General features: G+C 46.3%; 5 protein-coding genes across 11 annotated transcripts; 3 read left to right on the top strand and 2 right to left on the bottom strand.

The window, feature by feature from the left end:
- Positions 1 to 3,605: 3,605 nt before the first annotated feature.
- LOC116947901 (uncharacterized) lies at positions 3,606 to 23,891 on the top strand. Of its 2 annotated transcripts, none has more exons than XM_032964186.2 (11): positions 3,606 to 3,907; positions 11,914 to 12,183; positions 13,264 to 13,482; positions 13,864 to 13,968; positions 14,915 to 15,078; positions 16,045 to 16,200; positions 17,736 to 17,981; positions 18,127 to 18,298; positions 20,022 to 20,529; positions 20,828 to 20,984; positions 22,745 to 23,891. In XM_032964186.2, exons 2-11 carry the CDS (start codon positions 11,936 to 11,938, stop codon positions 22,885 to 22,887), a joined length of 2,118 nt encoding a protein of 705 aa, XP_032820077.2. In that variant the 5' UTR covers positions 3,606 to 3,907; positions 11,914 to 11,935; the 3' UTR covers positions 22,888 to 23,891. The 2 variants fall into 2 exon arrangements, with proteins under 2 accessions (XP_032820077.2, XP_032820076.2); XM_032964185.2 differs by having other exon boundaries at positions 20,022 to 20,616.
- Positions 23,892 to 95,277: 71,386 nt separating this feature from the next.
- BTBD7 (BTB domain containing 7) lies at positions 95,278 to 164,306 on the top strand. Of its 4 annotated transcripts, XM_076071148.1 has the most exons (17): positions 95,279 to 95,852; positions 100,460 to 100,514; positions 115,983 to 116,173; positions 117,472 to 117,812; positions 119,024 to 119,179; positions 123,066 to 123,315; positions 124,161 to 124,339; positions 125,259 to 125,661; positions 144,096 to 144,304; positions 145,662 to 145,737; positions 146,320 to 146,480; positions 147,491 to 147,634; positions 149,838 to 150,039; positions 150,367 to 150,545; positions 151,003 to 151,410; positions 153,415 to 154,083; positions 154,892 to 164,306. In XM_076071148.1, the coding sequence occupies exons 3-17, from the start codon at positions 116,092 to 116,094 to the stop codon at positions 155,150 to 155,152; spliced, it is 3,720 nt and encodes a 1,239-aa protein (XP_075927263.1). In that variant the 5' UTR covers positions 95,279 to 95,852; positions 100,460 to 100,514; positions 115,983 to 116,091; the 3' UTR covers positions 155,153 to 164,306. The 4 variants fall into 4 exon arrangements, with proteins under 4 accessions (XP_075927264.1, XP_075927263.1, XP_075927262.1 ...); XM_076071147.1 differs by lacking the exon at positions 100,460 to 100,514; XM_032964181.2 differs by lacking the exon at positions 100,460 to 100,514 and having other exon boundaries at positions 95,428 to 95,852; positions 154,697 to 155,021.
- Positions 164,307 to 167,315: 3,009 nt separating this feature from the next.
- DTD1 (D-aminoacyl-tRNA deacylase 1) lies at positions 167,316 to 262,064 on the top strand. 3 transcript variants are annotated; one of them, XM_032964180.2, is made up of 6 exons: positions 167,322 to 167,615; positions 173,932 to 174,022; positions 175,542 to 175,777; positions 183,852 to 183,949; positions 254,686 to 254,839; positions 261,855 to 262,064. In XM_032964180.2, exons 1-5 carry the CDS (start codon positions 167,573 to 167,575, stop codon positions 254,818 to 254,820), a joined length of 603 nt encoding a protein of 200 aa, XP_032820071.1. In that variant the 5' UTR covers positions 167,322 to 167,572; the 3' UTR covers positions 254,821 to 254,839; positions 261,855 to 262,064. The 3 variants fall into 3 exon arrangements, with proteins under 3 accessions (XP_075927265.1, XP_032820071.1, XP_032820070.1); XM_076071150.1 differs by lacking the exons at positions 254,686 to 254,839; positions 261,855 to 262,064 and adding an exon at positions 208,224 to 208,259 and having other exon boundaries at positions 167,316 to 167,615; XM_032964179.2 differs by lacking the exon at positions 261,855 to 262,064 and having other exon boundaries at positions 254,686 to 255,262.
- Positions 205,028 to 214,483, bottom strand: LOC116947897 (proteinase-activated receptor 2-like). The gene is made up of 2 exons (XM_032964178.2): positions 213,902 to 214,483; positions 205,028 to 209,339 (listed from the first exon to the last, which is right to left on the bottom strand). The coding sequence occupies exon 2, from the start codon at positions 209,300 to 209,302 to the stop codon at positions 208,220 to 208,222; it is 1,083 nt and encodes a 360-aa protein (XP_032820069.1). The 5' UTR covers positions 209,303 to 209,339; positions 213,902 to 214,483; the 3' UTR covers positions 205,028 to 208,219.
- Positions 236,552 to 243,528, bottom strand: LOC116947896 (S-geranylgeranyl-glutathione receptor P2RY8-like). The gene is made up of 2 exons (XM_032964177.2): positions 243,103 to 243,528; positions 236,552 to 240,565 (listed from the first exon to the last, which is right to left on the bottom strand). The coding sequence occupies exon 2, from the start codon at positions 240,556 to 240,558 to the stop codon at positions 239,449 to 239,451; it is 1,110 nt and encodes a 369-aa protein (XP_032820068.1). The 5' UTR covers positions 240,559 to 240,565; positions 243,103 to 243,528; the 3' UTR covers positions 236,552 to 239,448.
- Positions 262,065 to 288,358: the final 26,294 nt, after the last annotated feature.

The following is a 288,358-nucleotide window of genomic DNA, read 5'->3' as shown; positions in this document are numbered from 1 at the left end:
TAGTACCCCTAGCATCTGCCAACGATTGTTGTTCTCAGCCTAAGTTGATCCGCATGTAGTGTGTTGTACGGAGGCACACACTGAGTTGGAGGCAACACGTCTATGTATGAACTCCCCAACAGGGTAACACACTAACTCGTCCACTGCTTCTACTGCGAGGTGTAGCTGCACGGTTAACTACGTGAGCAGCGGATTAACTACACGAACGGGTCAGTCAGCCTGCGCGTTGCCTGACCCCCGATGCCGAGCCAAGACTGAAGACTCGAAGACGACGAGACGAGACGCAAGGCCCAGGATTGAGTCCACAGGCGAGCCCCGATCGCTGTCAGGGATTCATCTTTAACCCCCCCCCCCCCCGAGCGCGGCCTCGCTCCGCCCTCGGCCACGCCCCCCTCTCGATCCTGCCAGAAGCTCTTGGCTCCCCGTCACGTGTCCCTCGAGCCCCCTGTGGCCCGCTTGCATGTCAATCTGTGTTCTGGTGGCCCAGAGGACTCCCGACATGCGCCTCCACTCCTACGACGAGTAGCTAGCGCCAAGCGCCATAGTGACATCCATAACGTCACGACGCACGGAAGCTCATTGTCTGCAGGTCTATTCGGTCACTGCATCGCGCGCTTTCGGATGCGCTTCTGCGGCCGTCTGGAACGCTCTTCCTTCCGATATTAGGAAGCCACTGGAGCTATGGACTTTTACATCACCGTCTAGATTGAGAAACTAATTTCCTTGAAACTGTTTTTTGTGTTTAGTTTGTTGTCATACCTCCCCCCCCCCCGCACATCCGATTAGCGCGGTTGGCTACATACGGTGCGAAAGAAGATGATCATACACCCATGCATACATACGTATTACATGCGTGTTTCCGTGGGCAAGAGGCGTTAGCTGGAAGTGATCATGGATGGCAAATCCATCGTGACGTGAGTGCGAAAGCAACGACAAGGACATCACTTACGGCGTCGTCAATGTCGTCAATGTCGTCACAGTACCAGCGCAAGACCATTTGGATCCATATATCAGTAGAGCACAACAGCGCGCCAAGACGCTGGACGGCACAGGGCGTCAGGCGCAGCGTTGGGTTCCGCAAGCGTCGACGCCTTCATCGAGGGTCTCACAGCTCCGCTGATGCCACCAAGCGCCGCCCCCTGCACTTGAGTTGCCCCCCGTCCTGCGGCAATGCGCCGAGCTCGCCGTGCGAGGGTCTCCACGCGAACAGCGCAAGCAGATTCTCACCTGTCGCCAACCTTAGGGGACATCCACTGAGCACGTGCGCATGGAGGGGGGGGGGGGGGGGTGAACCCTAATGCGTACGCGTGCGTATGGGGGGGTCTACTCACAATGTGCGCTTAGGGAAGGGGGGGGGGGTGAAGCCTCGATAATAATTTGTCTACATTGGCCTTCAAATGAGTTAGATAGTCCGGCGGCGGACTATCTGTTTGCTTAAACACGTTAATAGTATTATTAATCCTTGATCGTTTCTGCGTGGATTACATATCGGCCGTTCTATAGGATTCGGGGCGGGGGGGGGGGGGGGTGCGTCAGGCGTACGTACGCTGGTGGTGGGGGGGGGGGGTAAAAAGTCCGCGTGCGTACAGGGAGGGGGGGGGGAGGGGTCAAGTTTTGACAGATTTTTGCGTACCTACTCAATGGATGGCTCCTAAACGGAATGGGAATCGGCAGCACAAACAGTTTTGGGTGGCGGCTCTTCACGCGTGTTTCTTTTCATCGCACGACCTTTGCGGGAACGGGATGTGCTGGCGGTCCGGGAATGGTCACTTTGCATTCCGGGATCAGCAGCTCGGCTCAGATCCCCGTTACGGCGTTGCAGGAGCCACGAGGCCGCTGTGGGTGCGGGGCTCTCCGCGTTCAGCCCACACCTCCCCGTCCACTCCACCACCTCCCACGACGGGCATCCTTTCAGACAACGCTGCACGAGTTTGGGCAGAGGGTGCCAAGGATAGGCGAGGGAGGGCTCCCTCTCCACCCTCTCTCACTACTCAATTACCTCCACCCTCTCACCACTCAAACACACCACCCACCCTCTCGTACTCCCTCTCACCACCCGCTCTGCCACTCGCTCCACTCACTCACGCGCCCACAAAATCTCTCACTCTCTCGACTCACCACTCACGCACACCGTCTCACCACTCACCCTCTCGTACTCCCTCTCACCACCCGCTCTGCCACTCTCTCCAATCACTCACGCGCCCACAATTCTCTCACTCTCTCCTCTCACCACTCACGCGCCCTCACCACTCATTCGTGCTCGCTGAACACTCGCCCTCCCCACTAATGCACTCCTCACCACTCACACTCACCTTTCCCTACTCGCTCGCGGCCTCTCCCCGTACAATTGCCGCTACTTTAACTGACCTCTCACCAGGAAACACGACAGCTGCTATGGACATGAGCGCGTTCCTTCCATTACCATCACCGTTATCATCACCATCATCGTCTTTCGATTTAAAGCTTTCGTGACTGCAAGGATTCATCTTCTTTGGTTCTTTCGGTAAAGTCACGTAGAATGAGAATAAAATAATAAATTGAAACGTCGTGAGAATATTATTGTGTTATTTTATTTTATCAATTTATTATTTTATTCTCATTCTGCGTGACTTTACCGAAAGAACCAAAGAAGATCATCGTCTTTATCCACTTATCCGTGGGAAATTGCGGACAATAGGATGAATGGAATGGCTGTCAGAAACCACGTGTGCATGACCTCTCTTAAACGGGAAAACAAAACCGGATGATCGGGTCACTTTGACGCCAACAGTGTACACTTCTACGTGATCCCTAACGAACGTCTGCACCAATCGGCAGAACCGATCCGCGGATGGTGCTATGGTTTTTCGCCGATCGATTCGGGGCCTCGGACAATAAATAAGCCTCATGATGAATATATTGATTTGAAGCTGTCGTGACTGCAGGAATCCGTACTCTTTGGTTCTTTCGGTAAAGTCGCCACGTAGGTATAAATAAAATAAAATGAATCACGACGTTTCGAACGCAACACAAGCGCCCGTTTTCAGGTGAAAATCTCGACAGCTGGGTGTTTGCTGCGGGCAGCACGACATCTGGTTCCTTTCACGAACAGAGATTCCAGTCATTAGTGCGCGTTCTAAAAATAAGGTTTACAAAGTTGTATTTACTCGACAGCGGTGCGTGTTACTTTGTCTAGAGCTATACAAATGTAAGGCAATAAATAAAATAGCCTCTCTCTATGCTTACTCATTAAATCTTATGTTTGGCAAAAAAGAAAATACAGAACTATGTACATGCCATCGCATTGTATTGGCTACAGCGTTGAAATACCTGTGTGTATACCAGTATGCCAACGTCTTCAATGGTGCTGCTGGTTGCTGGCCGCTTGGCGTTGTGGGCCCTGTTGCCTTGAGCAGCATTATGACTGCACCATGAACCCGCTGACAGAGAGTGCCATCTTGCTAGCACAGCATTCACAAACAGAGATTCCACACAATGCCCTCCACCACCACACGCACCGCCGCTGCCGTAGGAATGCGTTTTTTGACCCGCAAGATCCGCGCTGGCTCCTGGAATATCTCCCTTCTCACATCGGCCAACTTGGCAGACCACGGACACCCAGAGAGTGTCAGCGCTGCAGCTTAGCCGTGCGAGGGCAGTGTCGTTTGATATCGGTGAATCAATGGGCAGCGAGTTCCCGGGGCAACAGCTCGCACCCACCACACATACACACTCACGCACCACGTGCCACATCGCCTATAAATAAGAAACCCATACATGTTGAAATGACGGTAAACACTAGCCCAATATAAATAAGGCGCTGGGAATGCCTCATTAGCGCTCTGTGAGCTGTAAGGGCTTGAGCGGGACCGCGGTGCGTTGCCAAATCGCACTACAGCAGCAGACAGCAGGCGCTGCCATCATACAGGTACATCTGGGGCATTGCACTGTGGACACACACGCTCATCGTGTTGCCTACAAGGCAGATTGTATTTGTTTTGTTTGTGTGTTAATTAAGCGCGTGCGTGAGACTATATTGTTTAAGTGTTACCTAGCAACATTGAAAATGCAGGTGATGATGATGATGTGTGTGTGTGTGCTGAGCGTGGTCCAGGCCGTTTGAGAAGGTAAGGGTGACGCAAATATAAAGTGTCACTCACAGAGATGTGCTTCTGATGGTTTTAATCAATCTTCGTGAATTTTTGGTTTTTAAATATTCTCACGTAAAACAAACAAAAATTATTCAGCCCCTCGGGAGACGTGTGATGGTTTAAAATCGCAGCCTCCGCGTTCGTGTTAGAACGCAGAACGCGGCTTGAGACGCGGCAATTCAGGAAGCCCCTTGCCGCATACCAGGCAGCTTACAGGGCTTGCGTGCCACGATACATTCTCCGACGCTGCATCTCACTGGCAATCGAAGTTTCATTTCTTTCGAACCGCTTTTTTGTGTGTCGACTGTGACGACCGAACGATTTTATTTTAAATTTTGATTTAAAGCTTTCGTGAATGCAGGGATTCATATTCTTGGTTCTTTCGGTAAAGTCACGTAGAAGAATATGATTTTATTTTACGTTACCAGGTAAGGCCCCCCCCCCTCCCCCCAGTACGTAGCCAACCACAGAGAAGCCGGATGACTGTGGCGCGCGCACGCACACACACACACGCACACACACACGCACGCACACACACACACGCACACACACACATGTGCGTGTGTGCGTGCATGTGGTTAGCGCCCCGCTGCGCTACGAACCTGGTGACCCCAGTTCGATTCCCGTTCACGGTCAACACCGGTGACGATTATCTGAACCGGTCCTGGGCCTCTCCTAGGTCGACTCAGCCTCAAATGAGTACCCGGTGCGATGTGTAAACAGCGCCACTAGGGAGACAAAGGCGGCCGGGCGTGGTGTTGGCCACCCACCCCCTCGTGTGCCGTGCCGGCCTTTATAGGTGCTCGCTAACAGCACTTGCCCCTACAGTTTGTTAAGGCTACACGGGGGATCTTTGTCTTTGGTGTAAGTGCAATGAGTGAATGCTGTACATTTGATGATGCATTTTAATGCCAAATTGAAGCCAGGGGTTGTTGTTCCTTGATTCCGTGCTTTGGAGCAGATAACGGGATGGATGTGCTGCCCACACTTCTCTTGCCGCTGCTTTTGGCCACACTAATAGGATCCATCAATTTGCTGAATCAATCTCCTTATCCGTTTCAGTGGGGATAATACTGCATCCAGTCAGAATTGACGCGCAGATAATACGAGATCATGCAAATCGAGCAAGGGTTGCAGATGTTGTAATATGAATCGTGCGTAACAGAGCTGTGGGTAAGAGGCGTTCCAGAGTTTCATATTATAAAAATAAGTTTTGCTGGCTGGAGGCCATGCGCCGTCCAGCGCGCACAGGGGAGGGGGCGGGCGGTGTGAGGTGGGGGGGGGCACAGAGGAGAAGTGGGTGGGGGTGGGGGGGGTGCGTGGGGGGCTGTGGGGAGGAGTGTGGTGGGGGGGAGCGGTAGCGTGGCTGTCAGAGCGCCGCGCTACGGACCCGGCGACCCCAGTTCGATTCCCGCTCATGGCCAACACCAGTGATGACTATCTGAATCGGTCCTGGGTCTCCCCTCGGTCGACTCATCCTCAAATCAATACACGGTGCGGTGTGTAGTAAACATCGCCACTGGGGAGACAAAGGCGGCCGGGCGTGGTGCGGGCGACCCACCCCCTCGTGTGCCGTGCCGGCCTTCATAGGTGCTCGCTAACAGCACTTGCCCCAACAGTCGGTTAAGGCTATACGGGGGATCTTTGTCTTTGTGGGTCACGCGCCACGAAATTGGGGCGTCGAGGGATGGGGACGCTGGGCTGGGCTCGCTGGGCGGACGGCCGGACCGGTGACCTCCGAAGGACGTGGCAGCTGTGAGCGCCGAGCTAAATAACCATCTCGATCTCTCCCAGGTGAATGTGCGTTCAAGCGGAGACTATGGGTTCGGGCCGGTTCAGTGTTAACGGCGAAGGTGTGCGGACCTGCAATTGCTCACTGAGGCCATTGCTGGCAGAAGCATCTCCACCAGAGTGAGCTCGAGAGCGCTCCTCTGCGCAAGACCCCGTCTGCTCTTGCACGCCGACCAGATGCGTGGCGAGATGTGGAAGTAACCCACATTTTAGCCCACCACACGAAAACTTCCGATCGACTGTGAGTCGAACAAAGGCGGAGGGGATTTAAGAACGCTGCCCCATTGTTTCAACTGCCGGGCGATTGACCTGTGGATTGCAAGTCCAGGGTGCGGACTATTTTACACCAATGTTACAGCATCGCTGATTGAATTAAAAGTACCTTATAGCACTGTTCAGCAAAGGGTTAGCTAAATGCACGGCTGCATGGACATCACGCGCACCATCAAAGACAATTAGAATATCGCCAGGGGCCACTTTTAAGCACGTTATTGTTCCATGAAACTAAAGTCGTCCTCTTTGCGAGCGTGTGAATCGCTCTGGAAAAAATCCAATCCCTGCGGCAATGGAATCTCCAGCTTGGCAAGGCAGACACACATTGCTGCCTCCGTCGTAAAGGAAAATGCAACCGGAAAGCAATCGGGTGGTGCTATTTCATTTCTAACACAATACCAAACAGTTGGACCCTACTCTGGAAATAGGACTCGCATGCCCCGCATGGATGGTTTAATTTAGCAGTAAATATTTGCTTGACCCAAGCCCTATAGAGCAGCATAGCATTTGGTGAGAGCAATGAAATCGGAGACCTCTGTCCACCGTCCCCCTGTATGTACAGCGAGGGAAAAAAATATTTGATCCCCTGCTGATTTTGTACGTTTGCCCACTGACAAAGAAATGATCAGTCTATAATGTTAATGGTAGGTTTATTTGAACAGTGAGAGACAGAATTACAACAAAAAATACGGAAAAACACGTCAAAAATGTAAAAAGTTGATTGGCATTTTAATGAGGGAAATAAGTATTTGACCCCTTTGCAAAACATGACTTAGTACTTGGTGGCAAAACCCTTGCTGCCAATCACAGGGGTCAGACGTTTCATGTAGTTGGCCACCAGGTTTGCACACATCTCAGGAGGGATTTTGTCCCACTCCTCTTTTCAGATCTTCTCCAAGTCATTAAGGTTTCGAGGCTGAAGTTTGGCAACTCGAACCTTCAGCTCCCTCCACAGATTTTCTATGGGATTAAGGTCTGGAGACTGACTAGGCCACTCCAGAACCTTAATGTGCTTCTTCTTGAGCCACTGCTTTGTTACCTTGGCCGTGTGTTTTGAGTCATTGTCATGCTGGAATACCCATCCACGACCCATATTCAATGCCCTGGCTGAGGGAAGGAGGTTCTCACCCAAGATTTGACGGTACATGGCCCCGTCCATTTGATGCGGAGAAGTTGTGATGTCCCCTTAGCAGAAAAACACCCCCAAAGCATAATGTTTCCACCTCCATGTTTGACGGTGGAGATGGTGTTCTTGGGGTCATAGGCAGCATTCCTCCTCCTCCAAACACGGCGAGTTGAGTTGATGCCAAAGAGCTCCATTTTGGTCTCATCTGACCACAACACTTTCACTCAGTTGTCCTCTGAATCATTCAGATGTTCATTGGCAAACTTCAGACGGGCATGTATGTGCTTTCTTGAGCAGGGGGACCTTGCGGGCGCTGCAGGATTGCAGTCCTTCACGGCGTAGTGTGTTACCAATTGTTTTCTTGGTGACTATGGTCCCAGCTGCCTTGAGATCATTGACAAGATCCTCCCGTGTAGTTCTGGGCTGATGCCTCACCGTTCTCATGATCATTGCAACTCCACGAGGTGAGATCTTGCATGGAGCCCCAGGCCGAGGGAGATTGACAGTTCTTTTGTGTTTCTTCCACCACACCATGACAACACACCATGACAGCACACCATGACAACACACCATGACGACACACCATGACAACACACCATGACAACACACCATGACAACACACCATGACAACACACCATGACAGCACACCATGACAGCACACCATGACAACACACCATGACAACACACCATGACAACACACCATGACAACACACCATGACAACACACCATGACAGCACACCATGACAGCACACCATGACAACACACCATGACAACACACCATGACAACACACCATGACAGCACACCATGACAGCACACCATGACAACACACCATGACAACACACCATGACAACACACCATGACAACACACCATGACGACACACCATGACTCACTATGACGACACACCATGACAACACACCATGACTCACTATGACACACCATGACTCTAAGCCACCTGAAATCACGGGAAAACTTCCTCGCCGCAAACGGAACCGCTTTAGAAAGTCACCGACGTCCAAACGACCACAAATGTGTCGAACACCGCTCGGCAAACTAGACACCGACGTCAAGATGCTCATCACCGAACGCCGCCCCGCTAGCACGGATACCCTTTGATTGGTGACGTGGCCCACGCACGTGACCTCCCAGTGACCTCCGGAAATCGATTGAAAGACACAAATGAGAAAGGTTAGATCGCGTAAGTATAAATGTGTCGATAAACCCGCCAACAGCAGGTTTGTCGCGTAACCAGAACATGCCGATTCGTTACTAGTACATCACACCGGTGGGTTGGAGAGAAAATCTACAACATTTACAATCTGGGTACGACGTTTCGCCAGTAATTACAACGAGCTTCATCAGCCAGATTTCCAAATCCACAACATTTACAATCTGAGTACTTACTGGCGAAACGTGGTATTCATATTGTAAATGTTGTGGATTTGCTCTCCAACACACCGGTGTGCTGTACTAGTGTAGTGGCATAAAATGAGTCACTGGAGAGCGGAGCGCTGGGGACTGGCAGAACGGGATGATGGGGAGCAGCTCGCTGTAACCAGTGGGACACGTGGCCGAGGCCCGGAGCCTTCTGGGGGATCAAGAAGGGTGCGTGGCCGAGGGCGGAGCCTGGCCACGCCAGGGTCTTCGCCTCTTCGAGCTGTGGGTCTGGCAGCATGTTGGCTGTCCGGGCCCGATGTGTAGTTATCCCCTATGGCTGTGAAGGCCGGAATAAATGAGAGAAGGTGCCTCCTACTAGTGTCGCTGAATTAGTACACTGCACTAGTATAGAATTGGCATGTTCTGTTTACGTGACAAACCTTACTAATTGGCTGGGTCGGGTGGTAGCAGGGTTTCACGACATTAATATTTACGCGATCTAACCCCAAAAAAACGATATTATGGATGATATTGATCGCGAAGGCCTACGTGTTACACTGAAATTAGAAAGATTTAACTTCTACTCATGCATGTTTTTTCTCGCCCCCACAGCCCCTTGTCAGTCTACTGAGGGCGGAAGGCCTGGCCACACCGTGTCGGCTGTGGGAGTCGATTGTCCAAATGTCCCCACGCGTTGGTGAATTGGCTGGGTGGGACCGGTTTAGAAATCACTCGCCACCGCTCTGGTCATCTTCGCAGCAGCAGCAGTAACGCCTTTTGGGCTCACCATCCATCACCGCATCGCGCGCTTTCAGATGCGCTTCTGCGGCCGTCTGAAACGCTCTTCCTTCCGATATTATAGAAAGCCACTGGAGCTATGCACTTTTAAATTTGCATTGAAAATTAATTTCTTTCGAACTGCTTTTTGTGTTTAGTTTGTTGTCTTTCCCCCGCACCTCCGATTAGCACGGTTAGCTACGTACGGTGCGAACGAAGTTCAACAACATGCCCCGAGTGTTCTCTGTAGCTAGGAATCGAACTCGGGTAGCCTGGTTCACATCGCTGGGCGCTAACCACTGCGCCACCCATCCACCCCTTTATTAATACGAAGGGTTAAGGTGCAGCCCTGCAACGACGTTGCTCATGTCACTGCAAGCAGAGAAGCCTCCACTATGGGGAGCTATAGAGAGCCGCTTAGAGGGTGTCCGGCCGACTCGTCTACGCTGTCCAGACTTCTCGTGCCACGTAGGAGTACCCAGACCACACCGCACCACACCACATCGCACCACACCACACCGCACCGCACCACACCCCACCACACCGCACCGCACCACACCACACCGCACCACACCCCACCACACCACACCGCACCGCACCACACCGCACCACACCACACCCCACCACACCGCACTGCACCACACCCCACCACACTGCACCACACCACACCGCACCACACCACACCGGACCACACCACACCGCACCACACCACACCCCACCACACCGCACTGCACCACACCACACCGCACCACACCACACCGGACCACACCACACCGCACCACACCACACCGCACCACACCACACCACACCGCACCACACCGCACCACACCACACCACACCGGACCGGACCTGCTGACAAGTCAAACTGGCTCACTCGTAGATGCACTGCTGCGTGGACAGAGGGCCTCGATTTAAGAAACCCGCCTTTTGTGCCCAGTGCCGGACCTGGAGGTCTAATCAAACCGGCGACCTCTATATGCTAACCATTACACAATAGCAGGGTGCTTTATTAATGTACCACCCTTAAAAAGAAACCTCTCCAACGAACATGATCACTCTCAACCCTGGCACTCCTTGGCAGTGACCACAGCACCTAGACGACGCGTCCTGACGAACTCTCCGCACTGCGTGTGGCATGGAACTCGATTCGAAGCTTTCGTGACTGCAGGAATTACTCCTTGGTTCTTTCGGTAAAGTCACGTAGAAAATAAAATAAGAATAGAATACGACGTTTCGGTTGCAACAAGCAACCATTATCGGGTAAGAATGAATGATAAAACACAGACACGGGAACAGCATAGGCAGACACACATGCAGAGAGAGGCACACACAAAGACACACCGAGCGAGACACACACCAATACAAACAGCGTATGGCATGGTGATGAACGTCAGGAACCTGTTATTGCATAACTCTGCGCGAGTGAAGACCAATAACAGCATCCTGGACACTTTCGTCTCTGCTCAAGGAACATGCAGAGCTTGCATCTTTCTCGAGAGTGTGGAGCACAGGTCAGGGTATTCTGATCCCGCCACGCTCTCCAGCACGTGTCCACGTCTCACTAAAAATAATCTGCTTCACCCCTACACCTGCACCAGATTGTGGTGACTGTCAGACACCCTGGCAACAGATTTGTTCCAAATGTCTAAGTCAGCTGGTATTCCGGGACATGCAAAGCTAGCAGGTCATTACTTTTGCAGTCGGTGATGGCTGTAAGCTCCATGTTGTCTGGTGGGAATGATGCCAAAAAGAGATTCAATTTGCATCTAGATTTCAAACAGGGCACTACAGTACTTCGCCCGGTGCTTGTGAGCCGAGTGCCTTCTATTTAAAAAATAAACTTCTACATCTACTACGCAAGTAATCCGAGAGGCAATCATGGTGTGAGTTGTGATTATGGGGGCTCGTGTCAGCAGGGTTTATTGTGTTCTAAGACAAAAGTGTGGGTGGTGGAGGAGCAGTGATCGTACTGCAACTACGAAGCCAGCCAACCCCAGTTCGATCTCGGCCACGGTTAACATCAAAAGTGGCGAGTGGTATCTGGACCCGCTCTGGTGCCCCGATTCACCAAGCCACACTGACCGGCTGGGTGAAGTATGGCCACACAACCCTCACGGCCGGCATTCCATGGGGAGGCCTATTTCCGGTCGTGGATTCCTTTGGGCAACGATTTAATTATTATTTTCGTAATGTTATTATGAAATATATTAATATGTACGTGACATGGGGTCTCAGCAGGATGATGATGATGATGAACAAACGTAATGAAACAAAAACTGCAACAAAAAATGACATAATTCAAACTGTCAACAAAAGTGGGTTTCGCATGGGATTCCGTCGTCGCGAGAATCCCGTTCAAGGTTCCGCCTCGAACTCAAACAAAAGCGACGCTCCGTGGCTTAGCGTCGACATTCCGTGCCCCCCCCCGCCCCGGCGACAGGAACACCCCGAGCGGGAGCACCATGGCGGGCACGCGCTCCGAGGGCCGCCGGCGGCGCGCTGCCGACCCCGCGAGCTCCTCCGCCTCCTGCGGGCTCAGCGCGGACCCCGCCCTGCGCAACGCCAACCGCGCGACCCGTGGCCCCTTCGTGTGGCAGAGGGCGCGCGACCCCGCCCCGCGCGACCCCGCCCCGCGCGACCCCGCCCCGCGCGCGCCCTCCTCACGCGCGCACAGAGACGCGACGGAGGCACCGACGCCTCTGCGGGGCAGGTGGGGATCCTGTCGCGACCGGCTGTTCCTGTCGCGACCGGCTGTTCCTGTCGCGACCGGCTGTTCCTGTCGCGACCGGCTGTTCCTGTCGCGACCGGCTGTTCCTGTCGCGACCGGCTGTTCCTGTCGCGACCGGCTGTTCCTGTCGCGACCGGCTGTTCCTGTCGCGACCGGCTGTTCCTGTCGCGACCGGCTGTTTCTGTCGCGACCGGCTGTTCCTGTCGCGACCGGCTGTTCCTGTCGCGACCGGCTGTTCCTGTCGCGACCGGCTGTTCCTGTCGCGACCGGCGGTTCCTGTCGCGACCGGCTGTTCCTGTCGCGACCGGCTGTTCCTGTCGCGACCGGCGGTATTTTTGTTCTTCGCGCAGCCTGCGTCGTCGTTCAGATGCCGGCGGTGCATTTACAGACACCCGACTCAACAAACAAAAAAGAGAACGGATGAATGGGAGAGGTAACGACTTAGCCTGCCATGGTGGCACGGAGGGCAATGTGGTACGAGGAGGTGGTTGTAACACTCGGGCAGCGGTGACTCCAGTCGCATGCCAACATTTACAATTGTAAACGTTGTGGCTTGGCTCTCCAACACACCGGTTAGTGCTGTACTAGTGACGAATTGGCCACGTTCTGTTTACGTGACAACCCTTACTAGTTGGCTGTGTCGGGTGGTGGCGGGCTTTAACGACACATTTATATTTACGCGATCTAACCCAAATAAACTCTATTATGGATGATATTGGTCGCGAAAGCCTCCTACCACGTGTCAAACTGAGAGGCGTTCAGCTGAAACCGGGGGTGGGCAAACCAAAAGAACAAGATGAGCCACTCTTATTTTCAAATTCTGAACAAACAACTCAAGATTTCGGGAACCACAAAAGCAACGTGAATAATGTCACGAAGCAGCGCTGAAAGAGCCGCAGGTTGCCGACCCCCTGCCTTGAACGTGGAGCGTCTCGAGATCGTGTTTGCATGTCTGTCGCGCGCGCACAACCATTGCAAAGTTGTACGGGAAATGAATCGTTACTCTCAGCTTCGATCAAAAGGACGTCGGTTCTCCGTGAACTCCCGACTTGTGCTCCACAGCGCCGCGGTGGAGAGAACTGTGAGCAGGCGTCCGGAGGCGCTGCTGCTCCGCAATGATGAGAACAGAAGCCACCGCGCCATCCCGCGAGAGGTCGCGACCCCGCGCCAAACGAACCACGCGTGCGTGCCAACAAACCACGCGTGCGTGCCACACGGAGTTCTACCGCCCCCTGGTGGCCACGGCGAAGCAGTGCAGGCAACCGCGCCTCCTCGGACGAGGTATTTGGCTCTATCACTCGTATTGTATTGTTATTCATCACGCGCGTGCTTTCTTTAATAGAATGTTTCCTCAAAGCGCTTTCTGTGGCCATGAAGCCAAGGCCGAGTGGTAAACTTGACGCAGGCAGGATTAGTTGTGGGTAACGTTACACATTTCTGGGAGGCTCAACTGGGACACTTGCTGAGTCGGCCTCTTGTGAAGTTTTAATGGTGCCCAGGAATCTGCGTTCTCAAATCTAACCATGCATCGCTCCACGCCCATCTGTGCACTATTCCGTTTCAGTTTATTTGTTTTTTTTTTGCGTCTCCGTCACAATGTGGTTTGCTGTTCTCTGCTGCGGTGGGGGGGGGGGGGTCTCTTTGTCCCGAACGTGGTTTCAGTTCCAAGGCGATTCAAGGATGCTCGCACAAGCCTCCCCCAGAAGACTCCCGCGAAGACGCCTCACTCGGCTTCTCCCTGCACAAGCAAGTGAAGCTTCAGCAGGAGTGAGTTGTATAGCTCGCCGTGGGACTCCGTTTGGACAACTTATGCGTCTACGACGGAGATACATTTTTGAATGTCATATTCTCAGAGATCGGAGATTTTTTTGGCCCAAATGGGATTGTATTTCTAAGCTCCATATTTTTGGATTTTAACGTATTGAATGTTCGTAACATTCATTGTTTATGCACCGCATTTAATGCGTTGTCATATTAATAATGGAATTGCACATTTTTACGAAATGTTCCATCGGTAATTTGTTTGAACGTAAACGGTTTCTAATGTTCACGTCGCTCAAAGTGACGGCCAAGCACGGCCAGAACTGCGTCACGCGACGGAAATTTTTTGGCCAGAAATGCACGGCAGTGATGTGACGTCACGTCCAATGGTCACGTCCTGTGATGTCACATTTCGGATGAATCCGATTTCCCAAAATGACATCCAAAAATGTCATATCGAGGTCCGAATCTTGGATTTTTTTTGTTCAGATTAATCCGAAAATGTGGAACACGTGGCCTCGTTTTATTCACCCCTCCTCGCGACGCGCGTTAAATCAACGTAGCCATCGCCGTGTCCTGGATTTCCCTCGCTAGCTACACATTCGAACTCGCTACACATTCGAGCTCAAGCACCAGAGGCAACTTACATTCGTAGCTCGCCACGGAACGGTGCGTGGAGAACAACGCAACGCATCGCAGAGCTGGGAACGGCAAAATAACTGTCTGGACCAGGCATCAGCAGCCTGCAGCTCAGGAGTGGCGCGCGGCTCTGCAAGGAGCTGCTCCGTGGCGTTGTCCGTTCGGGGCCGCCACCGTTTCGTGTTCACCGCCACAGTGCATTGTGGGCTCTTGAAATGTTGAGTCTCTTGTTATTTTCGTTGCCGCTCCCCGCTGGTCTGGGACTCTGTGCGAGGCATCACCTCCTGCGCTGCGTGTGCCATGTGACCACCAGGTGGAGCCCCGTGTCCATGGCCATCAAGGATGACAATGCGCTCGAGCTGACGCTCTTGAGGGAGGCTGGGGTGAACCTGCTTCGCGTTCCCGGACAGACTCTGCCGCCCATTCACGAGGCAGCTATGCTGGGCAAGACTCGCTGCCTGCGAATGCTTACTCAAGGTCCGCACAGGGCACACGCAAAAAATGCCCAATTACGCTCTTTCGTCTTTCCCCAATTTGACATTTCTGTTTTGGTTAACGACACTTCGACTCGTTAATGATCGCATTAGATGTTTGCGCCATTCTCACAGCAAGGGGGGCCGTCATGAACGAAAGTGTTGTGTTTCACACACGCGCGCCGTCTGGCAGCTTGGGGGTAATGTCGCAATTCATGACGAATCCGTGACCCGCGGGACGAACCAGCACGGGCGCTCGACTCGAACCACGAACGTCTCTCTGCAGCAGCAGCAGGCGGCACACATGCTGCCAACGAGTGCCCCGATGGTGGGGAGTTGCTGACTCAAAATTAAAAGAATGGTTTTCTCTGTGACCTAAATGAGGGTGGTTCATTGGGTAAAGAGACTTCGTAATAATTTTGTGATCAATGTTAAAAATGTAATCGTGAAAGACAAGTAGCCCTGGTACTCGCATGCATGTTTTTTTCTTCCAGATCGTGGACTAGATTGCAAACATAGTGCGCTCTGTCAGATATGGCAGTGCCCTGGCACAACTGCACATTACAAGTGCAGCGAGCTGTTATGAATATTTGTGCAGCAGTATCGCATTATAGTATGGTCATCATCAAAAGCAGAATCACAATAATAATCATAACAGCAGCAAAATGTCATTTAGGCTACCCATTATGCCACATCACACATTGCGTGCCAATGAGAAGGGTGCGTATTGAATTGACGTGAAACGACGTGGCATGTCCGCCAACACTTGTGCGTGTTGACATTTAAACTGGAAGAGAAAATATCTCTACAATGGGACAACCAGCAAGTGGGGCAAGAAAACTTACACCGCATGCTGTTAAGTCTTTCGGCTGAAAGCTTTAAATCGGAAGTTAGCAATAGCTGGCGGATGAAACTGTGCTTACACGTCCGTTCGATCTGCTCGCGATTTCCATTGTCGCCGCTCGCTCAGCTTTCCCAAAGGCCCTCGATGAGAGAACGAAGACCAACGACACCCCCCTGCACCTGGCCACCTGCCAGGGCAAGACGGAGTGCGTGGACATCCTGCTGCAGGCCGGAGCCAACCCCAATGTCCACAAGACCTGGATGGAAACGCCTCTCTACAAGGGTGAGGCCTGTGTTCCCGCGTGCCTTCATGCGACCTCACTCAGGAGACTGTAATCACGCAAAGGGAAGAAGCAGCATCAGATCGAATGAGAAGTGTCGTTGAGTATGAGGGACCAAGGAGTGGGGCGCCACAGTGGCTATGAGATGTTGTCATCATAATCATTGTCATCATCATCATCATTGTCATCATCATCATCATTGTCATCATCATCATTGTCATCATCATCATTGTCGTCGTCATCGTCGTCGTCGTCATCATCGTCGTCATCATCATTGTCATCATCATCATTGTCGATTTAAAGCTTTCGTGACGGCAATGATTCATCTTCTTTGGTTCTTTCGGTAAAGTCACGTAGAATGAGAATAAAATAATAAATTGATAAAATAAAATAACACAATAATATTCTCACGACGTTTCGGCCACAACACAAGCGGCCTTCATCAGGTGAAGGGACGAGACTGTCTGGTAGGACAGCGCTGTCCTCCAGACAGTCTCGTCCCTTCACCTGATGAAGGCCGCTTGTGTTGTGGCCGAAACGTCGTGAGAATATTATTGTGTTATTTTATTTTATCAATGTATTATTTTATTCTCATTCTACGTGACTTTACCGAAAGAACCAAAGAAGATCATCATTATCGTCATCATCATCGTCGTCATCATCGTCGTCATCATCATCATCATCATCGTCGTCATCATCATCATCGTCGTCGTCATCATCATCGTTGCCATCATCATCATCGTTGTCATCATCGTTGCCATCATCAGCGTTGTCATCATCATCATCGTTGCTACCATCATCATCATCGTTGTCATCATCATCATCATCGTTGTCATCATCATCATTGTCATCATCATCATCGTTGTCATCATCATCATCATCGTTGTCATCATCATCATCGCTGCTATCATCATCTTCATCGTCGTCGTCATCATCATCATCGTCGTCACCCCCACTGCTGTCGCTGCTGCTGCATATTCACAGCAGCAGCAGCAGCGTTCACTTTGCACCTAAACTCAAAGGCACTTTAAAGGCCCCACCTCGTTCGCCGCCCTTTCGAGTGACGCTGAGTTTGGTTCCACACCTCAGAGTCACGGCCGTTTATGCCCCTGAAATATTGCATGCGTTCTACATCGCATTGCGATTGTTACTGTTAAACATGATAATGTTGGCACTGAAAAGAGGCCTTGGGAGCTGCGTACTTGAATCCACACTGACCTACAGAAAGAGGAACGCACGGATGGGAGAAGGCACGCAGGTTAGGGACATCATTCCGACTGCGATTGAGCGGAAGGTTGCTGAGGCAGGACACGTCGCTGGATAGGGGTGATGGCGGTGGACAAGGCTCATAACGGAGTGGTGGCCCAAGGAGCGAACACGCCCCAGAGGATGTTTAATGTGGGGACCCCGCACCTCCGATGAGCGCGGTTGGCTACGTACGGTGCGAAAGAAGTTCAACATACATGCATACACCGCAGCTATCGTGTGTGGAAGAACGGTTTCTCTACCCCCCCCCCCCACCGTCGCTGGCGGGCAGCGTGCGAGTACAAGCTGCTGGAGGTGGCCGAGCTGCTGGTGCGACACGGCGCCAACGTGAACACGCGCGACCTGCACAGCCACACGCCCATCTACGAGGCCATCACCCGCCACAGCCTGCCCATCGTGCAGCTGCTGGTGACGGCGGGCGCCCGCGTGGACGTCCGCGACAAGTACGGCGCCACGCCGCTCTTCGTGGCCGCCCAGTGCGGCGTGCTGAGCGTCGTCGTCTACCTCGTCAGGATGGGTCAGTGCTCTTCCGAGCGGCTCGGCGCGGCCTTCGCCTTATCCGCACGTGCACGTTACTGCCGCACGTCCGTGAAGAAAAGAGCGCCGCAGCTCGTCGGATTCCTCCAGCGGTCTGAATAAGCATCGCGACTTGCGATTCGCAGGCGCCGACGTGGAGACGGCCACGCAGGACGGGAGCACCCCGCTCTTCGAGGCGTGCAGGAACGGCCACGAGGAGGTGGCCGCCTTCCTCGTGGCGGCCGGGGCCGACGTGAACCGGCCCAACGACGGCGAACTGCTGCCCCTGCACGCGGCCGCCCAGCAGGGCAGCCTGCGGTGAGCGCCGCCCTCCGCGTTGGCACCGCTGCTGCTGCTCCTGCTGCTCCTCTTGCTGCTACTGCTGCTCCTGTTGCTGCTACTGCTGCTCCTGTTGCTGCTGCTGCTGCTGCTCCTGTTGCTGCTGCTCCTGTTGCTCCTGCTGCTGTTGCTACTGCTGCTCCTGTTGCTGCTGCTGCTGTTGCTGCTCCTGCTGCTGCTGCTCCTGTTGCTGCTGCTCCTGTTGCTCCTGCTGTTGTTGCTACTGCTCCTCCTGTTGCTGCTGCTGCTGCTCCTGTTGCTGCTACTGCTGCTCCTGTTGCTCCTGTTGCTATTGCTGCTGCTCCTGTTGCTGCTGCTGCTCCTGTTGCTGCTGCTGCTCCTGCTGCTACTGCTACTGCTCCTGCTGCTACTGCTATTGCTGCTGCTGCTCCTGTTGCTCCTGCTACTGCTGCTGCTCCTGTTGCTGCTGCTGCTCTTGTTGCTGCTGCTTCTGTTGCTACTGCTGTTCCTGTTGCTACTGCTACTGCTGCTGCTCCTGTTGCTCCTGCTACTGCTCCTGTTGCTACTGCTGCTCCTGTTGCTCCTGCTGCTGCTCCTGTTGCTGCTGCTCCTGCTGCTACTGCTGCTGTTGCTGCTGCTCCTGCTACTGCTGCTGCTACTGCTGCTCCTGTTGCTCCTGCTACTGCTGCTGCTCCTGTTGCTGCTGCTCCTGCTGCTACTGCTGCTCCTGTTGCTCCTGCTGCTCCTGTTGCTGCTCCTGCTGCTGATAGTCACGTGCGGTCAGGGGAGGCAGGGGTGGCAGAGCCTCACCTGTCATACTTCGATGAAAATAGCTGTTACGAAAAGTAAAAGATAATATATTAAGATTTTTCCACTGGTCTGTGTTATTAATTTAATTTCTGTATGATTCCAAACATTTTTATAGTTAACATCGACAAACTTGCTGAGCTCCGCTGCAAATGCAGGGAGAGACGAGAGGTGAGGCAGCGACGAGCTCAGCCTCCCCTGTGATTGCGCAACCCCTCAGACAATGGATGGAGCGCGGGCAATAAGCGCGTGCCTGTTACTATCTCTCTGAGTACGTCACCAATGTAATGTTTGTAGACCTCTTCATTTCATGTCCTCGCCTTCCATACTCCAAGTAACTTATTTCACGTATGTGTTTAAATATATTTAGGCTCGCTGGTCTCGTCATAAAACTGCAATGAAAAAGCACTAGGGGAGGCAGCTATCATATCTGCCTCACTGAGGGGGGCGTGTCTGACACGCCCCCCTCAGTGAGGACACGCCCCCCTCCGTCTGTAATGATACTAGCCAGTGCCTCCCCAGCCATTGACCTCACCGCACGTCACTGGCTGCTGATGCTCCTGCTGTTCCTGCTACTGCTGCTCCTGCTGCTGCTGTTCGTGCTCCTGCTGCTGCTGTTGCTGCTCCTGCTGCTGATGTTCCTGTTGTTGCTGCTCCAGGCCACTCTTGCAAATGGGACTCATCCTTGTCTCTCTATTTCTCATCCGGTTAAACAAAATCCACTTGAAACCACCAACGACACTACCACCAACATTCGACTTTCGCAATTAAACCATCCACCATAAACCGTCCTATCTTACAACCACCAACAACCCCATCAACTTTCACCACTGCCACCACCATTAACCCCAGCACTCCTTAATTGTCCTTACACAATTACTTCCACCACTGCAACGGCCGCCACCAACTGCGGTCCATGCTCTCTCCCGTGCAGGCTAACGTCGCTGCTGGTCGAGTCGACGAGCCGGATCGCCGTGGCTCGGAGTGGCATTAGCCCACTTCACCTGGCCGCCAAACACAACCACGACGAAGTCTTGGGCACGCTGCTCGACCTCGGGTTTGACCCCAATGCACTCCTGTCTCACAGTCGCTCCAAATACTTCGAAGACCACCGCACCACGGCCCTCTTCTTCGCCGTTTCCAATGACAATCTGAACGCCGCTCACCGCCTGCTGCGAGCCGGCGCCGACCCGAACCTTGACGTTCTCCAGCCGTTGCTGGTGGCCGTGCGGATGAATTCCCTGCCCCTCGTGGAGGCCCTCCTGGAGCACGGCGCCGACACGGAGAGGCCCGTCGTGACGGTCGGCCGGCCCACCGCGTTCCCGTCGGTGCTCGTGTATTGCGCCAGCGACGTGCGGATGCTCGGCTTGCTCCTGCGCGAGGGGTGCGACGCGCGCTCATGTTTCGATTGTGCCTTTGGCGTGGAGTCGCACCACGTCCAGGTAAAGGCTCGGGAGCCGGCCGAAGAGGAGGGGCTCTGGGAAACACACGAGCATACGATAACCCCGCTGCCCAATAGAACCATGCAGGTACGGATGTGCAATCAGTCCAGTTTATTTCATTTAGAGGTCGCAATGAACTGTTTCCAAATGCACTACCGAAAAATAATAATGATTAATCATCGGATACCAATAGGTAAAAGTAATATCAGTGAAATAGCATTACCATCGTACTGGGAAACTGATATCGGGATGATCAAAAGCTGCTGGGTTCTAATTTTATGTTCTGTGAACATTGCAGTTCTGTGAGCTGTTGACGAGCAAAGCGATGAGGCCACACTGCGAGTCCATTGTGTGCATGCTGCTGGAGCACGTGGCCAATGTGCACCTCTGCTCCTGCATCCTCCAGCTGCTCTGGGAGAACTGCGAGGATGTGGTGACGATCCAGCGGCTGGCAGGTACCATCCCCCGCGACGCCATCGGTCTCTCACTCTAACAACTACTACTGCAACAGTAAACAAGACGACGATTGGTCGGTTTATTCATTCTGTTGTTGTGCCAGGTGCTGAAAGCGTTTGACGACTTAAGTAAAAAAAAACATTTAAGTAAAAATATACAAATATCGTATGGAAGAACTCCATAATACAGTCTTTTTGGGTTAGATCATGTAAATTATATAAATGTGTCATTAAAACCCACCACCACCTGACACAGCCAACTAGTAAGGGTTGTCACGTAAACAGAACGTGCCAATTCGTCACTAGTACAGCACACCGGTGTGTTGGAGAGCCAAGCCACAACATTTATAATCTGAGTACTGCCAGTAATTACAACTAGCTTCATCAGGCGACAGCCAGATTTGGTAAAGAAGTCTCACTGTTTCGTTCCTTATGTAGAGGCGTAGATGTGGTGACCACCCTTCTGCACTCTTGTGCCACGTGGGGGGGGGGGGGGGGGGGGCGAATTACTGAGGCAACGTACATTATGCATTATGCGAGCCCTTTGAACTTGTCCTTCCTGTCTATTGTGTATTAAAATAGCCGTACCAACAGTAATCCCTATTGAAGTAAGCTGCTCTTTGTAGGCATGCATTTAAATAATGTTTTTTTTAATTATTCGCTTCCACGCAGCACTAAGGCAGTAGCTATCCAAACGGTTATTTTTACTTCTTTCAATTTCAATAAATAATCTAATTAGTCTTGGCCAGTAGTAGCTAGTTTTGCACAGAATTTCAACATCAAAATCAATTGAGTGTCCTAGTTGGCACACGTGTTCTGCTACTGCTGACAGTTGTATTTGGGAGAATTTAATATTTCTCTGATGGCCTTTAAGTCTCGTGCTGATCATTCGTTCGGTTTGCCCAACGTAACATTTACAACACGTGCAGTTAATCCTGTACACAACTTCTGTTGATAGCTTCGGTAATACATCTTTTGTACCAGATATTAATTTTTGTATTTTATGTACAGTAAACAAGACTCCACTTATCCGTGGCGACGTTGGGGACTGATATATCAGCGACCCGATTATCCGCAGCGCTATTTGTGAATTTACCTCACTCATTCACAGGGAAGAAATCGTGCATAGCCCGCGGGAAAATTATAATAATATTTCGTGCGACTCCTCTTAACCACAAATAAAGTGCACATAACGAGAAGCTGTTCCGTGATAAACGATGGGATGAGCTGCGGATAATTAGAAATATATGGCCGCTGATAATATGTTGTCACAGACCCAATGGCTCCCGTGGCTAATGGGAGTCATGGGTAATAGGGTAGAGAGGAGTTTTCCCATATTATGCTGTCTAGGTCAGCGGTTCTCAAGCCTGTAGTCCGCGGATGCCTGGTGGCCCACAAAATGTTTGGATGTTGAAAAGGGGTCGAAAATGTTGTGAGCCGCTGGTGTAGGCAGCGGTGTCGAAGAGGGGCGTACAGAATGATGCTCGAGGCAAGTCTTGTAACAAGCTGGCACTCGATGTTTTTTCGTGTAATCCGACCCCACTGATGATGAAAGTTGCCGTTGCCAAGCCAAATCTAATGGCCTGAAGCACATTATTCAAGATGGCGGCCAAGATGGTCACCACATAAATAAACGGATTGCTTTTGGTTACCAGATGAGCCAGACCAACCATTTCAAAACTTTTTGTGCAGGGTCATTGATGTCAAAACAGCGAATGATACCTTTGTCAACCCCTTTCCCTTCTACTTGTCTTACTCAGAGACCCCCCGTTCACTGATACACCTGTGCCGTCTGAAAATCCGCTCTACCCTCGGTCGGAAGCGTCTGCGCTTCATTCAGTGCCTCCCGCTGCCCCCTCTGCTGAAGAATTACCTTGGCCACGTCGAGGACAGCAGAGCCTGATCCAAAGGCATTCTCATCAGCGCATCCGACATAATATATGGCGATCATATGACTGCGAATGTCGTGCGCATGTTTGTGTTGTGAGCAACATCCTTTTAAAATCAGTATGCTGTCGACAGAGCTTTAATATGGATTATTTTACGAATAAAATTCACGTTTTCAGCATTGATGACTTCCAAACCCTAGAGCAGAGAGGGTCAATGACCTCCCTAAACTTGGAGCTGTCACTGGAGTTGCCACCTTTTCCAATAAGGCAAGGGCTGTCTCAGTAAGCCTCGGTCGTCAGTGTGCGGTAAATTATAATAAAGTGAAACACAACGAAACCAGACCTCGGTACAAATCAATTCCTGCTACGTGAATACAGGTGCCAATTCCCCACACTGTCTTGGTCAAACTCTGGTCAAACTCTGACCAAGTGGCAACCATAATTATGAGCTCCGTACAAGTATCTTGTAATCGGCCGGCGGTAATATTTACAGAGATAAACTTGGTTTGAGGGCCGCTGGATTATCTAAACTTAGAAACAAAAATTAGTTTGTCCAGGCTCGGTTTACCGTGAGGAAGGTACAGTGCGTAGGAAAAAAAACATCTATGAACAATGAAAACTCGTCTCGAGTAATTCCCCACTCCCTCCTCCTCACCCCACAAACCCCACACTCCACAATACGCTGGTGCTTGAGTCGCTGCTAAGGAATGATAGTTGATAGACTGCGACAAAGTGCAACCTCTCAGATAGGCAGGCAGGTGGAGCTGGGTGCCATTCTATCGGTGCTCATTGGTTCTCTCTGTACAGCGATATGTGTAAGATTGCTGATGCAATAATGTAGGCTCACATTTTATATGTGAATGGAATGCACGATATGTGTAATGTGTGTTATTTATACATTGTTATATTTGTAGGAACATGGGTCTGTAAATGCATCATGTTGATATTATGTACTCTATATGATGTAGTTTATGCCGAGCTGTGTGAATAAAGTGCATTGCGTATGAATATGGACATATATATGTGTTTGGATGTCGTCTTGGGAGTGCTTTAGTACTCCTTATCGTCTGGACGAAAGTTAATAATCAGAATTGTACTTCTGTAAGCATTTGGCCACGGCTGTATAGGTTTGAAGGCGGATACTGCCACTTCCCCCACCCAAGAAAAAAAAAAATGTCAAAAAGGAGCGATTGTCAAGATGAGAACGGCATCCTCTGTGTCCGCGTATTTTAATGTTGTTACAAGGGTAAGAATGATCGGGGCGACATACTTTACTGTGAAAAGACGTCAGGGTCCATTCTGCCGTGTGGAGATGCTCGCGTGATTTATTCCTTGCTTTATCGACATCTGGATTCAGTCAGATTCTGGATTTAGATAAATATATTTTTTTACATCAGGTTAAGATGTGGACGGTAGCATTAATGTATTCATCCCAGCCACACAGTAGCTCATTTGTAAAAAGATGGTAATGTGCAGCCCTGCAGTGGCTTGAGCCCACCACTGCCCCGCAGAAGGTCGTTGTCGAGAAACAACTCTTGGAGAGGCAGCCGTTCTCGAGGGTGTTTGGCCTCCTGTATGACGCTGGCCAGACTTCTTGCAATTGCTGGGAGCCACTCACACACACTCACTACCACAGCACGCGATGTGCCGATTGACGACCTCCGGACTAATCGTCCATACTGCTGGGTGGGCACATGAGGAGCTGGAGTCGTGGGTTTGGGGGGGGGGGGTGAGGATGGATTTAAGAAACTCGCTCCGTTGCTTCGACTGCCGCGGTGGGAGAGTGAATTGGACGCGGAGAGGTCTGTGGGACCGCACGGAGAGGTCTGGCCGTGTCAACCTCGACAGGGGCCTTCCATTCCTCACGCACACCGCGTATACACACCGCCTATATACACCATGCATATGCGGTGTACATGCACGACACGAAGCGCCTTGTAACAGTGCTGTTATGCAAGCTCGTTGCGTGGTTTGCCTGCAGCGTTCTGTTTGTGGTTGACACACAAAACAAAGAGAAAGTGAGGAGTCTGTAGGGGAAGTGTCGACAGGAGCACGTGCGTGCCCCGTGCAGCTGCTGCAGCTGCTGCTGCTGCTAAGTGCACGAATGGCCCTGAGATACGCCGCTTGCTGGGTGGTGGTGGTGGTGGGGGGGTGGTGGCGGGTGGTGGTGGGGGGGTGGTGGTGGGGATGGTGGTGAGGTGGGGTGGTGGTGGGGGGTAGTGGGGGGGTGGTGGGGCGGTGGTGGTGGTGGGGGTGGTGGTGGGGGGGTGGTTGAGGGGGTTGGTGGGGGGGTGGTGTTGGTGGTGGGGGGGGGTGTTGGTGGGGGTCTTGGTCGGTTTTGGATGAATTCGACCGGCGTCGTTTGGGACCAGATCTACATCAAAATAAAGAGACTTGGCACAACAAGAGACTTAAGCACCACTGCTTTATTTTTAGCTGATCCTCAGCTTTTTCAGTAAAGCTTTTTCCGTATTTTAAAGTGGTAGTCTGAGAATTGTACTGTGGGACATAAGCGCGTGTTGTAGCCCTCGGGGAATGTGGAGTTGCAACCGGATTCTCAAAACAATTAAAGCGATCTTACCTGGAGCTCGTGGTAAAATGAGGATGCATAATGGGAAAAGGGGGAATTGAATTTGCATGCAGAAACGAATAAACAGCAGGCGGGATATTATACCGTTCTGCGGTATATCGTTGCTGCAAGTATTTGGCCCGGAGCAGTTGGGAATCCAGGCGGATTCTCTCCCTGCAACATTCAACTTGTGTCTGCCACTCTCCGCGTCTCCTCTGCTGGCTGTCTGCCTGCCTGGCTGCCTGTCTGTCTCACCGTGTCTCAGTCGCTCGCCTCGGCGTCTGTGCATTTGTCCGCGTGGCTCTCGTGGCGGACAATGAAAGACCACAGCGCCACGAAGCGCGCCACTTCGGACCGCGCCAGATGTAAACGCGACGGCAAGCGTGGCTGCACTTCGCCAACTCGCACACACAGTTCGCTACGTCTCGCATTGTTAGCTCGTTACCACAGGTTATTAGCCCATATCGATTACACGTTTTTAGTCGCCTGCATGGCGTTTTATGCCTTTGGGCCCTGTGGCCCAGCAAACAACGGCTTGAAAGAAACAATTTCAGAATAAATCGGCTGATTGCATTAAACACCTGAAGTGAAGTTGGTCCATTAACTGACAGTTGGTATTTAGACAGGAAACTCGGGGAAGCGTTCGCTCGAAGTTACCTTAGGCAACCTGGCCCAGGACTCCAACTCGCCACCCTCCCTGCTCCCACACGAGCGCGCATCACCCCTCGCGCACACGAGGCCACGAATTACCCACAGCCATGAACCACCCCGGACCCGATTCGAGCCTCCTCACCGGCGCTACAACTCGCGCCCAGGGCTCGCCAGGTGGGTGGGCAGCGTCACGCGGCGACTCGCCCGCCACTCCACGGCATCACGGCAGCGGCATCCATTCGCGCACCATCTCCTGGGCATGGCAGGTCGGGCCTTGGTGATCCACCGCCAGCCCACTTGGCCGAGCTGCGTAGCCCCTTTTCAGAAGCGGCCTGGGTCACAGATGGTAGCTCAACGACGTGACTTTAACACGTGGACATGTATAGCGGACAGATACTGCAAACGCGTGTTTGTAAATGTGGAGGGGTAAAAAAACGGAGGACCCGGAGAAAAATCCACGCGACCACAGGGAGAGAGAGAGAGATGACAACTCCAAATATACAGCAGGCTTCAGGGTCGGACTCGAACCCACGACCTCTTGTATACCAGGCGAAGGAGGTAACATCTCCTAGCCACCGCGGTGTGCAAGGCGATGCTCATGCCGCCTGCTCCACCCTTCAAGTCCAGCGGCGGCATTCAGCATCAGCAAACTGGGCAAAAGTTTAAGGCGTCCAAGACACGTCAAAGGACCCTGGATTCGTGAACAAAAGTAGGGCAGCTTCAACTCGGACCCTTAGGCAGTGTCACTGCCCTGTTCGATGCCGTGACCTCTTGCGCTTCTGTGATGTAACAATACACCCAGCGCCTCTAGACGAGCTGACCTCATCGCTGCATCTACCCTGGCGGACTTCGCTGTCGGATGTGTCCGTCCAATTGTCTACCGCGCTGTCACGACGCTTGGCCATCCCTCATCCATTCTAGTGACGTGTCCACATTGGATTCAAGAAATCGATTTGTGAAATCGAATGTGCACACGTATGCAGCACCTTTCCGTACACTGGTCACCAATGTCGTGTTCCATTCAAAAGCATTGCTTTAAACGAAACAGTGTATGTATCCAATCAGCACTTATCAATCGCATTTTGTACATATACAAAACAATCATTTTGAACCTGGTCCTCTCAAACGTGTTTCTATGGCAGGCTTATATTGTACTGTACACGTATGCGCCACGTCTTTAGTAACACTTCGTTGGCAGTGGTGTACAGGCACGGTGAACGGACACGCAACGCATCCGCCAGTCATCTGTGCGTTTGGTCGAGACGCCATCGTCTGCTCCGCTGCCCGTATCTGGACTCGGGGTTCACGTTTTCGTTGTTGTGTGGCGCCTTTACGCAATTAAGCCCCTGTGACCAATTCGTTTTAGTTTCAGCGGCTTGAATTTCGATTTTTAAAATCACTCAATCTTCGTTATGCTACGTTGAGTCATCGGGGACCATTATCCGGACTTTGTAAGATGGATGTTGATATTTTTCAATGTCCGATTAGGTTCTGATTATTCCCACTGGCTCTCGTAATTGGCGGATATTATCGAGGCTCTGCTGAAACTACACCGCATATGTGCGATACCCAAAGATGTATGTGCGTGCGAGATGACCGTCAATGTTTAAAATATCTAAAAATAAGTACTGAATAATTACTCTTTTTATATTAATTTCTATCATTAAATATACGGTGGAGTGGTGGCATAATGGTTAGCGCACTGTGTTATGTACCCGGCGACTGGATATTAATTCCCGGTTACGGCTAACATCAGTGGCAAGTGGTGATATCTGAACCATTCCTGTCCCTTCCCTCCATTCATCAACTCGCACTAACCAGAAGTATGGTGACCCCTCCCCCCCTTGACAGACATTGCGTGAGGAGGCATTCATCTAATGGTAGATAGAGGATGACTGGAACTCAAACATAGTTAAATATATGTTTAATTAATTAACCGTTTTTTAAAACCATTTCGTGCACAATTTTACGGCTGAATGCATCATAAAGTACATCGGCTGTATTGTTTTTGTTTTTGCAGACTGTGGAATCGCTTAAAAGTACGTACTGGTGGTCTGCGTGAGTTCACACACAAACGCCACTGTTGAGGAACACATCACAATCTGCCGTCTGAGAACATCCACGCGTCTCTTTATGTTTGCATATCGTCGTGAAAATTGACTGCAAGTGTCTCCACTAGAGGGGTACCCTCTCTCGCTCGCTCGCTCGCTCTCTGTTCTGGCTATGAATGATGTAAAGAAAAGAGAGACTTGACGCGCATTGTTGTGGCGTCGTGACTATCAGAGTGTTTGATTGCCAGCAGGGCATGTGTGGTGACGTCGTGACTGTCGGAGTGTTTGACTGTCAGCAGGGCATGTGTGGTGACGTCGTGACTATCAGAGTGTTTGATTGTCAGCAGGACATGCGTGGTGACGTGACTATCAGAGTGTTTGATTGTCAGCAGGACATGTGTGGTGACGTGACTATCAGAGTGTTTGATTGTCAGCAGGGCATGTGTGGTGACGTCGTGACTCTCAGAGTGTTTGATTGTCAGCAGGGCATGCGTGGTGACGACGTGACTATCAGAGTGTTTGATTGCCAGCAGGGCATGTGTGGTGACGTCGTGACTGTCAGAGTGTTTGATTGTCAGCAGGACATGCGTGGTGACGTCGTGACTGTCAGAGTGTTTGATTGCCAGCAGGGCATGCGTGGTGACGTGACTATCAGAGTGTTTGACTGTCAGGAGGGCATGCGTGGTGACGTGACTGTCAAAGTGTTTGACTGTCAGCAGGACATGCGTGGTGACGCCGTGACTGTCAGAGTGTTTGACTGTCAGCAGGACATGCGTGGTGACGTCGTGACTGTCAGAGTGTTTGACTGTCAGCAGGGCATGCGTAGTGACGTGACTGTCAGAGTGTTTGACTGTCAGCAGGGCATGCGTGGTGACGTCGTGACTATCAGAGTGTTTGATTGTCAGCAGGGCATGCGTAGTGACGTGACTGTCAGAGTGTTTGACTGTCAGCAGGGCATGCGTAGTGACGTGACTGTCAGAGTGTTTGATTGTCAGCAGGGCATGTGTGGTGACGCCGTAACTGTCAGAGTGTTTGACTGTCAGCAGGGCATGCGTGGTGACGTGACTGTCAGAGTGTTTGACTGTCAGCAGGACATGCGTGGTGACGTCGTGACTATCAGAGTGTTTGACTGTCAGCAGGGCATGCGTGGTGACGTGACTATCAGAGTGTTTGATTGTCAGCAGGACATGTGTGGTGACGTGACTGTCAGAGTGTTTGATTGTCAGCAGGGCATGCGTGTTGACGTAACTGTCAGAGTGTTTGATTGTCAGCAGGGCATGTGTGGTGACGTGACTGTCAGAGTGTTTGATTGTCAGCAGGGGATGTGTGGTGACGTGACTGTCAGAGTGTTTGATTGTCAGCAGGGCATGTGTGGTGATGTGACTGTCAGAGTGTTTGATTGTCAGCAGGGGATGTGTGGTGACGTCGTGACTATCAGAGTGTTTGATTGTCAGCAGGGCATGCGTGGTGACGTGACTATCAGAGTGTTTGATTGTCAGCAGGACATGCGTGGTGACGTCGTGACTGTCAGAGTGTTTGATTGTCAGCAGGGCATGCGTGGTGACGTCGTGACTGTCAGAGTGTTTGATTGTCAGCAGGGCATGCGTGGTGACGTGACTGTCAGAGTGTTTGATTGTCAGCAGGGCATGCGTGGTGACGTCGTGACTGTCAGAGTGTTTGATTGTCAGCAGGGCATGCGTGTTGACGTAACTGTCAGAGTGTTTGATTGTCAGCAGGGCATGTGTGGTGACGTGACTGTCAGAGTGTTTGACTGTCAGCAGGGCATGCGTGCAAGCTCTGCTCATTTGGCTGCACACACAAACACGGTCACCGCATCGCGCGCTTTCAGATGCGCTTCTTCGGCCGTCTGGAACGCTCTTCCTTCTGATATTATAGAAAGCCACTGGAGCTATGCACTTTTAAATAATATGGATTGAAAACTAAATTTCTTTAGAACTGCTTTGTTGTGTTGAGTTTGTTGTCCTTCCCTCCGCACCTCCGATTAGCACGGTTAGCTACGTACGGTGCGAACGACGTTCAACACACACACACATGCCAGCGAGTCTTCGCTGGAGCATCTCTGGAGGCAAACAGAAACTTGTGGATCTATGTCATTTCATGCCTCTAGACTTCACTTATAATCGAAGGGTGTTATACGGCCCACATTTTAAAACAAAATAAGAGGAGGAGGACCGCCACAGCGATGTAACGGTGAGCTGCGCACTTCGATTTTGCAACGCAGAGGTCTCCCAGGCGCGGCCGTTGAAACAATGCAGCAATGTTTCTTGACTCCTCTTGTGGATAAATGTGCGGAAACTTCGGTGGCTCGGAAAGAGGAGACGTGTTTACCCCGTCCCGCGCCTCCCATTAGCGCGGTTGGCTTACGTACGGTGGGTGGTACTGCGAAATAAGTTCAACAAATAGATATATACATATATATACATACAACATGTACACACAGCATGTCAGGAAGCGGGGTTGTTATTGTTCCTCTATTACCGTACTCCGAGGCTGGAGGGGATTCCTCCCCGGGGCACCACGGGGCCGTTCCGGCGAGAGGCAGCTATGATGAACGACTCGTGACGGGAGGAGGCGTGCACCCAGACGCCGCTGTGACTGCTGCCGCTGCAGCCTCCCTGCACCTGGGCCTCTATCCTCAACCAGCAGGCAGCCTCACCATCACTCCAGTTCCCCATCATTCCACCAGCAAGCCGCCTGTCGTTGTTATCGCGTGCTGTACGTGCATTCGTCTTTACAGCGGGCTCATATTTGCGCCACGCAGAGGGTTACATTTTCATTTCGTTATGAAGACATTTAAACAGTCGCTTTAAATTATGTCAATTATACTCACTTGATCTTTTGCTAGGGTGCTATTTATTTCTCATTCCACTTGCCGATATGGTTGATGGAGCTGATGACCAACATTCTTGAAAACAATGTCATCATCACATGGGTGATGATGCGGCAGGGAACGCCTCGTTGACCCGAGGCGCTGTCCTGGGTAGGGGCACCCTTAGCCCTCACCGTCCGGTACCGAGCGAGATGAAACGACCACCACCTCATCACCCCCAACACCATCATCACCTCATTACCAACACCATAATAGCCTTCTCATCGCCAACACCATCACCGCCTCATCACCCCCAACACCATCATCACCTTATTACCAACACCATCACCACTTCCTCATCACCAACACCATCACCACCTCATCACCAACACCACCTCATCACCAACACCATCACCACCACCTCATCACCAACACCACTACTTCATCGTCTATGCGTGGCTGCTCAGCTCTGCTCGATCTCACAGCTGCTGCTCAATCGACACGCCACGACGCCCCCACCCCCTCCCCAGGCCTCCCACCGCCTGGTCTCAGACCTCCAACCTCGCCTGGTCCCAGACCTCCAATCTCACCTGGTCTTAGACCTCCAATCTCGCCTGGTCTTAGACCTCTAACCTCGTCTGGTCTTAGACCTCCAACCTCGCCTGGTCTCAGACCTCCAACCTCGCCTGGTCTTAGACCTTCAACCTCGCCTGGTCTTAGACCTTCAACCTCGCCTGGTCTTAGACCTCCAATCTCGCCTGGTCTTAGAACTCCAACCTCGCCTGGTCTCAGATCTCCAACCTCGCCTGGTCTCAGACCTCCAACTTCGCCTGGTCTTAGACCTCCAACCTCGCCTGGTCTCAGACCTCCAACCTCGCCTCGTCTTAGACCTGTAACCTGGCCTGGTCTTAGACCTTCATCCTCGCCTGGTCTTAGACCTCCAATCTCACCTGGTCTCAGATCTCCAACCTCGCCTGGTCTTAGACCTCCAACCTCGCCTGGTCTTAGACCTCCAACCTCACCTGGTCTCAGACCTCCAACCTCGCCTGGTCTTAGACCTCCAACCTCGCCTGGTCTTAGACCTCCAACCTCGCCTGGTCTCAGACCTCCAACCTCGCCTGGTCTTAGACCTCCAACCTCGCCTGGTCTCAGACCTCCAACCTCGGCCACCGGACTTGCCCAAGAGCCACTGTACCGTTTTAAAATATTCCTCATACCATATTTTAAATCTCTATTCAGCTTGCAAGAATATCGATCAATACAAATTTGCTAAGGTAATGTAAGTAATTGCGCTTATGTGAACGAATTATTGCTTTACAACATTGGTGCATGTTACTTAAATCTGTATTGCAACCGTCATTCCAAAACAAACATCTGCATAATTACGTCCGCGCGTCCTGGAAGTCTTATTTATTTTACGCGACATTCCTTGGTAATAAGTGTGATTTCATATTTTTTCGCTGTATTTTTTTCTTCAAATGTCATTCTCAAATGTTCTGCCGTGACCTGTTGATGCAACCATTACACGAAGGACCCTGGCCAATGTAGACTCTGCTTACGAGTAATCACAACACACGCATGCAGCCAAGCGGGCGTGGGGAATGATGCCCGTTTTAGAAATAAGTACAAAGTTGTGGGTTTCCTTTAGGTCAGCAATGCCATTCAGTGGAGCTGCCGCAACACTCTCGTCGCGTATAAATTTCCGTTCATGAATACCGTAACAAAAGTAATGTTTCAGTTTTAACACGCAGTCGGCTTTCGCGACCAATATTTTCCATAATAGAGGAAACCCACGACTCTATTTACAATTGTAAAAGTTGTGGTTTTGTGAATGTTGTGAGTTTACTCTCCAACACGCCGGTGTGCTGAACTAGTAACGAATTGACATGTTTTGTTTACGTGACAAACCTTACTAATTGGCTGTGTCGGGTGGTGGCGGATTTAACGACACATTTACATTTACGCGATCTAACCGCCCACCCCCCCCCCCCCCCCAAAAAAAAAAAACTTAATCACCAACGAATGTTTTCCATACGGTTCACATTGTATTCACACAATGTAACATTTTAATAATCACCCTTGGCATCATCAACATTATTATTATGACGTGGTTCTTGTTGCGGTGCCTTTCTTTGTTGCCTCTGTGCACGTGTCGACGCGCGATGTGTGGCGTAGTGTCATGGTGGGATTACACGTGTCATTCTCGTGACTGGGGCCAGGCGAATTTCATTTGCGCACGGTTAGTTTCGGGGTCATGCCCGCAGCTTCATGCTAATCCCTAACGCTGCTCGCTGCGGAGTCGTGTGCAGGTGGAACAACACGACGGGAGCACGCGAGTCGCATCCTGAACCAGGGAAATTCCGTGCGGCACGCGGTGTTGTTCAACACCGCACTCACGGTTTCTACTCTGGGGCGATAACGCGTGCAGCTGAGTTAATTGATCATTGGAACACAAAGGCATCGTGTGGTGACGTCACCGATGGTGTAGAGAGAGGGTAGGTGACCTAATCGATCATTGGAACACAAAGGTATCGTGTGGTGGTGGTGATGATGATGCAAAATGAACAATGCTGGGGGGGGGGTGGCTTCACCCGTCAGACCAGTTCAGCGGAGCGCGATTCGGAACCTGCGGCGCGATAAACCGTCGACTCCGTGAGCTTTGGAGTCGTTGTGGCAGCGCAAGGCCCCCCCCCCCCTGCTCCACAGGCGACTGGGGTGACCGCGACGGGCCCCAGAGCCGAGTTTAGACGTCCAACGCGTGCGTTGACATTGGTGGGAGGGAGACAGTACAAGGTAGTCCAGATGTCGTATGACCCTCAATTAATTGACCCCAAACATGTGTTCCTTTTGCACATTCATTTATGTTTTAAATAAACCTTACTTGAAACAACTTACTAAGTTTTATAGATTTCGATTTCAAGCTTTCGTGACTGCAGGGATTCATCTTCTTGGTTCTTTCGGTAAAGTCACGTAGAAGGTAAATAAAAAAAAATAACCAATAATAAATATTTCTTTTATTATGTTTTAGTTTTATTATTTCCCTTCTACGTGACTTTACCGAAAGAACCAAGAAGAAGTTTTATAGAGTTAAATGGGGGTCACGAGACCTCTGGACCACCCTGTAAAATGATATTGCTGCAGTATGTCTCCCAAATGATTTCAGTGGCGGATCTCGGAGTGGATCACCAACCCTGTATTTAACAAAACGCAGCCGCGTCAACTCCACACGTGCACGGCGATAGACAACAACCAGGTGACATTTTGGGCAATGGCCTTGCTGCAAAGGGCGAAAAGCACTTCCTCCCGCCGCAGCAGGCGCCTTGTTAGACTCCTGCATGCAAGCCTGCGCTGCGACACTGTTCATGGGACAGTCAATGAATGCATCTCAAGTTTTCTCTGCATCCCCGTCGATTATGTTTAATTGAGTTGTCCCGCTCGTTCGAAATTATCTCAACTATAAACTCAGCTTTTTATTTTATGTTACCGGGCAAGGCCCGTTTGAGCTATATAGCTCCCATTCAGAAGCGACGTGGCTATCGCAAATGATAGATCGACGAAGTGGCTTTACACGTGCAAATGTAGAGCAGCCAAATACTCTAAACGCGTAGATATATCGATTCTAAATGTGGAGGGAAAAATCGGACCCAGAGAAAAATCCACACGACCACGGGGAGAGAGAGACACCGAAAACTCCAGATATACAGGCGTCAGGGTCGGAATCGAACCCACGACCTGAAGTCCGACGTTTCGCACCACGTGCTGGAAGAAGCTCCCAGCACGTGGAGCAATGCGTCCATCGCACCGTGGCGAACGGCACGCGGCGGTCGGAGCCGAACCTCGTGGGGGGGGGGGGGGGGTCTGAGAGCCGCACAGCTCAGCGGCAGAGACCCTGCAGTAAGTTGGTTCAATCTCTCCGTCTCGTCCGTCGCCACGCGCCTCGACTGCAGTCCCCGTGGAGATCTGCAGGGGCCGGTAGGCCACGCGTTTTGCCGGGACCCGCAATGCGCGCGCAGAGCGACCGTGTTGCGCTGGGAAGGCTTCGCGCGTTCGCAGCTCGCCGCTCATCGACGGACATCGGCGCGCGCGCGCACGCCGGGGTGGTGTTGATGGTGGTGGTGACCGCACGGCGCTGGGATTGAGAACAGCTCGTGCGCATCTTTTCAAGGGGTTGACTTCGGGGTTTGCAAGAACGCGATGACCGTCTTCTCGTGGTAACTCCCACCCCGACTAAACCCGCACACTTTTCTCCGAAATTAGTTTTGGGGGTGGTGGTGGGGAGGAGGCACGCGGAGGAGCGGCTGTGCTGCTGCTGTGGACAGCACCCATCTCATGCAGGTGCCGGTCATTTTGCTGCACCCTGCTGCTGTGCCGTCCACTCCATCATCATCATCATCATTCACTTCACGTCTCGGCTGAAGTCCTAACCGGGGCCACCGACCCGATATTCCGCTGCGGTGAACTACCACGTGTCCAGATATGTGCGCAGGACATCCCGGGCAGAGCGTGAACCTTCTGGAAGCTAACGGCGACTGGGATAAATAAATAACTTTGAACGCGAAGAGAGCACTCAATGGATATACCGTAGGTGGTGGTGGTGGTGTTGTGGTCGTGTTGGTAACCGAAAAGAGAACCGGTGGCACGGGTTGGTCACGGTTAAATCCAGCGCAGGTGAGCGTGCGTGTGTGTACTGGGTGGGGTAGGTATTGGAGAGTGCGCTGGGTGGTGTGGCCAGAGGAAGGTTGAGCTGGGTGGTGTGGCTGGGGGTGGGGTGCGCTGGGTGGTGTGGCTGGGGTAGGGTGCAGCTGGGTGGTGTGGCTGGGTGCGCTGGGTGGTGTGGCTGAGGGTGGGGTGCAGCTGGGTGGTGTGGCTAAGGGTGGGGTGCGCTGGGTGGTGTGGCTGGGGGTGGGGTGGGGTGCGCTGGGTGGTGTGGCTGGGAATGGGGTGCAGCTGGGTGGTGTGGCTGGGGGTGGGGTGAGCTGGGTGGTGTGGCTGTGGGTGGGGTGCGCTGGGTGGTGTGGCTGGGGGTGGGGTGCAGCTGGGTGGTGTGGCTGGGGGTGGGGTGCGCTGGGTGGTGTGGCTGGGGGTGGGGTGCCCTGGGTGGTGTGGCTGGGGGAGGGGTGCCCTGGGTGGTGTGGCTGGGGGAGGGGGTGCCCTGGGTGGTGTGGCTGGGGGAGGGGTGCCCTGGGTGTAGGGGCGTGGACCGTCGTACCAGCCGGAGGCGCCCCGTGCACGGGACTCAATGTTCAGCATAGGGCGGCTGCTGTCCCGCCACGGGGCCGACCCGGGAGCGGCATCATGACGCTCGGCCAGCGCGTGCGCCAGCAGCAGCAGCAGCGGCGGCAGCTCCAGCTGGGAGTCCACCGCCTTCTGCTGTGCTGCGTCTCGTCCTGCATCATCATCGTCACCGTCGCGCAGGTGGAGTTTGTCCGTGCTCATGCGGCACGTTGTGTGTGTGTCTGCGCGGAGTGCTCGCTAACATCGTTTGCCCCAACAGACGTGTTCAGGCTATGCGGGGGGGGAGGGGGGTGTCTCCGTCTCCGTCTCCGCCTCCGTCTCCGCGCTTGTACGCACGTGTGTGATGTGCAGCGCAGATATCCTACTAAAGCGCTTCGCGGAGTTCGTCGTTGACAATTCGAGCGAATGTTTGCGTGGTGGCTTCAAGCTCGTGATGTGAGCGCTCGCGAGAGAGGCGATGGGGGGTGAGCGGGTCGCGTGGGTTCCCGAGATCTCCCAAACCTCCAGGGGAGTGGCAGGGCTGTTGGTGGGTTCCAGAATCTGCTTGTGAAGGCGTCTAGAACGGAGCGTTCTCTGGTTAAACAACCACATTGCTATTTCGACTTGGTTCTGCCCTGGTTCCACTCGGTATAAACCACTGTCACGTCGGCACTCGGGAACGCGGTACCCAACGTCGCTCCCGGCTCGGTGGCCACCCATTCCTATCGGGATGAACGGTTCTCGAACTGAGTCCATTGACTAACACTTATGTTGATGAAATTATTTTTCACTTGATTAAGTTAAACATTTAAATGACCAGATTTTCACATCTTGCCCTGTTATTGGTGATGGAGACACCGATTCGTATTTGCCAAATATATATCAGACGAAAAGGAATCTTTATTAAGTTGGCAATCTGGCCCTGTATCATTTATGTGCTGTTTAAACAGTTAAACTACGTTAAATGTTATTGCCAATAAAGGAGCGATGCCTGTTCGTCCCTTGATGCCACGCGACCATTCACAAAGGAGCCGAGATGGACTCCGGCCACACCAGACTACTCCACCATCACCATCTTCCTGTAGTAGCCTCACTATGGTAGTGGTTGGGGCGAGACCGGGTGGTGGGCCTGGTCTACAAAAAGAAGGTAACTTTTTATTTTCTTTGCGAGTGCCCACGTATATGAACCACACGTTATAAGTGGCAAAACAATTGAGAACCACTTATATTCAAGGCAGAATGTCCACGCTGCTTTTCGTGATCAAATTCTGTTTTGCAAAACCAGTCAACGTTGCTGTTTGCTGGGTTTCTTCGTTTCCATCCGAATCAGCCTCCGATAACTGCCCTCGGTACACGGTCTACTGCTGTTCAGTTGCGTCCCTCCAAACATTGTCTTGTTTGGCAGGTTTGTTGTGCTTGCCTTTCGCTTTGCTCGTATTTATCTCAAGTTAGACATTGTAACGTTATGAAATCATCGTATTTTTTCTTTGGTTGTCACAAAAAATGTATCGGTAACAAGTCGGAGAGAATATTATTGTCATTGATGCTGAAAAATGTATTTCTTGAATATATTTTTTCCGAAAATATATTCGAATGCTGCTTTGAATAATCTTGGTGAGAATGCCTCCTTGCCCGACTTCTGATTTGTAATATTCTGCTTTTCATGCAATCTCAACTTAGCAATTGCATCTTTACAAATGGTTGTTGCATTTCGGATATCTATGTATTTATTTGTTCGGGCCTTGGTTTGTAAGAGCTTTGACCTTGGTGATATGAGCATCGAATACCACTATAACCGGCCATCATTGATTAAGAACACGCGTTTCATTAAGTGAAAACTACACCAATTTATCCAAGCTTTTACGAACTAATGAGAAAGTGAGTAGGCGTTCTTAATCCAGCCAAATTGATTAATGCGAGTGCTAAGAGAATCGTATTCACTTGTGTCCACTTGCCCTACTATGAGCAATCCCAGAGGCACTTTTAAGTTTGGTTAAAGCCATAACGATACATTCAAGCTGAAGCAAAGTTGACATTTCCTGGTGCCGGCATTTGTATTGAATATCAACCTTGGAGCCAGTGGTATAATCTTGATCACATTCCTCATAATTATTATTTCTAATGAGCTCTAAACCAAAGAGTCTGACAAGCAGAACACGTGGCAGGTTTTTTTTTTCTCCCAGCCTATATTACGATTTATAATTGATTTCTGGGTTAGGCCACGTAATTAATCCGACCAGATTTTTGCCATTAACAACACTCACCATCTACCACCGTCCGAGAGATTCAATTGTCCCGCGTACCAAGCGTTTAACGTGCCAGTTATTATTGTATCAGCTCGCTCACTGGAAAGTTGACGAACAATTTTCACAACTATATTTTGCATTGAGATAACGAAAATATGTTGGAAATTACATGAAGCGCTCTCAGTATTCCTGGATTTTATACCAAATTTTTGGCTTTTCTTCCTGGCTAGGGGGCCTTAATCTGCAAGAGGCTAGATCATGGCTGATGATTATTTGAGTAAAGGTTCAGCCCTGCAATTGCTTGCTGACACCATTGTTAGCGGAAGGGATCTCTACCAGAAGAATCTCTAAACACTCCATCTTGAGGATCTATTGGCCAACTCACGCTGGCAAGGCGTCTTGCAAGAGTTGGTATTACCCACACTTTGCCCCACCACGCGCGACCTGTCGACTGACTGTGCCGCACACATTTAGACTGCCGGGTGGATAGAGATGCGGTGGAGGAAAGGTGAGAAACTGATGATAGATGCGATGACGATTCATATGACGATTATGGAGAACGATACGATGGTGATGATTTAGATTAGTGGTTCTCAACTGGGGACACGCGGACACCTGGTTGTAAGTGGCAATGTCCCAGGGGCTACGTGAGGTCATTTATGCAGGTGTGAAATTACATAATACATGAGTCATTGGTGAATAATCACGTATGAATCTGCCAATATAGGATAACTACGATAAAAATGTTATCCATATGGTAACCGAGGACGATTGAAATTACTTTTCAAAACTCATTGATGGTAAGCAATGCTGGTTTTCAAGAGTCACCAGCGAGCGAGAACAAATTGCGTCACGCAACGCAGAGCGTCCGAATTTTGTTTTTATATCAGCTGCTGGCAGCTGGTCAGGATACCTCACAAAACGGACAAATTGGTGCACAAATTGATGTTCATAATTCATTAAAAAAAACTATTCTCATAACCATGTTGGGCCAGGCAAAAGGGGTGGTGGGGGGGGGGGTAACTCGGTTGAAAATGTTTTAACAACAGGAGGGTTGGGGGGGAGAGTAGCGAAAACAAGAAGGGTTGAGAACCACCGATGTCGATGATGATGGGTGACCACCACGGTGCCGGCTTGAGACGAATCGGCGCTGTCCGACGGCAAGACGACACGCGAGCTCGCCGTGACCGCGCCGTGACCGCGCCGCCGCCTCCCGTGCGCGCGACAGGCGGCGCGCACGGGAGGAGGAGGAGACAGCAGCGATGGTGGTGGTGGTGGTGGCAGCGGTGGTGGTGGTGGCAGCGGTGGCGGCGCGTGCCCCGCGCGCACCCCGGACACGGCCACGGGGCAGAGCTGCGAGAGGCGGTGGCGCTGGGCGTGCGTGCTTCCCCCTCCACCACCGCCGCACCCTCCACCCCCGCCGCCTCGGTTTGGAAAACCACCGAAAGTCGATCCCGGTGAGGAATAACGAAAAAAAAAACGTTGTTTATTGTTGTGATTTTGTTTACACGGGGATTCCTTTTTATTATTATTATTATTCTCATCACCATTGGGGGGTGGGATGGAGGCTGCCACCAGCAGTGGACGACGGTCATCGTGATGAACTTGCAGTTAAGTCCGCAGGTGGCAGCAGGTTCCACCTCCCGCCGCGCCAGTTTGAAACAACGGAGCAAGTTTATTAAAAATGTGAATCCCTGCACACCGCCTCTGGCCCACCCAGCCGCAGTGTAAATTGGTAGACCGTCGTCAATCCGCAGGTTTTGTTTGGGAGGGTAAAATGCGGCTACTGCCGCCTCGTCCAAGATGCCTGCCCAGCGTGGAAGAGTAGGCCAAATACACTCTCTGGAGCGGCTCTCGAGAACTCCCTGCACATGAAGCCTTTCCACTAGCAGTGGCGTGGGCAAACAATTCCAGGGCTGCACGGTTCACCTTTAAAATATACGGCTACTGATACTGGACAATATTTGGGTGTTTCAGCAATTCTCTATCCGTGCTCTCTAGGTGCGTGGGTGCTCGGTGGATCGTTATGACATTGCGAGATCGTGAGGCAGCGGTGGCTTGGGGAGGGATAGGCCTTCATTCATCCAGCCGTGGCTTTACCGTGGCTGATGGTGATGAATGTCAACGATAAAATGTAAATACAATTTGGGCGCTCAATTTAGAGCGGTCGTAAACAAATAAGCCCGATGTTTACTGTCGTTTGGAGCAGCCAACATTTTCAGACACGGCTGTTGAAGTGCATGCTTGCCATAGATTTACACAACGCACATATAGCGACTCCCATGCTGGCTTAGCAAGCTTTAGTGTACCAGAGATAAAGCCTCCCCATCTCTAGATTTGTGTGTTGTTGCCTCTGTTCTATCGATGATGGAGTCACTGTCGTGTAAATGCTGAACTGGCAGTCGAGGACGAACAGGGTTCACTGCCTGGTCAAGGTGACAGACACCTCTTGGGCTGAAAATAAGAATAATCGCTGTGGAGGTGTGGCACAGCGGTTAGCGCACTGGACTGTGAAGTCGGCGAGTTGTTAGATTCTCGGCCTTTGCTGCAACACAAGTGGCGAAAGCAGTCTCATCACCCCCCCCCCACCCCTTTCACCAATCCGCATTGACCAGCCTGGTGAAGTATGGTCAAACAATCCTCACGACCGACGCAAGGTGCGGAGAACTTCATTCAGCAGTGCACTGAACATGTTTGTTATTAATTATTTGCACGAGTCCCAATTAAAGTATTCATTTGGGTAATCGTACCGATTTCTAAACAAATATTTTCATTGTCACCGTTTATTCAGACCCTTCGGAAAGTGTTGTTGTGTTTATTGCATGGGGAAAAGAAAATCAATATTTGTCATAATTTCCATCAATTATCTCTTGCTTTAGTTCTCTAATTGGCGTCTATACTTGTTGTATGTGTCCTCCGCACGGTCGACAGATGATTTATTTAGTGGCGTACAGTGCCGTGAGTATCTTGTAAAAGGGTGCTTTATAAATGTAATTCATAGTCATTAGTCGCGAATAAAACGATTTTCTAGGAATGCAATCACACTGCGCTGGAATCTAAATTGCGTAACGTCGAGGGCTGTTAAGAAAGAAGCCCACCACCACCAAGTATTAGGAAGTTGCAATGGACAACAATTGGGTATCTTCTCACATACAGCGGATTTGCCTGAAACTATTCGGATATTAAGAACATGTTGTCCAAGAGTTTGTGGTGTCAATCTCGAACAACCGAGTGAGTTGTGTCCCCCTTGTGGCTTCAACTGCTGAGGTGCCGCGGTGGCGAGATGCCGACTGCCTCGCTTGGAATGACTGACGCCTGTTGTACAATTTCAGTTTGCTGCGTGGATTGTCTCCGATTTTCCCTCCGAATTTTGTGGCCAGGTCACATCTGAAAAGAGTTAATAGCTCCCTGGGATTCACCTGGTAACAAAACGTTAGTTGTTAGTTGTAGTTAGTTGTTAGTTAGTAGTTAGTTAGTTTTAGTTAGCGTTAGTTGTAGTTAGTAAGTTAGTGTTAGTTAGTTGTAGTTAGTTGTAGTTAGTTAGTTGTAGTTAGTAGTTAGTTACTTGTAGTTAGTTGGTTGTTAGTTGGTAGTTAGTTGTTAGTTAGTTGTTAGTTAGTTGTAGTTAGTTGGTAGTTAGTTGTAGTCATTTAGTAGTTAGTTGTAGTTAGTTAGTAGTTAGTTGTAGTTAGTTGTTAGTTATATTCTTGGTTATTTCGGTAAAGTCACGTAGAAGGGAAACAATAAAATAATACAAATATAAAACAATACAATTCTCACGACGTTTCGACTGCAGCACAAGCAATCATCATCAAGTGTGAAAACCACAGCAAGAAAATTTTCTTGCAGCCCTCCCCATTACGCATTCTTGTTGTGGTTTTCACACCTGATGATGATTGCTTGTGTTGCAGTCGAAACGTCGTGAGAATTTTATTGTTTTATATTTTTTATTATTTTATTGTTTCCCTTCTACGTGACTTTACCGAAAGAACCAAGAATATGAATCCCTGCAGTCACGAAAGCTTTAAATAAAAACAATAGTTGGTTAGTTGTAGTTGGTTAGTTGTAGTTGGTTAGTTGGAGTTGGTTAGTTGGAGTTGGTTAGTTGTTGTTGGTTAGTTGTTGTTGGTTAGTTGTTGTTGGTTAGTTGTTGTTGGTTAGTTGTTGTTGGTTAGTTGTAGTTGGTTAGTTGTAGTTGGTTAGTTGTAGTTAAACGCCTCCCCCGGTCTCTTCCGTCCCTTCCTCTCTTGTCCCTGTCCACTGCAGTCTCCAAACTCTTTGATTTCATCTCTCCATGTGTTTCGTTTATATATTTATTTTTGTTCACCTGGGTAACGTTGGGGGGGGGGGCAGAACGGTGGGGTAAAGGGACGATAAAATGAAACATTTAAAACGTAGAGGATGATGAGAGTGAATAATGAGAAGGGAATAATCGCAGCAGCAGCTGCATCTCAACTCCCAGCAGTAGCAGCCACTCAGACAGAGCCTTGGGCAGTCAATGAGATGAAATCATCTTGTACGCTCTTGAAAAGTGAGACATTTAATCATCTTCTATACTCTTGAAGGGTGAGAGATTACATAATCTTCTACGCTCTTGAAGGGTGAGAGATTACATAATCTTCTACGCTCTAACGCCGCTCCTTTGGCCTTCGTTTTTATCCCGGCTGTCTAAGCAACTGTTGCTCGCTTCTTCACCGTCGAACTCACAACTTGGTGACCGTTGTTTAGTTATAAGAAATGGTTTACTGGTCCCATAAAATGTTGCAAATCGAAAGCCAGGATTAAATACCATCACACGATCTGGCACAGTGTTTTAATAGCCCTAATAAGGGTTACTTGGCTCGCTGTTATTACGAGGGTATTACGCGTTTGAAACGTATTGCACTGCAAATGGTAAAATTGCAAAGGTGCCACCCTGCAGTTGCTCGCTGGCGTCACTGGTAGCGGAAGGGTCTCCACTAGAGGGAGCTCCTAGAGACCCCTCTAGAGAGGGCATTTGACCTACTCTTCCCTGCTGGCTAGACATGCTTTAAGAGGTGGGATTACCCACACTTTTTCCCACCGCACGCAGCAAGCTGATTGACTGATGTATCCAAGTGTACTACAAGTTAGACAGAGGGGCTAATTGGTGGGCAGCAGAGGGCAATGCACAATAACAACGCCGTTCATCACACAAAGACATTTGTTATAGTCGTGCGAGCACAGCGTATCCTGCTGGTGCAAGTTGGAGACTGAACCCCGTTGGCCTCAGCTGCTCGATCAATTAGCACGGTTGGCTACATACGGTGCGAAAGAAGTTCAACATACAATTACATCGGCAGGGATGGAGATTGGAAAGCAGAATTCCTGTCTTATTTCCAGGCTCTCGGTGATTGCTCCAGTGGCCGTACCACGCAGAATTAGGCTGATTCTATTGAAGTTAAATACGTTGGCAATTATTTGAGTGAAATGGTTAGATCAGAGGTAATCTGTTGATAGAGGTCGAATGTTTACTCAGAACACAATTATAGAGACATTAAAACCTTACTTTGGCTAAGAGTTTGTTAGACTACTGTGTGGTGTTATCCATACAGGATGGCATTAATCTAATATCATGCACAGCACCAATGAAAACAACATTCTATTGTCGTAACAATTAAGCCATGGAAAATCATACATTTCCCAAAAAAACAAGATTATTTAATCTCTATATTACGTCACAAACACAATTCCTTGCCAATCATCGGCGCACCGAGTTCATTGCGTTGCAAAGCGTAAACACATGCACTGGCTAAAAAAACAGACGTGGCGTGCAAACAACAACAACAATCCACTGCAGGGAAGAGGGCGGTGGCTTTGTGACGGAGGTTATGAACAACAGGCGCTTGAGAGTAGCACTGCTTATAAGAAGAGCACATTCTACGCCGACGTCATGATGGCATCCGTTCGCGTGCGCAGACTCTGATAAAAAAATGTCGACAGGTTATGCAATGTACCGCTCAAGACACTCGCAGTTTACAAAGTGTGACCTGATCTGAGGGTGGAGGGGGGGGTAATGTGAGCTTCATTTTCCTCGCTGAACTTCTTTCGCACAGTACGTAGCCAACCGTGCTACTGGTAGGTGCAACAATAGTGCTCTGAACATAACCACAGGAAGCGCCCTGCAAACACGGAATGTCCCCAAGTTGAGACGCGCAATATTTCACACTTGTGAATAAATACAAAAAAAATACATTAACCTGACCCCAAGCCCGATTTAAGATGTTTTTGAGAGGCCAACGTAGCCGTGGGCTGACTCTGGCTCGGCAATGAGCCGCTGAACAACCACGCGTGCCACGCCGGGGCCCCTTGGTGATGTGCCAGTGGGAAAGTGAGGTATTAGTGATCAGCTCAGGACCTGGAAAATAAGCTTGTGGGAAAGCAGGCATCGCAAGCTGACGCAAGTTAATATGGATTGGTGTGATTTAATTTTATAATTGAGGTTATGGCACTAATTGGGGGTGTGGAAATATGGGTTTAATTATAAACGCACGTGGACTTGTATCGACGTGTTTGAGCCCAGAACATCCGCTGTATAAGAAGCCGAATGAATGAACGTTCGATGATTATTTTGTGTACAGTATTAATATTGCATTCACACTGCTGGATCAAAGTGTGCGAGACAGCTGAGAGAATTTTATTATTTTACCATTCCACACGTAATTTTGGAACTGCTGTAGCGTGTTTAATGCAAGAGCCCGTTGATTGCACGGTCCTTAATTAGGGAAATAATAGCACACAGACCGACAAACGACCCATAGTATTTATGGCATAATATATGCTTGCAAACAATTGCAATTTACCTTTTATATTGTATATGCTTTAACTTTCCTCTCTTTGAAAAGAGTACACATTTTTAATTCACTTGTTTTGTTAGCTCTGTTAACCCACGACTGGATGAATGCTTTCCCATATTGTGGCAGTCCTGTGGGTTGTTTGACCATACTCCACCACGCTGCTCAGTGCAGGTCGGTGATGTGGGATGGGGTGGGCGCAAGGGGCATTGGAAGATGTTTCCCCTGAAAGTTATTGGAGAAAAAAATGCATAAATATTAACGGTGGAAACATGAACCCTCTGAGATGTGCTGATGACACCGTTATTGAATAACGTCCAATTGGAATGAGTTGCAGGGGAAATGTTATACAGTAAGAACTTAAGAAAGGGGCTGCAAAGTTGGGGTCAGTATGAGCCAAACTAAAGGTCGGTACGTAAAAGTTAACTCAACAATTGGTGATATTTGTGGAGGGAACACAACTGGGAAACACAGCAAAAATACATAGATACCTAGGACATTTATTGAACGTTTAGTTGAATTAAAATAGTCTTAATATGATTCATGAAATAATTATATTTATAGTATATTCAATGTGAATCATTTTCAACGATATGATCTCCAGCCCCCACCATACGATCCCAATGTATAGCAATTGTGAGTGCGGTTTATCTGATGGAAATGTAGATTTAAAAACAAATAATTGGCTCATTGAGTTATTAACACCAGAGTGGTTTAGACAATGACACAAACGTAGCTATCCAAAAACATACGTATAGTACATTTGTCTTGTAATCGTAATAATAACAATGACAATTACTGAAATGTTAATCAGTAAAATAAATGAAGGTGGTGATACCAGCAATCCCCAGATGGAAGGAAACGTGCCAGTCGGCTTAGTGTCACCACGTGGGTTCACAACTCGAATTCGCTCGATTGTTTTGGCCAAGGAGGCGGATCTATCCGATGATCAGATGGCCATAAACAGCACGGAGTTCGAGAGCAATTAAGATCAGATCACATGATAATTTATCCGGTTATGTCTGAACTAATATTGAATAATTCATCTAAATAAACAGGCAATCGCTGAACTAACATCGGGTGCTCTTGACATTAAGTGCATGACGTTAAAGTTAAACATAAATGTGTAACGACATAAATCACTTGATAAACACTGGAGGAAATTTTCTGAATAACTAAACGGTGAAAACTGTAGTTCACCAGCTTGAAAACGAAAGTTGTTTAGTTGTCTGCAGCAGCTGGGTGTTATTGCTCCGTGCACTTTGATTATGTGCCTCTTCTCACCACTTCCGTCTCCCTCGCCTGGTATACAGGAGGTCGTGGGATTGATCCCGAGACTCGCGCCTCCTGGATATTTGGAGTTTGCATGTTATCCGTCTCCCAGTGCTCACGTGGATTATTTTCTGGGTCCTCTGATTTTTTTTTCCCCTCCACATTTTCGAATCAAGCTGCGTTTAGAGTCTTTATTTGGCTGCTATCAATTTCCACATGGTAAGACCACTTCGTTGAGATACCATTTGTGGCCAGGTCGCTTCTGAGAAAGAGCTATGGAGCTCAGAGTGGGTCTTACCTGGTAAAATAAAACTAGTTAAAAAATAAAAGTCCTGGTATCTGCTTCCACCGTCTCTCCTCTCTCACTCTACCCGCTGTCTCCCGCTCCTCCTGTACTGGGACGTCCCTCGCCCTTCTAATTGTACCTGGCACCTGCTGATATACAACACGTTTAGCGAGAGAGACACCTGATTACAACTGGCCGTATTCCATAAACGTTGTTGATGAAAACATTGAAGCACTTTTCCAGCTGTAGAAGATTTGTGCTGATACAATTTTTATTTTATCTTGTATTTGGGACGTGTTTGCCATCGTATGAGATCTGTGTGGCTGGGTGATGCTATGGTTCCGAGTGCACATGCCTCGCATTCAGAAAGTAGTGGAGTTTAAAACGAGTCCCACATTGTGGGAAATCGAGATTGATCGTCTTGTACAAGATCTGCCCCCCCTCCCCCAGCCCACCAAAGGCAAATCGAGTTTACACAAACGTCTTGGGAGATGAGTGCTACTCATTTTCTTTTGAAAGTGGAAACCTAAAAAAAAGGAAACTCCATGCATCTGGAATTAATCAAGTGGTCATCGTGTTCCCACAATCTACAATTCTGAACGGCTCTGAGTGTAGAATGGAGTAAAGTATCGATGGGTAGGAAACGTAGTGGACTGGAACCCCAACCGGGATTAATTCACAGGAGGCAGGATTAATTGTGTATGTCTGTGGATGTCTGTCCACGTGTATCCGGACATTCGGATATAAAAAATGGGAGGGGTTGGGCTAAGTGGAGAGGGGAGGGTGGGGAGGGGCTGGGTGTGGATGGGAGGGTGGGGCGGGGTGGGTGGGGTGGGGCTGGGTGGGGAGGGTGGGGCTGGGTGGGGAGGGGCTGGTCACCCCGTGGTGCCCTTATAAAACTCAACGTTTAACCTACTCACGCCGGCTTGTGCCCGCCCTCACAGTCGGGCATATTTGCGGAATACACCACGTGGTGCCGCCGTTGACCCTGGCCACTGACCGAGCCACCAACGTTCCTACCAGCCCCCTCCGCAGGAATGTGTTATAGCCCGTTGTCTGCTATGATGATGTCCAGAGTTTTGTTGCGCGTGCTGAGAAGGAGAGATCTGTCTCGATCTCTCGGTTTGCGGAGCGAAACGTCTGACATCGTTGCCGAACAGCGCGCGGTGGCGCAACTCCTGAAACGCGCCCTGGAGACCCCGCACAAAAGCGCGGCCTGTGCAGGAGAGCGGTGCGTCGATGACCCTTGTTCATCCACAGAGCCTAAGCCAACAGAGCTGCCAAAGCTGTGGTGGCACGGCCTGGGCATCGTACTGGTGGCGAGCGGCGTCTTCCTGGGCCTCGCGTGCGGGCTGCTGGCCTGCCGACGACTCTGCTGGAGGTAAAAAGAGCCGACGATTTAATTGTTAAACGTTGCTTTTTTGAGCGGCACGCTCGCGCACGAGCCGCGCGTGCACAACCACCGAGAGCCGTGCATCTCAAACAGATGTCCAGCCCCACAAGATGGGAATTATTTTCATATTCTTGTAAGCCACGTGCAAAACTTCGGCCAAGCCCCTGTTGCATGGCTTTTGGAAACAATTATGAGGCCTCTTGTGGATAAAAACTGAGGTGTATTTTTTTTGTTGGGCACTGGAAAGTGATTAATGGTGTAATGTGAAATTAAAAGTATTGGTGTTTGTTGCTAATGAAAAACAGGAGAGGGGAGGAGGGTTTTGAGTCACTTATGAGAAGGAACATATGAATGAATTAATTTAAGTTGTTTTATGTAACCACGTTGATGGCACGTAGAGATGTTTTGCCTCTGCGAGGAAAGTTTGAAAAAGGCCACGTGGATTCTCGCTCGAATAGGCGGCAGTACTCCTTGCCTGCTTCGAGCACATCCCGAAACGAGCGGCGGAAATTCCACATTCCCATTGCAGAGAGCAGTCCTAATCAGTAACCACCGTAGACTTTCCACAGTTGTGCCCAAATCTATTGATCCCAGGGAAAATTAAATGCTGAGTTAAAGCAGAAATGGCAACAAATGTGAAAACCCAGTTGAGGAATGTTTCGATGAAGAATCAAATGCCCTGGTAACAAAACTTTATTTGCTCAGCCATTGAAGTTCCAGGAACTATACACAATCCAGTAATTCAAGTTGGCAGGAGGGGTATATTATGAATGTATAATCAGGCCCGAATCCAACATAAATTGTCCCTTGGACAAACAAGGCTTTTGGCACCCGATGTTTTGTCATTTTATATTGCCATATGTATTTCCTATGCAGGATTCACGATGCGTTTGTAAAAAAAAGAATTGGGCAAAAACTTTAAAGATCTCTAAACTTGTACGATGTTGGTGGCCTTTGCAGCTTGCGGCCTTGGGTGGTCACTGCCTGCCCAGGTCTAAAGCCAGGCTGTTGACTAATACTTTACTTGTTTTACCTTGAAAGTAAGCAAAGCCGTGCCAATCGAACACATTTTGGCAAAACACCTATTCGTCTGATCTACTGCTGCACTTGCCTCGTTCTGGTTCAACTTGGAAGCATAAACTTGCACAGCGATGAGTTGGTGATGGGCTGGAATGGTGCGCACCGCCAATGTGTGGAAAGCATGAACTCGGAACGACGTCTTAATTCACAACATTTAGCGCTGGGTTTTTATTTTCTGCAGTCAGTGTTGGCATACTGATGGAGATTTGTTTTTCAAAGTTCTAATAACATTTCCATAGCGTCACTGCTCTCGACTCACACAGCCACACAGCATGACTGTTTAGAAAGGGGGCTATACAACAATAACAATAACTCAGGGGCATGCAATGATTCACTCATCACTACCACCACCACCACCACCAGGGTGAGTGACACTCGTGTCCCACCGCAAAGACGGGCCTGGGTTCGATTCCCGACTCGGTCACATGCCTGTGGGATTTGTATGTTCTCCCTACTGTCTGCATGGGTTTCCTCTGGGTTCCCAGTTTTCCTCCCAGAGCTAAACAAAAATATACCCAGCATCTGGTATTGGCCAACCATCCCAATGCTGAAATATTACCTGGGAATCACACAATTTGGATTGCACACTGCAACATCTCTCCCTACTGCAAACCACTTGGCAGGACCCTCCTCGAAAGAGTCTGAAGACCGAGTGAGACTCTCCAGGGTAAACAAATGTGTAGTAATGACAATGATAATAAGACAGACTATGATCTTCATTTGTCTACGGTGCACTCCGCTCGATCTCCCACTCCCTGCGTGTGTGTGGGGAAAGGACACGACTCCCATCGATTAACTCGAAATTATGCTTCTACCGACATTTCCATACCGTCAGTTTAACACAATATCATCCATAATACAGGTGTTTTTGGGTTAGAAGGCGTAAAGATATAAATGTCGTTAAACCTGCCACCACCCGACAGCTGATTAGTGAGGTTTGTCACGTAAACAGGGCATGGCAATTCGTAACTAGTACAGCACACCGGTGTGTTGGAGAGCCAAGCCACAACATTGACCGAGTACGACGTTTCGCCAGTAATTACAACTACCTTCATTTCCATACCGTGTGAACCCATACAGTTCACTCCGTATTCTGGTACAGGGAAATTTAGTTTTCAGGTCCATACGGCGTACAACCGTTTCTATACGGGCAAACATGTTTGTCTATTTGTGTGTGTTTCTCCCTTGTGGTGGGGCTTTGTAGAATGGACGTTGAGATTTCTAAGGGCACAGGGTGACCAATGAGGTCTGAATTTGTCTGGAATAAGGGTAGGCACTTATAAAGGGGTTGACCGATTTGCATTTTAGACTTGGTGTAAATTTAGTAGGGGGGGGTCATCCCTCTCCAGGCCCCCACCCCCAGTGGGGGTTTGGTCTCGCGTCGTTCCAGTGCCCCCAGAGACTCGCATTTCGCTTCATTCGAGTGTGAAAACGTTGCATTCCCTTTGCAGTGGCAGAGCTGCAGGATAAACAACTGCACGTGTTCATAAAAAAACTATCTTCGATTAATTCACTTGAAGTACAGCGAATCGCTTTCACATAACCGTGCATTATAACCGCCGCAAAGTTACGGTTTAAAAATATAGAGCCATACAAATAACACATTTGAACAGTTTAGTTTAATTATCGAAGGCCATGGTTAATTATTCACAATTGATTTTTGGGTTAATTATGCCGCAGTTAAAACCCAAGCGATGGGTAAGTGTAAACGCATGTTGCTGTACACCGCAAATATGCATTTTTGAACATAATGGCTGATGGTTAATTAATCGGTTCGCTGGTCATCAATTGATTCACTTGTACAATGCATGTAAAACACTAGAATGCAATAAAATTGCACATTAACGGGTATACAATGCAGTCGTTTTCTTGCCGTTAGCACATTCATAGGTGTGGCGTGGTGGTGGGGGAGTTGAGTGTGGAGATGCTGGCATGAGGCCCATGCAAACCAAGCCGAGCTTTGGTGCCCAAGCAGCTCAGGGGGCCCCAGATTAAAGAGAAAAAAAGTACAGTAAAACCTTGGATTACGAGCATAATTTGTTCCGCAAACGTGTTTGTAATCCAAAGCACTCGTATATCAGTTGTGATCACGTGATGCTCGGCAGACAAAGCGTATACGTACTACTCGTATTGCAAGACCTCGCTCGTTTATCAAATTAATATTTATTTTAAAAATGTGCTCGTCTTGCAAAACACTCACAGACCAAGTTACTCGCAATGCAAGGTTTTACTGTACTTTAAATACGAGCTAAAATTCAAATCGTAAAAATCATAAGTAGGATTAACAGAAAACAATTAATCTCTCTCATCTCTATTTTGGCTGCGTCTATCAGCTCTCATTGCACTATATCTCTTTTTGTCAACACCTCTGTTCTCACCACCTATTTATCGTGTCTATATCGCTCCTCATCTCACGAGGATGCTATGAATTGAAATGTTGGGGGACCCTAAAGTTAATTCTACTTGGGGGGACCCCCCCTTGAATGTGACGGCACCCCACCATGGTACACGGCTGAGAGGAAGGAAGGGCCTCCTGCGCCAGGGCCTGTGGCCAACCGAGGCCTGGGATGGCCATCAAGGCCATAGGAAACCAGCATGAACAACGGCTGGCTCGGGAAATGGGACGATGATGAGCAACAAGAAGGGGGTACAGTCTAGAAAAGGCCAAGAGACTAATCGTAATAATAACGATCCATGCAAAAGGTGAAATATGGGTGGTGAAAGGTACGACAGGACCATTGGCAGTACAGTGTCTGCACACACGAGTTCAAGCCTTTTGCAGTCCACACCCAATGAGGGAATCCCTGTGTGGCAGAAAAAGGAACTGACATCACTCGTTGTATTTCTCTATCACAAGAGCTCGCTTATTCGGCTCCATCATTGCTCTTGTGTCTCCACAAAGTGCAAGGCCGAGCAGTGGAATTGTTAAATCGCCGTAGTGCGACGTCAGCAGCACTTCTCTGCAGTCTCGTAGGCACAATTTTTTTTTTATCACGCGCAGTCACCCGCTGAATTATTGAAAGGAGGGAGGCTCCTCCTCTCCCTGGGCAAAGTTCCCTAAGCATGGGGGACTCCCTCTGTTTAATCCTGCCACAGAAATTATTTGCAGGGATGATAAGTGAACAATCTATTTTCAAGCTGGAATTTTGCACGGGCAATAATTAAACATCTCCCGTAAATAATTTTCAGTCGCAGTTATGACTACAATATGAAATAAATTCCAGCCAATCTCAATCGACAAATGAAAGGAGGCATCTCTTCACCAAAACATTCGCAGGCATTTATTTTAAAATGTATTACTCTATTTCACCACACTGGTCAGTGTGAGTTGATAAAGGGAGTGGGGGGGGGGAGGTCAGGACTCACAATTAATGTTAGTCTTGGCTGGGGGTTGAACTTAGTCGGAATAGCTTTGGAGCGTAGTGCGTACACTGCAGCGTTGCAGCTCCACCCCCATCATCTCAATGTCATATGCGCATCTGAAACGGCAAAAACTTTAGTTACTTTTGTTCGTGCCTTTAATTCTCTAATCTAAATTCTGAATAATAAGTATCTGCTGTTGTGAGTGATCTTGGAAGCGTGTCTCCTTGTCTGGGTTCACTGTGAATTGTATTTTATTGCTCTCATCGCACCGCCTTGGTGTAGCGGTCGTAATTATAGACTGCCCTTAAATAATTTCTGTAATCGAATGAAGACGGCACTAAATGACTGCCATCCCTTTAAACTGACCCAAATGGATTTTGTAATAAATCCTCTTCATACTTTAATGTGGCACTCGTTAGCCTTTAGCCCTTTTCTAGGATTTGGTTCACAGCAGTGTTTTGGTCAGTGGTTAAAATAGAATAAAAACCCTAGCAACTTGTATCCATCCTGCTCATGTGGTCCATTGGTTTTTCTTTTGAAAAACTTCGATAATTCAGTTTCCCAGTCAATGTCAATGCTGACTGGTGACGCCCCGAGATGGTGAAGACTGAGACGATGACGAGGATGACGAAGAACGACGAGAAGGATGGCGAAGAACGACGAGAAGGATGGTGAAGGATGGTGAAGAACGACGAGAAGGTGAAGAACGACGAGAAGGTGAAGAACGACGAGAAGGATGGTGAAGAACGACGAGAAGGATGGTGAAGAACGACGAGAAGGATGGTGAAGAACGACGAGGTGAAGAACGACGAGAAGGTGAAGAACGACGAGAAGGTGAAGAACGACGAGAAGGTGAAGAACGACGAGAAGGATAGTGAAGAACGACGAGAAGGATGGTGAAGAACGACGAGAAGGTGAAGAACGACGAGAAGATGAAGAATGACGAGAAGGATGGCGAAGAACGACGATAAGGATGGTGAAGAATGACGAGAAAGATGGTGAAGAATGACGAAGGATGGTGAGTGACGAGAAGGTGAAGAACGACGAGAAGGTGAATAACGACGAGAAGGATGGTGAAGAACGACGAGAAGGATGGTGAAGAATGACGAGAAGGTGAAGAACGACGAGAAGGTGAAGAACGACGAGAAGGATGGTGAAGGATGGTGAAGAATGACGAAGGATGGTGAAGGATGGTGAAGAATGACGAGAAGGATGGTGAGTGACGAGAAGGTGAAGAACGATGAGAAGGTGAATAACGACGAGAAGGATGGTGAAGAATGACGAGAAGGTGAAGAACGACGAGAAGGATGGTGAAGAATGACGAGAAGGTGAAGAACGACGAGAAGGTGAAGAACGACGAGAAGGATGGTGAATAACGACGAGAAGGATGGTGAAGAATGACGAGAAGGTGAATAACGACGAGAAGGATGGCGAAGAACGACGAGAAGGATGGTGAAGAACGACGAGAAGGTGAAGAATGACGAGAAGGATGGTGAAGAACGATGAGAAGGATGGTGAAGAATGACGAGAAGGATGGTGAAGGATGGTGAAGAATGACGAGAAGGTGAAGAATGACGAGTAGGATGGCGAAGAACGACGAGAAGGATGGTGAAGAACGATGAGAAGGATGGCGAAGAACGACGAGAAGGATGGTGAAGAATGACGAGAAGGATGGTGAAGGATGGTGAAGGATGGTGAAGAATGACGAGAAGGATGGTGAAGACTTGAGCAGCACGACGGGGATCCCACTCCATACAACAGCCCCGAGGTCCCCTGCAGGGGCCCCTCATTTATACTGTTAGCGTGGCCTGGCCACGCCCCCTTTCTAGAACCTACCAGCGGGTTCCTGGTGTGCTCCTGTGACCTTTCCCCGACTAGACCCCCCTCTGGAGTATCACGTGGCCTGCTGACGTCAGGGCTGCTGTAAGCCGCAGATCCCCTTCCCCACCAGCAGCCAGCGCTATGCTGCTACATAACTCTTCTATGCCACTACACATGTACTGTATGTATATATGCCAACATCAGTGGCGATAGTCCAACCAGTGCTGCCCCTCCCCACCCCTTCACCAGACCGACTGACCAGCATGGTTAAGTATGGTCAAAACATGTGAATTTCTGACATGGCGTGGGAGTGGCTTTCATCATGCAGTGGATGGACAAAGAGCCGTAACATTAATCATTTTCATATTCTGTTTTGTCAAGTTAAAGCCCTGTACCAATTAATTTTGATTGCCAAACCTATTTGTAGACGCAGGTTTGTTGTCATAGTGGGGATGTCGATTTGGCCTCGCGCCTCGGAGCTGAATCCTCGCACCACGCAGAGCCCAGTTTCCCCCCCCCCCTGCCTCGGGATGGTTTAAAAAAAAGAGGTTCCACCGGCGGTTTAGAGCCCTGTTTGAGATTGGTGCAAACGCCACTGCCTGATTGGGCAGAGTGAGGAGACGCCCCCCTCCCCTCCTCCCGCACCCTCTGTGATGGTCAAATGACGGTGAGCGAGACTCTCTGTATTGATGCCATTACACGGGAGAGTAATTAAAGAAGAATGTGGGCGGTCTTTGTGGACTTTTTTTTGTTATTGTTATTTTTTTAGAGATGTAGTATTGCCGGGAGCTTGAGAATGCTCCTTGGCAGGGCCCCCCCCCCACCCCGATGGTTTATTTTAAATTGTCCTTCCAGACTTTTTTTGAATAAAAAAATAATAATTTACTGGAGCAAAGTTAATTTGTGAAATATGGCAGTCTTTTGTGCAAATACTTTTTTTCTGGCTGGCTTTTTTTCTGTGTTCGGATGAAGGGTAACCCAGTCCATATGTATTTTGTGTGCATATTGTTAACCCATGTAAAATGAAAGCAACATGCTGAGCAAAGTTTCACACATGTTTGAGTCAGGCTTATTTTCTGGCCTTCGGTTGCTTGAAAATCCTGACATTCCTAGCGATTTGTTTTTTTATTAAGTAACAGTTGAATGTATGATTTTAAAGTCACGGCTATTTGAGTGACAATTTCGAATGCTTTCAGCAAAATAATAAAAAAAAACTGATCGGCTTTGGTGGGTTGTTTTTACAACATAACACTACTTATAATAAACACCATTCTTTATAGCGCAGTGGCTATCAGGAAGGAGCTGTGTTTAACAGACGAGTATAGTTCGCCAGTCGGGGGCGATGCCGCTGTGGTGGCTTTACCCAACTAAGTCATTTGCGAGGTGGTTTGATACAATTTGTACCGTGACGCTGACACGTGACCTACACTCGTTGGAATAACGCAACGGGATCTTTGATATCCAGTGGGAAGCAGACGGTGCGTCTACCTAACCTTTAATAATGACGCCGCTGTTTCGGGCAGGGCGGCCGGTGAGGGTGTGACGTCTCTAGGGGGCATGTCACACCAGGCGTGGATTGGGATGACCAACAAGACGTGCACTGCTGTTTGTCTCTTACTCTTTGGTTTTATTCGGTAAAGTCACGTAGGTAAACAAACACAAGGTCCAGGTCCGGTTCAATACAGTACACAAAATTCGTGATCTGATCTCAACCGTGAAGGACGTCATTCCTGACTTACAATACCCCGGGATTTACAAATTGAGTTGTACCTGCGGTGATTGCTATATCGGGGAGACGAAGCGACATGTCTCTGACCGAATTCGCGAGCACAAATCAGATTTGAAACACGGCAGAACGAATTCTTCTGACGTAGCTGATCACTGCTACAACGCTGTGGGTGATCACGATATAATTTTCTCTGATACCAAGGTTCTTTGCAAACCCACGGGTTTGTATCAGAGATTTGTTCACGAGGCAATTCAGATTTACAAACACAGACACAATTTCAACCGAGAAGATGGATTCAAATTAAACAACCATTGGAAAGATGTTCTAAATCGAACCAAACATTAAACTAATTTTCAATGGTACAGTATATTTTTTCAAGTAGTGGTACCCCAAACTTTCGCAGCTTCTTAAAATTCCCTTTTCACACCATCAATAGGTAAACTCCCCCACCCCCCCTCGCCGGCCTGCACATGTTCACCTCCTCTACACCGTTCACCATGCTAAGTCCGCCAATCAAATGCTAATTTTTTATGCTAATTCCTTTGTCAAGGCACCTTAATTCCTCTCACACAGCTTACAGGTCGCGGTCTGAGCTTGGCTGTGTTCACTCCAGCGCTGTCCTCGAGACAGTCTGGTCCCTTCACCTGATGAAGGCCGCTTGTGTTGTGGCCGAAACGTCGTGATTTTTGTTTTATTTTTTACCTACGTCACTTTACCGAATAGAACCATAGAGTATGGATCCGTGCAGTCACGAAAGCTTCAAATCTAGAATTGTTTGTCTCTTGTTCGTTGGTGTGCGGCTCTGCTGGTGATTTCTCTTTACGTTTACAAACGCGCACACAAAAAAAAACCACCTCGACAGCCACTCGAAAACGTCTCCTGCCACCCAGGGAACCAGGGCCCCCTTCCCCCGCTCTGCTTCATCGTATTGATAGCGGCTCCTCCATCTCACCTGGGCCAGCGAGGCCCGAGCGTGAGTGCGAGGCTGAGCCAGAGGCGAGCACGCCACTCGGGATCTGACAGCAGGTGAACCGTCCGGCGTGTGGCGTGCAGGAAGCTGCGCGTGACCGAAGAGAACGGGGGGCTCAGGAGGTCGGAGTACGCGCTCACCCCGCAGCACGACGGCTTGCCGGACACCCTCGCCACCTGAACTTGAGGCCGCCCGACTGCCCGTGCCCGCACGTGAGCGGCGGCCGCGGCGTGCCACCCGGCGAATCGAGACGGATGCCCACCCGCCAGGTTCAACGCACCTGTGGGCATGGCTTGAGAGGTGGTGGATGGGGGCATTGTCAAGGAACTGACCTTTGAAGAAGAGTTGCGTTTTCTCTTTGTTATTTTTTTTTTTGCCCAGTTGTGAATGAAGTTCGGATGTAGACAATGAAGCAAAGTGAGGCCTAAGTGAGCATTGTCCTTTTGCCAACTGGGTACTGATTTAGTTCTGAAGTGTAACCAAGGGTGACTTTGATTGCAACTCCAAAAAACATATTTATAAATGTGTGTACAAATGTAAATCTTGAGACCAACTGGCTAGCAGGTTGTCCTGAGCATACCGACCAATCTAAATCGTTGCCATAGCTGCACTATTGATGTAGAATTGTAGCTCTAGGTGAAGAGTAAAAAAAGTCCGTTTAAAAATGTACTTATCTAATTAATATTTTGAAATCTTATTAGTCTACTTGGTCTTTATATGGAATTGGCATTCTAGCAATTATGCATACAGGGGCATGGATTAGTGCCAAAGTAAAGCATGCTGACAAAACCACAAACTAAATTCTACAAGTTTAAATATAAGGGATAAGTTAACAGCTGCCAGGATATGGAAAATAAGTTATGTTTATTTTGTGTACCTATTGCTAAATGTGTAACATTGTTTTGGTTTCACGTTGACTTATGCTGCACTGTTTTGAGATTGAGCAACACCACAAAGAGAAGGGGAATTAACGAGTAGAGAAATTTAAGTGGATCGCCCACTGGGTCTCCGCAAAGAATGGGATCTATCTTCAAATGTGTCAAGGGTTTTATATTTGTCACATACAGATGCCCTTGTAGATTTATATCTACATATATGTTGGGGGGAACTCGCTGTAATGGATATAATTCATACAATTTCTTGTAAACCCTTGACAACATGTGAAACAAATGCTGATTAGAGTTGATATTTGGAGGGAGGGAAGACGGGCCAATGGATAAGATGCCTGGATGAAAGATCTGAAACACGCCGATTGAGACTGAATGAAGCGGGTCCCCTCTGGTCTCCAGATGAATTCCACAACCACCGTCCGCTCGAATGTCTACAACTTGACAAGGCGGTGCACCGTGTCCTGCATTGGCGGGGGAGGTTGTAGTTTCTGGAAGAAAACAAACATTTTTCACAATGACCCCAAAGTTTTGGGATGTATCCTTAGTTTTCCAGAGTGTGTTACAATCCATAAAATATGGTGATACTGGCTAAGGAAAGAAGCCAGAGCAGAAATTAGTTTGGTCCCGTCGTAGCCATGGAGTTGACAGAAAAGACATGATGATGATGAGCAAGCGTTACAATGAAGATTATTTTTCAGTGCAGAATGCTGTCGGGTGCAAATAAGGTTGGGTCGCGGTTTCCAAGCTGTTCCTCAGCCTGGCAGGGATTTGTTGTTGTGCTGTAATAAAATCGTCTGGATTCACTCGGCAGCATTCATTTGTCAGAACACACCCTACGGGAATATGATCCTCTATGAGTGTTTAAGCCGTCCAGAGTTCGACTTGTGTGTGAATGAATGTTATAGAGATTAATTGATCGAGAAGGCTCGTTGATAGATGGATAAAATTCATTTCCATTTTATGATGAAACGAACCCCATCATTTCCTGCTTTGTGTTTGTCAATCCAATTAGGCAGCAAAGTCCAGGCTTTAATTGCTGGAGGCTACCAGTGTCATAATTGGTTAATAATGCTCATAGGGTTTGATTTTATTCGTTATAGCTTTGAGTCATATTTACCCCGGTTTATTCTGATTGTGCTATGGGTGTCATGTGATGAGATGAAGTAGCCAATTAGATCTCTGGCAGGGCAGTACAACTCTTCTTGGAAGCGGATATCACAGAGCTGCAGATTACATTACGTTCAGGAAACTCTGTTATACACACTCGAGGGAGCACTTTCACATCCGCTCTGCATATCAGATAAATGTTAGTCGCTCGACAATCCAACTTGTCTTTAATTCGCACAGCTTGATATCGAAACTAAGTGCAGAACCACATTAATATAACGGGTGTGGTAATGGGTGACTATGTTGAGACTACCAATTGTCTACAATTAAGATCCTGGTTTCATCACAAGTTCAGCACTCTGACCACCTCAGCCACCCAGACACCTCTGGTCTGATTTTATTTTAATCTAATAGCAGAAAGTATATATTTTTAAACATGGTCAGTTTTTTTTCTGTTGGAATTTCAATAAACTGGCTACAATTTAACACGTAGGCTTTCGCGACCAAAATCATCCATAATACGGGTTTTTTTTGGTTAGATGACGTAAAAATAGCGTATTTACGTGATCTAACCCAAAAAAATAACCCAAGAAACCCTGTCATAAACTGGTTACACGTGTAGCCATGAGCTCTGCACCTTGCCACCAACGCTGTTCTGCCGTGCGATACTAAAGCATCTTTCAAACAAGAATAATGTCTGCACATGTTCCGAAGCCTTAAACAAGAGCAGGTGGAACCTTGGAATGTACCAAATACTGCACCCAGCTACGCTGGATTCGTGCTGCATTTGTCCGTGCCATTTATAAAGCTTGCCATATTGCCGTCACGTGGCCAACGAAGTTGTTTCAGTGGGAGATGGAGCCATACATTTGGTTCTGGGAAAGAAACTTTGTGCGGCGTACGTGCGCACACGTGTTTCGAGAGGAGGCAATGGCAAGCCAGATTAACCAATATGACAAATACCTTGTGCCATAGATCCTAACTCTACGGAGGTTTCTCCGACAGACCCCCTCTTCCTGCCGTTCATCACAGTCAGCCCGGGGACACTCCCAAGACCCAATCAAGCGCCGTGTACCAGGGTCTCGCTTAGTGAGCATCCACAGAGCACGCGGCTGTACACAGCCCCGACGGGAGTCTGAACAGGAAGTGGGCCCGGGCAGCAGTTTTGTTTTTGTCCTTGTTAATTCGTCTGCTATGCCCTCAATGCTGTCTAGAAACACGTCGCATTGCTGCCTGGAAACGCATCCTGCGGGGGAGTTTTGCTCCACATTTTAAAAGTAGCTCTGTGTATATTCCAAAACCAAGGGGATGTCGACTTAATAATGGTGCAATAGGCCGGTGCAGCAGAGTCGGCAAATATCTCCTCAAGTAGCCCTCCCTCCAAGCGGATGCCCTTTTGCCAGCAGTTGTGTGAGCAAGCGTTTGTAGGACTACACATTTACCTAACTTCTGAAATAACTAAAAAAATATATGTACAGTAAAAACAAAGGTGGCCACTTACGTCTTCCAGTCCCAATGTTTCCTCGGAAGCCTTTTGGAGGGTTGTGTGCGATGCGACTCCAAGTTGATGGCAATTTCGCCAAAGTCGCTCACAATGTCTACTCACAACGAGCCGTGCCTTCTCCCTGTAGTGTAGAATATGTCCTTGGGTTGGCATCCACGTTGGATCTCGGCACAAGCCCAGCTTGTAATCCGCACGGCACTCAATTTCACCTCCATGCTGCAACTGGGCCCGTCAGTGGAGCTGAACCCATCTTCCGTCTTGAACTTGTCATCGGAAACCAAAAGCACAAGAGAATAAATAAAAAATCGAATCCGGCGAATTTTGCCGATCCCTGGTTTTGAGGCTCTCTCACACTCTAGTGGGCATCTCCTGGCGCGGGCAAACATATTGTGGATTTTACTGCAGTCCTTGAGCCGAACTCGTCTGTTCAGCTCTCTGGGTGCGAGTCTCACGTGTCTGTGACGACTTGTCCAAACACCCTTTGACTAGCAAGCGGGTCGACAGCGTAACTCGCCTGCATGCAATGCCAGTTCTCGAGCAGTGGAGAGAGGCCGCGGCTTGGTGTCTCCAGCAGTGGATGGAGCAAAAGTGGCCATCGGTGTGGTTGTACCTCGTTCTACAAATACGAATGTGACGACCTGCTCCTCTTCAGTGTTCTGTCTTTGATACCATCCTCATCTATCCCGCCCAGTGAGGCCAGGATTATTGCAGATGAGACCACCACGGACGTTGTGTCTGAGGGCTTCACCCGTGCCACTTCTAAAATCCTTGGCACAGACTGCTGTGCAATTTCAACTCTCGCAACACGGCAAACAACAACATAAAAACTTGCCCGGTAGGCTCGGCGAGGGAATTCTCTTTCCCAGACTCGCGGAAGTCTCGTCTCGTGTCACGTTTGGTCGTTTTTGGTTCGGATTTGCTGACATTGCTGTGCATCTCGTTTGCGTTGTTGTTTCTTTCGCTCAACCCCCGTTTCGTTGTTCCCCAGTCCTTACCCTTTTCCTCACCCCAGTGTGTTTTTTTTATGAATGGTGAAGTTAAACGGTAAAAATTTTTTTATACAAGGGCAGCTTCTTTATTGTGTGTAGATGTTCTCCACACGGCGAGTTCCTTCGCCTGAGTGGCTGCGAGTTCCGTGTCCTCGGGGCCCCGTGTCTCTCGACACCGGGCCCTCTGGGTTCATCCATTGCCGCAGTCTGCCGCAGTGGCAGCAAGGCGATGCTCCTGAAGCCATTGAGGTCCTCGCGAGGATATTTAAAACGCGCTGGGGTTTCAGCTGAAGATTGTGACAGCGACATGCTGAAAGGGATGGGGGGGGTGTATACGTGAGCAGGGAACGCACACAAATCGGAGACGTGACTCCCACAGTTCAGAGTAAATGTGCTTAGGCAGGTTCCCTCCCTAGGAGGCGAGAGAGCCAGCGGGTCGAGATTGAGTGACAGCCAGAGGGGACCCCTCCAAAGGATGACCACCGAGGAGATGGAGCGAGAGGGGTTGTTGCATCATGAGGTGGCATCAGTTTGGGGGGGGGGGGGTGGTGGGTGGAGGGAAGGCCTTCATTCAGCGGTGGATTGATCATGGCTGATGATGATAATCCCGTCCTTCCCGTGTGTTTGTGTGCCTTTGTTGCTGAAAATGCCGATAGTTTCACTTTGCCTTTCAAGACAACTTCGTACACGTACAGTTGTCAGTCAAATTGTTGGGTGTTACAGACTCACAGTCATTACCGGGTTCAGGAAATATTAAATAAACAGGATATGTTGTTCTCTTGAGGCATTTCGGTCCATTAATCAAGTGGAAGCCTGTTGAGGTAACATTTCATTTTCTTGTTATGCACCACTACTACTGCTTCAGTAGCTCACACATTAAAATATTGACGAATGAACCCGGCCTTTTGGCTAATCCCCGCACGTATCCGTTAACAACAACAACAACCACCACCACGAGTGTCGAGCAGCTGCGGGCTTTGCGTGTGAACGGCGGGGGTCTGAGGCCTCCCCAATGCAGCGCCCCGTCACGGTGACACGTGGGGTCGTGGCGTCGCGGGGTCATGGGGTCATGGGGTCGCGGGGTTGTGGAGCCGTGAGCAAGTTCGCGACCCTCCCAACCCCACTGACCTGACTTTGATTCCCTACTCACTGTCAACATCAATGGCGCACTACTGAACTGGGCACCCCGCCACTCTCCCCTCCCCCCTTAGGTCAGTTCAGCCTTAAATGAGTGCCTGGTGCAATGTGAAAACTTCAGCGCCGTGGGGACAAAGGCGGCCAGGCGTAGTTTCTGGCCACACCGCCCTTGCATCGGTGCTCGCCAACCACCTATGTAGACGAATGTGAGTGGCTGCCTTTGATTCGTGAACGTCAGCAACGGGGAGGTACAAAGGTGGCAGGGTACGACCGGGGTCACGCCACCCGTATCTACCGCTGGGTGAGCAGAGGGGGCAGGATGCAAGCCGCCTGCACCGTCGGTTTCACTGCCGCAACGGGAGATCATACCGGCGACCTCTGAGCAGCAAGTCGACTTTTGCTGACCGCTACACAACGGCGCTACTGGATGAATTATATTCATGGCCCATTCAAAACGCCCCCAATGATTTCCAGTAGCTGGAGGGGAAATTGCCCAGGCTGCCGTTAAGACGTTGGGGGGGAGGGGAGGGGAAGTGTTTTCGTTTCTGCCGTCAAAATGAAGCCGCAGAAAATAAATGATTATAATGTAATTATGTCGAACACATTTTATCCATGGCTTTTCAACTACCGGTAAATTACAAATGTTGCTGTAATTTAGTGTGTCTGTAACAGCAACCATCCTCTTAATGACTCCCTCGTACGATAACTCTTGTAATCTATCAATCATGAGAGCATTAATCCACGCTTAATTGAAGATTCCTGCAACTAGGCCATGTCTCGGTGTGCTAGCTTGCGCGTTTGTGAGAGGACGCGCGAGAGTACGCGTGAGTACGCACGCGCGTGTGTATGAGCGAACACGCGTGTGTGTGTGTGAGCGTACACGCGTGCGTGTGTGTGTGAGCGTACACGCGTGCGTGTGTGTGAGCGTACACGCGCGCGTGTGTGAGCGTACACGCGCGCGTGTGTGAGCGTACACGCGTGTGTGTGTCAGCGTACACGCGTGTGTGTGTCAGCGTACACGCGTGTGTGTGTGTGAGCGAACACGCGTGTGTGAGCGAACACGCGTGTGTGTGAGCGTACACGCGTGTGTGTGTGAGCGTACACGCGTGTGTGTGTGAGCGAACACGCGTGTGTGTGAGCGTACACGCGTGTGTGCGAGCGTACACGCGTGTGTGCGAGCGTACACGCGTGTGTGCGAGCGTACACGCGTGTGTGTGTGCGTGTGTGAGCGTACACGCGTGTGTGTGTGTGTGTGAGCGTACACGCGTGTGTGTGTGTGTGTGAACGTACACGCGTGTGTGTGTGTGTGAGCGAACACGCGTGTGTGTGTGTGTGTGTGAGCGTACACGCGTGTGTGTGTGTGTGTGAGCGTACACGCGCGTGTGTGTGTGAGCGTACACGCGCGTGTGTGTGTGAGCGTACACGCGCGTGTGTGTGTGTGAGCGTACACGCGCGTGTGTGTGTGTGAGCGTACACGCGTGTGTGTGGGGGGTTGTTTTTGTCCAAGCAATGCGTGTCACATGCACATGCCGTTGGACACCGACGCGCGCGCGATTTCCCGGCGCGGCAGTGTAAACAGAGGTGCACATTTCTCAAGCCGCACCCCTGCAACCCCACCGCCTCCTTCCCGCCCAGCAGTAGACACACGGCGTGCGTCACAGTAGGCCGAGAGGCAGGTTACGCCTGGCGGGGGTGGATGGCGGGGGGGTTAATCCCGTCTCTTCCAGTGCTCCATCGAGTGGAGAGACCCCTTTTGCCAGCAGTGACCCGAGAAAGAAACTGCAGGGCTGTACCTTTACCCTGTGACTCAATGTTGTAGCTGCTTGGCTATTAATTTCAGACAATAATTTTGAAGCCTGCCCTTACACACTTAATGCAGTCATTGTTCACAAGTCTTGAGGATGATGAAACCAGATATATGCCTTCACACGATATGACCGTCAGGGGTATTTGTATACATTTGCTTATGTTCCTGTTTTCTCCTTCCTGTCAAAATGTACACAATTATCACCGTAAGAGTTAACGCGAAGTGAGTTTAAACGAGGAGGAAAATTCGAACATATACGCATGGATTCTTTATCACTGTCCAACGTACGCTCGTCCTCGAGGGTATTGCGGCTAGGCGTGGTGGTGTGCATCCGTAGCTCGCGGTGAGATCGCGGCTCTACCGGGGCAGCGCGTGGGGCGCCTTGGCCATCGGAGATGGTTTGGTGATGGGAGGGCAGAGGTGGCAATGGTTCGTTGTTGACCTGGTTGTAGGAGCACACGATGGAGTGCGGCATCGCACGACTGTGATGGACGTGGACAGCGTGCAGTGGGTAGATCATGGCTGGTAATTATGATGTTATAAAGGCAGTATGAAGGACAAGACGGTGAACTTTTGTTTGGGGATGATAGCTTTGTTACATTTGGATCATCTGTAAAATCATTACCGTGATCCCTCTGATTTAGACGCACTGACAGAGCGAATAAGACATTCCACATTCGTCTGAAACCATCAAAATATTTTGCCAATAAATATCCAAGTTAAAAAAAAACCATTCACCATCAGGACTCATCAATGATTGGTTGATTCTGCATTCACCAGAACCACTCACGTTGATGGAGAATGCTTGTTTGCTGGTAGTATCCGTATGGTCATATATTCAGGTGGACCACGTTGAGGCCCATCACCCACACTAAAAAGAGTAAATACCATACGGTGCACACAATATACAGAGGCAATTGTGGCCTTGGCGCAGAAGACACAAGATATGGGTTTTTAGTAGCGGAGTAAAAATGCATCCGAGACGATGTGAGTGGGTGGTTAAGTAGTTTAATTCCACAATTGCCAGCCAGCAGCACTGAGGTCATGGGTTTAAATCTCAAGCTGCCACGCGAGATAAAGCCAGATTTTAGAGAGCGGTGAATGTGTCTATAACTACACCAATTAGAGTGCATGAAAGAACAAAATAAAAAAATACAAGCTACACTTTTTGTAAAGACCTCCTCTGAGAATCCGTCGAGCAGATAGTGCAGAGAAAATAACTCGATTGTCACGCACGACGAAAAATCGCAGCTTAATTTCTCATGGCATATTTTCTTGGTGTGCCCAGAAATTACAAGCAAATATTTTCATGATGTCAGCTCTGGACCGCTCCTGCAGAAATTGATCCCTGATTGTAGTGCGGTATATTATGGGAAAAAATACTTTAAAGATGCTGAATAACTGTGGACCACTGCCCTATGTTGTACATGTTTTGGTTACAAATTTGTAGACTCGTTATCTACATTCCATTCGCATCATTGGGATATAATTGATCAAATTAAGCATTTTTTTCACCGTGGTGTAAATATATACATTGTGCTGTTGATTGGTGCGATGTGTCCGATTCGAACATAGAACCTGTTAATATCAGATTTAATCAGAGCGAACTTCTGTTTAATCCAGTTCCCAATCCTGACTCGCATGGTCACAATACATTCTCCGTCGTGACCTGTTTTGCAATTCTGTAAGAGTTAAAAACAAAAGGCTCACAACGCACGTGATGGATGTGTTTGTGCTTATTGAAGCCGTACACCTCATGTTAATGATAAACAAATACTGTCGTGTATTTTTCAATGCATTTAATCCAGAAAAAAATATATTACGGATTAGAGAACAGACAAGTGAGAAAGATAACTCAAGTGTGTTTTAAAGAAAACTAATTGGGCTTAGGCACGACATGTTTCTCGATGATGGCCAATTGCAACGAATAATGGCGGTGGTCGCCATGGAATGGACCTAAGGGTGGGGGGACCACCAAAGAGATGGAGCGATGAAATCGGCTCAGGGTGTACATGGAGCTGGGTGGATTATTCCTTCACATGGATCACGAGGAATAGTGGCAGTTGGAGGAGGCCTTCATCCAGCAATGGATTGAAGATGGCTGATGATGATACTGATGTTGGAAAGAAGAGCGGTTGGTGGAAGCAACTGCAATAGTGGGTCAAATGCCCCTGTTGAGATATAAAGGTTTCATGTTTAAATCCTCACTGTTCCAATGAGTTTCAATGTAGTGCTTTTATTTTTGTTGCATTGAAACCATCAATTCGTATTTAACACACTACCGTCACGTATTACGTATATATCACGCATGTCTGCGCTCGTACATATGAATATCATAATGCTTCAGCTGAGAATCAACCCCTTGACCGTTGTCTCTATAGGGGGTGTCGAACCCATTCCACGACAGTGGGACCCAGATTGCTGTTATTTTTACATTCGACAATCCACAGGGGCACTATTTTTAGCACAGTGTTCTATTTTAGTGCACTCTGGATTTAGTTTTAACAGTTAAAACATTTATACCATTAAAAATGCATGCACTAAGACCCAAGAGGATGGCGGTAAAGAACATTTTTTTTTAGGAGAGAATGCAGGGGCTATCTTTATTGTTTTTTCTTATATATACCGAATTGTGATGTTCTGCTCTTGACAAGACAGCGCGCGAAAGCGGGCACAAGGTGTGATGAGACGGGACGTGTACGAGGCCAGCATGGGATGGGACAAGAGGTTGAGAATGGGACTCGACTTGTTGAGTCTTGGAGTGACGACAGGTTATTTATGAGCTCCATCAGAACAAAAAAAACAACCCAATTACACACATCACCAGACGCGTATAACTGGAGAACGGCACTGGTCACCTCTCAAAGCAGTGTCTCGACAGGGCTTAGATGGCAACCTAGTTGTTGCGAAAGGAAGAGTGAAAGTGAGAGGGAATTGAGTGAGAGCGGTCGTTTGACACGCAACTGTTTGCAGATTCTCAAAGAGCAGCAATGTCAGCTAAGCATTGACAGAAGGGTTGGAGCCTTTGCACGAAAAATGTAATCAATCTCAAAGTATCTAAAAATTAATCCATTTATCCGCTATTATCCAGGCTTCACTGCTCCAATGAAAGGATGAACACAGACTATAGTAAGAGGTAGCCCTAGCTGCGTGAATCTTGATCTGCGGGCACGGAGAACCGAGCCACGGTGAGCCGTTATTGACGAGCCTGGCACGGTTCAGGTTTCATTGCTAGTGGCCGTGAAAACATAGCAATTGCTCTGGATTTGACCAAAGTTCAGTACGTCAGCCCAGAATGCATTGTCTTTTGGTGTATTGATGTGTATGGGTGTGGCCACGGTATATATGTGTGCGCGCATGCAAGTTTCCATTCTATTATGCGAGCGAGTAGACCGTGATAAAATATAATACGCACGTGCAAAGTTGTACTTAATTTTTTACGGTACTTCCAGGGGAAAAAAAAATATTGTGACATGTATGTACTATGTTGAACTTCTTTCGCACCGTAAGTTGCCCACCGTGCTAATCAGGGGTACGGGGTGAGGACAACAAACTCAACACAAAAAGCAGTTATCACAAAATGAGTTTTCAATCTTGATGATTTAAAAGAGCCTTCCAGACGGACGCAGAAGCGCATCTGAAAGCGCGTAACACGGTGACTGTCTTTGTTCGATGGTTCGCCAAACGCCACTGCTGCGAGGAGGACCGGAGGATGCGTGATGGTTTATGCTCCCGTGTAGATAATTGTAAAAAAAAAGAGTACAACACGATACTCAGCCGATCAGCAGGCCTCGTGCGGCGCGTGGCTCGCGCGGAAGAGTAGGCCAAACACCCTCCAAACGGGCTCGCTAGAGCTACCTCCCCTGCCAGCGCACTCAAAGCACTGCCTGTGTCACTCCCTTGTGACACCCGCAAATCTTGGGTGTCTGTCCAAGAGGGTGGTGTTATTACGGTGCAGCTAAATGTAAAGGGGCTCATGCCTCTGAAGGGTCTCCACTCGAGGGGGCTGTCTGGAGGGAGCCTTTCTGCCAGCAGCAGCACGAGCAGGCAATTGCAGGGCTGCTCCTCTACCTTCACCTACACCATAACAACAGAAGCCTCTTAGACACCAAAGATTTGCTGGTGTCACAAGGGAGCAATACAGGGGGGCAGTGTGCGGTGAAGTGCTCTGGCAAGAGTTCCATCATTTTGAGACAAACCCCGTCCCCTCATACACCCCCCCAGACCAAAATAGATCAACAAGCATCTGCCTGCACGCTGGACATTTTGCGATGCTGCTGATGCGAGAGTGGCTCTGGAGAGCAGCCCTAGCCATGGTAGTGTGCGAGCCTCACTTCGTCACCCATGGTGTACTACGCAATTGCAGTTCACGGAATGTGGCCCAGAATGCAACCTCCACGCTTTGGCAGGGTGCGGTGTAAATATGCCTCCCTGCACCACGACCCCTTTCGCCCAAGGACACATGCTGTCCCACATCAAAACCACTCGCCTCTTTTGTACATTATTAAAGCCAAAGGAACAGGAAACTGGGCAAACCTATGCAGTGAGCATGCCTGCGTTGAAACGCTGAAATGTGAAAATGCATGAAGGCTTAAATTAAGTGATGGCTAATTTTGTTTGTATTTGTACTCCGACCAGGTGTTACATAAGCTTGGGTTAGGTCATACTGTTGTATGCCATTGTCTATTTTTTGTTGTTGCTTTTGTTTGGGTCAACTTCGCGGTGACCGAAGTTGGCCCACGTGAGCGGTGACCATGCGGCAGTCATCGCTCTTGGCACCGCCGCCAACAGCACCGGAGCTCCTTCCGCAAGACGCACCACGATGCCACCGTACAGGCAGAGCTGCCTTGACCCACAAAGGCTGTCATGTTATCTTTATTACAAAGCCCACTTACCCAGTTGGCAAACGCGGAGTGGCCCCATTTCAGTGGTCATGGTAAAGACAGCGATACAAACCCGAGCATTAGACCGCCTATGCCAGGATAGCAACCACGACACCCCCCCCCCCCCCCCCATGTCAACGGAAAGTTATTGTGAGTAAAATCTTGTTTCCTCGCCTTGATTTCTATTTCATCAATAAAGTTGGACGTAATTTAAAAACAAATCTTGACGATTATGAAAGAAAAATTCTGAAAACGTACGTAAAGTTATTGAAAATATAGAATCTACTGGTGTCTTTTATTTACAGATATTTTAAAAGTCACGCGAAAATATAGGGTAAAACCATTTTTTTCAGTGTAAATACAATGTTACTCCTAAAAATATCTATTTAACATGAAAATATCGAGATCGCCATTGCGAATTACCTTACAAGTATGAGTATCCACATGCCATTAACGTAAATGTAATAGTATTATAAAATCAGTCCGAGTTACACAATTATTTCAATATAATTAACTGAAAAAGCATGACGTGGGCAGAGCGAAGGGAAGTTGAACAGTGATCGGCAGGAATCTGTACAGCCTGGAAACGCCTGAAGCGGCGAGAGCTATAAACATGGACATTGCGTGTCCTGGTCATTTCGTCCATTAAGAAGCAGCAGAACGGGAGATTAAAGGTGACTGTGGTGACTTGGGCAGTCATCACCAGCCATGGTGAATCCACTGCTGGATGAAGGCCTCCCCATGCCATTACCCAGGGCCGTTCAGAGGGGCTGCAGGGCCCGAGGCAAATCCCACCGTGTGGGACCGCCGGCGCCTTCAAACTAAATCGGAAGTATTCCATCTGACACCGTGACGTCGAATCGCGCCCCCCGCCCCCCCCCCCCCAAAGTGCGGGGTCCAGGGCGGTCGTCCCGATTCGCCGTGTACCCACGGCACGGCTCTGACATCACCATCTCTCGCAGTCACGCAATGCGACGAGCCGCCCAGCCACCTGCACACCAGCTCATTCCGCTGTTCCATCTCCTCGGGCCGGTTTCTCGTTCCCGCGAGCGTTGGTCAAAATATTTCCACCGCCCCCTCGCTCCGCGCCGAATGGGTCGTATGCGAACGCATGATTCCGTCAACGGTAACCGTTGCTCTGTTCATAAGCAACGTTATTAACTGCATTGGCAAGGCATGGTTTTTGGCGAGTGAAATGAGACGTAACAAGCAATCCTCAGCTCCCAACTGGCCCCGCTGGAAAGCCGAGCCATGCATATATCAATCATGAATGGGTCCGCATCTCCACGTGTGCAGGGAACGTGTACAGTGCTGCGCATATTGCGGTGCCACTTAGCGCGAATGCGTGCGGCTTTGTGACGGTCCCGAAGGGGTTGGGCAGGTTGGTGCGAGCAATAATTCCGGGGCCATTTCGCTTCTCGCCGAGGTGAGTTGGCACACGGTGACCTCCACCGCGCCGCTCTACGCCCACGCCTCAATAAGTGTCTCCCACCACCGAAGAGGCGAAGGCTTGAACGGTTAACCCTGACCCCCTAACTGCAGGTGTTAAACTGTGGCGGGATGAACACTATGATGAACACTATTTTTAGATGCCTCTGTCTTCGTGGATTTGCTCAATCGAAATGCGATGCACTTGCCCTGTACAGTGCTTTTTTTTTCTTTCTGGTGCAGCATGGCTTGTATTTTTAATATCGGACATGCATTGTGGTATTTCCTATGCAAATGAGATGTTTATAATTTTGTATATGCTGTGTTTGATATGTATATTATGTAGATTCTAACAGCTGTTGAAATTCCACTGTGGAGATACAACATAGGGTGGTGTTACTGCCCTGTAACTTGACACAAGGTAACGTTGCAGTTGTTGGTGACACAATAAAGAGTGATGTTGTATTCAGTCGTTTCAGGGTGACGGCGGCCATGTCAGGATACAGACCCAGTGCTGTTGAGATTCTGGGTACCGGTCCTGTGTACATATCCAAGGTCCCTGTGTGTAGCTCACTTGATTAGACCCAATTATCAATTCGTACACTGCTTAAAACATGACTTCAGTGTAAGGTAAATGTGATATTGTCAGTCATTTGGCCAAAACTTGCTCGAGTACTCTTTGGTTCTATTCGGTAAAGTCACGTAGGTAAAAAATTAAACAACAAAAATCACGACGTTTCGGCCACAACACAAGCGGTCTTCATCAGGTGAAGGGATCAGGCTGTCTCGAGGACAGCGCTGGAGTGAAACACAGCCACGTTCAGACCGCGACCTTTAAGCTGTGTGCGAGAAAACAACGTGCCTTGACAAAGGAATTAGCATAAAAATTAGCATTTGATTGGCCGACTTAGCATGATGAACGGTGTAGAGGTGGTGTACATGCGGGTGAACATGCCGGTTGGCGCGGGGGAGAGGGGGAGTTTACCTATTGATGGTGTGAAGAGGGGATTTTTAAGAGCTGCGAAAGTTTGGGGTACCACTACTTGAAAAATATACCGTACCATTGAAAATTAGTTTAATGTTTGGTTCGATTTAGAACATCTTTCCAATGGTTGCTTAATTTGAAACCATCTTCTCGGTTGAAATTGTGTCTGTGTATGTAGATCTGAATTGCCTCGTGAACAAATCTCTAATAAAAACCCGTGGGTTTGCAAATAACCTTGTACACCACCTCTACACCGTTCATCATGCTAAGTCGGCCAATCAAATGCTATTTTTTATGCTAATTCCTTTGTCAAGGCACCTTGTTTCCTCGCACACAGCTTAAAGGTCGCGGTCTGAGCGTGGCTGTGTTTCACTCCAGCGCTGTCCTCGAGACAGCCTGGTCCCTTCACCTGATGAAGGCCGCTTGTGTTGTGGCCGAAACGTCGTGATTTTTGTTGTTTAATTTTTTACCTACGTGACTTTACCGAATAGAACCAAAGAGTATGGATCCTTGCAGTCACGAAAGCTTTAAATCTAGAACTTGCTCGAGTAGTTATGTCGAGATATCTGTTTCCAGAATGTCACGGGAAAAAAGTGTCACGTGCCGTGGTGCAAACCTAAACACAATTTTCTGTGGAGCAGAAGGGCCCCATCTAGTGGGTACTGGTAAAACTAAGCCGTTTGAATAGTTAACTTATATCGGCCAAACCATTTAAAGATGCCCCACTACAATACTCTGGAGAAATTATAGATAAATTAATAATTAATTTTTCAAAGCCTCTACAGTCTACATGTTTCCCACAAATCTCAATACTACATTGACTGTTTAAGACTCCTGCTTTGATACAGAACTATTGCATTTGTCATTCTCAATCACCCGTTGAGAATGAAGTTATCGGGTCATGATACATCAGTGGGGTCTCTATGAATTGATCACAATCTAGTCAACACATGAAAATCGATTTATTATATATTTATTTACGTACTGAGTCTCAAGACGTCTTTAGTAGGGCCCTGCGATGTTTTGCAGTAGGGGTCGACGTTGCTACGTGTTTTCACAAGTGAAGTAGTGTGCTGTAATTTGTGGTGAATTTTTCAAATTTGTCAACATTTTGGACAAACAGCACTTGGACGTAGATACCAGCTAGCGTACAAGACGGTCCTACAGCACATCTCAGCACACACAGAGTCTCGGACGTCGATACCAGCTGGCATACAAGACGGTCCTACAGCACATCTCAGCACACACAGAGTCTCGGACGTAGATACCAGCTGGCATACAAGACGGTCCTACTGCACATCTCAGCACACACAGAGTCTCGGACGTAGATACCAGCTGGCATACAAGACGGTCCTACAGCACATCTCAGCACACACAGAGTCTCGGACGTAGATACCAGCTGGCGTACAAGACGGTCCTACAGCACATCTCAGCACACACAGAGTTTCAGACGTAGATACCAGCTGGCGTACAAGACGGTCCTACAGCACATCTCAGCACACACAGAGTCTCGGACGTAGATACCAGCTGGCGTACAAGACGGTCCTACAGCACATCTCAGCACACACAGAGTTTCAGACGTAGATACCAGCTGGCGTACAAGACGGTCCTACAGCACATCTCAGCACACACAGAGTCTCGGACGTAGATACCAGCTGGCGTACAAGACGGTCCTACAGCACATCTCAGCACACACAGAGTCTCGGACGTAGATACCAGCTGGCGTACAAGACGGTCCTGCAGCACATCTCAGCACACACAGAGTCTCGGACACACTTTTGGTTGCCTTCAGAGGCGGCTCGAAAAACTTTACACGGGGGGGTGGCCGCCCGGATACGTAGAGATTTTTAATAGGGTCCTCCTACATAAATAGTTTTTTTAATAAACGCATTTTATACTCTTTGGTTCTTCGGTAAAGTCACGTAGGTAGAAATACAATAAATGACGATTCGATCGCAACACAAGCGACCGTCATCAGGCGGAACCGATACAGCAGGACAACTGCTCCTAAATCATCAGAAACGTCGTGATTTATTTTATTTTATGTCTACCTACGTGACTTTACCGAAGAACCAAAGAGTATGGATTCCTGCAGTCACGAAAGCTTCAAAGCAAGATTAAAAGGATTTTATTTGGTAAATATTAATAAGATACTAAGATGTGTGGGTCTGAAGGGTTGGGGTGGGGCCTGGTTAAATCCCTTGGAAGCACCTCTGGTGCAGTGCAGACATTATTTATACTGGTAGGAACGAAGTTGTAAACTGAGTGTACCAGCCTGCAATAGATTAATGTGTCCGTCCGTCCGTCCCCTTTCAATACTTTAACGAAGTGAAATCTCGTGCTGTTGGGTGTAAAATCAGCAATAGACAGCGCAGAGACTTGATATGTCTTATTGCACCCAACATTTGGAAGTCACATTATCTCATTTGCGAACTTCGCTTTTGGGGATGTTTTGCACAATTTTACGTAATAACAATGTCATAAAATTGCGCAAAATTCCAATGTTCCTACCAGCCCACCCTGCAGGGACCTGTTTTATTTACTCTTCCCTCCCCAAATATCCCAAGCAACGTCCAGCACGGACTGCTCCCGTTGCTGCCTGCGACAACTTTTGAAAGGCCAAAGTTGTTGGCTCTGCCGCCGGCGGCTTTAATCTCACGCTTGCCGGCTTCGGGGTCGAGCCGGATTTGTTGACAGCGGCAGCAGCGGCAGCGGCGGCGGCGGCAGCTGCATCCCGTGATGGTTCCACGTGCCGAGTAAGACGCAACGTTGTTATTATGTCCGTCACCAGATTAACTTGGCAATGGGGGTTATTTTTTTTTAAATGCCGTGTATGTAAGCACACATAACTCACACGCCTAGCACAGACAGGCACACAAAGACCACCACATTCGTTACGGCTATATTCTAAATTATTATATTCTGTAATGTAATTGAGCGCGATCTATTTGTATACCCGCACCAAACAAAAGGAGACGCATTTGTATGATTATAGGTTATATTCAAAACGGTTATTCTGCAATATATTACTGTACACGGCGATCCATTTATAGATACCCTGCTAAGCGAACAAATCAAACCTAAAGAAAACTCAATTCTAGATTTTAAGCTTTCGTGACTACAAGGATCCATACTCTTTGGTTCAATTCGGTAAAGTCACGTAGGTAAAAATAAAATAACAAAAAAATCACGACGTTTCGGCCACAACACAAGTGGCCTTCATCAGGTGAAGGGACCGGACTGTCCAGAGGACAGCGTTGGAGTGAAGACAGCTAAGACAGCCAAGCCCAGGTCGTGTCCTTAAAGGACGTGACCTGGGCTTGGCTCCAACGCTGTCCTCTGGACAGTCCGGTCCCTTCACCTGATGAAGGCCACTTGTGTTGTGGCCGAAACGTGAATTTTTTTGTTATTTTATTTTTACCTACGTGACTTTACCGAATAGAACCAAAGACTAAAGAAAACTACAATTTATTTCCAAGTCTCTATACGAATGCACTTATGAAAAACGTCAGCAATCTCCTGCATACGATACAGAGCCATCACTTTCACAGTCATCTGTTGAGAAGTCAGTTGGGTATTTCTAAATGGATCGCCCTGTACTTTGAAATACCACGTGTACATGTAGTGAGCATTGCGCGGAATTGGCACAGTAATAATGTAAATGCTGTAAAGGTATCGGAGTATTACACCTGTGTTAATAAATACTTTATTTCACTTTTCTCAAACGCCTGTGAGGGGATTTGTGTACGTCTACAAATTTTTGTTTAATCCACAGCTGGATGAATTCTCCCCCCCCCCCCCCCCATACCGTGCAGGTCTTTGGGGAGTTTTTTTAAGTACTTTACCACGTTGGCCAGTGGGATCCATAATAGAGGCTTTGGGTTAGATCGCGTAAATATAACTGTGTCGTTAAACCCGCGACCGCCCGACAGCCAATTAGTAAGGTTTTTCACGTAAACAAAACATGCCAATTCATTACGAGTGTTGTGTCAATGGGGCGAGAGACAGCATTCTTAAGGAGGCACCTTCTTTACTTAAAGCTTTCGTGACTGCAGGAATTCATATTAATTGGGTCTTTCGGTAAAGTCACGAAGATAGGTTCAAAGAAAATAACCAAAAACTACGACGTTTCGATTGAAACACAAGCGGCGTAGCCCAAATGTCAGCAGCATGGGCGGGGCAGCGAATGTTAACGTGAGTGGTGGGCGGCGACCGCGACGGTGGTGGCTTTTCCACCAATTAAAGGGCTCCCAGGTAAAAATTAGCATGTTAATGTGAGAGATTAGCATGTTAATGTGAGATTGGTGAGCGGCCTCCACGGCGAGCGCGCTGAGGTGGCTATGTTAATGAGAGAGATTTGCATGTTAATGTGAGATATTAGCATGTTAATATGAGAGATTAGCATGTTAATGGCAGATCGCAGAGCCGCAACCTCTAGGTCGGCACGTGAAGGTGGCTGTGTAAGTGAGAGAAATTTAACCTGTTAATGTAAAATTGAAGAGCAGAAAATAACAACTAACATTAGTGATAGGATGGACACATCACAGCCAGTTATGACTTGAACTTGTTAATAACGTCCTTCCAATGATTGTTCAGTTTGTACCCATCTTCTCGGTTGAAATTGTGTCTGTGTCTGTAAAAATGGATGGCTTCATGAACGAATATTTGTTGATAGCCAGTGGGTTTGCAAAGTACCTTCGTCTTAGAGAAATCAATTTCGTGTGAGCCCACCGCATTAAAACAATGATCAGCCACAGCCGAGGTATTGGTCCTACTGTGTTTCAGATCTGCTGAATGTTCACGAACACGGTCTGAGACATGTCGCTTTTGTTATTTTCTTTGAACCTATCTACGTGACTTTACCGAAAGACCCAAAGAATAGGCACCTTCTTTATTCAACACCTTCAGGTTCACAGGTTCGTCCTCGCTTCTCCCAAGTCATATAGCCTAGCCTAGACACAACCCTGACCGTGTTACACTGACGGCGTCGACCGAGCGCCACGCAATGATTTAGTGAAGATGGCAGCGACGAAGGTGGCGAAGATGATGACGACAGTGACGATGAGACGAGTCCACTTCCCAGAACCGGCAGCCTGGAGCTCCCGCTCACAGCTCATTTTATGCTACCCGGCGCGGCCTCGCTCCACCCTGGCCACGCCTCCATTCTCGAACCCACTAGCGGGTTCCAGGGGCTTCCCGATGAGGTCTTCCTTGACCCTTGACACAGTCGTGTATATGCTCGATGGCGTGTGCACGAACTGTCCACCGCAGTTGCCACTGTCAGACAGCCGTAGGCGCTATGTCACTACACTCGTTTCGCACATCGGTGTGTTGGAGAGTAAACCCGCAACATTTACAATTTGAGTACTCGAGTGCTCGCAACACTTTTTGTGGGTTTACAAACACCTGTTGTGGATAATATTTGTCGCGAAAGCCTACGTGTTAAACTGGTGAGTTGGTAATACGGGGGGGGGGGGGGCATAGCCGTGGTAACACAGAAGTACAGTTGGTGTAAAATGTCATGCTGTCTGCCGGAGGTTTGGTCTGAGTAATTCAGTGTAACTAAAAAAAATGACGAAGCCATCGAAATTCTGTCACTAAACAAAAATCATACTTCAAATTTGTATTTAAAAAAATCATGATTTACAGGGCAGCATGGTGACAATATGAACTCTGTAATATTTCACGTAACACCTCTTATTGTTTGTGTAAGATTCATCATTTTGAAAAGTGTAAAGTTGCCGTTTTCATGAACTTTCAAAGTAAGATTAAATAACAACAGCAATACTAGGTTTTTTTTTACCATCACCGAGAGGAAGGAGCGATCCTGCTATTCTGCTGAAACATCGCCATCTTTATTTGCACTCGGTGATAGAAATACCGCCCCCCCCACCTCATTGTTAAAACAAAAATTCCTTACATTCTGTTACTTAGAAGTTATCGATATTAATTGTTGAGTTAGCTTTTGGTCGCATCGTAGCCTTCATGTGCGCTCACTCGTCAGTGCTAAACATCTGCCAATCTTCTCACGCAAACTCACGTTCCGTAGTTGATAATGTGCCCGTGATGATTAACAGTCGACTGAAGGCAGGTAATTCACAGGCATTTTGGATGTGTGCAATTTGCAAATCATCAGGTGTCCTTCCCATAAAAAAACAACAATTCAATGTTTACCAAATGAGATGTGCTTTATTCCAGCCATTGGCAACTGTGCTGCAGCCATCACAACTCACCACACATGAGCATCCAGCTAAATGCCTCACTGTGCATCGAGGCCTAAAGAAAATGGATAAAGTGCCTAAAAATCACAAAAGCAAACGGTGCTTCATCCCCTTTATTGAATAAAACTACAGTCTGCTGGCCACTTTTAAAGTTTGGATGCTGAGTTGAGAGGCACCATGACCCTGTGGATACAGTTGAGGCCTCAAAAATGAGTTTCATCTGTGTTATTCTTGCTCCCGGGAACTAAAGTTAGCGACGTAAACATTCCAGCATTATCAGATTTTTCGAGAAATTGGTGGGGTTTCTTGAGGGGCGAATACACATGTTGTGGTACTTAGGCGGAACCGCATGACATGCCGAGTTCAGGTTACAGGGCACCCTCGGAGGAAAGTGTTTTCATGTCGAATTCGTGACGATGAGGGGTGCGTTGGATACACCGGATCTCTCTCTTCCCATCCAGCCCATTTGCAGAGACCTTTGGGCCCACGAACTTCTGTGGTTGACCAAACGTCACCACGCTGGTCAGTGCGGGTTTCGTGAATGAGACCTGTTCAGTTATCACTCACCACTCGCGTCAACCACGGCCGGGAATTGAACCGAGGTCGCCGTGTCCATAGCGCGGTGTGGCAACAGCCGTGCACGACTCCACCGCCCCCAAAATGGTTGAATCGTAAACCAGGAATTCCGTCGAATTCGTTTCGCAGTGGCTATGAGATGCAGTTCACAAACAACGGCCGAAGCTCGTCTGACCTTCCAGCGTGACAATGCACCCAAGCCAGATGCCGTGCCTAGGGTACAAGGCGAATCGGTGCGACTGCCCCAGGCCCCGCGCTTTGGGGGGGGGGGGGGCTGCTCTTCAACGTCACTGTGTCAGATGTACCGGCCCCGGTTTAGTTTGAAGGCTTCGAGGGACCCACGCGGTGTGAGTTGCCCCTCACCCCTCACCCCACCTACGGAGGGCGCTGCAGCAGGCACACATTTCCCTGTCGGTGTCACGAGGCGTTGGCCGAGCAGGGCCACCCCTTGACCTTCGCCACCCACCCCTTGACCTTCGCCACCCACCTCTTTTCCCCACCCTCTCCTGATCAGACGCCGCGTGACCTTTTCCTGTTCCGAAAGCTAAAAAACGGCTCTGAAAGGAAAACGGTTTGATGATATATCGACAATTATTTCAAGCAAGAAAAGCAACATTAAACAGAAGGTTGAAAGAGGACTGCCAGTTGTGCTTGCAGGCGTTCCTGGAGCAAGTGTTTGCCGTTTAGAAGGAGAGAAGGATGAATGCGAGAGAGCGCAGTCAGTGATTGGAAAGCGTTGAGGACATCCAATAACATTACACCGAAAAGCTCCAATCGAAACACCTCGTGTGATAATTAAGCTGCGCATAGTAGGAGCCAGGGTGCCTATGTGCACTGGCATTTCTGAAACTACGAACGACTTATCTGTTGTGTGGAATTCGGTGAACACGTGAACTTGGGATGATCGAGCCCTGTTTCTCTCTAAATCATGTTTTACTCTTCAAGCACCACGAGATTCAGACTCGTTATTTCATTTCCACCTTCAACTGTTTGTGTGTGTTCTGAATGGTGACGACGGTGACTCGGATTAATCGTCGCTGTCCTCTCGCACCTCCGATGAGCACGGTTGGCTACGTACGGTGGGAAAGAAGTTCAACGTACACACTTACATACAAACTGTACAGTGTTGAGTTTTTCTTTTAATCGAAGCGTTATTAATTTGAAAATATTTCACGTACTGTGCTTATCATTAAATGTTCACCAAATTCGTAGGGTATTATGCGCTAATGTAAATAAGCTTGAGTAATTATGATATAATTAATTATTGGCTGTATGCCGTACATGGCCCGTAAATCAGAAAGGCTGTCCCACAAGTTCGTCCGGCTTCTGGAGGCTTTAGTCGAAGACCAGGCTGCCACCTTTTCCCACTGCTGATCGAGCCCAGACGGCGGATTTCTCGTTCATCCGGAGTCTCTCAAAATCAGGCAGTAAACGTGATAGAGTTCACCACAATACTGGTGGGACCAGATCTCGCTTTAAATCAAAGATTGCCGAGCGAGTGGCGAGAACCTTTCTTCGTGTTGCACCTGCCATCAGAGCGGCTCGTTGTGAGCGTGCTGTGGTGGCACGGCGCGCGTGCACGGCGCGCGTGCACGGAGAGCGTGCACGCGCGTTGTGCACGGAGAGCGTGCACGGGCGTTGTGCACGAACCGCTCGCGTGCACGCTCGCGAGCGGTTCGTGCACAACAACAGCGTCACTGCAGCTGACTCACTCGCCCCGAACCGTGTGAACTCAGCACATCGCCGGGCTCAAGGAGCCACATCCCGATCGCCGCGACTGCAGACTCAGCATCATAACCGTGTGAAAACCTCACATTGTAGCCCAACATTTATTCGTCATTTAAGCATAACTGGCCACTCCACTGTGGGTTCTGCTAGAATGACCACAACTCTAGGAGAGGGGGGTTACGTTGTGTATGTATATACACAGCTACCACTGTCGCAGAGGAAAAAAATGACAAATTAAAGTAATTGTGTAATTAGCGTGCACTCAGGCATTTGCACAAATTACTCACATTTTCTCTCAGCAGTGAGTTTACAAAGTGTGTCCGGAAGTGTAGTATGATTGCGCCTGGAAGCATACGAGTGGGTCCGAGTTGATTCCCAGAGAAATTGATTTTTTTTTCATCAACAGTGCCGGTTTTTTTTTCTTCAAAAGGACAGTGCAGCGGTACATCAATCAGCGTCCCTCACCCTCCCTCCGTCATTGACGGGTGGCGCGCGGTGGGGTAAAGTGTGGGAACTCCCACCGCTTCCAAGACGCGCAAACAAGCGTGGGAGAAAGAGGTCGGCCAAAATGCCCTCTCGAAGGGAGGCGCTCTCGGGCGTCATCAAGTGCAAGCGCTTCCACCGGCAGCGAGATGAGCGAGCGTTTACAGGGCTGCCCCTTTATCTCGACACAAACCCCCCCCCCCCCCCCCAAACTATTTCAATTGTACATAGCGTTGAAATGTATCGTTGCAATGGACTGGCCTTTCAGCTCGTCTTGATATCCGTAGGATTCTTGGGGTTTTCTTTTTTTGATACACGAGCGGGTCGTCGTGTTGAGTGGCATCCGTTTTGTGTACAGATTCTAAAAAAACGCTCCGTGGCTGGTGGCAATCACGCCGTGGGTGACGCCAACGTCCTGATGAAAGGAGTCGCTGCCGCTCACCCAGGAGGGGTTTGAGATTTTTTTTTTTCACTGCGCGGAACGCGGAGCGAGGGGGTTTGGGAGCAACTTTGCACGGCAATCAGCAAAGTGCTGCTCAGGGTCAGTGGGCAGGATAAGCTGGAATTACGACATGCGGTGCAGGGGAATTCATTTATTAATCTTTTAACATCAATACTGTGATGCTTCAACTCGAACCTTCGTGACCTCCACGTCCCCTTCCTAGCCTGTCCTCTATAGCTGTACTTCTGCACATCTGCCAATGCACATACAGTACGTGTGCTATTTACTTAATGTGGCTTACAGATTGAATTAGATACTTGCTTTTTTGCATGTTCTTTTCAGCTTATGAACAACTTAATTCAAGTGAGGGAAAATGTGGAGTATTTTAAAGCACAGTTTATCTCTGAAATGCAGTCAATTCTTGTTTGTTGCGTGTATTGTATTGCCTCTGCTGCATGGTATTTGTGCGTTGTGTTTCGTCTGACATTGACTTCCTTCCTGAGCAATTGACTCAACTCCTCACCCGCGTTTGGTCAGGCGCCTCAAGATGCACTGCATTCGAGTCGCGGTGTCAAGGGTGCAGGCTGATGGAGACGATGCCAACATTTGAAGCAGATGAACGTGGTTACAAGTGAGAACGGATGATGATTGTAAGTTGGGTGCTTGGCTGAAGATGTATAGCACCGAAAGCTTTTAAGGGACCACTGAAAATGGATTATAAATGAAAATTAGACCGGGCAATACACACTCAACCCTCGGCGTGATTTGTATGCTTCGTTGGCGTTAAGTGCGATGGCTGCACATGTGCATGCACGCTGTGTAATTATATTAACAATGTGGTCATGTTAGTAGGTAAACAAGTTGGAATATATATTCTTGGTTCTTTCGGTAAAGTCACGTTGAAGGGAAACAATAAAATAATAATATATATATAAAACAACAAAATTCTCACGACGTTTCGACTGTAACACAAACAGTCATCATCAGGTGTGAAAACCAACGGCAAGAAAATGCCGTTGGTTTGTTTCTTGCCGTTGGTTTTCACACCTGATGATGACTGTTTGTGCTACAGTCGAAACGTCGTGAGAATTTCATTGTTTTATATATATTGTATTATTTTATTGTTTCCCTTCAACGTGACTTTACCGAAAGAACCAAGAATATGAATTACTGCAGTCACGAAAGCTTTAAATCAAAAGTTGGAATATCTTCAATTTGCGGTTATGCTGACGAAGTTGTAGACCTTAAATTTATTTTGCCTACATTCTGAATTTGCAACGCGTTGCCAATTCCACCGCTGGACGATCGGTCCTCCCCCACGCCGTGCCAGTCACGGGGTTGCTTGACCATACTTCACCACGCCGATGAGTGCGGGCCGAAAAAGTAACACACACAACACCTACAGCAGTGTGTGCATGGGTGCTGTTACTTTATTGAGCAGTGAAGTGAAAACTGATCGTACTTTTTCGACTCTTTTAAAAAAATTGTTCAGCTTTTGATTTAAAAACAAAAAACTGTGTGCTTTTAATTTAAACTACGGTATATTGTACTACGTGGGAGTCCTATCCTGTTGCACCCTTCACGCAGACTTGCATCGTCAAGTTGTAAATGTTGTAATGGATCTGCTCTCCAACACACCGGTGTGCTGTACTAGTAACGAATTGGCATGTTCTGTTCACGTGATAAACATTGCTTATTGACTGGGTCGGGTGGTGGCGGGTTTTAACGACACTTTTATATATTTACGCGATATTACCACAAAAAAACCCTCTATTATGGATGATATTGGTCGTGAAAGCCTACGACGTGTTAAATCGTCTGCGCCGTGCCCTTCCTGCCCACATTCAAACCAGGCCACGGCAACCGGGGCAGACATTGCAGATTCTTGATGAGCCACGTTATCCCGCGACCACGAGTGAGAGAGAGCACGCACTCTGCTCATTCCCCCTTGGGATTGCCGGACGGCTGAGTTCAAGCGTTGGGACACTCCGCGTCAAGGGGGAATGCTCCAAGTGCCGAATCGCGCGTCCCGCCTGCGACATCTGCCGTTAGAGCACGCGAGCTGCGTATTAACTCGAATGCCAAATAATGGATAATAATATAATCAGAATATGCATTTCTTTACTGGAGGAATCCGATGAGCTATAAAGCTCTTTTTCACAGATATCAAGACGTTACAACAAACAATACACAAACACGATAGGAGTGAAAAGTCTAGGAAAGGTAAAAAAAAATGACATAATTTCCGAATTCAACTAAACCATTTTTATTATCTTACCAGGTAAAGGCAATTGAGCTATTAGCTTGTTTTTCAGAAGCGCCCTGGTCACAAATGAAAGCTCAACGAAGTTGCTTATCACGTGGACATGTATAGCGGTAAAATAAATGAACCCACTTCATATATCCTTGAAACGTGCTTCTAGGAATCTCAGATACTGGGGGTCAGCCAAGGCGAGGGCGCGTGAGGAAAACACGTGTACACCATCGATTCGTTTGAGAACATGAGCTTTGTGTAATGTTACACAAAGCGTAGGTGGAGCAATAGTGCACTGCGTTACGAACCCGGCTCCTGGTATGTGATCCGTCCACCTGGGTTCGATACTCAGCCACGGCTGGCGTCACTGGCGAGCGATGTCTGTGGTGCCAGTGGTGCACCGCTCACCAATCATCAACCCACATTGACCTCCGTGGTGAAGTATGGCCATGCAACCGCCATATCCAGCAGTGGATGACAACGAGTGTTATGTTTTATGTGAATGCAATTTGAACTTTCCACACACATCGTATTAAATGTGCAGCAATATATACACACATACACAAAAGTCAAACACATTTTTGTATCACGTGATAATTACATTATGGGTCTCATTCAAATAAATGGGAAATGGGTGAAGATGCAGCTCTGCAATTCCCTGTTAATTTAAAGAAAGTTCGTCTAAGTTTGGAAATGGCTGCCAAACACATTAAATTAGGCACGTTGTTTAATTTCTTTGGAAAATGTAATTCGTCTGGGTGAGGGATCGCTCCAAGTAATTGTGTGATCTTTCGATGAATTATCGTTATTTCCCCACGCCGTTGCCCACGAACTTAAAAAGAAAATTATAACCTTGCTAAAATGATTGACGTATCAGTAATGTCTGTTTCTATTTTCCTGAAATCGCTCGACCCACTATCTTGTTGCTATAATACATTCAAATGTCCCTGCACACGGCATGCGACCCGATATAAATCTAAACATATATGTAACGCGTCTTTGTTCACTAGAAATTCGATCGCATCTTTTTGTTTGGATGACACATCCACTTCAGCCGTCGCTGACTGCCGTAGCACATCTGGTGTCGCCCTGTGGTGTGGTGATACGCTAACTCGTTGAGTAATGTGCTGCACAACGGTAGTTGTACCCCAACACGTGCGTGTGCTGGCGAAATTATTTTCAGAATTAAGAATGATTGGTAATGAGTCACGACACGTTCATCTGCTGCTCAAACCATCAACACTTCCCTGCTCCTCCAGCAGCACCTGCGGTCTTAAAAGAGCCATCAATAGTCACGACGCGATTGCCGGGGTGATCATTCATCCCGACAAGGCCCCCGAGATTGTCGGGTCGCGCTCTAAGGACTCCGAGGTCAAGGCTCTTGGTTTTCTGGGGTGGTCAGGCTTTGAGCGGTGCAGCTCCCGGTATCTGGAAAAAGCTTTTCCTTTACTAATACGGTAACACAGATATATTTGAGTCCGTCTTGAAAACTCGCCTCTTTAATCTGAACTTCACCCTGCAGGTTCTATTTATGTCCTGGTTTCCATACACGGGGCGCATTGGGATCTATGGATGAAATGCGCCTTACAAATGTCAATTATTATTATCATTACCCCGCCTAACATCAGGAGACCGATGTAAGTTAAGCAGGTTCACTGGCCATCTTCAAAGTGCAGTTTGTTGAATAGGAATGTACAAATTTGTCCAATGTTTGGGGAAATAAGGTGAAGAGCCGTATTCCCGTCTTCCCTTGCCCGATTAATCTCGTTCGTTATCTCGTCATGGCGAGCTGTTAACTCTCTCGCCTGGTACACAGGAGGTCGTAGGTTCGATCCCGACTCTGACGCCTGCTGTATATTTGGAGTTGTCATGTTCTACCCGTGGTCGCGTGGATTTTTTTTCCAGGTCCCCCGGTTTTTCCTTCCACATTTATAAACATGCCTTTTGAGTATTTGGCTTCTATAAATTTCCACACGATCAGCCACTTCATTGGCCTATCATTCGTGGCCATTTGGCTTCTGAAAAAAAAGAGTTATTTAGCTCAGTAGGACTTACCTGGTAAAATACAATAAAAAAGTGTTTAAATCATAGTAAATGTCTATCACGAAAGAAGCACAACAAACGAGACGCTTGGAAGCTGCAGTAAAAGCGCCGCTTAACAAACCGTGGTGAATCCTAATGCACAAACCGTGCCCTTATGGAAATTATATTTAAAATTAATTAACTAGGAGCTTGCATAACAGATCAGAGTGGGAGTGAGGAGTTTTTTTTTTGTGCTGGCTTTGAATGTTCGGTATAATTATGAAGCGTACATGATTATACTGGAATTACTGTACAGGATTATGATTTGCTAAACCTCATGTTCTGGCGCAGCCTCAAGATCCACCACTGTCTGTCGTGGATGTCTGGGCTCTTCTCGGTATTTTCACACGTAAAAAGTGCTTCATTGCAGTAACAATCCAGCAAATTGCACTTAGCACGTAGTTTTCTACGTGAATTGTATTCCCCCCTCCCCAAAACAACATTCAACCAAATACAAGAGCGTCGTGCACTGTATTCGCACAATAAAAAAAAACACTGAACAGGACACGAAGCAAGCAAGCAAGGAATAATGCCGAGAGGCCGATGTAGGAACACAAATAAGCCGAGGATATGTGCAGATGAGAGGCAATAGAAAACATTCAAACACGTGAAGAGCAAAGTGGTCGGCTTGGGGAGGAGACGGCGTGGTCAGAAGCGATGACGGCCAATTGTCAAAAATAACGACGGCGTGAAATGCGCTCGCGTTCAAGTGCTGCACCGCAGAATCGTGACAGATGGCAGTGGCTTGCGAAGGCCTTCATCTAGCAGCGGTATGAACGTGGCTGATGATGATTTTGATGGTATTTGCACAATGCAAGCACTTGCAATAAGTATTCTTGAGATACGCTCTTAAAAGCTGCTCTCTCGGGAGAGCCTTTCTCGCTCGTATCTCCAGGCAGTGTGGATGCAGCCGACGTTGATTCGTAATTTCCTCTTGTGTTGTTGATGTGCATTGTATGTTTCACCGCATTGAAACGAGATTAGTTGCAAAACTGGTTTCCTGATTCGTAATCTTCAAATGCGTTGATGTGTATTGTTTGTTCATAATCTCCACCGACAAGTAATTATTATTTCGAAATCTAACAGTATTTTCAAATAGGTTTAAAAAAGAAAATAACTCAACCCGGATTACTGCAACGCATTTTTCATTCCAACACGACACACATCAGTAATGAAATATGAATACGATTTTGCGTTGACGTCAGCTGGTGACGGTGACTTTGTTGTGATGTGTTGTGACATCAGTTGGCCACTAAGGGGCGGAATTGACTACACAACGCTTGCTCTCGGCAGTGAATACTGCTTTCGAAAACAACTTATGCTCAAGTAACTTATGTCACAAATATTAATACATCTGTGCGCTAATACTGTAATAATAGCTGTATTTAAAAATTTGAATCGGTAAAAAATGTATACATTTTACATTTGGCAAACATGCGAATACACTATTTTAAACGATACAATTAGTGTGATAAAAAAAATACTTTCCAAATAATCTGTTCGCATCAGCTCAGAAAAGTTGAGTCCGGATAGTGGGTGGATGGGCGGCCACGATGCGTAACAAGCGTTATAAGCGGCTGTGGGGCAGCGGAGAGCAAGCAATGCAGCAAGATCCATTGTTGTACTGCCACTGTACGTGCATGCTCATACACGTATATACTCCCCACATTCACCAATCCGCACTGACCGTGGTGGTGCAGTATGGTCAAAATAACCCCGACGACTATCACAGGGTGGGGAGGCCTCCATTCAACAGTGGATGGACAGAGGGCTGTAAATTCTGGAGTAAATTACTCCCATATGGAGAATATGCTACAGATTATAAATAATAAAGGGTTTACAACTAAGCCATGTGGCACAGAATGTAATTGATTAATTTAACCAAAAATGACATTTTCAACAGAGACTCTGTAAGGCTTACAGGCAAGGCACGATGGTGGTATTCATTAGATGACATGCCAGACACTCGTGGTCAACGGCGTCAAAGACTGTGGGGAAATAATAAAGAAAGCATGATGCCAGGACATGAATTATGGTCTTTAAAGACCAGGATGTTCATGCTTCCTCTATTTTTATCTTTATATAATGAACGGAAAGGGCTGTTAACGGAGATATTTGAGCTATGTTTAACAATTGGTAGACACGGACGTTTTTGTTGATGTAACATGAAATCATTGATTCGTGTTTACTTCGTAATTTTTTGTTAAACCGGCGAATGAGTTTTTCATAAGGGAGCTTTGCAGCCTACATTAAGCCACCCGAGTTAACTTCCTGACTTGAGGATTGACATCAGAGGCAGTATTGAGTCCCCTGTTCCCAGTCCACACGAACAGGAGTGGTAGAGTATGGTGAACAAATAAAACTTCCCCATGACCAACACGGGGAGGGGGGGGGGCATGAGGATCCAGGCCTTTGTACAGCAGTGGGGTGCCCAGTGGGGTGCCACCGTGGCGAGATGTTAACTACCTCGCCTGGTTTACAGGAGGTCGTGGGATAGATTCCGACCCTGACGCCTGCTGCTGTATATTTGGAGTTTGCGTGTCTCTTTCTCTCTCTCCCCCGTGGTCACGTGGATGTTTCTTCGGGTCCTCCGGTTTTTCCCTCAATTAGAATCAACGTCACGCGTTTAGAGCATGTGGCTGCGATAAATGTCCACGTGATAAGCCACTTTATTGGGCTTGCATTTGTGATGGCCAGGTCGCTTCTGGAAAATAGCAATACAGCTCATTGTGCCTTACCTGGTTAAATATTTAAAAAAATAGATTAGCAAAGGGCAACAAATTACATGTGTATTTAGTTTTAATGAGCATCTGTATGTTTTAAACAGAGGCTATATTTACAAACAAGCCCACGAAAGTTTGTGAAACGTGCCATATTTAACGCAAGCACGTTTCTCGCAAAATGTGATGTTTCAGTTATCACGAATCGAACATTATTTTCTGGTGTTATGTCGACAAATTTATTTGCAGTATTCCTTGCATTTATGTTTGAATTAGAGTCCAGTACCGTGTTATGCTTCGCGATACAGTTCAGTTCAGTTCCATTTATTTGGTATAGCCCTGTGAGCCATTCGGCTCTTAAATCGGGTGCAACCACAACAAAAAACAAAAACATGAACAAGAAAACATCTTAAAGTGACTATGTGACTGTGCAAACAGAAAATCCAGGAAAAAAACATCAAAATATTCCCTGATGTCCTCTTCTCCCCACCCTGTGTGCAGATACTACACACACAGGGTGAATAGTAGACACTACTGACTCTATTGTATGTAGTGTGTGTAGTAGACACTACTGACTATTGTATGTTGTGTGTGTAGTAGACACTACTGACTCTATTGTATATAGGGTGTGTAGTAGACACTACTGACTATTGTATGTAGGGTGTGTAGTAGATACTACTGACTATTGTATGTAGGGTGTGTAGTAGACACTACTGACTATTGTATGTAGGGTGTGTAGTAGACACTACTGACTCTATTGTATGTTGTGTGTATAGTAGACACTACTGACTATTGTATGTAGGATGTGTAGGAGATACTACTGACTATTGTATGTAGGGTGTGTAGTAGATACTACTGACTATTGTATGTAGGGTGTGTTGTAGACACTACTGACTCTATTGTATGTAGGGTGTGTAGTAGACACTACTGACTATTGTATGTAGGATGTGTAGTAGACACTACTGACTATTGTATGTAGGGTGTGTAGGAGATAGTAGTGACTATTGTATGTAGGCTGTGTAGTAGACACTACTGACTATTGTATGTAGGGTGTGTAGTAGATACTACTGACTCTATTGTATGTAGGGTGTGTAGGAGATACTACTGACTCTATTGTATGTAGGGTGTGTAGTAGATACTACTGACTATTGTATGTAGGGTGTGTAGTAGATACTACTGACTATTGTATGTAGGATGTGTAGTAGATACTACTGACTATTGTATGTAGGGTGTGTAGTAGATACTACTGACTATTGTATGTAGGGTGTGTAGTAGATACTACTGACTATTGTATGTAGGGTGTGTAGTAGATACTACTGACTATTGTATGTAGGGTGTGTAGTAGATACTACTGACTATTGTATGTAGGGTGTGTAGTAGACACTACTGACTCTATTTTGTGTAGGGTGTGTAGTAGATACTACTGACTATTTTATGTAGGGTGTGTAGTAGACACTACTGACTAGTGTATGTAGGGTGTGTAGTAGATACTACTGACTATTGTATGTAGGGTGTGTAGTAGACACTACTGACTCTATTGTATGTAGGGTGTGTAGTAGATACTACTGACTATTGTATGTAGGGTGTGTAGTAGACACTACTCACTATTGTATGTAGGGTGTGTAGTAGATACTACTGACTCTATTGTATGTAGAGTGTGTAGTAGACACTACTGACTATTGTATGTAGAGTGTGTAGTAGACACTACTGACTATTGTATGTAGGGTGTGTAGTAGATACTACTGACTCTATTGTATGTAGGGTGTGTAGGAGATACTACTGACTCTATTGTATGTAGGGTGTGTAGGAGATACTAGTGACTATTGTATGTAGGGTGTGTAGTAGACACTACTGACTATTGTATGTAGGGTGTGTAGTAGACACTACTGACTATTGTATGTAGAGTGTGTAGTAGACACTACTGACTATTGTATGTAGGGTGTGTAGTAGATACTACTGACTCTATTGTATGTAGGGTGTGTAGGAGATACTACTGACTCTATTGTATGTAGGGTGTGTAGGAGATACTAGTGACTATTGTATGTAGGGTGTGTAGTAGACACTACTGACTATTGTATGTAGGGTGTGTAGTAGATGCTACTGACTATTGTATGTTGTCTGTGTAGTAGACACTACTGACTATTGTATGTAGGGTGTGTAGTAGACACTACTGGCTCTATTGTATGTAGGGTGTGTAGTAGATACTACTGACTATTGTATGTGTAGGGGTGCTATGGGGAATAAACACATGGCACGGGAAGGTGTGGTTCACCCACACCTTGGTGGCTACAACAACGTCCGCTAAGGCTCCAGTGGGTATAAAGTGCGGGGAGCCAGGGAGCTCGGGGCAGAGTGTGGGGCCCGAGGCTGAAGCAACCAGTGAAGAAAGAAGGCCAGCTAGGTGAGACCCTGGAACTCCTGTGTCCGCTGCCCTTTTCAGGGCCGGCACAGCAAGCCAGTGGTGCGGCCCCAGAGCCCCAGAGTCAGAGTCCTTCTAAGGGCCGGTCTGGTCGGCGGGGTGCCGAGATCTGTGCCTAACCAGGGCCGGATCTGATAGCCTCCCTTAGAGCCCTACCAGGAGGAACTGGGAGCCTAGAGCTTAGGCTAGAGAGCCTGGGGTGTGTTCCTGAGTTATACGGGTGGAGGGGCCGCTACCCCTTCTAGTGTAACCCTTGTTAAGGTTTAAATAAATAGTGCTGCTTCTATTCTGCCGTCTCCGTGTCCTGGACCCCACTACATATGTAGAGTGTGTAGTAGATACTACTGACTATTGTATGTAGGGTGTGTAGTAGACACTACTGGCTCTATTGTATGTAGGGTGTGTAGTAGACACTACTGACTATTGTATGTAGAGTGTGTAGTAGATACTACTGACTATTGTATGTTGGGTGTGTAGTAGACACTACTGACTATTGTATGTAGGGTGTGTAGTAGACACTACTGACTATTGTATGTAGGGTGTGTAGTAGACACTACTGACTATTGTATGTTAGGTGTGTAGTAGACACTACTGACTATTGTATGTAGGGTGTGTAGTAGATACTACTGACTATTGTGTGTAGGGTGTGTAGTAGACACTACTGACTATTGTATGTAGGGTGTGTAGTAGATACTACTGACTCTATTGTGTGTAGGGTGTGTAGTAGACACTACTGACTATTGTATGTAGGGTGTGTAGTAGACACTACTGACTATTGTATGTAGGCTGCGTAGTAGACACTACTGACTATTGTATGTAGAGTGTGTAGTAGACACTACTGACTCTATTGTATGTAGAGTGTGTAGTAGATACTACTGACTATTGTATGTAGGGTGTGTAGTAGACACTACTGACTATTGTATGTAGGATGTGTAGTATATACTCTTGACTCTATTTTATGTAGGATGTGTAGTAGATACTACTGACTCTATTGTGTGTAGGGTGTGTAGAAGACACTACTGACTCTATTGTATGTTGTGTGTGTAGTAGACACTATTGACTATTGTATGTAGGGTGTGTAGGAGATACTAGTGACTATTGTATGTACGCTGTGTAGTAGACACTACTGACTCTATTGTATGTAGGGTGTGTAGTAGACACTACTGACTATTGTATGTAGAGTGTGTAGTAGATACTACTGACTCTATTGTATGTAGGATGTGTAGTAGACACTACTGACTATTGTATGTAGGGTGTGTAGTAGACACTACTGACTATTGTATGTAGGGTGTGTAGTAGACACTACTGACTATTGTATGTAGAGTGTGTAGTAGACACTACTGACTCTATTGTATGTAGGGTGTGTAGTAGATACTACTGACTCTATTGTATGCAGGGTGTGTAGTAGATACTACTGACTCTATTGTGTGTAGGATGTGTAGTAGATACTACTGACTATTGTATGTAGGGTGTGTAGTTGATACTACTGACTCTATTGTATGTAGGGTGTGTAGTAGACACTACTGACTCTATTGTATGTAGGGTGTGTAGTTGATACTACTGACTCTATTGTATGTAGGGTGTGTAGTAGATACTACTGACTCTATTGTGTGTAGGATGTGTAGTAGACACTACTGACTATTGTATGTAGGGTGTGTAGTAGACACTACTGACTCTATTGTATGTAGGGTGTGTAGTAGACACTACTGGCTCTATTGTATGTAGGGTGTGTAGTAGACACTACTGACTATTGTATGTAGGCTGCTTAGTAGACACTACTGACTATTGTATGTAGGATGTGTAGCAGATACTACTGACTGTATTGTATGTAGGGTGTGTAGTAGATACTACTGACTATTGTATGTAGGGTGTGTAGTAGATACTACTGAATAATGTATGTAGGATGTGTAGTAGATACTACTGACTCTATTGTATGTAGGGTGTGTAGTTGATACTACTGACTCTATTGTATGTAGGGTGTGTAGTAGATTCTACTGACTATTGTATGTAGGGTGTGTAGTTGACACTACTGACTCTATTGTATGTAGGGTGTGTAGTAGACACTACTGACTATTGTATGTAGGCTGCGTAGTAGACACTACTGACTATTGTATGTAGGATGTGTAGCAGATACTACTGACTATTGTATGTAGGGTGTGTAGTAGACACTACTGACTCTATTGTATGTAGGGTGTGTAGTAGACACTACTGACTATTGTATGTAGGGTGTGTAGTAGACACTACTGACTATTGTATGTAGGATGTGTAGCAGATACTACTGACTCTATTGTATGTAGGGTGTGTAGTAGATACTACTGACTCTATTGTATGTAGGGTGTGTAGTAGACACTACTGACTCTATTGTATGTAGGGTGTGTAGTAGACACTACTGACTATTGTATGTAGGCTGCGTAGTAGACACTACTGACTATTGTATGTAGGATGTGTAGCAGATACTACTGACTATTGTATGTAGGGTGTGTAGTAGACACTACTGACTCTATTGTATGTAGGGTGTGTAGTAGACACTACTGACTATTGTATGTAGGGTGTGTAGTAGACACTACTGACTATTGTATGTAGGATGTGTAGCAGATACTACTCACTGTACTGTATGTAGGGTGTGTAGTAGATACTACTGAATAATGTATGTAGGATGTGTAGTAGATACTACTGACTCTATTGTATGTAGGGTGTGTAGTTGATACTACTGACTCTATTGTATGTAGGGTGTGTAGTAGATTCTACTGACTATTGTATGTAGGGTGTGTAGTTGACACTACTGACTCTATTGTATGTAGGGTGTGTAGTTGACACTACTGACTCTATTGTATGTAGGGTGTGTAGTAGATACTCCTGACGCTATTGCATGTAGGGTGTGTAGTAGATCCTACTGACTCTAATCCATGTAGGGTGTGTAGTAGACATTGACTATTGTGTGTGTAGTAGACACTACTGACTATTGTATGTAGGGTGTGTAGTAGACACCACTGACTCTATTGTATGTAGAGTGTGTAGGAGATACTACACATATATGCCTTTTTTTGGAGTGAGTCGACAATTGTTGTAAACTTGTTGGATCAATGTTCTTGGGTCTTTCGGTAAAGTCACGTAGATAGGTTCAAAGAAAATAACAAAAATAACAAAAATAACAAAAAAACTACGACGTTTCGATCGCAACACAAGCAATCGTCATCAGGAGAAAAAAGAGTGGGAAAGCTGCTGAGGCAGGCTGTTTTAAAGGTTTGAAATGGGTGTAGCCCAAGGGTCATAAACGAAGTGGGCGTGGCTAGTGATGTTAAAGTGAGAATTTACATGACAATGTAAGGTCGGAGAGCTACCTCCACGACAATGAAGGCGGCCATTGTATAGTGAGAGATTAGCATGTCAATGTATGATCGCAGAGCCACCGCCACATCGAGGACACGAGCGACGGTGGCTGTGTTAGTGTGAGACATTTAACCTGTTAATGTAAAATCAGAGATTAGCATGTCAATGTAAGATCTCAGAGCCACCGCCACATCGAGGACACGAGCGACGGTGGCTGTGTTAGTGTGAGACATTTTATCTGTTAATGTAAAACCAGAGAGTCGAAAATAACTACTAACATTTGGAAGGTAGGATGGAAACATCACAGCCAGTTATGACTTAAACTGGTTGATAACGTCCTTCCAATGAATGCTCAGTTTGTTCCCATCTTCTCAGTTCAAATTGTGTCTGTGTCTATATATATGGATGGCTTCATGAACGAATCTTTGTTGAGAGCCAGTGGGCTTGCAAAGTACCTTCGTCTTAGAGAAATAAATTTCGTGTGAGCCCACATCATTAAAACAATGATCAGCCATGGCCAAGGTATTGGTTTCAGATCTGCCTTATGTTCACGAACACGGTCCGAGACATGTCGCATATTTTCTCCAATGTAACTACTGCCGCAGACACAGCTTAGTTTGTAGACGCTGGGGTATTGCATGTCAGGGATCACATCCTTCACAGATGGGATCAGATCACGAATTTTATGTACTGTGTTAAATCCAACCTGGATCTTGTGTTTGCTCATGATTTTGGAAATATATTTAGTGACCCCTGCTATGTATGGCAAGGTGATGGTTTTGATTGGGTCCTCAGATGGTTCTTTCCCAACAGTTGGGGTGATAGCTTTATGGATTGTGTGGTCTGAATATCCATTGATCTTGAGAGCTTGGTGTACATGTTTTAGTTCACTGGCTAGGTGATGATGGTCGGAAATGCATTGAGCTCTATGGAGTAGAGTTTTGATGAGGGAATTCTTCTGGGATGGATGGTGTTGGGAGTCAGGTTTTAGGTAGGCATACTTATGGGTGGCTTTTCTGTAGACAGTGCCCCATTGAGCCATCTGGTCTCTTTTCAATTAAAATATCCAAGAATGGTGACTTGCCATCCTTTTCCACCTCCATGGTGAATTTGATGGCTGGATGTATGGAATTAATGTGATTGAGGAATTGGTTCAGAGCTGGTCGGCCATGTGGCCAGATGACGAACGTGTCATCTACGTACCTCTTCCACAAGGACGGACGTAGGGTGGATGCTTGGATGGCATCTGTCGCTTAATTTTCCATGAAAACATTGGCTACAACTGGAGATAAGGGAGAACCCATTGGGGTACCTTCAACTTGTTTGTAGGGGTGGGGTCCACTTTCTATTACTTTTATTCAGTCCGCCTTGCGAAAGGCTCTCAGTCACAGGGGGCGTGGTCTGCTCGACTTAGGGGGCGTGTATCCCCGACGATGGCCGGGGCGGGGCCTGCTCGGAAAGGGCGTGGCCCACAGGCGGAGGGGGGCGTGGCGTCTCCCGGAAGTCCGCGGCGACGTCACGCGGATCGGAAGTGGCTGTGTCGTCGCGCGTCATGTCGGAGCGAGTGGCGAGCGTTCGGCGGCGCTGAGGCGTCTGGCGAACAATAACAACGGCGGTCGTCTCGCACAACTACCGCTAGCTACGGCGACGACGCCGGTGGCCGCGGCGGCGGCAGTACCAATCGCAGCCGGCAACAACGACGACCACGTAAGTACAGTGCCTCGCAGCTGTGTGTGTGGAGTGGCCGCGGAGATACCCCCCCCACCCACGTAGGTCCGCGCGCTCCATCGCTCCGCGACGTGTTATCGCCAGAATTCTCTATTTTTTTTTGTTTTCAAAAATTACAGTGATTGTTAAAGCACGGTTACTATCGTTGCTCGAGGTAAACGCTCCCGTAATGACGCGATTACACGAGGCTCTGCTTCGCAGGCGAAGCTTTTGGTTTCAAAAATAACATTGAGCTTCGCATCAGAGGCTATGTTGGGCCCTCCCGGCTCACTGCGTTTCGGTAGCGAACACCGTGGCAGTTTGGGTTTTGACTTCCCTGAGGCTCATCAGCAGCAGCAGGCAGTGGTCAGCCCGTGGGCTTCATCACCGGTCGTGTGGGCCGATGAGTCCCTCTTTTTGAAGTCGGAAATTCCTCGTCAGTTTGCTCACGTAATGAAATGATGTTGGAAAACATTGTGAAGGCTCGTCGGCTATTGGGCCCGAATTGTTTTTGTTTGATATTTGTTGGTGAAACTCGTTCGAGTGTGGGTGTCAACCGAGGAGGAGATGGAGCCGTGAAATCAGGTGGTGCGCGGATGCTAGGTGGATTATTACCATCGCAGCATCATTATAGGTGGCGGCGACTTGAATGCGGCTATCATCCAGCAGTGGAGTGAACAAAGCTGCCGATGATGATGAAATCACAGACGTGTGTATTTTATTTTGTTGGTTTAAACAAAAAAATACGGTGCGTGGAGGATTGTGTGTGGGTTCACCTGCGTGAGCTGACCTTGGGTGGGGAAGCGGCTCTGGTCCCCAAATGGGGCCCGCGGCTCGAGTTTGGGCGATTCGGCCGCTTGCCAAGCACGCCGCGACGTATCGATTAAAACAGATTGTGAACGTTACATTGCGTCGAATCGTGTCGTTTAGATTCGTGAGATTGACAGTGCTGGGCAGACAACAAACAGTACAAAGGATACGGTGCAAACGCATTTCGAACCCAGGTATCCCTTGAATAAGATAGTCGTGGTCTAAATGAGCTTGTAACCTGGTTATTAGTACCGAGGTAAACGGTGGTTAGAGTGGTTAGCGTAAAGCGGTATGAGCTAGGCGGCCAGAGTTCGAATCTTTTTATACTGGAGGAATCCGATGAGCTATAAAGCTCTTTTTTCACAGATGTCCAGTAGGGGCGGTTCAGAAAGTTACGATGCCCGGACACGGCTAATAACAACAATCAGTGGTGGGCACACACCCCAGTGAGAAAGTGCGGTAAAAACAAAAAACCCGCGGCCAACATGCCCTGGGAAGGCCTTCGTCCAGCAGTGGATTGGCAAAGGTTTGTAACGTTCCGTTGTAATTATAGTGACGATAAACGAGACCGTGCAACCAAAACAGTAAACTCATGGATTCATTGAACGTGTTTTCCGAATCGTGCCAATGGAATCTCGAAGGGCGTTCGTTAATCATTGCGTTACAACCTCGGAGCGATCCTTCTTATTTAATATCTTGTGTGCATATTTGTCGGAATGCAAGCCCATTACCATTTTACAGACGGGTGGCCCCGTCGCAAACGAGAGCGAAGCGGCAAATCAATGGGAGTAATGTCGGTGGAATCTGAGTCAGCGTTTCCCGGCCTGTGGCATCATTGCTCCGGTACTTGTCAGGCACTCGGCGGTCAGGTCATTGAAGCTTGTGACGGCGGTGATCGCTGCACTTTATGTGAATAATCTCGAGTGAACTACGGCAACCTTTTCATCATTATTACTACGTGTTGGATGTCAAGTTAATGAACCCACGAGGTGTGTATTGCAGCTGAGAGCCCTTGTCTGAAAGGAGTGTTGTTTGGTACCACCGACCCCTTAAGCGGAGGCAGGTGTGTTATTGTGCAAGTCGTAGTTTCACTCTGTTGACTTATGCGCGCTGTGTCGTTGATGTCTTTGCTTCAGTGTGTTCTTTGGTAAAAAATAATACTTACCTATAACTTTACCTTACGTCTTGTTATAAAAGTTCACCGTATTTATTAATGTTGTGTGCGACATTTGAGTTGACTTTCTCTCCTGCATCACCTCCGATTAGCATGGTTGGTACGTACGGTGCAAAATAAGTTCAACATCCAGTACATACATCACCTATCACCGCTTTATCATCAATCATTACTATCAATGCCATATATCCATAACACGACCATCAGTCTTATTGTAACAGTTCACCATATTGGTGTTGTCCTTGATACCGAATTCCCTTTCCGTAGTTCAGTGTTACAATGTACTTTCACCCATCACTGAAAACACAGCATCGCTTCCCCTGCTGACACCATCGCTTACACCTCGTAAACCTACCATGTCTACCTAAATCTCTTATCTTCAAGCTTTGGGGGATGTTGGATACTGCTGCTATATCCTAGAGTTTAACATTACACCTGGCATGCACCTGTGCATCAACACTTCTGTTGCTTGGGCATTTGTGGTTTATAACTAGCGTACTGTATATACTTAAACTGGTGTAAGTTTCATCAACCCTATCACTCTTAATATCTGCCTTCTCTCATCGGTATTTGCTCAGTGGAAGTAATTTTGTTCATTCCATGCCTCCCACTTGACTAATTACAATACTGTGCATTTCCGATAGATGTTTTGTTTATTATTGTTGACCCTGAAGTTGTTTATTTTTAAACCACCATTGATAGTGTGTACTTTTTTACGTAATCTATATGCAATTTTATTTCCTGTATACACAACATCCTAACGGTTACATTTTGATGTTATGTTTTGACTGCATTGTCTTATAAGCAACTCTTATGTCTTGTATTAAACGAGTGCATGTTATCTTCTTTGGTTCTTTCGGTAAAGTCACGTAGAATGAGAATAAAATAATAAATTGATAAAATAAAATAACACAATATTCTCACGACGTTTCGGCCACAACACAAGCGGACTTCATCAGGTGAAGGGACGAGACTGTCTGGAGGACACAGCTTAAAGGTCACGATCTGAGCGTGGCTTTTTCACTCCAGCGCTGTCCTCCAGACAGTCTCGTCCCTTCACCTGATGAAGGCCGCTTGTGTTGTGGCCGAAACTTCGTGAGAATATTATTGTGTTATTTTATTTTATCAATTTATTATTTATTCTCATTCTACGTGACTTTACCGAAAGAACCAAAGAAGATGAATCCTTGCAGTCACGAAAGCTTTAAATTGAAGAGTGCATGTTATACTGTTACCTTAATGTTGCTTGTGAAGTTATTTACGATACATCAACCTGCATTATAAATAATGAAGTTGTCACGATAAAATAGCATTACAAATACAGCATTCAATCACTATTCAAACAGGACATTGTAATTCATTCCTGTCCATGCATTGCAATGCCAATGATTCATACATATTTACACATACAATTTAGAGCAAGGTCATTGAAATATTAGTGTAACTGTCGAAACACTTATTTACCAGCAAAACACTTTTCAATTTAGACTTCGCAAAAAAACATTTGGTCAGCTGGTCTGAGTGCATGAGACATGATATTTCACGAACAAACTAAGCAAATCTGATTTAAGCGGTCCACCTTCATAGCGTAAAGCATTTTTTATCCTCTAAGCAGTGAAGTCGAATACTGACATTAATCTTCATTTTACATATGAATTTGTACATGCCTTCCAACGATGCTAGACTATCCTGTCATGCACATAACCAATAAGTGCATGAAGAAATTCAATGTGTACGATCAATTGAAACTTTTGTGCATATGTTTCTATTTAATAGTGTAATAATAAAATCAGACTGCCAATTCAGTGAATCATATGTAAGCATCTTGTAAGACATTCTACTGAATTATGTGGATTGCATCTAATATATAGGTAAGTTGATGGAATAAGTGACTGATGTAGTTCCGGGATGTTCTAGAAAGGTCCATCTATTTAGTGTCATCCTCATAACTGGGGGTTGATGCCCATGACAGATGCTTACCAGCTGGCATGAACTTCAGCATTTCTCATGGAGTCGATCCATCTTCTCACATTGTCCTAACAGGTGATCGATTTTATTCCTCATCCTCTATTCATTTCCATTTTACCATTCAGAAACTATGAAGGTTTAAAAATACAATTTGACCAAAAAGATCAGTGCATCTATGCTCATAGCTATAAAAATTATGAAAAATTTTCATTTTTTACCGGAGCCTCAAATTACAGGGAGGTGGTTAATGGTTTTTATTGGGGGTTGGTTATCCTAATGTCTCGTGCTAATTTTCCTCCATTGGATGTAGATGCTAATTCTGATAGGGAGTGAGCAAAACCTGCTACTAATTTAATCAAATGATGGATATTGGTTTTGTAAATTAAAGAAGGAAAGTGTTACATATTATGTCTGACACCCACCTCTTTCAATCACAGGTATGTTATAGAATAATCTAATTAATTTTACAGATTATCATGCCAATTTAAAATGACAGTAATTGGTCATTTTAATCTTGTTCCCAAAAACAATGCAACGAACCCACTATTGACCTCTTACAGGAGTAAGTGTTCAAGGAGATTGAGCTCGTGATAGCACAAATGTCTACCTCCTCAACAGTTCAACCCTTCTCTAAGCCCACTGTCTCATATGGCAGGCCTCCTGAGTCAAGGCCAGCAAGAGGACGTAATGAAGGAAGAGTGCGTGAAAAGGTATAACGTTTGAGTCTTTCAAAGAACTAGAAGTGCAACATATAAGGGAGGAGGACCATGATATATAAAAAATTCAACTCGGTACAAAAAGTTAGCCCAGTAAAGCTGATGAGTGTCTCCCTAACCACCCAAGCATAGTTGATTAGTTTATCTGATCCATCTCTCTCTGACCAAATTAGACAAGGCCATCTTGAAAGAATCCAAGAAGTCGCATATGGTTACCGCCACTGGAGTATGCTATTTTCACTCAGTCTGAGAGAACCATATTTGTTATTGGAGGGTAGGCAGTCAAAATGTACATAATTAATATTACTCTGAACACTAATTTAAGAAATGCTCTCGAAGGCAGAAAATATATTTACATTTTCCATTTTTACATGGATGAATGTTGTAGCTGCCAAACTGTGTCATAAGTAACAATTAACGTGACCAGGAATGTGCATTTAATTTTTCTGAATGAGGTTTTTTTTAGAAAACAGGGCTCGTTCAGCATGATTGTTTTGTTCATTTTGCATTATCCCTTTTTTCAGTGTACCGTGAATATGAAATCCATAACAGTGCGTCTTGTCAAGTTAAAGCGTCCCCTGCTCAAGTGAGCAGGCCACGATCATTTTCTAAGCAGTTTCACCATCATGGCCTTATCATTCACTCGTCCTTAATCTGTTTTCTGCTTCAAGGAGTTTATATTTATACACATAAAAATGTGACTATGAAGTAAAAAGCACAAATGGTCACAAATGCTCTGATACTCTTCCCCTAAATTTTAAAAGTGTGAGGATCTCATGCTAGCGGAAATATATTTTGGGTATATATTACAAAAGTAAAAGTCATGTATTGTTCAATATATGTTTCGTCTCCTCACTGCTGAGAGTTGAATTTGTATTCGAGTGGAATGTGAATATGATGATTATTTTCCCAAAACGTAAGAAATGCCTTTCTTGGGTAGGCAACAAATCTTGTTACAGGACACATAAATTATAAGCCATTATCATCATGGCCCAATCGCGTGTAGTCACTCAAAAGTTGTTTTGTTGGCATCTATGGAAAACGTTTTGAAAATACTAAATGTTTCTTAAGACATTGCAGTGCTCAAGGGGTCCCTCCCCCCCACAGTGCTATAAGGAATTTCACGTGGGCTTCGACATTGTATTGTTGTTTGTAATACGTAAAACATTTAATGAATGTGAGTTAATAAATGAGAAACCCAAAAGAGGAACATGGAATCGAGAACATTGGTAGATTAATGACATCATTCAGAATGAGTAATGACAGAGTTGCAGCCAAAGAATGGATCTCGTCTGAGTGGATGTGGACCAAGATGAGCCGATGAAATCAGTTCTTGTACAGGCGCCCGGTTGATTGTTACATCTCAGGCTTGCGGGCGACATGGCAGCTTGGGGAGATCTTCATACAGCAGTAGTTTGACCATCGTATGAAGGCTGATGATGATAGGACATATCACGGTATAGGAACAAGTGAATGTTTATGTAGTTGACAAAAATATATGATGGATGGACAAACGGACATGCAAAGAGCGAGACCAATAAGTGAGATACGTTTTGTTGTCTCGGGGAAATGTTGACTGGGCTAACTCTACAGCACGCCCGTTCCCTTGGCCTCCTGCCCTCACCAAGCAAAAAAACATGTACTGAGTGAGCACACTGTACTAAAGAGTTTGCAGACAGTGTGCAAATTGTACTAGACTTCTGCCTTTTATTTGCTTTGTATTTTCCGGCCTGACCAAACAAGTGCACAGTGTGCTCGGGCAAAAGATCCTCCTTTAATTTGTTTTATTGTACTTAAATCAACAGCAACAGGTTTCCAAACAAAACTTTTGCTTGGAATTAAATATCACTGCAAACTAGCACAATAACAATTATATTTTGGTTTTCAATTCCAGCCCCAAAAAACCCCCAACGTGGCTTGCACGTCTTAATGTTATTCTGACTGCAGCGTCTGCTTAAAAATAATAGGAAGCACAGATTGGTGCAATAATAAGGGTATGGAGCATTATTGCATTTGCCTTAGTATAGCATACCGTTTAGATTTAAATTTTTTTTTTAAATAAAAGGAATTAAATTATATGCTTAGGATGCCTTACAGTTCCCAAGACAAAGTGTTGGACATTAATGGGTGGCAAATGACAATTGAAAACAGTTTTCTGGGCAATGGACTGGCTTAACAGCTTGGTTTTATTTTATCTGCTGACCAAATCCACTTCGGCTTTGGACTTATATTGTTATGAACATGATCGCAAACCGTTTGGTATGACATTCTTTTTCAGAAAAAAATATTTGTTGATGTATATTGCCCTTTAGGGGTGTTACTATACAGGTGACGTGACTTTACAGAAAGAACCAAGAATATAGGTATTCACTCCTTTCACAATTCAGTGAATTGGTGCAATTCAGGGTTGCAATTCAACTGATGACTAGATTATTTTTTCAATATTGTCGTGAATTTAGTGGCCTTGTGTCGTTGGATGGGTCGCATGACCCCATTACGAACAACACATCCTCAACCACTGTCCACTGCTGGATGGAGCCCTCCCCAAGCTGTTGCCTTTCCTTACAGTCCTGCGATGCCACAGTCTATGATGCCGGTCCTGTGCGTGCCCCGGCCTACTTGCTCGATCTGTGCTGTGGTGCTCCTCTTGGGGGCATTCTCCCCAATGGGGTCATGGTGACCATTGTGTCAACAGTCTCATCCATAGGCCGTCCTTCTTTGTTGGCGTGTCCTGACCAAGCCCACCTTTATACATTTTCAACTGGCTGTTTGATCCATCTGTTTCTCTTTCTGTCTGTTAATTTAATATCCGTATTTCTTGGTACACCTTTCAGCTTTTGTTTCATTTTCTTTGTCAGTGTTCTTGTTTCCAGGTCATGCATCTTCGCAGGTAATATGCACAAAGTCAAAACATTTGCCTTAATGTACAATGGTTGCTCCTTTTCATCATGAAATAAACATTTCATAGTACTAAATCCTGCTCTTGTTTGCCTCTATCATGATTTTAATCTTTTCCACCTTCATTAATTGCCATATGTATATATAGGTGTGTTTTCCAGTTGTCCCTCCAACAATTGTTTTATTTTTACATGCATCCTTGTACACAATTTCCATTTTTCCCATTTTTCCCATTTTTCCCATATCTATCTTGAGTCCAAAGTCACGGGCACTTTAAAAGCATTAAGCATGAGATTATGAATCGGAGAACACTAGGCAAAGTTTATGAAGTTCTAAAGAAAGGGAGCCTGAAAACATTGGAAGGATTTTGTTAATTGGTAAATCACAAATGGTGGCCCTTAGCAAGATGGAACAATAACAAATTATATCATAAAGCGAGTGAAATAATCGTACGCAGATGTCTTACAAGTGTTTTTATGCCACAAGAGAAAAGTGTATAATCAGATGAAGATATTCCAGATGTCCCACCTGACAAAGTAACCACTGTGCTTCACAGTGCACTTAAAGGGAAATCCTTCTTACCAGATGGAATATTTGTGAGCTTCATCAACTGTTGACAATTAAAGTACGTATTTACTAAATGTTTGCACAGAAATCCTCCAATTAGAGATGATCATGATTCAAAAAGTTATATTGTACGGAATTGAAGCATTACAGGCTCATTAGCCCACCACAAGGATATACGTTATTCATGAAGATCACAGTGAACTGAATAATGCAAAATGTTGAGGCCCACCCAATGGCTTGGGCAAGCTGGATTAATGAAAGGGTTTTCTACCATCGACCACACATAGTATCAACCAGATTTGAAAATAGACAAATGAGGATAAAACAATACTTTGCCTGTTTTTCTAGATAATGAATAGGCATTTTATTCCATGGAAATTAAGCAGTTCTCGTAAGCTACTCATGATAAATACGAATTAAAGTTGAGTCTAACGACTGGCAAAGCGAACCGCTATATTTAAATAGCGTGAAGAGTAGCAAAATACGATTCAGAAGAGTCGCGCAACGAGATATTCCATCAAAGGCAATCCATAGCAATATTACATTCCTGGAAAATTGGATTGGAGAAATAAAGGCATAACAAACAGTATTGCCCATCTCATAAGACACCAGAAGCAGACCTCATCACTTACTGTGGTTCATTCAAACAGACAATCTGGGCTGGACTTTTATTTTAATTATTAGCCTTTTCGATACGTGGCAAACTGACAATCGATTTTAAATTTTTCTTTGTATGTGTTATGGATCACACTAAAAACTGAACCCAGCGTTTAGGTTGTTGCTCGTAAAATTTAAGCCTTGTAGGTTCTGATGAATAGACTCTGTTTTGTGAAAGCTTTTTTTCATGCATTTTTTTAAATTCATAATATCATTACTATTATTGTAATTTACAAAATGCAATAGCACAATCATATTTTCAGAGCAATACACTCCATAATTGCGACTGCCATGGGAATGTGGAAATGTCTGCACAGGCTTGAGGCTGCCAATGTAAAGAAGTTACCATTCAATGGCTCGTTTGAGTGAGAAGGCACTGGATATTTTGTGTTCAACAAAAGCCTTGGTGCCACCGCAGCAGACGTTCATGTTGAAACCATTTGAAATGTGATGCCCCAGAAAAGGGCAGAGGCATGATTCACCGCGCTCACTGGCTCGCTGCTCGTTGCCATTTACGCACCAGAAGGTCCATCATAGCCCACGTCTCATCGGCCGCAGTTGTGTCATACCCATTACGACGGTGAGACACGCCGCTTCCTTCATGCTGTAGGAGATGTGGCGCCTGCTTTCACTGGCCGTTACGTAACGGTCAGCCCTTGGTATAAGTGGAGATATGGCCGCGAACAGTAAAATGTTTCATGGATTGAGCATACTGTAAAGCATTGTCACATTTTAACTCCTATTTATTCGAAGACAGAGGACGATACTTTAAAACCATACGGTGACAGTTTTATTGTTTGATGGTCTGGTGGATAAGTAAAGTTGAGAATACAAATTTTCTTCAAAACATTAATCGTTGTGGATAATCATGACCATCAGCCTATACACTGCTGTTTAAAGGCCTCCCCATGCCATTGCCATTCCTCGCATTTTTGCGAATCCACAATCCATCACACTTCTGCACATAAACCGGATAATAATTTGATCATTAATGTTTTTGCCATATTTTCTGCAGTCCAATTTTTGGAAACGATCTTGGTATGTTGCTGTGAATAGCCTTGATCTGAGAGTATTTTCTCTCTGGACTTCATATTTATCTTTTGTCTGTCTATGCAATCTCAGTGCAGCAGCTGTGTCTTTGTAAATGTTTTTGTAATATCTTTAGATACATTTATTTGTTTTTATTAAGGCCATGGTTTTTCAAAGCTCGGATGACTGCATTGGTTTCTACTGAATCGGATGCCTCTTTTATAGTTTACAAAAGCGAGGCATAATGGTGTATGAAATTCATTTCTAGTGGAATGATGACTCAATTCAGCTTCTTTTCAGAAGGGAAAAAAGAGTATTTTTCTTTCATGCTTTATTAAACCACAGAGATATATTATTATGTTTTTCCCAGGAAAGCCTTTCAGAGTCTCAAGACTTTTTCAGGAGGATCCTGCCAAGTTTTCACAGTTGGGGGCGATGTTGCTCTCTGCAATTCCCATTGAGTAATTTGCAGGTAGTTTTTCAATTCCAGTTTTATTGTGGATTATCTTTTAGCGATGGGAGGAAACTGTAGAATCCGGAGGAAACCAATGTAGAATAATGCGATAATTATGAACTCCGCACAGAAAGGGGCCCCAGTCAGGAATCAATCCCAGGTGATTATTTTCGAGACACACAAGCATTATCACTGTGCCACACATACTGCATCTACTCCCACATGGTAGTTGAGACGTTAGAGTGCAGCTTCAACACTCATTTCCATTGAGCTGCTTTGGTGGCAGTGACTGGCAATGCCCATGGCAGCCATCAACACTACCATTATTATCTTCATCAGTCAGTAATGGCAGTGATGGTGGCAGTAACTACAGTAGTAACTTTGTCTATCATCGTCATTCTAGTCATAATAGTTTCTTATCTGTTAAAGATTGCGCAAGATTGAATGACTTTCGCACCAAACTGTTCGCAGACTTTATATTTTCGACTAATATCATGGCTAATAGGATTATTTTATTTCGATTTAAAGCTTTCGTGACAGCAAGGATTAATCTTCTTTGGTTCTTTCGGTAAAGTCGGGACGACAGAGCTTCAATTGAAGCTCTGTCGTCCCGACAGTTCTGTTCTTTCACCTGAAGAAGGCTACTTGTAGGAATAGGTTTTACCCTTTTAACTGGCACAAAAACTGACACCTTTATTCAAGGCATCATGTTTGCAATAACCACAACACAAGCAGTCAAAATGTTATTGCAAACATGATGCCTTGAATAAAGGTGTCAGTTTTTGTACCAGTTAAAAGGGTAAAACCTATTCCTATATCTTGTTTCTGGCAAAGGAGGTCTCATAATGTAAAGGCTACTTGTGTTGTGGCCAAAACGTCGTGAGAATTTTATTGTCTTATTTTATTTTATTATTTTATTCTCATTCTACGTGACTTTACCGAAAGAACCAAAGAAGAGGATTATTTTAGCGTCCATTCTGTGACTCACAGCGTCTATTAAATAACAGATAATAGAAGTGCAGTTCTACAGATAACACAATGTAACACAATTTTTGTTCCTGGGGAGTAAGTGTTATTTTGTAATTGCTTATGGCTAAAAAGTATAGAAAATGGCTATTATTCCCCACAAACTTTGCTTTTGTGACCAGGACAGTTATATTTTGAAATTTACCATTTTCATTGAAAAAAACAGGCGAATTTGTCTTTTTGTTCACATAGTTAGAAAACAACAACATATGAATCAAAATTAACATGAATTTATACTAAAGTAATCCAAAAATTACTTGAAAAGATTTAGAAGTGAGTAGTTTTTCGTAATTTACGATTCTACTGTAAATCACTTTCACGAATCAGCCCCCAAATGTAGTCTTCCATCATGTTCTTGTTATACTGTCCTTGGTAGCGGCGTTCAAAGTCCAGTATATCCTGGTGGAAGCGCTCGCCTTGCTCCTCCGAGTGCTCCCATGTTCTCCTTGCATTTATCAAGATGAGCATCAAGGATATGGACTTTGAGGGACATCCTACAGCCCATTGTGCCGTAGTTCTTCACCAGTCTCAACCAGCTCCACATAAATTTTGATTTAAAGCTTTCGTGACTGCAGTAATTCATATTCTTAGTTTTTTCGGTAAAGTCACGTTGAAGAGAAACAACAAAATAACAAAATATATATAAAACAATAAAAAATTCTCACGACGTTTCGACCATAACTCAAACGGTCATCATCAGGTGTGTCGGTTTGCATAAATTTATTTTGAAAACGGCATGTTTATTTATTTATATATATAAAAATAACGTTTGCGTCACGCGCAACGATGGCTGTTTGCCAGGACTAGTCCATCTATTTTTTTAGATGGACAAGCACGTACACCAAGCTCTTAGGGCTAATGGTTACTCCGACTATACAATCCGCAAAGCTATCACTCAAACCATGAAGAAGAACCCTCTTGAGGAGCCTTTCAAAACCATCACTTTACCCTACATTGCTGGGATCACAAAAAAGATCTCCAAAATCTTGAATAAACACAAGATCCAGGTCCGTTTCAACACATTACATAAAATCCGTGATCTGGTTCCGTCTGTAAAAGATGTGATTCCGGACATACAATACCCTGGTGTCTACAAACTAAGTTGCCTCTGTGGTAGTAGTTACATTGGAGAAACCAAACGCCATATCTCGGACCGCATTCGTGAACATAAAGCAGACCTTAAACACGGTAGGACCAACACCTCGGCCGTAGCAGATCATTGTTCTAATTCAGTAGGCTCACATGCCATTGACTTTTCCAAGACGGAGGTTCTTTGTAAGCCATCTGGCTTCCATGAGAGATTCGTTCATGAGGCTATCCACATATACAAACACAGAGACAATTTCAACCGAGAAGATGGATTCTATCTTAGCAATCATTGGAAAGATTTGATAAATCATTTCAGTTCTTGATTGATTGTTCACGCTTACAGTGCCTTTCAGACAGCATACATAAAAACAAATTTCGTCTCCCCCCTCCTCTTTTCAAAAAATAGATGGACTAGTCCTGGCAAACAGCCATCGTTGCGCGTGACGCAAACGTTATTTTTATATATATATAAATAAATAAACATGCCGTTTTCAAAATAAATTTATGCAAACCGACACACCTGATGATGACCGTTTGAGTTATGGTCGAAACGTCGTGAGAATTTTTTATTGTTTTATATATATTTTGTTATTTTGTTGTTTCTCTTCAACGTGACTTTACCGAAAAAACTAAGAATATGAATTACTGCAGTCACGAAAGCTTTAAATCAAAATTTAATCGCCTCTACGGGGAGGGTTTTCACATAACTTTAAGATCCTTCAACAAACTCCGGGATAAGAAAGCTCAGCTGATCGAGTCTCTCACCTTCCTGAAGAGATGCCGCGACTCTGGGGTAATACCAATCGCATTTACACTCACCTCTGCTACTGTAACTTCTTCTAATGCGAAACGAATTCTTTTCAAAACTAGCTTAGCTCTTATCTCAGAAAAAATCAGACTTATACGCACAGAACTAGATCAGTTAGACAAGACACTCTACAAATCACACTTATCATTGACGGCAATAATGTCCACATCGGATTGGGAACATGTAGACAATATGACTTCCTCTTCAGCTGCTACTATGTCGACCAAATGTAAGGAAAACCTGATTTCCAAATTTAACCTCCTTTTCAACAAAAGACCGGACCCACACACCAAAAAGTTAGACGTTAATAAAGTCGTAATTAATCGCAGTAACAGTTCTATTTCCGATGGTCTGAAATCCGTTTTAGCTAAAGGTCTAAACTTTGCAGTCACACCTAAACACATACCAGTTAATGATATAATTGCCCAAGTAGACGTTGCTCTCAGGGGCCTGGGTCACATCGCTGCAGACGTAGCAAGATCTGAAATCGCTGCAACCCTCAAAAACGCTAAGATGCCAGCTAGCAACCTCAGCAAAGATGAGCGTTTTGAATTATATAAATTAAAAAAGAGGAATGATATTGTAGTTCTCTCAGCTGACAAAGGCAATGCTACTGTTATCATGGATAAAATAGAATACAACAACAAAATTAAAGAATTACTCGACGATGGTAGTTATACAAAAATAAAAAGAGATCCCACCAACAGCCTCGTCACACAAACCAACAAAATAATTTCTGATTCAACCGCATTAATTGATCAATCTAAACAGTTTTCGTTGAAACCTTCTGCTGCCAGGCCACCAAGATTATACGGCTTACCAAAAATACATAAAGTTGATACACCTCTTCGTCCCATAGTCTCTACTATCAGCTCCCCCACCTACAAACTAGCTCGTTTTTTGTCTGAAATCCTGCGTCCTTTCACTGGAAAGACCACCTCTGCGGTACAAAATTCTACTCACCTGGTATCAACAATCAAGGGTATTTCCCTGTCCCCAGACGACCTGCTTGTCAGTTTTGATGTAGTTTCCTTATTCACCAAGGTTCCTGTACCTGACACCATTGCAATCATTGAAGACTTGGTTCATCAAGGACTAAACACTGAGGTACCCCCCCTGGTGAGACACTGTTTAACCAATACATACTTCACTTGGAATGGAACTTTCTACAAACAAACTGAGGGCACCCCAATGGGCTCCCCCCTTTCTCCAGTTATAGCTAACATTTTCATGGAGAAATTTGAGACTGACGCCATCCAGACTGCCACTCTGCGCCCAACCTTATGGAAGAGGTACGTGGATGACACTTTTGTCATCTGGCCACATGGCCGGCCTGCTCTAGACCAATTCTTCGACCACATCAATTCCATACACCCAGCCATCAGATTTACCATGGAAGTCGAAATAGATGGCAAGATACCTTTTTTGGATGTCCTAATTAAAAAGAGACCTGATGGTTCAATGAGCCACTCTGTCTACAGGAAAGCTACCCATACGGATGCTTATCTGAAACCGGATTCCCACCACCATCCATCACAGAAGAATTCTCTCATCAAGACTCTGTATCATAGAGCCCAATGCATATCCGACCAGGAACACATAAGCAGTGAACTCAAGCACGTACACCAAGCTCTTAGGGCTAATGGTTACTCCGACTATACAATCCGCAAAGCTATCACTCAAACCATGAAGAAGAACCCTCTTGAGGAGCCTTTCAAAACCATCACTTTACCCTACATTGCTGGGATCACAAAAAAGATCTCCAAAATCTTGAATAAACACAAGATCCAGGTCCGTTTCAACACATTACATAAAATCCGTGATCTGGTTCCGTCTGTAAAAGATGTGATTCCGGACATACAATACCCTGGTGTCTACAAACTAAGTTGCCTCTGTGGTAGTAGTTACATTGGAGAAACCAAACGCCATATCTCGGACCGCATTCGTGAACATAAAGCAGACCTTAAACACGGTAGGACCAACACCTCGGCCGTAGCAGATCATTGTTCTAATTCAGTAGGCTCACATGCCATTGACTTTTCCAAGACGGAGGTTCTTTGTAAGCCATCTGGCTTCCATGAGAGATTCGTTCATGAGGCTATCCACATATACAAACACAGAGACAATTTCAACCGAGAAGATGGATTCTATCTTAGCAATCATTGGAAAGATTTGATAAATCATTTCAGTTCTTGATTGATTGTTCACGCTTACAGTGCCTTTCAGACAGCATACATAAAAACAAATTTCGTCTCCCCCCTCCTCTTTTCAAAAAATAGATGGACTAGTCCTGGCAAACAGCCATCGTTGCGCGTGACGCAAACGTTATTTTTATATATATATAAATAAATAAACATGCCGTTTTCAAAATAAATTTATGCAAACCGACACACCTGATGATGACCGTTTGAGTTATGGTCGAAACGTCGTGAGAATTTTTTATTGTTTTATATATATTTTGTTATTTTGTTGCAGCTCCACATAGTTTTCGACCTTGCGATTGCCCAGGAAGCCACGAACCACTGCGACAAAGCTGTTCCATGCCGCTTTCTTCTTACTAGTGAGCTTCTTGGGGAATTCATTGCACTCTAGGATCTTCTTTATCTGTGGTCCGACGAAGACACCGGCTTTGACCTTTGCCTCAGACATTATGGAAGATGTCTTGAAGGTACTTGAAGGCTGCCGACTTCTTATCTGCAGCTCTGACATTGTTTAATAAGGCCCAATTTGATGGGCAGTGGTGGCATCAGCACCTTCCGGGGTTCCACCAGTGGCTCCCACTGGACATTGTTCCTCCCCACAGTGAACTCGGTCCGCTGTGGCCAGTCCCGCCTGTGGTAGTGCGCCTTGGTGTCCATGCTGTCCCAAAGGCAGAGATAGCAGGGAAACTTGGTGAAACCGCCTTGGAGACCCATCAGGAATGCCACCATTTTGAAGTCTCCGATGACCTCCCAGCCGTACTCACCATACTTCAAGGCATCCAGCAAGGTCTTGATGCTGTTGTAATCCTCTTTGAGGTGCACCGAGTGAGTCAAGGGAAGAGACGAGTACTTGTTACCATTATGGAGGAGCACGGTTTTGAGGCTCCGGGATGAGCTGTCAATGAAGAGGCGCCATTCATTCTGGTTCCAGGCGATTCTGATTGCCTCGAACAGACTGGTCACATTGTGGCAGAAGCAGAGCCCATCTTGACGGGTGAAGAAGCTGCAAAAAGGTTGGTGACGCTTCCTCTGATTTACGACTTGCACACTTTCATCCAACAAGTTCCACTGCTTGAGCCTAGACGTCAAAAGCTCGGCGTTGGACTTGGTGAGACCAGGATTTCTAATCAAGCCGTTGAGGTCTTTTTGGTTGGATTAGTATGGGTTTCTCTCCATCTCTGAAATTGTCATCTGGATCTACAACGTCTTTCTCGCTCTCTGACTTGCTGCTCTCTTCTAAAGACGGCTGCTCTCTCTCTGGAGGAGTGGGTACGGGGAGCTCATGGCAGTGTGGCACCGGGGCGATGGATGAAGGAAGGTCCAGATACGTGATAGCAGGTGCATTCTTGCCAGTCCGACGTTTGGAAGGGTCCACCATGCAGAAGTAGCAGTTGCTTGAGTGGTCAGTGGGTTTTCGCCAAATTCTTGGGATAGCGAACTTCATGGCTCTCCTTTCCCCTCTGTACCATCTTACAAAAATACATTTATTTCACCCATGACTAATGTGTAAGAGATTCTTGCAACATTTTTCATTTATATATATTTTTCAATAACATTGAAAATGGTAAAAATGTAAAATAAGAAACTTTTACAATTTAAAATTTTTGAACAAATTTCATAACATAAAATTCCGAGCAACAATTGTACATCTTGCCTTCCAGAGTGTTTTTGCATTGCTCGCAGGTGAAATGAGGTGCCTAGGGTTTGTCTTGATCCCCGACAGGCATGCCAAAATATGCCTTGTTGTAGACCTCAGACATCTTAGCAGATGCTTCCACAGAGTACTTTTTCGCTCTTGTCTTGATAAATTGGCCGCAGACAGCAAAATGCTTCTGCCGGATGCTTGCAGCCTCTTGATGCCATCTCAGAAAAATGCAGATATGTATCCACTTAGGCAGCTGGAACTCAACTGAACTGGTGGGCTTAAGGCCCCTGCATTTATAATACTATTTATAATACTGGAAAGTTATCGAATGTTCTAGAAGTTACTCCAAGTCTACTCAGCACTGAATCTATCTGGAATGTTCTGGAAAATAAATTTCAAAATATTAATGTTTGTGGGGAATAATAGACATTTTCTGTACTTTTGAGGCATAAGCAATTAGGAAATAACACTTACTACCCAGCAACAAAAAAATATATTACACAGTGTAATGGGAATATTTGAGGATTTGCCTGACTACTCGGACGTTAAAAAGACTGGATGAGAGGAGTTTCAAGCCTGTTTACATGCTCTATCATCCGCTTGTCAAAAAAAATCCTATTATTTTTGGAAATAAATGGTTCCTAGATTCTCGCTGTTATCGCAAGATCCACAACAATTGACATGAAGTGGGTAACTCATGAGAAATTGGGAGAGATGGAAGTGGCTTGGGGGGGGGAGCCTTGGTCCAGAATTGGTTGACCATGGCTGATGGTGGTAATGAATAATCATGCCATGCCGCCGCAGTGCAGCATTCTGCCTTGTCTTGAAATGTAGAATATCTGCCGTGGTATGGTACCTTGCACCACTTAGCTCACAATCAAAGGGTTGAACATTCAAATTCGTTTGAGGGCTGGCTCAGCCCTGGGACAATAAAACAAGTACCAACAATGTGGGAAGTCATGTGGGCACCCTATGGATACATTGGCCCCTAGCCATAGCAGTGTGGAATTTACATCACTGGATTACAGCTGCCAAGCTCCTCCCCAGTGTTGGAGTGAGGAGACAACGTGGTTGTAGGACTTATCCTTCAATCTTTTACGGAGTCTAAGGCCCCATGAGGGATATTCACTGTAAGCGCCCGTTAAATAATAGAACCAACAAGATTTGTCCACCAGTGGTCACATGTTCAGTTCTTGAAGCATCCAACGCTACTTATGTGCACCTGTGGTGCTCTATGTACAGCATTTAAATCCATACTCTAGACCCAATTTACAATGTGCTCATTTCGTGTTGACAGCAGGCCAAATTCAGTCCTTTTTGGCATTAAAAAAACAGAATGAGTGGGTAATAGAGGTTTGCCAAATATTGACAAAATATTTCCAACACGTGATTAGGCTCATTGTTGTAAAGGAAATGGAAATTCTCGACATATATATGTACTGCCCTTTTGTCTATCCACTGTTGCATGAACACAATTGAAAATAAGGAGAACGTTTAATACCACTCCACTAAAATTGGCCTTATTTTCTTTCTCAATACAATTATATATGAAAAAGTTAAGAAATCACTCTCCCCTGCTCAATGGAGTGGCGCTCATCTGCATGGGAATCCCGGAGCTAGTAATATAAGCTCCACTTTCCTGTGGCAGGGGCCAGTTTCCCCCCAAGAAAACCAATGGTCACTTTTCACAAACTGCTACTCATTTAATTGACTTCTGATGGATGAATAAAAAGGTTGACTGCTGGAGCTATGATAAGTGCACTGTGTTATCAACTTGACCTGCCTAGTTTGATTCCTGGTCATGGCTAACATGAGTGGTGAGTGGTATCTGAACAACTTGGTCAAGTATGGGTTAACTCTTATGACCGACAAGTGTGGGGAGGCCCTTACACATCGGTGAATTGAAAAAAAGGGCTATAAATTATAATTGCTTTGTTTTTATAAAGAGAAGGAAATTGTAGACGTCAAGGTGGGGAGGTTCTGAGTATCCATGGAGATTACATTAGAGGACAATTAAAGGAAGTAGCCAGTGTGGGTGTTTTGTTTGGGTGGTGTTTATGCTTTCATGGGTATCTTGGCCAATAAAATACCTAATGCATAACCAGCTGGAATAGAGCCATGCATTCTCATTCCTGTGCCCACACTATAGTGGGAAATTGAGTTTAAAGGGACTGTCTCCGCTGCTTTATACCGCACATAAACGTGTTCAGGGATAGATCTTGAACTGCTCATAGGCTACTTTCCTAGTTGAGATTTGTTTTCTTTGGCCACACACCAGCATTTTAAACAACAATTTCCAAGTACTATTATTTCAAATGTTAAAATAAAATATAGTGAATGCAATTCGAGTGTAGTTCAGGTCCGTTATTCATGGAAATTCGGTAGAAATGTGCAATTCCTGGCCCACCAATCTTGCTTGTCAGGCAATATGGAAAAGCCTGCATGGGCTGATAAAATATAATTGGTATAAGTGCTAAACCAAATTTTATCTGCTGGAGATTAGTTGTCAGCTTAAAAAGATCCTCTGCTCATATTAAACATTTTCATTTTTACAAAGGTATTTTTGTATCTTAAAGTAGTAAATGGTACTTGCAATAAATGTTGTTGGTACATTTACTGCGAATGGAATGTTATCTATATACACACAGTGTGGGTGAGGTTGTGGCGCACTATTTTACGGTAACACATTGCACTACAAACTTGCGCACATGATTTTGATTCCTGGTCACGGCTTACATCAGTTGAGTGATCTCTGAACTGGTCCTAGATCCCCCTGTACTCCCTTGAACCTGAACTCATGGATGTGATGACATGGTCAAAAACCCCAATGACCATCATGGCTTGAGGTGTATTGACAAAGAGCTGATGATTATTATACGTACATTTTTACATCCTTATCTATTTCCATATTTATTCACAGTACTTTATTGTAAATGTGTTTATATTATAATTGATACTGTTCAGAACACTTTGTTCAGCCAGTTTACTCAACCAGATTTCAAACTAATCTGGGATTGTTTGGTTGAGGTCATAGGATATGCAACTAAATATGACTTATTGGACGTTTGTTGTTTGTGATTTTCTGCAGGCACATCATTAAATCACAGCCGTGGTCCGATACCGTTTGCCTGCGAGCGAACGAGTGGTAGTTTGGCACCTGAATACGCGAGCATGCTTTGCTGCTGGCTCTAGCCAGCATGGGGGCCAGTCCATCCCACGTACACCACTCCTTCCCGCAGCGCGGCCGCATCAACGCTCTGCACCATCCGTCCAATGCAGGTGCCGTTGTCAGCTTGCGACAACACCGCACCCACCTGGCCGCGGTGCTGTAGCCAGCGTGTAATGTATTCACCAGGCAAATAATTGGTTCATATATTCAAATAGATTATTTCACTCACTGTGCACTTGTATGAATAATTGACTAGTTTGTGATTTATGTGTGTTATTCGCAATTTTTTTGCTGATGTTAGATTAACGTTGGGGATTGAATAAGATGGGACAAGCAGTGTAGAAGAAATAAGAATGTAACACGACATGGGAAAAAATATGTTAAAATCTATTTCAAAATTCTATCACGACCCTGAATCGTAATAAGGGAGAGACCCTTTAAACAACTTGTTGTGCAGGCCGGTTGGGTCAGGGGTCAGCACTGAACCAGGAATACTGAGATGTTGGGCTCGAACCCATGATCAAACTGGGTTCTCATGCATAGGGATTTGATCGTCACAGCCCAGTTACCAAGGATGTTTAAAAAACATAAAATTATATCTGGGTTTTCACGTCATTTGGCTACATTTATAGTCTGAGAGTTGACTATCGACGTGACTGCTTGGTAAAGAAGATGTCTCTATAGCAGGGCATATAGTAATTGCGCCCTCTAAGTTCCTTAAAGCAATCTTATAAACAAAGTTCTGTGTTCTCATTCATGGTATGTTATATCACACAGGGTGATGCACTCCCCTGTAAGAGTTTGAATTTATACTTGGTCCGTGACATGATGACATAGCACAGTTGATATGAAAGTAAAAATAAATATCCATGTGGACCTTTTTCTGTTATTCCATTGTTTCGGTTTTCCATGCATACTTGAGTTTCTTCCCACATGCAAAGTACTTAAAATGTAATGGGCCAAACTTCCTAATGCCTGACCCTCCTGAAAAAGTCTTGGTGCTCCGTAAGGTGTTTTTGGTAAAAATAATTGCTGAAATTATAGCCTTTTCACAACTTCATTTATGTGGGCAGTTAAACCATATGTTCCAACATTTGTTTATTTTGCTTCAATGTGGATTTAATTTTCATAGTTTGCATTTCATGTCCCAATTGGTAATGTTTGGCCATTGCTCTTAAGTTATGGATTAAATATTTCTTGTCCTCCCTGTTCATTGCTTATAATTAATTCTGAAAATTATAATTCATGTACCTTTAACGTAACTTTTGCTGGTGCTACTTTGTGAATATGTTGTAGCCTAGATCTATTATGCCGAAGTTACAAATCACATTCAGTGCTGCGGTATATTTGATTCTGAAGTTAAAGGCATGAAATCAAGTTTACAACGGTGTTCCTGTATTTTGTGCAGGTATTTCTGTGCTGGCACAACACCAAGGCTTCAGCCTGGACAGCAAACGTGCCGGAGTTGGGCTCGGCGGGGGGAGCAGTGGAGGCGGCGGCGGTGGAGTACCGGGAAGTGTGGGGCACGCGATGGGTGGCGGCAGCAGCGGGGGTTTCGGGGCCGCCACGTCGGCCGCGCTGTCGCGCCCAGGCTCCCACGAGCGCCAGCGCAGCGAGCGCAAGCGCAAGGCTGCGGCGCCCAGCTTGGCCACGCTGAAGCAGAAGCTGAGCCGGCGACGTCGCGCGGGGCGCTCGGCCCACCATGCCAAGCAGATGCGAGAACTGCTGTCCGGCTGGGCTCTGCCCGAGGCCAGTGTTTGTCGTCCTTTAATGTTTTTGTGCAGCTTTGACATGTTTTATAATCTGTTGAGTGGCATCGTCATTATACAGGCTTGATGTGCCCATGAGAGACGGTCTCCAGGTCTCGCGGTCTTCGTTGTCTCTCGTGAATGGTCCCATTCACCTGCTCATATTGTTGTACCAACTTATCTGTTTTCCTGCTCTTACCTTCCATTTCCCTTGATATTTACATACACACATTTTTAAGTAGTATATATATATTTTTTATATCTAGGTAATTATATTAGAAGTTGGTTGGGTTTTTCAGTCTTGTCATTTGCACCGTGACAATGTCAGGTGCCTCTTGCCATTGTCCTATAAGAAATCTGAAACGGTGGAATCATTCTGACAGTTCTGGAAAGGGCACCTTCATTTGCATAGGTCTGTGCCCAGGTAAAGGCATTAAGAGTTGATGCAAAGCCTGAAGGGCTGGCTTCAAAAAAAGCCTCTCCAGCCAAGTCCATTGTCGTCTTTTAAAGGCTTAAGGTGGCCATTATAGGAGCGTAACATTGTGCTTAAGTCACGATGAGAAGGCCAGACAACTCAAGCAGTCAAGTTCTATTACAGTTGTATCTTGCCCTCTTTGCTGCCCTTCAACATCTCCCTCAGCCATTAAACTCAGAACGTTTGGTGAAGTTTCTGAATACCAGGAGAACGTCCTGCTTGAGTATTGTGTGGGTAGATACTGTCATGAAACCTGTTTTACACTATTAATGACAACCTCCATTGGTACGTAATAAAATAATTACATTTCCACCAATAGTGAAAACGCCAATGGGTGAAGGCTTTGCCAAGCCTTGTCGGTCATTGGGGTTTTTGAACATCATTCAACACGCTGATCAGTGTGGATGATCTGGAATTGAACTCAGGTCATCAGGTTGATAGCCCAGCATGCTAATCACTATCACTGCTCCACCTGGCATGGTGAATAGGTTTTAATCCTTGTTAATCACAATGCTTCAACCTCATTGTAATAAAATTATCTCTTCATCCACTGGCAGAAACTTGGTAAAAACACCTTGCAACTGCTTATTCCGAATACACGTCGTCATTACACTCGCTTGATCCTGCCCTTTCCATTATTAATGTTATTTCGTTAGTCTCATTGTACAATACTACTGTCGCTGCTGCTGTTGATAGCGTTCTCATGCTGGCGTTGGTGTTGTGTCGCGTGGGTTCAGGTGAGTGCGTTGGTGGAGGAGTACGAAGCAGCGGCTGCACTGAAGGAGGTTGCGCAGCAGGCGAGTCTGGCACGACCCACTGCCCATGGCCTCCGTCACCACCTGTCTTGCCTCTACGAGTACAAGTACTGCACCGACATGGACCTCATCTTTCAGGTAATTCCGCAAAAGCACCCGAGACCGGTGAGGTGTCCACCTGGATTGTGGAATTCGGCTTTGGCAATGCAAGCCGATGCTTTTTTTGGGGAGGGGATCATTGGCTTAAAACCCGTTGTTGCCATTTTAAGCATTAGTACTCGTGCAGCATTCGTTTACTGTACTATCCAGAAATAACCCGCACTGATGAGCCATGGCGTGCACAGGTACTCAGACAATCGCCCCGGTTACTGTACTGCGTTGTGCGTCTGTCGTTTTGGGTAAATGGAGTATATCAGCCATTGTGTCTTATCTAAACACTGCAATGAGTTTTATAAATTAAGGGACTTGATATTTACCCATTGAGTATATGATATAATACATCCTGTCGAGATTACATTTTTAACTGCCGCTTTAAACTCTAACCTGACTACAGTTTACACACTGGTAGGTTAGCCATGATATTGTGATACTATGATATACCGTACGATATGAGATGTGATATATTTTTTTACAAAATTCAGATTATTCCCATTTTGTGAAGTTAAATGCTTTTTTGATTGACATGCAATGCACAGTCTTGGCTGGGCATATAAAATATGTTCCAACATGTGACCTTTTTTGCCAGTATCAAAGTATAAAAAAATGAGTATAGGTTTTACCTCATCTGTTCGCTTTTTGGCATTCTCTTGTGAGACTAGGCCCTAAAGAAGGCTGTCTCTGGTGTAGACCAATCAGTTTCAAAGACAATACATATATTATCGGAGCATATTTTTTATGCATGTTTACCACACGTATGTTAATGCAGACATGATTTCTTGAAAAAGATTTCTATTTGGTGTTTGAACATCTTAACACCTGTTTTATTGCCAGAAAGGGTAAAACCTATTCTTATTTTTTTCATCAAAGATGTTCCGTGAGGTGATTAAAGAGGCCAATCGAAGGAACTGGAACATTCTGCGATGTCATAATTTTGCGCTTTTTGAGGAACGAAGCATCTCTAGCTCTGAGAGTTTGGAATTATTAGTTTTTTTTTTTATCATGACGTAATAACGATAGCACAATTCAAAGAAATTCCCACACCTCCGGAGCAGCCCTACAATTGCCTGCTCGTGCCACTGCTGGCAGAAAGGCTCCCTCTAGAGAGCCCCCTTGAGTGGAGACCCTTCAGCAGCATGAGCCCCTTTACATTTAGCTGCACTGTAATAACACCACCCTCTTGGACAGACACCCAAGTTTTGCGGGTGTCACAAGGGAGTGACACAGGCAGTCCTGTGAGTGCACTGGCAGGGGAGGTAGCTCTAGCGAGCCCGTTTGGAGGGTATTTGGCCTACTCTTCTGTACGAGCCACACACCACATGGGGCCTGCTGATGGACTGTGTATCGTGCTGTACTTTTCTCCAATTATCTACACTGCAGCATAAACCATCATGCGAACTACAGCCATCCTCGCGGCAGTGGCTTTTGGTGATCCATTGAAGAAACATGGTCACTGCATCACGTGCTTTAGGATGCGTTTGTCCGGCTGTCTGGAATGCTCTTCCTTCCGATATTAGGAAGACACTGGAGCTATGCACTTTTACTGGTAGGAACGAAGTTGTAAAGTGAGTGTACCAGCCTGCAATAGATTAATGTGTCCGTCCGTCCGTCCCCTTTTCAATACTTTAACGAAGTGAAATCTCGTGCTGTTGGGTGTATAATTTGTCCGAAGAACCCTAAATGATTTTGAGGGCAAAAAGGTGGGAAGACGCTCTCAATTTGCACAATTTTACGTAATAACAATGTCATAAAATTGCGCAAAATTCCAATGTTCCTACCAGCCCACCCTGCAGGGACCTGTTAAATCTAAATTGAAAACTCATTTCTTTAGAACTGCTTTTTGTGTTTGGTTTGTTGTCCTTCCCCCATATCTCTGATAAGCATTGTTGGCTACGTACGGTGCGAAAGAAGTTCAGCATACATACAATTGAGAATAAACTTGGAAACTTGGCAGATCACTGTTATAATTCAGTAGGCTCACATGACATTGACTTCTCCAAGACAGAGGTGCTTTGCAAGCCATCTGGCTACCATGAGAGATTCGTTCATGAGGCTATCCACATATACAAACAGAGACAATTTCAACCGAGAAGATGGATTCTGGTTTAGCAATCATTGGAAGGATTTGATAAACCATTTTTGGTCTGAATTGATTGTTCACGCTTACGGTGGCTTTCAGACCGCATCCATTGTTTTCGTCTCCCCCCTCCTCTTTTCCGAACATAGATGGACTCGTCCATCTGAATAACTGCCAAATCGCTCTCTGTGGTGCTAACGTTAAAAAAACCGCCACTTTTTTAAATTCTCTTGCTCTGGTTTTCACACCTGATGATGATTGCTTGTGTTGCAGTCGAAACGTCGTGATAATTTTATTGTTTTATATTTTTATTATTTTATTGTTTCCCTTCTACGTGAATTTACTGAAAGAACTAAGAATATTTGTAAAACACAGTTTTTTTCATTGCTTGCTGAAATACTGAGAGTACCCACACAATGCCCTGAAATTTTCTCCTGAAACTAAGTTTCAAGCTATAAAATGGTTTGTTTCTGTAGCTTAACTGCTTATACAGGTTATGTAGTGTGCACATGTAACACAGCAGCATATCCAGATTAGGTGACACATTAATCCAACAAAGTAGTGGTCATCAAAAGCGACAGCTTGTTGCCATATCTTTAAACCTGATATCTATAATTTGCATCGTACGTTGACGGGGGAGAAGTGATGGTTAGTGCACTGTGCTATGAACCTGATTTGTACACTGCTGTGAACTTGGTTCATACACTGTGCTGTTAACCTGGTTCGTACACTGTGCTATGAACCTGGTTCGTACACTGTGCTGTTAACCTGGTTCGTATACTGTGCTATGAACCTGATTTGTGCACTGATATGAACCTGGTTCGTCCACTATACTTAGAACCTGGCTCGTACATTGCGCCATGAACCTGGTTTGTGCATTGCGCCATGGACCTGGTTGACGAGTTCGATTCCTGGCCACATCTATCATAAGTGGTCAGCAGGCTGAAGTGTGGTCCAATGTTTCAACTTGGGGAAGCCTTCATCTGCCAGTGGATTGTCAAAGTGCTAGAAATTATAATTATTTGTAATACATTGACATTGCATCCTTATTACCATGTGTTGAATAACAATGGGCAACGGTTGGATGCGGCCTCGGGTTGGCACGAATGCGGTAGTTATGATTTGGCTTGTGTTTTGAATATGGTTCAGTCATTCATTCATGCATCTTTGTATGCATGGTGTGTCATGTTGTTACTTAAGATTTTCTTGTTGTAAAATAACTCCAACTGGCACGAACTTGGATCTCACATTTGAGATGTCCTTTGGAATCTTACTCAAGAAGGAAGGAAAATAATCATTTTTACATGCAATTATTGTCAAGTCCGTTATCTTTACTATCGTTATGTCTGTTTATAAGACCTCTCACGCTCTACTTAAGAATTCTAGTCGTGAAGTCTGCTATGAACTTCCAATTTGTTTAGGGTTCAGAACCGATATAATTACGCTTCTTTGTTTGGGTGCAGCGAATGCAGTGGATAAATGAACAATCAAGCATGCTTTATTTGTCCACTTAACAGTCTTCGTTCACATGGCAAGTTGCCGAGATAAACAACTGATTTTTGGAATGGCAGCATGTTAGAAATTGGTTTAGGTTCTATAGCAATTTAGCGGCCTCTTGTAAATTGATAAAAAATCCTTTTACGCCACTGTTTATTGATCATGATAGGCGGGCAGCAGTTGACCATATGCTCCACTGTTCCGGTTCCTCTTTGTGGTGAACAATGTAAGCCATTACGATGTGTTTTTTTGGAGAACCTTTTGTAATTAATCTAATACCCTTCTTTATCCTAGGACACCTGCTTCCCGGTGCACCGGGCCATACTGGTAGCACGCTGTCCGTACTTCCGCAATCGGTTGGCCCTGCCGGGCTCTGCGGTAGGAGGGCCGGCCGGCGCTGGCGGGGTCGGCACGCTGGGTTATGGCGCGGAACTCACGCTGACCCTGGGGGCGGCCGGCGTAGACCTGCACGCCTTCTCCGCGCTGCTGCGCTTCCTGTACACGGGCGAATTGGAGTCTGAGAGCGATGGCGGCGACCCTAATGGTGAGCGCGCGGATTGTGGGCATTTCACGCTCGAAGTAGGGGATGCTGTAATGGGTCGCAGCATAATGGAAGTCCCTCCCGCCTCTGTGCACTGGGCCGTTTTAAATAAATTAGTTTTTGTTGTCTTGCGCATTGCCTCAATACGCAAAAATAAAATAGAAAATGCTAATATAACACTTCTAACAATACAAACTTCTAAACGCTGTATAAGATGTAGTGGAAAAATATATTAATATTTTTTTGTTCACCTTTTGTAACAAACTTAAGTATTGTTAATGAATTACAGTTGCTTATTATTGTTGAAAACATGTTGCGTAACATTGATCCAATTTCTAAAGTATTACTTTTTGCTTTGGATGCAGATCTTTAAATCGCTTAAAACAAATCGGAGCTTCCTCAGTTCCCCTGATCTTCCTTCCAAAGGACTTATTATATCTTAAAGTGCTCTCATGTTAAGAAATTGTAAGTCCTATTTAGTTAAATATTTGGAGGTTTGGTTCGCTGAAGGCTCCGTTCTAAAATGTCACGATTATTGAATAAATGAACATGCAGTTATTGGTCAATGCAAAATATCAAGATCTTACAAAAACAAAACAATGCCCTTCCCCAGAAGACATTATGCCCTGCCATTTCTCAATATGTCATGAAAATAATATAACACACAATTGGAAAACGTTCACAGCAAAAGCCACCTTTTCTGGATAACATATATGCTTCAAGTCGTGTTCAGGTGCTCGGTAGAACTATATTACACAGCGATAGAACCATGAGAGGTGGCGACGGCTCTGCGTTGCCTTCATCCAGCAATGGATTTGTCACTGCTGACGATTCTTTTGCTTCGGCAGCTGGCGGCAGTGGCTACGCGGGCAAGCAGGGATTGCTGGCGCACGATGGCAGCACATTGGCCCGCCTTGGCGAGGAGTTTGGCACGCCCAACGCGCTGGCTGTCGATCTGCTGGCGCTCCTTGACAGCGGCTGCTACTACGATGCCGTGCTGTGCTTCTCGTCCGACATGGATTACACGGTAGCGCAAGCTGATTCGTTTTCATTCGCGTTGCAGGGAGTATTCCTGTGCTCTTTTTTCCCCAAGTAGTTTTTGTTTCTTATAATATTTCTGCTGGTTGCCCCAGGGTCTATAACTGGACCAGTGTACCCTCGTAACGTTATAAATAAGAGTGGGATGTCATCAAGAGGAAAACCCCCTTGGGTTGTGCGTACTCTGGTAATGAAGATAATATCTCATTGGGAAACAGGTGATGCAACTGTCTCTTTGACATTTTTCCTGTGTCCAAATTACCATGAATTTGTCTGCTCCTATTGTATCTCTAAAGCTTAGCAGGGCCTGGTTAATGTTTCGATGGGTGACTACCATAGCTCGCCAAGTATTGTAGGCATGATGCTATTGTAGGCATGATGCCACAAGGCTTCAGTGTTGGTTATCACCCCTTACTCTGTGTGGGGTTTCTGTTCCGCTTTCCTCCCACACACCAATCCCTCAACAGTTCACTAAATACAGGCCTTGAGATTTAACGATTATTTTGTGGGTAAATAACTAACATTGTTTACTACGAAAGTGCAATAACACATAGCACAGCAATTGTCTTCGTTTTTTTAGAGTAAATATATATTTCATTTGCATTGCCTTTGAATTGGTTTAAATAAATTTAAGAACACGTGATTTCTCAGAGTTGTGTAACCTTGTGGTTGTTCTGTCTGCACAATAACTCTTATCTCTCCTTTCTCGTGCACGCTCGCTCTTGCATGTATGTATGTTGAATTTCTTTCGCACTGTAGGTCGCCAACCGTGCTAATGGGAGGTGCGGGGGAAGGACAACAAACTAAACACAGGACAACAATTAATAATATTTCTAAAGCGCTTTTCTTCAAGGATCTCAAAACCAATCGTGTCCCTGCATGCACGCCACGGCCGTGTGTCTGCGCAGTACACGGAGGTGTGCGGAGGCTACACGGAGCCCATGCCCGGCGACCTGCGCTGCCACAAAGCCATTCTGTCGGCCCGCTCGCCCTTCTTCCGCCGCCTCTTCCAGCGGCGAGCGCGCTCCGGCGAGGAGCTGACAGAGCGCGCCCTGCAGGCTCCCACGCGCATCCTGCTGGACGAGGCCGTGCTGCCACGCCGCTACGGCCCCGCGGTGCTGCACTGCATGTACACCGACTGCCTGGACCTGGCGCTGGTGGCGCCGCCCTCCTCGCCTGCCTGCGGCAGCCCGGTGTCTGTCGGCGCGCTTGGCGAGTTGCACGCCTCAGCCTGCCTGCCGTCTCGCGTCGAGGAGGCCATGGAGCTGTATGGCATCGCGCTCTTCCTCGAGTTTGAGGTCATGGCTCAAGGTGAGCAGCGTACGCGCGTGTCGAGATTCATCTGCGGCGAGCATGCCCTTGTTGTGCTTTGTTCAGTTAAAATTTTCTAAACTATAAGCTACACTAAATTTTGATTTAAAGCTTTCGTGACTGCAGGGATTCATATTCTTGGTTCTTTCGGTAGTCACGTAGAAGGGAAATAATAAAAAATATAAAACAATAAAATTATCACGACGTTTCGACTGCAACACAAGCAATCATCATCAGGTGTGAAAACCACAGCAAGAAAATTTGAAAAAAGTGGCAGGTTTTTTTTACGTTAGTACCACGGAGAGCGATTTGGCAGTTATTCAGATGGACGAGTCCATCTATGTTCGGAAAAGAGGAGGGGGGAGACGAAAATAATGGATGCGGTCTGAAAGGCACCGTAAGCGTGAACAATCAATTAAGACCCGAAATGGTTTATCAAATCCTTCCAATGATTGCTAAGCCAGAATATATCTTCTCGGTTGAAATTGTCTCTGTGTTTGTATATGTGGATAGCCTCATGAACGAATCTCTCATGGTAACCAGATGGCTTGCAAAGAACCTCTGTCTTGGAGAAGTCAATGTCATGTGAGCCCACTGAATTATAACAGTGATCTGCCATGGCCGAGGTGTTGGTCCTACCGTGTTTTAGGTCTGCTTTGTGTTCACGAATGCGGTCCAAGACATGTTTTTTGGTTTCTCCAATGTAACTACTACCACAGAGGCAACTTAGTTTGTAGACACCAGGGTACTCTATGTCCGGAATCACATCTTTTACAGACAGAACCAGATCGCTGATTTTATGTAATGTGTTGAATCGGACCTGGCTCTTGTGTTTATTCAAGATTTTGGGAGATCTTTTTTGTGATCCCCGCAATGTAGGGTAAAGTGATGGTTTTGAAAGGCTCCTCAAGAGGGTCCTTCATGGTTGGAGTGATAGCTTTGCGGATTGTGTAGTCGGAGTAACCATTAGCCTTAAGAGCTTGGTGTACGTGCTTGAGTTCACTGGCTATGTGTTCCTGGTCGGATATGTATTGGGCTCTATGGTGCAGAGTCTTGATGAGGGAATTCTTCTGGGATGGATGGTGGTGGGAATCCGGTTTCAGGTAAGCATCCGTATGGGTAGCTTTCCTGTAGACAGAGTGGCTCATTGAACCATCAGGTCTCTTTTTTATTAGGACATCCAAAAAAGGTAGCTTGCCATCTTTTTCGACTTCCATGGTAAATCTGATGGCTGGGTGTATGGAATTGATGTTGTCGAGGAATTGGTCTAGAGCAGGCCGGCCATGTGGCCAGATGACAAAAGTGTCATCCACGTACCTCTTCCATAAGGTTGGGCGCAAAGTGGCAGTCTGGGTGGCGTCAGTCTCAAATTTCTCCATGAAAATGTTGGCTACAACCGGAGATAGGGGGGGGCCCATTGGGGTGCCCTCAGTTTGTTTGTAGAAAGTTCCATTCCAAGTGAAGTATGTATTGGTTAAGCAGTGTCTCACCAGGGGGGGGGGGGGGGGGTGCCTCAGTGTTTAGTCCTTGATGAACCAAGTCTTCAATAAATGTGAAGGGCTAACAGTGGTCACAATTTAATAACCCTGATACCTTTTCACAGCAAACAATTATTAAATGCAAAATGTTTTTGTTGCTGCCTATTACCAAGTAATCCAGAATGTGCCCAATCCCATGTGAGCTCGCAAGCTAAGCAGGAATGATCGTGGTGAGTGCTTGTATGGGTGACCACCGGGCACAAAAACAGGTGTAGCAGGTGCTGTGTGCAGTCGAGGGCAGTACAGAAAATGCCATTGTTCTACACACCACCCACCTCCACCGAACCGCGCTAACCAGCGTGGCGAAGTATGGTCTAATAATCCTCATGGCCTGCACGGTATGGGGAGGCCCTCATCCAACAGTTGATCGACGAATGGGCCCTACATGTTTGTGGCCCACATGTAATGTGATTATGTAATGACACAGACTCATTGATCATCCTGTGGCGTTTCCATTCTGCCAAGTCATTATGCGCTGTTAGATGGTCAACAGTTTAATGTCTCGCATGGATGAGCACTGTCAACACTCGCATTAATGGGTTGCATTCATTTTCTCCAGCTAGCCACCTTCCAAGTGCTGTCCTATGAATGGGCTCTAACATTGCTGGCTGTCACTGTAAAGCCTGCAACATCCGGGCATGTTACCCTTGTTGGCTTTTGAAAGGAGGGCTTTTAACATTGGAGAGCCTCGGTGTATAGACCAGTGGGACTTTTAGACGACTTTAAAGCAATACATCTTGCATTGTTTAGTTATAAATGTTACCTAAATATCAGGAAAATATAAATAACAACACAATAATTTTTAGCAAATTATGATGTAAACTCTTACTCGACTTACGTTGCTGAGACCTCTTTCTAAGTCGGTTTGTTCGTCTCGGAAATCAATATTTAATTGTATGTATGGTCTGTCTTAAAATGTGTTATGGTTCAACAAAAAAATCGAAGCATTATGAAGAAATATTGTACATTTGCATGTGATACTGTAGAAATACTGTATCGTTGTACACCGTACGGGATACTGACTAATTACATCTCGTAGAGGATTGCTCTGCAGAATAAAATAAAATAGTTCCGCGGTCCGGTTTGTAAGTACGACCGAAATTATCGCAAGTCGGATGGTTAAAAATAATAACATCTTATAAGTGCGGATATTTGTAATTCGGATGTTCGTATCTCGGGGACTGCCTGGACTTTTAAAAACTACGTGTAAAATCTCAAGTGGTCTGTTGGCCTGAACTTCGCTGACTTGAACGCACCTGAGTGCACACTGAAATCAGTGACAGTGACCTCCACCGAGCAGACCTTGGAATTTCTTCACTTTCTACTCAAGATAATTACAAGTTATTTGATAAAAAAATCTCAATTTAAACACATTTGCAAATGCCTGCTAATTGTATTGGTATTTATTCAAATGATCAATATTTATCACAAGCAAGAGGGCACACTCACCTAATGTCTGTCGCCATTCAAGGGATAATTGACACCGCGGTTTCCCAAAGGCCCTGTTCTCACGAGTCTTGCTTTCCCTGACTCCTTGTGCGATGCTAGCACTTTACATATTGATGTGGTGTGATGCCAGGAAGCGTGGACTTGCCATAGTGGAAAACCAAAATAGATGAGAGATTAACTCCTTTTCCAGGGTGCTATGCTCCCGGCACGGGCAAATCCTCAGTCAGCCGAGGTTGTTGGGTCAGTCGTGCTAAATGTAGCACTTAAGACTTTGCAGTGAATTGCTTGCAGAGCAGAGAAATTGCAGCTCGCTGGATAGAGATGAGCGTAGTGAGATTAAATTAAAGTAGGTGATTTTATCTGTTTTCACTTTGTTTTTACCTGGCTATTGCTCTGCTTTTAGACTCCAGGTGAAGTATGCATTGCAAGTACAGTCAGTCTTTACTCGCAGGATGAGACCAATATTGTGCAACAATTAAAACAAATAATCTCAAATGCTATCGTGGAAACGTTTTCGACATGCATTGTGTTGGCCATGGAACTGCCAAAGATGCGGTTACTTACCACGCTTGAATATATACTTGTGTTACTTGATGTGTGTTATGCTGTGCATGGGAGGTGTTTTTTTAGTATAGTAATACAGATTGCTCTTTTTGCTACAGATACATACATGTGCAATGCTCTCTAATATATTATTTCACGGAGGTTGGTGCTGCACTTGTTAAAACGAAAACACCTGCCCGAATGAAAATGCTTGATCGCTGTGGTTTTAAAGCAGAGGGAGGACTAGCGGTTGCAATATCTGCAGAGCCTGTGGTTCGTCAACAAACATTGATTGGTTTTGATACTACTTTTGTGTTCTTAGAACCATGGCTTTTTCCACTACTGGTGTGTAACAAGATCGTGGAAGGATAAGGTTGTTGTTATTTATTTTCATTCCACAGGAGTTCCCTTTACTTGCCCAACTATCCTCTGTTTTCATGACACCTTTCATGTGTGCCACACCATGGCAACGCTTAGTTCACTGCCAAGGTCCATGTGTCCCTTCGACTTTATAAGTAGTGCCTATGTCGTCATAAGCTTACTCGGGGCCTTGGCCCAGGACCAGACTTATGAAAGGGTGATAATGCCCTGGGCAACCGTGCTGACCCGAGAAACACTCCTGGTGTCATCGGGTCACTACCTCAAAGACAAGCATGAGCCATGATGCAACTGACCTCACTCAGCCACAAGGCATGCGGCGATCCCACCCCGTTCCTCTGCAGTTCACTTATTAGCCACAACTTATGGTTGCCATTCCATACGATAATATATTTTCCATGTCTCGTTTTTTTCTGTTTCGCTCGTTTTGTTCGAGCTATGTTAGACAAAATGTAACAATAGCATATAGTTGTCATACTTTGTAAACAATATATTTTTTTAAATGCATTAGTTTATGCATACATTATGGCCATAAGAATATATTTCATTTTATAAGTCTATTAATCCTCACAAGTAAATCATCACCAAAATGCAATGTAATAAGAACACATTAAAGAGTTATTCTGAAAACGGATTTTTACTCGATGGAGACAACCCTAGTATATGCTACACTGAAATGTTGTTATAATCCCAAGTTGATGATGGGTTATTGTAACCCTTTTGCCGCCGCCGCCGCTGCTAGCTCACACAGTGGATGTCCTGCCCAGGCGAGGTGTGCTCACCCGTGGTTGGTGACTGGGCTGTAAGGAGGTAGGGGCTAGAGCGAGAGAAGCAGATGGGTGGAACACGAGAGCACAAGGACCGCTCTATGTGTGGGGGACATGACTCAGTTCGGATTGGCACGGTTCGGCCACCGTTTTGGCTCAAGAGCCGCTCTGGTTTGTGCAGAGCAGGTTATGAAAACATGGGTCCCAGGGTGGTCAGGCTAGGTGGCTCGAATCAAAAGTTTTGAAAACATTCCTTATGCACATCATTGTGACCACAAGTTTTCATTGAAACACCAGCTGTTTTATGGATGCCGCCACTACAAAGGAGAGGGATCTTGCATGTTGTTGAACGAGCCTAGCGTTTCCATCTTTGTGAGGATCGTTGTTGTGGCTGCTTGTGTGAGTTATGCAAGGCTGGATTTGCTCTAATTCGTCTCCATGCTTGATGTTTTAACATTTCTTTCTGGTTTTGTGTGCCCCTATCAATTTATCTCTCTGTTTTGTGCATATAAAGTATTAGTGTGATCGTTTCTGAACATGGTTTTTTGCCTACGTAATTTATTGTGTGTGTATTGCATTGTGTTTAAAAGTGGAGACAATTGAACTTGGAATCTTTTTTTACATATCTTTGTGCGCTATCTACACTTGAGATGACATTGTGAATGTTGTGAAAACATGTTTATGGTAACGTTTGTAGACCACTTTTTAAATGCCTTGTTAGTAGTCATTGGAAATTATTTACTTAAATGGTTCTTCCATATTTTGCTGGTAAAATTTTAAATTGTTAAATATGAACGTTAAGTGAAAGCTTTGTCTTTTGCAATGTGACTTGTATATATAGCCAATGTACGTTTTTATCTATATATATAAAAGGGAAATTTGTGAATATGTGTGTCTGTTCGAAATGTTTAGCATACTTCCCAACATGCAACAAACTTGAAATTTGGCATGTGGGTAGCTTCCAGACTGTACACAATGCAAAAAGAATAAAAATAGACTTGATTTTTTGGGAGGGGTGGGCGCAGTAATGGATATATTTTGCACAGCAAGTGAGCGGTGACGTCACATCTGTGTTGTCACTCGCATGCGGCAGCGTCACGCAGTGTGCCTGCTGACGTCACCTCCCAACCCTCCGCGTAGGCCGTGTATCCCGCACAAATGCGCTGTCTCGATTTTGTAAGTCAACGCGACTATTTTCGGCTCGCTCTTAAATATAAAGCAGAAAATTCATCTGTGTGTGAAGCAGCAAAAGCTCTCGAACGCTGAGCTCTGACGTCATGAAATTTTCGCAGCTTATGCTGTCTGGAATGTCTAAGGGAACGTGACTATTTTCAGCTCGCCATGTCATTCCCTTCCCGAGTTGCCTGGTTAAGGTTCAATTTCCTTGAGTGAAAAACATCCGATTTAGTTAAATTGATTTGTTTCGGATTTTTTTCTTTCTTGCAAGCATCAATTTTTTTAAAAGGGTTTCCCACTGAAATATAAGGGAATATTAAATTAATCCAAGACAAGAATGCAAGTCCCGGGTCGAAGCCGGGTAGTAAAGCTAGTTTATTTATATTATGTAGTTCCTCAAGCAGGGTAATTCCACATGCAGTAAACTAAGAACAAAAAGGAACGTGTGGTTCAAGAAAATATCCAGAGATTTCTTGCAACATTAACGTGCAGGTACAAACCTTAGGGTTTCGTGCAGAGGGCGCTGGCTATGGGTGGGGGAAACATTTTAAACTTTCTCGAGCTCACATGTATTTCCTGATTATTTGCACAGTATATAAAGAATGATCACTGTTTGTGCTCACGTGTAACCTTAGAGTGTTATCTCATATTACGACCAGACTAGGTGTGAACTGTGACAATGCAACCGACGGCAGCTTTTTTTCAGCTTTTTTTAATCGTGCGAAATGCTCACTATCAAGGCTAGTTCGTGTGGGAATGTGCGTGATACCCATACATTCACCGTTGACTTGGGCAGTGAACATGTGCCATGCTCTTTTGAAATGCTTGTATTTATAGGAATTCCATTTATATTACTCAGGAAATCTTCCCTATGATTTCAAGCCCCTTGTTCAGGGTGTGCCTGCAGTGTGATGTTTGGCCCATTCCCTAAATGAGTGTTTCCCATCTAAGAGAAGAAAATCCACAATACTGCAGCAGTCTTAGGCTCCGCACAGATACATTCAGGAATCCATCCATCTACTGCTATCTTTTGATCACCGGCTTTACCCATACAGTGGCCGTCAACACGTTTGTCAATTCACGCACGCGTGTTTGGCCCTGCCTAAACCAGAAATCTATAAAACATACCCCACCGACTGTTCTGTGGGGCCATGGTACACTTGGACAACAGCACCCTCACGTCACTTCTGCCAGCACTGACATCAGTTTGTTAATTTCTGATATTGACTTGATGATAGCAGATAAACCCCATATTCTCAGACACGTCTCTTTCCTCAACAAATATTACACCGGAAGCAATCACAAATTGGTGGTGCAAGTTACTCCTCCGCAAAGCCTAAGGCAGTGTAAAGCTAATTATATCCAAAAACAAGATCATTTTCATAAAATATCTAGGTCAGGATGTAGCAGATTTTAGACTGCAACAGATAACTATGCCTAGAGGAGCAAAGCGATGAAATGAATGTCACCACGTTAAATAATGCAATAATAATGGATAGTGCATTGAAAATGGGGGGAAAAGGTTTAAAACGCAAACTGCTTTACTGATACTGCAGAAGGCATGTTGAGGAGTGGTGTAAACTCCAGAAGAGAGATGGTAAACAAGTATTAAAGTATTTTTTTATCTTACCAGGTTATGCCCACTGAGCTATATACAGTAACTCTTTTTCAGAAGCGACCTGGCAACAAATGATAGCTCAACGAAGTGGCTTATCATGTGGAAATGTATAGCGGCCATGCACTCTAAACGCTTGTTGATTCTAAATGTAGAGGGAACAACCAGAGGAGAAAAATCCACACGACCACAGGGAGAACATGCAAACTCCCAACAGACAGGCGTCAGGGTCGGGATTGATCCCACAACCTTGTGCATCCTAGGCGATGGAGTTAACATCTCGCCACCACTGTCCCTCTCTAATCCTCTTGAGAAACGAGTGCTCGTACGAGTCTCACGTCAGCGACGGGTCGACCGTTTCATAACACAGTACCAGCGGCACAGAAAGCACGATTGCCAGACTTGGTATTTGGGGAACGTTTCGTCCCGGTCATTTTCCCGACTGCCTCTGACGATGCTGATTGCAAGGGAATACCTCCACGAGCAGTGTATTTAACAACAATGGGTTGCTGCAAGTGGCCCGTACAATTGTAGGTTATGTTTAGAATTTGTTAAAGATTCGTGGTAAACGCCAAAGGCTTTCAACAGACAAACTAAATCAACGTGTTAAAGACGCTACACGTTGTGGGAAACACGTCCCCAGCTTCTCTGCGTAGCTGCCTTTGTTATATGTGTGTGGTCGTAAGGATCGAAATTTGGATGCAATATTTTAGTTTCAAGGCAAATCTGGTTTTATGTATATCACCGGAGTCAAGTGAAATATTCTCGCTGCTCAATTGAGCAATGAAGCAGCACTCGTCTATGTTGAGGGCACTGAGCTATTGGTAAATTTACAACCAATTTTTGCTTCGCATAAAGTGATACATTGCCCTGCAGGGATTATAGGTTGAGTCTACACCTGATTGTGAGTTATGTGCACTGTTCACAGTAGTACCAAGCGTGATGTATTGTGGCTACCGGTCATATTTCGTTCATGAATTTGAGCATTTTTTAGCTATGACACTTGGGACACAATGACACAGTGACGTAAATGGTGCCAGATGCTCTTTAATGTGTACAGTAGATGGGATGGCTCGATAGTATTCAGCTCCATTATGTTTAGGGGCTGCAAAATTTTACTTTGAAACTCTGTTATCTGCGTCACTGGCAAAGACTGCAGCTTTGGTGCCAGCCTCTTAGAGAATCGCCAGGTTATTATATTTGTATTGGTAATCCTGCGAAAAGGACATGTATGGCGTGTGCACGAGGCTGAATGTGACCGTAAATGCACGAAGGTAGCGAGTGTAATTATGACATGTGCGTCACGGGTTAATTTAAACACGCCATGATCTTTGTCTAGCGCAAGCCATCTGCAGGCAGGTTTACAAACAGATATTTGGCTGCTTTGTGCTGCTGTTTCACTGTGAGAACCGTGCACTTGAATGACGTGTAAAAATAGACTCAAGATAGCTGCAAGCCATGGTTAGAAGAATTTTATTAAATACAGTTGTAAAAGTCATCTCCATAATTCAATTTGATAACCACTGTGTGTGTGTGTCAACAGCGAGGCCTCGTCTGCCGTGTACAGTTGTGAAGTGTGGCCTTATTTTATGCTGTATCTTATCCGAAATGCAAACATGTCTGGATGCTGACAAGGATCTCTCCTGACATTTCAAGTTTTTCAAGTTTCAAGTTTCATTTATTAGGTATTGCCCTGTGAACCATGCGGCTCATAAGTCGGGTGCAACCGCAACAAACAAAATTTGAACACACAACATCCCAAAGCGACGACGCGCAACAGAAACATCCTGGAATAAACCAGCAAATGTTCCACACAGAAAAAAACTTATTAAGACGCTGTGCAAAAATCACAATGTTTGCCTGTTTCTGCCTTTGTCAGCATATTATTTGTGCACTTTGTTTTATTTTGCCATGAAACATATTTTGATGACAGCTGGAGACGATGTGCTTTAATTAAAAGTAAACCCAATTTACTAATATTCCCCAGTGGCTTAAATGTAAACTTGTAGTTGTCATAGTTATTGCAGAAATTGTTTTGTGATTTTGTCTATTACATTTTATAACGCGCTAAATGTGTGAGCTGCAATGGTGCAATGGGCCCCAATATCCTGGTGTACATACTGGCGTTCATAAAAACCTATTGAAACATATCCAAGCATTGCCATTGAATGTTCATTTCAAGGTGGATGGTTTATTAAATTATAACAGCACTCTTAAATGCGATTTCCATGGCATACTATATTGATAACAATTACTCCTTTTTGGAAATTGTACCGGTCACATGACATAAATTAAATGTTTAAAACGAGCCAGTACCAGTCCTTCTTGGACTCACCCCGGTAACAATGGTTGCACGTCAGACTAGATACAATACATTAGGATTTGCGCTTTATTTCTCTCGTGACAGAAGGCTCCATCGGTACATCAGTCTTCAAGTGAATGTGAAACGTGCTTCTGCACATGGGGAGGAACAAAACAGGCATGTGGGGTTGTCGTAAAAGTGTCCTGTTATGGTAAGGAAGTAAAATATCCGTTTTTCAATAACCCACTTTATTCTAATCCTATTATTGTTATGAACTGGATGGGCAAGGAAGGATGCTTAACACTTGATAACCCGCGCAATGCACACATGTTGTGGATCGTTTGAACAGCTCTACCATAGCCCCTTGGAACAAATGTGGGTTATAAAATTTACTTTGAAAGGAATTGGATCATTTTAGCATTGATTAAAAGGTGATAGAATGGGAGTGACCTTTGTATATCATGTCGTTCTAGTCAAGGCAACGCCCCACCTGACTGATTTAGTAGTTTCAGTATAGTTGTTTGTTACCAGCTTGTTTAGAACATACAAACACATCTTGATGTTTTAAGAAGCTTTGTGTGTTTTTTTATCCAACATTTTTCAATCTTTTCTTGCTTGGGTAAAAGTAGAATTAGAATCACATTTATAATTGACACTCCACTCTTCCCTTTGCCCCTTTTCTTTCAAAAAAGTACATTGCACAATCTTTGTGAAGAATGTGCCTGCTACTTGGCACCGAGATGCCCAATTCAGTTTAAACATAAATGGTGTCTTTGTTTGAATGTGGCAAGGTAGCCTGATGGTCTAAGCAGTTGTGTGTTGTGCAACAACCCCAGTTATACGTTTTACAATTGCCTGTAATGACTTGCTAAATGGAGTAAACAATTTATATCTTGCAAATGAGATATTTAATCTCATTGGTGTCACCTTTATTAAGTACAAACCTTGTTGGAACGACTTAACTAGTGAAGACTGAATTGTACGTGAAGCTTGCTGCATCCATAGCTGCTGTAATCAACGTAAAAAACCCACTTCGACTGGGCCCTCGAACCGGTATGGTGACACCGCCTGAAATCCCACCTCTTCCTGTTTCTCTCGCCACACCAAAGGGGAAGGGCACGCGCCAGATCGAGTAAACTTAGGACTCTCCGACGGCCTCAGGAATGCTGTTTGCATTCTTTCTGGGGCAGATTACACCCTGCTTGTGGCCCATTAGCCGCAGTTTGTGCGAGAGATTACTTTTCTGTGCCTGTACCTTTTGCCCTATGCCATTTCCACGTCCCAGCAGGGTGGCTTGTTTGCTGACAGATTTACTGCGAACGAACACTTTGCTCCAGGTTTGGGGTGAGGGGGTAGTGGGAAATGGTGATTGGGGCTGAGTCCACAAGGGGCTTGGGGTGCTGCTGCTGCTATTGTAGCAGCAGCGTGTTTGCTGTGTTTCCATACATACCGTTTCAGTGTTCACAAGCAAGAGGAGTGCATTCTCAACAGTTGCTTTGCTGATTTACGCAATCACTTTATGCACAGAAAAATGTACAGAAGCATTTCTTGAACAATCTCAGTAGCTATATGGGATCAATACATTAAAAATTATATTTGCTTCTGAGCAGTTCCGGATTGGGTTCCATTTGTACCATACTTAAACACATTACCAAAGCAAATTCAAGTTAAATTACCTCTCAAATGTAAATGGCAGATGAAATTGATGATGATTACAGTTGTACTGCAGAGTACCTCTTTGGGGGGTATACATGGCCCTTTAAAGAGATAAACACCAATTTGGGACCAGTTTATTTTTTCCTTAAATTATTTGGTGACCGGGATAAGGCCCTTGCTAGTGCTCACACATTAACTTTTAGTTATTATTTTTAGCTCATTTCCCTAAGGGCCGTGAACCAGGATTTTGTGCGTGCTGACCTCATACTTTGACATTGCCATTATTTCCCAAATGCCACTTAGCTTCTGCAATTTAAAAATACGTAAAAAAATAATTTTATGTTTATTTTTCTTCGTTTTTTTTGCCCAACAATTCTTTATCCTTGGGTTAAAATTGCAGGTGCCATTAAGCAGTAGATTTGCCACTTGCACCAGAGCTCATTGCAGAGTGATGTTTGGGTTTTGATGTGTGTCATTGAAAGCACACGAGTTCCTAAAACCAATTCCCCAACTGATTTTCATCTGGGTTTATGAAAGGCTCTTTTCCTCTTCGTTGCTTTTGCTTATCTGAATACGTTGGTTAACTGTGTTTCCTTCACAAGTGAGATCAGAATATTGGCATTTTTTTTTTACTTTTATTTCAGCAGGAAATATGCACTAATGTAAAACGTTCCTCTTCAGCTACACTGGTGTGTTGCCATTTCACCGTAGCATTCAGTTTGCCGGTAGCACAACAAATGCTCTCTCTCACCTTCATAATGTCATCATGTGGTCCCTCATCCACCTTCAATAATTGCCCAAGATAAACATAACATGTTGTTTTACAGTAACTTTTTTCTGTTCAGTGGTATTGAATGTATCTGATATTGTTTCTCCTATTCATCTTTAGCCCAACCTTGCAGCCTAAGCCATTCAATAATTTCCTGCAGTTGGTTGTTATGAAGACTGTCATCGGCAAATCTAAGATGGTTAACATTGTCACCATTTATATGCCTTTATTATGTCACTATTATTAGCCTTCATGAAAGTTAATCTTGCCCGACTCGTATGATTTGTATTTTGTTACTTGCTAAATGCAATCTCATTGTAGGTGCACCTTCTGTATCGAAATAGTTTAGATTATTTCTATTTATGTATTTATGCCTTGGTTTTTGACAGCCTGAATGATAATAATTCATATTTCCCGTAGAATCTTATCGTGTGTGTTCAATGGTAGAGCATTTTTCTCAATCCAAGTTGAAAAAGGTGACCAACTAAACTCACATTGCAAGAGGTGAGTATTTCGACGGTGAAATTTGCGTTACCGCAATTCGCATCCTCCATGTGAGACAGCACCTGCCACTAGGGGGCGCATCGATTTCTGTGTTAGTTGAATAATTATTGTTAATTATGTTTACACATTCATTATAATGAATGTTTACACATTCATTGTAATGAATCATCCAAGTAATTTAATAAATACATGAGCAGAACTCTGTTTTTTTGTCTCCACATATACATAAAACATGTGTTCGTCATTTGACTTACTGGCTTTCCGTAACAATGTGATACAGCACCATAGATAATACTAGTGCTTGAAAGCACATAGGCCCGATTAAAAAAAAACATTTGTGTAAGCTTTAACCTGTAATGCACCACAATAACACACAATGCGTTTATCACAAAAACATGAAATGCGACTGAATAATTGAAGTGAAGAGGCTTGGAGTATGCATTTGATCCAAGCTTATTCGCTGTGTAATAGTATTGATCAATAGCGATCATTGCTTTGTTTTCTCAGTCATACATTGTCATATCCAATCAGCAAGATGGAAGCATTTTAGAATTGTTTCAAATTGTCCATTGTTTCAGTTAAGGATTTTCCCGTCGAACATTATTCATTTTCTGTGTCATTGCTGGACATTGTGTGGATACCAATATAAATGTCATGTTGTGAGTTGATATGCAGATCGATGCTCTGAAATAGTCCATTAAGTTTAGCAATAGTTTCCCTTACATTGTCGACTTGACCTCTGAACTCTAGTGGCACTTCGCCGTTGTACTTGCTCTTGGTTTACCTTATGTCAACACATTTTAAACTGGACACCTATTGTAGTGGTGAGGTTAGTATCAATAAGGAAGAGAAAATAGTGGCTGGACTTGTGTACAGTTCTGATTTTTGTCGGTGGCCATTAATAACAGTGGTTAATTAATTACATAGACAACTGAAATATTAAACAGACAAACGTTATGCCGAATGACCTTTAGTGAATTTGGCCTTTGATTAGAAAGTCCCCTACAGCTCTTTTGAAGCAGCCAATTACATGGTGTTCATTATCTGTCTGGCAGTTTGTACCTTCAAGAAATTACAAGGCTGTTATGCTGACAGGCATGGAAGGGCCTGTTGTACTGCTGTCTTAATAATCTTATAATTCTGAGGCTTTTGAACGTTGACATGTCTGGGCCTAGACATTCTGCTCTAATATCCTACTTTAAAAAGTCATTAATTAATGTCGGTGTGTATGTGTCTGCGCATGTATGTGCACTATGATATCAGCCAAGAGGGAAGTCAACATTGCTTGTTCCATGAATAGATGAGGTCCTACTATAGCAATGTGGAGTTTACACCACTGGCTCAGTCACCAAAGTTGATGGGCATTTCCCCATTGTTGCATGAACATGGAGATTCATTGACTTAATAATAGGGTTTTTCCCCTTTTTTCTGGCAACAAAACTGAAACCTTTTTACAAGGATTCATGTCTGCATTAACCACAATACCTGCAGTCAAAATGCAAACAAAACATACTATGATAATATATGCATTGTCCTTGGTGTGGACCAATCAGTTTCAAGGACAATGCATATATTATCATAGTATGTTTTTTGTTTGCATTTTGACTGCAGGTATTGTGGTTAATGCAGACATGAATCCTTGTAAAAAGATTTCAGTTTTGTTGCCAGAAAAAAGGGGAAAAACCCTATTATTATTATTACATTTTGGTACTGGCAAAGGAGGTCTAATGATTCATTGACTTATTTCATAATATGTTATAGCATTGTAAACAGCTCAATTATTAACATTCAAGTAAGTAACTAAGATGGTTCTAGCGAAAATCTGTACTGTGTAACATCTGTACCATCACTGAACACCCTTGACATGGAGCCCAGCAGCTTATTGGGTCTTTGCTGCTGAAACAAATAATCAAAAAATCTAAAAGTAAAACAATATGATTGCCCCCTTGATGCTGCACGTTTTGGAAATCCAAAACAAAAAGATGCATTTACAGAAATGTGTCTGTGTTCTGTACGTGGTTGACTGAGGCCTAATGATACACTCAAGGGACTCTTCAACTGGCAAGAGAAAATAATTGCTAATGGTCTTAGGCGGCATTGCCCGCAGCCTCAAACCAGACAGTTCTCGGAGGTCGATGCACTAAACAACCAAAGGTTGCCTTGTGAAGACGGCTCGGATAAAGAGACACTTATGAGCAAATTGCAAACGCCGATGAGAAAGTCCCGTCTCATTATTGTCTTCGCAAGAGAGACTTGTGAGCTAAGAGGGTTTATGTCGGCCACAATGGAGAGGTCTGTGCCTCGCCAGTTGCCGAAACGAGGTCTCTTATTAGTTTGTATGAGGGTCATTGTTTGTACTTTTTGGTGGTAATTTACTGTAATCACAGTGGCAGTTCCCACGGGCGTTGTATTTGAGCACAGCTGAAACTCAGAGTGCCCTGCACTCCCACATTCCGTCGTGGCTACTTGAACACATGCCAGCAACCTGGTCTGAGAGAAATTGGCCTTTTTTTTTCTAGGTCAAATTGGACTGAAAATGTTTCTGGTTGTAATAAATAGTGTGATCTATGTGAAGGCTTTGAAAATGTGTGGGCATGGCCCACATATAAATAAATGAACTAATTGAGAAGAAAATGCATTAAGTAAATTAAAAGTAATGGTTGCCCTACAATTTACTTTTAAATTTGATCCATTTTGGGAAAGGAAACCTGTTGAATGCATGAAATACATTGATAGCATAAAAATATAAACTCTCAAATATGTATCCTTGGAATAATGAAGACTACAGCTCTTTGTCAATCTTCTGCTGGATGAAGACCGCTCCACGATTGTCTTGCTATACAGTATAGCCTGATGAAGAATAAGTCCAGGTCAGATGTCACTCTACTAGGGTGTTAGCTATGGGTCTGGGAGTTAAACTAAGGATGCGGGGTTCATAGCGCAGTACGCGAACCACTGCTTCACCACTCCTTTCCCCTGTTTGGAATTAAGCCATTCAAATCCTGATAGCAAATTTAATTTAACTGACAACACTTTAGTCTCTTGGTGAAAACAAGTAATTAATTTGCTGAGAATTTGGCAATCGTCCTAACTGCATTTTCCCTTTAGGTTCATCCTCTTTGTGTTCAATTATCATCTCTTTTCCCCTCGACTGCTTTTGAATTACCAGCGATGTTGTACGTTTGCTAGCGACACAGAAAAACAAAGCCATTTGTTTTATGTTGCAGCTGTCATCCTGGAAAGGTTTCGTGTTTGTTTTCAGTGATTTGTCTTTATGACACTACAGTGAGGGAAAAAAAAGTATTTGATCCCCTGCTGATTTTGTACGTTTGCCCACTGACAAAGAAATGATCAGTCTATAATTTATTTGAACAATGAGAGACAGAATGACAACAAAAAAATCCAGAAAAATGCATGTCAAAAATGTTGTAAATTGATTTGCATTTTAATGAGGGAAATAAGTATTTGACCCCCTCTCAATCAGATAGATTTCTGGCTCCCAGGTGTCCTTTATACAGGTGACGAGCTGAGATTAGGAGCACACTCTTACAGGGAGTGCTCCTAATTTTTTAGCTTTAGCTTGTTACCTTTATAAAAGGCACTTATCCACAGAATCAATCAATCAGATTCCAAACTCTCCACCATGGCCAAGACCAAAGAGCTCTCCAAGGATGTCAGGGACAAGATTGTAGACCTACACGAGGCTGGAATGGGCTACAAGACCATTGCCAAGCAGCTTGGTGAGAAGGTGACAACAGTTGGAGCGATTATTCGCAAATGGAAGAAACACAAAAGAACTGTCAATCTTCCTCGGCCTGGGGCTCCATGCAAGATCTCACCTCGTGGAGTTGCAATGATCATGAGAACAGTGAGGAATCAGCCCAGAACTACACGGGAGGATCTTGTCAATGATCTCAAGGCAGCTGGGACCATAGCCACCAAGAAAACAATTGGTAACACACTACGCTGTGAAGGGCTGAAATCCTGCAGCGCCCGCAAGGTCCCCCTGCTCAAGAAAGCACATATACATGCCCGTCTGAAGTTTGCCAATGAACATCTGAATGATTCAGAGGACAACTGGGTGAAAGTGTTGTGGTCAGATGAGACCAAAATGGAGCTCTTTGGCATCAACTCAACTCGCCGTGTTTGGAGGAGGAGGAATGCTGCCTATGACCCCAAGAACACCATCCCCACCGTCAAACATGGAGGTGGAAACATGCTTTGGGGGTGTTTTTCTGCTAAGGGGACAGGACAACTTCACCGCATCAAAGGGACGATGGACGGGCCATGTATCGTCAAATCTTGGGTGAGAACCTCCTTCCCTCAGCCAGGGCATTGAAAATGGGTCGTGGATGGGTATTCTAGCATGACAATGACCCAAAACACATGGCCAAGGCAACAAAGGAGTGGCTCAAGAAGAAGCACATTAAGGTCCTGGAGTGGCCTAGCGAGTCTCCAGACCTTAATCCCATAGAAAATCTGTGGAGGGAGCTGAAGGTTTGAGTTGCCAAACGTCAGCCTCGAAACCTTAATGACTTGGAGAAGATCTGTAAAGAGGAGTGGGACAAAATCCTTCCTGAGACGTGTGCAAACCTGGTGGCCAACTACAAAAAACGTCTGACCTATTGATTGCCAACAAGGGTTTTGCCACCAAGTACTAAGTCATGTTTTGCAGAGGGGTCAAATACTTATTTCCCTCATTAAAATGCAAATCAATTCATACAAATTTTGGCATGCGTTTTTCTGGATTTTTTTGTTGTTATTCTGTCTCTCACTGTTCAAATAAACCTACCATTAAAATTATAGACTGATCATTTTTTTGTCAGTGGGCAAACGTACAAAATCAGCAGGGGATCAAATACTTTTTTCCCTCACTGTACTTGTGCTGTAAACATGACGTGTTGTGTAAATTGAAATAGTGTGGGTTAATCGAGCAATTATAGGATGATGTGGAATCTGCAACAATTCTGTCAAGTGAGCTCATAACTTCATATGCTTTGTCCTTCATTTTAATGATGTGAAACCCCAATGAGTTTCATTTCCTCTTTTCCCTTTTGCTATCCTGCACTTGAAATTGGCTTTGTACATTTCGAGCATTGATATTTTATCATAATATTCCTAAAGGTGCCTAGATCTGTCTCTCTGAACAAAAGTTCCATTTTAATGTGTGTACGTGCTGTGACTTCTCATGTCTGTAATCTCATTTCTATATGCAATCCAGATTGGAAACATTAATACAAATGCATCTATAAACCTGTAATAAAACATTAGGGTAACTTTTTGGCGACAAACAATGTATGAACATAGATGTGGCACACGTATATGTAATTTTGTATGCACGTTAAGGGAACACAATGCATAGCACTGGCGTGATGCCACTTCCTCTGACCTACAAATCAGTTACTTTTCTTTATGGAGCCCATTGTACAGAAAATCCAAGTACTCCCTTGCTGGAACAGAGGAAAATCAGCTTAGCCACATTTTTTTGGAACCCTTTTTTAGTACAGTTTTCTGCACAATAAATGTGGTACCTCAATTAGTGGTGCAGTATTACAGGCAAAGGAGATGAAAGATGCCCGTGGTGCCATTGAAACTATGAAAACACGAATGAATTTGAGGCCAAAACGTACACTTTTAAAATCAGGCCATGGTCTCTGTTCTTTAATTAAATGTACTCTTGCTAACTCAACTGCACTCCGATGCTCCACCTCCCCCCACTCCCTCAACTTATTTTCAGGCTGCGAGGACATCATCGCTGACAGTCTGAGTCTGGAGGTGCTCATCCCAATCCTGGGCTGGAGTGCCCAGCCACACGGCTCACCCTGGGTTCACCGGCGCGCCCTGCATTACCTGTGCGAGGAGTTTGGCCGTGTCGCCGCCTCGCCCATGTTGTGTGACCTCAGCCAGGACTACCTGCTTAGCGCCCTGCAGTCCGACTTTCTGCAGGTACGTCTGCGCCTCGTTCATCAGCAGTCGACTGGGAATATTTTGTGTGGCTGGAAAATTAAATGCCCCCTGCGAGCATCTGCGTGTGGCTCATGGGAATGTTTATATTCAACAGCAATAAATTGTCCTTGATTTCCTAAGTTTTAATCCAATATGCAGAATATTATGGGCTCTGCCAGGTCAGCAGTGACTACACCAATGCATCCGTAGGTAATGCTGTAATTCTACAACCGGTTGTAAGCAGGCCCAGACCATGCTCATGCCGAGTCCCATCTTTGAACTGCATGGCCGTGTCTCCCCTCCCACTCCCCCTCCACCTCTTACTTCACACTCCCAGGCTCAGCCTGAGTCTGCTCCTGTGGTCGTCTGTGGTAGTGTTCACCTGTGCTGTGCACGAGAACAGGCACGGATGTGCTCAGTGTGTTAAGTGTACATGTGGTGTTTTATGAACAATGTCTGAAGAAAATTTAATGTAATCATGGTTTAGGACCAATATGTTTGTTTCATAACTTTTGGCAATTGTTTTTAAATCTCACATCGCAAAGTGGTTGATGGGTGATGTTACAGCACACGTGTCTTTTATGTACGTATGTATGTTGAACTTTCGCACCGTACGTAGCCAACCGTGATAATAGGAGGTGCGCGGGGAAGGACAACAAATTAAATACAAAAAGCAGTTCTAAATAAATGAGATTTAAATCTAGATTTAAAAGTGCATAGCTCCAGTAACTGCCTTATAACATGGTGCTGTGGACTTGGCCCAAGCAATGAATTCATTTTTGCATTAACCCCCCCCCCCTCATTTGCCTTTCCTAATCTGCCCCACTTACCCTGTGCGCCAGTAACCGAGGCCTTTTGTTAAGAAGAGCATTTCAACCATAGCATGCTAAGAGGTTGCTCCTTATTTGCTGCTGTGCTTAATGTCTGAAATAAAAACACTCCCTCCTATTTCGCAATCTCCCAAGTTGTGTGTAGCCTTTTTTGCGTCCTGGCTTGAGACGTGGTCTCATGCAGGTGTTTCTTAATTGCGAGTTATATTGCATTGCTATACCACGTTTATGATGGGTAGTGCATTTGCAATCGCCACAGCACATTTCCTACCATAGTTAAATGGCACAACCACTGCTAGTCAATCAAATTTGACACTTACTATAAGCCATTCAGAATGACATTTAAGCACTTTTTCTTGATTTTTTCTTGGTCCTTCCAATTATATGCAAACTGTCCGGTTAGCTTCATATCATGAGAATAAGTCAGGAAAGCTTTAAATAAAAAAAAATAAGAAATGCAGTTAAAGTTTTTACTCCTGATTGCTGAGTGGCTGTATTTTTGTTGCCCTGTGTTGATGTCGCTGTAGGCATGTGAGCAGGACGTGTTGAAGGCTGTCATCAAGTGGGGGGAGCACCAGCTGATTAAGAGGATGGAAGATCGAGGTGAGTTTTGTCAAAAGAGTTTAATCCGAAACGGCGTGGTATACAAAACGCACGTTATTTTACCATATAATATTGACTCAAGATCGAATGTCTTTCAATGTATATCAAAGAAGCCATAATTGTACAAAAAAATTTGTTTACATTTAAAGACGGTTAGAAAAGTCAGGGTTTGTATTGAATCTGATGGGGTCTTAAATTAGGGGCGGACTGGAAACCAATGGTAAATATAAACCAAATATCTGACCGTGGTGGTCAGATATTAACTGCCTCGACTGGTATACAGGAGGACGTGGGTTCGATCCTGATGCTGATGCTTAGATATTTGGCGTTTGCACGTCTCTCTCCCTGTGGTCATGTGGATTTTTCTCTGGGTCCTCTGGTTTTTCCCCTCCACATTTAGAATCAACATGCGTTTAGAGTATTTGGCTGCTATAAATGTCCACATAAGACACTTCATTGGGCTATCAATTGTGATAGCCGGGTCACTACTGAAAAAGAGCTTTATATTCGGAGGGTCTTGTCGAGTAAAATATAACATAATTTAGCATAGGTTAGTTTCAATGTTCATTTGTGTGCACACAGAGCCGAACGTTGTGAGCAGTACGGCGCACAGCGTGAGCAAGAAGGGGGTCAAGCGAAAGGACCTGGACTCTGAGGAGCTGCGTGACATTCTCTCTCCGCTGCTGCCTCACGTGCGCGTCGACCTCATGCTCCCACCGAACTGCGACGTACTGGGTGGCGCGGTGAGTACGTGTGTTCCAGCCTCTACTGCACCTTACTGGCGTGGGTGGTGACAGCGGGAGCGCGTTTTATGCTTAATAATAATAATAATAACAACCATAATCAATTTGTATGTTTAGTAATTGCTGCATTATTATGGCGTGAAGCTATCACGTAGCCGTTATGTTTTGCGGACAGTCTGCAGTTGTTTGACAGTAGGGGGGAGATGTTGTCTACGCGTAATCCATATCGAGTAATTTGCAGGTAATTAGGCCAATTCGGGCCATGACGCTAGCATGCAATGGCTTATTCGTTTTGAATGACGTCATAGGTTCTATCTACTGTGAAGCAGGCGGTACGTATTCACCATGGCCGCCCGGCTGTCTTCAAACCGCGAACCTCTTTAACAAGTGGTGAATGTGCGACACCACCTCCTTGTTGCATAGTTTCACAGTTCGAGCCCAGTCCCAGTGGCCATACTGCAGATGTATTAACCATAATATATGTGCTTCCTGTTAACAGTGGACTTTAAACTATTTTACTATTCAAAAACCCTGTGACAGTGTTTGAAAAAAAAGCAGGACGTGTGCCAGCATCATTGTCCACATTTGATTGGTTACTTTCAAATTGTTTACTTTGAGAAGCCACATGGCAAAGTCTCCACTGATTGGCAGATAAATCTCCACTTCCTGGCTGGTGCTATGTTCACCTTGAGCCGCATTGGGACCGGTGCCACTGGAGGAGTCCCCTGCCACTGACCGCTTAAAGATGTAGTTGACCTGTCACACATTATATGGCTCGGGTCATTTGGACCGTCTTCCAATAACCTGGATGTCAGAACGCTGTCAGCTCCAAACTGCATAACACAGACACGCAACTAATGTGCTGCAACGATGCTTGTTCCAGTCAGCTGCACATTCGCCACCGACGACTTAAATTTGAACAAGTAGCCGATGTCTTTTGTTCGTGTAATAAGCTCCATAACTGTACTCCCAAGACCATCCTGTTGAAGTAAACCTTTTCACCGAGGCAGCTGAAGCGTGGGCTCATCAGCCGGCCGCCGTCGGACATGCTGCCCTCCATGGACGAGAGGAAAGGGAACGCGTGGATGAGAGGTCGGGGTGGGGGCATCGCCGTCAAACCGCGTCTCTTCACTCCGTACGTGGAGGAGGCCAAGGTGATTCCTGTTCCCCCCAAGCGACAAGAATCGTGCATGAGATGGCACAATTAAATTACTTTGATTGAACTGGAAATTTATGTTTTGGCTCTTGGCTTGTATAGATTTCAAGCTCAGTGAAAAATTCACATTCTTGTTCCTAATCTGTCACATTTGTGCTGCATCTTACACACTTATCGAAAGAGACAGGTGTTTGTAAAGCGAAGCAAGGTGAGCGAGTTTCTGACGCATCTAATCCACTGCGCAGTGTTTATAATTTGGCCACTTGAGAAATGTCAGTAAACTATAGTAGGATATTAGCTGAAGTAAATGTTCAGTATTAAGTGCATGAATGTAATCAACTATTGTGAGGATCATATTCAATATTAGTGCTTGCTAGTCTTTTTAATTAAGTAGTGATTGGGCTTGCTAAGAATCATTTTGAAAAACATCACGACATTTACAATTAGCTCAAATTAGCTACTATACATTCTTATTTAGTGGCTATAAATATACTTAAATGGGATTTTAAATTCAGCAGGTTTTAAGATATACTGCGTAGGTCCTATTTAGTTTATTTTGTTTAATTGGAAAATAATTTGGACACATAATACTGGAACATGTTTATGGTTTACTTGAAAATGTTGTTAGTTTGAAGGGCATAGAATAAATTAAAGCAAGTGCCTCTCCACAATGTTTGAATCAGAGGTGGAGTAAATTACAATTGTAATTGTGTACTTCGTAATGAAATGAAACCACAATGTAATTGTAATTTCATTTGACAATGCTTTTGTAGTTATAATTGGCCCCAGGCCAGTGGGTAGGTATGGTGGGTGGCGGAAAAGCACATTACATAACAGTAGGCTTCTTAACAACATGAGGTCGTGACAATCAATTCCCACATTTTCGGAGTAAATTTTTTAAAAGGCAATAATTCGGTGAAGCTAAATTGAAAGCCTGTAATGTAACTGTTTCAGTTTATTTATTTTTGGTATAGCCCTGTGAGCCATTCGGCTCTTGAATCGGGTGAAACCACAACAAACAAAAAACAAAAACATGAACAAGAAAACATCTTAAAGTGACTATGTGACTGCAAACAGAAAATCTATGAAAAAAAACAGCAAAATATTCCTGAAAAAAGCACCGTACACCAACGCTGTGTGCAAAAAAATCCCAGTGGGATGCAAGTCAAACAACAACAACCACAAGAAAACTTAGATTAAGGCCATCAGTCTAACTCCGTACTACAACAAAACAAACATGTCCAAACCAAAAAACTTTTCTTTGAAATCACCAAAAAATAAAGCCATAATTGCAACGTAACAGTGATCATAGGGACTGTGACCGAATTTTTACAATAAACTACATCAATCCTAGAGCCATAGCTGGCTGCATGAGTTACTCCACAACAACAGAAGCATCAGTCGGAGTATGACATTTTTCAATGCACCTTTAAGATCAGCACGCTAAATCAAAATACATGTACAGTGAGGGAAAAAAGTATTTGATCCCCTGCTGATCTAGTACGTTTGCCCACTGACAAAGAAATGATCAGTCTATAATTTTAATGGTAGCTTTATTTGAACAGTGAGAGACAGAATAACTAAAAAAAAATCCAGAAAAACGCATGTTAAAAATGTTATAAATTGATTTGCATTTTAATGAGGGCAAACGTACAAAATCAGGAGGGGATCAAATACTTTTTTCCCTCACTATATTAAATCCCAGTTGGACTCAGAATAATGCATTCTATTACCACCTAGACATTAATATTTGTAAGGAATACCCTTCCCTTACCACATATATACGAAAACTAACTTTCCTTGTGGAATTCAAGGGGTCATTTAGCTGTATAGAATTGTTGTATAAGCTAAACGTCTCCATAACTCGTCTTAAGCATATCAAGTGCAAACGTATACATTTAAAAACATTTTTGTCATTCAAGTTCTAATTAAGTCTGAGGCCATCAGACATCTACCACATTTGAAGGTCTGAATGTGTCCTAAAGTCACCACCTGAGATTCACACCCAGAATCTGAGAATCAAAACCGTATTCTGACACTGGCATAATATTAACTCGTCAGCCACATTTTGGATGGACATTCATTGAATACTGCATAGGTTTCGGCACATGTAACTGTATAGAATTAACACCTGGTACAACCCCAAAAACATACCGCCGAAAGCTGTGTACAGAATGTGAGTTTTCATCATCTCACTTCAGGCGGTGCTGGAGGAGATGACGGATGTGCAGACGGACAAGGAGCGTCTGCGCTGGACCCGTGTGTCCAGCGTGCCGGACACGCTCTACATGCTGGACGGTGGGGGCATGGGCCACCATCAGCCCCGTGCCTCCATGGCCCACGCCAGCCCACGGCAGCCGAGCCCCTCTGGTCTCCTGGCTGCCGTCGACAATCAGGTGCCAGGTGAGTGAAATCGCGGTGGACGCAAGTTGGGCGAGCCAAACCCCCGCCCTGTGAGCATCATTCACCGTGGAATCTAGTGACGTATGTAACCAAATTGGGGTGAGATGTTGCCGTGATGTAATGGATAGCACACAGGACCTGCAAATTTACAGGTAGCTAGGTTGATATCCTGTCGTGGCAGTTAAAACAATGGGCAATTTTTTTTGCGAGAGGGGGGGCTCCCTCTAGTGGATATATTTTTGCCAGCGGTGGCGCGAGTACTTATCACATGCACATTCCATTAAAGGATTGTTGTGTGTGCCTGTGTTGTGCGTGTGTTTCCTGCAGTGCCGTCCCAAGCTGTGGTGCGGGAGATGCTGAGGCGCGTGGCCGAAGCGCGAGCCGGGCCCGTGGTGCGGCAAGCGCTGTCCCTCCCGTGTGGCGACATCCCCGCCATCAACCGCCACGTGCAGCTGCGTGTGCTGCGTGAGTTCGGCTTGCCCGACTCGGCCATCGACCTCCTGCAGGTAGCCACCTCACTCTCCCCTCTCCCCAACCTTTCTCACTTCTCTGATTAGCGTGGTTGGCTGCGTACTGTGCGAAATAAGTTTAACATTCATACTTCTCAAGGCTGTGCGTGACTTTCTCTCTACTCATTTTCTCTTTTGCTGTATTTTGTGGAAATGCGTTCTATGGGGTCGCACTAAGCAAGGTGACTTTATTGGGAGCTAATGTGCAGCATGAGAGAGAGAGTGTGATTTTTTTTCCCGTATGTTCCTTTTCGAAAACAATTCTTAAATCACAGCTGATCATTTTCATCAAAACAATTGCCACATGTGCCAGATGTCAAAAATACAGAATTGCCACGTAAAAATGCAATGTGCTACTTCAATTAACACTCGGCTCTATATTGTTTACCAATTTTTTTTTTCTAAGTCAAACATTTTACCATGTAGAAAAGCATTCCATGTTTTTTCTCGACAGAACCCATACAAATACTTCCCGGACTCTGCCTTCGACGAGCCCGAGAGCATGTGGGGCGCGTTCGGACACCACCAGCCAATCCACGCGCAGTACATCCTGCCGCTGCAGCAGCAGCAGCAAGGACCGAGGCGGCAGATCCGCAGCGCTCCCAGCTCCGAGTCGCTGTACACCGGCGACGTGGCTGACGCGCTGGCGCTCTCGAGCCTGCGCCTGGGGCTGCCCTTCCCGCCGCCCCCGCCCCCGTACCAGCCGCCGCTATCGCGCGGCACGCAGGCGCCCTCGGTGCACGGCTCGCGGGGCCGCAGTCGCTCGCACGCATACGGCGGCACCGGCAAGATGAGGGCGTCGCAGCAGGCCTACCCGGACGGCGTCTCCTGCGGCGGCTACTACGACGGTGTGGACACCGAGGTGTGGGCCCGGCACACTTGCCTCGCTTGACTGTCACGACTACGGTCTCGTGATTTGGATATTAGCGCATTCAATCGCGAAGCCTTGAGTCAACGGTTCAAATTTCAGCTTCCGGTAATATCTGTGGTGAAGTGGCAATGTACCGTATGCTGTGCAGTGTGAATGTCAGCGATCTTGCAATCATGTATATTTGAGTTAGACCAGGGGTCGGAAACCAAAATATCAAGAAGAGTATTTTTTTTCGAATTCGGTCAAACAACTCGATTTTGCAAAAGCCGCAATGTATCTCAATGCGAGATGGTGGTCCGTAATAAATGACATCACGAAGCAGTCTTTAAAGAGCCGAATGCAGCCCCGTTGCCGACCCCTGAGTTAAATCATTGTGTGCCATTGTCAAAAGCCAAGTTTTTACATTTCAAAATGCCCTGCAGTTAAATTGTCCCAAAACATTATTGCGGTCCATGTAGGGTTCTGTGTATACTTAATTGCAATGTTCTTGCACCTGGTTAAAAAGCAATCAAGGGATCAATATGGCCCGTGCCATTCATACCATCATGCTTCTCTAGAGCTGCCTTCTGCCCGGCCTTACCGTTGTCTTACTGAAAGCAACCATATGGCTCGGTGTGTTTCCCTTGCTTGGTCGCGAAACTCTTGGTGTTCGTTATTTTGTCCATGTTCGTAAACCTGCTTCCTCTATCCTTCACAAGTGCTCGGTCCATCTCTTGAATGTCTTCATTGCTCTCTGCTATATATTATATTGCAACAGTGACGTGCGGTGAGGTCAGTGGCTGGGGAGGCACTGGCTAGTGTCAGAGCCAGATTCACACACTGAGGGGGGGGGGCGTGGCCTCACGGAGGGGGGCGTGTTAGACACGTCCCCCTCAGTGAGGCAGATGTGATAGCTGCCTCCCCTGGTGCGTTTTCATCAGCGATCCAAATTTCTTTATACACATACGTGAAATAAGTTACTTGGAGTATGGAAGGCGAGGACATGAAATGAAGGGGTCTACAAACATTACATTGGTGACATACTGAGATAGTAACAGGCACGCGCTTATTGCCCGCGCTCCATCCAGTTACTGAGGGGTTGCGCAATCACAGGGGAGGCTGAGCTCGTCGCTGCCTCACCTCTCGTCTCTTCCTGTATTTGCAGCGAAGCTCCGCAAATTTGGCGATTTTGACTTTAAAAATTATTGGAATCGTACAGAAATGACATTTGTAATACAGATCAGTGGAAAAATCTTAATATTTATTTTATTTGATTATTCTTTTGTTTTACTTTTCATAACAGCGATCTTGCAATCATGTATATTTGAGTTAGACCAGGGGTCGGAAACCAAAATATCAAGAAGAGTATTTTTTTTCGAATTCGGTCAAACAACTCGATTTTGCAAAAGCCGCAATGTATCTCAATGCGAGATGGTGGTCCGTAATAAATGACATCACGAAGCAGTCTTTAAAGAGCCGAATGCAGCCCCGTTGCCGACCCCTGAGTTAAATCATTGTGTGCCATTGTCAAAAGCCAAGTTTTTACATTTCAAAATGCCCTGCAGTTAAATTGTCCCAAAACATTATTGAGGCTCTGCTGGCCCCTGCCTCCCCTGACCGCACGTCCCTGTATTCCAACCCAGATTCGTACCCTATCTTGCTATGATATTCCTATCGCTTATACTTGGAGGCCAGAAGCGTTTATTTCGTTTGGTTGTTAAAAGTTGAGCAATGTAAGACAAAATGACAGCAACAAAAATGTATTACTTCTGCCTCAAGCATCTTACCTTCACACAAACCCCCCCCCCACATTTTGTTTATCAAATTATTGTGCAGATGTTGCCAGCATCATGCAGGCTGGACATCAGTTGTTGTTGCGACATAACACATCCTCGCATAAAACAACACGAGGGGTGAACACAAGGGGGCGGTGATGGCAGCAGTGCGGGCTTGCTGCAGTCCCGTGTTTCACGGCGTATGCGTGCGTGCGTTGCCACCGGGCGGTCCGCCCACCAGGGTTCGGAGAGTGGCGTGAGCGAGCCGTCGGTGCCGGACATTGCGATGGCAGCGTCCACGCTCAGCAGGATGTCTCTGTCGGAGATGGACTGGCCCGACGCCCGCCCACCCGCGCCCTCGTGCAGCAGCAGCAGCAGCAGCAGCTCGGCGGCCGCGGCGGCGGCGGCGGCACCGCCGGCTGCCAAGCCCGAGCGGGGCAAGAAACGTAGCTCGGCGCCGTCCGCAAAGGGCAAGGACAAGCAGGAGCCGTCGGGCTGCCCCGACCTCTACGACTTCTCGAGCAGCGTCGTGCACGTGTCGCTCGCGTCGGCGGAGAGCGGCGCCGCGACGCCCGCCAAGTACAGCGACCCGGCCATGCCCGACCTGCACTCGTGCCACGGCGGCAACCGCGGCCGGATCGGCGCCACGGGCGGCGGCAGTGGTGGCGGGGCGACGGCGGCGAGCCGCGCGGCGGCGTGCGTCGACCCGGCCGCCGGACACCCTGCGGCCGGCGCCGCGGCAGCAGCGGCGGCCGGCGGTCTGCTCTCCTGTCGGCCGCACGGCCGCCTGGCGCAGGAGGGGGCGGCCGCGGGCGCCGTGCCGCCGATGCAGGAACCGCACTCGTCGCGGGCGTCTGCGCTTGGGCTGCCGCACTTGGAGTACGACTTGGTGCAGCACGTGGGAACGCAGGTGCGTTCGCATTTCTTTGTCCGAGCGGTGGAGTTAAGTTGGCGAGCCCCCCTCCACGGCCTGTGAACGTCCGCTGTGTAGTTTTGTGCGATATTTAGCCATATTGGGGTGAGATGCCCAATATACTGTGGTCTCATCGTTAGCACTCGGGTAAGTATTACAGTTGGGATTGGCAACATTTGTTACTCTGCACAAGTATTTAATCAGACCCTGAATGGTTCAGCGCACAGATAGAAATTGCAAAAAGTACAGTGAAAAGGATATTTTTTAATCTTCGGCTCAAAGAAAATTTACATTTAATTGACAAATAAAAATAGAGCATCCCAATTTGTATCCCAACTGTGCTCTGTGTCATGTCATGAGACAAAGTACGCATTCGGATCATTAATAGAGCAGTGCATCCCGTTGTCTTAGAGTGACCGATGGGAACGGATTTTACAAAGCTACCTCTGAGATCCCTTCAGGTGACATCTGGCCTACACATTAGAGTGAAGCACTGCATGAGCAGAATCATTGTTGCATGTCAGTCAAACCGATATTTAATTCTCAGAGCTGGAATTCATCCAAGTTAAATGCAAAACCAAATTTAACCTGGTGGGTTTTTTTTGTACAGTCGTTGATGACGGGGCCAAGACCATCAAGTCGCGACGCTCGACACGCCGGGTTAATCACAGGCGACTGCATGGCGACGCGAACCGAGGGATCTCCGCAGTGCCCAGCTCGGCACTCTGACCTCTGAGGCGACAATGCCCACGGCAACTTAAATGAGACTGCGTTCCTGCACGCGCGCGTGCATGTGTGCGTTCAGGTGAACGGCGCCTCCGCCCGCCGACCCGCTGAGCCCGAGCTCATCGAGGGCTGCCCTCTTCCCCAGCCGCAGGGCGACGCGGCGGAGGGGGGGGCGGCCGCGCCGCCCGAGCGGCCCGCGGACAACGCGTCTCAGAACTCCTCGCAGTGCCAGCAGCCGCGCGTGCTGCTGCAGGACCACTTTCGCATCGTCATCCACGAGGGGCGGCAGAGCAGCCCGACGGAGGGCCGCGAGACGCCCATCCGCAAGTCTGCACTCTGATTGTCGGGGGTGGGGGAGGGTGGGGTGGGGGGCTGCCCTCGCAACCGTTTCGCCGTCCGAGCTCAACACCGGGAGGAGTGGCCAAGCGCCGGCTGGCCCCGCAGGCGATGCCCTACGTGTCTTGGCCCGGTGTTCGTCCATTCGGGAGGATACCCCTGTCTGCTAAGCCCGGGGTATTGTGCTTCAAACAAGCTCCACAAATTAAAAAAAAAAACTAATCCCAATGTAAAAGTTGGCAGTGTTGCTGGAAAATATTTCACAACTTTTTTTTTTCTTTGGCATTTCTGGGATGACTATCGCAGTCTACGGTTTTTTTTTCAAAGAGAGAAGCTGCTAATGAAGCTGTAATTCTGAATGGAAATGTTTCAACCCGACTATCATTTTGGGCATGCTGAACAGACAGTAAATATCATATGTGTGGGTACTATTTTATTGACTTTTTGTGTTCATACCTTTCACAAAAACAGATTATTATTTTTAGTGCCGATGTTTAGAGCATCGAGCATGCTTGTTGGGTCAAAGTATACAATGCATCCGTACTTTTTATCTTCAAACAGCATTATTAAGTTTTGCGTTATTTTGTACCGTGTATCACAAACTCATTGACAGTCCAACTTTTATGTTTTGTGTATTAACCACAGGCATATATTATCCACTGTGTGGCTCTTCACATATTGGAATTTACAAATTGTATCCGCTCACACTTTATTGTTTTTACAATTTCCATGTGTTAAGCTTTTGAATTGAGAGCTTTTCCAGCATTTTCGACATTGCACACAGTGCCCTGGCTGTCGCAGCACAGCTGGATTGGTGTGATGCGTGTATTATATACTTTAGTTTGGCAGGTTTCCAGATTAAAAGAAGAGGAAGGATTGTGTATTTTATTTTTATTTTCATTGAAGCCGTGTTCTATTTAACCACGTGCGTTCATTATAATTAGACTGCTTTAGCGGTGTATATAATTATTTTTTTCTGCATTGCATATTTTGGACCGACGCAGTTGAACCCGCTTAATATTACTATTTTCATTAACTTGCACTAAAGAAAGGGAATTGATACCTAATATTGCTCTACTATATTCTGTGTTCACTTCAGGGGTTGTCCTCTTCCCTCTGTCAAAGCATTGTCACCGTAATATTGTGGTTACACCGGAGCATGTGATTGTGGTGTAACCAGCTGTTGATGCAACGAAATAGAACCAAAAGCAAATTTGATATGGCCAGTGGAAAATTGACCTGTTGATTATTGTCAACAACATGCTGGATGGATATTTTTTTCTTTTAAAGATATTCATATATCAAGAAAAATGGCACTCTTGTCTGTTCATTGTCCTACATTTTTCAAACGAGCAATGGGATGGAACTCAAATTGCACAACTGAGTCATTTGTGAAAATTCCTTTATCCTATTGCAAGCTTCAAGTCTCCGTGGGGCGACCACTCGACTATTTAGTGATACTTGCAGTCTTTCTGTTGTGAGTTAAGTGCTATAACCACCAGTGCCCCTTAGCCAGAGCACCTGGCATCCGTCTAATGTAAACATGGAGACTTTACAATGTAGTATATTACCATGTTGTGTAGTCTCCATCGGCACATTGGTGCGAAATGTTTGGAAAATGTACGAGTGACATGATATATATTCATTACACTGCTTATAAATACACTTTTAAAGATATTATTCAGTATGAAAGTGGATGTCTATCAGAGGATTCTCTTCTAGACTCCTGCCATTGATATTTTCCCATCACTGACTTGCCTTGGCAACATTAACGTTGTAAGTTGTGCTTTGATTTTGTTCAAATCGAGGGAGAAGTTTGACTAGATTTTATCCACTGAACTTAATCGCTCATGGATTACAGCAGCACATGTGCGTGCAGATGCATTTTTACTTGATATGGCATTTTAACTGCAATGGGCACACCGGTTAGCCCATTACCACCTGTCATTTGTCATTGTCCATAGGTGTTTGTGGACTTGGGTACGTGAAAACAAATGTGGTGATTTTTTAAGAAAAATATAGTGTCACTATGGTTAAGCAAATGCTCTTTTACCTTTACATTGCCATGCACGTTCCTGGAAAGTGTGTACAATCCCTGGGAATGTGGTACATTAAGACTAATGAACTAGAACTAAAGTGTTTAGCTTGAAGTGTGTGTTCTCATCATAAGACCCAGCTAGTGTCATGCCGTGCATTATGACAAAGCATTATGCATTCTAACCCAATCAAAATGCTTTACGCCGTCGTTCCACCCGGTCTCCAGCTGTAGCCTCCCTGTGGTGCCTTTAACAAGTTAACAAGGGCATGGTGCGATCCTGGTTTGGCCCTTGGAACTCGTCATAATGCGTGTCAATTCAATGGCGGAAGTAGTTGCACTGGAGATATATTTTTTTAAGCAGCTTTTACTGCACAGTATCTGGGTAAACTGGACTGCAGGGACGTAATGTATAGGTCATTTTAACTTGCCCGCTAATCTCTAGCAAAAAGTTAAGCGTTTCCCCACACCTCGGTACGAAGATTCACGCAGTGGGAGGCGAAGGATGGCGGAGCGTGCAGTGAAATGCAATGACATGACCCCACGATTACAGGGGCACCATGAGCCACCCCTTGAAGCTTTTGCAAACATCTCCTGTTTGATGGCAATCCGCAGAATTGCATAACGGAGGTGTTGTACGTTAACAATAGCATTTTTGGACATTTTCTACTTTGGAAATGGAAAGGAACCCGTTTTACACGTCAGTGTCTACTGCCATAATTACGTCAGCTTAAAAATAATTCCTTTCCTTGAAGCACGTTTTATAGTAATCATTTACATTTTGTTATTGGGTTCAGTTGATCATTTTTTTTTTACAAAATGTATACAATACTTCAGCTTGTAAAAAAAAACACAACTTCATTTACAGTTGCAGTCAATAAAAGGGACCTTGAGTAATTTTGTTCGGATGGAGAAATGTGGAAAATTAACTTGGAGACTCATCCGACGTTTACGTCACATGCTGGTTGTATATTTGAGTCCAAATCCAGGTTGAGGCAATGGAGAAGGGAGAGGGGTGACCGCTTAAACCTAACAACATCGCGATCGTGTTGACCCACAGAGCAATGCAACCTGTGGAGCCACGGATTAATATTCCGCCACCATGGTTGGCGAACTCACGCATTGCAATGACAACCGTGGAGTATTTGCATCTTTTCTAGATTTAAAGCTTTCGTGACTGCATCTTTTGACAGTTTCGCTTGAGTTTTCATGGCCAAACCTGAACTAAGCATGAAGGTTAGATAGCCTCGTGGTAATGAGAGGCAGACTGCTAGGGTGTGATGGTCCTGATGCAGAATATGCAGGAAGCATTGACATTTAAGACTTGTTACACTTTTCATTTAATCGCGTGAGAGCCGTAAGTAACTATTTAGCGAGGAGCAGTTGACATTTTCCAGTTTATGATTTGGGATATGACACAAAGCGAATTCCTCTGTTGTAATGTATGGCATACTTTATAACAGAGGGTCACTTTGGTAATTCCCTACAGAATATTTATAACTTCATTTGATAATTTTATTCCCATGAAGTGCAAATATGATGCACCCATCTGCGTTGATCTAGAGTGCCTGTGTTTAATGTACATATTTTTGCAAATAATTTGAATTGCATAACCTACATTTTAAAGGATGACTTGTTAAAATAAGTCCTAATGAAAATGCACCTCTTTAACAATGAAGTTAAATGTGAAATAAGGCCAAATTGGCAGCGCATTCATTGTATGTTGGGCCTATAGATAGGACAGATGGTCATAATTTTAATCCCACCACACCAGGGATAATCAAGCCACTTAAATGTGTGAACCAAGATTTGTTAATAGATATCTTACACATTGTGACATTCAGGCCTTCTTTTGTGCTCTCAAGCATGCGTGCACATCATAGGCTTGCATGTGTACACACGTTGAAATGCATTCAATGTATTTACGCATGCTCACTCGTGTTGCATGTTAGTTGGTGTCTTTGTGCTGGGGTTTGTTTGTCTGTGTGCATGCCGTGCAAGTGCGTGCAAACGGTTGGATTCTTTCAAATCTGTTTAGTCATTTGCGTCTATATGTGTTAGTTTGTCTTTGTTATGCGCTTACGTTTTCTTGATCATGTGGGGTTTGCTGATCAGTATGTAAATGGCCACACTTTTTGTTCCATGTACTCCCATTTCATCGAGAATTCAAGAATTTGTAAACAATATATATTAAGGGACATTTCCAAATTGAGCTAAACTGCCACAAGTTAATATTTATTAAGTCAATGATACCATGTCTTATCACATGTTTTCAATGCAGTAAGTTGAAGGCATGGCTATAAAAAAAAAACTGGCATGAATAAAAGATTTGGTCACCAATTTCCAAATTCACACATGACGACATTGTTTAATAATATACATTTAAACATTTGTATTCGCAAAGTTCATTCTAAATTTTAGAATATAAATATTATTAGGTAGAACATTTTACAAAATTAAATAAAAAAATAAGCTAATGGTACAAATAAAATACAATTAGATTAATGTCAAGTTATATCTATATTCTTTTTAAACAGAGGAGAAATAAATAATAGCTGGTATTGATGAGTGATTTACCATGGCAGTTACTTTTTCCCACCAAAGAATATGATCGACAACAAAAGGGACTGGGTGAAAATTAATTTACAATAACACATTACGTTATCACAAGGTGGTTGTGTCCTCTGAAAGGGGTACTGGGTGAACTGAGGATCATTTATTCCATGATAATGCTGAACCGTTGTAAATGCAGTGTCGTAAAAGAGTAGGATTGTTTCACAGTGGTTTCGATAATCGCCGATTAGGCTCATGTTCAGAATTCCAGGCATCGAGTCCGTTGTCACAAATTGACATGAGGTCTTGTTGCTGCCAGTAATTCCTTTAGGGGCTTTTGTGGACAGGCGAGCAGCTATTTTCAGTTAAAAATTCTGAAACATTACATCATTTTGCACATGTTTGTCATGATGTGCTGGCTTGATAGACCAAATTTTAAATCCACGTGGACTTAAGTATAAATCAACCTGGAACTGCACAAAAATGAAAAGAATCTTTATCCGTATAACTGGTCAATTATGTATGTCTAAAGTAGTGAAATTAATATGACAATACAGTTTTTGATTTGTATAGCAGCCAAATTCTGTCGAATATTAAAAGAATGCGAGTAAATCTTCAAAACAATATATTTGGTTTATATCAGCATGTATTTATAAATACAACGTTCGGAATTAATTGGTTCATACAGTTCATTCAAATTTTTCGATAAATTCATTTTCAAATCCTTGACTTTTGACGGACGGAAAGCCACTACAACTGAGATAAAATTGTGCCACTTACGAATTGTTAATTTCAAACGTGTGGAGCGCAGCAGCGATCGAGACCTGCAGATCCACCGGTTTTGCCGGGCCTGTTGATGAAGTACGTGTTTACTTGAAAAACTAAATGATAATAACCTGTGGTGGTCCCATTTCAATTAGACACATTTTTTGAGATCCTGAACGTATTGTTTCCTTCAGTTATGACCCAAACTTCCACATTGTACTATATAGTTACTAATTGTGTATTCAAAAGTGTTAAATGGCAGCTTGGACCATTAAAAGCATATTAGTAAAACCTATTTAAATATATATTATGAACAATACATATTGAGATTATTATGCTTTCATTTAAGCCAACATTCTCATTTGTTTATCAAATGGGTGATTACTAAAGTCCGTTTAAGTATTCTATTTATAAATTTAAAGTATTTGGTCACATTTCTTCAATCAAATAATTGAAGTTTAGGATGTAATTTTGTTATAGGTCTTCATGGGTGAACCAATCTCTACAGAACGCCATGCCACGTGTCGATGCTGTCTGGTGACTTTGCAGTGTTTACCGGTGTATGTGTGGGTTACTGTTGACTTTGCTTTTCGCAGTGCTTATACTGATGGCTGTTTGGGAAAACAAGAGAAGTGTCATTCTGAGTGTGCTGGAAACACCCAAGAATACCCATCCTTAAATATGTTTGTTCGTCATTATTTATGTTATACCCATAAGCAGTTACCATGGGAATGGAATTGTGTACTAAAAGGGACTTGATAAAAGCACACATTTTTGTGGAGGATTTAAAGATGTCTATATCAGCCCGTCATTTACCCAAGCCTCCTGAACCTTATCTAAAGCAGTGCATTTCAACATAATTTCGGGACTTTGCTTTACCCCTGCTCTTCTGAGTTGTGGTTTTCTCATACTTGATTAAGAGTAACATCTTAAAGAGAAAACCAGTAGTCTTCGGGGCATATATATTGTTGTCTAAGCATGTTGCAGTTGGCAAAGCCAGAAGTGGTTGATGCATGCAAGTTCTGGCGATATCTGGGGCTTGAATCCCACAATCCTACCAGCAATGAAACCTGGTTCTCAGGTGTAACAGGTCTGGCCGGTAGCCGACCAAAAACCGCATTCAAGTTACATTTAATTATATTACGTCCGACTACGTTTACATATTTAGTTAATATTTACTGAGTGATGAGTTCTTGTCAGAACAGCGTATAGTGATTGAGAGCTGGACATTATACATATCAAAGTCCTGTCTTTTCTGGCTCAAGTATAATAAAGGTATCCAAAATAGTAGAGAACGTTGATTCACTCTCGACAAAGATCATGCGTGTACAAGGACAACATACAATTTGTGAAAAATTGTGGTATTGACTAAAAAAACATCCATTAACAAAAATGCGACTGCAAATTGTCAGCAGTAATTAGAAACCTCATGCAGTAAGAATCGTGGCCCATATGTGCTTAAACATCCAATTGACAGCTTTTTTTAAAATAATCCTCCCAGTTCATGGGAATATGTGACCTTTCCAATGTTCTGTTTTCTTTTTCACGGAGAAGCTGAGATGATCTGGCTTGTATAAACACAGGGCGAATATTGGCAGGCGAAAGTTCTCGGCCACTGTCAAGGACGTCATGTTTTATTTTGCAGGATAAACACAACATAAACGGGGCTTTGTCCACGATGGTGACACGTGCGTTCGTATTAACGCGGTCGTGATGAGAGCCATTAGAAGCTGCGCTGCCTGTTGCAAGTAAAATGTTTTAATACGTAAGGGTTGTGTCAATAGTGCATAAATGCACCGACAAAAATACGAATCACGAATGCATTCATGACAATTACTAGAAACTGGTTACATATGCGTAGCAACCCCCTTAGGCTTGGTAAATGTAAGCTCAGCTTTCATGCAGGCCTCACTTCTCACATGCTTACTATTTGGTGGATTGGTTCTGATGTGAAAAAAGTGTTTCACAGCTGCAAAGTATTGATCATCATATTTCACCTACAAACGTGAGATACAGCTTATGTAAATATAGATTGTAATGCGTCGTTCTGCCCTATGTAGCCTCACAGCAGCAGGTACAGCGACATTATTACAACGTGGTGTTTTATTACATTTGGCATTCGCTTGTTCGCATTCATACATCCTGGTTGATCACTGCTATTTTTCGTGCAGAACAAAAAAAGTGGAACTTTATCATTTTTTTTCGGATAACACAGTCCGTTTGATTTGTAGACGTTTAAATGTGACACTAAGCTAGTGGTTGGCCTGAACTTATGCAGAGAGTTGAGTCTTGAGGAATTTCCTGTACGTCCAGTCTGGGTCCTTAATTCATTGCAGTTCATGGATCACTTAATGAAGGGAGTCACTCTGCTTGGTTCTTAGCAATGCACCAAAGGCACTTTGATGATAGGTAAACTTCATCATGAACACTTTTTCCAGTAGATGGCATAGTCTGTTCATAGTAAAAACACAACTCTATCGTGTTAAGTGTATCACAGTGCGTAAATGCTTAATTATTACCCAGGAAAGCCTCATTACGTCTCAATGTATGGACATAGCTAATTCTGCAGTACGCGCATCCAAATCGACCCTCTGCTCGTGTGCTGCAACATTACATTAAAAGTAGAGCACCCTTGTCTAAAAGCGAGAGTTCTTATGAGACTACACATGCATATTGTGCACTGGTATTAAGTCATCAATCACATTGACTATTTGATGTGTGTAACTAGGTGTACGGAGGGACTACATATTCAATAACAATTTAAATAATTGTTCATGCATTTTATGGCGAATGTCAGCTTTCGTCATCTTCAACCAATTATAATCTTCGTCGGCGAGAATGAATAGTGTGCAGGTTGAAATGATATTTAAGGGAATTTACATCGTGGTGAAATACATTTAGGAACCATGTGGTGGGGGGGTCAACCGAGTTTTCTGGTGCAACTGCATTTCACTCTTTGCCTCTTGTTGGCACTGTAATGTATGCAGCCTCAATTTACCAAAAGTGAAAGCGTCTCCTTTTTTTCTTTCTTGGCAGTGACACAACATACCTTGAGGGTATGCAACGTTCGTGGCGAGTTTTCCTTCCCATGCTGTACATTTAGACACATTACACCACAGGGATCATTGTAACTTATCAACATTTACACAAGCGCACAAACCATACAATACGGGGAGGGGGAATGGTGTCAAAATGAATGTACCTCTGTCTGACATAGCACGAGGATGAGAGATAAAGAGAGCTTACGCTTTGGAAATGTCGATAGTGTTGAATGATCCCGTAGCTATGCGTTGCTAAAGTCCTGTCGTGAGTAAATAGCTTTTAAAGTCGGTCGAATGCTCGCTCTCCTGTGATGCATTTATATAGTATTACCGTTACCACCGCATTGTACCACTGCAGGATTTTCCTCAGTGCCTTTAGAGCTTTCGTTTAGACTTTGGATTAAAGTAACAGATTCTATGCAAAAGGTAAATTCTAAATGTGCGCCTTTGTTTCATAGCAGATGTGTGCCGTGTACTATATTTCGTTTTGTATATAATGTATATCTGTAATATCCTATGTGTAATGCACCGTTACGTTGGCGTTTATCCTTGTATTGACATCTTAATTGACCCACAATGCTTTGTGTAATATATTTTGTAATTTGTTTAAGCGTCATTGTACATTGCATATATATGTTTGTCTTGTAACCCTACACCTGCCCATTTCTACCGAATGTATTTTGAAATGGGCTTTTAATGACTCTGTGTATGCTTGTCTGAATGAAAGGTGTACATTGCTGGGTGATTAAATGACGTGGCTTTGCCGTATGCATTTGGCGTGCTTTGTAACAGTCAGATATTACCACCACCCATCACAACCACCACCGTCCCAACACCCCAGCTGATCACTACCACCCATCACAACCACCGTCCCAACACCCCACCAAAACTCAATCAATCACCACCAGCCTGAGCCCACAATGTCACACTAGGTTTCTTTTAGCTGGTGACTCAAATACTGTACTCTATTCATATGACGGAATCAGACTCTCTCATTGATTAATGCATTTTGTTTGAATAATTTAGAAGTTAATGACATAATTCAAACCTTAAAGGTATGTTAGTCGACTTGGGCAAACACGTCGCTCGAATGCTTTCGATGGCCAATACTCTAACGAGCAAATAATGTGTCCCGCGCGTGACGTCACTCCACACGAGCCCTCCCTCATTAATATTCATGAGTGGGTGGATTATTACACTTACGCAGAGGAAGGTCACGCTGAATTAAATAATTTATTACGCAAAGTCGCTTCAAATATGACGTTTCTTTACAGAAAGTGACGGTAAAAAATAAATATACGCAGCTACAGTGCTACATCCGTGCGTGACGTCACTGCCAAAGCAACCCCCCCATCATTAATATTCATGCCCGCGTGGAAATTTGCACGAACGCACAAGAAGGTCGCGCACGCCACATGACGCACCCCTTCATTAATAATCATGAGCGGGTGACGTCACTCCACATGGGGCATCCCCCCCCTCATTAATAATCATGAGCTGAACAATTTTTCTATGGAATATTTCAGATTTTACTTCAATATACCCCCGTCCTGGGACGGGCGAACAGCTCGTGGTAAATAATAAGAGACGGAGCCGCAGCTAGGGAATGGAAGGCGCCTTAGAGGACGCGTCTTAGGGTGGCCTTCATCCAGCAGTGGATCGATCATGGCTATGGTTGCCACCTTTTCTAGCCCTGAGATATGTCTCAGTCAGCCTATACTTGGGGCCCATCGAAACACTGCAGAATAACGACATGCGTACAACACAATTATTTTAGATGTTTGTACCACATCAATTCCTGTTACCCCAAGCTCCGATGCCAATTCCTGAACTGTCCGGGCCAAAACTGGACAGGTGGCAACCCGATTCGTTCATCGGGCCTGCAGTTGTGTAGTTATTACACCTTCACATACTCAGGGTCTCATATTCTTGGTTCTTTCGGTAAAGTCACGGAGAAGGGAAATAATAAAAAAATAAAATTCTCACGACGTTTCGATTGCAATCATCAGAACCAACAATATGAATCCCTGCAGTCACGAAAGCTTTAAATCGAAATATACTCAGGGGTCATCGTTTGGACGTATTTATTTCTTGAGGTCCGTGGGCCATCGTCCAGTGTAACGACTGATTGTCACCTATTGGATCACTTGTTGGAGGCAAGGTCGTCCGTCTGTCGATATGTCTTCCACGTGCCACTTATCAGCTGCGCTTGTCAGTACAACAACAACAGCCGTCACCGCTTGAGGCTCTAGCCACCTCATAGTGCGCCGTGGACTTTCAGAAATCAACACTCCAAGGGTGTGGCCGGCACGGGTAATCGGTATTGGTTTCACCACCAGCCATTATCAATCCACTGCTGGATGAAGACCTCTCCAAAGCTGCCCACCATCTCTCACAATCCCAATGGCCCTTCATAGCGCGATTTGCTGTAAAGAAGGGGCATTTCCTTAAATTCCGCATTGTTATTTATTGCATTGTTTAGTTTTACATTTTATTTGAGGCAGTTATTTGCGTTTATCGCGTAGGCTTTTGCGACTAATATTCATTATAGGGGCCGTCCATAAATGACGTCACGCGATTTTGGCCGATTTTTGAACCCCCCTCCCCCCTCGTCACACGGCGTCACAAAAAGTCAGACCCCCCTCAAATATGACGTCACAAAGCTCTGCCCCCCCCCCCCAAACCATATTTCCATTTTGAAAATAAAACATGCTTCAAATCGCTTTAACCTATTGTCATTGTAGTGCGTATTTAATGTGGCGCTGCACTCTGATGTTGTAGGAGAAAACATTAAAAAGGAGGCGTTGGAAAGCTGAAATTTAGCATAAAATTCACTTGAAAATTTTCAACGTCTAACTAAAACTGCAGATGTTCAGAATATTATATTGAAATTCTCTTATATTTGGAGTCTGCGTGTCTCTCTCCGTGGTCGCGTGGATTTTTCTCCGGGTCCTCCGGTTTTTCCCTCCACATTTAGGATAAAAATGCGTTTAGAGAATTTGACTTCTATAGATTTGCAAATTATTCGCCACTTCGTTGAGCTATCGTTTGTGACCAGGTCTCTTTTGAAAAAGTGCGATAATCGCTCAGTGGGCCTGAAAGGCCATCCACTGAGCTCGTACGCATGGAGGGGGAGGAGGTGGTTAACCCAAACGCTTGCGTATGGGGGGGGGTCTACTCACAATATACACATAGGGAACGGGGGGGGGGGGGTGAAGCCTCGATAATAATTTGTCTACATTGGCCTTAAAATGAGTTAGATAGTCCGGCGGTGGACTATCTGTTTGCTTCAACACTTTAATAATATTATTATTAATCCTTGATCGTTTCTGCGTGGATTAAATATCGGCCGTGCTCTTGGATTCGGGGCTGTGCGTCAGGCGTACCTACGCTGATGGGGGGAGGGTAAAAAGTCCGCGTGCGTACAGGGAGGGGGGTAGGGGTAAAGTTTTGATAGATGTTTGCGTACCTACTCAATGGATGGCCATTTATCTAATAAAATAAAACAAATATTGTAGTTTAAAAATACGTAGAAGGGAAACAATAAAACAATAAAAATATAAAACAATACAATTCTCACGACGTTTCGACTGCAACACAAGCAATCATCAGGTGTTAAACGTCGTGAGAATTTTATTGGTTTATATAGTTTTATTATTTTATTGTTTCCCTTCTACGTGACTTTACCGAAAGAACCAAGAATATGAATCCCTGCAGTCACGACAGCTTTAAATAAAAGTTTAAAAATAGTTAAGATTGCATTGTGCACGTGTGCCAGCAGATGGCGGTGCGGGACCACGTGGCAACGTCTCGCTCCACGTGTTTGCCGTTCCACAGCCAACCTGACATTTCTTCCTCACTGTACAGAGAGGGGCTCTCTGTAGTCGTAGTCGTCGTATCGGGCCGGCGGGCGCCTAGTGAATGATCCGAGCTGGGTCCTCGTCCAGGCTGCGGCAATCGAAGACGATTGAGGCATCACGGTTTGAGCTCCGAGGCGGAGAGGCTCAGAACGGCGGGCATTGACGGGGCAATGAAGGCGGTGGTGCAGCGAGTGGCGGCGGCAAGTGTGTCTGGTGAGTGAGACTGTCACTGGGCAGGGTGTCTGGTGAGTGAGACTGTCACTGGGCAGGGTGTCTGGTGAGTGAGACTGTCACTGGACAGTGTGTCTGGTGAGTGAGACTGTCACTGGACAGTGTGTCTGGTGAGTGAGACTGTCACTGGGCGGTGTGTCTGGTGAGTGAGACTGTCACTGGGCAGGGTGTCTGGTGAGTGAGACTGTCACTGGGCAGGGTGTCTGGTGAGTGAGACTGTCACTGGGCAGGGTGTCTGGTGAGTGAGACTGTCACTGGGCAGGGTGTCTGGTGAGTGAGACTGTCACTGGGCAGGGTGTCTGGTGAGTGAGACTGTCACTGGGTAATAGTGTCTGGTGAGTGAGACTGTCACTGGGCACTGTCACTGGGCAGTGTGTCTGGTGAGTGAGACTGTCACTGGGCAGGGTGTCTGGTGAGTGAGACTGTCACTGGGCAGGGTGTCTGGTGAGTGAGTGTCACTGGGCGGTGTGTCTGGTGAGTGAGTGTCACTGGGCGGTGTGTCTGGTGAGTGAGTGTCACTGGGCAGGGTGTCTGGTGAGTGAGACTGTCACTGGGCAGTGTCTCTAGTGAGTGAGACTGTCACTGGGCAGGGTGTCTGGTGAGACTGTCACTGGGCAGGGTGTCTGGTGAGTGAGACTGTCACTGGGCAGTGTGTCTGGTGAGTGAGACTGTCACTGGGCAGGGTGTCTGGTGAGTGAGACTGTCACTGGGCAGGGTGTCTGGTGAGTGAGTGTCACTGGGCAGGGTGTCTGGTGAGTGAGACTGTCACTGGGCAGGGTGTCTGGTGAGTGAGTGTCACTGGGCAGGGTGTCTGGTGAGTGAGACTGTCACTGGGCAGGGTGTCTGGTGAGTGAGTGTCACTGGGCAGGGTGTCTGGTGAGTGAGACTGTCACTGGGCACTGTCACTGGGCAGTGTGTCTGGTGAGTGAGACTGTCACTGGGCAGGGTGTCTGGTGAGTGAGACTTCACTGGGCAGGGTGTCTGGTGAGTGAGACTGTCACTGGGCAGGGTGTTTGGTGAGTGAGTGTCACTGGGCAGGGTGTCTGGTGAGTGAGACTTCACTGGGCAGGGTGTCTGGTGAGTGAGTGTCACTGGGCAGGGTGTCTGGTGAGTGAGTGTCACTGGGCAGGGTGTCTGGTGAGTGAGACTGTCACTGGGCAGGGTGTCTGGTGAGTGAGACTGTCACTGGGCAGGGTGTCTGGTGAGTGAGACTGTCACTGGGCAGGGTGTCTGGTGAGCGAGATTGTCACTGGGCAGTGTGTCTGGTGAGTGAGACTGTCACTGGGCAGGGTGTCTGGTGAGTGAGACTGTCACTGGGCAGGGTGTCTGGTGAGTGAGACTGTCACTGGGCAGGGTGTCTGGTGAGTGAGTGTCACTGGGCAGGGTGTCTGGTGAGTGAGACTGTCACTGGGCAGGGTGTCTGGTGAGTGAGACTGTCACTGGGCAGGGTGTCTGGTGAGTGAGACTGTCACTGGGCAGGGTGTCTGGTGAGTGAGACTGTCACTGGGCAGGGTGTCTGGTGAGTGAGACTGTCACTGGGCAGGGTGTCTGGTGAGTGAGTGTCACTGGGCGGTGTGTCTGGTGAGTGAGACTGTCACTGGGCAGGGTGTCTGGTGAGTGAGACTGTCACTGGGCAGGGTGTCTGGTGAGTGAGTGTCACTGGGCAGGGTGTCTGGTGAGTGAGACTGTCACTGGGCAGTGTGTCTGGTGAGTGAGGCTGTCACTGGGCAGTGTGTCTGGTGAGTGAGTGTCACTGGGCAGGGTGTCTGGTGAGTGAGTGTCACTGGGCAGGGTGTCTGGTGAGTGAGTGTCACTGGGCAGGGTGTCTGGTGAGTGAGTGTCACTGGGCAGGGTGTCTGGTGAGTGAGTGTCACTGGGCAGGGTGTCTGGTGAGTGAGACTGTCACTGGGCAGGGTGTCTGGTGAGTGAGACTGTCACTGGGCAGGGTGTCTGGTGAGTGAGACTGTCACTGGGCAGGGTGTCTGGTGAGTGAGACTGTCACTGGGCAGGGTGTCTGGTGAGTGAGACTACGACTGCCCCCAGTATTCGCGAGTCAAGTTTATCCACACACTTAGAGGAGAGAGAGCTTGTGATCTCGGGTGAGCCCTTAATCCTACCCCGGACATTGAGTCGATGCTCACAGTTCAATGCTGGCTCAGCCAGATGGAGCTGCAGTATTGGAAAGGCGAATAATGAGAAATGTATACGCAGTAAACATGTAAAGGCGCAGCCCTGCAATTACTTTCTCACGCCGCTGCTGTCAGTCGGACCTCCACTGTGAGAAGTTCGAGGGAGCCGCTCCAGGTGGTATTTTTGACCCGCTCTTCCGCTCCGCTTAGACGTCTTGGATGGAAGAGGTGGGAGTGCCCACACTCTCGCCCCACCATTGTGCTTGTGCACAGGAGCGCGGTGGTATTTAATAAACGTACCCACTGTTGCACCTGCCGCACGCACCGGCAGATCGAAGGCTACAGCCATGCCCCTCCATGTGCCCGGTAGAGACCGCGCACGTAGCAGCAGCAGCAGCACCCCGGTGTTTGGTCAGCTCCGCCAGCCGCTGCGAGCCACGTGTGTTGCGCTGTTGAGTGAAGCAATATATTTATTACATTTTTTTACCAGTGACATGCAAGTAAACTTAAGTGCGACGAATAATATCACTCACCGCTTTTAATGTACAGCCGCCACCTTTGATAACTCCTATGCAGAACTTCGTATGCGTCACAATACAGGTTAATCCATTCATTGATGCTTCATACAGGAAATAAATAGACAATTGATTTAAAAGCCTCGACATGCCTTCAGTCGATCTCACATACACTTTCTAAAACATTGTTTTTGCTCCAAAAGTGTATTAACTTATTAAACTATTTTTTTTACAGCCATGATTTCACACTATGCAGGTAATCTGTTGAGAAAGAGTGGGTCCGTTTAGACATCGATGGGGTGGCTACACATGGATCACCCCCCCCTCCCTCCGTGTAACATTGCTCACACGATTTGGCTGTCAGGTAGTGGTGGGTTTAACGACACATTTATATTTACGCGATCTAACCCCAAACAAAAACCCCTCCTCTACGTTATGAATGATATTGGTCGCGAAAGCCTCCTGCGTGTTAAACTAAAGGTATTACTCACCGCAATTTGGCTTCACCGTCCTGTCCCTCGTCTATTTGACTCTCAGTGGCACCCATTGCATTCCTTCCAAACGGCCGGTGAGTCGATCACTGAGCCACATTTGTATTGACATCCCTCTCGCCTGGAAGTTGACCACCGTCCACAGCACCACTTGGAAGGACAGTCGGCGTAATGTGGCCAACTACATCACGAAGCTGAGTTTAGTGCGCGTGGATTGTGCACCAAGGACAATTCCGAGTGGTCTGTGATGAAATTGACGAGTTACAATTGCTCCAGCGGTGACTCGTACCGTGGCACACTTGGGCGCGAGACGCCTGCTGTGTTTTAGCGAGTACGCTCTTTTCTCTCACGTTCAGTGACATCACCTCCCTCTGTCGGCGGGATACTCAATGTCGATGTGACTTCGACCTTTAGGCGAGCACGTGAAAAAAAGAGTTACACTTCATAAAGATGTGGCATAGTTAAAGTTGTGGGGTTTTTTTTTTTGGGGGGGGGGGGCAGACTCTATGGTTTGTGTGCCAGTGGATTATGTAAAATGACGGCGTGACATATTCTTGGTTCGTTCGGTAAAGTCACGTAGAAGGGAAATAATGAAATAATAAAAATCAAACGTAATAAAATTCTCACGACGTTTCGGCCACAACACAAGCAGCCGTCCTCAGGTGCTGTCTTTCCGACAGTTCTGTTTCTTCACCTGAGGACGGCTGCTTGTGTTGTGGCCGAAACGTCGTGATTATTTATTTTAATTTTTATTATTTTATTGTTTCCCTTCTACGTGACTTTACCGAAAGAACCAAGAAGATGAATCTCTGCAGTCACGAAAGCTTTAAATCGAGACAGCGTGACAATGAAGCATGAATTTGTAATTTCGCTGCAAGTGTGTGAAAAAGTACGACTACATGAATTCGTTTTTTTTTTTGTCGGGGCATCCATATACCACTGGATTTCAAATCCACTGCAGACATGGAGAAAAGCATTTTGTAATCCGGCAAAAAGAATAATGATTTTCTTTCAAATTCTTCTCGGAGCTGGAGTGGCTTGAGGAGCTGGCAGCCGCAAGACGAAGCGTGGCTGCGGCGTTGGTGGGAATGAAGATATTTCATAGACGGTAATGGGCAAAGGAGATGGGGGGAGATCTAAAATGTGGACATTAACAAGAGAGGAGTGTGTTCCAGACCACAAGGCGGCAACAGATTCGAAGGAGCCATCTCCCATTGAGTGAGGTCGCTTAGGGACTGATGGAGGCCTTAACGTCAGCGGTGGAGAGCGCATGGACCCTAACGGATGAGAGGGGAGCGTTAGGCATGCGCCGGTCCACGTAGCATCATGAAGAGGGCGAGACAATCTTGTAGCTGATTTTGTATTTACCAGGGAGACAATAGCGTGTCCATTCTGCACATTCACATGCTGTGTCATGGTACTGTCGACGAGCTGTGGTGATTTTCTAATTGGCTAGATAATGAATACGTCATAACCGTTCGTCAAGCCACTGCCGAATGAAGCCTTGCTCCGTGGTTATTTCAACCGCGGGGATTGTTTGACCGTACGTCACCAGTTCGGCTTGGTCAATCAGGGCCCTGGACCGGTTCATAGTTCATAGTTCGTTTTTTTGGTATAGCCCTGTGAGCCATTCGGCTCTTGAATCGGGTGCAACCGCAACAAACAAAAAAACATGAACAAGAAAACATCTTAAAGTGATTATGTAACTGTGAGTGATTATGTGACTGTGATATCAGATATCACTTGTCACTGGCATTAGCCGATGCTCGGAATAATAATGCTGTGTTGGCGGGGTTTATAGCGGAGAGCGTTAACCACCGCACCACCTTGGACAACAGCCGCTGTGAATGCCGAGCCACTTTGCACAGACTCGACGGTATGCGTCACCCATCTGCCGAACAGAGCCAGTCCTCGACTTACGAACGCCCGACTTACGAACGGCCGTAACTTACGAACCAGCTTCCACGAAGTATTAAAACAAAATTGACTTTATTTTGTTCAGATGAGCGATCCTGCACGAGATGTAACGAGTTTAACGATGTTTCCCTTTTTGTTGAACCGTCACACATTTCATAACCGTATGAGCATTTAAATACGGTGCATTACTGTGTTTCCGACTCACGAACCGTTCGACTTACCAACGGGTCTCAGGAACGAATTGAGTTCATAAGCCGAGGACTGCCCGTGAAGTCGTTTTGGCGAGGAACTTTGACAGTTGCCTGCCTCCTGTAAACTTTAAATTAAACTGACAATTCACAAGCTTTGCCTATTTTGTGCCGGTATCGTAACTATAATTCAGTGTTGCTTTTTCAAATTGGGATTTTTTTTTTTATTGAGCTGAACTATCCAATTAAGAACGCGATTACTCGCTCCATTATCGGGTTCGATTATTTGGCGAACCGGGCAACACGAGAACACTGCAGTTGGGGAAAAAAAGTTTCGCCTCTGTTTCCACGTGTGCCGCTGGACGGGAGGTTATCGGCGAGGCTTGGTGACATCATTGACATCGTCATCAACCGCGTCTCGCTGGGCCTGTAGGATGTGAGGGTGGCTGCCATTTTGAAAGGGCCCGAATAAGCTATGACAAAGTTTTTATCGATTCATCTAATTATTTGACAGATTGTTCCAGATTCCAGATTTGAGCCACCTGAATCTCAGACCCTCGGGTAGCGGCTTTAGCATTGGTTGAACCCATCCACCTGTAGGGAAGAAATCGTAAATATGCGGTTGTGTTTGACCTATATGTGGTTCTTTTGTCAGCACTTGATGCCGCGTGGCTGTTGACATCTCTAAAGGTCTCGGCGAAATAGGGTACAGATTCGTCCGCATTTCATTTCTACCCGCCACACTTTTCCTGACATATGCAGAATGTTATTTATCGTACTTTTTTGGATACGTTTTTTTGTTTAGCTCAAGTTTCGTTTGAGGGCGGGCAGTAGCATTTACGAAGAGTCTGTCCCGAACATTTTTGTTTTCTTTTGGCCCGGTCGCATTCGACGAGTGCCTTTTTATCGCCCCCGTCAGCTCCTGCCAGTCGAGTTTCCAGGCAAACGAAGGCACGGCTGGCAGGTGGCTCGTCTTAGTCGCGCTCCATGTGAACGGGGACGAGCACCAGCGGACGCGGACGATGATCGCGCTCGCGCGGCGTTCGCTGTGTGTGCAGTCGCTGGAGAGCAAGTGAGCTCCATCGGAAGAGGACTTTGCGTGCTGCTGGGGATTTCCCGCGACGACACGGAGAGGGAGATCGACTTCATGTGAGACGCGCAACGCCCACGGCTCGGCACGCTCACGGAGAGCCGCGACGCGCGCATCCGGAACGTCCTCGTTATCCCGGTGCCATTACGCGTGCGTGCACGGGCCGCCCCGGTTTTTTGTCAGTCTGCTACTGGATGAGGGCCGTGCCCTGTTGGTCCGAGAGATAGTTTGACGCACGCTTCGCCAGAGTTCATAGGGCAGCGCTCTAAGCAGGGCCATCCATTGGGGGTGGGGGGGGGGGGGGGGGTTGCTGGGCCTGGGGAAAATCCTACCGTGTGGGCCCCCCCCAACGCCTTGAAACTAAACCGGACGTATTACGTCTGACACCACCGTGACGTCGCAGCGTGTGGCCCCCCAAAGCGTGGGGCCCGGGGCAGTCGCCCCGATTCGCCGTGTACCTTAGTGACAGCTCCAGGCACTCTGCTACCGCTCATCCCAAAAAGCCTCCAGATACATACAGGGCAGCATTTACAAAATATGCTAGGGACGTTATGTTTTGTGCATTTGTCCTCGTTTCTCAAGTTAAAAGTTAAAGGTGCAGCTCTCCTACCTGTCAAGCCTGTTATCAGTGCCTACCTTATTACAGACTAATTTAGACGTTGGTCACCCCGTGCCTCTATAAACCTGAACGTTCATCTTACAAGGGAGAAACACAAAAAATTTGAACAAAAAATTTGCCCGTATGGAAATGACTGTACGCCGTATGGACCTGAAAACTAAATTTCCTCGTACAATAAATAAACCGTATGGGTTGACAGCTATGAGCTCTGCTCATGCTTGCTCTGCTCATGCTTGCTCTGCTCATGCTTGCTCTGCTCATGCTTGCTGTGCTCATGCTTGCTCTGCTTGCTCTGCTCATGCTTGCTCTGCTCATGCTTGCTGTGCTCATGCTTGCTCTGCTTGCTCTGCTCATGCTTGCTCTGCTCATGCTTGCTCTGCTCATGCTTGCTCTGCTCATGCTTGCTCTGCTCATGCTTGCTCTGCTCATGCTTGCTCTGCTCATGCTTGCTCTGCTCATGCTTGCTCTGCTCATGCTTGCTCTGCTCATGCTTGCTCTGCTGCACCGCTGTTTTCGGAAGGGCTTCCACTAGAGGGAGCTCTCGGGGGGGGGGAGGGAGTTGGTTGATTCTTCCGAAACAACCAGATGTCTTAAAAGAGGTGAGAGTACCCACACTTTACCCCACCGTACGTGACCTGTCCTTCCACTCGCTGCGCTGAACCCGTTTATTCGCTGCTGGGATGAACGGAGGCGTGGGGATTAAGAAACTTGCCCCCGTCGTTTGGACTGGCCTGTCACGGGGAGATCGAACCGCCACCGGCGAACTTAAAAAAGTTTCCAGTCCAGTGAGCTCCACGTTACCGTACGGCGGCTCGTGGTTTAAACGGCGATCCGTTCACGTCTCCCAGCCGCGTGCCACGGGCACGACGCGCGGGGAGGGGTGGGGGTGACCCCTAAACTCCTAAGACGCCCTCCGTGCCGGCACGACGGGTCGGCCTTCTCCCGTTTGCGTGGCGCAGGGTGCGCAAGATCCTGGGCCTGCGCGTGTTTGAGGGCGCGGAGGGCCGCCCGTGGAGCTCCAGCGTGGCGGAGGCGCGGGGCGAGGTGCTGTGCGTCAGCCAGTTCACGCTGCAGGCCGTGCTCAAGGGCAACAAGCCCGACTTCCACCTCGCCATGGCGGGCGAGCGCGCCGAGCCCTTCTACCGCCTCTTCCTGGAGCGCCTGCGGAGCGCGTACCGCCCGGAGCTCGTCAAAGGTGGGTGGGGTGCGGGGTCGGGGGGTCACGCTCGGAGCGGCCGTCACTCCCGTGTGGTACGGCGATCCCTCGCCAACCGAGCGGGTTTGGTTCTTGGAGAATGCCGCGGTCGGCTGGTTAAGTGCAGGGGCGTATGCTTATAACTCGATTGACCTTGGCTTATGATGATGATTGATAGTGCATCGATTAAAGTCAGTTACTTTGCTCTAGATGCAACCTTCCAATTTCAGGCCTACGAAGCGATTATTTTCAATTCATGCATTTTCAGTTGATGTCATAAAATATATATTTTTTATCCTCATGATTAATGGAACAAGGTAATCAATACGGCATAGGCAGGGACTAACAGTCCAAAGCAGGCAGCACAAATGTTAAAGTAACGATAAAAAAAAAACTTGCGACCTATACATTACAAACAAGACAGCACAGGTATGATTGATGGGTGACCCCGATTTGCGAAAATCCTTCGAAATGCAGGAGCAGGTGGGAGTGGTTTGCTTCTCACTTCACTCCGCGTCAGCGTCTCTTGACTACTCGCAGCATTGCACCAGATTGGAGCTATTCCTGCACAGCGGAGAGAGGTCACGCGAGAGGTCACGCGATTGTTCTGCAGACATTCGAGGAGCGTAGGAAACGCAGAGCAATCCACGAGAACGAGCAAAGTGGGTCACGGTGAACGGAGAGAAGCAGCCACACGTAGTGGTTGTCGTTGATCAGTGGAGAGTTCAGCGTAGACGTTACATTGAACAGAGTTGTGAAAGCCGTTGGGAGACGGATAATTGGAGCCGTGGGAGAGAGGGCGAGATGACTCATTTAAGTATTTGTGTTTTTTATACCGAGCGAGAGGAGCATGTGGTGTGTACGTGTCGGGTGAGAGGGCTGCCGAATACACCAGGTGCCTTGTTAACTCGTGGCAGTGTTTTATGAGCAGCAGAATAAGTGAGGGGGTTGAGGAGGTTACGCTGCGTGGTGCGATGCGATGTGATGCCAGTGGCCGGAGTAGGCAGGCCCTGAGTAATTGTTGTACTGGGGTAATTTAAGCGATAGCGTTATGAGGCCACGGACTGGAGAATGCTGAGCAGCAGCGGTAGGGAATGAGAGGAGGGCCAGGTGGCTGTACTGTTGATGGGGATCAAAAGAGACCAGAATTATTGATTTTTTTTTGCCTTTAAAAAAATAACAACGGTATTGCAATAGTTCGGGTGATTACATCAGCTGAGTTTTGAGGTTAACGGAGAGAGTGCATTGTACGGAAGAAGGATTTTAGGTTACAGGCCCCGGACGATATTAATGAGGAGGTAAACACAGATGTGGTCAAAGAAAGGTGATTGATGAGATTGGCATGGGATTTACAGACTGATTTGTCCTTCCGAACAGAATCGACTTGCATTTTGAACGTGGTTTTTAATCCACTTGGAGTTTTTTTTAAGGATCGCAAATGTGGAATTAAGTTGGAAAAACGAATCCATGTGGTTTTAGTTAGAGGCTTGATGTGAGGTAGAAATTAAAAGTCAAGGATTGTGCATTTGAGATTTGGTGGAGGTGAACTAATAGTTTGTGAGAGAGAAGTGATATCAAGCAATGAAATAAGTTGTGAATTTGAAATGACACACAACGAGGCACAAGCGAGCGAGGGAACGTCAATGTTTAGAATGAGGAGGCTTGGTGAATAGTTGCGGCAGTGTACTTCCAATGTATTATTTTTTATCATGAGATGAAGTTCAGTTCAAATTTGGATATGTGATTTTTTTATTATTCTCGTATGGTAACAAACAAATAATATTGGCTACAATCTACAAACCAAAAAACCTCCCAGGGTGTTATCAGGCCTTGTGCCTCGAATTTGCGGAAGCTGAGATGTGTGGTTTCTCGATAACAAAAAACCTCCTAAACCAATGCACGCGATTTCCCCCCCCCCCCCCCCCCCCGATCAAAATATGATCACGGATATGCTTGCAATGTTTATGCAGTCTGCGTTTGGAATGGAGGATTTCTGTTGACAAGCTCACCACCTGCTGAGATTATAACTTCAGTGACTCACGTACAGCGGGGACGATTGATCGCCAAATCATTCCGAGTGACGGCATTTTTTTGCTCTTGTCGGTGACTCGGTGCCCCTTTAGAACCGGGACACCCCCCACGCGCAACTGGACCTGGATTCATCTTCTTCGTGACATCTTCTATCCACAATGTCTTTGTTGGTTATTCTACCCAGTCTTGTCACATTTATTCCGTGCTTTCTTGAATTAACGGCCAACAACAGCATTATTGTGAATCTACTGTGTCATGCCGAAGCAGTGCAGTATAATTGCTTGGTGTAGACTAGTATGTGTAAACTATAAACTAATACGGGTGCCGCAGTGGCAAGATGTTAACTACCTCGCCTGGTACACAGGAGGTCGTGGGTTTTATCCCGACCCTGACGCCTGCTGTATATTGGGAGTTTGTATATCTCTCACCCTCCTCTTGGTAGTGTGGATTTTTCTCTGGGTCCGCCGGTTTTTCCCTCCATATTTAGAAACATGCATTTAGAGTATTTTGCAGCAATAAATTTCCACACCATCACCCACTTCGTTGAGCTATCATGTGTGATAGCCAGGTCCCTTCTTGGGAGTTTGCATGTTCTCCCCGTGGTAGTGTGGATTTTACTCCAGGTGTTCCGGTTCTTCCCTCCTTATTTAGAAACAGTCTTTTCAGGTTATACGGGGACCTTTGTCTCCGTGCGAGAGAGAGCGGCTGTAGCTGAATTTACTTAAAGAGGTTTGGAGCTTGCAGAATGGCAAGCACACCTTGATTTGCATGCAGCATACATTACCGCGTACTCCGGATTCACGTATGCGCATCGCCATAAAACATGCAACGTGGGGCAATGTCGCTGGAGCAGGCCAATCTTTCGGAGGGTAAAGAAGAGGGGGGCTGGCTAGCTGTTAATTTTCTGCCACACCTTGCAAGCGGAAGGAACAACCCCGGATGACCTGATAAATAATGTAACGTTCCTCGGAGGGTCTTCCGCACAGGCCTCACTGTGCGGTCGCAGGCCGTCGCTTGCGGACCCATTTCACGCATTGTCGCTGGCCGCTGCCTGGCCCTGGCAATTGTGGACCGTCCCTCCGCGCAGAAGGCACGCGCGGAGGGACGCGGTCCACAGGTACTGGCAGCTTTGAGTGAATAACAGGAAATGTTTCGGCCGTAGTTTCTCACGAATGTGTCTGTCGCTCGGCCAAAGGGAGACAGTGCGATGGCTTTGCACCGCTACGTAAATTTGGCCCCACGTCCGTAAAGTGTGAGAGATGCCGATGCGGTGGAATGACTCCCACGCCGCGCTCCCGTGATGCACCAGTTGAAACGATGGCGCACGTTTCTGGATGTCGCTGCACTGCCCCCGCAAGGCCCCCGGCGACCTGCTTGTGCTTGGTGATTCGCCGTGCATGCACCGACCAGCCTTAACCCAGATCTGACGAGATCGTGTGCACGCACGACTTGGCCATGGTCTTTTTGTTGTACGTGCTTTATGATTTGATATCCTCTTAAGCCTTTTGCCCAACTTCGGCGTGTATAACACAGGCGTGCCTTCGCGGAATCTTAAGATATATTTTGCACGAAGATATTGCGTGAATATGCGAAGGAGCGCTGTCTTTTTAGAGTATTCGTGGCGGCAAACTGCCTCCCTGCTGCCTCCCCCGCTCCTCGTATGTGGTTCCTCCTCCTCCTGGTGCCTCCGAGTCGTCCTCCCCTCACCCTCTCTCTCCATGCACGACAGCGATGAGCGAATGCTGTGTGCCGGTGATGGCAGTGCCATTCTACAAGTTGGCATTGCGCTATTATTTTTATTGTTATGGGCATTGTTTTCAAGTAAAGCACCCTTGAATGGTCTGCATTATGAGCACTTTACAAAAGCAAAATGTGTCATCGTGTTCTCTAAACGGGGGGCAAGCGACGCTTTTGAGAAATAACGTGAGCGCCGTAATGTAACCCACTCAAAATGGCATCGTAGAAATCTGTCGCCCACACTCCGCAATAAACCGCGGCCGATAGATTTGAGTGGTTTGCCCCCTTGGGCAATGTGTCCGCTGATAAGTAGCAGAACGTGGACGTAGATGGCCGGTGATACGGAGTGTGTGCACAACGGACCGAGCATGTTGTGATTCCGAGCAGAGTTTTCCTTACCTCACAACAAGGAAATAAGCACGAATTAGCCTTTCGTGCGGATGGAATTAAAATAATAATAAGAATTTTAAGATGTAGAATATTAATATTCTGCGCTTATTACGAAGTTAAGTGATTTCACAAAACACCCCTAGAGTGTTAAAACGTGAAATTGAATGGCGGAACTATTAACCTGCCCCCAATTTTTGGCTAATCCAAGCCATTAAGTAGCTCTAATTTATACATTTATAAATTCACTGTTTAACTGTACACTGTTATTTATTGCGGGTGTCGCAACCATGGCAACGTGCCGCATTTCGCAGGAGGAGGCCTTCGTGTGCTGCCGTGGGGGTCGACATTTTGCCAAATGTGAAAATTCTCCAAGAACGACTGAACAGGGATTATTGTACACAGACACTCGCACACAGCGGTGCCGTGACGGGCACTGCAAGATCCGACCATGTCTGTCGAGGGCTCGCCGATCTGCGTCCGCTTCCGGTTGCTGAACGGACACGTTATGAGCTCGCGATCGTTACTCACAAGGCGCTTGTTACAAATTAACGACAATGCCTCGCCGATCTCGTCAAGGAGCGTAAACCATCGTCAAGCAAGCTCCGGTCACCCTCGCAGCGGATTGTGGCTCAGTCGTCGGACAAAGACAGCGGTCACCGCATCGCGCGGCGCTTTCAGATGCGCTTCTGCGGCCGTCTGGAACGCTCTTCCTTCCGATGTTAGGAAGCCACTGGAGCTGTGAACTTTTAATTCATCATGTAAATTTAAATCTCACTCCTTTAGAACTGCTTCTTGTGTTTAGTTTGTTGTCCTTATCCTGCAACCTCCGATTAGCACGGGTGGTTACGTACGGTGCGTAAGAAGTTCAACGTACGTACGTACATCATCGCCCCCTCCAGGCGCGACGTGTGCGTCACAGCCCTCTGGCGGTGTGGGCCATGGCGTGTCAGCGTTCGAGTCTACGTGCTCCATTGGGATTTTCCCCAGCCTCAGTCTCCGATGTTACTCGTGGTACCCACTGCGCACTCTCAGTAAAAGTGGGCTCTCGTGTAATTCAATGTATCGCTTAGATAAAAGAAACACAGTTCAACCCTGGCCGCATTGCTTAGAGGTTAGATGGTCACATTTATTCCGTGCTTTCTTGAACTAACGACCAACAAAAGCATTATTGTGAATTTACCGTGTCATGCCGAAGCAATGCAGTATAATTGCTTGGTGTAGACTAGTATGTGTAAACTATAAACTAATATGGGTGCCGCAGTGGCAAGATGTTAACTACCTCGCGTGGTATACAGGAGGTCGTGGGTTTAGTCCCGACCCTGACGCCTGCTGCTGTATATTGGGAGTTTGCGTGTCTCTCTCTCTCTCCCCTTGGTAGTGTTGATTTTTCTCCGGGTCCTCCGGTTCTTCCCTCCATATTTAGACTCGTGCGTTTAGAGTATTTGGCTGCGTTAAATTTCCACGTGATAAGCCGCTTCGTTGAGCTGTTATTTGTGGCAAAGTCACTTCGTTCACTCCCCACGTCGTTCATCGTTCACTCCCCTAATCGTTCACTCTCCATGTCGTTCACTGCTCACTCTCCGCGTCGTTCATCGTTCACTCTCTGCGTCATTCATCGTTCACTCTCTGCGTCATTCATTGTTCACTCTCCGCGTCGCTCATTGTTCATCGTTCACTCTCCGCGTCGTTCATTGTTCACTGCCCGAGTTGTTCACCGTTCACTCTCCCAGTTGTTCATCGTTCACTCCCCGAGTTGTTCATCGTTCACTCGCCGTCTGATAGTGAGGAGCCACCATCAGATGGAATTTGAAGACATTTTGGCATCACGGAGGAGCCTCGTTGCTCATCCCTCGGCTGGATTTAATGCCCGGCAGGCGCCGTACAAAGACACAATTCTGAAGCGTCTCCGGCAGCGCGATTACTCTCACGCCTCGCCTCTTTCGCCGGGGAGAGATCCGGAGGTAGTTGAACCGATGAAATGCTCGTCTAGTTATATGGAAATCGATCCGTGCTTGGGGTTCTTGGATGAGAACGCTCCAACGACGAGGATCCTGACGCCTACCGCGTGGTTTGCAGGGCTGCGGCACGGTCTGAACGCCGGCGGGCCGCAGCTGCCAGGTGGAGACACGCAAAGGGATTCCACACAAAAATATTAATCTGTTTTCAAGCGTATATATACAAAAAAAATACTTGTATTTTCTATGGATATGCATGTTGAGCTTCTTTCGCACATGTACGTAGCCGACCGTGCTAACCAGAGGTGCCGGAGTTTGCCTGTCGTTGATTGATGGGAGCTTCACTTCCAGTGACTTCTTCTGCTTTTGGCTGTCCACGCACCGCGGTCACTTTGAAGGTCGTCGTCGTCTCTCGTGGTTCTCTGTTTTCACTCTCTACTTGCACGGTGCCACTTTTGCCGCGACGTAATTTCGCTTTGAATAAAAAAATGTTCTATGTTTAGGTGGAGTGCACCAAATCTGCTCGCATTAACTATTCGGCGCAGTACTAAATACCTTAATTAGGAATACTGGTGAAATGGAATTACGAGTTAGACATCATTTATCATGCATCGTATTATAAATAAACCTTCACGTTTCCCCGTGTCTCTCTCAATCCCTTCTTTGCTTTCCTTATCTGTCGCCGTGCCTTCTTGGGATCTCTCTGTCTCCCCCTCCCTCTTTATGCTGTCTCTTTGTTTCTGTCTCTCTGTTTCCCTCTGTTTTTCGATATCTCTTTGTCTCGCTCTGTCTCTCTTTGTTTTCCTCTCTGACTTGTTGAGTCTGTCGATGTCTGCACGTCTCTGTGTGATTCTCTGACACCTGTCCCCCACCCACCGTCTCCATCTCTCTCTCTCTGCCTTACATTGTCTCTCCGTTACTCCAACTTTCGTTGACTTTGCTGGCTGGAATAATCGCGAAGTCAATTTGCCGCAGAATCAAAGCCTCCACTTTTGCAGCACAGCCTCAAGACGTAAGGCTGGGAGAGCCGTTTGTGGGCCGTGTTCATCGCGAAGATAACGTGGCTTGGACGTGCTGTGAATCCCTTCGCTCTGGAGCGGGGCCATTCGCCCTGACACGCCAGCCAATTGCTAAATGTTTCCTGGTGTTAAACAGTGCGACGACGACCAGCGGGATGCGTGCGTGCACGTTAAACTTCTTTCGCACCGTACGTGGCCAACTGCGTGAATCGGAGGTGCGGGATGAGCTTCCCGCTTCTCCGTCATAAAGCTGCGCCGTGGTGTTCCCCTTCCCCAACCTGCGCCCACCGGCGTGGTGAAGTATGGTCGAACGGTCCCCGCGACCGACGCGGCGTTGGGTGGCCTTCGTCCAGCAGTGGAATGGCTACGGGCCGTAGAGTGCATTACAGTGCAGCGCTGTCAAGCGCAGGGATGAGCAAGGGGCATTGCTGGACTGCGCCCACGGAGGCCGTGGTCGGTGTTCACGTGACTATGGCGTGTGTGTATGCGTGTGTGTGTGTGCGTGTGTGTGTGCATGTGTGTGTGTGTGCGTGTGTGTATGCGTGTGTGTGTGTGCGTGTGTGTGTGCATGTGTGTGTGCATGTGTGTGTGTGCGTGTGTGTGTGCATGTGTGTGTGCGCGGAGCGGTAGTGTAGCGGTGAGCGCTACGCTGCGCTACGAACTTGGCGACCCAGTTTCCATTCCCGCTCACGGCCAACAACGGTGACGTTTATCTGAACCGGTCCTGTGCCTCCCCTAGGTCGACTCAGCCTCAAATGAATACCTGGTTATGTGTGCAATCATCGCCACTCGGGAGACAAAGTCGGCCGGGCGTGGTGCTGGCCACCCACCCCCTCGTGCGCCACAGTGCCGGCCTTCGTAGGTGCTGCTCACTAGCAGCACTCGCCCCAACATTCCGCTAAACCTACACGGGGGGGTGGGGTGTCTTTGTGTGTGTCGCAGATGGCAAGTTCGGAGCACTCATGAGTGTGCACATTGAGAACGATGGCCCAGTCACCATCCAGATCGAGTCGCCTCTGCCCTGTGCCGACCCCAAGCAGGTGAATGCAACGCCGCTCTTTGATCTGTTCGACTTTGTGATGCGATGCCGAGGGTTGTTGCCGGTGCTTTGTTTTTTAAAGTTGCGAAGACAGCGGTGTCGGAAAGAGACTGCATTTATGATAAATGATTTTAACAGCAGGGCACACGGGAGTCAACGGACTACACACGGTATGGCTGCTACGGGCTATAAACCCCACACGGGGGCATTTTAATACATGTATTTAAAGCCACTCAACACAAAATCAAAGGCATGTTTTTACACGACCACAAGAAACCGGGCATGTAACCAGCGACACTTATCAATTCTTTGCGGCTTACCAGCTGAGTAATAACGAGCGGTGGTCCGCTGGAGCGGTGGGGGTTGTGGTGGAGGGTCGTGGAGAAGCCTTTGCTGCTGTGCGAAGTGAATGGGGACAAAGCAACAGAGGTAGACGGAGACTGGAGATGGACATGGAGGTGTTTAAAACTCGGCCGAGAGGAGAGCCGACCAGAGTTACAGCACGGCCCAAGTCACGGAGGGATGGAGCGGCCTCACCGTCGAAGCGTGGTCGGAGTGGAAACTCTCCTCTGGTTGATGAAGCCGTGACTCGTTACGCCCCTGCAAGGTGGCGCACCGTGTACAAGTTGAACTCAAGCGTGCGTTGCAGGCACATCGGGATAGGGATGATTGAGAGTCGTCCTGCTCCGTGTGAATATTTGTACGTTCCGGTGACATTTCCCCTTTCTTTGCCTCGTCTTTCCGCCGGAGCTGCTGAGCCGTGCCGCTGACGTCGATTACGCGCTAACGTTGCCTCCCCCCACACTGCGCGCCGACTCACGTCGCTTGCGTTGAGAAACCTCGTGAGGGCTGGAGCTTGCTTTGCCTCGGCGGCAACTCGAAAGAAAGTTCGCAGCGTTGAATGTCGGCGCAAGTGCAGGAGGTTACGAATTTTATGGCTTTCGTATTCATCGTATTCGTATTCACTCTTGTAACGGGTTAAAGCACAGGAGTCAATCGTGCCTGCAAAAGCAGGTACCATTTGCCGCATTCGATTTATTCGGGGCATGGCTCGCTCTGCTGATACCTAACGCTTGCCTTGAACAAATAATTGACCTTGCAAAGGGGGTAGTTCAAAATTGTGTCGTGCAGATATTTGGGCCGCTTCTCTTACGAGCACTTCCCCTTTGCCTTGACCTCTCCTATTGCCCTGCAGTAAACCTCTCCTCATTTGGCTTGGATCGACATCGAAATTGACAATCTGTGAGCGTGCACAACGCCGGAGCACTTCTCCCATCCCTCCCATCAGCCGCTGCTGCTCTGGATAATATTGATAGGAATGTCAACGTTTGGAATATCTGGTGCAGAATAAATGTTGCAAAAGCAGAGGGGCGCTCCGTTCACGCCAGAGCTACCCACGCCCGGCATTAACGATGGGCGTCGTGCCACGTGCCCCGGTGTCCAATCCGGGCGTTCCTTTCGCCGTGGCTGCCCGGCAACAACTTTGACCAATCCGTGATGGCGGTCATCTCTCGCAGCTCACATCCACGCTACGAACGAGCCGGGGCCGACCCAGCCCCGGCTCGGCTCGGGAGTCTTTCCGCAGCTGCTGAGCCGTGCCGCTGACGCCGATTACGCGCTAACGCTGCCTTCCTCCGCAGCACGCCGACTCGCGTCGCTTCCGTTGAAAAACCTCGTGAGGGCTGGCCTTGCTTTGCCTCGAGCCAGATTCAGATGTCTTATGAGGCCATCTTAGCACTCCTGGACTCCGGCCCGGCACAGAAAACGACGGGAATTGCCCATGCCATGTGGGGGGCTCCTGCGCTGCCTCGGCTCCGGTATGCCAGTGAATGAAGGTTCAAATCAGCCGAGCCGGCGTTTGGGCCGCCGCCCCTACGGAGCAATGCTGCGCGTTGGGGACTCTTGCGACGTGTTGAGGTCACCGGGCAGCACCGGGGATATTGGGGCGCTGAGTCAGCAAACCGTGAGATTCTGGGTCGGAGTCGGTTAGCCGTCTGTGATTTAAACCGAGTTCTAAAACGTCGCGAGTTGTCTCGGCTCGATTGCCAAATGACTGCGCGAAGAGAAGCGTCTTCTTTCGTTTTATTTTCCCATAATTTGCCAACATTGCCCCTCTGAGAATTAAACACACCGGTTTAGACTTCCAAGCAACAAACTTATCTTTGTCGTGGCGTGCGCAGAAAAGTGCAGCGCTTTGCCCTCTTGGCCATTTCCACCGTCCGCCTGCGTGTGTCTCTCAGGGGTGCGGATGTTATCACCGGCTTCGCAGCCCTGTCGGAGCACGCTACACCACAGCATCGATACGAGTCGGTCGTCTGTGGGTCGCTGTGTAAGACTACAGGCCTCCATGCCGGTTAGAATATTTGGCCGCTGTAAATTTACACGTGATAAGCCACTTCGTTGGGCTATCGTTTGTGGTCCGGTTCGCTTCTGAAATGAGAGCTGTATTGCTCGGTGGGCCTTACCCAGCAAAATGAAACTTAGTTTTAGTTTTGTTAACACCAGATTCTCAGTCCCAACAGAGGACGTCCCGTGGAAACCCTAGGTGGACATATCGCAGAGGAAGAAGCAAAGGTGTTTGCAGTAGTGATGGAGAAGATGATGATGATGATGGTAGCTGCGTAGGCATTCTGCGATGGCTCCTTGTGAGCAGAGCTACGGTGGTTGTTGTTGAAGGTGGGGAGGCTCAGCAGCATTGGACATTGAATGCCAGCGTGGGAACCACGTGAATGTGATGGCAATGTTTGGGCAAGGGAAAGCATTAAAAATGACCCGAGATTATTCCATCATAACGGGGTTGTTTTTGCGCAAATATGCAAAGAATTGGAAAAAATAAAGGCGACGTAACAATGGCGTTCAGTATCGAGAGAGAAGTCAAAGGGAGAAGTTGAAGAAAACACGAATTTCGGTGATGAAAACATCCTCATTTGACCATATGAAGTGCAAGCAGCCAGTCCGCTGTCCAGATTGCTGTGGTCCATGAGACCGCATTGGCGGCGGTGGCTGTGCACGTGGCCGGCACTCTGGCTCTGCGGAGGCGGCGAGGGTTGCTGGATCCACGTGGCGTGGACATCGAGGTGCCGTACCCTGGCCCGCCAGGAGAGGGCAGCACAGCTAACGGACTCATCGCCATCCGTTTCATTTTTTCACGGGGATAGAGCGTTGCTCCCTCACGCACGTGGGTGCGCCAGTTTCCTCCCACAACGCATAAACGCTCGTCATTGATTTGCTGAAACCATCTTCAAGTAAGAACCCTCGTCACGAAACGTCCAGTGACTCAGTGTGGCTTTCCTGGATAGATAAATACAAATGTTATATAAAGGTCAGATGCTGGTCAGCAGGTTTAAATGGCCTTGATATTTAAAAAAACAATCTCAGAAATGGATCTGTGATGTCTCCTTCTGCGGGCTTGCTATCTACAATATTTCGATGCACTGCTCTCCGTAAGCAACATTTTCTCTACGCGAACTGTTCCGCTCACTATAGAGCTGCCTCTTAACAGTCGCGCTAACTACAGAGCCGTCTCTAACCATTCCTTCGTGGGCGAGGTTGTTGAGATAGCGGTCGCAATGCAACTGGAGGATCGCCTTGCTATCCGCGGTCCTCACGACGCACCCCCGTCAGGATTTCAGAAGAGAAGTGGCTCCAAGACAGCTCGAGTTTGAGTACTGAACGATAACCCTGACAGTGAGAGGTCAGAAGAGCCGCTACATCTTGGTTCGCTTTGTGTCTGTGCAGCGTGTGGCACGGTGGACGTGGTGTGTTCATCATAGTGCATGTGGCTCATCTGTGGATTGTCTGCAATAGTCCTCAGATGGCTCCATACGTCCCTTACAGGAAGGTGCCAGTGTGTGGGGGGAGTCTGGGGGTTGTTCCTCAGGCTGGTTCCCTCTACCGCTGTGTAGGGTGCTGCAGGGTATGGAGTGAGTGTTCACTGCTACACAGATGATACTTGTTAGACTAAGGTGGTATGGACTGAGTGTTCACTTATACACAGATGGTACTTGTTAGAATAAGGTAGTATGGACTGAGTGTTCACTTCTACACAGATGGTACTTGTTAGAATAAGGCGGTATGGAGTGAGTGTTCACTTGTACACAGATGGTACTTGTTAGACTAAGGTAGTATGGACTGAGTGTTCACTTGTACACAGATGGTACTTGTTAGACTAAGGTAGTATGGACTGAGTGTTCACTTCTACACAGATGGTACTTGTTAGAATAAGGCGCTATGGAGTGAGTGTTCACTGCTACACATATGGTACTTGTTAGAATAAGGCGGTATGGAGTGAGTGTTCACTTGTACACAGATGGTACTTGTTAGAATAAGGTGGTATGGAGTGAGTGTTCACTGCTACACAGATGGTACTTGTTAGAATAAGGTGGTATGGAGTGAGTGTTCACTGATACACAGATGGTACTTGTTAGAATAAGGTGGTATGGACTGAGTGTTCGCTGATACACAGATGGTACTTGTTAGAATAAGGTGGTATGGACTGAGTGTTCGCTGATACACAGATGGTACTTGTTAGAATAAGGTAGTATGGAGTGAGTGTTCACTTATACACAGATGGTACTTGTTAGAATAAGGTAGTATGGAGTGAGTGTTCACTTGTACACAGATGGTACTTGTTAGAATAAGGTGGTATGGAGTGAGTGTTCACTTCTAAACAGATGGTACTTGTTAGACTAAGGTAGTATGGACTGAGTGTTCACTTGTACACAGATGGTACTTGTTAGACTAAGGTAGTATGGACTGAGTGTTCACTTCTACACAGATGGTACTTGTTAGAATAAGGCGCTATGGAGTGAGTGTTCACTGCTACACATATGGTACTTGTTAGAATAAGGCGGTATGGAGTGAGTGTTCACTTGTACACAGATGGTACTTGTTAGAATAAGGTGGTATGGAGTGAGTGTTCACTGCTACACAGATGGTACTTGTTAGAATAAGGTGGTATGGAGTGAGTGTTCACTGATACACAGATGGTACTTGTTAGAATAAGGTGGTATGGACTGAGTGTTCGCTGATACACAGATGGTACTTGTTAGAATAAGGTGGTATGGACTGAGTGTTCGCTGATACACAGATGGTACTTGTTAGAATAAGGTAGTATGGAGTGAGTGTTCACTTATACACAGATGGTACTTGTTAGAATAAGGTAGTATGGAGTGAGTGTTCACTTGTACACAGATGGTACTTGTTAGAATAAGGTGGTATGGAGTGAGTGTTCACTTCTAAACAGATGGTACTTGTTAGAATAAGGTAGTATGGAGTGAGTGTTCACTTGTACACAGATGGTACTTGTTAGAATAAGGCGGTATGGAGTGAGTGTTCACTTCTACACAGATGGTACTTGTTAGAATAAGGTAGTATGGAGTGAGTGTTCACTGATACACAGATGGTACTTGTTAGAATAAGGTGGTATGGAGTGAGTGTTCACTGCTACACAGATGGTACTTGTTAGAATAAGGTGGTATGGAGTGAGTGTTCACTTGTACACAGATGGTACTTGTTAGAATAAGGTGATATGGAGTGAGTGTTCACTGATACACAGATGGTACTTGTTAGAATAAGGCGGTATGGAGTGAGTGTTCACTTGTACACAGATGGTACTTGTTAGAATAAGGTAGTATGGAGTGAGTGTTCACTTGTACACAGATAGTACTTGTTAGAATAAGGTGGTATGGAGTGAGTGTTCACTTGTACACAGATGGTACTTGTTAGAATAAGGTGGTATGGAGTGAGTGTTCACTGATACACAGATGGTACTTGTTAGAATGAGGCGGTATGGAGTGAGTGTTCACTTATACACAGATGGTACTTGTTAGAATAAGGCGGTATGGAGTGAGTGTTCACTTGTACACAGATGGTACTTGTTAGAATGAGGTGGTATGGAGTGAGTGTTCACTTGTACACAGATGGTACTTGTTAGAATAAGGTGGTATGGAGTGAGTGTTCACTTATACACAGATGGTACTTGTTAGAATAAGGTGGTATGGAGTGAGTGTTCACTGCTACACAGATGGTACTTGTTAGAATTCTGTGTTCAAGTGTTTTTTCTTAGTTCTCATTTTTATATATATATATGCATTACAGTGATTGATTTTTATTATACATTGGAACGTTCTGAGTTCAACAGAAATGTGTTTTCGAGAACCAGGCATTATTATTATTATTTCCTCTGTAATATATTCCACCCACGAACTTGTAACAGCTTTGCAACCTTGGATGGCAAGATCCGTTTCCGTAGCAGCTCTGAATTTAATGCACCCTCATTTTAACCCACCCTTGGGCAATCATTTGAATCGCACGACAAATCGCCCTGGAACATAAATTACTTGCAGGCTTCATTAAAGTTGTCGCAATTCATTTGCTGGCGACACGCCGAGAGCGTCTTCAGATAATAATGCGCGTGTCGGCACGCGGCGCGAGAACCAACCGTGCCAAAACGATCAACGTAATAAATTGTCCTTTGAAGCAAAATATCAAAATAAAAATTGAGATCTTCTTTGGTTCTTTCGGTAAAGTCACGTAGAATGAGAATAAAATAATAAATTGATAAAATAAAATAGCACAATAATATTCGTGCTGTCCTACCAGACAGTCTCGTCCCTTCACCTGATGAAGGCCGCTTGTGTTGTGGCCGAAACGTCGTGAGAATATTATTGTGTTATTTTGTTTTATCAGTTTATTATTTTATTCTCATTCTACGTGACTTTACCGAAAGAACCAAAGAAGATGAATCCTTGCAGTCACGAAAACTTTAAATCGAAAAATTGAGATGGTCATGAATTAAAAAAAAACACACAATCAACCCCCTAGCTGGTGCAACCTGTGCCCCTCGCTCGGGCTCACGTTACAGAAAGCCTCACATCACAGAAAGCCTCACATCACAGCGCCCCTCGAGATAGCGACCGGTGACTCACGTCGTGCCCGCAGGTTGTCACGGTGACAACATGTTCACTGACTCGCCTGGTGTGCAGGAGGTCGTGGGTTCGATCCCGACCCTGGCGTTTGTACACTTGGAGTTTGCGTGTCTCTCTCACTCCTCGTGGCCATGTGGATTTTATTTCGGGTCCTCCGGTTTTACCCCCCACCCCCCACGGTTGGAATCAACGTCACACGTTTAGGTTGATTTGGCTGCTATAAATGTAATGTCAACGTGATGAGAAGCCACGTTGTTGAGCAATCCTTTGAGATAGCCAGGTCGCTTCTGATAAAAAAAAAGCTCTATAGCTCAGTGGGCCTTACCTGGCGAAATAAAAAAAAATGGTTTAAGAGTTCAGTTTAGTGTCCCCCGTGCCCCCGTGTCCCTCGCGTCTCCACGCTGCACCAGCTGAACTTCCCGGCCATGCAGCAGCAGCAGCAGCAGCCAAGCCTCCCCTGTCCCCTGCATCGCTCTCCCTCTGCTGCCCTCAGAATTTGTAATTCCCTGACCCTTGCTGCCGACTTTCACTCATAAGCAATCGAGATCGCCACCATGTATTTATTGTTTAGGGTTAACCATACCGTGGCCTTATGTAAACACACCCATGTGCGGTATATGCACCACATTGCCCATTGTCTGATGTATGTTTTTAAGAGCTTAATTTTACAGTAAACAATTAATTCCTTATTTTAACGTAGCAATATTGCTTAATACCTACTCCCCGATGTCATCGTGTCTTGATTTTGTTTTTCTTGTAATTCACATTGTGTTCTTTGGACGCTGCAGTAACGTTAGACATCATGCTGCTGGTCCCACCTGTTGCGACGTATCGTTCGGACGCACGGCCACGAACACAACTGCGACTGGAAAGTGCGCACAGCAGCTTGGAGGGGCACGCACGTTGGGCACTGCAGTGAGAGGCCAGACAAGGGGGAACCCGTGAATTAGAGAACGTGCAAAGCTTATTCAAATCGTTACAGGAAGTATGTGGCCTGCGGAGGACACGTCATCGCGGGAAGGGATGCTGGTGGCTGATGGACACGGATAATGACGAGTGGCTGCCAAGGAAAGCAACGTGCTCGGGGAGCGATCACTGGTTTAACGGAGCGTCGGAATCGGCTCATTGCTAGGTGGCCGATTACATTCCAGGATCGTGAGAGATGGTCAGTGGCGTGGGGATGCCTTCATACAGCAGCGGGGTTGACCATGGTTGATGAAGATTCTTTTTTAAAGGTAGACCTGTCTCAAATGACTTGCGGTTGATAATGTTATTAATCTGAACTCCCGAATGCAACTTGTTTCGGCGTTGGTTTTAGCCACTGTAGGTGAGGGAAAGTAGTCCATTCCATCTTATTCATTGGTATTCATTTACAATGGCATACAAAAGATCAGCCCATTGCTGGAGGCTAATTTAATTCTAAAGCAACATCAGCAATTGCATTCTCATCAGCGTGTTTCTGTTTTATTCAAATAATTTCCATATTGTCTAAACAGAATACAAACGGAAGCATATATAATTCATTCCTCTTGGTAAAATAAATTAGATGTATGTGCTGATATGTATATAAACTGCATTATTTTCATGGACCTTCTCGGCCTCCCATTATGAAGTGTGATGAAACTAAATCTATTATTATGTACATTAAAATGTTTTGGTGTGGTGCTGGAGTGGTTAGCACACTGCGCTACATACCCAGCAACCCCAGTTCTATTCCCGCTCGCAGCGAACACCGGTGACGAATACCTGAACCGGTCACGGGCCTCCCTTATGTCGACTCAGCCTCAAATGAGTACCTGGTGCGATGTGTAAACATCGCCACTGGGGAGACACAGGCGATCAGGCATGGTGCTGGCCACCCACCCCCTCATGTACCGTACAGGCCTTCGTAGGTCCTACTTGCTAACAGCACTTGTCCCAACAGTCTGTTCAGCCTATATGGGGGATATTTGTCTGTCTTTGATAGCGGTTAACAGACTTTACTTTGAAGCCAGTTACCCGAGTATAATTCCGAGCACGGCTGACATCGGTGGCAATCGATATCTGATCCAGTTCTGGACCTCCCATTCACCAACCAGCATGCTGAAGTATGGTCAAGCAAACCCATGGGTAGGGAGGCCTTGATCCAGCAGTGGATTGATCGTGGCTGAGCGTGTTGCTTGTCTACACACGACCCTCGTTTTATTTTGGCACTGCGCACGTGCGGGCAACTTGTCTCCTTCTTCATTGCTGTAGATAACAACGACAGGGGCAGCAGCAGCAGCAGCAACTGGGTCACTTGCACCTGAGCATGAAGCAAATTTGGACAGTCAAAAACCACACACCCAAAACTCTGTGTTCATTTTGTCAGCATTTTCAGTTGTAGTCATCATCTCAGTCTCGTCAACCGAGGCAGGAAAGCAGTCAAATGGCGTCTAACCTCAGTTTCTACATTTTGGTGCGAGGAGCAGGCAATCTGTGACCCCCTTTCGTCAGTACTATCGGGTCAGCCAATCGGACAACCAGGTAATTCTTTTGATATGCATCTTCTGTCTCGCAAATTACGATTTTTGGTCTTCTTCATTGCTCTGCTGTCTCTAAGAACGTAAATAAATTATCTTAAGACTGAATTTCCATTCAGACTTAGTTAAGATGGTCTCACAGTAATAACAAAAGCGCCTCGTAATAACAAGTCACGCTTGAGTCTCGGTGGGTCGTCGCGGTCATTTCCATCCACTCGTATCGCCATCGTCGACCACAACAACAAAACAACGACAGCCAAATGTTTTTTTTTTTTTTTACAAAATGACCACCGGGCCCATCTCACCGCCTCCGCTTCCCCCGCCGGGCGCCGCGAACCCCAGCGCCACCTCCTCCCCAACGTCGCGAAGGGCGAGGGCGACGTTGGGGAGCGGCGCGGGTTAAAGCGAAACGCCCCTCGACGCTCAGCCGCCGGCCCGGGCACGCCGCCAACGTCGCGGCGTCCCGCGTAGGCCGGAAGGTCGCGCGAGCCGAGACGGCCTCCGTCGCCCTTCCACGGCCAACGCGACGTGGAGCAAGTTGCAGCGGCCGCTGCAGAAGCCATCGAGGACTACGCAGCTCGTGCGTGTAGCCCTCCTCGGTCACCGTCACCTCCTCGCTCACCGTCACCTCCTCGCTCACCGTCACCTCCTCGCTCACCGTCACCTCCTCGCTCACCGTCACCTCCTCGCTCACCGTCACCTCCTCGCTCACCGTCCCCTCCTCGCTCACCGTCACCTCCTCGCTCACCGTCACCTCCTCGCTCACCGTCCTCTCCTCGCTCACCGTCACCTCCTCGCTCACCGTCACCTCCTCGCTCACCGTCCCCTCCTCGCTCACCGTCACCTCGCTCACCGTCACCTCCTCGCTCACCGTCCCCTCCTCGCTCACCGTCACCTCCTCGCTCACCGTCACCTCCTTGCTCACCGTCACCTCCTCGCTCACCGTCACCTCCTCGCTCACCATCACCTCCTCGCTCACCGTCACCTCCTCGCTCACTACGCAAGTTGGCCGAGGTGGGGGGGAGGGGAGGGCTCGTCCGTGACGGACGTCGTCAGAGCCGCAGAGAGGCCACCACCGCCGAGCTCCTGCGTTGGAATCCAGGCTCCGGTTACCCGCGAATGAGCGAGTAGACGGTCTCCACGTGGGCTCCGTGAGGGAGAAGCGCTCCCCAGTGGACGGTCTCCACGTGGGCTCCGTGAGGGAGAAGTGCTCCCCAGTGGACGGTCTCCACGTGGGCTCCGTGAGGGAGAAGCGCTCCCCAGTGGACGGTCTCCACGTGGGCTCCGTGAGGGAGAAGCGCTCCCCAGTTGACGGTCTCCACGTGGGCTCCGTGAGGGAGAAGCACTCCCCAGTGGACGGTCTCCACGTGGGCTCCGTGAGGGAGAAGTGCTCCCCAGTGGACGGTCTCCACGTGGGCTCCATGAGGGAGAAGCGCTCCCCAGTGGACGGTCTCCACGTGGGCTCCGTGAGGGAGAAGCGCTCCCCAGTGGACGGTCTCCACGTGGGCTCCGTGAGGGAGAAGCGCTCCCCAGTGGACGGTCTCCACGTGGGCTCCGTGAGGGAGAAGCGCTCCCCAGTGGACGGTCTCCACGTGGGCTCCGTGAGGGAGAAGCGCTCCCCAGTGGACGGTCTCCACTTGGGCACCGTGAGGGAGAAGCACTCCCCAGTGGACGGTCTCCACGTGGGCTCCGTGAGGGAGAAGCGCTCCCCAGTGGACGGTCTCCACGTGGGCTCCGTGAGGGAGAAGCGCTCCCCAGTGGACGGTCTCCACGTGGGCACCGTGAGGGAGAAGCGCTCCCCAGTGGACAGTCTCCACGTGGGCTCCGTGAGGGAGAAGCGCTCCCCAGTGGACGGTCTCCACGTGGGCACCGTGAGGGAGAAGCGCTCCCCAGTGGACGGTCACCACGTGGGCTCCGTGAGGGAGAAGCGCTCCCCAGTGGACGGTCTCCACGTGGGCTCCGTGAGGGAGAAGCACTCCCCAGTGGACGGTCTCCACGTGGGCTCCGTGAGGGAGAAGCGCTCCCCAGTTGACGGTCTCCACGTGGGCTCCGTGAGGGAGAAGCGCTCCCTAGTGGACGGTCTCCACGAGGGCTCCGTGAGGGAGAAGCGCTCCCCAGTGGACGGTCTCCACGTGGGCTCCGTGAGGGAGAAGCGCTCCCCCGTGGACGGTCTCCACGTGGGCTCCATGAGGGAGAAGCGCTCCCCCGTGGACGGTCTCCACGTGGGCTCCGTGAGGGAGAAGCGCTCCCCAGTGGACGGTCTCCACGTGGGCTCCGTGAGGGAGAAGCGCTCCCCAGTGGACGGTCTCCACGTGGGCTCCGTGAGGGAGAAGCGCTCCCCCGTGGACGGTCTCCACGTGGGCTCCGTGAGGGAGAAGCGCTCCCCAGTGGACGGTCTCCACGTGGGCTCCGTGAGGGAGAAGTGCTCCCCAGTGGACGGTCTCCACGTGGGCTCCGTGAGGGAGAAGCGCTCCCCAGTGGACGGTCTCCACGTGGGCTCCGTGAGGGAGAAGCGCTCCCCAGTGGACGGTCTCCACGTGGGCTCCGTGAGGGAGAAGCACTCCCCAGTGGACGGTCTCCACGTGGGCTCCGTGAGGGAGAAGCGCTCCCCAGTGGACGGTCTCCACGTGGGCTCCGTGAGGGAGAAGTGCTCCCCAGTGGACGGTCTCCACGTGGGCTCCGTGAGGGAGAAGCGCTCCCCAGTGGACGGTCTCCACGTGGGCTCCGTGAGGGAGAAGCACTCCCCAGTGGACGGTCTCCACGTGGGCTCCGTGAGGGAGAAGCACTCCCCAGTGGACGGTCTCCACGTGGGCTCCGTGAGGGAGAAGCGCTCCCCAGTGGACGGTCTCCACGTGGGCTCCGTGAGGGAGAAGCGCTCCCCAGTGGACGGTCTCCACGTGGGCTCCGTGAGGGAGAAGCGCTCCCCAGTGGACGGTCTCCACGTGGGCTCCGTGAGGGAGAAGCACTCCCCAGCGGACGGTCTCCACGTGGGCTCCGTGAGGGAGAAGTGCTCCCCCGTGGACGGTCTCCACGTGGGCTCCGTGAGGGAGAAGCGCTCCCCAGTGGACGGTCTCCACGTGGGCTCCGTGAGGGAGAAGCGCTCCCCAGTGGACGGTCTCCACGTGGGCTCCGTGAGGGAGAAGCGCTCCCCAGTGGACGGTCTCCACGTGGGCACCGTGAGGGAGAAGTGCTCCCCAGCGGGTGCCGCCTCTGCTCGTCGCCCAGCCGCTTCCCCTCGACCTACCGCCCACGGCGATGGACGGACCTGCCGCACCATTGAGCGTGTCGCGTTTCCACGTCGACCGATTGCTAGAGGCCCGGCGGTAGAGGCGCGGGTCTCACGAGATTCTCCTTGCAAACTCCCGAAGGCGAAGCGCTTTGAGGGGCCGGCACTCGTCATGACCACAACACGATAGACGTTCTTGCGTGGGCCGTATCCACTCATTCAAAACCTTTTTTAGGCACATTGTTGCCTTATTTTTCACGATCAAGTTCAACTTTATAAAAGGACGCCCAACTGGTTATGGTCCGCCTGCCTACATTTGGATTTTGGTTCGCTTTCAATGGCTGTCCGAGGTGCACGCAGTCTGTTGTGCTGTCCTGTTGTGTACCTCCGACTGACACCTCCCGTTGTTTAGCCCGCTTGCTGTGTGTCACCTTTGTGTTGCTCAAATTTATCCCGAGGCCAACTTTGCGCATTCTCCGTCAAGTTCCGATAACATTTCCAGCAGTTCATTCACGTTGGACATTATAACGTCTGTGTCATTAGCAAGTCGGACGTGGTTATTGCTTTCTCCATGAAGATGTTAACTACCTCGCCTGATATACAGGAGGTCATGGGTTCGATCCCGACCTTGACGCCTGCTGTGTATTTGGAGTTTGCATTTTTCACCCCGTGGTCGTGTGGATTTTTTTCCGGGTCCTCCGGTTTTTCGCTCCACATTAAGAAAAAAAAACATTTAAATCCTTTAAATTATTTGGCTGCTCTAAATTTCTGCATGATAAGCCACTTCGTTGATCTATCATTTGCGGCCAGATCGCTTCTACAAAGGAGCTACATAAGCTCAGTGGGCCTCACCTTGTAAAATAAAAAAATAGTTACATCGTTAACATTGACATACACTTGTTTCTCCAATCCAGTTATCGGAAAATATTTTATCATGTCACTGTGAATAACCGTGGTGAGAGCGTTCCGCCGGCTCCCACTCCTCTCTGAGTTTGTATATTAGTACTTTTTTTCACATCGTCTGAGTTTGGCTGTTCGGTTTTTGTAAATGCTTCACATTACATCTTGATTTTGTCGTCTTTAGGACTTTGTTTATAAGAGCTTGGATGACCTCATACATTTTTACCAAGTTAAATGCTTTTTCATAGTCCACTAAGGCTAAACGCAACGGTAATCAATATTAATTGTTCGTATTCTTTGGGTCTGTCGGTAAAGTCACGTAGATAGGTTCAAATGAATAGAAATAAAATGAATAAAAAACTCCGACGTTTTGATCGCAACACAAGCGGTCGTCATCAGGCGGAGAGAGATAGAGCTCTATCCACTGCTGGCCTAGACTCTTGTGCCCCGCCCATTCCGTTCTCTATAGGATGCTCTATCCACTGCTGGCCTAGACTCTTGTTCCCCGCCCACTCCGTTCTGACACTTGGGCTACGCCCACTTTTAAACCTTTATAAACAGTTGCATTTAGAGGCTTACCTTTATAAACAGTTGCATTTAGAGGCTTACCCCCTTTTTCTCTCCACCTGATGACGTTCCGCTTGTGTTGCGATCGAAGCGTCGTTGTTTTGTGTTTATTGTATTTTTAGTCCTTTGAACCTATCTACGTGACTTTACCAAAAGACCCAAAGAATACGAATTCCTGCAGTCACGAAAGTTTAAAGTCAAGATTCATTGTTCGTTTCCAGAATCTTGTTTACAAGTAAGACTTTCCTTGTCAACATGAACATGCTATAAAATCTGTTCTTTTTTAAGCATCTGATTATAATGTTATCGAATGGTGGTTTAGCCTCGTGCAGTCTGCTCAGCCAGCTGACAAGAGTTAAGATCTCGGCTTCAGATAACAGCCTGGCTACGGGTCTGCAGAATAATGTCAAACCTGATGTGACACAACCCTGGTGTGTGGTGGGGGGGCAAAGCAAATGTTGCCATTAACGGATAGCATCTAGCATCTGGGGGTCTGAGACGTTGCAGAGACTGACAGGGTAAGAATGACAATTAAGGCTGAGCATACACTGAATATTCTTGGGCCAAAAAAGGTCACTCTCCAAGTTAAATGAATTGAGAAGGCATGTCACACGTTGCTATCAAGAAACATTATATCTGCAGGTCATCAGGCAATGTGATGTGCATGGAAAATTTATTGTGCCAAATTTACCAAAGGATGTGGTGATAACTTATTGAGTGGCAGTAAAGTGACATGGTAATCTCCTGGTAATCTCCTGGTAATGCCAGTCCATTGCTACTCTGGGAGGAAGGAGGACGTTCAATTCGGATCCATGAATGCAATCAGCATTCCATGGAAACCTTGAGAATGCCAAGTGTTCTTCCTTTGTTGGACTTGTCTTTCACTGGGCTTATCAATGTCACAATAGCAGAGTTGTGATAACGAATGTATGTTGAATGTTGAACTTTCGCACAGTACGTAGCCAACCGTGCTAATCGAAGGTGTGGAAGACAGACAACAAACTAAACACAATAAAGGAGCTCTCTCAAGAAATTCGTTTTGAATGCAGCTTTAAAAGTGCCTAGCCTCAGCGGCTTCCTCATAAGTGCGGAAGTGAGTAGACAATCCCGAAGAGCAAATGAACCACGAGGCCGGTGTCTTGGAAGAGGTGGGAGTAACGCCCACTTTCCCCACCCCACACTCGACCTGACTGGCCGACTGACTCACCAATTTGAGTGATTTCGATATTAAGAGTCAAAAGTTCACTCTTGCCTATTTATTTTAATCTAGAACCGGATTGAGGGTTGGATAAGAAAAAAGCCCCAGACCGACTTTTCCACGTGTTCACTGCGGGAGCAAGTCCCCACACTTACAGACAATTCCACTTTTCTTGGCCCACTATATATGAATCTGCAGGTTAAAAAAACAAAACAAAAAACTCCGGGCGGGCACTGCCCCAAAAGCAACGGAGACGAGCGTCGAGCCGCTGCTCGCTTAAGCGGACAAAGATCCCCCATGTGGCCTACACGGGCTGTCGGGGCAAGTGCTGTGAGCGAGTGTTTATGAGGGCTGGCACGACACACAAGGAGGGGGGGGGGGAGTGGGGGGTGCATTGGCTGAAGTTACACAATGCACCAAGAACTGATTTAAGGCCGAGTGAATCTGAAGGAGGCCCAGCACCGATTCTGTAATTCCCGCACCTTTTTAGCATTCTCTGGTCTAACGCTGGTGGGACGAAAAGGAGGCTGCCTCTGGTGTAGGCCAATCCGGTTTCAAGGATAATCCATATATTATCTAAGCGTGTTTGTTTGAATGTTTTACCACAAGCATGATGTCTGGTTCATGTAGACTTGTGATAGTGGGTGTCTGTTTGGTGTCTGAACATCTTAACACCTCCAGTATTCATGTTTCATCATCTTGATACTGGCAGAAAGGGTCCCATAGATACCGAATCATAGCAGCTTCTTAACGATTGGGTCTTTGTTGTGATTCAACATTCTAAACTCACATTTCACGAGACCTGTCAGGCTGGAAAAGACCAAGCCATAGAGTTTGAAAACCAGTGGTGGAGACCTCGTACGCCCAGTAATTGTAGCGCGGCGGGCAGCTTTATCAATGTTATCTGGATCTAAATACGTATTTCTGAGCAGGGCTCAATATCTCGCGAAATATGTCATCAGATTGCTGGTAGACTTGCGGCGTGCCAGGCGCAAAACATTTTTTCTGGGTTTTGCCAACCCGGACGACCCGAACGATGTTTCACCGCCAGAAACTGATTCGAGGCGTTTCCTGTTAAGAGTTACTCCACCCCGCATTTTCGCTGCTGATTAGAGACGGACCTTTTGTCAGTGGAGAGTTTTGAGGCTGCAGCTAAATCGTCTCTCCCAGGCAAGACAGCCGGACCCTGGGGAAGGGATTGGCCTCCCGCTCGACATGTGGGACAACGCTACGGCAACCTGCGGTGAAAGTTGTGGCCGCCACTTTGGGCAGGCGCGGTGGTTGAGGGTGCTCCCGCCGCTGTCAGTGTGAGCACTGGTAAAGTGAGGGCTTTACCATTCTGGCGAATTGCCCGATGATGCTGGATGTAATTACCAGCGAAACGTCACAGTACTCAAACTGTAAATGTTGTGGATTCACTCTTCAACACACCGGTGGGCTAAAGTAGTGAATTATTTGTCTTTTGTCAACGTGACACTTTTTTTTTCTGATTGGCCGTGTCGGGTGGTGGAGGGTTACGACACATTTATAAATAACGTGATCTAACCCAAAAAAACCTTTATTATGAATAATATTGGTCGCGAAAGCCTACGTGTTAAACTGCTTCTGTATTTCACTCATTAACCTGGAGCAGCCCTGGGCTATCCGGTGATCTCGTGTTCTCATTACAAAATATATAAATATATGCTGTAACCCAGAGCCGTCCCCTGCGTTTGCAAAGAGTGATGCAGAAGTTAATGGATAATGGCCACTCTGAATTAATAAAGGTTTGGCGGTCAGTCAATAGCACAGGGAGATTTATAAACTCAGTCATCGCTGCCCAATAACAAGGAAGATTATGCTGCAGCTCTGGAAGGGCTTTGGGCATCGGGTGTGTGTGTGTCTGTAGGCTTGGGTGAGAGGTTTATAGACTTTCGCCAGGGGACGGACACCGTGGCACGTGGAGGTTGTGCAACCGTCCTTATGCACTGCATTGAGCATCCTCTTCCAGCCCCCTTTCCTGCCTATAATGAACGAAATACAATTATTGACAAGAAGCCGCTTACGTTACTAGAAAAAAAGAACTAAAACGGCCATCACACGGTCGTCTCTTCTCAGAATTGGCGTTGCGCGTTTTCCAATAACTTCCGCATGCTTGGGAAACATCTGGCCAAGGAGAATGTTGGTCAGTTCTAATCCATTAGCAGCTGTTAAGCGATTGCTCAATAACCGTCAGCTTCCGCGTGCCCTCAAATCCCGCAGGCCTTCGAAAGCAGCCGTAACAATGTAATTAAATATTTTTTTTTATTTAATAATAAGAATTATCCTCCTCGTTTCTGCGGGGAGCTTAGCGAAGCGGTATTGACGCTTGCGTACCGTCATTGCGTTGCTCGTTTAGCTGACACGAAGGTCTGCAATATCGTGCGTGCGTATTCTTGTGTCAAAACGTTGTCGGCTCAAACGATGTATTTTTTGGGGGGGAGAACGAAAGTTACGTTGCTCATTATTTCGTGTAAAACAAAAGTACGCAACGAGGTTGATGGTATCGAGCGAGGGTTATGCATGGGGGTACAATTCTAGCTTGTGTCGCCGGAATCATGTTTGTATATGCAGCGCGTGAAGTTCAACAGTTCATCACGATAATGCCACTGGTGCCACCACAACCTCAAAAAATATATTTTTGTCGCTACCCACTGTTTTTGTGAAGTAGAATCCTGGCCCATCTCGTACTATGTTCACTATCTGGCTCAAATCTTGAAACTTTCCTAGAGGCGTGGGGAGGGGGGGTTGTCAATCTTTTTAAATGGAACCATACATCATTGTTATACCACGCACATTCAATGGTTTTCGCTTTTTGTGCTTAGTTTGTTACACTCGCAAAAAATACACAATATATATTTCAAACCATGTTCGTGACGATGGATAATTTATTATTTATTCAAATTATACGCGAATGTAACATTTATGCTGATCAGTCGATGTGTATACGTCACACGGGAAGTTCAATCTAGCCAGTACCCAGCGAGTTTACAGTGGAACGGATACATTTGTACTGAAAAGATAATTTTTTAAATCTGATTATTTTTTTTAACAAGGAGATAATATAGAGGGTGCTCCTGCCGCTGTGGAGGGAGCTAAAGGTTCGAGTTGCCAAACGTCAGCCTCGAAACCTTAATGACTTGGAGAAGATCTGCAAAGAGGAGTGGGACAAAATCCCTCCTGAGATGTGTGCAAACCTGGTGGCCAACTACAAGAAACGTCTCACCTCTGTGATTGCCAACAAGGGTTTTGCCACCAAGTACTAAGTCATGTTTTGCAGAGGGGTCAAATACTTATTTCCCTCATTAAAATGCAAATCAATTTATAACATTTTTGACATGCGTTTTTCTGGATTTTGTTGTTGTTATTCTGTCTCTCACTGTTCAAATAAACCTACCATTACAATTTTAGACCGATCATTTCTTTGTCAGTGGGCCAACGTACAAAATCAGCAGGGGATCAAATACTTTTTTTCCCTCACTGTAGATGACAGCCTCCCCGTGCCTTGCGAGCCGTGAGGGGATTTGACTTTGGAACATACTTAACCACACTGTTCAGTGAAGGTTGGCGAACGTGGCGGGGATACAGAGCTGCCCCTGATATCACGAGACACTGATGTTGACGATCCTACTCGGGTCGCCCGGTTCAGAGCGCAGCGCGCCAACCGTTGTGTCACCGTGGATTGTCTCAGCTGTGCCGCTGCACAGGTGAACGGGATCAATAAACCTCCTGCAAGGCAACAGTACATCCTCTCTGCATGCTGCTATCAGAGGCCCAACATTAAAATGAAACAACCCTACTACCCCACTGGTTTTCTCAGAGGTGTTATATTCCATCTGCTCATTAACATTCAGCAAAACTTAATTTCCACTTCTTTTCATGTTCTTTAAAAGTATCCCTGGAGCCACCCACTTTTTCATTTATTCCTCCCCCCCTTATATAACTGTGATTACATATTCTTGGTTCTTTCGGTAAAGTCACGTAGAAGGGAAACAATAAAATAATAAAAAATAATAAAACATATTTTATTGTTTCCCTTCTACGTGGTGACTTTACCGAAAGAACCAAGAATATAAATCCCTGCAGTCACAAAAGCTTTAAATCAAAAGTGCGATTACAGTTTGTTAGAATTCCGCAGCATCTGCTTGGCTGCTCTGCACGGCCTGGATTATCTTACATAATGCCCCCTCGGCATCCGTCTGCTTCGTTCTTTTGACATCGCTGCGGTAAAACTACACTCCTGGTGCCTCGCTGTTCTCGAGGCACTTCGAGTCACTTGTAGAGTCACTTTTAGGGTCACTTCGGGCTGTTCTCGAGGCACTTCAAGTCACTTGTAGAGTCACTTCGGTCTGTTCTCGAGGCACTTCAAGTCACTTGTAGAGTCACTTCGGTCTGTTCTCGAGGCACTTCGAGTCACTGTTCTTGAGTCACTTTTAGGGTCACTTCGGGCTGTTCTCGAGGCACTTCGAGTCACTTGTAGAGTCACTTCGGTCTGTTCTCTAGGCACTTTGAGTCACTTGTAGAGTCACTTGTAGAGTCACTTCGGTCTGTTCTCGAGGCACTTTGAGTCACTTGTAGAGTCACTTCGGTCTGTTCTCTAGGCACTTTGAGTCACTTGTAGAGTCACTTGTAGAGTCACTTCGGTCTGTTCTCGAGGCACTTCGAGTCACTTGTAGAGTCACTAGTAGAGTCACTTCGGTCTGTTCTCGAGGCACTCCGAGTCACTTGTAGAGTCACTAGTAGAGTCACTTCGGTCTGTTCTCGAGGCACTTCCTTCTGTAGCTCTTCACTCTTCTCCACCCTTTTTGGGTGTTTCATTCATTCAAAGCTGGCGGAGTAGCAACTGAGAGAACGCTATCATACCGGATAATCCCCTCGTTGAAGATCTCACCATCGCCACCACCACCACCGCTACCACCGCCACCGCCACCACCCAGCCACCACCACCTCCACCGCCACCACCCAGCCACTGGCACCACCCAGCCACCGCCACCACCCAGCCACCGCCACCACCCAGCCACCGCCACCACCCAGCCACCGCCACCACCCAGCCACCAGGAAGTTCGCCGTCCCCGCAAGCAATGTGCCGCTCGCTTACCAGCCGTGCGGGAATCAGCCGCGGCAGGTGCGATGACCTTTTCCCGCAATTGGGGAATAAGAAGTGAAAAGGAGCCCACGCGCGGCGATCTTTGTGGAAGGGTTTTTATTTTAAAAGAAAATTCCCTCTCACGACAACCACGCTTGCACACACAGCAAGCGCTCTCTCCCGGAGAGGACCTGGAACCTTTTCCACCAACCCCATCCCTTGGCCTCTTTCTCCGCCTCTCACTCTCTCCTCTCCCTCCTTTCTCTTTCTATTGAGCCAGTTCCCTGCTCTCTCCTGCCCAGCTGTGTCCCAGCCGCATTTCATCAACTATTTCATGATGGTGTGCCCTTAGTGTCCTTATGCAACCCCAATGTGTCCTTACGCGACCCCAATGTATCCTTACGTGACCCCAACGTATCCTTACGTGACCCCAATGTGGGGCCCACCTTGAGCTCGTGGCCCCTGCGAGCCTCCTCTAGGGCCCAAGTGGCGTCCGCACGCTTCGTTGCTCACAACTTGGCACGGCACTTTCAAGTTGCCACCACTCAGTTCATAACCATATCAGTTCAACACACACGCACGTGCACACACACACACACACGCACGTGCACACACACACACACGGACGTACACATATGAAACAGAAAGGATGGATTCATTCCATTGCTTTATTTCAAGCAGGTGAGAGCCCTTTGAGAATACACACGTCTCTTTCTCAAGGTAGACCTGGGGGATGTTGCCATTTCACTTCCCCTGCTCTCTGACGGTCCTCAATGGTTCGTCTAAGTCTTGTGGTTCCTTTCTTTACAAAGGGCGAAACGAGCCCCCCCCCCCCAGTACCTCCTCAGTAACTCCGAGGCTTCCTCCTCGGATTGTTCGATGCCAGTGCAGTCCTTGGCTCCCCAGTGCTGAATGTTTTTACAACTTTTTGGATCCCCGCGTGTTGCCTCGCCCCATGTTGGTCACGTGGATTTTTCTCCTGGTTTTCCGGTCTCCCTCCACGACGTCCTATAAACTATAAACGTTCTAGAATTGAAGTTTTCGGCACACTTCAGCGATTGTTTTCGCTGTGGTTGTCCCCACCTGATGACGGACGCTTGTGTTGCGCCCAAAACGTCGTGATTTAATTTAGTTGTTGTCATTTTTGTTTAATTTAATTTAATTAAATTTTTTACCTACGTGACTTTACCGAAAGAACCAAAGAGTTACTTTAAACGTTCTATAAACTATAAACGTGCCTTTAGATGATTTGGCCACTGCTCTGAATTCTCACATGGTGATATCAGCCTCTGTGATGACGAGCTATCGATCACGCTTGGCCAAGTCGCCTCTGAAAAAGTGCCCGCAGTTCCGTGGGCTTTACCCGTTAAAATATAAATGAGTTAGTAATAGTTAGTAGTATTTGTTTCCAGCCTGCATACACGTTTTCTTTGGTGTGAATGATTATATTTAAGTTTAATCAGATAAACTATTGAGCCCTCCATTTGTACTTCCTAACTGATCATTAGCTAAAAAAATATTTCTGCTTTTCTTATAAGCATTTTAAAAATAAGCGCAAAACATTTTTTTTTCCTCACAAAATATCAAAAGTTTCTTGGCAAAATGTTCGTGCATTAAGTGGCAGACATAGCTCATGCAATTACTTATTTTTAAAAATACCTCAAACGCGCTGGTTTTGTTACTATGCTGTGCTCATGCAGGCACTTGCATAAAGTGGACACGTACACACACAAAGACAAAGGATCCCCATGTAACCTTGCACACACTCACAGGGCAAGTGCCAGTACCGGACCTGCGCACGAGGGCTTAGTGCAGTCCTCACCACGCTCGGCCGATGTTTTCATTCTCTGCCACGTACTCATTTAAGGCTGACTCGACCTCGGGGAAGCCAAGGACCTGGTTATGATATCACATGCCACTGGTCTTAGCCGTGGCCAGGAATCTTAACTCAGGTTACCGGATTTATAGAGTAGTGGGCTATCCACTGCTCTACCACTTCGCTCAGACACATGCTCACAATGACATACCTGAACTGTAACACACGTGCATTCGTGTACACACGTCAAATACGATTAGAGACCACACTTTCCCCAATTAACCATGTGGACTGCCGGGTCAGATGCGGTCTCCTCATTCTCTTTGCCGAAAATAGTTCAACGTTTGCAAACATGTTTTTTTTTTAATCGGATATCTGATCCCGGGTGGCATTGCAGTTAACGGATTGACAATCCAGCTTCGGCTATTGTCCATTTGGGGGTCAGTGAAGTTCGTACCACCGTGTGGGAAGTCTGCAGTGGTATGACGCTGCCCCGGTCACGGCAGTGTTGATACTTAGATATTTGGTTTGTACCACCAATGGTGGCAAGCGGTCGTTACATCCGCCACCACACGACACAGCCAATTAGTAAGGGTTGTCACATCAGCAATACGTGACAAGTAGTTACTACACTCGCTGGTTCTTTCGGTAAAGTCACGTAGGTATAAAATAAAATAACTCACGACGTTTCGGGCGCAACACAAGCGTCCATCATTAGGTGGGAAAGCTGATTTATTTTATTTATACCTACGTGACTTTACTGAAAGAACCAAAGAGTATGGATTCCTGCAGTCACGAAAGCTTCAAATCAAGTAGTTACTACCTCAGCACTCTGGTGTGTTGGAGAGTAAATACATAATGTTTACAATTTGAAATGACTGTGACGTTTCACTGGTAATTACAACCAGAATTGTCCGATGAGGTTGGTTGTAATTATCAGTGAAACGTCACAATACTCAAATTGCAAATGTCGTGGGTTTACTCTCCAACACACCGGTGTGCTGTACTAGTAACGAATTGGCACGCTCTGTTTTTACGTGACACACCTTACTAATTGTCTGTTTCGGGTGGTGGTGGGTTAACGACACATTTATATTGACGCGATCTAACCCGAAAAAACCTTTATTAAGGAAAATATTTTTCGCGAAAGTCTCCGTGTTAAAGTGACGAGCAGGGAGCTACAATTAATATGATGAAACAGGGTATTCGTACAGCTACACTATGATCACCGGAATAAAGTAGTATGATACAAACTAAAAGGGGGGTCAGACTTAGTGACACACTATCGCCATCGTTATTCACAGCGACATTACAATATATATTTAAAAACTCGGGTTCATGGCGAGGGTTTTAGTAGAGTCGTTTCATGGCACGTACAAACTCAGGGGTACGCGTTGGGTGGGGCGTGAAGGTAATCGGGCTCGAGATTTGCAACTAGTCACGAGCGTGCTTTGTGAAATATACGTTTTCGAGTTAATTGGATTAACATTCAGTCCTGAAATCAGAAAAGCTTCATGATAACAAATCAGGTTTATAAAGTGTATAAATGCAAGTGCGTGTTAATGTTCCGTGTTAAAGGCAGCCAGGTAAATATAGACGTTGCGCACCAACAAAAATAAAAAGTGAAACAAAAGAAGAACGTAAAAAAAACACTTTCTTCAATGACACATTAGGGCACACTAAATACATCGACATCTTTCACAATGACAGCTGCATTTGACCTCCTCCCCCGCCAGCCACTTTCGAAGGAAGATGACACCATTGTGGGTGCTTCAGAAAGGAGACAACACCATTGTGGATTCTCTTCAGATGGGAGACAATACCGTTGTGGGCGCTTCAGATGGGAGACAATACCGTTGTGGATTCTCTTCAGATGGGAGACAATACCGTTGTGGGCGCTTCAGATGGGAGACAATACCGTTGTGGATTCTCTTCAGATGGGAGACAATACCGTTGTGGATTCTCTTCAGATGGGAGACAATACCGTTGTGGATTCTCTTCAGATGGGAGACAATACCGTCGTGGGCGCTTCAGATGGGAGACGACACCGTCGTGGACGTTCCCGTCTGATCGCCTTTCCCCGGCGCGTCCTGCAGGAGCTCCGAGTCGTCCCTGCCCGTGCCACTGCTGCCGCGTAGCAGCTCGGGGCGGCTTGACATGGACGGGCGCCACCAGCAGGCCAGCGCGCTGAGCACACGCGCCTGGAACTCGCTCGACACGAAGTAAAAGACGATGGGGTCGAAGCAGGTGTTGAGGCTGCTGAAGGCCAGCATGAGCTTGTAGATGCCGTAGAGGTCGCTGTTTTTCTTCGTCCAGTGGAGCAGCGCGTGGGCCAAAAGCACGCAGTTGTTCGGCGCGAAGCAAAGAACGAACGTGACCAGGACCACGACCGACAGCTGGATCCCCTTGCGGATGTCCTCGTTGTTTCGCCCGTCGGAACAGGAGCCCAGCTTGGCCTTTGTGAGCGCCCGAATGATGGACGCGTAGCAGAATACGGTGATGCAAACGGGGACAAAGAAGTTCACGGCCACGAACACGACGCAGTAGACGAGAAAGAATGTGACGACGCCCTCTTCTTTTGGGAAGACGTCGTAGCAGGTGGTGATGTTCAGCTCCTGGACGTGGTGGAGGAGGTTTATCGACTGTACGGGTGACAGCATGACCAGGGTCAGGACCCAGATGCCCGCGGTGACCAGGGCGGCGCGGCGCACGCCGTGCATGTGGCGAGCGTGCAGCGGCCTCACGATGGCCAGGTAGCGGTCGACGCTGACGCAGGTGAGGAAGAAGGTGGAGCAGTGCGTGTTGGTGTAGAGTAGCTGCGTGAAGACGTGGCAGAGCGGGCGGCCGAACGGCCAGTCGTTGCCGCGGAAGTGGTAGGCGATCTGCAGCGGCAGGAAGAGGACATAGAGGAGGTTTACGGCTGCCAGGTTGGCCATGTAGACGTTGGAGGCCGTGCGCGTTCTCGTCTTGAACAGGAAGACCCAGAGGGCCGTGGCGTGCGCCGGCAGGCCGACGGCGAGCACCAGGAGGTAGATGCACGGCAGCACGACGGTGGTGAGGCTGCCCGTGAGCATCTGGCGCGTCTCTTCGCTGAGCGTCGTGACGTTCGCCATGGCCCCTGCCACTCTCTCGCCGTTGTTTCGTTCACGGCTGTAGGGAAAACATTTCCCGCCGTGTTAAAAGTTTATCGCGATGCGCGTGGGTGTGCCGATAACTGCCGAGTGCTGTGCGTAGGATATTGCTCAGTGTCAGCAGCAGGAAGTAGGTTTTGTTTGATTACACTGAACCAACTGTCTTTCATTGTCCACTTTTTAAATATAAATATGTAAAATGTTCCGTCACAGTGGCGTGCGTTGATATTTTCTGCGGTTCATTTTAACGGCTGCCGTATTTTTTTTTACGTCTACTCGAAAGAAGCACTTATTTATTTTAACACAAACTTACTCTTCATCTTTACATTTATTTATGGGAAGTAAAAGCTAATGAGATTTAAACTCGACTCATGCCACACTTTTTATTGATGCAATTTCGAGAGACGTCGAATCGTATGAATGAATACGCGCCCATGCATGGACGAGCATATTGGTGACATTGTATTCTGAATAAGGCACATTCTTTGCATGAACATCAACTGCAAGCACTTTAGGTGCAAAACATTGCGATTTTTTTTCAGACAATGTATGCAGAAGTACAGAGCGTCGATGAAGACCGCCAGTGCAAGGTGCACGAAAGAACAAAGTGCCAAGCATAGCGAATACACACGTGGCCGATAAACGCGATATTAGCTTCTGGTTGTATTTGTACTTAATTTTGTTCTTGGTTAATACGTCCAGCACAAATATTATTTTAAATGGTATAAACCGCAGAACATGGAAGTCAATTTAGAAAATGATGATAATATATTAAATTAACTCCAAAAGTAATGTTGTGTAATTCCATTTTGTTATATAATCATGCATTTAGCCAACATGTCCAAAACATTTAGCAAAGCACCGATTGAATGGAAAATAGATGTTTATTTTCACTGTTGATTATTGAGTTGGTGGCTTGATAAATATTTTGTCAAGAAAAATGATACTTCTGGATTACTCAAATGAGGAGCAGTAATCACGATAAATGAGATATTACACGTTATCTTGCGGCGCATACAAAAACATATTGCGATCGATATTGACCGCATTTTTTTACGAATGCCGTGTCAAGAGAAGCTGTGTCACGCAGCTACGCATTCAATCATGAAGCAGAATTTGTTGGTGGCGTTTGTAAAAAAAAAATAGATTCATGCATATCACCATCAAAATGTAGTATTTATACCACAACAAGCATGTGGTGCATTTCCAGGCACTTTGTCGAACATTCCGCGTGTCTTTCATGGTTTTTGTTGTTGTGTGCAGTGAACTCTTGCAATACAGTGAGGGAAAAAAGTATTTGATCCCCTGCTGATTTTGTACGTTTGCCCACTGACAAAGAAATGATCAGTCTAGAATTTTAATGGTAGGTTCATTTGAACAGTAAGAGCCAGAATAACAACAACAAAATCCAGAAAAACGCATGTCAAAAATGTTATAAATTGATTTGCATTTTAATGAGGGAAATAAGTATTTGACCCCTCTGCAAAACATGACTTAGTACTTGGTGGCAAACCCTTGTTGGCAATCACAGAGGTCAGACGTTTCTTGTAGTTGGCCACCAGGTTTGCACACATCTCAGGAGGGATTTTGTCCCACTCCTCTTTGTAGATCTTCTCCAAGTCATTAAGGTTTCGAGGCTGATGTTTGGCAACTCGAACCTTCAGCTCCCTCCACAGATTTTCTATGGGATTAAGGTCTGGAGACTGGCTAGGCCACTCCAGGACCTTAATGTGTTTCTTCTTGAGCCACTCATTTGTTGCCTTGGCCGTGTGTTTTGGGTCATTGTCATGCTGGGATACCCATCCACGACCCATTTTCAATGCCCTGGCTGAGGAAAGGAGGTTCTCACCCAAGAATTGACGGTACATGGCCCCGTCCATCGTCCCTTGAATGCGGTGAAGTTGTCCTGTCCCCTTAGCAGAAAAAACACCCCCAAAGCATAATGTTTCCACCTCCATGTTTGACGGTGGGGATGGTGTTCTTGGGGTCATAGGCAGCATTCCTCCTCCAAACACGGCGAGTTGAGTTTATGCCAAAGAGCTCCATTTTGGTCTCATCTGACCACAACACTTTCACCCAGTTGTCCTCTGAATCATTCAGATGTCCATTGGCAAACTTCAGACGGGCATGTATATATGCTTTCTTGAGCAGGGGGACCTTGCGGGCGCTGCAGGATTTCAGTCCTTCACGGCGTAGTGTGTTACCAATTGTTTTCTTGGTGACTATGGTCGCAGCTGCCTTGATATCATTGACAAGATCCTCCCGTGTAGTTCTGGGCTGATTGCTCACCGTTCTCATGATCATTGCAACTCCACGAGGTGAGATCTTGCATGGTGCCCCAGGCCGAGGGAGATTGAAAGTTCTTTTGTGTTTCTTCCATTTGCGAATAATCACACGCACTGTTGTCACCTTCTCACCAAGCTGCTTGGCAATGGTCTTCTAGCCCATTCCAGCCTTGTGTAGGTCTACAATCTTGTCCCTGACATCCTTGGAGAGCTCTTTGGTCTTGGCCATGGTGGATAGTTTGGAATCTGATTGATTGATTGATTGCTTCTGTGGACAGGTGTCTTTTATTCAGGTAACAAGCTGAGATTAGGAGCACTCCCTTTAAGAGTGTGCTTCTAATCTCAGCTCGTTACCTGTATAAAAGACACCTGGGAGCCAGAAATCTTTCTGATTGAGAGGGGGTCAAATCTTATTTCCCTCATTAAAATGCAAATCAATTTATAACATTTTTTTACATGCGTTTTTCTGGATTTTGTTGTTGTTATTCTGTCTCTCACTGTTCAAATATACCTACCATTAGAATTATAGATTGATCATTTCTTTGTCAGTGGGCAAACGTACAAAATCAGCAGGGGATCAAATACTTTTTTCCCTCACTGTACGAAGGCCGGCACGGCATAGAGGAGGTGGGTGGCCAGCCGGGCCGCCTTTTACTCCCCAGTGGTGATGTTTGCACACCATACTAGGTATTCATTTGAGGCTAAGTCAACCTAGGGGAGGCTCATGACCGGTTAAGATAACCATCACTGGTGTTGGCCGTGAGCAAGAATCGAACTCGGGTTGTCGGGTTTGTAGCGCAGTGCGCTAACCGCTGCACTACCGCTCCCCACACACACGCAGACCTAGGCTTTCAGGACCAATATTATGATTCGTAATTAGTTTATTTTGAGTGAGATCGTTTAATGTATCATGTTTTTTTTTTACGATAACCTTCCACCACCCAACAAAGCCAATCAAATGAAGTTGCCACGTGGAAGATGATGCCAGTTTATTTCGTCTATCAGCAAAGCCAGAGTGTTGATACCAAGCTCAATTTTACTATGTCAAATTTGAACGATTGAAAAATGTGATTTGATTAGACCAATTGGCAAACGTTGCTCGTCTTTCACCAACCTGTCCGTCATGACTAAGAATTGAACTAACGTTGCCGTGCTCGTAGGCCAGTGCATGAATCACCGCCTCACTACCCCCCACGGAAACCGATATGCACTTATTTATAAGCGGGTGTAGGCGTTGGACTGAGCGTTTATATTGCTCAACCAAATTAGTGATGCATTTGTTCCCCAACCAGGTGGTTTTTATTTATTTTATTTTTTATCGTAGCCAACGATGAATTTGGACGAAAACCATCAACGCAGAGGGTGGCCACGACCACCTCCCACCAAGCACCGAAGAGTGGCCGATTGTAACGAGATGAAACTCGCGGAAGCTGCTGGCATCGCTTGTTCGCTTTATTAGAAACTGCAATGCACCCAGGAATGAGCAAACATTTGAATTGGTTCTGTAAATAATGTAATATATTTAAAAATATGTATATTTACTGAGTTCACTTATGAGTTGACAAAACATTTTTGGGGGGGGGGGGGGGGGGTGTGGTGGCAGGTAATTACGACGAGTGTACTAAAATATTCCACTGCATCACAGATTAAGAGAATCACTCCGTGGAATCAAACGGAGCAAGGCTTCAAACCGGTTTGTGCAAGGTGTTGCCATTGACCAGACGAAGACTTTGACTCATGCTGTCGCTTACGGGATGTGTTGAAACGAGGAAGTTATGGCTTTCGAAAGCGAGCGCATGTCTGAAGTGTGCGTTGTAAAAAGTGTGTTAGCAATTCTTATACGGTACAATATAAATGAAAGGGTTTAAAAAACAAAATCAAACAACAATCACTTAATAGGAGGAGGAGAATGCGTGTGGTGTAGCGCATGTGCAAGTCAGCTTGTATATAATGTGAGCGTAAAACATTGTCACTTGCTTCAGAGTGGAGAATATAAGTGTAATATAAGTCGCCTCCTTCTCACGTCACTTTCTCTCCACGTGAACACTTAAAAATATTTTTGGACACACCCCATCGAGAGGACGACCTTCTAGGAGTGTGTCATTTTAGCAGCATCGGGTTCAACACAAGCTAACTCTGGAGCGGTGTTGACATTTAGTGTCTCATTAGCATGTAAAACATGTTTCCCAGAGAGCTCTGGGTACGTATATGTTTTACTCCACAAGCGATTTTCCAAACGATATGTTCACATTTCACTTACGATTGCACTGATGTAACAGTGGTTTAAGATACTTACATGAAGTTGCGCTTGCCTTGGCGTAGAATGTAATTGTGCTTCTGTGGTCCAGAGTGAACTCTTCACGGGAGTACTGTTCGATGTCCCTTACACCATGGCAGTCGCAACGAAGAGAGCTAGATTGTTACCTTGGGAAGATGTCACCGCCGTTGCCTTGTGTACAATGTGCTGCCTTCAGAAGACGTTATTCTGATTTCTGGTTCCCTTAATCTTCCATTATCCTGATGCACAGGCTCGAGGTTTAACACAAGTGTGTTGCCGATTGATGACGTTCGTCATTTCTACTTGCGAACATATACATTTTTTTTTTTTAAAACCGTTCAAATTGCTCTAACCCTTAACGCATACGGTCCTCGGCCAGGACCACAACCGTCGGTGATGAACCTTGAGCTTCCGTTGCTGTTTGAGGCCACCGAGGAAGGGAGGAGCGGTCACCAGCGGCGTCCGCGACACGCGCCTGCTCGCTGGGCCGCGTGCGAGGAGGCCCACGTGAAGTGGAGCTTTGCGTTCGCAGGCCGCCAAGAGTTGTGCGGCCGCCGGGGAACGTTGCACCGCACCGCGTGGAGGAAACCCACGACCGCAGACGTGGGAGACTCTCGCTTAGGGCGGCACCGTGAAAGTACAGTCCCGAGAAAGCAAATGAAGAACACAACATGATGTTACGTTAGTGCGCAGTAAATATTTATTGGATGTATACTTTTGTTGGACCTTACGGGTGTTTTTTAAACAAAAAATATTTATGTTAAACTGGCCCCACACACCATTAATACCTCTTTAGTGTCTTCCCATACACTCGTTTATTAACATTTCAACAACTTAAGTACGTATGGTAATAGGACTGTTTATAATGTATATAATTCAGATAGCATCTATTTTACCTCAGCCACTTCTTCCCCAAACCACCACCCCATTGTTGTAAAGTGCCTTGAGATTTTCTGAAAGGTGTAATATAAGCTGTAATTATTAGATTATTATGCTTATATTTATAATTTATACCGTGGTCACCGATATGCGCCGACTATGAACATTAGAACACCATTCCAGTGCCCGGCACTTGATGAACGTAGCTAATGCGTCACATTGGGTCGATGGAAAGAGTACGTGGTGCGGTGTTGATGGAAAGAGAAACATTTCATGAACTCCGCTTGCTCTTGTGGCATTCCAGAGTGGTTTTCGTGAAGGATTGTTGGGCGTGCGATAAGAGAAAAATTGGCGCCTGTAGTTCTTCACCTCAGTTTTATCACCGTAATGTTTTTTTTACCGTTAGAGTGGCACCGTGGCGAGATGTTGACTACCTCGCCTGGTATACAGGAGGTCGTGGGTTCGATCCCGACCCTGGGAGATGTTGACTACCTCGCCTGGTACACAGGAGGTCGTGGGTTTGGTTCTGACCCTGACGCCTATTGTGTGTTTGGAGTGTGCGTGTCTCTCTCCCCGTGGACACGTGGATTTTTCTCTGGGTCCAGTTTTTCCCTCCACATTTAGAAACATGCATTTAGAGTATTTGGCTGCTATAATTTTTCACGTGATAATCCACTTGGTTGAGCTATCTATTTTTGAATAGTTTTTAGTTTTAAGTAGAAGAATCAGACATCACTATGCATCATTACAGTGTAAACACAGGAAACAAGTCTGCTAATTTTGTTCCAATAAATGATTTCCCTTCTTAGATTATCTCCACGGTGATACCATCCACTCCCAGAGATTTCCCCTTTTTCACACTGCGTGGGGAACAGTCGAGGTCTCTGTCTGAGACATCGGCAACTCCCTTCTCTTCACACATGTCCTAGGCGGGACACGCCACATCCATCACATTTAGTGATGGTGATGATGCTGATGATACTCACGCCCATCACATATTTTGATCGAGTCAAGCACATACTCCAGGGCATTAGAAGATCGAATACACCCTTTGGTAAAGCAAGTGACAATAATGGGATGGGAAACATCAAGCAAAGTTATGAATTTAAATTGGTGGCGATAATATGAAGTTACTGCCAGTTCAGCATCGTCGTCATTGAGAACACGCAGAGATCTGAGCGGTGGTAGGTTTCACGTCCAATCAGCCTTGTCCTATCCATCACATTTAAAAGAAAAATCTAATGGTTCGTACATTTGGTATATGTGCCATTCGTATAGCGCAGGGCTATTCCGGAGGAGCTATGATTCACAGACATAGTCTGCTGCTGCTGTAGCTTCACAGCAGAGGGGGGGCGGGGGGAGATGGAGCGATGTGCTTATCATATAATTCATTCCTGCAGCTCTTGCCATGGCCTCTGAAGCTTGCACGAGTCTCTTGCCTCTGAAGCTTGCACGAGTCTCTTTTCGAATGTGTGTGCGTATTTTGAAATGCAGACACACGGCCCCTGTGTCAGTCTACTGCTGGCTGAAGGCCTCCCCAGGCCCTTCACTCGTGGGGGTTGCTTTGACGATGCTTCAGTGCGCCGGTGATTGCGGGTCGGCGGAATTTCTTTTGCGCAATGGTTGACCCACCGCGCCACCGCTATCCCGTTTACTACTCGGCATTCAAATGAAGCTAGCATATCGTACAGGAACTTGTAAATATAGTTTAATTTCTGTTCAAATGTATTTGTTTATACGTACTGAGGCGATTACATTATAATAGATATTTAAACTGAAAGAGAAATACATGGATCGGAGAATAGATGGATGTCAGAGGCATCGCCTTGACTGATCATGAATATCAGGGGGTGGGGGACCGGGCACATCGTGAAGGGATGGTGGCACGTTGATGAGACTGGTGACGGAGCGGCAGCCAGAGGAGAGGACGCGCCCTATAATTTGTTGTTCTTTGTCCGCACCTCCGATTGGCACGGTTGGCTACGTATGGTGCCAAATAAGTTCATCATATATATGTAAAGACGAATTAACACACTTTTATTGAGATGGTTTATTCATTGAAGACACGTTCACTCGAACAGGCGGAGACCCCACCGCAACAGCCCCGAGTCTCCCGTGCATCTCCCCTTATATACGTACCGAGGCCACGCCCACATTCCCGAACATTCTCGCTGACTCTGGACGCTCGCTCCACCGGCAGACTCCACCGTCCTCTTCCGTCACCTGGCCGTGCTCCCTTCTCGATCATTCCCGTAGCCACCAGCCCCTTCGTACTCACAGCTGACTCCCCCGTCATTACCTCCCGTGGCCACTAGTCCACTCTCACTGCAGGTTGACTCTACTATCATTACCTCCCATGGCCACTAGTCCACTCACACCGCAGGCTGACTCCCCTGTCATTACCTCCCGTGGCCACTAGTCCACTCACACCCCAGGCTGACTCCCCTGTCATTACTTCCCGTGGCCACTAGTCCACTCACACCACAGGCTGACTCCCCTGTCATTACCTCCCGTGGCCACTAGTCCACTCACACTGCAGGCTGACTCCCCTGTCATTACACGTCCATGGAGCGATGAGATCCGTAGAAGTGGGATGGATCGTTGTATCGCGGGGCTATGTGGGATGGTAACGGCATAGAGAGGCCTCATCCAGCAGTGGATTTACTATGGCTGCTGCTGATGTCAGAGCTTTCCCGCTGTCAAATCACACCAACCCCCACACAACTTCTTTCGCCGTGCCGTGCACGCGAAATATCGCGATTCATTTCTTACATGGACACCCCCAAGTTGCCCCCCCCCCCCCGCACAACACTTTTCCCCTCGCCTGCCATTTACCCTGCATCCGAGATTGCTCGGTCGCAACCCTCCGCTTTCCACCCGCCACGTATTTCATTCCCTTGACAATAATTCCACCCACCTTTGCCTCGTCGCCCAGTAACTCGCACACCGCTCGTGTCAGTGCGAAGCAGAGCCATCGCGGCCGTGTCATTACGAGCAACCTTCTTACTCTGGCAAATCACAGGGCTGTCAATTCTCACTCTGTCTGTCTTATGCAGACGGGTAGATGGACGGAAGGATATATATTTTGTTATAGATGTGTTCTATATGCAGCTACAGTATTTAATAATGTCTGGAGCTTTATTGTAAATCAGTTAACGCGGACACTTATTGCAAACACTGCGTGTTAAACTACCAAGGAAGTATCATTAAAATAGTACGGGCGCCCCGGTAAATTTTCCTTCTGTCAAGAGCAGTCGGTCATTTCATTGTTGCTGCTGTTTCCACGATGCGATGAGTTTGAAGGCGTGCGCCGTTGCCAGCCTACATGGTAGCTCAGCGGACACGGAGCTGACGGCTTTAGTTTGCTGCACACAGCCAACTTGAGCTTTCACACGAGTATGCATTTATTGTAAAATGTGAACGTTATCCACTGGCACTTTGCACACAGGTTCTTAAATCTTCCTCTTCAGTTGATGATACCCGCTACTCATCTGGGTGAAGCAACATTACAGGACTGGATTTGTGGGATTTCATCAGCCGTACTAGACGCCGTCAGGATTGTGAAAATAATAGCACGATTGACAACACGGCCACACGTAGACTTACTAGAGACAGAGAGAGAGTGTCGGCGTGGTGGGGATAGCGCTGCGGTGGAATGGTCGGCGCGGCAGTTGGACCGACGGTGCCACTGCAGTTTAAATCCCCTCCGCCCCTGTGTACCCACCGAGCGGTGTACATGAGTAGGGGCGTGGTGGGGTCAAGTGTGGGTATTGCCACATCTTCAACGATGTATGTGCCCAGGGTGGAAGAGTAGGCCAAATCACTTTGAGGGTTTATTTTTTTCGAGAGCTTCCTCCAGTAGGTGGAGGCCCTTCCACCAGCAGTGGCGTGGGGAAGCACTTGCAGCGCTGCGCCTTTACCCTGCACGCGAATGACATGACCCAAGTTAGGCAGGTTGATGATAAGCAATATAATTGCATTGTTTTATAAGGGACATTTGTAGACGAACTGACTCACGTATGCTGTTTCAAAGAAGACGTAAATCAAAAAAGTCGCTACGTTCCTCACTTTTATTTCCGCGCTAAAGCAAAAATCAATTGCTAAAAGAAAATGTGCCGTGCACGACTGTTACGGATGAATGTTATGGATGAATGTTACGGATGGATGTTACGGATGGATGTTACGGATGAATGTTACGGATGAATGTTACGGATGAATGTTACGGATGAATGTTACGGATGAATGTTACGGATGAATGTTATGGATGAATGTTACGGATGAATGTTATGGATGTTTCCCCATGCAGCAGTGTGTATACAATCTAGATGTGAAGTTTTCGTGACTGCTGGGATCCATACTCGTTGGTTCTTTCGGTAAAGTGATATATAGTACAGATGAGTCACATTCATTGTGGGTAAACAAATAATTCGGTGACGCTGCAATTGGCAGTGGTTCACAAACACAACAACAGCTAAACATGTTCATCAAAGGACTACCTTCAACTGAAAAAATAGACGTTTCGGACAATGACACTTCTTCATGGCCGGAAGTTTGCGGAGGGGGGGGGGCACGTTGGAGGCAACGCCCCCGCCAAACTGGGCACGTTTATTAATTTATTTTCAGTAGTTTACAATTAAGATTTTTAAAAATAATTATATGCGGCCCCAATTCCTAATATGAGGGGCAAAGCGAACCCATGTCCCCCCCCCCCCCCCCCCCCACTAATATAGAAGTCAAATTCTACCTAAAAAAAACAATACACAGTGGGAAACGTTTCGGACAATGGCCCTTCTTCATAGCACATGTATAATAGTGTGTGTAGATGAATGATGCGGAACGTGGAGTCTTACACTACATACATGTCGACCCCTTATCAGTGCCCTACCTTATTAAAGACCAATTCCGACCTTATTGGTCACCCCCGTGCCCGTATAAATCTCAACGTTCATCCTACAAAGTCCCATCACAAGAGAGAAACACAAACAAATTGACAGAAAATTGTTTTGCCCGTATTGAAACTGCTGTACACCGAATGGACCTGAAAACTCGATTTCCCCGTATGAGAATAGGGGTAAACCGTACGGGGTGACATGTTTGATGGCAATGTGCGTTGACGCCTCCTCCATGCGGTGCTCGCACCGTGCAAGCGCGTGACTTCGCCAAGCCACCGCGCAGCGCTCTTGTTGCGTCAACAGAGGGCGCTGCGGTTGTGCATCTGAAGCGGACACATTTGACGCTCAAGGACGCTTTTGTCGGACAGCCCCATGGATTCACAGCCGTAGTTTGTCACTACGAAGGTTATGCTTTATTTGTTATACGGTGAGAAGTTCTGATTATGCCTTTATTCACTTACGACATGAGATATTAATTGTAAATTGGCTTGGTGCGACAAAGTCTCCATTGGCTCAAATCGTGTATCAGGGCACAGACCAACTACAGATTTACCCAGTACCAAAATATAATAATAGGGTTTCCCCATTTTTCTCGCAACAAAACAGGTGTTAAGATGTTAAAACACCAAACTGAAACCTTTTACAGGGACGCGATTCCAGCGTCTCTGCACGCAGGTCCCGTCGTTATCTGCGCGTTGCTCGATTCGCCGCAAGGAACTCGCCACTCAACCTTTAGAAGCGATGTTTTGCCGCTGCGTTGTGAGCCAGTGGACGCGTCCCTCATTACGGTCGCCTCTTCTGAACAGGGCTCAGCGGGACGAGGCATGGGAATGGCAGGGGGAAGAGTGGAGGGTGGACGGCATGGCCAACCTTTGCTGCTCCGGCAGACTGCTTAGAGGATGCCCGTGTGTATTTTGTTTGTGTGTGCGCGCTTGTGTGTGAATGTGTGTGAATGTTTTATGCATGTGCGCATTACACATTTATGTCATTTATATGTAGATGTTGTTTACTTGAGATGCTGCTGTGGTGTAACGGTCAGCACACCGGACTTGCAAGCCAGAAGTCGCCCGTTCGATTTGATACACTGGCGCAGCAGTTCAATCGATAGGCAAGTTTTTAAAGTCACCCCCCAACTCTGCCCACCCAGCGGTATGAATGGGAGCACCACAGTTAGTCGATCGCTCAGTCGCATGTGGTGGGGTAAAGTGTGGGTATGCCAACCTCTTGGAACACGTGGCCAACATGGTAGAGTAGGCCAATCACCCTTCCGTGGTTTTCTCTCGAGCTCCCTCTATTCGATGCCCTTCCTGTAGCAGTGGCGTGAGCAAGCAGTTGCAGGGCTGCACCTTTACCTTTGCCCTTTACGTATGTATGGTATGTATGTTGAACTTCTTTCGCACCGTACGTAGCCAACCGTGCTAGCTATACTTGGACGTAATCGCGAAGAGTTTTGAAATGCACAGCATGCACGGGGCGTATATTTTGGTTTTATTTTTGTGGAAGGTGGCTTCGGGGACCTTTCAGAAGTCATTTGTTTCATGTCACTGGTTCCTATTGGCGTCTAGCCTTGCAATGTTGTGCTGTCGGGAAAAAAAATCAATTTCCAGAGGCTCTTGGTCGTTTGAAAATACAGCTAATTTTAAGGGAAAAAAATGCTGAATATCCCACAAAGCGTGGGACAATTACAGAAGCACACTTGGTAAAGCCATTTCTAAACCTTCCCGTTGTGGTTTTCAAAAGTTGTCATAAAATAATGGGGTCCTTGGTGAGTCGTCAATTCGATGTCGCTTCCCTAGTTTGTCACTCTTGCGTTATACGCCTACTGCGGCGTATTGCTTTGCATAACTTTTTGAATCGGTTGGCATGGTTACGTTAACAGGTGAGCATGTGGCCCCGGGGGTTGCAAAGCACAGGCGTCCATCGGAGGTGACTCAGCCCTGAGGATTTAATCCTGGTCACCTGCGACTGTGTAACAAAGCCAGTAGAACAATTTTATTTCCTTCTATTGCATTTTATCGTAGTTCTGAGAGCTTAATGTGTGGCAGTGGGCAGAGAGAGGTGCGCACAGCAGATTATTGGAGCTCTTTGTTTGCTCTGGAACATAATTATTAAAGGCACATGTTTTGTCTCTGCACGGTGCTATTCGCCAAGGAGATTTCTGAGAATGATTGCTTTTGACAAAATACGAGTTCCTGTATATTAACATGAACACTTTTTTTTCGTGATTATTCATTGGCAGTGGTGCATGAACACACGCAAAGATAAAGCTGAACACGTTCGTCGACAACACTGCCCTTAAAGGAAAAAAAAGGTGTCTAAATATTTATAGGCAGCAGCCCTGAATCTCTGTGGCATGAAGAGAGCCATTTTCGAAATTTCGTCGAATGTGTTTTCCTTTACGGCAATATTATTGACGAACGTATTTTTGATAATTATAGTCGTGTTATCACTGTCATGCTCGGAATATTTGAGGATAATTTAAGCGCAAACCAATGCTTCACATTCCATCATTTGTCGAGAAATTCTCGATCGAAGCGGAGCCTAGCAGCAACTGTCTCCCATCACCAGGGAGGAAGGGAACAAAGCCATAATGCCCTGACCGAAAATATCTAAACACATCCTCAAAAAGAAAATCGTCAAAGGGTGCAGCAAAACCCAGGCTCCCAAATGCACAGGATCCTTTTGCACCCCAAGGATTCTCTTCCACATCAAGAGAAATCTCATATTTTGTACGAAATCAGTCGTGGCAAGGGTGATAAAGCGTGGATTGGCGAGACCAAGAGAAATGTTGAGACCCGGTGATGTGAACGTATGAGAGGTGCCGCGGTGGCCAGATGTTAATACCTCGCCTTTAATACAGAGTGGTATGGGTTCAATGCTGACCCTGCTGCCTGTATATTTGGAGTTTGTGTGTTTTTCCCCGTGGTTGCGTTCATTTTTTCTCCGGGTCCTCTGGTTTTTTCCCCCTACATTTAGAATCAACGTGCGTTTAGAGTATTCTGGCTGTTATACATTTCCACACGATGATAATCCACTTTCGTTGAGCTATCATTTGTGACAGCCTGGTCGCTTCTGAAAAAGAGCTATATAACTCAGTGGGCCTTAACCGGTGAAATACTAAAATTGTTAATATTTTTTTTTTGTTCATGCCGATACTGAACCTGGATTTTACAGAAATATGCTTTGGCTTAGCGCAGACATGGACATGCCGGCTCCTTGACGCTTGGATAGCAGCAGGGCGATGGACTGGAACTTTGATAATGCGTGCGGTTGATATCTTGGCAGTTGTTAAAAGCCTTGCGCTAATCTGTCGTGTTCCATTAGTGGCGGTTGTCCTTCATCCATCCGTGATAATGTTGAATCAGAGTCACGTTCGCAATAATTATTCGTAATATTGCTGTAAATGAAATGCAAAGCATGTTTTTTTGCACTTACATTTTTCCTAAATGTTTTGCCAGATTTTTTGTTTGTTTGCAAGAGCGTCATCTCAGCTGCAGTAGAACGCCGCTGCTAATGGCAGCCCGCTATCATCCTGTTGTTTTGATTGGATTGATTGCAGGTTGTTTGGAGTTTACGTGTTTTTTTTGGATCCTCAGTGCTGAATGACTTATGGTACATGCGTAATGCTCATTGTACCAAACAGCGGGTCGCCACACATCTATGAGCATGAGTCAGAAAGGCATTAGGCAGCTGTCTTGTTTTTTTTCGAATATGCCATTTCCCGAGACGGTGGTGAACACCTGCGCGCCGGAATCAATTAATTTTATTTGAGGGCAGTGAGAGAGGAAACAAAACACAGCACTCTTTCATTTCTCTCCTACATTTATTCAGAGCGACGTGAATTTCCTGGACTCATCGTGCCACTGTCTAGAATTCCAACTCTTGGGGCAACTGCTTGTGTGGAACGAGCAGAAGAGAGATTGAGTGCAGGTTGTGGTAGATTGTATAAAGCAGTGGTTCTTCTTAAGTTGGGGGGTGCGAGATGCCCTTTCTGGGGGTGCGAGACATGGGCAGATTTTTTTAGAAGGTAAATAATCGAAAATACAAATTAAAAACGGACACGTAAGTACAACCACGTTGTTTGATGAAAACTTGCGTATTTATTAACATTTTGTCAAGGTTGACCGAGAGCCCTATAATTATAATTCAAGCAGGCTGAACTCGTAAACACATTTTCTTCTTCACGAACGTCTAACACTCCTCCGTTAATGTGAGTATATTCTTGATTTTTTAAAACAGTTATAACGGAGCTTTTTTGCATCTGGACACAATGCTCACGGACGATGCTGGCTTTGTGTACAGAATGGAAGTGCTGCCAACGTGTCTCCATACCGGGACAACTTGCTGGCGTGAGCAGGGTCAGTGGAAGGATTGGTGGAGGGTGGACGAATCGACCATAGGGTTGTGTTGGAAAGCCAGGTGTTGTCACGGTTATTGTAGCAAGTAGGTGAGGGTGTAGACCAGTGGTTAACCTTTGCACCCCTTTGGTTCTCAATCGTAAAAAAAAAAATGTACAATGTTAAGAAATACATCGAGGGTTTGATGAAACAAAGTAGTTGTACTTACGTGCCCGTGCTTAACTTGTGTTTCGATTATTTGCCTTCTTAAAAAAAAGTCTGGCATGTCTCGCACCTCCAGAAATGGCATCTCACACCCCCAGGGGGTGCAGCGCGCACCCTAGGTTAAGAGCCACTGGTGGAGACACATTGTGAAACGGATACCATTGGAAAAAAACAGTAGGATGCTGAGTTGAGGAAGGGTGGTGGGAGATTGGTTAACCCTGCGTGGAGTTTGTTGTTGTGGGAAGTTAATTGGTTCAAGTTAAGTTAATGAATAAGCAGACAATGTCTCTTTGATATGTCTCTCCGCATAAAAAATAAGAGCATTTTTTTACCACAACCCATAGGCCACACGGCCCTCTGTGAATGCATCATTTCAGCAGCATTGATTCAACGCAAGCAAGCTCTGGGCCGGCTTCAACGCGGTCAGCCTTGCTTCAATCAATGCTGGTGAACTGTCACATGTTTTATAGACAAGGGCCCCCTCCCTTTAAGACAAGGATCCTAGTTGGACGCAACGTTTCATAATACATGACTGCCGAGGCTCCTCAGGGTAATGGGTCCCGTGAACGGATGTGAATGTTTTTGTTGGGGAAATTTCTGATGAGGTGAAGCATTCTGGGGATTTCAACAAAGGATATGGTGAACATCGTGGAAGTACTGAATCGAATGCGGCCATACGTTTTAGACGTGCAATCGGTATACTCCGAAAGAGGAGCTATGTGAAAACTAGAGTTGGGTTGTGAGGGTGCTGACGTACGGTGCGAAAGAAGTTCAACGTACGTGCATGCGTACCTCTGTATGAGATCCATGATGGGTCATCTTGTAAGTCATAATCTTCAACCAGTGTCTATCCGTTGCTGGGTGAAGGCCTCCCCTCATAGTCCTATGATGTCACACCAGTCCATTTCACGTTTGGCACATCAGCTAATATTCACTGCTCCAGCCTGCTCTGATGAATTCGCCCATTTATTCCATCCATTTGACATCAATCTGGCTTCTTCAGTAAGTGTCAGTTATAGATATCCTGTCGTCTTGTGCGCCCTTCCAGCGTTTGCGTGAGTTTGTGCTGCACGCCTGCTGTACGCGGCCTCCATTCGGCGCGTGTTTATCTTTGGGTAAATATTGCAGCCTCCTTTGTCACACACGGACACACACAACAGTGTCGCGACTGCAACACGGGCGACAAAAACACAATGCCATTGCGCTGTGCAAATGCAATTAACCGGAGCTTGCTTGATAGCGTGCAAAACAACCGCTTTCCTCTCGTCCAGCACGCTTGTTTGTGGTGATTTTTTTTGCATTTGTTGATTATTTGTATGTACATCATGGGACCTCCTTTTGCCAAAAGGCGTAAAAGGCGTCCTCTGGTCTAACACCGTTTGAGACGAGGCTCAAAAGAAAGCTGTCTCTGGTGTGGACCAATCAGTTTCAAAGACAATGCATATATTATCAGAGTATGTTTTTTGTTTGCATTTTAACCACAAGTATTGTGGTTAATGCACACATGATTCCTTGTGAAAAGTTTCAGTTTGGTGTTTTAACAACTTGACACAGCTGTTTTGTTTCCAGATAAAAGGGGAAAAACCTATTCTCACCATGTGTATGTACGTTGAACTTATTTCGCACCGTACGTAGCCAATCGTGCTAATCAGAGGTGCCAGGGGAAGGGCAACAGACTAAAAGCAGTTCTAAAGATATTAGTTTTCAATCTAGATTTAAAAGTGCATAGCTCCAGTAGCTTACATTTTTACTTCTCGTAAGCGGGCAACTGTCCGCTCGAGGGAGAGGTACTCCTCCGTGCGACGGTCCTTGAGTATGTCCCCGCATTTTGATATTTGTTTTATATGTCTCGATGTTATAGGTAGGACTGCTTTCGTTTAATTCATACTGTGAAGTATTGCGATGCCCTCTTTAGTGGGGGCGAGTTTTTACTCAGTAAATAAATTGAATGAATTCATGAATGAGCAGCTTCCTAATATCGGAAGGAAGAGTGTTCCAGATGGCCGCAGAATCACATCTGCTTTGTCCATGATGCTCACGGAAAGACAACGTAGCGTGCGTTATCCTTGCCAATATGACAAGTGGTACGTCGTGGCTGGCACTGCTTGTGTGCTGGGATTTTTGAAGCATGAAGAATGGCATGAGTGTGCGCACTCATGTAATCGTGGTACACGTATGCTGCAGTGTGTTTCTAAAATAGTGATGTGCTCCAGATCTTCGGATTAAAAATCCCAAAAGCGGACAAAGAAATGACGTTTGGGCGATACAAATAAGATTTTGTGTCGGTTTGATCCGAAAATATCTCGTCGTAGGAAGTGATGTCACGTTCGTGGTGTAATGTCCATGCTTTCTAAGAAATGTAAACAAATACATACAATGAAATTGTTTTACAAATAGAACTTTGTTTAAAAAAAATGTAAGTCAATGATTAATGTTTAAAATTATTAACTGAATGCATGAACAAGTTAAGTCATTACAATAAAACAAATTTACTGACGAAAAGTACTCCGACCTGAAATAAAATCAGAAACTGAGTGTAACATTACTACACACTATTCTTTCGTTCTTTCGGTAAAGTCACGATGATAGAAAAAATAACAGTAAATAAAATAAAAACTACGTTTCGAGCGATCGTCATCAGGAGGGAAAAAAATGACTCCACAGCCCGTGCCTGGCTCTGTTATGACGTCCCTTCTTCATACGAGAGAGGGCGAACAGGGTTGCCACGTGCCTCAGCATGTTAAGACTCACAGGATATGTACATCACTGCATTTTATTTTCTCCCCAGCACAGATCTCTACGTCTAATGTCATGATTGTTAGCACGCGCATGCCACCAGTGCTAATTTAGTCATCGTTTTGTTATTTTAGTTTACTCAGTAGCCTTCGTCTGGCTGATGACAACTTGTGGCATTCCAGTCAAGTGTCAGTCTGTGACGTTCATTGAGTCATTCTCTTACGCTGTAGTCTCGTCGGCAAAAGCCGTCAAACGTCGAAGTCATTCTTTCGTTGTTCAATGTGAGTGCGCGGAGCAATATCCCCTCCCCCCCTCAATATGATCAGCTGAGCTAATGGGTGGACTCAATGTTTGTGTACAAGCACAGCAGACACGGCGCTGTCTCGTCAACATCTTTGGTGCCCCTCGGTGCCACGTGAGTCTCTTAACTGAAGGATCACAGTCTGCGTCTTCGTTCAAGCGAGTTACTCTCTCGTCATCACAGCCGGCCATGCCATCGGTCGCCCTCTTGCCCGATCGTCATTTTTGGACCACGTCGACTGAAATAGAATCTCAGACAACCCCACTTAGGTTGAATATTAGCCTCACGATTGTCATTTGCAACGTCTACAATATTTTCTCGACATGTGCAGAGCCTGTCGTCACACGGGTCGCCTGCTGACACGTCATTTACGCGTGACGTCACGTGTGCTGCCCACGATCGGTGAAGTGTAAATGTGTGACGTCATTCGTCGCGCTCCACTTCCAACGCGTTGCCACCACCACACTCGCCCCTGGGGTTTGGGGCTTCGTATCCCCCCCCCCAAATCCAGTATGTGCGCGTGTATGTATGTTGGACTTCTTTCGCACCGTACGTAGCCGACCGTGCCATTTGGAATTGTGCTTACAACGTGAAATCGCGAGACAAAGCATCCACTTCGACGTCTCGCGGAGCGGTACGGGCCACGCGCGAGTGAGATTTTTTTACTCTTTGGTTCTATTCGGTAAAGTCACGTAGGTAAAAAATAAAACAACAAAAAATCAGAATTGAGATTTTTTTTTTTGCACAGGGCTTCTGACAAACACGACTTGTGGGTAAGGAATAGAAACAGCGTCAGAGAAGATGAAGAAGACGCCAACCCACCTCGCCAACACGGCTTGCCCATCCTGCCGATTGTGCTCAGTAGACGTACGACCTCCAAGGTGTGCCCGGACCAAAAAAAGAACCCCCGTATAGCCTCAGCAGACTGTAGGGGCAAGTGCTGTTAGTGAGTGGCACCTATGAAGGCCAAGACGGCACACGAGGGGGTGGGTTTCAGTTTCATGTATTAGGTATAACCCCGTGAGCCATGCGGCTCTTGACTCGGGTGCAACCACAACAAAACAAAAACGTGAACAAGAAACGTCTTAAAGTGACTACGCGCAACAGAAAAATCCAGGAAAAAACAGCAAAGTCTTCCAGAAAAAAACAACGTATTTCAACGCTGTGTGCAAAAATCCCAGTGGGATGCAAGTCACAATAACAACGATAAGACATCATCATAAGACAATTTAGATTAAAGTTATCAGGCTAACTCTGTACTACAACAAACAAACATGGCTAAAGCATACGTTTTTGAAATCACCAAAATAAAGCTATAAAAACAATGTAACAGTGATCATAGGAACTGTGATTCAAATTTATCAATAAACGATATACATAACTGTTGTACGACCAAACTTCGCGGCCATAGCTGGCAGCATGAGTCACTCCATAACAGCAGGAGTCTCAGTAGGAGTATCAAACATTTTCAATGCACCTTTAAAGATCAGCACACTATAATCAAAATTCAATATCATACTTTGCAGCGGTCATCCGGAGCGATGCATTTTATTTCAGGCCATTGCATAGCAGTGGCAACTAGGGGTGTACAGCTCCTCAGCAGTTTTGAGTGAAGATCTCACAGGTAGTGATCCAAGTTGCAGTTTATTGGCAATAGCATTCCAGACCCTAGGTGCATCTTCAGCAAAGGCCCTTCCTCCAGTATTTGTGTGGCAATAAGGAATGTGAAGCTGGTAAATGAGCGAGGACCTTAGGTCACATTTGTTCTTCGAAACAGTGAGGAGATCCAGCAGGTAGTTGCTGATTTTTTTGTAAGTACATCGTGAATAAATAAGATCTTGTGCACAAGCCGTCGATCATTAAGAGATGTTAAGTTTGACCCAATGTAGGGATCGCAGTGGTGGGTCCTATATGGGCAGTTGAATGCAAATCTTAAGGCCGAGTGATACATTCAGTCAAGCTTCTTCAGTACAGTACCGGGGGCTGATTTATATACGATGTCACAGTAGTCAAGTAGAGAAAGTATGGTAGCTTTTATTAATTCCAAACGGAACATAGGGGGAAGCAATGCTTGTTATCGATACAGAAAGCCAATGTTTTTATTTCATCTTTTTACCAATAAATCAATGTGATCTTGAAAATTCAGTTTTGAATCAAAGATGACCCCAAGATACTTATAGATCTTGACTTGCTCTATTTTATAATTATTTAAATAATGTAATTGGGGAAAAATAACTTCCTGCTTTAGTCCTGGTGAGAAGCATAGCACCTTGGTTTTGGAGCTATTCAGGACTAGTTTAAGAGCAACTAGCTGATGTAGTTTGTTGAAATCACCCTGGAGCTTAGCAATCACGTCATCCGGAGAGCGGCCAGCAGTAATCAGTGTCGTGTCATCTGCAAACAGATTTACCCTGGAATGATCCAGGTCAGTGCCCAAGTCATTGACATACAGAGAGAACAAGAGGGGGCCGAGGATGGAACCCTGTGGAACCCCTTTTGTTATCTTAACCACTGTTTGACCTCAACCATCTATGAATACAGTTTGGGTGCGAGAAGAGAGGTAATTTGTTAACCATTCCACTGCGTGTTTTGGAGAAACGAAGGCAACTTAGTTGACTCAGCAGGGTGTTGTGGTCGACTGTATCAAAGGCTTTGGACAATCTTAATTTGAAGCTTTCGTGACTGCAGGAATCCATACTCTTTGGTCCTTTCGGTAAAGTCACGTGGGTAGAAGAAAAAATAATAGATCGCGACGTTTCGATCGCAACGCAAGCAATCTTCATCAGGAGGGAAGCTGCTGATGCAGGCTGCTTATAAAGGTTAGAGATGGGCGTAGCCCCAGAGTCATAAACGAAGGTGGGGGGGGGGGGGCTAGTGATGTTCAAGTGAGAAATTTGCATGTTATTGTACCGTGTAAATGTGATTGGCATGTCTTTGGACAAGTCAAGAAAAAGACTGGTGCAGTACTGCTTATTATCAATGCTACTGTATATTTGGAGTTTGCATGTTCTCTCCGTGGCCGCGTGGATTTTTCTCCGGGTTTTCCCTCCACACGTGCATTTCGAATATTTGGCAGCTATAAATGTCCACGTGATAAGCCACTTCGCTGAGCAATAATTTGTGGCCAGGTCGCTTCTGAAAAAGAGATATATATCTCTGGGTCTCACCCGGTAAATTTAAAATTGTTTATAGTTTGAGTTTAATGACCTACCTGGCACCTGCACACGAGCTGATTGCAGCGCTCCGTCTCTGTGGTTGACGTAATCTCACTTGCATCTCTGATTTCATTCTCCATGATGACACCAGGGGAGGTGTGGGTATAACCAATTTTAGCTATCACTGAGTAAGAGCGGGACGCCTGCATGATTTGATTCATGCGATGAGAAATCCGTGTCTTCTTGCAATGTGCTGACTTTATCCGAAGAATCAAACCTCGCTTGTAATCCTATGCTCTCTATTCCCGCCGTATCATTATTGATACACATGTGCTGTGTGCGTGTCATTGCAATACATCTGCATAACGTTTGGTTTAAATGAAAAAAACAATTCCTGTTATTTGGACCAATGCCGCTATTTTCTCCAGGCATTGTTTTCTAAGCTGCTAGAATGCAATAGTTTTGCATATGCAGTACTGTTTATTACTTTGCATTTTTGCTTCAACAGAGTATAAACTCTCTTGACTCTCATGCTAATCTTCTTGGTTCTTTCGGTAAAGTCACGTAGAATGGAAATAAAATAATAAAATTAAAACAAAATTCTCACGACGTTTCGGCCACAACACAAGTAGCCTTCTTCAGGTGAAGGAACAGAACTGTCGGGACGACAGCGCTTCAATGAACACTGCTAAGCTTGGCAGCGTCTTTTAAGCTGGGTCGGAGGAGCAGAGCGCCTTGACGAAGGAGTTTACATACAGAAGAAACTTTAGCATTAAAATAGCTGTGTTAAAGTGTTGGATTAGCAGGGTGTTAAAGTCAGAAATTAGCATGTAAATGGGAGATTAGCATGATGTTAATGTGAGGGATTAGCATGTAACTGGTCACGGAAGTAGCTATAGACTTCTCCAAGACAGAGGTTCTCTGCAAGCCATCCAGCTACCATGAGAGATTCGTTCATGAGGCCATCCACATATACAAACACAGAGACAATTTCAACCGAGAAGATGGATTCTGGCTTAGTAACCATTGGAAAGACGTTATAAACCATTTCGGTTCTTGATTGTTTTTTTTATGGTGACTTTCAGACCGCAGTCCATTCGCTGGCACTGCCTCTTAATACCTTTCACACGACGGTCAATGGTATTGTTTATAGCATGTTGTATAATAATAAATAGTATAACAGTGTAATGTTTAACATAATTCTTAAGGCAATTTATAGTATCGTAATTGTATAGTGAATATACAGCAGTGTGGTATACAGTAGGGTTGGTAGAATAATACATAGTGTAATATTACAAGTCAAATATTTGATAGTGTAAAGTATGGGGTAGTGTATAGCAACGCATTGTATAATTCAAGGGTGGGGTTTGTCTATGGCAGTGTATATTACGGTGTATAGTCGTGTAATGTTGAAAAAAGTTTAGTTGGAGACATCAATATAATGCATAATGGGCTGTGTATACGATATTACACAATGTAGTTTAGATTGGAAGTATAACATTGTAATGTATAGTAGTCTAGTTTATAGCATAGTTGTTTCTCCCCCCTCCTCCGTTCTGAGCATAGATGGACTCGTCCGTCTGAACAAAGCTCGTCGCTTTCCGTGGTGCTAACGTTGAAAAGAAAAAAAACACCACCTTTTTTTTTTCGACATAGAATTGTAATGTATAACGACTTATTGTTATTAGCTCAGCTCATTGGAGAGTATATTGAGTTTATTGATAACATTGATGTAGTTTATATTTAAGATTTTTATCAGTTTACTATATGGTATTCATTATATAGCATAGTGTATACCCAGTTACTTTATGTTAATAGCTCAACTTACTGAAGAATATATTGAGTACATTTATTATATTGATGTAGTTTATACTTAGTTCTTTCACATCGGCTTATTGTATGATAGTTGGGTAGTTGCAGTTCTTTAGCGTCAATATACTAAATGCATCTATAGATATGTAAACTCTGACTTTAACATAGCTACTTCCGTGACCAGTTACATGCTAATCCCTCACACTAACATCATGCTAATCTCCCAGTTACATACTAATTTCTGACTTTAACATCCTGCTAATCTCTCACATTAACACAGCTACTTCAATGCTAAATTCTTCTGTTGATATGTAAACTCCTTTGTCAAGGCGCTCTGCTCCTCCCGCCCAGCTTAAAATAAGCTGCCAAGCTTAGCAGTGTTCATTGGAGCGCTGTCGTCCCGACAGTTGTGTTCCTTCACCTGAAGAAGGCTACTTGTGTTGTGGCCGAAACGTCGTGAGAATTTTATTTTATTATGTTTTATTTTTTTATTTCCATTCGACGTGACTTTACCGAAAGAACCAAGAAGATGAATCCCTGCAGTCACGAAAGCTTGAAATCTCATGCTAATGTGAGTAAGGAGTGGACCAGGCAAACTGATTGGTCAGTTTCAAAGACAATGCATCATATTATCAGTGTTTTTGTTTGCATTCTGACCACAAGTATTGTGGTTAATGCAGACATGATTCCTTGTAAAAGGTTTCTGTTTGGAGTTTTAACATCTTAACACCTGTTTTGTTGCCAGATAAAAGGGGAAAACCTATTCTCATATTTTGGTACTGGCAAAGGAAGGTCCCATGATGAGGAAGAGTGGGTTTGTATGGTTTCCGTACCTCAATAAGCACCTACCCCCCCCCCCCCCACGTGTAAATGACACAGGCTAATAGAGTCGATGCTCTTTCAGGAGACCTGACTGCAGCACAGGGTCAACAACATTTTCAAATGACTGAAACATCTTCTATAGCCATTTATTGACCTTACACATACAATTACTACGAAAATGTGTTTTTATGAATTGTATATGCTGTACATGGATGTAAAATTATCGTACAGGTCCCCTCCCTTCACCCCCGATGACCACACATCACCCAGAATGCACCTGATCTCGTCAGATCGGGGCGCCGAGGTGGCGAGATGTTATCTCCCTCGCCTGGTCTACAGGAGGTCGTGGGCTCTATCCCGACCCAGACGCCTGTATGTTGAGAGTTTGTGTCTCCCCCCTCACCCCGCGGTCGCGTGGATTTTGTATCCCTTCACATTGAGAAACATGTGTTTAAAGTATTTGGCTGCTATGGATGTCCACGTGATAAGCCACTTCGTTGAGCTATCATTGTGGCCAGGTCGCTTATAGCTCAGTGGGCATTACCTGGTAAAAAAAAGTCTACATGTGTGTACATGTACAGCATGAATATTTAGCGGTGTAAACCAACAGAAACACATTAACCAAATACAGATAAGTGCATTGTGTGTGTGCCGGTGGGTGTATGCAATTGGCTCCTCTGCGGTAGCCTCAGTCATGCTTGTCAGAGCTCGTAGGCTTGAATTCAAAACCTCAAACTGGTTTGGGGAGTTCCCACACTGGAAGAGTGTCCAATAAATACACTGTATATGGATCATATTCTTGGTTCTTTCGGTAAAGTCACGTTGAAGGGAAACAATAAAATAATAAAATATATAAAACAATACAATTCTCACGACGTTTCGACTGTAATACAAGCAGTCATCATCAGGTGTGAAACCCAACGGCAAGAAACATTTGAAAGAAGTGGCGGTTTGTTTCTTGCCGTTGGTTTTCACACCTGATGATGACTGTTTGTGTTACAGTCGAAACGTCGTGAGAATTGTATTGTTTTATATATTTTATTATTTTATTGTTTCCCTTCAACGTGACTTTACCGAAAGAACCAAGAATATGAATATCACTGCAGTCACGAAAGCTTTAGATCAAACTGTATATGGATCGTGTACAATGAACTGAGCTCGCTGTTGCACGCTCCGGGCAGATGTCTCTCTGACAGGCGGCAAGACTTTTGTCAACTATACACCAGATGCAAGGCGCCCCACTCCATATGAAATCTGTGGTGGGGGTGTTTTGACCATACTTCACCACGCTGGTCGGTGCGGGTTGGTGCACGGTGAGGGGGGAGAGTTTAGATCGATCGGTTCAGATACAGCGCACCACCAATGTTAGCCATGGCTGGGAATCAAACTCGGTGGGGGCGAGGTTGATAGGGCAGTGCCCTAACCGCAGTGATTCATAATGAATCATTAGAAAATGTACGCATTGTACGTGGTTAATATTGCAGTATTTCCACAATGCTCGCTTGAGTTGAGCCTACAATACGCGATACGAGAAATGGGGAAGGGATCTGGTTCATTGGTTGATGGGAAAGCACCATCGACTGATTTAGCATGAAGCTTCACTCAAGTCAATGGTGAAGTCGTGAAGGTTTTGTGTTTTGGTTACGTTACGAGCTCTACCGGCAAGCCCTGTATCTGGTGGGAACTGTCTTCTGCCGAGACATGAATTTAACGCAACACTGTTTGGCCACCCTCGTATCTCTCTTACTTTTCAAGCAAGGCTCACGTACGATTTATGTGCGGCTTTCCCAAATACACGTGGGGGTGTTTGCGAACGCCAATTGTAAATCACTCCTTTTGCAAGGTATGCTTTTTTATATATATTCGTACATTTCTTTGCAAATTCATGCAAATAATGGACGCGGTCAAACACCAACGTGCATTTACGTTTACGGCTGTGAACATTTTATCAATACATTAATGTCATGCTTATGGGAGCATTATGTATATACATTCATGTATAAGCTGTGCTGTCTCGTCAGGAGGCTCAGCAGTAGAGTTAGATCAGAAGGTTGTGAGTTCAAATCGGGGATGGGGGTTGACTCAGCCCATCATCCATCTGGGGTTTGTTATATTGAGTATGACTTTGTGCGGAAGTCAAAAGTGGTTGTCTTATTGATAGACTCTCCATTGTCGTATGAACGTGGAATTTCCACCCCTGTAAGCAGGTGAGTGCCACCTCAGTGTGGCGGTGAGCAGAAAATCATGTTGACTTTTTGTGTTCACTGTATAAGGAGTGGCTTCATGGTGCATTTTCAAAACATTGCATTAGTTTTTTTTTGTTACAACTGTAGACTATGCAAGCAATAGTAGCATTCTCAACAGAACTTGAAATATCATCATCATCATCAACCGTGGTCAATTGACGACCGGTTGAAGGCCTCTCCAAATAGTCACAATCTCTCACGATCCTGCTGGGGACTATTCCAGCGAACATTTGCACATCTGCCGATTGCATGGATTCACCTCCTTCATAGACACCCTTTCAAGCTGCGACTGATGTCATCGTCCACAGTGACAGCAGGGGTAGAGGTGTCAAGCGATGTTATGACTCACTGGGTAAGAACAAGGATGCCCGTTTCGAGTTGGCCTGTTGCTATTGGCAAATGTATGGACTTTATCTGAAAAAATCACATAAATCCAGCTGTATATATGGAATACATTTTAGAGGTTTAAAACGTTTGGTGATATGTCAGAACTTTAATATACTGTAGTTTATTATAATTTCCTCATACATTCCACATGAAAGCCTTCCCAGTACACATGGAATGTTGGGCTAACAGTTCCAACTACATGCCAACGTTGGGCCAATGTTAACATTTTTACGCGGTTACTGTAATTTTAGAGAAAAATAAATAACAGAGAATGGAATACTGCTCAGAAATGAACATGGAAGAAACATTTCTGAAGATAACAGCAAAAAAAAATCACTTTTTGATTTGTTGTAACTTTCCTGCAGACAACTATAATAAAAGGCCTTTGCGTAATCAGTAGGAATGTCAGTCTGCTATCCAGTCATTGTGAAAATATGGAGCTGTGGAAGCATTTGGAAGCTATGTCAGGATAATTAGAATTGAAAAAAATTGCACGTCGTGTCTCTTTGTATACCGTGAGAACAGTGCGCACGCTTACAATAGGCCTGGAACGATTCGATGAATTGTCATGACTGTTGGTTGTGATTACCTGTCAAGAATTGGTCCCTTTGCGAACATTGTGGTGGATTGTGGCAGCTTTCGTGGCTTCCAGGGTCACGTGAGCCGATTGCCGATGAAACGCGAACCCCAAGTTATTAAATCCCGCGCGGACACAATTGGACGTCTGCATTGTGAGCGCAAGAGTCGATTTTAATCAATGCATCGAGCGAGGCATCGTCCCACCGATCATTTACAACATACGGCGGTATTCGTCTGTGCACGTGCGAAGAATGTACTTTACATTTTTAGCACAAGAGATGGGATACTTTTTTAAAAAAAAAATACTAACAGTAAATCTCTTTGGGTAATAAATGTTACAACGAGAAAGTTTTGCATTGATTTACCCGACCGTTTTTTTTACCCGACCGTTTTTTGGGGAAAAATAAAACTGCTTGCAAAATCATTACAATAGTGCATTATGTAAGTTAGTGCTTTCCGTGCAATATTCAGAGGCCGTTGCCATGTAGATGTTCATGCGTCATCGCCCATTCAATGTGTGTGATCGCGGCGCCGTTCCACGTTCTCTATTCAATGAAATTTACTGAAAAAAGTTCTGCGTCATTCCAAAGGTCTGCAAAATTGTTGCAAAGTTGTCAAGCTAGACATTTATGCAATGTTCGTGATTGTATTATTTTTTTACACTGTGTGGGTGTAAGCACTTTCAAACGTTAGATTTTTAGAGCTCTACTCATGCAGTTTTCCACGAATGTAATGGCACATTACTCGTGATTTATACATCACACATACATGTGTGGAGTGCTGTCTAGTGTGGTGTGAAAACAATATTAAGACATTATTTAGTGATAATCGCCGTGCGATGCTTCCTTACTCCCAAAAGCAGGGACATTAAGCCACAATGACTGTTGAAGTCTTCTGCATGGATTTTCAGAATTTATTTCGAGAAGAACGTGTGTGTTTTTACCCTTAATTTAAATGCATGGATGGGGAAAATACTGTCTAGGGTGTCCATAAAGATATCAGCTGTAATTATATTCAGACAGGAGTTTGGGCAAGGTTAATGATGTGTTTTTGATTTAGTGGCCTATACTCCCTGCAACACATCTCAAACTTATAAAAATGCACCCACAGCGGCAGCCGTCCCTGTGTGGCACAGGTTGACTCAGCACCTGGCCTGCAAATGGACGTTAGCCTGCCGGCAGGGGGCGATGATTGCCGCTGCGTGGAATAAGAAAAATGTAATTTGCAAATAATTTTCGAATTTGGCCGACTTGGACCCTGATGCCGGCACACGACGGCCCACTCTTGCGAATGACGTCGGGGCATCTTTAACGTGTGCTGTGAAGCAGGCGTTGTGTATCAACACTGTGGTTGTTACACCGCCGTGGTAATAGCTGCGGTTGTTACACCACTGCGGCAATAACCAGGGTGGCCGCTGGATTCGAACCGTGAACGTCTGCAGTAAGCGGCGAACGCGCTACCGTTGTGCCGCGTCATTGCCCGTACGGTGCGAAAGAAGTTCAACATGCATACGGAACATACGTACGGGTAGATACAACTACAGCACGCACGCGCGTTAGTCTCGTCCCTCGAAACCTCCACGTCTCCCGTGGTGTTGGCGACACGCATCCGCGCGGATGTTTGAGAGGCTCCTAGGGACGAGCGCTTCAAATGGTTCTCTTCTGCGCTGTTGCTGAGATAAACAATTGGAGCATCTGAGCCAGGGGTAGGCAACCTGCGTGCGGTTCCAGAGCCGTCCGCGGCTCCTTCAAAGGACTGCTTCGTGACGTTGTGCATTGCGGCTTCTTGAAATATCGATTTTTGTTTTACCGAATTCGAAAAAAAAATGTCTCTTCTTGTTATTTTGGTTGCTCAACCCCTGTTACGAGGAATGTGTTGACAATATTTCAACCGTGCAGTTCAAGCTGCGGCCTAATTAATCTTCTTTCAATGAAAGATGGTACCTTTATAAGGCACGAATGTGTTTATTAGCCTGAGTAATTTGGCCGGGATTCTTTTACACAAGGTTCAGTACATCATGCAATTTTTTTAAATGGGAGAACACCCCATTTGTAGGATTTCCACTTTAAGTAAATCATTGTCATTCCATTAAATAGGCTCTAAGTGCATTGAGAGTCTTCATCTCGTCGGCATTGCAAGACTTGGGACTATTGTTACTGAAGTACGTGTATTATTATGAACTGGGAACTGTGGCTGTTCTTTGAGTTTGCAACTGGTGCGAGGACAGTAGCATGCAATGGCATACTCTTGCAAATTACATCACCATCCTAACATTTCCATTTGTCTTGACAAATCCAAACGTAAGTTATGGATTAGCTGCTTTTCCGCAAACAACTTCAGTGACTGGTGAGCTAACCTCCGAGTAATCTTAGTAATCATTTGCATTTTGTAATCACCTGCCTGCCTGACAGCTTGAATAAATGTCAGGAACCCGAGTTGTCGCATTTAGCCTTCAGTGGAGAGTGTGCAGGTCAGGTGAGACGAAGCCTCTTAACACCAGCAAGGGTCATATCTAAGAGTTGATGGGAAGTTTTACCCGCACAATGTATTCCTCCATCTCAGACATGGGACATTTTAAAGACCTGTTTCATGAAATCCATTTCCGGGGGACTCAACTGGTTGGTACGGATAACTTTGTGCATTTGGGTGGTCGAAAGTGAGTTTGCTTTCATTGACGGGAATGGGGAACATGCACTCGTAAGCCCGTGGCGCTCGAACGTGTCATAGCGCTGTCATGTCTGGCTCGTTGAAATCAGACGCAGTAAGAATGCACGAATTCAGGATGCAATGCAGCCCAGCTCCAGTGACCCGGCACGACATGCTGCAGAATACACACACGGCCATCCACCCCCTGCGCTCTGACAACAGTTCAAAGGTTGTGTTTGTAATTCTTCAACGTTTTACGTATTTAGAAATGCAAATAAATAATGTTAGTTTTAAGTGTGCAATCTTACAGAGACTAATTGCGTGCTGGGGGCTGTGTTGTGCAAGTATCCCTAATCAAGTCAATGCAGTGAGATGTGAACACCGCCAATAGAGGAATTGGCTTAAATTATCCAAACTGCAAATTGCTACTTAACATCGAGGGCAGTGGTATTTTCCCGGCAACGCGGCCAGCTCCAAAGATACCCCAGCATCGCGTAGTCCTCGCTTCTACAAATCCCTCCGCCGCCTCGGTTCCCGGCCTCGCCCGTCTAAACCTTGCTGTTGGAGGTGGCCTCGTGCTCCTGGCTCGACACCTCGGTGCCGGCGTACGACCCGCGGCGGAAGAGGCGGCGCACGGCCCTGCGGAATTCGTGCGAGCTGAAGTAGAAGACGAACGGATCGAGGCAGGCGCTGAGGCTGCTGAAGGCGAGCGTGAGGCGGTAGACCCCGTACAGGCCGCTGCTCCCGCGCGTCCAGTTGAGCAGCGCGTGCATCAGCAGCACGCAGTTGCACGGCGCGAAGCAGGTGACGAACATGAGCAGCACCACGGTGGACAGCCGCATGGCTCGGCGGCGAAAGTTGCTGACCTTGGCGCAGCCGCCGGCGGCGGCGGCGGCGGCGGCGGCTGCGCCGGCGGCCCCGCCGCCGCCTTTGGCGAGCTTGCAGATGACGGACACGTAGCAGAAGATGGTGACGCAGAAGGGCAGCAGGAAGATGACGACGAAGAAGACGACGCAGTAGACTTGGAAGAAGGTGACGACGGCGTCGCTCTTGGGGAAGACGTCGTAGCAGGTGGTGACGCCCAGCTCGGGCACGCGCCGCGTCAGGTCCACGGCATGCAGGGGCGCCGTGGCGAGCACCATCAGGGCCCACGTGACGGCGCAGGCGCCGGCGGCGAAGCGGCCGCTCCTCAGCCTGTGGAAGCCGTGCGGGTGCAGGACGGCCAGGTAGCGGTCGACGCTGATGCACGCCAGGAAGTAGATGGAGCAGTGCGTGTTGAGGTAGAGCAGCGCGGTGACCGCGTGGCAGAGGAAGCGGCCGAAGGGCCAGTGGTTGCCGCCGTAGTGGTAGGCGATCTGCAGCGGGAGGAAGACGATGAAGGCGAGGTCGACGGCCGCCAGGTTGAGGATGTAGATGCTCGTCGGGGACGGGCGGCGTCCCGCGGCGGCGGCGGCGGCGGCGGCGCGACCCGCCCCGGGCTTGAAGGAGCGAGTGCCGCGCATCAGCAGGGCGGCCACGCTGGAGGGCAACGTGACGGCAAAGACCAGCACGTAGATGGTGGGCAACGCGACGGTGGTCAGGCGTCCCGTGAGCAGTCCCCGCGTGAAGTTGTCGAGCTTGCTGATGTTGAGCGAGCCGCTGCTGATGTTGCCGTCCATCGTGGTGCTGAAATGAAATGAAGTTGGCACGGGTGTAGATTCCAGCGAAAACGAATGCATTGCACTCTCTCGTTGGTGTTGTCACTGGTTTTTTTTAAATTTTATTTTACCAGGGAAGGCCCACTGAGCTATGTGGCTCTTTTTCAGAAGGGGGCCATGGCCACACACGAAAGCTCAACCTAAGTGGCTTATCATCACGTGGAAATGTAAAGCAGCCAAATACTCGAAACGCGTGATGTCGATTCTAAATGTGGAGGGAAAAACCGGAGGACCCGGAGAAAAATCCACACGACCACGGGGAGAACGTGCAAACTCCAAATATACAGGCATCAGGGTCGGGATCGAACTCACAACCTCCTGTATACCAGGCGAGGTAGTCAACATCTCGACACACTTCTCTTCGCTTTACTTCATCGTTCTTGTTCACTACTGACGTTTCGAACTCTTTTATTCCATCTCAAAATGATAAGAATCCCCATTTGCTTGGAAGAAAATATGTTTGCCAAGAGCTTACGTATCTCTTATGGCTATATAATTTAAATTGACAATAATTGTGGTTTAATAGCCTTGCTTTCACCGCCAGCATTCAATCTGGTAGTTACATCACACCGCCCTGTGTCGTATGTGTTTGTATATGCTTGGAAGGTATTGCATGTATTTTGTTTTATCACGACACTATCCAGGCTATGCCACAATTGTGCACGTGTCCACTGTTATCCCCTGCACAGAAGAGCAGTCTCCACCTCATTCAATCACAAGCGGGTAGTGTTTACCCTGACTCCATAATCGATGTGAGACGCGAGGTGTATCTCTAGCTCGTAACCATATTCGACTCACTCGTATTGCTCCTAACCGATAACAAGAGTATGCCAACGTTTTCAGCATGTCGTTATTTTACGTTGGAACACCAATTTTAATCGCAGAATAGACAGGATTTGCTATTGTGGGTAACTCATGAAAGATTCAGAGTGGCTGCATTTGCACACATTAAAGACATACATTATTCATGGTGCTCTTTTGCAAGCGTGCTTTGCTTAGAAATATTGCCAAGTGTACAAGTCATTTTTTCTCCTTGTGCTAAATAACGCCATTGTCCGTGGTCTTGCGCCAATCGTGTGGAGTTTAAGTGGTTTCCCATATTTTCCATTCGACAGTAGAATCACTGTTGTAGTGCGAAAGATCCCCACGGCAATGTTCTTCTCAATCATATGAACGCCTGAGTTGTCCCCAGTGCAATTTTCGCAAAGCAACTTCTTAATGTCGCCGTGAAAATGAAGAAGTCGGCTCGTGATACGTTCACGCAAATGTAATGTACGACAAAGTTAGTTAAACAAAAAAAATACTGGAGGTATCTGTCGGAGGGCAACCCAGAGGAAAACACAACAGAATGTGTGTCATTGGGACAGTTACAGAAGGGGAAAGGAGATCAAAATGATGAAATTAAGAGGCGGAAGAAAGCATTTTGGAATGCTTTTGGGAAACCCAACTCATTAATGAAAAGCCATGCACCCTTTGTTCCAAATCAAAATATATATTCTAATTGTTGCTTACGATCTGTTATGACACATGTATCAGAAATATTGTCATTATAATGTAGGTATGTATGTTGAACTTCTTTCGCACCGTGTGTAGCCGACCGTGACATTTTTGTGTGCAGGGGCGGTATATTAATACGTGTAAATTATGACAATGTAAGCAATTGTATTTCTTCAGTTAGGTTGTGGATAATTATTGTAATGTTATTCAAATTTGCCAAAATTTGAAGAATGACCCACAAATTACTCAATTGAGACTATACACAACAGCAGTCGTCATCATCACCAACTATGACAACTCGGCAAGACCCTCCTGAAAAAAAGAGTCGTGGGACTCGGTGAGGTTTTCCAAGGGTAAATAGGCATCATAACAATCGTAACAAAAACACAAATAAATGTGAACACCATGTAAAATATGACAGTTGCACCACGCTCAAAGAGGTGACCGAAGGACGAATAAAAAAGCGCTTCAAATATTAGTAAATGCTTTTAAACGAGGTTAGATTTTTTTGTGAGCATGGAAAGAAAATGACACGCAAAGCACAAACCACTGCGCCGCCTTTTGGGTGACTAATTGGTGAGGGCGGATATGGAGACGTTGAACTGTGCCTAGAAGAAAACCGGGTGCATAACGCAGGGATAACAGTGAAAGGGCCACGCAGTTCCATTCACAGACACTGCTTGCGATACTTGCCATCTTACAGTCTGGTGGGATGCCAACCATTTCCTCTCAACTGCTGGATTGCAGGCGGGTGCCAATCGTGGCCGACCGAGGCGATGCATAATGAGAGACAGCTGAATTAACGCGGAGTCAGTTAAACCGTACCGAACGATTATACCAAGAGAGTCAGCTTGCTCGCACTGGCGCATCACGTGTTAAAACTAAAAGTTAACTTGGGGAAAAAAAGTTTCAACAAAACTGTGCAGGTGGTTTGCAGGAAGCATCTCGCTCGACGCGTCGCTTTCCAAACAGCCGCAGTTAAGGTGAATAAAAACACGGTTTACGCACCTTGTCGGTCTTTTTGAAGTTTTCGAAGATTCAAGTTCCCACGCAAAGAAATAAGCAGAACATTAATGGAAGTGTAAAATACTTGATCGTGGCGGTTGTTTTATTTTTTTGTTGTGTGTGTGTGTTTGTGTCTAACGCGAAAAAGTGCCAAACTCTCCGTAGCCGTCGCGCGCGAGGACGCAACCAAGCCCAGGACGTGTCCTCTCTTGCCGTGGCCGTGTGCCCAATGAAGTCAAACTTCTCACCCAAGCGCCCCTGCCCTTTGACGCCGCGGTGACGCGACGCTCCTTCTCCTCCTCCTTCTGGGGCGAGTCTCGGCGCGCGCCTCTTTTTGATGTCGACCGGGCGGGTGAGAATAGAGGCGCAGCAGTTTGCCGATGCCGGCAAGGTGACTTCGCCGGCGAAGCTTTTCTGCGGTGCCACGGCTGTCTTGCCGCCGGGGGTCTTTTTAAGCGCGCGCCGATGTTGCGAGCGAGCGAGCGAGCTGGCCGTGGATGAGATCACAAAATGATCCGGAATTCGTTTTGGAAATACCCCTGCGAGAGGCACCGTCCCGCACACCGCAATAAATGATTCACTCTTTTTTTTAGACAGACTCCTCGGTTTCAAAAGTCGACGCGTGACTGTCTAGTTCCTTATTGTTTACCACAGCGCGCGTGCGCGCGTGGTTGTTTTTTCTTTATAAAATGATGTTTGAATTTTTTTTTATTTGGCAACGGCGCTGTGGCGTTGAAAGGAAAACGATACGATAGGTGGATAATGATCGTGGCTGCGATGGCCCTTCATTATCGAGAAGCCAGAGAGGTGACGAGTGGATGCCGGGAGTTGGAGACCACACACTCGACACCATGGGGCCTCGTGAGCATGTTATCGAATGTACCAGTTTTTACATTGTCACGTGAATAGCCGCGTCATAGTCGCCACTGGATGTGATAGACAAACACTTGAATAATGAAAAGGCATTACTCGATTAACTCAAGTGACGTGAATGCGTTGGGTTGCTTTTGTTGTTGAGTTTGCTTTCTGCGCCCCCGTCAAATGCTGCAACAGCAGCGGCACCAAATAATATAATCAAACCTTTTTATTTGCATTTAAATAGAGGACTACACGGCGGCGATCATGTTGTACAGTAGGTAATGTTATTTGTGTTATCGCTTGGTGCTATTGTTATTATTTATTCACCATAGTGTTGTCGCCTGTCAGTAAATGATAAGCTTCCCATCTTTGATGCATCTTCGCGGTTCCTGATATAAGTGTTGAGCGTCGTGTTAACTCAGATCCAGAATGTATCATGTATGAGTATGAGAAAGTATGATATATGCGTATTAGATTGTTGGCACAGTAGGGGGCACGGGTGGTGCATCGGCCACTCATCTCAGTCGGTCGACCCGTGGCACCTGCTGGGTCTGCCCCGTGACCTCCTGCCAGCGGGCGTTCGACACTTCACGTGGCCTCAACGTGCACCTAGCCTGGCACAAGCGCCGTGGTGACGTCACCGCCACTTAGTGCCGAATGGCAGTTGTTGTGTGCCTATTAATTAGAAAAGGTGTTTTGAGGAATATTTGCAGTTGTGTCCTATTTTTCAGAACAAATGGAAACTTTTATTTCCGCAAACGGGACAGCGGCTCTGGGGAAATGCTTTTCCTTACAACCCCTTACCCATCCGCACTTTAGAGTCCCATACACTGGTGGGAAAACAGTGGCATCGTGTTCGCAACCGGTACAGTTTTAGTTTAAAAAAAACGACGTGACTTCCACGCGAGGCGTGTGAATACATCCGTGGATACAGCGCATGCGAACGCTGTGTTTGAAAGTGCTCACCGACTTGACGTAACACGGTTAATGTGCAACAACATTAATCATAAATTATTGAGCAGTGGAGCTCGGCTCACAATGCAGGTGGCATGAGTGTTTCTTGTTGAACAAAAGGGCCCGCGGGATTAGTGGATGCACGGGGGGTGTGGGCGTGAGTCATCGGACGCAAGGATCCCGGGCTGCTTCCGCGCTGAGCCGGGATGGATTCTGTCTGTGGGCACGCCACGGATTCAGCTCCTGTCAGATGGTGGTGGAGGGGGCACCTTAACATTGAACTTAAACTCAACAACACGTTTTTTTTTTACTTTAACCAGGCCCAATGAGCTACACAGCTATTTTTCAAAAGCGACCTTGCCATCACGAATGATAGCTCAACGAAGCAGCTTATGGTGTTGACATTTATAGCAGAAAAATACTGGAAGCGCATGTGGATTCCAAATGTATAGGGAAAAACCGGAGTAACTGGAGGAAATTCACGCCACCACGGGGAGAGAGAGACACGCAAACTCAAAATATACAGCAGGCGTCAGGGTTGGAATTGAACCGACGACCGCCTGCATACCAGGCGAGGTAGTTAACATCTCATAGCCACCGTGGCGCCCTGAACTTAGGCCGGGGACGTTTGATGGTGCAGGACCCAGCCCTGGCACCCACGTCTTGCCACCCACGTCTTGCCACCCACGTCTTGCCACCCACGTCTTGCCACCCCCGTCTTTCCACCCACGTCTTGCCACCCACGTCTGGCCACCCACGTCTTGCCACCCCCGTCTTGCCACCCACGTCTTGCCACCCACGTCTTGCCACACCCGTCTTGCCACCCACGTCTTGCCACCCACGTCTTGCCACCCACGTCTGGCCACCCACGTCTTGCCACCCACGTCTTGCCACCCACGTCTTGCCACCCACGTCTTCCCAGCCCGGCCGTGGCAGCAAGTCTCACCGTGCGTGTGTGCCGTCTCAAGTTATTACAATGTGTGAGTGGCGAATCGTAATTATTTCCCAGGTCATCAGGGGTGTTTTTTTGTAGCTGCAGCAGCTGGGTACATATATACGGATTCACGACAGTGTAGTATTCACGCTATTACAAATGGAAGGCATTGTTTGTGGAAAATAACACCAAAATGCAATATTTATGTACTGTATTAATGTATACAACATATCTGCAAGAGCAGCTGTGTTTAACCTGCCTTTGCCTTTTGTTGTTTGATATCGCTCTATTTTGTATGTGTAGTAGAAGCTGGATATACTCACACCTCTTGTGAGCAAGCACAAGTGTGCTTATATCCAAAATAGTGGGTTTGTAGCAGCAGCTGCCCTTTGCCTTCCCCCCACCAGTTAAATGTAAGCATGTGTTCCTTATATCAGAATTGTGCTTAGATAAGGTGTACTTATGTCCAACTTTCACTATATTCACACACAGAGTGATCCTTTCATAGATACCCCACTAACGTAATCGGGAGGAATTACTTGGTGGAGGAAAACAGCGTTTCATGTCAAAGCCTCTTCACGTGTCCCGCCAATTGCAATTCACTCTGTTAGATGGTCTAACACCCTCCTCTGTCAGATATGGAGACCTCGCTCCCAAAAGGTTCAGTCACCTGTTGAGAAGAAAGTGATATGAGGCTCATTATAAATCGGCAGTATGGCCATAAACGGAATCGCCCTGTGTGCCTGTGTACGATGGATGATATACTCTGCAACCGCAAGGCCATAACCACTATAATCTTGGTCTCAAATGAAGGGTAATGCATTGACACTCCCCAAGTCACTTTAATAATTTTAAAATGTACTTTTGTTGATTTATGCATTTTCATTTCTGTCATAGATCCAGGAAGGCCTCCCTGAGGCCCTGAGTGTGAACAGTTAACGACCATTCTCTTTACAATATTCATGAGTGCGTGCCAGCCATGTGCTCCTCTGCAAAAGCCAATTTCGGGTTCGTGATAGGTGGCGGTGGCTTGGGGAGGCCTTCATCCAGCAGTGGATTGACCATGACTGATAATGATGATGATTAAAAACAACGCTTGGCTGGCAATAGATAGTGGTGTCTTGCATCAGATAACAGGGGAACATCCATTTGATTCCTGACACATCCTCTTCAGCTATGATCTATCCACGGATGGATGAATGATTTGATTTAGTTTATTAAGTTTGTTGAGCCTCCTGGCCAGTATTGGGAGAAACGTAGCCCCTCTTTCACCCAGTCTCTATGGATCTCCATGAGTCTCTGTGGTGGCAGGACACGAGAAGACAAAGTGGATGCACCCAGAACTCGAGCTTGGATTTATGAGTCAAAACAGCAACGTGGAAAACGCCATCGTATTTAGGATTCCTACGTTTCAGTGGACTGTCCTAGAGATTGAGAGCTTAAGTTATGTATATTTAGTAATATCGTGGTTGAATGGAAAATTTCATTGTAAACAAAATTGAGTTGGGATTCTTAGCATCAGTTAAAACTCCCCAAAAAATATATTATAATTATTTTAGTCACATCAACTTACATTTCCGTGGCTCAAAGAGCCAAACTATTTTAGCCAGATACATCTGAGAACACCGAAGAGGGATAGCTCAGCGCTGTTCAGAACGGTTCCGAGTCCAATGCGGCGATGTCTCCACAGAGGGGAAACGGCAGTGAAACTTTCTAGTTTTTAACTATAAAGAATAATTGAGTATTGTATTTTTAAATGGTGTAATATGATATATATCCATACAGGAGCTGATATGAAAGGCTTACTGTGCACAGGGAGAGAGGTAGGTTGATTGTGTTTTAATTGCTGGTGATTTTCCCATTTAGCACATTTGGGCAAATTGTTTCCAGAACAAAGCCCAAATCCTGATTACCTCAGACCTTTGAATGTTATTCACTTTGCAGTGCACAATGCGCTTCGATAATCCCACTGTAAAATGCCTGGGTAACTGGAGACTCGAGTCATCGTCCACGTGGATGTCCCCTATCGGTGAAATAAATGCCATCTAATAATGGACCTGGAATTGCGTACGTTTGCGGGAAGACCCGCTGGTTTGCAAGTCATGAGCCCTTACTGGGCTATTGATAGCACATGCAACCGACGTCAACGTCAAATTATAAACATTTGCCCACGCTAGTCACAAGACGATGAGCGATTAGGGAACCAACTGCAAAAAGACGGTCGGCAGCGATGAGCTTCCGTTTTTTCTGTGGTGGTAGTGGTGGCGGCGGCGAGAATCACGGTGTAGCCCGTGACAGCACCCTCCGATGTGGGCAGACAGCTCGTGACCCATAGGCACGACTACGCAACACCTTCACGACCGCTCACGTACCTCCTCGTCATCATCAACTCGGAGCACGTGAAGGGGACATGTCACGAGACTTTGAAAAATAAACTCGATCGAAGCTAGCTCTTCCCCTGCGGTGAGAAGGCTCCGTGATTGTGCGCCCACGTCGTCTGCAGTTGTTTAATGACATCACAAGACGTTTTCTCAACGTTCACTTGGGCGTGTGCGAACAAGACGTTTACAGAGTTGTGGCATTCCTCTCGGGCGGGGTATGCTTACAGATTAATGCATTCAAAACGTATACATATCACTCGTTTGCATGTCCTTTAATGTCCAGTATCATGGGGTGCCGCTACGTAACATTTTTAAATGTGTTTCGTATATACATTCTATTTCCCCGAAATTAAATGTCAATTGATTTGAAACGTCACATATCTGACTCGCTGGGGACTGAGATATAATCACGCGTGTGACAAGGTTGGATATCTGACCATTATTAGGGGAAAATATAGTCACAGCGCTGCTTTAAATATGGAATATGCTTTTAAAGTATTTTAAATTGGGGTTCCACGGAGATTACTCTTAATTGTATCACTCCATCACTGCATTCAAGTCACAGCTCACAACACACTCTGTACGATTGCATGCAAGAGCTAATTAGCCGCAACTTTATTTTAAAAATTAAAACCCCCTCTGAAATTGTCTATTTTATATGTATGGGTGGAATGATGCGATGATGTCGATTCGGGTGGCAGATTGGTGCCAAAAAGGCACCACACGTGTTAATCAAAAAGTAAAATTGCTTGACTGATGTGCATGGGATTAAGACCTCATGACTCTTCGTAAAAAGGTCACACTTGTGAACATCAGTAGCATCTGACAGTTAACACCCACGCACAAACACTGCACTGGGTGTGGGTGGTGAATCGGGAATGGGCGGATCACGCGACGTTCAATACGCGACCTCGTGCCGTGCACCACAGTTTTGTTTCACACGTACCGGGAATATATTTACGTGGTTCATCAAGTTTGGCACGAGGGGGCATTCACGATGCCGCGGGGAGAGAGAATGGCTCTTGCGGCTCTTGCGGATCTGGTTCTGCGGAGGTCCCTTTGAATTTAAAAAGGAAAAGCCACCCAGCGCGAGTGCCTTGGGGGTAGGCGTACAGAACACCAGGCCGGCAAGAGTCTGGTAAATGGTGCTAAAGGAAATGCCTGGTCGTCACTTAAAAATGATGTTGGCACGAAATGTAAGTTGTCTTAAATGGCAATGTGGTGCTAAGTGGAGTGTGAGCTGTGTAGTAATGGTGCTCCGTGCGTGAAGAGTTTTCCACAGCACTTGTTAATGGTCATTAAACACTGTGGGCGACCCATTATAAACCCTTCACAGAACTGACAAATATATTGGACTGTTTGCTTCGTTTTGCGTGTGGTCTCTGACAAACCGACATTAATTCGCTTTGTTTTTGTTGTTTATAATTATATGTTTTTTTTTAAATCAATCATTGCTCATAAAATGCGTTTATTTATATATAGCAGTGCTTTTTGTTGTGGATTGTATAACGCATAGGATGATTTATCCATCCTGGGTTGGTAATTTAGTATTTTCCATGAGCTCCATATCATTCGACTGAGTTGTAATTCCTTGACTGATTGATACGCTGCGGTTGGAGCTTCAAGTCTCCGAACAACCAGAGGTGAAACCTACATCCACAACAAATTTATCCTGTGTGGGTTTCTAGAAACATCGGTTAGGTTGATGGATGGTGGGGGTGAAGTGATTGGGGAAAATGATAGGCATTTACAAATATTCAAGAATTTAAACGTATTCATTGTCCTGCACGTTCTGAGCAAAGAACAAGTGAGGTTATGCAACATTGCTCGAACTGCTTTTAAAGTCTTCGCTCACATGCTTTGATTTGGCTGCTGGAGTCTTAGGCAGTTACACTAATTTATAATAATTATAAACACGGTGTGGTGTGACTTTGGGAACTTGCAGTGACCCACAGTTCTTAAATACTCTCATTGTAAAGTGGGTATTTTCTTTGTGTTTTCTTAAACTGTTGTTACTAATTATTACCGTTATTATTGTTTTGGAATGCTGCTGTGGTGTCGCGGTTATCACACTGGATGGAGGTCGCCAATTTGATCGCTGAGCACGGCAGTGGAAAGACCGGACGGGTTTCTTAAACCCCTCCCTCCTTTATCCACCCGACATCATCAGTGGGGAGAGCGCAGCGAGTCGATCACGATCGGGACGCAGACTCGGAGGATCAGACTCTTCGTCACCGCCCGGCTCAGACTTGGTCTCGAGCACGGCTCAGCCAAAGCTTGGCTCAGGCTCAGCTCATTATTACAAATCGGCGTAGAACGCCTTGTTGTTGTGTTTACACAGTTGGCTACGTACGGTGCGAAAGAAGTTCAACATACGCACATGCATACGTACGACTAAATCCTAAACAAGACTGGGGCCAAGCTCACAAGTGTCTCCAGTGAAGTGTGGCTCTAAGCCAGGGGTGGGCACATTTTTTGACTCACGGCCAACAATGGGTTCTAAATTTTGACAGAGGGGCCGGGCCAGGAACAGATGGATGGAGTGTTTGTGTGAACTAATATAAATGACGTGTAAAAATCATTACATAAAAGGATTTGGCCTTTAACAGGTAGCAAAGTATTTATTTGCAAGGCAATTTAACAAATTGCACGAACATGAACAATACAAAAACATGTCGTAACGAGACTTATCAAACATCATGAAACATCTGAGGCCTGCGCCTAAACCAATGACCTCACTTGAACTTCTTTATGATCTACATTAACAGGTTAGAGCAGTCAGGCAGGCTGTGTGTCGGAGATTTGGCTCAACCTCGCTACAGCAACACATAATCACTGTCAGTTTCAGTGGGAACAGTGTTGTTGATCTCCCATTTTTTCCAGTGCATCCAAGTCTGGAGTTATTTTGGTTGTGGCAATTCTCAGGATAGATCTGAGGTGCTAAAACCGTTAACTTTGATCTGTGATGGGCTTTGTTGGCATTCATGGCGCTGAATGTCTGCTCACACACATAAGTCGAGCCAAACAAAGTCAGCATCTTCTGTGCAGTCCTCCGGAGGTTTGGAAACGTGGCTCTGTTAAGTGAAACATAAAAGTCATTCAGTTTAAGAGATTTGAACTTCTCCTTTAGGACAGAGTCAGACTGGAGATCTATCAGTTCCAACTGCAGCTCCTGTGGTGCTGTTTCAGAGTCTTGTGACAGGGGACAGGACACCAGCTGAAGTGACTGTTCAATGTTTTCGAAATCAGAGATCCTACGGCAGAATTCTCCGTGCAGGTCCTCAAGTGATTTGATGTATTTTTTTGCGTTTCGCGCTGCCTCTTCCTGCATGGCAAGTGTGGGGGAAATGAGCGAAAGATTTGTTTGCAATTTGTCTGGAGAACAAAGTGAGCTTGGATTTGAAGGCCTTCACATGTTTGTACATGTCGTGAACAAACTGATCTTTCCCCTGCAGTTTCACATTCAGCTCATTCATGTGTGAAAATATGTCCACAGCAAACGCAACGTCACTAAGCTAGTTCTTGTCGCTTGGCTCAGGGAATTCGTCAGATTTCCCCATCAACTCCAAAAATGCGATGATGTCCTCTTTCAGCTCCCTCACTCGTTGTAACACTTTCCCCAAACTTAACCAGCGGACACGAGAGTGGTACAGCAAGTCCTGATGATCCGCATCAGTTTCCTCCAGGAACGTAATAAACTGGCGGTGCTGAAGTCCCCTTGCTCGTATAAAGTTAAGTTTTACGGCTGGATTCACGACATGACTAAGCTGCAATACAGACTTACACAGGGATTCCTGATGGATGATGCAGTGAAGGAAAATAAGATCCTGGTCAGGGTTTTCCTCTTTCACTTTATTCTGGATTCTTTTCAGCAGCCCAACATTTTTCCAGTTAAATTTGGCGATCCATCCGTTGTGACATTGACATGTTTACTCCAAGGTAGTTTCATTCGTTCGATGACAGCAGACACCTGGTTACACAAGTCCTCTCTCCGCGTTGTTCCTTTCAGGGACTCCATGGTCAAAAACTCCTCTGTTATCGCAAAACTGTCGTCAATGCCTCGGATAAAAATGAGGAGCTGATCAGTGTCTTTTACGTCCGTACTTTCATTCAGTGCTAGTGAATATAACTCAAAGGAATCAGACTTTTTATTTAATTGGCTGGTTATATTTTCACCAATCAGTTCCACACGGCGAGTCACAGTCATGCCACCAAAAAACTTGCCTTGGTAGTTGACTCTTGAATCGCAGTTTGTCGGTGAAAAAAATGTTGCTGAGTCTGTAAATTAGCCACCAACCTCTGAGCCGTAGCCGCCCGTTCTTGCGTTGACTGCTTGCTAGCGTAGTTAGCATGCTTCGTAGCAAAGTGACGGCTGATGTTGTACTCCTTGAAAACCGCGACAGTTTCTCGGCATATCAGGCATACAGCCTTCGATTGGACTTCAGTGAAAAAGTATTTTGTTGTCCACTCCGTTTTAAACACTCGGCACTCATTGTCCACTTTTCGTTTCCTTGATCCGCTCATTTTACAGAAGGGCTCACAGGGCAAAGCGAAAAAGTGAAGGGAGCACCGTATCTAACTCAGCAATGTAAACAAACCCTGAAAATGGCGCTGACGGCCCACAATGCATTGCGAGATCATGTGCCCTTTCAAGCCCTATACACCACACTTCCGGTCAAAGTGCGCCATCTAATTGGGAAATGGCGGCATTACAGGAGAAAGGTAAAATTTAATTTAATAATAATATTTGGACAAGTTCGGCGGGCCGGATTAAAAAGCCCAATGGGCTGTATACGGCCCGGGGGCCGTACTTTGCCCATGTCTGCTCTAAGCCACCTCATTTGAGCATGAGCCCAGCCATGACAAAGAACACGAGGCTGAGACGTTGTTTTATTATTATTGAGGACGCAACTCGGCTTGTTTGATACCAAGCGTCTGTCCGAGCTCGGGACGCCAATGGGATAGAATGAACGTCTTCCCGGATTATCGGCCGCCTGGTGTAAGAGTGCCAACAAGAACGTTTTGGGGCATGTGACTCAATTCCGAGTGGTAAAGCCTGCCTCACCGGTTCTCTCTGCGAGAGTGCCTGGGGGAGTGGATGAGGCTAAGGGAATTGCCACAGCCCGTACACAATTGATAGCCAATGTTAAGACAGTGAGACAAGGGAAGGATTCCCGTTTGGGGGATTGTGCATGCAGAGACCTCTAGAGTCGGCATTGTCTCACCTCGCTTGAAATGATCAGCCTTAGGAAACTTTCCACCTAAGCTTTCTGGTAAAACAGGGCTCCTCTTGGTGAGTAGGAGCTGTGAATGAATGTGAATAACACAATTACGTTCCAAAGGCTTCTGCAGTGTCTTCCGCTTCGGTGAGTGCTCAATCTGTAATGGGGTCACCCCCAATCCAAGTTGCTTTAGGGCCTTCTTGATTTGCTTCAACAAACATACCTAGGCATCCCAAAACACAGCTCCGTGTGCTTAAACAGGCATAGATGCGGCACAATATTCATTCTTCTCGCACCAAAGGTCTGAGCTGGTACTTCACTGCAGTTAATGCCACATAGTTTTTTAATCACAGCCATCACAGAATCACAGCTATAATCACACATAATGTTTAAAATGTATATTTTTGTTGTTGGAAGTGCGTTTTCTTTCTCCATGGAAAGGAAGCATTCATGCAGATGCAGAATAGATGCCTGAGTGCATGCACCAGTCGTCTGCGAACACAGCAAGGAGCAATCCATTGCAGTGGAGTCATTATTTGAACAAAATCAATAAACCCGGAATATGTTTTGCAGGTGTCCTTTTCACGAGTCACAAAAACAAACAATCCACTCTTACAAATGGGGAGCTAGGCCGTGTACAAAACACATTTAAAGGGATATACATTGTACATTGTTCTTTGTGCGTGACAACACAATAACAAACATCCTCCCTGTGCTTCCGGCTCTTCTCTGTTCGATATTGGATGCTCATTTACCTCCCAGCACCAATGAGGTTATGATGGTCTGAACCTAGGGTCGTGGGACAGGGTGAATTGCACGTTCCGCAGCTGTGGTGCAATGGTGGTCATTGCACCGATTGTGGCCTGCAATCTGCAGTGTCGTGAGTCCGATGTTGACCACAGTGTGCGTGTGTGTGACAACTTAGCAACGTTGTGCAACTTGACATTGCCTTTGCCTCAAATTGGGCACGACTTATCACAGCTTGGGGTTGTGACGTCACTCGAGGATTGGCTCCGCGTTTTTCGCGATTGCTCTCTGGTCGGTAAGTTTTCGAATGTTTCAATCACGCTTGCACACGCGTGTTCACGCCATTCGCCCGGGAGTGGAACACCAAATATCTTTGCGTCGTCGTTCAATGCGCCTACCGAGCGAGGGTGGCCTCTGATGGTTACGAACCCTGATTTAACGTGTTGTTGTTGTTGTTGTTTAAAGTGGATTTCCTTTTTCCTCTTCGCAGATTGCCAAGCAGGAAAAACAGCAGCAGAGGCAGCAGCAGACAAAACCCAAAGTAAAATCAGCGGCAGCGTCATCAGAGCAACAAGACAACCCAAGTGGAGCTGAAGAAGGCAGCACAGCACGAAGCAGTGACTGATCGCGTTGCTTGCGAACAGGCAAGCACTTTTAGTTCATTTGAACATGACCAGCACCATCCTCCAGAGTTTCTCGATGTGCGAGACGGGCACGTTCGGCATGGTCCCCACGTCTCGAGCACGTGCTCGTTTTTTTCTGTTTTTCTTTTGACCGATTGGAATGATTGAGGTGATTTGTAGTGATTGCTGCATTTGCCGATGGAGGGTATCTTTTTATTTTCCAAGTTTGCTAGAATTCCGTGTTCACACTCACGTTGGCTTGTATTTGTTCTTATTTCCTTATGGAGTTTTCGTTGTTTGCAGTTGCCATTGCCCTGTTTGTGTTCATAGCATCTCCATTTATACTGTTTCAAACTGCTCTACCAATGTCTTTATTCGCAATGAGACGTTTAGTCTCACCGTGCCCTCAAGACGGTAATAAATTATTGATGATGTTATAACAGATATGTAGATGTTCACTGGTTTCTTTGCATGTGGTTGCTACTTTGACTTTTTGAATGCGAGCTGGAAATGGATACATTTGTGCGGAGCAAGTGAAAGAGGCCAAACATCCTGAAGGCAAAACTGTATTTCACATATAATGAGATACAATTGTGCATATTATAAATGACAATGAAAAGGCAGTGTTCTCATACATGAATGGAACATCAAGGGAAGGCTAACTTCACATCTTAAACAACAACAACAACATCATCCCACGTCCCTCTCCTTGCAGTGACGCCGACGGGCATTCTTCCCTCACGACGAGCCTTCACTTTGGACACAACGCTAATTTACAGGCCCAGGCTTCGGTGCTTGAACTTCGTCTTCTCACCAACCGTCCCTTCCCCTCGTGCTCTCCCCCTTTTATATCCCTCGCCCAACCCCCACATCCCTCAGCCAATCCTCGTCCTCCAGCGGCCGCCAAAGCGCTACCAAGCTCGTTTTCCCGCCTTTTACCTGGGAATTTCTCATCCAATCAGTGTCATTCTCTCACCGTAACCAATCCTCTTCGAGGCCTCCCTGCACCAATGAGAGGCCCCTGAACACTGTTGCTGACCGTCCGTCTGCACCCGAGGACCCCGTCAGGCAAGTGGTCTCTGTCGCTTCAGCCTTTGCATATTTACAACTCTGGCTTTTGGACGTTACAATTGCTGCACTGCGTCCCCATGAACGGCTTAAAACGGGGCCAGCCTGATTCACGAACCTCAAAAGTGGTCCTGACCCGGATCCCCATGGCAACTGTGAACCAATCCGCGTGAGCTGGTAGTGAGCTGGTAGTGAGCTGTAACCGAGCCTGTCTCCCGCGTGTGGCTGACAGAAGAAGAAGTAGCTCTCTTAGCCAAGACAGCTGCCCACCTTCAGTCAGGCCGTCCTCGGTGACAGTCGCGATGTTATGGGGATCGCCGTGGAAGAGATGCGCCATGAGCGGGGTCTCGCTCGGCGGGAAACGTCGGGGTCGTGTTTTTTTTATTGAGGGGGCAAAAAAAACTGCATGAAATTACAGAATTGATCGATTTTGCCTCAGAATAGTGGAAGCTAACCCATGCTGCGTGTGCTGAATCTGGTTATCGTTTTAAATTAAAACACGATGATCCCTTCTCGTCTCCCGTGAAGGTGTAAGGGAGATGGAGGAGTGAAGGAAGATGCCCAAGGAGCCATGCTTGAGGTCAGGACCTCGGTCACCCAGGGACATTTACAGTCATAGCCTTAACAGACTGTAGGGGCAAGTGTTGTTAGCGAGCACCTATGAAGGCCGGAACGGTACACGGGGGGGGTGGGTGGCCAGCACCCCGCCTGGCCGCCTTTGTCTCCCAAGTGGCGATGTTTACACACCGCACCAGGTACTCATTTGAGGCTTAGTCGACCCAGGGGAGGTCCATGACCGGTTCAGACAATCGTCACTGGTGTTGACCGTGAGCGCTACTAACACTGCCGTGACTGGAGCGGAGAGTTTGACTGGCAACAGACTTTACGATCGAGCACGTGTAGATGTTCTTTAAACACACTTCACTCGTGCAGTCTCACTCTTTATTCTTCCATATGGCGTGGTGATGAGAGGCGTCGTGTTCATGTAGAGGGCTGCTGGGGGAGAGCCACGGGAGTGATGCTGTGAGATGTTGCCGATGGATTGAGTGAAGTTTGGGACATTGTTGGTGGTTTAGTTGCCGTGGTTTGCCTTTGATAAACCGCAATGTGGGCTGGCTTTTCATCTTGCTCAGGGTGTAGTAGCGGTAGCTGGCCACACCTGTTTTGCCTACCCATGGTCCGTCAGGCAGTACTTTGTGTATTTGAACACGGACAAGCACAGACAGAACCCAGTAATATGACCTTAGGGTAAATAATGACAAATCAGCACCATAGAATCAGAAGCAAATAGCAGAGCTTAATCAGGGCTACCCTGTCACTGAATAAAAATCAACTGATTAGGTTTTAAAATTCAGTGGATCGCTTTCCTTAAAGCTTTTATTGATGGAAATGTTAGTTTGTATTTTGAATTTGAATTAAGACAGCTTTTAAAAAGTACATAGGGTCAGCTATGGCCTATTAAAGTCAGAGATAGCTGGTCATCATTTTATTTATGAGTTTTGAAATGGAAAAACTGTGTGAGTGGATTTTTAGAGGGTTTTCAGGGGCTCTTCGTGGAATTTAGAGACTTTATATAACCAAACGAATATTATTAGTGGATTCACAGGCTTTCAACAGGCACACTTCAGCCCACGAGGACCTTTTTGCCAAGAGGCAGAGGCAGCTCATTAAGGAGAGTCAAAAGAGGCAGTGCTTCCAAATTCGTTGTAATAATATGAATACATAGTGCTTTTTAAATTGAAAGATTTACTATAGATCAGTGTTCTTCACAAATTTTCAGAGGGTGAGAGGCCATTTTCGCCGATAAGACATCATTAGTGAGAGGGCCGCCACACATTTTAAACCATTGGGGGTTTGACAGCAGCAGCACGATGATGATGATGGGGAGTGTTTTCACATTTGCGTATTGTCAGGGGCCACACTAAAGACCATTGGTGGCCCGCGGGCCTTGCAATGAAGATCACCGCTCTAGATCATGAGATTCTGCCATGGTGTAATGCTTCGCACAATGGTCTTCAAATCCAGAGGTCGTCAGTTTGATCTCCCGGTGTGGCAGTTTAAATAAATCCACCGCACCCACCCCCCACTCCATCTCTGTCCACCCTGCAGTATAAATGTGTACACTGTCACGTGTGGTGGGGTAAAGTGTGGGCACTCCCACCTCTTCAAAGATGTATGTATGTTGAACCTCTTTCGCACCGTGCGTAGCCAACCGTGCTAATCGGAGGTGCCATATGTCTGGCCAGCGTGGAAGAGTAGGCCAAATACCCTCTACAGATGGGCTCTTTAAAGCGCACTCTATTGGAGGAACTCCGCCAGCAGTGGCGTCAGAGAGCGATTGTCGTGTTCCACCGTAACCTACTCAAACGTGCGTTGCAGTGATTGTTTTGCTGTAGCACACGGACATGTTCATGCATATTAAACACACCGTGTTAGTTATTTAATAATTCCTGAATGGCCGAGGGACGTGGTGGTTCGTGGTATAACGAAACTCCAGTGGATGGCGACATCAACTAAAACACTTTTTACCGAGGTGCACACCCGCACTCGTTTTGTTCTGCGTGTGTGTGTGCCCTCTGGTGGCCGACTCAGCCTCAAATGAGCAGGTGGTGCGGTGTGCAGTCATCATTGCCACTAGGGATACAAAGGCGGCCGGGCGTTGTGCGGGCCAACCCACTCGCTCGTGTGCCGTCCCGGCTTTCAGAGATGCACTTGCCCCAACAGTCTTTTAAAGTCTATACGGGGGATCTTTGTCTTTGCCCCCTGGTGAGGCCTTGCCCGTGTCCTCTCTGTGGGTGGGGGGGGGGGGGTTATTGCCGGAGGAGATGCTCACTTCTTCCAGGGCCAGACATTCACTGCGGAACAGACTTGCCATCTGGAGTGCCTCTACCACTTTCCTAATCCTTAATCCAGACCGTAGTTTGTAATTAGGTAGGGGCACAAAGACTAAATTAAGGTAAGTGTAACATTAATTCAGATTGATTTTATAATAATAGATTAACTGATAATAATCAAGTATTCCAGCGGTGATTAATGCAGGTCATGATACACAACTCGTGAATTATTTCTTACTCACTCATTACTGCTGTAAGGCCCTATTTGTCAATGCATTGCTGGACGATGTGTTGCCATGCTGTGTGGGTCATGGGGGTTATTTGACCATACTTAACTTTGCTGGTCAATCTGCGGATTGATGAAGGCAGGGAGTAGACGTTGCAGTATTGGTTAGTACAACAATGCATAACTAATACCAATTCTAAATGATGTAAATTCTATTCTTGGTTCTTTCGGTAAAGTCACGTAGAAACAATAAAATAATACAAATATAAAACAATACAATCCTCACGACGTTTCGACTGCAACACAAGCAATCATCAAGAATATGAATCCCTGCAGTCACGAAAGCTTTAAATCAAAAGATGTAAATTCTATTTGTTATCTTATGAATTATACATTCTCAATAATCATGAGCACTGGGCTAGCGCCCTGAGGTTGTCTCCTAATGATTTTGCCCAACAGTCACCGTTGCTTACATCCCGTTAATTCTTGATAAGGCCCGAAGGGCACTGCTTTTAAAAAAATGTTGTGAAAATATTGATGGTTCAGAAGCATTTGGAAGGTCTGTTTGCTTTGACATCCTCCCAAGAGAATGCCCAACTTGTCTGGGATTGTATTATTATACGTGATTATATCCTCATCCTTCACTATCCTTAGCTACATCCTCTACCTCCCCGATTGCATTGTCATCCGACCCAAATGGTTTTTCATTTGGATCAACAAAGTACACCATGTGACCGCAGGGCCCGAAACGACCCGAGGTCCCCAAATGCCCCAATGGTTTGTAATCAGCCCAAAGTCCTTCGGTGACTCCGTGATGCCCAGATGACAAACGATCCTCCAAATGAACCATGCCACCCCGTACATGATTGAAATTCCGCCTCTCCCCCCCTCCCCTAAAAAAATGAAATAGGAGTTTCCAAATTACGTAAGGTCCCCAAAATTACAAATTTCCCTTCCCACGAATACGATTCAGTACAATAATGTACAATGTCATTTTAATTGAAATCGCGTCTCAATACCACCACGTCTTGAGTCACTGTAGATGTTTTTGCTTTCTACAGCGAGGCAGGCAGAAGTCAGAGGTGGGCAGGAAAACGAAGGAAGGCCTCGTGTCTGGACAAGAGCAAGGTCAAGGAGTCAACAGCGTGGATCGCTGGGGGGAAGAGAGTTGCAGACCGTGACCCACATGACCCTAAGGAGCTCGTTATCACGATTTAGCAACTCTAGACGCATCATTCTCTAAACGTCGTACCATATTTCCAATGAAGCATTCACTGTTGCATCACTCATCATTACCCTTTTCTGTCTCTGCAGTTGAGTCCTCTCTCGAAAAGAACTTGAGTGGTTTTACTCTTTCCTGTGTATAATGTGGGGTTGGGGGGGGCGGTGCCGAAAGTTATAAACACTGCACAGTAGTGAACACAGATCTGTGTTGGAACAGTGCTTGGTAACTGGCTCTCAATAAATACCGTTTGCAGCAGCTACAGCTGCAGCAGAGTAAAAACTGGGGGGGGGGGGGGGGGGAATATGAGCCATTGAGAATTGTCTCACTGATTTTTTCATTACAAGATTAAGTTGAATTTCGATTTAAAGCTTTCGTGACTGCAAGGAACAAACCTGTCGTCCCGACAGGTTTGTTCCTTTCACCTGAAGAAGGCCACTTGTGTTGTGGCCGAAAGGTCGTGAGAATTTTATTGTTTTATTTTATTATTTTATTCTCATTATACGTGCCTTTACCGAAAGAACCAAAGAAGAAGATTAAGTTGCCCAAAAATCTAAATACTGCACACAGAAACCCCCTTTGAAACATTCTTTCGACTCGGTGATGTTTTCCTGGGAAAATAAATGACGTGATTTTTATAATGTCCGCCGGGATGTTGAGTCTCTACAAACTCATTCACTTTGCCTTTCTCAGGCTGCATAACATTTGCATCATCATCATCATCGTCGTAGCTTTGAACAATTAAATTTGTGTAATTTTTGCTATTATTCGCCTGTTAAGTGAAAATTTAATTAAGTTGCGCGCCATCGCTCAGCTGTAATGATTCACCGCCCTCAATGAATTAAGGGAATTAATTATTTTCCACTTGGTGGTGACTGCCTTGGTCAGTCTGAACTGCAGGGGGATTTGATCCCTTTGCACGCAGGCATAACGAATTTAAAACCATTGATTCTGACAAATCCGATTCTATGCGTGTTTCTTGACCGTAAGCAGTTTTTTTATCGATTTATCATTGCACCTTTCCATTTTATTCACCATCATATCATCACTGTTTTTTTACCATTGCATAATTACAAAAAAATCTGTTGTCAAGATTATAAAAGGGCAGTTTTATCAATCATTGGTGACTGGGTTAGGCCAAGGCCCTCATTCGCTTTACTTTGAGACTGTCTATGGCCACGTGGCCTGCATGAGGCAGCCTTGTTTCTTTGCTTCATGAGGTGTGCATGAAGCAAAGAACAAGCAAGGCTCCGATTAGCACGGTTGTCTACACACGGTGTGAAAGAAGTTCAACATGCGTACATCCAAGCAAGCATTCGAGGAAGCTGCAATGCTCCAAACACAAACTACTTAATTCGTAAATCAATCCACACCCATGACGAGAACCAGATCTCTTGTCTGCATCCCATCAATTGCTGACTGCATTCATGCATTGATATGGTAGTGGTGATTTGCTGCTGATCCTGCAATACAACAGAGGAGCCATCATTTATGAACGTATTGCATTTATTACATTATTCTTGTTTTATTTCGCGTTTAGGAAACACGCAGAGGAAGAGTCATGCCCGTTTTTCTTTATTGTATGAGACAGTGTGGCATTAAATACGGTCATTTGCAGTCTATTGTAGGCAATACATAGACTATTGCTGCACGTGCCTGAATAATCATTTAATGTGTTTTATTTAGCGGCGGCAGTGCCCTTGAAGTTCCCGCCACATTTGGACCCACGACCTCCCAGGACCGCAGCGGTGTTGCACGTGGACTGGATGGTTCTCGTGTATCTAAGAAGGTCGGCAAGAGGCGGGCTTCTGGAAATGTGAGCGCGCATTGGGACAGGCGCGCGCGTGTGTGTGTGTGTGCGTGTAAAGTAATAAATGTGGAAAGCAATCAATGTTATCCTGCAAGGAACACTTGTGCGTTATTTGTGTGGTGTTACTTCACGGCCGTGTAGTCGGTTTCAGCGTATCTCATGCAGCGTCACGCAGCCCTGTTCCCGCGCGGCCATGGGGTGTGTGTGTGTGTGTGTGCGAGACTTAATCCGACTGATTTACTCAATTATCACTGTCACAAGCTGATTATGAGCAGCGCAGTCCAGGTAGGAGTTATTAATTGCCCTTTCTCTATTGCATCGCTTTGCATTTTTGCAACCCGAATGTTTAGCCCTGAGAGTTTATGAACCTCCAGCGCTGTCCTCCAGACAGTCTCGTCCCCTTCACCTGATGAAGGCCGCTAGTGTTGTGGCCGAAACGTCGTGAGAATATTATTGTGTTATTTTATTTGATCAATTTATTATTTTATTCTCATTCTACGTGACTTTACCGAAAGAACCAAAGAAGATGAATCCTTGCAGTCACGAAAGCTTTAAATCGAAATATTCAAGCTTATTGTGTACTATTTATGGTATGTTTTGACCGTAATCCCTGGTCGTGTGCTGTTGTTGGGACGTAACCTCAAATTTGACATCACAAAATGTGCCCATTCTTGATGGGGGGGTGGGAGGGTGGGGGAAAGGAGCCAACATCTAATGTTGAGAGCCTTTGCGTAAAAATAGCCCTGTGGCCAGTTTGATTCTTGTCTCATCGGGGGCATTTGTCCGGAGGGGACACGCTGCTTTGTGGTCATCTGCGGGCCTTGTGTGTGTCCGGTGCTTCACAGGGACTGGTCCATCACTTTGGCTTCCTTCTTGGCCCATTCCATTGGGCCCAAAAAATCTATTCACGATTTGGGAGTCTGACATTCCGTGGAGTATTTCCACCGAATGCGGCGAGGAGTGTGGAGGATTCAGATAACAGGCGACGTTTTGAGCAGTGGCGCTTCTTCATAGCCTAAAACGTCGTCTCTTGTATATTTTTTCTCGTTTTAAGGCAACGATGTTATGGACCAACGTTTTTTGACGCATTCTATTCGGAAGTTCCTAGCTCCCCTACCACTCAACTGCCCGCGTTCGCCACACGGACCTGCATTGAAGGCCAGAAACCTATTTTATAGTTCCTTTGTTAATTCAGCTGTGTGAGCTGTGTGTTTGCAGGCATTACTCTTGCCTCGAGCACCCACCTTCAAACTCTAAATTTCACCTCTTTTGCAACGTTGAGTGTGCGTTCCATCAAAAAACCAGCGTCGCTGTCGCAGCACGTTAGCAAGGCTGATTTGACCTCCCAATAAATCACCTCCGTCCTGTCGCGAGCCCTCTGGGGAAACAAAAGTAACATATACCACGAATGACATTGTCAGAGCTGAGTTAGGCAAAGTCCCGTAGGCAGCGGCATGCACATGGGAGGTCATGCCGCCTCGGTGCTGGGAGGTATTTGTAATTATTGTTTTTGTTTTATTATCATTATTGACGACCCTTCATCTTGCTGGTTAGTTTATTTCACCGCAGGAAACAAATGAGGGGAAGCGATGAACTGCACCCAAGATGCAGGCTGAACAAAAGGAAATTCCCAAGCAATATTTTTTACCGGAAGTCATTCTGTTTTTCTAATTTAACAGGTGCCGTGTTGCTCTGAATGATACTGTTTTTTCTGTTCTTGAAAAATGTCTAAAGTGAACTGTGTCAGACTGTTTTCAGACAGTGTGCTGCAGACTCTAAAACACTAAAGGGTACAAAACATTCCTTTCCACCAGCCTGTGCACTCTGGGGCCATTTCATTGACCTCTACTGGACTGGTGTTTGTTCAGCTTGGATGTAGATTACATTTCATAGGAGTTGGGACCAGTGGCGAATTTCACTATTCGAGTCTGGGATAGTGATTTGGAAGTAATGAAATTTTGTCCTCAGATCTAGAGTTACGCCACGCTATGTGTGCCCGTGTCTCGTCTTTGCATTCAAGAGTAAAGTCCTAAGTTCTACTTTGTTTCGTGCTCCATGCTCATACTGTGCACTATACTGCTTTATTTGAATTAATATTGTTTGATAGTCAAATTCATAATTAGTTAAGATTGGGTTGTTCCATATTTTTGCATCATCAGCGGCGGCCATGATCAGTGCACTGCTGGATGAAAGCTTCCCCCAAGCTGTGACCAAACCTCATGGTACTGTGATGCAGTACTCCAGAGAGTAGCGAGCTGCACACGGCCCATTCCATCGCTCAATCTCGGGCGACACACGTCCTCTTGGGCACATTTTGTGCCTTGGCCAACACTCAGTATTTACATATTTCTGCACTCCCAGGGCAATGTATTAGATGCTATTATATTGAAAACAAAAACCCAAATCGGTTTAAAAAAAGTATTTAAAAGTTTTTTTTTATTTAAAAGTTGTTTTGAATGGCACGTTCAGCATGTTTAGTTTTACACCCCGTTAAACTTGGCCTCTACGCGTCAGCGTCGCCACAGGCCTCAAGCCTCGTGACACCGTCTCTGAAATCATTGTCATCATCACGCTGTCCGTCACCAAGGACGCTGGCGCTCTCTCGCATCTGGAGTCGGTAACCCTTCAGTGACGATCGTAACGTTTGGTTCCTGCGAGTTCGCTTGTGACTTAGCAAGACCGGCGTTTAAACGACACCCATCCTTCCACGGCAAAGATCACGTTACACACAGTGGGCCGAGGGCAACTCCTGGAATTCAGCTTCACCTGTCTACACGATGACCACCACTTCTGACCTCGCCTCTTGGATTGTTGTTTCTCTTGGCTTGTTGTTTCTCAACAAGCCAATTTCTCTGAAATTTGGCGCTAGACAAATAAATCTGCTTATTATTAAATCTATTTTTTTTATCTCAGTTGCTGCGATATGCAAAAAGTTTAAATATTCCTTTTTCAGAAAACCAATTTACTGTAATTTTTTTCTCACTCGCTATTTCAATTCAAGGAATTTACAGCTGAGATGCAATAGCGTGTGGACAGAATGATCCTGGCCATATTGCACGTTTACAAGCTCTAGGAAATGAAAAAATGTTGCATATTTTTTTTTCTATTTGAGACGATATTGCATCCCATTCCCCGATTTATAATAATGCGGACTGGCAGCGCTGACCTTTAGTAAAAGGTTAGAGACCTCTGCTGTGTAAAAAAAAAGCACATGTAAATAAAAGGTGGATGTGGCGAGGGAATCGTGATAGGGGGAGTGGATACGGTGGGCTTGACCGATAAGAATGCTGGGTCTCGGGCTCCCGCATAAATAGTGCAGCGAGCCTTCACAGTTGCACTCGGACACGCTCGATATGTTAATTTAGGAAATTTAAATTGCCCATTGTTGGAAATTAGCACGTGGACATATGGTTTCCCACATGCTGCTGTTGTTTTCTTCCAGTCCGATCTAAGATGCATTTTAATTCGAAAAATATGATTTCCTCATTAATATCCACCTCAGCCTGCATGACTCACTCCGAGAAATCTAGCTAAAGCCCCCTTGAGAGACAACCAACAAATGTCTCCACAACAAAACACCGCTCCTGACTGTTACATCAGCATGGCACACTGCCAAACGATAGTACACATATAACGTGGTAAGTAAATATATGGGCGGAATCTAATGTGCCATGAATGCCATTGCAGGTGGTGAGCTCTGTATTTCTTCAGCCAGATTTGGTTTTCCAACACCTGTGACATGGAATTTACAAGAGCTTTGTCGTCGTATTTCACGGAAACGTAATCCACCAATATCCGTAACCGTAGGTAGTCAACGATGACTTTTATGAGCAAACATGTTCATCATGGGTGAACTTAGTCGGTGAAGGTTTCAGTTAGCACTGCATTTTAAAGTCAAGTCACGGTGCCTCCCTCGTCACGTGACCAATGCTGCTTCTCTGTTCTGGCAGGCCTGAGGCAGTGGTGGAATTTCGACGTTTCCGATATCGCTGTTGACTTCTCACAAATAGGTGCACGGGTTTTTTTTTTACCGTGAAGGCATGATATGTTTAAACAACCTCAGACCAGGATTATAACTCAAACACGACATTTTTATGAGAACTTGCGCCTAACCCTAGCGCCACCGTTCTGACTTCGTTAAATACGCAGCTGTGGCATGGCGGTTCGTGCACTGCACTGTGGACTCTGTGACCTAAGTTCAATTTCCAGCCGTGGTTAACATCTGTGGTGAGTGATATTTGAACATTTTATTAACATTGATTTAAAACCGTTGTCTCTGGTTCGGCTGCTGCTATAGAATGAAATGAACATAGTAACATATTCTTAGTTCTTTCGGTAAAGTCACGTTGAAGGGAAACAATAAAATAATAAAATATATAAAACAATAAAAATTCTCACGACGTTTCGACCATAACACAAACGGTCGTCTTCAACGTGACTTTACCGAAAGAACTAAGAATATGAATTACTGCAGTCACGAAAGCTTTAAATCAGAACATATTAACAGTTTAACACGTAGGCTTTCGCGACCAGTATTATTCATAATAAAGGTTTTTGGGTTAGATCGCGTTATTTATAAATGTGTCGTAACCCTCCACCACCCGACACGGCCAATCAGCAAAAAAAGTGAATAAGTTAAATGATGACGTCACCCTGCTGCTACTGCTCTATTTAAGACCGGGAGCAAGTGAGGGCTTTACCATTCTGGCGAATTGGCCGATGATGCTGGATGTAATTACCAGCCAAACGTCGTACTCAAACTGTAAATGTTGTGGATTCACTCTTCAACACACCGGTGGGCTAAAGTAGTGAAGTATTTGTCTTTTACTCTTTGTTTTTTTTTTCGGTAAAGTCACGTATAAATGAGAAATTATAAAATAACATAATAGCGTACAACGTTTCGGTTGCAACACAAGCAGCCATAATCAGGTACAGAAGAGCTAAATATACGAGAGAGAGGAAACACATATGCCCCAGATGTATATACAGACACCCAAGTAGGGGGAACTAACACAGATACAACAGGGGACACAGAGAGAGAATCACACCAAACAAACAGGGTTTAGCAAAATTTGGAAACCATATAAAGCAACACAGACGGTCGGTCAAAACACAATTAACGCATAGTCTGCTTGATTACGCTATTTCAATGATTGCGAAATTGCAAGTTAAGTATAACATTTTAAAATACAGACCGCACACACACACATAGACATCCAAACAGAGCGAACCAGCACAGAGTGAAGTCGCCTTAAATAGGCAGAGAAGGTAAGGCTGAGAGACAATGGGACAAATTAGCATGAGGTATGCATGGAGCAAAGAGTAATTCCTGCAGTTACGAAAGCTTCGAATCAAGTCTATTTGTCTTTTTTCAACGTGACACTTTTTTCTGATCGGCCGTGTCGGGTGGTGGAGGGTTACGACATTTATAAATAACGCGATCTCACCCAAAAACCTTTATTATGAGCATATTAACAGCTTGCTGGGCCACTTACTGAGCTGTATTGAAAAATGTCAACATTTTATGACAGTCTTTACACTCAGCTCAGAGAGTGCATAACAAAATGTATATTCATATGAAGTATATATTAACACTGGAAGACAACCATGGAGATTCAGTCGCTTCCTATTGAGCATTATAGAACGGGGGATAATTTAAAATAATGCACTATGGAAGGAAATGGAAATTGTTGGTGAATGATGTATGGGTTGTGTTTGCTTTGTATAAACGAGACTACACCCAATTGCATTTATACTATTCAAACGCACACTTGCAATTTTCAGATTTTGGTGGAACCTATTTGTTGTAGTGGCACCAGAGAGCAAATAAATAAATAGCTAAATTCCACCTCCATTACATATCTGCACGTGAAAACCAATTCGTATATTGGCCTCAAAATATACAATCTGCATGCGGGGATAAGAACAATGATGTTGATTTATTTTTCTCAATAGTTTTTGGTCGGAATGTACCACTACGGCACACAGTGTACACAGATAAAGGTAAAGGTGCAGCAATGAAATTGCTGGCTCGTGCCGCTGATGGTGGAAGGGCTTCCACTGGAAGGAGCGCTGCAGAGGGAGCTCGAGGGGGCATTTGGCCTCCTCTCATCGTGGTCACGTGGGAGTACCCACACCGTTATGTTGTTTGAGTGTGTTGACGATGAATGTGTGTGTGCGTGTGCCAACTGTGCATACACATGAATACATGTGTATGCGTGTGTGTTGACTGTGTGAATATGTGTGTGTGTGTGCGTATCCTGACTGTGCATATGTGTGCGCAATGTGTGCTGCTCGTATGTGTGTGTGTTAACTGTGACCGTGTGTCTGTGTGTTCATTGTGACCGTGTGTCTGTGTTCACTGAGTCTCAAGGCTCTTTCAGGAGGATCTTGCCAAGTGTTCACATTCAGGGGCGGTGTTGACGCTGTGTGTAATCCTAATCGAGAAATTCATTCATTATCTGATGGGGCACTTGATTACCGTCGGACCCTGCCGTCGAACCTACCCGCTTTCAACCTTCAACGTCGCCAATGATCGACCATCAACCGAATCGGGACCGGGCCATGTGGCCGATACGATCACCTGATGTACGAACGACGCCATCGAAATCTCGGCTGCCTGCGAATGCGGCCACCAATCCCAAACGATCGACCCTCATTGTAAACAGATGCTGATGTCTTCACTCCTTTAGAGGAGCAAAGGGACGAGATGCACTCCGCGTCTGAACCAGACAATTGAGTGGATAACATCTAAAATTACATCTTTAATCCGCTGCTAAGAATCTATACGAATAAAGAAGATTACCGTCGGACTCACCAAAACTGTTGTGAGTGTTTGCATCGGATGTTGTTCTATTGAATTCCATATTCTAAATGTTTCTCTCTCACCAATCATGGGAATAACACTGGATTGTGTTATGCTCCGAGTATGAAACAGATCATTCAGCGCCACTCTATGGCTCAGGATCAATGAAATTGTGCTTTGCAGAGGCATTTTACAACAGCAATTCCAAGTGTTTGGGTACTGCTAACAACCGAACATTTGAATATAATGACTTAACTACCAAAGGCTGTGGAACAATTGATGCGAAACATATTCTTGGCTCTGTCAAATGCCTTTGCATCTGTCATCAGCAGTTCTATCCGCACTGGCCCTGTGTGTTCAAGCTAGCATTTTGATGAATAGGGTTCACAAAGGCATTGGGTTCAGCCACTCATCATGATGAGCGATAGCGGGATGAAGCTGTGCCACCGTGGGCCCACCGGGGAGCTGGGCCTTTCCCGGTGACGGTGAATTCCCGTTGGGAGTCAGTCAGCGGACACATGATTACATATACGGAGGGGAGGGGACCTGCTCAATGTTATCAAATCGAGGTGAGAGGACAGAGAGAGAGAGGGATATCGACGAGATATACAAATGTAGTGAAAGAAATCGAATGTAGAGAAAAAATACAGATGAGATAAGATCAGAGAGGAACAATGTAGATAAAATTAGACGAGGGAGGTTCATTGGTTTTAAAGCTTTCGTGACTGCAGGGATTCATATTCTTGGTTCTTTCGGTAAAGTCACATAGAAGGGAAATAATAAAGTTTTATTATTTTGATTTAAAGCTTTCGTGACTGCAGGGATTCATATTCTTGGTTCTTTCGGTAAAGTCACGTAGAAGGGAAATAATAAAGTGTTTTATTATTTTGATTTAAAGCTTTCGTGACTGCAGTGATTCATATTCTTGGTTCTTTCGGTAAAGTCACGTTGAAGGGAAACAATAAAATAATATAATATATATAAAACAATAAAATTGTCACGACGTTTCGACTGGAACACAAGCAGTCATCATATATATTTTATTATTTTATTGTTTCCCTTCAACGTGACTTTACCGAAAGAACCAAGAATATTTTTATTTTTATTTTATTATTTCCCTTTTACGTGACTTTACCGAAATAACCAAGAATATAGATTAATTGGTGTTATTTTGATTAGCTTGTTGTGTCAATTAGGATTTGATTAGAGATGAGATATGATGCGCACCTATTTTTTTCACGAATCCGAGGCCTCTTGAGCTATTTGGTGCCATGACGTTTTGCTTGCTTTGCTTGGGCCTCGTGGCGCGCGCCGGTGGCCCGAACAGCCGGGGTCACGTGACTTGTTTGTGACGTGATGATCGCGCTGTCTGACGTCATTAAGAACGAAGGGGACCGAGGCACATTTTGATTGGCCATTTAACGAGCAAAGGTTAACCGTTAAATTTCTTGTCTTTGACGAATGTGTCCAGTTCAATGTTACACCCACGGACCCTCGTGTAAAATAATCCGCATGCAGATTTTGGCACAATGCTGTTCGTTCAAATTTCGCATACAATCAGTGTGACCATACAGTGAGGGAAAACAGTATTTGATCCCCTGCTGATTTTGTACGTTTGCCCACTGACAAAGAAATGATCAGTCTATAATTTTAATGGTAGGTTTATTTGAACAGTGAGAGACAGAATAACAACAAAAATCCAGAAAAACGCATGTCAAAAATGTTATGAATTGATTTGCATTTTAACGAGGGAAATAAGCATTTGACCCCTCTGCAAAACATGACTTAGTACTTGGTGGCAAAACGCTTGTTGGCAATCACAGAGGTCAGACGTTTCTTGTAGTTGGTCACCAGGTTTGCACACATCTCAGGAGGGATTTTGTCCCACTCCTCTTTGCAGATCTTCTCCAAGTCATTAAGGTTTCGAGGCTGATGTTTGGCAACCTGAACCTTCAGCTCCCTCCACAGATTTTCTATGGGATTAAGGTCTGGAGACTGGCTAGGCCAATCCAGGACCTTAATGTGCTTCTTCTTGAGCCACTCCTTTGTTGCCTTGGCCGTGTGTTTTGGGTCATTGTCATGCTGGAATACCCATCCACGACCCATTTTCAATGCTCTGGCTGAGGAAAGGAGGTTCTCACCCAAGATTTGACGATACATGGCCCCGTCCATCGTCTCTTTGATGCGGTGAAGTTGTCCTGTTCCCTTAGCAGAAAAACACCCCAAAGCATAATGTTTCCACCTCCATGTTTGACGGTGGGGATGGTGTTCTTGGGGTCATAGGCAGCATTCCTCCTCCTCCAAACACGGCGAGTTGAGTTGATGCCAAAGAGCTCCATTTTGGTCTCATCTGACCACAACACTTTCACCCAGTTGTCCTCTAAATCATTCAGATGTTCATTGGCAAACTTCAGACGGGCATGTATATGTGCTTTCTTGAGCAGGGGGACCTTGCGGGCGCTGCAGGATTTCAGTCCTTTACGGCGTAGTGTGTTACCAATTGTTTTCTTGGTGACTATGGTCCCAGCTGCCTTGAGATCATTAACAAGATCCTGCCGTGTAGTTCTGGGCTGATTCCTCACCGTTCTCATGGTCATTGCAACTCCACGAGGTGAAATCTTGCATGGAGCCCCAGGCCGAGGGAGATTGACAGTTCTTTTGTGTTTCTTCCATTTGCGAATAATTGCACCAACTGTTGTCACCTTCTCACCAAGCTGCTTGGCAATGGTTTTGTAGCCCATTCCAGCCTTGTGTAAGTCTACAATCTTGTCCCTGACATCCTTGGAGAGCTCTTTGGTCTTGGCCATGGTGGAGAGTTTGGAATCTGATTGATTGATTGCTTCTGTGGACAGGTGTCATTTATACAGGTAACAAGCTGAGATTAGGAGCACTCCCTTTAAGAGTGTGCTCCTAATCTCAGCTCGTTACTTGTATAAAAGACACCTGGGAGCCAGAAATCTTTCTGATTGAGAGGGGGTCAAATACTTATTTCCCTCATTAAAATGCAAATCAATTTATAACATTTTTGACATGCGTTTTTCTGGATCTTTTTGTTGTTATTCTGTCTCTCACTGTTCAAATAAACCTACCATTAAAATTATAGACTGATCATTTCTTTGTCAGTGGGCAAACGTACAAAATCAGCAGGGGATCAAATACTTTTTTCCCTCACTGTACCACGCCCAAATCACCTGGAATATACCTAATCTCGAAAGAAATCACAAGGTAAGCAGATTTCCGCCTGGATAGTGCTTGAATGGACAACCGCCATGTATACAACAGGTGCTATAGGCTACTGTCAACAGACGGCAGTGCAGCAAACTCTTTTATTGTCATGCGTTCTAACGTCAAAGTGCTTTGCCTTCACCAACTCACACTGACCAGCATAGCGAAATATGGTCAATTCATCTTATTTCGTACGGCTGATGTAGAAGCAGAGCAAAAAACTACAATTTCACATTCAGGGTGGTCAAACAATCATCGTCACCCACACAGTGCAGGGAGGCCCTCATCCAGCAGTGGATTGACGCCAGGGCTGTATATGTGCAGAGTGAGTCCAGGCCAGGTTTATCCAGACCTTTTTGGAGACATTAACAGTTTCACTTCAGTTGCCAAATTCCTAATGTGCCCCCTTACCGGCAAGGTTATTTAAACACAGTTTCAGTTTCATTCTTGGTATGCCGCACTCAAAAGTAAAGAGCACAAAGTATGTCACTCAAATTAAATATGCTCTTTGTTTCTTAAAACAAAGTCACGGTTTCAGAGTTCAAAAGATTTCGATTAATCTAAACAAAATCATGACCAAGTCTCCTTAGGCTTTGCATAATTGACTTCACTGCTGAAATGTGGTTTACATTGTAAGCTGATTGTTTTAAAGAGGTAAAAATGTAATCCCTGTTTTAGTTTATTTTACATTCAGTGCAGAAGCAGATCCATTATTTTGTTGAAACACATACTAATGAAAGGAGGATGGGGATCATTCAAATGAATACCACATTATGGCCGTCTTGTATAAAGTGACTGGCCCACACCATAGAAACGTGGAATTTCCACCACTGGCTCAGGCTTGTAAACAGAGACCAGAACCACCCTATGCTCATTTAGGAAGGGAAACATGTTGTCTTGACCTATGCCATTATACGACTTTGTTTTTTTATTGTTCTGAGTGATGATTTGGCTATTATTCAGGCTCATGCTAGCTTATAAGTGTTTAACGATTCATCAGCTAACTACATTTCATAAGTTTTATAATACACGCATTGGATGTTACTTGGTTAATTGTTATCCGTATATGTTTTTATTTTTAATATCGCTATCGAGTCTACAGGCACGGTACTAAAATGCAACCGCGAGGTTGTGGATCTCCGGGCAAGGCAGTCAAAACGATGATGCCAACTCCTTATACCTTTCCCCACTTCTGTCCACCCAGCACCGTAAACCAGAATCAGAATCTTTATTTAGACTGCGAGAGGAATCCGATGAGCCACGAAGCTCTTTTTCGCAGGTGTCCAGTATGGGCGGTGTCAGCAAGTTGGCTTCAACCACAGCCGATCGGCAAGTGGCGTGTGGTGGGGCAAAGTGTGGGTGCTCCCAACCTCTCCAGCGTTGTGGAAGAGATCAATAAGGGGCGTGCGAGATCTCCTCCAATGGAGGCTCTTCTCACAGCAGAAGCATGAGCAAGTAGTTGCAGGGTTGCACCTTTACCTGACTGCTCAAGACTCTAAACTAGCACAATGGGGAAAAGATCGATACTTGAGATGAAACGCGCTCTCGAATAAAAACCAAACATTACATTGAGGGGGGGGCGGGGGAGTTCAGTCATTCCATCAACAATATCTGGTTCTCATGAAGAGGACCGCTGGGTTCTTCAACATCCGAGATGGCAGTCTTGTTTATTTTGGGTATTCTCATTTTGCTGGACGGAACAAGACAGAGACCTTGAGAAAACAAACCCGAGACTCTAAAGGCAAGTGTTTAAAACTTCCAGATCATCTTGCAACGTTGAAACGTTTGTAACGGGGTTGAGTAAAGCCAGTGTGTGCGTGTGTTTTCCCTGCACGTGAAGCTGGTGCTACCCCAGGAGGCTGGGTGCTTCACTTTCTCGAGCTCGCGAGCCAGGTGGAATGGCGAAGGGCGGTTTCACTCCATCGAGGGCGCCACTACGGTGGCGCGGCGAGAACGCCGCTGGATTCGTAATCCACAGATCACCGGTTCCATCTCCTCGTCGCCGCAGTGAGAACAACGGTGCATGTTTCTTAAACCCCCCTCCTCCTCCACCCCCATGTGTCCTTATTCACGAAAGAAACCGCAGTTCGTCGATCGATCGATCGATCGTGTGTGGACACACCCATCTCTTCTGAGACGTTTGGCCAGCATGGAAGAGTAGGCCAAATACCTCCGGAGGGACTTTCTCGAGCTCCCTCTCGTGGAGGCCCTTCCGCCAGCAGTCACATCTCGATTCTCGACCCACGTTCGTCAAACGTCACTCCTTGTTAAACGGTCAAGTGTAGACAATCTATTTCCGCTGTCCCTCTTTTTGTTAGCATCTTCCCATCAGTCCTGCCATGAGTCATTTTCAACGACTTGTCTGCATGTACTATTTTGTACGGAGGTCTCGAGACACGATACTAACCGAGTGGGTCCTTGCTGGACCACTTACACCAGCTCATCAGCGTTGGGAGGTCTCCAGTGTCAATAGGTGCACCACGAAAGTCCGTGCCACTCCTTTAGCGGAGCGACAATGCAAGAAGCGTCTCGCTGCCGAGCAGAGACGCGAACACAGAGGATGCAGGCGATTGTATGGCAGGATAGAACACGTTCTTGATTGAACATGGCAAGGCAGGCGGCTTGGCGTCACAATCAGGAAGGGGAGGATGTGGAGGCACCTGTGACGGATTGAAGAGGGCGCGTGACAGAGACGGGAATTGCATTGAGGTTGACAACCAACCACAACAGCACTCAGCGAATAAGAATCTGAAGGTGATGAGTTTTGTTTGCGCTCTGTTCATATCGTACACATTTTTTCGTGGCCAGCAAACACGATGAGAACGTTGTTCATAATGAATGCAATTAAAACTAACGGTGACACGCGTGATATTTTACGCAATGGTTAAAGTCAATAAGACAGCGGAGCGATGTAAATTCTGCAATGAAATGTAGTCGAAGGCATTTGTCGAGAAACGTGTTCAAGTATTCTGTAATGATCCAAACAATCGGAGAGCATTTGAGTCGAGAGCGTGGAGCACTTTGTTAATCCACTGCTGGACAAACTCCTCACGCTGTGTTTTCATGGGGGTTTGTTTAGCCCTACTTCACCATGCTAGTCGTCTTCATCACTCGCCAGTAATGGTATCATGATCCAGACCGAAATCAGGTCACATGGTTCACAGCAGTGCACTACCCACTTCACCGCTGTTGTATATATTTAAATATTATTACGTGTGGATATATGTATATACACATATATATAATTAAGATTGCATTGTTTAAGTACATCATTTGGCAAGAGGCACACACGTGTGAAATGTCCGGTCTGTGTTTGTAAGCAAGGCATGGCTAAGTGGTGGGGATATTAAACGTCTGTTTTCCCAGCGGAGAACTATGGCCTTGACATGTGTCTAAACACGGCACACAGACACACACACACTGACACACAGACACACACACAAAGACAAAGATCCCTTGTGTAGCATGCACAAACTTCTGGGGCAGGTGCTGTTAGCAAGCACCGATGAAGGCACACGAGGGGGCGGCGTGGCAAGCACCACGCCCGGCCGCCTTTGTCTCACCAGTACTGATGTTGTTCACACTGCGCCAGGAAATTATTTAAAGCGTGCGGCCCAGAATCAGCTCAGATATTCGTCACTGATGTTGGCCGTCAGTTGGAATTAAACTCGGGTCGCACGGTTCGTAGGTGCAGTGTGCTAACCACAGCACTACCAAAAAAAGACAAAGATCTCCCGTATAGCCTAAACAGACTGTTGGGGCAAGTGCTGTTTGCGAGTACCTATGAAGGCCAGCACGGCCAGGGGCGGAGCCAGGATTTTGACTGTGGTGGGGCTGACTTCAATATTCTGAGTTACCCAGTGTTTGTGTTTTCCAATGGGCGCCACAAATGTATAAAACACATTTTATTGGATTTGAACGCGGAGTTTATTAATAGGTCGGAGCCGCTGATGTGGCTAATAAGTTCGATAAGTTCTAACGGCTGCCGCTCAAGCAGCCTGCAGGGCAGCATAAGGTGGCAGCCTGCAGGGCAGTACAAGGTGGCAGCCTACAGGGCAGCACACAAGGTGGCAGCCTGCAGGGCAGCACACAAGGTGGCAGCACAAGGTGGCAGCCTGCAGGACAGCACAAGGTGGCAGCCTGCAGGGCAGCACGAGGTGGTAGCCTGCAGGGCAGCACACAAGGTGGTAGCCTGCAGGGCAGCATGAGGTGGCAGCCTGCAGGGCAGCACACAAGGTGGCAGCCTGCAGGGCAGCACAAGGTGGCAGCCTGCAGGGCAGCACAAGGTGGCAGCCTGCAGGGCAGCACGAGGTGGCAGCCTGCAGGGCAGCACACAAGGTGGCAGCCTGCAGGGCAGCACACAAGGTGGCAGCCTGCAGGGCAGCACACAAGGTGGCAGCCTGCAGGGCAGCACAAGGTGGCAGCCTGCAGGGCAGCACGAGGTGGCAGCCTGCAGGGCAGCACAAGGTGGCAGCCTGCAGGGCAGCACAAGGTGGCAGCCTGCAGGGCAGCACAAGGTGGCAGCCTGCAGGGCAGCACAAGGTGGCAGCCTGCAGGGCAGCACAAGGTGGCAGCCTGCAGCATTTTGCAGCAGCCAGATATCCGGTTATCCCGATTACCGACTTTCCCAAAATTTCAGGGGGGGGGGGGCTAAGCCCCCTCCAGCCCCCCCTGTGGCTCCACCCCTGAGCATGGCACATGGTGGGGTGGGTGGCCAGTACCACGCCCGACCGCCTTTGTCTCCCAAGTGGCGATGTTTGCACACCACACCAGGTACTCATTTGAGGCTGAGTCGACCTAGGGGAGGCCCCGGACCGGTTCAGATAATCGTGACCGGTGTTGGCCGTGAGCGGGAATCGAACCCGGGTACACTACCGCTCCCCACACTACCACTTAACACACACACACACATCCAGACAATCACACATTCAGTAGTAAATAGGCCATATAAGTGCTTTGTCCTCATACACATTTAGCAGATATAATTGAGACATTACACACAAACACGTGCAATGCATGGACATCAACGGAAAAAAGTAAAGCATTCATAAGTGCTCCCACACACACACTCACGTGAACCTTTAACAAATTGATTCCTGAATTTTACGGGCGAATGTAATACCGTAAACTGTTATCGGGCATTTGGCCACCTGATACTGCTGTTGTCAAAGAGGGCTTAACCTAATCCTATAGATGGCACCTGGACTGCGAAGGGCCAGCAAAGGGCAAATGGCACACATTTAATTGGAGCTGAGGGAGTGTTGTCAATAACCTTTGCTCCCATCAGCTTTCGCTTTACCCCTGCATCCCCCACCCCCTCCTGCACTCGAGACCCCGAAGCTGGAACATATCCTACTAACGGTCTTCAAACAGTGGAAGATGATGGATGGATTCCACTTTCCAAGCCAGGCTGCCTCGACAAGGGTCAATAATGACCGCGGTACAATGGCAGTGGTGGCTTTTCTCTCAGCCTTTCCTTATGCCACCAAATTATTCCGTGTGAGCCGCTCGGGCCACTGACAGGAGTGGAAATGCCACAGGTGGGGCTGGATAGGGGTTGCTGTGGAATGGCGCACTGAGCTACAAACCCCGCAACCCGAGTTTTCTGAACCGATCCTGGGCCTCCCTTGGGTAGATTCAGCCTTACATCTCCTACTTCTTCTTTCGCATGGTTCAAGTCGATGCAGAGCAACAACTCCAATGTCACATTCAGGTGGTCGAGCCCGGAGATAACCGCGTCAGGAGCCGCCGAGTGTACCATCGCCGTGATGATGTCTCCTTCGTATTTGTGGATCGGGGGCACTGCATCTCCGTTCTGGATGAGCACAGTCACACACTACTGGAGAGTTTTTAATTTTCAATATGTGCGTCATCAGGTATCCGCATCCGCCATGGTTTGTACGGATGTGCTTTAGGGTGGACCATGAGCATCGTGGAAGATCAAACCCAGGAAAATAAGCATCTTAAACAGTATCTCTCTATCTAAATTGGCACTGGGGAAACGAAGGAGGCCGGGTATAGTCCTGGCCACACCAGCCCCTCGTGAACCGTGCCGGTTGTCATGGATGCTCGCTCGGAGCACTTGCCTTCCAAAGGCTATTAGAGGCTACACGGTGATATTTGTCTTTGTTGTGAGATCGCCAAGTTTGCAAGTCTGCTCGCTGTACATATTTTTTTGCGAGTAATTTCACCACAAAGGAAACAATCTCTCGGGAGAGAAAAACCACGTTGGATGTTGAGCATGATTTGTCAGAGTTAATTTCCATCGACGCAGCATACGTTGTTAAGCTTTGACTTCTTCAAACTTGGACAATCTTCTTATATCAATAAGTATGCTTTCATCACCAGCAAAAAAAAACGTAAATAGAAAATCTTAAGCGCAGTGTGATAATGTTTAATGTTTCCCACTACGGAATTAGTTTGGCTTGCAAAACCCACTGTGCCACCCGATGTTTGTACAGGCCACATCTACCAATGGTTTGGTATAGCATTGCCATCCCTCTATAGACTCATCGATTGGTGCAAGCTACGCATTGGGGTTTTGGTCTGGTTAATCAATGTACTTGCTTCCTGGTGTGATCCAGGTGAATGTAGTGCTTAGTGCGTGAGGACGTTGTGCTTTCAGGCTGTCAATGTTCATTGCTCTCTCTCCGCATACAAAGTAAAGTATTTTTGTTGCACATTCCATTGGTCACACAGCCTTCCGGGAGTGACTTCATGCAGCAGCGTTGGTTTCATAAAAGCAAACTCAGGATCAGTTTTGACATTCAATGTTTCATCAGCGGAGTTACGCTCCATTAGACAGATGCTGGTGAGCTGCAGGTTGTTTATACGCAAGGACACCCCCCCCCCCCCCCTCTGTCAAACAGTTTGTTTGACCATACTTCCTCACGCTAGTCAGCGTGGGTTGCTACAAAGGGGTTGGCGCCAGGGTCTGCTTCAGATAGCACGCGCCATTGATGTGAGTCGCGGTTGGGAAGTCAACTCAGGCTGTAGGGTTCTGAGCGTAGTGTGCTAACCACTGCGCCACCTCCTCCATGACTAGCAAACAGCAGCAAAGACAAATTTGTGACGCCAAAAATGGTCACATTTTCACCTAAAATAACCTTCAGAAATCCTCTATGGGTCAAGTGACATGTCTTCGACAAAACGACAAAGATCTGTACAAACTACCACGTGGCTTTTGCACAAATATGGATCGTTGTATTGGCCATGAAAACCCAACTTCAAGTCATAATAAGATTGAAAAATATACTTGGAGATTACACGTAAAAAAACTAATACGAGTCAATTCCAGGCTGTTAACATGTGAAGGTTATTTGATGTAAATTCCAAATTGATGTCTGTACAAAAATCAATTGAAAGTCTACTGCGGAACATGGCATAACAGGAAATTACAAATGCAGGTCAATTACAATGAACGTTGAATTAGAGGACATTCAAGGCAAGAATGTCAATCAGAGGTCATATACAGGAGACCGTAAATTGCAAATCATTTAATAACAAGAAAATAATGTAAGCCCATCACAATAAAGTCAATTGCAATACATTTCTCAACGACAAACTCAATTAAAGACCTGAAGACGGTCGCTTGTGTTGCGATCGAAATTAATTTTCTATCTACGTGACTTTACCGAAAGAACCAAAGAGTATTAAGTAAAGGCTCTTCCATGTCACTCTAATGAAAGACATTGCAAAGTGTACGCACATTGCAATGTCAATTGCAAATTATTACAATTTAAATTGAGCTGCTCGTGCGAGTGAAGTATTGTAGTCCATAAACGTTTCAAATCAGTGCCGGATTAAGTTAGTGCGGGGCCTGTAGCATATGTTATAAAAGGGCCCTAAATTAAATAATAAATAAAAACAAATATTAAAACACAAATTTTTTTACTTGCATAATAAAGTAATAGTATTTTTTATTTGCTATACAGCCAGATAATACGACAAATCGCTAACCTTAAACACCCAGTCGTTCGTCAAAGTTTAAGGCAGTATAGTACTATAGTAATAGAGCAAGTGCAGAATCACTGAACCGGAGTTGATAGCTTGAAAGCATTTAGCGCGGGGCCCTTGAAAATGCGGGATCCGTAACATATGCTACTTTTGCTACTAGGATAATCTGGCACTGTTTCAAATGAGTTCACGATCAACATTTGAAAGACGGCTGCGTCAATGGTTCGGGCACAGCTCATTACGCGGCAGTCATTCTGTGGAGGAGAACGTCTGCTTACGTCTTCAGCAACTGCTCGAGTGGCTCCTGCCCTGGTTTTCCTAGGATTGTACCTGTCCTAGGAAATCTCTAAAAGTCTTCACAGGACAATACATTTCTCAGTTTTGTCAGTTGTGTAAGAGTAATAATACCTTCCTCAAGACAACGCATTGACCTGGAGTTCTCGCCTCTGCTGGTACGGGAAGATATTGACGTGCCCATGATACGCTCAAATTTGTTGTAACTCGGAGGTGGAAACTCGACCCGTATTGTAATATGCAACAAATGAAACAGAATAGGTGTTTACCCTTTCTGGCAATAAAACAGGTGTTAAGATGTTCATACACCAAATAGAAACCTTTTGCAAGGAATGAAGTGACTGCATTAACCACACACAGTACTTGTGGTGAACATGCAAACAACACGTGCTCTTATTCTTGGTTCTTTCGGTAAAGTCACGTAGAAGGGAAACAATAAAATAATAAAAATATAAAACAAAAAAATTATCACGACGTTTCGACTGCAACACAAGCAATCATCATCAGGTGTGAAAACCACAGCAAGAAAATTTGAAAAAAGTGGCGTTTTTTTAACGTTAGCACCACGGAGAGCGATTTGGCAGTTATTCAGATGGACGAGTCCATCTATGTTCGGAAAAGAGGAGGGGGGAGACGAAAATAATGGATGCGGTCTGAAAGCCACCATAAGCGTGAACAATCAATTGAGACCCGAAATGGTTCATCAAATCCTTCCAATGATTGCTAAGCCAGAATCCATCTTCTCGGTCGAGATTGTCTGTGTTTGTATATGTGGATAGCCTCATGAACGAATCTCTCATGGTAGCCAGATGGCTTGCAGATAACCTCTGTCTTGGAGAAGTCAATGTCATGTGAGCCTACTGAATTATAACAGTGATCTGCCACGGCCGAGGTGTTGGTCCTACCGTGTTTTAGGTCTGCTTTGTGTTCACGAGACATGTCGTTTGGTTTCTCCAATGTAACTACTACCACAGAGGCAACTTAGTTTGTAGACGCCAGGGTACTGTATGTCCGGAATCACATCTTTTACAGAGGGAACCAGATCATGGATATTATGTAATGTGTTGAATCGGACATGGATATTGTGTTTATTCAAGATTTTGGAAATCTTTTTGTGATCCCCACAGTGTAGGGTAAAGTGATGGTTTTGAAAGGCTCCTCAAGAGGGTCCTTCTTCATGGTTGGAGTGATAGCTTTGCGGATTGTGTAGTCGGAGTAACCATTAGCCTTAAGAGCTTGGTGTACGTGCTTGAGTTCACTGCCTATGTGTTCCTGGTCGGATATACATTGGGCTCTATGGTGCAGAGTCTTGATGAGGGAATTCTTCTGGGATGGATGGTGGTAGGAATCCGGTTTCAGGTAAGCATCCGTATGGGTATCTTTCCTGTAGACAGAGTGGCTCATTGAACCATCAGGTCTCTTTTTTGTTAGGACATCCATAAAAAAGGTAGCTTGCCATCTTTTTCGACTTCCATGGTAAATCTGATGGCTGGGTGTATGGAATTGATGTGGTCGAGGAATTAGTCTAGAGCACGCCGGCCATGTGGCCATATGACAAAAGTGTCATCCACGTACCTCTTCCATAAGATTGGGCGCAGAGTGGACAGTCTGTATGGCGTCAGTCTCAAATTTCTCCATGAAAATGTTGGCTACAACCAGAGATAGGGGGGAGCCCATTGGGTGCCCTCAGTTTGTTTGTAGAAAGTTCCATTCCAAGTGAAGTATGTATTGGTTAAGCAGTGTCTCACCAGGGGAGTACCTCAGTGTTTAGTCCTTGATGAACCAAGTCTTCAATGATTACGATGGTATCAGGTACAGGAACTTTGATGAATAAGGAAACTACATCAAAACTGACAAGCAGGTCGTCTGGGGACAGGGAAATACCCGTGATTGTCGATACCAGGTGAGTAGAATTTTGTACCGCAGAGGTGGTTTTTCCAGTGAAAGGCCACAGGATTTCAGACAGAAAACGAGCCAGTTTGTAGGTGGGGGAGTTGATAATAGAGACGATGGGACAAAGGGGTGTATCTACTTTATGTATTTTTGGTAAGCCGTATAATTTTGGTGGCCTGGCAGCAGAAGGTCTCAACGAGAACTGTTTGGTTTGATCAATTAATGCGGTTGAATCAGAAATTATTTTGTTGGTTTATATGATGAGGCTGGTGGTGGGGTCTCTTTTTTATTTTTGTATAGCTGCCACTGTTGAGTAATTCTTGAATTTTGTTGTTATATTCTATTTTATCCATGATGACAGTGGCATTGCCCTTGTCGGCTGAGTGGATGACAATGTCATCCCTCTTTTTTAATTTATATAATTCAAAACGCTCATCTTTGCTGAGGTTGCTAGCTGGCATCTTAGCGTTTTTGAGGGTTGCAGCGATTTCAGATCTTGCTACGTCTACAGCGATGTGACCCAGGCCCTTGAGAGCCACGTCTACTTGGGTAATGATATCAATAACTGGTATGTATTTAGGTGTGACTGCAAAGTTTAGCCCTTTAGCTAAAACGGATTTCAGACCATCGGAAATAGAACTGTTACTGCGATTAATTACAACTTTGTTAACATCTAGCTTTTTGGTGTGTGGGTCTGGTCTTTTGTTGGAGAGGAGGTTAAATTTGGAAATCAGGTTGTCCTTACATTTGTTCGACATAGTGGCAGCTGAAGAGGCTGTCATATTGTCTACATGCTCTGATACTTATATATGCATTGTCTTTGAAACTGATTGCAACAAATGCTTCAATTAATCAAGTGGTGTGCGCGTATATCTTGTGAGTACTCATATTTGAGATATATAAAATTAAAGTGTTCTTAAGTTTAACGCGTAGGCTTTCGCTACCAATAGGTTTTTTTTTTAGGTTAGATCGCATACATTTAAATGTGTCGTTAAACCCGCCACCACCGAACACAGCTAATTAGTAAGGTTTGTGTTGGAGATTTGCTCTTGGAGATGTACTCTCCAATACACCGGTGTGCTGTACTAGTAACGAATTGGCACGTTCTGTTTATGTGACAAAACCTTACTAATTGGCTGTGTCAGGTGGTGGCAGGTTTAACAACACATTTATATTTATATGATCTAAAGACACAAAAACCCTATTTTATGAAGTGTTTTTTGTTAGACAACTCTACTTCACATTTTGAGAAATGCTTTTTATTCTGAATAGATTGGGACTGGCTGGTTCACATTGATAAATAACCCAGAAGGACCTGCCAGAGTTGCTTATTTAGTCTGCAGAAAATTTTCCATATTTTCCACTTTGCTTATTTGTAGTATAACCTTGCTATTTGCCTACATTTTTTTAAAATCCAGATTCTTGGATGAACACGCACCCTCTCCTTGCCGTATTTTACGCGTCTTTCCGCAAATCAAACCTAACACTACATTCTGTGACACAATATGTGGTCATTGTTGGGTCATGCATGGAGTAGAATATCATTAATCTTTCCACTGTTTGGAATACTGCACCGTGTCTTTTTTGTATCTTAAAACTCTTGTCAAGTAATGCCAAGATGAGGGTTCATTCTTTGATTATTTAAAATATCATAGTATGTATATAAACATTTTTAGGCTTTGTTTGTGAGGCCTTCGATGCTACTTCCATTCTACTAAGCCAATTCATAGCCTACAAAAGCCAGGAATAATGGTATCAGGTATTCATTTGCCTTTTTTGGCATTTGATTGATTGTATGTATATCTTAGTCGTCAAATAAGTTACAGAGACAATATAACTCTAGCCTTTCAAGACTACAAGGTGCCCAATCCAAGACGATGAAGACGACGTGATCCAGACGGCGATGGCGACGACGGCTCCTTGATTCCCCCACAGCTGCAGCAGCCCAGAGCCCTGTTGCACACCGGCTTTTATCCACCTCACGATCCGGCCACGCCCCTTTTCCCGAACACTCTCAACCGCACCTGGCCCTGTCTGTCCCAATTACTATTTACGACCCTTTAGGTGCCGTGCTTATCCTCACGCGACCCTGTCAGTGCCCGTCGCATCAATCATTATTAACAACCACGGAGGTCCCATATCACCCTAACGTGAACCTGTCTGTTCCCGTTACGTTAATTAGTAACCACGGCCACGGGGAGCCGTACTGTCCTCACATCCCCCCGTACTGTCCTTACACATGTCAATCACATGGACATTTGAAGTGTCAGAGCTGGCTTAAGTCAATTGGTGGTGGGTGTTTTTTTGTGCGTGTGTAGTGCGTGTGTGGTATATGTGGTGTGTGTGTTTGGTGTGTGTGGTGTGTGTGTGGTGTGTGTGTCGTATGTGTGGTGTGTGTGTGTGTGTGTAGTATGTGTGTGGTGTGTGTGGTGTGTGTGTAGTATGTGTGGTGTGTGTGTGTAGTATGTGTGTGGTGTGTGTGCGTTTGTGCACAGACTGCCCTATATGACATCATAACAACAGTCTGGACCACTGGACGGGTTCCGCAGGATTGGAAGGATGCCCTGGTGGTCCCCCTTTTTAAGAAGGGGGACCGCACAGACTGTAACAACTACAGGGGCATCTCACTCCTCAGTGTGCCGGGAAAGGTCCTCGCAAGGATTATTCAACATCGCCTTGCCAGGCACGCTGAGGAGAGGCTTGCGGAGCCCCAATGCGGTTTCAGGAAAGGGCGGTCCTGCACAGATGCCATATTTTTCTGTCCGTCTGCTACAGCAGAGGTGTAGGGAATTCCAACAAGACCTACATATCTGCTTTATTGATGTGGTCAAGGCCTATGATACCATCAGTAGGCCTGGGCTCTGGGTTGTTCTTCGTGCTTTTGGAGTACCAGGCCTCTGCTCACGATCATTAAGGACCTTCATGATGGTGAGCGGGCCCGGGTAAAACTACGTGGCCGGGAGTCAGAGCCATTCCCTGTACACCTTGGGGTGCGACAGGGATGTCCTCTGGCTCCCACATTATTTAACATCTATTTTGACCACGTAGTTCGTGAAGCCTTCAATAGCTGTACCGGGGGAATCTCCATATGGTACAGATATAATGGGAGGCTGATCGACGCCCGGGTGCGGTCAAGGGATGGCTATTGCTCAACCACGTTATGTATACTGATGATTTGGTAATAGCTGCTCATTCAGAGGAGGAGTTGGAGACGCTGCTGCTGAGACTGAAGCGTGCCACTAAGAGGTGGGGCCTTACCATCAGCCCCACCAAAACTAAGCACCTGCCTGGGTATTTTGTACCATCGGACACTCCACCCCCACAACTCCCAATCGGTGATGGGGCAGTTGTGGAGAGAGTGGAGAGTTTCCCATACCTGGGCAGTGTGCTTATGACCGGCTCCAGTTTAACAGCAGAGGTCTCACTCCGAATCAGTCGAGCGGCAATATCTTTTCATCGGTTGCGTAACGCTGTGTGGAAGCTATCTGGTCTGTCGCTCCGCACTAAGCTTCAGGTCTTCTCGGCCACGGTCATTCCCTCCCTTCTCTACGCTTGCGAAACCTGGACCCCCCTAATGGAACATCTTCGCCAGTTAGAAACATTTAGGCTGGCCTGCCTACGATCCATCCTGGGTTTAACCAGACTGGATTGTGTGAGGAGCTCACAAATCCTTGAAAGATCTGGGCAAGGTCCCATCGGTGAGCTCCTCCAGCGGGGAAGGCTGCGATGGCTGGGTCATGTAGCCCGCATGCCTAGCCACCGCCTGCCGAAACAGCTTTTGTTCGGCCGGATTGAGGGGGCTAAGCGGGCGCGGCACGGGCTAGAGAAGAGATGGAGTGATGTGGTGCAGGAGGACGTGGAGCTGAGTGGACTTGCCGATGACTGGTACCAGCGGTGTCAAGATCGGCCTCTGTGGAGGAGGCTCGTGAAGGATGCTACTGGGCAGTTGGAGGCAGTCGCCCTCCAACAACAACGGAGGATGGAGGAGCGACGCTCAGAACAACGAGCGGAGCGCCGGGTGGCTAAAGCACAGCAGGTTGGCACAGTAGGGGGCACAGGTGGTGCATCAGCCAGTCATCTCAGTCAGTCGACCCGTGGCACCTGGGTCTGCCCCGTGACCTCCTGCCAGCGGGCGTTCGACACTTCACGTGGCCTCAGGGTGCACATAGCCTGGTACAAGCGTCGTGGTGACGTCACCGCCACTTAGTGGCGAATGGCGGTTGTTGTTGTTGTTGTGTAGTATGTGTGTGGTGTGTGTGGTGTGTGTGTAGTATGTGTGTGGTGTGTGTGTAGTATGTGTGGTGTGTGTGTGTAGTATGTGTGGTGTGTGTGGTGTGTGTAGTATGTGTGTGGTGTGTGTGTGTGTAGTATGTGTGGTGTGTGTGTGGTGTATGTGTGTAGTATGTGTGGTGTGTGTGTGGTGTGTGTGTGTTGTGTGTGGTGTGTGTGTTGTGTGTGGTGTGTGTGTGTAGTGTGTGTGGTGTGTGTTGTATGTGTGGTGTGTAGTATGTGTGTGGTGTGTGTGTGTGGTGTGTGTGTGGTGTGTGTGGTGTGTGTGTGTTGTGTGTGGTGTGTGTGTGTGATGTGCGTGCGTGCGTGTGTGCGCGGTCATTGTTGACCGGGCTGAGGCCACCAACTCGCCACACCTGAGACACCACCTTAACCATGCGTGGCTCTCTCTGTTGACTAAAACCCAGAAACCTCTGCAGTGTCAGCTCAGCGCTCCGACCTCTGAGTCAGCCAGCCACCTCACCTTGCCCGGAGACAAACTTGTGCGGCTGAACGGACGAGGGACTTCGGGTCGCGACGCGATCAGTGCCGCGACATGCGCCACACTGGGACCGCACGGCGCTTGCCTCGATCAGGTCACACGTTGCGCGTTCATCCCCGGCGCAAGACTGGTTGACTGAAAACGTTCAGTCGGTATTCATAAATCTTGAATTGGTGTGCTTTGTGTGTGTTGCAACTTTTGACAGCATGCGTTTGATATGAATGGCAAAGACGCTGTAGATCCGGTTATGCAGCCTACTTACAATTGTGGATCACGTGCAAACCTTATCTGTGACAATACCCCCCCCCTCCCCACCCACTTCATTGCGGTTGGGGTATTCGTATATCGCAAAGCATTAACGCACGTGACGCTTTCACCTAATTCCAGCCAGAAACAAAAACGATGCCTTCAATACATTTGCAAGCTGCTGTATTCGGCGGCGACGAACGCATGCTCGATGAGCTTCTCAGCGCAAGCAAGAAGCTGAACTCGGAGCGCGTCTCGGCCAAACGGAGCTTCCGTTGTCCGCTGCTCCAGAGGGCAGCGAGCTGGGGGGGGGGGGGCGCTCACTGGGGGGGGGGGGGGGCACGAGGCCCGGGCTAGGATGTGCCATCTCGTCGTTGTACGTGCCAACAGTTAGGATTGTCATGTGCATGCGAGGAGCCGCTCCACCCCCCACCCCCCCCACCTCCCCATTTGGCAACTCGGACCGGAGGCTAGGAATGAAAAAAACTAAAATCTGTTTGTTTTTTCAATCGCAGTAGACGACTTCGAGTTAAGATGGCTTGCTTGATGTATTTAACCTAACGGGAGTAAATATAAAATGTGGTTTAAGGAAACGGTTGCTGCACTATATATATAAAAAAATGTTTACGGTTGTTCGTTGAAAAAATACCCTTCAATGTGCAGGCCAGAAAGCCCACTGGTATATAGCTATTGCGTAGCACCACTTTGTAGAATGCTACACACGTAGCATAATACAAAGTGCAGCAGATATCATCTTAGCTGCAGCCCTGTTATCTCCATCTGTGAACACCTTCTGGATCTGCCCGCTGTGTGGTTGTGTGCATTACAATAGATACATGCCGTCGCACTATCCAGGAGTACATGGTTAGGTCAAATAAGCTTAAAATGGTGCAAAGATGATCCCATTGGCGCTCTGTCCACGGATAATACGACGGCCACTGATAGTGAAATGGAAATAGTACCCTCTTTTTTTTAGGTGATTTGTCGTGGATATCAGGGTGGACTGCAATTGAGGGTCGCAATTAGAATCAAGAATCTGATCATTTTATCACAAGCTCAGGGTACGCCGTTGCTTAATGAGTTGAACGGGGTTCCGTAGTTCATATGGAACACCTGTCACCCCACCACACACTACTTGCTGATTCACTCCGCTGTACTGGATACACTTGAGTGGGCACAGCGTCCGGGGA

Source organism: Petromyzon marinus, chromosome 31, assembly GCF_048934315.1.
Source record: "Petromyzon marinus isolate PM22_M1 ecotype Great Lakes invasive population chromosome 31, UKy_Petmar_22M1.pri1.0, whole genome shotgun sequence".
Taxonomy (NCBI): domain Eukaryota; kingdom Metazoa; phylum Chordata; class Hyperoartia; order Petromyzontiformes; family Petromyzontidae; genus Petromyzon; species Petromyzon marinus.
Note: the sequence above shows the minus strand (reverse complement) of the source record. Positions and strands in the feature narration are given on the sequence as shown.

Coding starts and splice junctions, on each gene's coding strand:
- LOC116947901 (XM_032964185.2), top strand. CDS start 11,936: ATGGCGGGCACGCGCTCCGAGGGCCGCCGGCGGCGCGCTGCCGACCCC. Junction 20,617..20,827: donor TGCCCAATAGAACCATGCAG/GTACGGATGTGC, acceptor TGAACATTGCAG/TTCTGTGAGCTGTTGACGAG. Junction 20,985..22,744: donor GACGATCCAGCGGCTGGCAG/GTACCATCCCCC, acceptor TGTCTTACTCAG/AGACCCCCCGTTCACTGATA.
- BTBD7 (XM_076071147.1), top strand. CDS start 116,092: ATGGGGGCCAGTCCATCCCACGTACACCACTCCTTCCCGCAGCGCGGC. Junction 119,180..123,065: donor ACATGGACCTCATCTTTCAG/GTAATTCCGCAA, acceptor TCTTTATCCTAG/GACACCTGCTTCCCGGTGCA. Junction 124,340..125,258: donor CGTCCGACATGGATTACACG/GTAGCGCAAGCT, acceptor GTGTCTGCGCAG/TACACGGAGGTGTGCGGAGG.
- DTD1 (XM_032964180.2), top strand. CDS start 167,573: ATGAAGGCGGTGGTGCAGCGAGTGGCGGCGGCAAGTGTGTCTG. Junction 174,023..175,541: donor GAGAGGGAGATCGACTTCAT/GTGAGACGCGCA, acceptor TGCGTGGCGCAG/GGTGCGCAAGATCCTGGGCC. Junction 183,950..254,685: donor CCTGTGCCGACCCCAAGCAG/GTGAATGCAACG, acceptor TCCTCTTCGCAG/ATTGCCAAGCAGGAAAAACA.
- LOC116947897 (XM_032964178.2), bottom strand. CDS start 209,302: ATGGCGAACGTCACGACGCTCAGCGAAGAGACGCGCCAGATGCTCACG.
- LOC116947896 (XM_032964177.2), bottom strand. CDS start 240,558: ATGGACGGCAACATCAGCAGCGGCTCGCTCAACATCAGCAAGCTCGAC.